This window comes from Protomyctophum parallelum, assembly GCF_964188405.1.
Source record: "Protomyctophum parallelum genome assembly, chromosome: 20".
Taxonomy (NCBI): domain Eukaryota; kingdom Metazoa; phylum Chordata; class Actinopteri; order Myctophiformes; family Myctophidae; genus Protomyctophum; species Protomyctophum parallelum.
This window is the reverse complement of record NC_139718.1, coordinates 27,385,054-27,657,028: the sequence shown is the minus strand read 5'-3', so window position 1 is coordinate 27,657,028 and position 271,975 is coordinate 27,385,054. Positions and strand designations below refer to the sequence as shown.

General features: G+C 41.2%; 11 protein-coding genes across 18 annotated transcripts; 5 read left to right on the top strand and 6 right to left on the bottom strand.

Moving 5' to 3' along the window:
- Positions 1-67,414: 67,414 nt before the first annotated feature.
- zbtb24 (zinc finger and BTB domain containing 24) lies at positions 67,415-74,961 on the bottom strand. The gene is made up of 8 exons (XM_083791514.1): positions 74,926-74,961; positions 73,133-74,079; positions 71,428-71,595; positions 70,768-70,851; positions 69,642-69,725; positions 69,439-69,520; positions 68,629-69,274; positions 67,415-68,338 (listed from the first exon to the last, which is right to left on the bottom strand). Exons 2-8 carry the CDS (start codon positions 74,046-74,048, stop codon positions 68,102-68,104), a joined length of 2,217 nt encoding a protein of 738 aa, XP_083647640.1. The 5' UTR covers positions 74,049-74,079; positions 74,926-74,961; the 3' UTR covers positions 67,415-68,101.
- A 252-nt stretch (positions 74,962-75,213) lies between these two features.
- Positions 75,214-80,680, top strand: LOC310877325 (D-aspartate oxidase-like). The gene is made up of 5 exons (XM_083791146.1): positions 75,214-75,378; positions 76,226-76,408; positions 76,860-76,968; positions 78,021-78,197; positions 79,528-80,680. Exons 2-5 carry the CDS (start codon positions 76,237-76,239, stop codon positions 80,084-80,086), a joined length of 1,017 nt encoding a protein of 338 aa, XP_083647272.1. The 5' UTR covers positions 75,214-75,378; positions 76,226-76,236; the 3' UTR covers positions 80,087-80,680.
- A 957-nt stretch (positions 80,681-81,637) lies between these two features.
- LOC310877503 (D-aspartate oxidase-like) lies at positions 81,638-86,323 on the top strand (the record flags this gene model as incomplete). Its single annotated transcript, XM_083791380.1, has 4 exons — positions 81,638-81,809; positions 82,029-82,137; positions 85,240-85,416; positions 85,765-86,323. The coding sequence occupies 4 exons, from the start codon at positions 81,638-81,640 to the stop codon at positions 86,321-86,323; spliced, it is 1,017 nt and encodes a 338-aa protein (XP_083647506.1).
- A 786-nt stretch (positions 86,324-87,109) lies between these two features.
- On the bottom strand, positions 87,110-155,670 carry LOC310877602 (SAM and SH3 domain-containing protein 1-like; the record flags this gene model as incomplete). Of its 3 annotated transcripts, none has more annotated exons than XM_083791536.1 (20): positions 87,110-87,663; positions 87,822-87,953; positions 88,407-89,332; positions 90,703-90,834; positions 92,085-92,235; positions 92,507-92,713; positions 94,306-94,475; positions 94,650-94,782; positions 94,950-95,093; positions 95,446-95,520; positions 95,883-96,310; positions 97,248-97,380; positions 100,393-100,494; positions 101,193-101,308; positions 101,479-101,565; positions 101,824-101,864; positions 104,018-104,067; positions 104,755-104,805; positions 106,960-107,085; positions 155,179-155,670. In XM_083791536.1, the coding sequence occupies 20 exons, from the start codon at positions 155,668-155,670 to the stop codon at positions 87,595-87,597; spliced, it is 3,765 nt and encodes a 1,254-aa protein (XP_083647662.1). In that variant the 3' UTR covers positions 87,110-87,594. The 3 variants fall into 3 exon arrangements, with proteins under 3 accessions (XP_083647662.1, XP_083647663.1, XP_083647664.1); XM_083791537.1 differs by lacking the exon at positions 155,179-155,670 and adding an exon at positions 110,925-111,046; XM_083791538.1 differs by lacking the exons at positions 104,018-104,067; positions 104,755-104,805; positions 106,960-107,085; positions 155,179-155,670 and adding an exon at positions 101,956-102,051.
- A 1,103-nt stretch (positions 155,671-156,773) lies between these two features.
- stxbp5b (syntaxin binding protein 5b (tomosyn)) lies at positions 156,774-196,107 on the bottom strand. Of its 6 annotated transcripts, XM_083792263.1 has the most exons (29): positions 195,586-196,107; positions 194,255-194,352; positions 188,509-188,590; positions 187,856-187,956; positions 186,285-186,419; positions 182,875-182,938; positions 182,470-182,553; positions 181,224-181,347; positions 179,765-179,843; positions 176,218-176,372; positions 176,000-176,072; positions 175,657-175,804; positions 174,769-174,836; positions 174,570-174,610; positions 173,556-173,776; positions 172,645-172,841; positions 171,972-172,097; positions 170,593-170,741; positions 169,044-169,106; positions 168,901-168,960; positions 168,759-168,806; positions 167,301-167,351; positions 166,947-167,048; positions 165,212-165,451; positions 164,289-164,658; positions 163,395-163,560; positions 162,238-162,349; positions 161,412-161,632; positions 156,774-160,314 (listed from the first exon to the last, which is right to left on the bottom strand). In XM_083792263.1, the coding sequence occupies exons 1-29, from the start codon at positions 195,721-195,723 to the stop codon at positions 160,273-160,275; spliced, it is 3,558 nt and encodes a 1,185-aa protein (XP_083648389.1). In that variant the 5' UTR covers positions 195,724-196,107; the 3' UTR covers positions 156,774-160,272. The 6 variants fall into 6 exon arrangements, with proteins under 6 accessions (XP_083648389.1, XP_083648391.1, XP_083648390.1 ...); XM_083792265.1 differs by lacking the exon at positions 166,947-167,048; XM_083792264.1 differs by lacking the exon at positions 168,759-168,806.
- A 6,157-nt stretch (positions 196,108-202,264) lies between these two features.
- On the bottom strand, positions 202,265-204,477 carry LOC310877720 (ras-related protein Rab-32-like; the record flags this gene model as incomplete). The annotated part of the gene is made up of 4 exons (XM_083791670.1): positions 202,265-202,306; positions 202,913-203,014; positions 203,357-203,634; positions 204,261-204,477. The coding sequence occupies 4 exons, from the start codon at positions 204,475-204,477 to the stop codon at positions 202,265-202,267; spliced, it is 639 nt and encodes a 212-aa protein (XP_083647796.1).
- A 1,548-nt stretch (positions 204,478-206,025) lies between these two features.
- On the bottom strand, positions 206,026-223,958 carry grm1b (glutamate receptor, metabotropic 1b; the record flags this gene model as incomplete). The annotated part of the gene is made up of 8 exons (XM_083792465.1): positions 206,026-206,896; positions 207,389-208,316; positions 213,812-213,938; positions 214,304-214,472; positions 214,735-214,978; positions 218,080-218,315; positions 222,017-222,266; positions 223,256-223,958. The coding sequence occupies 8 exons, from the start codon at positions 223,956-223,958 to the stop codon at positions 206,026-206,028; spliced, it is 3,528 nt and encodes a 1,175-aa protein (XP_083648591.1).
- Positions 223,959-225,268: 1,310 nt separating this feature from the next.
- On the top strand, positions 225,269-245,618 carry shprh (SNF2 histone linker PHD RING helicase). The gene is made up of 30 exons (XM_083792868.1): positions 225,269-225,407; positions 226,169-226,765; positions 226,980-227,109; positions 227,349-227,567; positions 227,875-227,953; positions 228,139-228,289; positions 228,827-228,926; positions 229,059-229,318; positions 229,416-230,114; positions 230,975-231,226; positions 231,509-231,587; positions 232,135-232,298; positions 232,982-233,238; positions 233,808-233,929; positions 234,227-234,315; positions 235,105-235,197; positions 235,467-235,574; positions 235,893-236,035; positions 236,755-236,928; positions 237,134-237,196; positions 237,406-237,631; positions 238,095-238,232; positions 238,919-239,020; positions 240,986-241,057; positions 241,682-241,870; positions 243,593-243,685; positions 243,788-243,874; positions 244,097-244,275; positions 244,911-244,991; positions 245,130-245,618. The coding sequence occupies exons 2-30, from the start codon at positions 226,178-226,180 to the stop codon at positions 245,224-245,226; spliced, it is 5,034 nt and encodes a 1,677-aa protein (XP_083648994.1). The 5' UTR covers positions 225,269-225,407; positions 226,169-226,177; the 3' UTR covers positions 245,227-245,618.
- A 987-nt stretch (positions 245,619-246,605) lies between these two features.
- On the top strand, positions 246,606-254,686 carry LOC310877972 (pancreatic secretory granule membrane major glycoprotein GP2). The gene is made up of 9 exons (XM_083791993.1): positions 246,606-246,784; positions 247,199-247,287; positions 247,410-247,514; positions 249,606-249,766; positions 250,099-250,234; positions 252,260-252,354; positions 253,391-253,559; positions 253,900-254,014; positions 254,349-254,686. Exons 1-9 carry the CDS (start codon positions 246,697-246,699, stop codon positions 254,522-254,524), a joined length of 1,134 nt encoding a protein of 377 aa, XP_083648119.1. The 5' UTR covers positions 246,606-246,696; the 3' UTR covers positions 254,525-254,686.
- A 410-nt stretch (positions 254,687-255,096) lies between these two features.
- On the top strand, positions 255,097-261,739 carry fbxo30a (F-box protein 30a). The gene is made up of 3 exons (XM_083792300.1): positions 255,097-255,276; positions 256,221-258,282; positions 258,481-261,739. The coding sequence occupies exons 2-3, from the start codon at positions 256,276-256,278 to the stop codon at positions 258,682-258,684; spliced, it is 2,211 nt and encodes a 736-aa protein (XP_083648426.1). The 5' UTR covers positions 255,097-255,276; positions 256,221-256,275; the 3' UTR covers positions 258,685-261,739.
- Positions 261,740-264,209: 2,470 nt separating this feature from the next.
- Positions 264,210-267,518, bottom strand: stx11a (syntaxin 11a). The gene is made up of 2 exons (XM_083791344.1): positions 267,324-267,518; positions 264,210-265,869 (listed from the first exon to the last, which is right to left on the bottom strand). Exon 2 carries the CDS (start codon positions 265,862-265,864, stop codon positions 264,962-264,964), a length of 903 nt encoding a protein of 300 aa, XP_083647470.1. The 5' UTR covers positions 265,865-265,869; positions 267,324-267,518; the 3' UTR covers positions 264,210-264,961.
- Between the last annotated feature and the right edge of the window lie 4,457 nt (positions 267,519-271,975).

Below are 271,975 nucleotides of genomic sequence, written 5' to 3'. Positions count from 1 at the left end.
GTCAGTTTGCTAAATTATAATGATAAACCCTAAATTGTGTAACTAAGAATTGTAATTTTTGTGGACCTTTACTCTCACACTTGCTTCCAATATCCAAAGAAAGTTTGCTCAAGGCACAAACATCACTACAGAGTAGTGCATGGCTTGCCATTTTACTGACATGGAAGGATGAAAATAGAACATTGTAGAAAACCTCAATGTTAAATAAGCTATTTATAAAAATTATGTAATTATGTAAAACATAAAGCATTTGGAAAATGGTCTGAAGTAATACGTAAAGTATATAGGATTTGAACATGCATGGTACATAATTAGCAGACCTAAATGTATCCTTCAACTATGCCCCTAATGACTGGCTGATCACAGGTTTTGTAGCAATTTGTTGCAAGTGTATTTTTAGGCCTTAAATGTTAAATGTTAAATCTGAACAAGTCTGTTCAGATCATCATATCATTTACATTACTTCACATATTCTTTTCCAAATTCTTTATATTTTTACATTTTGCAAAATAATTGCCAATTTAACATTGAGGTGCCCACAATGGTTAGATGTTGCTTTTGAGTCAGTGCAGTCAGTGTAGGGACAGTGGACGTCTATGTGTCTACTGACTGAGCTCGCTGAACTCGAGTCTCTGGCTGTGGCATTAAGATGTTCTCAGAGGGTTTGATATGTTTCTCCAACAGTGGCCGTGGTGGTCCTGTGTTACAGCTCGCAGGTCACCGCCAGGTTCTGTCAAGGCCGTCTTGATCCACAGCAGAGTGGGACCGTTCTAGGTGTGCCTCGTTCTCCAGACTCGCTGCATTGGAGGCACAGCACATCTTTCCCCCAACGGAGTAGATACTATGATGGCAGGCTCAGAGATGTAGTAGTAGCTATGGCATGGGGGAGTCTGCCAAGGATCCCTCGCTGAACTCCTGGGCTCCACCGGATGTCTCACCGATCCATGTGGTCCGTAGGGTGCTTACATCACCCTGGGGTGTCAGCAGGTTCTCTTCAGAAGTACTGAAGTACTTTGAGCTCTTGGACTCGCTTCCCGTACCCAGGAAAGCCTGGCTGAAGTCTTAGGAGGCAGGAGGCACATAGCAACCAAATGTCCTGTGAATCCAAGTTGCAAATCTTGTTTCTTCTTTGCCCTCTCTACTCTCTGTGGATCGCTGGTCTCGCTGGTCTCGCTGGTCTCACTGGTCTCACTGGTCTCACTGGTCTCACCGCCAAACATGACTTTCTCCAAGAGGCACTGTGGTAACACACCGAAGTCCTGAGCATTCTCTATGAAGCACTGAATGACTGCTCTCTGCAGCTTGAGGTTCGTTTACATCTTCTCAGTTCCCTCTCCAAATGGAAGGAGGTTAGGGGTGAAGACCACAGACAGGTTATTGCTGTCCATCTTGTTCTCTGCACTCCTCTTGGACACACTGTGGAGGCAGGCAGTTTCTGTCAGGCAGTTTGCAAGACAGCAGCAGTGTGGCGGCGGTTCTGTCTGCCTCACTGGTCAGCTCCTGGGCCTTCAGAAAGGCATCATGCAGCTCGGTGGGCAGGATGGGTTCTGGAAGCTCCCTGAATAACTGCTTCACCAGGCCGGCCACAATATGGGGATTTGCTGTGGACAGACACTCTTCCTTGCCCGCATCCAGCTGGACCCTGAGTGCTTTTTGTCTAGTAATGGAACCTGTTATTCTGAACAGGCCCTCTTTGCCAGTGTGCTCGAGCAGCATGGTACATGCACCCACCATGGATCTGGATTCACCCCAGCACCACCGATGGGCTCTACTATTTCTGTTCCCCATGGGGGGTTGTTATAGGCCTATATGTATCTCCCTGCTCTTAATGGTTAATGGTTGTATAATTGTGCTGAGCAGGGAGAAAAATGTAGCAGAGCCGAACGCCAAGATAAAATGTTATATGGACACTATTATCATTCTATAATATATATTTGTTCAAACTATTCGTGAGTTATCTGACTGAACTAAAACCAACTTAAATCATTCACAAATTGCAAATCTACAAACTTACAACGCATTGCGTTTAAAATGCTTAATCCTTCCTGTCCGTAGCGTGTCTCTCTGGGAATGCTCAACTACCTGCGCTCTGTGGAGAGGACCTTGACGATTGACCTGGCTGGTCTGAGCTCAAGGGGAGAACAACTGGTCGCCACTGCAGACGAGACAGGCTGGATGAACGCAGCCAGAGGGGGCAGTGGGCTGACTGGAGGTCTAGGCTCCCTCCATTACAGCCACAATTCTCCTGTCGACTACAAAGTGTGTACTGTGTGATGTGTCTGCCAATTGTGTACACTGTAAGGTCCTTAGTGTTTGTTTCACTGTAGTTTTAATAATATTATTATTATTATTTGCAAATACTTCTGTACACAAATCTAGTTTGTGTGTTTTTGTTTGTATGGAATATATATTGAAACATGAAACAGAATTATGGACCAGTAGGCAGCCCCTCATAAACTATATAGAATTATTCTACTCTATTGGGCTTTCGTAGCTCTCCACATTGTTTTTTCTTTATCTTTATTTTTTTTTCCAGGTGCAATGCTCTGAGTTCATGGAGTTTCCTGAAGTGGAGAACCTTCATGACTTCTACAGTGCAGAGGGGCGTTTCATCCACACCCAAGACCAGAGAGGCCTCTATGTGGTGTACGATGTTGCCTTGCAGGACCTGGAGGAACAGGAGAATCTCCTGGCTATCGTTGCCTCCCAGTTCATCCAAAGGAACAGGAAGGAGCAGTTGGGGAAGTTTGAGGGCTCTGTACCTCCGGCAACAGATGTTCACTCCTGGGGTAGGATGGATGTAGACCGCGTGGCGGTGCTACTCGACTTGTGGACGTGTGAGACAGAGTTCTTGGAGAGCAAAGTACAGGTGCGGAGTAGTGATAATAATGGGGAGATTTACTTACAGATATCTTTGTTGGCTCTTGAACACATTTTCAGAATGTAAAGCATAATGACTTTGCTGTATTATTTACATGTCGTATTTCTCAGCGGGCATTCTGGCCTACTTAACAGTACTTAACCTTTATTTATCTGGGGAAGGGTTTTATTGAGGCATGCGGTTCATTTGCAGCATTGTCCTGCTTTACATTCACATCATTACACACATTCTCACCTGGGAGCTGCATAGTATAACCACTCACTGTCTTCTACTGCTAACCACTGAGTCGCATCACTGGACAAACTGGGGGTGAAGTGCTTCTGTGACTCACTTTACAATACTTAATTTCACAATGTAACATTGTGTCTTGTCTATTTTCAGCTCCTGAACTGTTACTATGAAGCCTACCAGCATGTGTCGGGGGGTGAGGAGAGGTTCGCCATGGCCCAGGTTATCACTGATATCATGCACAGAAGGCCACAACTGGACCTGGGCCATGATCACTTTGTGCAAGCCTACAGGGAAGAAATGGCTTGCCTTCAAAGTCACCACAACCTCATCAGAGCAGTTCTGGACTGTCAGGTAACTGTTTAATGGGGGTTGAAATTGAATTCACCATTGTTGGCACAATTAGGACATTGTTCGAGGAACTTAGCATTTCTCACCTCATACTCTATGATTGTTGGTACAGATGTGGAAATCAGCAAAATAATGTAATGTAAAAGTGTTTAATGTACTGTAATGTGTGAAAGCAACAGGGCTTGAATGACAAAGGCAGATGCCCCTTTCACAATTTTAGGTTAAAGGACCATTTTTTTCAACCACGGTTCATGTTTTAGGTTGTTATTAGAGAAAGTAAACGATGAGTATTACATTTTATTCGTTTGCTGCTTTTTTTCGTTTGAATGATTTTAGCTATTATTGACAGGCATTCGAACAACCTTAATATGTATTTTTTTTACAACATTTTACAGTGATTTCTTTATTGTTATTTACTGTAGTTGGCAGGTTATAAGTGGTTAATTATGCCTCATATAATCCCTGTGTATGGGACTGTTACGACACAATTAGTCTAGGGGTAATTAAGTGTAACATTTAATGGACCGACAGGACACCAGCTTCAAAATGAGAACATTTATTTATATAAAGATGAATTAAATGATGAAATCACGAATGGTTACAGAATACAGATCAAACTCAAAAGAAAATACCTAACAAACAGACACAAATTAGCACTACAACTGAAAACAAACGAATTCCTTTCCGAAGGGAACAAACTAAGGAATAACTATAAGCTAAAGTCCACAGTCAGTGTGGCGGCTGGGAGAGAAAGGATTCCGGCCTGTCTCCCCCCGCCTTCGAGGAACAGACTGACTCATATAGTAGGTGAGTAGGGAGAGCCGTGATCAGGAGCACTCCCACTCTAGACCGACAGCCAGTCAGGGCCGATCACTCCCTGACAGCCTCTCTAGGTGTCAATCATCAATCAGTCCACCTGCGGAGGATTAGGGAAAACACACAGGCAACCACTCCCCCCCACCCTGGTACTGTGTAGCCGAGAACAATATGAGAACTTCTGATAGATATTCATATATTCTCCCAACCATACACTATAATGATCCCCGATCATCACAGGGACTGATTAAACCTCTTGACCTACAGTACAACTCTGACTCTCATGTTTCTGTCCTTTGACTTTCTCAATAACAGGGACACTGAAAATGAAATGGAGGCATTCCCTGTAGTAATATTGTCATTCAATCTGCTTATATACTGTATATATATACACTGCACCGCCACAAATATAATCAAGTATTGTGTGTTCATCCTCAGATTGACCAACAGCGCCAGTATATCCAGCGCATATGGAGAGGTGGTCAGACAGGCTCAGTTAATGAATATGGCCTTCCACCAAACTATGTGCCCAAACATCTGGTCTCACTTGGTGGCAGCAGGCAAGTGATACACAGATAGCTGAAGTATATTTATATTGGATTTAGTGTTTGAAATGCATTTGATGCTATTGTTACACAATGCATTGTATGTTTTCCTGTCGCAACCCTGTTTACAGCCCTGCACTGAACAACATATTCCTTCTGGAGGTTCATCCGTCCCTCTGCCTGGCTGCTTCAGTGTATCACACGTTGGCCAAGGCTCACACAGAGCTGTGTCAGCTGCAGGGGGCTGTGGGGCTTGCCGAGAGAGTGAACCTTGAACACAGGCTCTTACAACAGGCTCTACAGAACTGGAGCACCCTGACTTCACCTGGAACCTCCTACAGCTCTCAAACACAAAAGGATGTACGTTTTCTCTGTATTATCATTGTCTCCACCAGGCCGAAGGCATGGGGGGAGAGTATGTTTTGCACTCCGTCCGTCCGTCCGTCCGTCCGTGTGTGTGTGTGTGTGTGTGTGTGTGTGTGTGTGTGTGTGTGTCCGTCCGTCCGTGAGCAGCTAATCTTGGCCACCGTTAACCCGGTCGATGCCAAATTTTGCACACACACTCCCTGGATGCCAACGATGAACCTCTGCCCCAAACTTTCCAGAACGGCCTGTTATAGCGCCACCAGGAGGCCGCTTTGTGCAAAACAAGTTTTTGCACAGTACACCTAAAGATTTTGTCCAAACATCACGCAAATTGGTACACAGTCTCTCTAGAGCCATTCAACGAAAACGGTCTTTCAGATTTCTCAGACTCCATCCTGATTGGTTAAGATTGGCTTCCAAAGTTCACAGGAGTGCCCAGAAGGGCACTTTTTCTAGTTATATATGTATCTGTTTTGGAATTTTCAAATAAGTTGTCTAAATGAAACAATTCTTTTTTCATGTCTAACCTATGAAACATAAAGTATCACATATTCTATTTCTTCCCCACTGCAGTTGTTTTCAGATGTGTTTTTTGATGACCCCACTCTGGTCCAAGGTGTTGGTCTGTCTTTGATAAGGTCTGCCGAGGAAAGGGACATGAGGCAAGGGAAGGAGAAGCAGTTCCACGCTGTGGACACTCTATCCAAGTTGTTGGAGCTGGTGTCCATCCGTCATCGACTGCTGGAGTCAGCCTCTGAGACTGCACATCTGTCACAGTTGAGCTAACACTCACACACCTCGGTCAAACTAGAATCTTTTTCAACATGGTTGTTTTATTCTTCCTCAGAGTGCCAGATGGGTGGGGGTTGCCGTACTGATGAAGTCAGCCTCTGAGACTGCACATCTGGCACATTTGAGTTTCAAATGGGTCATATAGTGTGGCAAAACAACCATTTTAACCCTGTTCGAGTACAGGATGTGCTTGTGTTTTCACATGTTAAAACTTATACCTCCGGATCAGACAAGTTAACGTTTAGGTTTCAGGTTGCAACAGTGTTTTCAAGTAATTCCTCTGTTTCTGACTGCCACATGGGTGGGGTTTACCAGATGGGACAACACAACAAGTTCCAGGAAGTACAATATAAACGACTTGTGTACTTTTCTATGATTAAGAGAACATGTGTGATGCAAGCCTATCCTGATGCTATGAACTCCACCCTTTTGGTGAAAGGGTGATGTTAAAAATAGGTTCAAACAAATGCAACAACAGAAAGCACTATCTGACCCAGGTTTTCTTATATTACACAGAGAATATACCACATAATTAATTCAGTATAGTGTCTCAGCACAGCTGGTTGAAATCAACAATGTTTGACAGTTTGAATTTTAAATCTTCCTTCCTGCATGTAAGTGAAGCTCTGAAACAATGAGTAATTATTACTTTGACCCTCATAGGTTATATCGAAACCTGGCCATAGAGCTTGGCTTTGATGAGTTCCACCTGTATTTGAGGCCTGTGCAGTTTGAGCTGGCTGTTCATAAAGACAAGCTAGAACATGGACCATTGTTTATTACCGCCCTGCTGGAAGACAATAGCTGTGTGGACAGGTCATTATCAATAGTCTTTCTTCTTTCATTCATTGACATCTACTGTCTACTGACAGCAAAGAAACTTGACAAGACTAATATCATGAAAGGCAGATATGAAAAAGATGTTCCCTGCAATCAGAAATACATGGTTTTAATTTTAATTTGTTTATGAGCTGAAGATTAGATTTTCCCAATTTAACCTCACCCCTCATTGTGTATATGTTGTTTCTACTCTCATTACAGTAATTATAATATAACTCTGGTGGATTGCATATTATGTAATTGCATTGATGTAATCCACCAGTAAAGCATTGTACAGAAGGAAGTAATGTTCATCACCCGTTTCAGGTACATCCCATCCAGTCTGCCTCTGAGCATTCAGGAACTCGACGAGAGCCAAATTGGGAGGTTCAGCTTCAGCTCGGAGGAAACTGTTGTACATGTACGTTCAAATAAACTACAGGGGTTTATTAGTGAATAAATCAATGAATGAATCAATCAATGAATGAATCAATCAATCAATCAATCAATCAATCAATCAATCAATCAATCTGCCTCTCCTTAGCTTATGAGCAGACAGAGCATAGAAAACCTACAGGTGACTTTGGCCTGCCAGGTTTCCCAGAAGAACGCACTGGTCGCTGTGGTGAAGCAGGTTTGTCTTTGCTATTGGGCAGAGACATCAGCAGGCCCAACAGAGGTTTGAACATTATGCTGCATACTCTAACTTGACAGAACAGCATTAGCATGGAATTATAAGGTTACTTCCAACTGTGTTCAAAGTAGGCTGAATGTTTAACCCAACAAGTATTTAATATCAGCCACATGTAAAGAACATGCTACAGTTGAATTAATGTTGATTTCCTGTTCATGTTTAGGGCCAGGAGAGCATTCCTTCTGACAATGAGACAAAGTCCTACACAAGTTTTGATTCACAGATTTGCAGGGACAATGACAGCATAAAGAAAAAAGCTGAATCTGTTCCATCAAAAGCAGCTAAGAGTTCTGTCATTGGAAATAAGGACAGGTAAGCTTAACTGCTAGATGGGAAATTACATACATGGTGATTGGTAGTATCCATTCCATTGAGGATGTTGGATGTGCACAATTAAGGACTAGAATTAGTTGAACTGTGATTTATTTTGTTCATGCAGGCTAATGGAAGCGTTTGTGTCTATTCAACTGGAAAAAGTGGGTTTGCGTGATGAGATGCTGAATTCGTTCCTTAAGAAGAAACAAGCACTTGGGGGACTTATCAAAACTTCAGTGAGTTGCACAACTTGCACTGCAGTATAACTAAAGATATTCAGGTGTTTCAGCTTGAATATAAACGTGATTAAAGTATGACTTCACTTTTCAACCTATCTTATTATTATAATTGGTCCTCCTCACTAATGCTCATTATGGCACCATTTTTGTCTACTCAGTCTGTGTCTCAGAGGAGGGCTGTGGACAATTCAGAAACCCCTCTACCAGTGATATTTCATAGTTTTTTTTTTAATTTAAGTGTTAGTTATAAACGTAATTTCAACTGAGAGATGGAATTAGCCGTCACTCAACAGCTCCAATCCCGCCACCTCCCCTCCACCTCCCCGACGCCGCCCAGCAGCAGGCCCACCAGGCCGGCCCCAGGGGGGCAGGCTCAAGAGCCCCCCTGCCTTCGCCAGGCAGGATCCGAGCTGCCCCCACGGGGGCTCATGCCAAAGCTCCTTCACCATGTCTCCTCCTCATCATTCTGTTTATCATGCATCAGTCACCTGCTCTGTCCATTCACCCAATCCCAGCTCCATACTTGTATCAATCTATCTGCAATAAATCTCGCCTACATTTTTTTTTTTTTTCTTTCAAACAAGATACATTTAAAAAATATGCAGGAATAGAAAGCCTGTTTATTAGCTTGGATTCCATCAATGGTGTCACTGGCAGGTGTGTTTCTGAATTGTCCACATCCCTCCTCCTCTGAGACACAGACCAAACTACAAAAATACCACATGAAGATATAGTTGAAAATGGGTGAAGTCGTCCTTTAACTACTCACAAATTAAAACTAACTAGCCCTTACCCGTTACAGACAGACATTCAGACATTCAGACAGACATTGTCAGAATTATAGTATGAGATTATGAGATTATATGATGAGATGATGAGATGATGATGATGATTATGATGATGTATCTGTGTCTCTCTCTCTCTCTCTCTCTCTCTCTCTCTCTCTCTCTGTGTGTGTGTGTGTTTGTGTGTGTGTCTCTCTCTCACCATAGGAGGAAGTGGCTACGATCAAGAGAAAACTAATTCTGGAGTTCTGTAAAAAGTGTGTGTGTGCGTGCATGCGTGCTTCATACATTTTTATAGAATAATTAAGAATTTCAGGTTTTCCTAGTCTTATACTGTACAGTGCCAGTCTACCAGTATAGGCCTATGAGCTAAATACCGAAAATGTAAAATGATAAAATGTTGTTGTCTTTGCCATTTGTTCTACAGGTTCAGCATGCACATGTCTCAGTACTGTGTGAGAGCACAGATTATTGCATATTGCTACAGCCTGACCTCCCTCTTGCATGGCATTCCCTTCATCTGCCAGTCTAACTTCATGATTGGCCAAGCCAGTGAGCAAAAAGCCTGTTTGGATTCAGAAGTTGACTTTTGTCCTGACCCCAGGTAGAAGTAGAACCAACCTGAAGTAGGGCTCTGGGCTTTTGTTGCCATTACAAGAAAATGTACACTTTAACCTCTATTGTTTTTTCCAGTCTACACAAAAAAGAAAAAACACCTGTGTGAAGTGAGGGGCGCTTTTATCATCATACATCATCATGCATTACTGGCCAATCAGAAAGCCTGTTCCCTGTGATTGGTTAGCTGATTTGCTCGTTTACATATGATGTAAATATTCCCTTCAATGTCAATGACGTTTAATGTTTTGATGTTTTATTTACTTAGTGGATTTTTGACCTAATTTCTCCGTTCATTGTCAATGGCAAATCTTGAGACGTGTGGGGACAAGGTTTAGCGGACATTTGACCTGAATTCCCGTTTCATTGTCAATGGCAAATCTTGAGACGTGTGGGGACAAAAGCTGTATATAGGAGGGGATAGCGCCCCTCAAAAAATGCAGATCTACAAGCTCACACACACACACACACACACACACACACACACACACACACACACACACACACACACACACACACACACACACACACACTGCCATGAGATCACAGAGATGCATTGTTTTTATTCAGTGTCAGCCAGAGTCTACCCAACTCTTCCTCTGAACAGGACGTTCCAGCGTCGCCTTCGAAGGTTGCTCTCTGCAGACGGCAAAGCACTCATCAACCTGTGGTTCATCCCCCACTGTTCTGAAGTACTACGCATGTTCAAAACCATAGACGCTTCGGTGAGATACAGCACTAAATCCAATCAATGTTGTGTAGCCACGTACGCTCTATATATACTTGTAATTTCTCATTTCTAATGTACAGGCATCTGCCAAGGGTCTCCATCACACTCTAGAGATAATGTCTTCTCTTCATGACATAGTCTACTATCTGGTCAGCTTTGCCAGACTAGGAGACACAGGAGAGCCCTTCTCCTCCCTCTCCTGGAGGAGAAGCCCAGAAGAAGCCCAGCCGCATCTGTCAGCTGATTGGGGAGGCACTGAAGGCATTGGTAGACAAATCTTAGGTTTCCTATGTCAACAGGTTGTCTTTGTGCTTGCCGCACAAACATTATTCAAGCTATGTATTGTACATTATCTTCGTCCAACCCTGGGTGTTTTATAGGAGCAGAGCTATGGGACATCCAACGGCAGGTTGACAGTCTGTCTGATCCTGGCAGCCCTGAGGCTGTAAGCCGTCTGTTGCAGCTCCGGAGGCAGGTTCTCTTCCTGCAGTTTGACAACGCTGTAAGACATCTCATCAGGTGAGTGCCAGGCTGGACAAACGTCACATTGTTGTGTTGAGATGATCAATAGACCCACTGTGTGCTGATGATCGGTGAAGCTTTACAATAATTAATGATAATGCTGATAAACCTTTTTGTGGCTTTGTGAGTGTCTGCGTTTCATGTTCTTCTCGCCGTTCTTCTCTGTCAGGGAGGCATTCCTCTCCTCAGGTGACATGGTATCTTATCAGAGTGTGAGTGATAACATGGTGGGCGCCCTCCCTCTACTGAGTGACAGTATTAGACCCACCGTCTTCAGTTCTCTGCTGTCCGTTCCTCAACCTCTAGAGCCTCAAAGCCTACGGGTTTGTTCAACTGTCTTACAATACTAACAATACATGGACATCCCTTGTGCTAAAATGTACGACTAGGATCAGTGTTTATGTACTGTACTGTAGAATGTATAGAAAGAAAAAGGGGAAAGGGAGAAATGTTCAAATGGATAATTGTAGAGGGAATTCTTGGTCTCAATATTAATAAGCATAAGATTCAGGTATCATCATTCTTTATTCAAAGTTCTCAGTCGAATGTCAGTAGTACAGCAAAATGGTAGCATTACTGCGTCCCAGTTCTCTCCCCAGCATCAATGAAATCATCCCATTTATTCCCCAGCACATCTTCATTTACAACAGCAAATAGACAGTCAGTAACAGGTGGTTTATTCAACATTTCCTTTCATGGTTGGAGTTAAGCAGAGAAGCTAGTCCTAAGATGAGACCAACACACAAATAGTTACACCTTTGCTGACAGTGTTATATTAAGCATGGAGACTCAGCTGTCAATCTGACAGCTGTAGTTCTGTTAGAATGTATATTGGTGAGAGTCCATTCAATTGACTGAATGGAAGACAAAGTAATGCTTATATATTTGGTAGTATAGTTTGGCATTCTAAAATTGCCATTACATACTGTCAAAATTGTAATTGAATGTGGCCCTGTGTTCACTGTGTTTGCATTTCTTTCTAGGCTCAAAGAATGTATCCATGGAGATGTTTTCTAGCTTGTCATGGCCTGCATCCTGTGGATATTTGTGATATCCCACCTATTGAATATTGCATGCAGGTACATGTACCGTACACCACATCATTTCTTTTCCAGTGGAATAGGTGGAATAACCCCTTGTAAAACAAGATAACACTAGTAAATGAAATACACAAAACAGTTATATCCGTACACTAAGGCAGCTACATGTGTGTTGCGTTTGTCTCCAGCTGTGCCTGAGTGGTCTCGGGGATAAAGGCAGAATGCAGGCAAACGCGGCGATGCTCGGGGTGTCTCTCCTTATGGAGGACGTCCTAGCCAGCGGGCTGGAAGTGGAGCCTCTTCGTCTCCATGACAACAAAAATGATGACATCCACCATGGAAGATGTGATGAGGTACAAAACACGCTTGTAACAATTGTTTTGAAAGGCGCTTTACAAATAAAATTACCTTACCTTACCTTACCTTGTAAGGTTATTTAAAAATGTTTTATGTAACATACAGTAAAGCCAACTAGATAGTAAAAAAATCCCCATTGTTAATTTATTTAGCAAACTAGATACAATCCTTATTGTTAATTTTTCCATCTGGGAGTGTATAAATGTAAGGGTCCATTTGGTTACATTTGTAAGAGTTAATGTAACACTGAAGTTGTACTTTGGAGTTAATAATATGGTCTTCATGAGAGACGGTGAGAACAGACCATGAAGTGAAAGACATTGACAGCTTTGGTTCTTAATTGGTTTCCAGAAGGACAAGCATTGTTTGGAACCTGGAAATGAGGAGCAGAGTGTCCCAGACTCCATGATTCCTCTTCGGGATCCCATCCAGGTTCAGTCTGTGTTGAAGGGCTTCTTGCAGCTGACAAAACAGCTTCAGGTGTTCAAGGAGAGCTGGGCTCGAACACATTTGGCTGTTAAGAGGATCAGTACGCCCAGTCTCTACAGACAATTCCTGAAACTTTATAGGTAGATGAATCTGCAGCTAAAGTAGACTGATCTGGACACTTTTCTTTGGACAACTGAATGACAGATTTGATGCAAAAACTAGAAGAAGAGACGAAGGCACTCTTGTAGAAAAGTAAAAAGCCTTTAATAAGGTGGCTAATGCATTTTGCAAAAGTGCATCAACGCGTTATGGCACAGCTGCCTTCATCAGGGTGACTAGTCATTTTAACAAAATGCATTAGCCACCTTATTAAAGGCTTTTTACTTTTCTACAAGAGTGCCTTCGTCTCTTCTTCTTTTTTTGCATCCAATATGTACTGTACCACTACTTTTATTTTTCATCAGAAATTGTTTTTTTTTCTCACTTTAAAGGTCTGAGATCTTCAATCCCAGTATGAGAGCTTTGGCTCTGCATTTGGGAAAAGAGTGTGACTATGAGGCATTGATCTCCAGGAACCAGTCTCTGCTGCCCCCTCCTGGAGCTTCAGAGGTTGACGTGAAGGCATGGCAGGTATTTTTGTACTATTACTTATTATTATAAATAATACATTAATAATAATATAAGATGGACTAAGATAATATATAATAAGATGGTATATCACACATTAAAGCACAAGAGACACTTGTGAGAACCATCAGGACCTTGTGGTCCTGCTTCCATGCTATGAGGTTTTGAATTGATTGAAACTTTTATTAACAGTATGCAGAATGAGTACATTTCTGTGGATGACACCATGATAAAGCATTACACTTTTACACGTTTAGTGAATGCATGTAGTAGGATCTAAACCAGCAGCAGCGTTGGTCCCAGTAGTACAATGGCCCTGAACAACGGGTTTGGGGACAAGCATTATTTACCACTAGTTCAGAGGACCGGGATTGGAATGGGAACAACTGCTAATTGAGCTATTTTGTTTCAGCTGCACAGACTGCTGGAGTGCACTGAGTGTGACATGATCAGAACAGTACAGAAGAGAATCAACAGAGAGCTAACCTTAGTGATGTCAGAGCGAACGCGACAAGATGCAGGCCTCCCTACAGGTACCATCACAGTATATGTACTGTATATTAATACAATTTTACACAGTAGCTTCATAATAAAGTCTCATGTTTCATAAGAATATAATAGTATAAGAAGTAGTACAACAGAACTACTGCTTTAGTGAAATAATCTAAACCTAAAGAGAAATAATAATACAGAATAATTAAAAAACACTTTTAAAAGAAAGAATACATTTAAATAATCTGAGCATAATTAATCCTTCCCATCTATGGTCAGAGCTGTGGATCAAAGCTCCGCTAAAGCACAGTCTGTCACCTGAGCGACCGCAGGTTGTGGAGATGTTCATCCATCAACTGATGGTGAATGCAGCAGAGACTGATGGGCAGGTAGGCAGACCTGTTGTCTGAGATCAACAAACTATACAGTAGTGATGTTGATCTCTATACCTCAAACTTTGTTGTACGAAAATGAGTCAAAAAGCTTTGTGCAGCTCAATGAATTTTCAATCTCAATTTAGTTCTGTAGTAAAATAACTTATGAATGGGGCGGTGGTGGTTTCAGGGGTAGAGTGGCTGGATGGTAACCGCAAAGTTGCCAGTTCGAACCTGGCAAGACACTGAACCCCTAATTGATCCTGATGTGCTGGTTGGTGCCTTGCATGGTTTCCGCTGCCATCGGTGTATGAATGTGTGTGTGAATGGGTGAATGTAATGCACAATCTATGTAAAACGCCTTCGATAAAGGCGCTATATATTTTATTATGAACATAAAAACTCAATCCCCAATTCCTCCTGGCTGCATGTAGCAGTGTCCTTGAGCAAGACACTTACCCCTAACTACTCCTCCTGGCTGCATGTAGCAGTGTCCTTGAGCAAGACTCTTACCCCTAACTACTCCATGTAGCAGTGTCCTTGAGCAAGACTCTTACCCCTAACTACTCCATGTAGCAGTGTCCTTGAGCAAGACTCTTACCCCTAACTACTCCCCATGTAGCACTTGTAGCAGTGTCCTTGAGCAAGACTCTTACCCCTAACTACTCCCGATGAGCAGATTGGTTGCCTTGGATAGTTTCCTCCGAGTTGGTGTGTGAATGGGTGATTTTGAAATACATTTTTAATGTATTTTAAATTTGACCCTTCACAGTTAGACGTTATTAGCCTAGAAATGCAATGAAGAAATGCAGTCCATTTGCCATATATAGCCTACATTTACATTTACCTGTCCTCTTATTGTCCCCATGTTCTTGCATAGAAATGTGTTACAAAAAGCTTATATGAAAGACAGGATTGTCTGTGGATGACAGTGTTAATCACACATGTTGATTCCAGGTGAGGGTCTCTGAGGCCCACCTACGTGGGAGTCTCACTGAGCTGGGCTGCGCAGTGATGGAACGAGAGCGCCGCAGCTTTCTACTCTACTCGCAGTTCTACGAGCAAATCCTGCAGCAGCAGACACAGCTGCTGTACCAGAAAGAACAGGTAGCCTACATGTAGTACAGTGCTCCAATGGATTATGAGTATAGTGACAACACACTATCCATAATAGCTCGTTTCCTCTGGAACGCTCAACCTTTACATATCAGCAAATCTAACTCATTCGTCTCATTCAGAGAAGCCCCCAAAACCCACTTTTTCAGTATCATTTTCCATTTTTCTAATCTAATCTAATCAAACTTTATTTATATATAGACCAATTGAAATTGACCAAAGTTCTGTACATAGAAGGTATCAACAGAACAACAGAACATGTGCAACAACATAGTCACAGTCCGACATGCATAAATAGAAACATATGAACCAAAATAGAAGTCATAGACTCAAACAAGATTAAACGCTGTTCCAGAGCCTGGGGGCAGCAGCAGCAAAGGCACGGGGTCACCTTGTCAGCAGACTTCAAGTCCTTTAAGTTCAGTGAGAGGAGCCAGCCCATATAAAGATTTACACCTGCTATTGAATACAATGAATATATGTTCTAAACTGTATTTATGTTTTGAAAATAGGAAGGAGAGCTTGTAGTCACGATGCAATTTCTATTTATTTATTAGGACCTAAAACTAAACTGTATTTATGGACGTACTGTATTTAGAGCTATGAAGCTTGGTACATTTCATGAGCTTTTATTATGAATCATTTATTTGATTATGATTATTGTCTTATTACACCCTGTCATGCTAAATGTATCCTTTTCCCATTTTTATTTCATTCTCAGGATATAAAGAATCTTGATAGTAGTGCCCAGTCACACACCCCTCAGAATGAGGTAAGTAACATAATAAGTATGTACGTACTGTAGGTCACCCAGTCAAATTGTCAAAGTGTCCCTGAGCGAGACACTTAACACATTAACCCTGGTGTATGCATGTAGGCAAACATTTTTCAATCTTCCCCATTTTTTCCCATGCAGAGGACAAGTAAACACTCCCTTATAATCCTGTGTTGTGCATAACTGGGGTTTGCTCAGGTAGCTGCACTCTGCCGTGGGATGATGTTGGAGATGTCTGCCCTCCAGGCCAGAGTCACTCACCTGGAGGAAGAGAACAACACTCTAGAACAGCAGCTTGGTCTTAAATATAAGCATCGGTATGACGCTTGGGTCCGCCAGCTCCTCTCCACATGTATTCAACTGAAGGTATGACATTTCACCTAATTTGAATGTTAGATAGCTAGCCTACATAGTACACTTTCAACCTGGCATCCCTATTTTGGTCATGGCATTATGGAATTTTCTCTATTTTCAAACATTGTCTCTATTTTTTTCAAATCTGGCTTAAGCAGGTATAATGTGGTGTTGTATGTTTTTGTACTTTTCTGGAAATTATATAAATACAGTTATTTTAAAAAGAGTGATACTAGAGTATAATAATTTGTGTAATAAATCTATTAAAATATTTGGGCCCAAAGTAGTGAATGAACATATACGATATAGTGCAGCCATCCCTAGAGCTCAAAACAACGTCTACACATTTAGTAAGATAATGTGTCACTCACAACACAGGCTAGGCTTGATGAATACCACCTACGAATGGAACAAGATGTCTGTCAGCTGGTGAGCAAAGTAAGGGGAGAAGGTGTGGAAAGAATTATCAAGCTGAGAAAGAAGTACGGTTCCACCCAAGAAGATGACAGTCTTTCCCTCTCACTGATGGAGGTACAGCACCCCACACCCCTATCGCTGTTTGCATGGGAAAACATCCAAGCATGTGGATCCAGATATCCACATGATTCGGGAATGGTGTGTCTTCAATGTGGATCTCACATTTAATGAGACCAGCCTACCTTTGATTATCTTATTATATTATTATAAGAAAAAATATATTTTACTGTTTATGAGTTTTAATTAATAACTCACATTCCTTTCATTTGTACTGGTCCATATCCTTTACTAGAAAGATGACCTCCATGAGTTTAAGATGGAGAACAGTCAGCTGAACAGCCTGCTGTGTAAGGTCAAGGCCCTGGGCCACTGGAGGCAGGTGCTTCACCAGGGAAAACTACACAGGCAACTCCTCCAGAGCCAGCAGGTATGATGAGAAAAACCAAATTAACCAAAAACATTTATGAACTTGGTTGGTGTATTTTCATCTGTAAATAAATACAATCTTACATACTGGTATGTTTATATATCATACATTTTATGTTGTATATTCTCTGTCATTAGTTTCCCAGGGAATCCTAAAGAAACAAAATCCTAGCAATTGCTATATTCGTCTGTAATTAGCTTTGTGTCGTGGTATTTAGTACCAAGACGATCTGACGACGAGTATAATAAACTGGAAGAAAAGTAACGAGTGTGTGTTCTGGACTGGTCCTGTTGATTGAGTGGTAAGCAGTGGCACTAGGCCAGGGGTGCCTAGAAGGTAGATCGCGATCTACCAGTAGATCACAAAGGCTTTGCAGGTAGACCACATGACATGGCCCAAAATATATATCATTAAAAGAAAATACTTGAATTAAGGTGACTGATTGATTAAAAGAGCCTTTCAGCTCAAACACACAATACAAATGCAATACAAATACAAAGTCATATAGGCCTACAAATAACTACGAATTCCATTTTCCTCTCTCTATCTCCCATTCCAAGTGTGTTTGTCTTATAGTATGTAACGCCAGTGCTGCTGTTTGCAGCAATGGGATAATACTTTTTTGGGTGAGTAGATCTTGTTGAGCTGGTCATTGTGAAAGTAGCTCTCAAGTCAAAAAAGTGTGGGCACCCCTGCACTAGGCATAAAGAAATGCATGCATTCATATTTGATCCCTGAATTAAATCCAACATCATAGAAGAACACGTTTATCCACAGTCACAAGGGGGCGCTCTGTAGTAGTCTGTACCAAGAAGACGATCTGACGACGAGTATAATAAACTGGTCCTCTTGATTGAGCTGAGCAGGACCTAGTTTCTAGGTCCTAGGTTCTAGGTCTAGCTCAGCTCAATCAAGAGGACCAGAACACAGGTGCGGCTCCCAGGATCACATCCACCAATGAGGAGGTCAGCTGCATGGATGTATGCAGTGGTGGAAATTAACTAAGTACTTTTACTTAAGTAATGTACTTGAGGTATTTGTACTTTACTCCAATTTCCAGTACTTACTTGTTACTTCTACTCCACTACATCTCGGAGCCAAAACTTTTACTTTTACTTCACTACAATTATTTGAAAACTTTAGTTACTACAGTAGTTACTTTGGCGATTTTGATTAGAAAACATACATTAACCACTTCAACCCTATACATTTTGGCCATTTGAAAATAGCCGATCTACAAGCTCACAATGCGTTGCAATGTTTATTTAGCTCAAATAAAAAATAACTCAAATAAAAAAAACTCATATGCCTCATTAAAAGCAAATAATAAAATGGTTCAATTAACAAATAATAAAATAGCTCAATTAAATGTGAAGAAGAGGTTCAACTAGAAAAAGTGCCCTTCCGGGCACAGGTCTCCACCAGGTTATCCACAGATCCGTGCAGTTAGAGGTAAAAACACTTTTTGGCCAGTTATAGCGCCACCTTGAGGCTGAGTTGAAATTGTTCATGTGGCATTTCGTCCTCGGCCTAGTGGGAATGTGGGTGCACAATTTCACGGAAATCACGCGATGTGTTCATGATTTGCAGCATTTTGTTTGAAACTGAGCACTCCTGTGAACTTTGGAAGCCAATCTTAACCAATCAGGATGGAGTCTGATAAATCTGAAAGACCCGTTTCGTTGAATGGCTCTAGAGAGACTGTGTACCAATTTGCGTGATGTTTGGACAAAATCTGTAGGTGTACTGTGCAAAAACTTGTTTTGAACAAAGCGGCCTCCTGGTGGCGCTAAAACAGGCCGTTCTGGAAAGTTTGGGGCAGAGGTTCATCGTTGGCATCCAGGGAGTGTGTGTGCAAAATATGGCATCGACCGGGTTAACGGTGGCCGAGATTAGCTGTTCACGGACACACGGACACACACACGGACGGACACGCGGACGGACGGAGTGCAAAACATACTCTCCCCACATGCCTTCGGCCTGGTGGAGACAATAAAAGGAAATTAAACAAGATTAGGGTTCAAGCCTCTTGAAGAACATTTTCACTGTCCTTCTGAAAGGTGCAGTGTTTGAACCTCCTAAAGTGTGCATTGTTTTTGAACCTCCTAATGAAACTCGGGGTGACTGTGGCTCAAGAGGTAGAGCAGGTCGTCCAATGATCCATGGGTCGGAGGTTTGAATCCTAGCTCCTCCTGTCTACATGTCGAAGTGTCCTTGGGTAAGTCACTGAACCCCAGATTTGAAAATGGAACATTTAGGGTTCAAGTCTCCTGAAGGACATTTTAACTGTCCATCTAAATTCTGAAAGGGGCAGTGTTTGTATCTCCTAAAAAACATTTTCACTGTCAATCTAAATTCTGAAAGGTGGATTAAGTAATACGTTCTCAACCGCATTTCTTATGCCTTTGTGGCTCATGAATAAAATCCAGTGTTTGTACACCAAAGGTTGCTAGTTTGAACCAGGGGGGCAGTCAGACAGATATTTTGTGAAGCCTGAAACTCCTGAAAGTTCATATAATGGCCTGTTGTGGCGCTGTCACTGGACCCAAAAAAACCCATAGCCCCATAGAAGTCCATGTATTTGGGCCCAACTTCACCTAGACTGTATTACCTTAATAAACATGGTCATGAATACTTTCTGCTTCCAGTCACTAGTTTAAAGTCTCATTTCTAATGTCATAATATTCTTTTTGGAAAATGATGGTCCCATTTATAAAATAAATGACCATAAAGTCGCGTATGTTCTGAGGGGCGTGGCTACCGTTACAGTCTATGATCGGGAGTCCCCACCCACTCGAGTCAAAATAAAAACCAACGGAGAAGAAGGGGGGAAGTCCCGCCTCGTTGTCTGGGCAGCCAATGGCCAGCTGGGCCCAAACGGAGCCAGCCAATGGCCAGCTGGGCCCAAACGGATCTAGAAAGATGGCGACTTACAGTGCAGGAATAACAGGCTTCATTTTACGTCCATGTTAGACCCGGGGAATGCTTTGTCCATATTTTTTACAGTCTATGGTTTGAACCTGCCACAGGACATTTTCACTGTCCATCTAAATTCTGAAAGTTGGCTAAGTAAGACATCCTCAACATTATTACACATGCCAGTGTGGCTCATGAAATAAACCTGTGATTTACAACCAAAACAATTAGGGTTCAAGTCTTCTGAAAAAAAAAAATCACTGACGCTGTCCATTCTGAAAGGTGAGTGAAGTAAGACGTTCTCAACTTCATCACCTATGCCAGTGTGGCTCAGGAGATAAACCTGGGGTTTATAAACAGAACATTCAGGGTTCAAGTCTCCTGAAGAACATTTTCACTGTCCATCTAAATTCTAAAAGGCTGGTTAAATATAAATTCCTGATTGTACCTTACATGCCAGTGTGGCTCAAAAGATAAATCTGAGGTTCATAATCCAAAGGTTACTGGTTCAAAACTCAAACAAAACTAATACTCAAGTGTCATAAAAGAAACTCAAATATCTCAATAAAAACAAAAAATGAAATGGTTCAATCAAATTAATGTGAAGAAGACATTTAAAAAAGTACAAAAATCACTAATATGTAGATTTCTTAAGCTCCGCCCCCAGGAGGCAGGCTCATAAAAAAATCCTGCCCCGGAGGCGGGTTCCCAAAAAATATCCTCCCCCTCCCACCGGAGCCAAAAGAGGGTGTGAGGAGGGAGGCGGCCTGCCTTGGCACTCTTGGCCTTAAAAAGCCAGAAAATGAAGGTTTGCTCTGAGCAAGATTCAAACACCACCTTCAGCTTGTGAAACCTGTGCTTTTCTCTTGGCTTTTCACACTAATATGATTTTGGAGGTTGTATTTAAGGTTGAAGGAAGAGGTGACATGTCAAAAGATGAAAATCCACAGAAAACACCTCTACCCCTTACAGAATGACTAAAACTGAGATTTAGGTTATTGTTTAAAACCATCTGGTAGAACATTGTTAGAGACTGCACACAGATTTACACTTTAATTGAAAGAAAATAGAGATGTTTTGTTTCAGCCAAAGTAATGTCATTAAAATGTCATAGCCTTTGTTGTCATATTAATTTATTAGTTTCTGATTATCACAAATCAAGTACATTATATTGCTCTCACTTTAGACTTTTACTTTAAGTGAGAACAAATGACCACAGCTCATCTTAGAGTAGCTTATAGCCACTGGTTCTAGAGAATTCACACTGGTTTATTGTTTGTTTTGTTCTTATGTACATCGGTCTTGAAAGTAAAGACTTGAGTGTGGTTTGAACTCACCATCTCCCGATCATGTGGCAGCGTTCTAACACACTGAGCCACTGGCTCCAGACAATTCACACTGCTTTTTTGTTTATTTTATTCTTCTGAAATTGGACTTGAAAGTAAAGATTTGAGTGGGGTTTGAACTCACCATCTCCCAAACATGTGGCCAGTGTTCTAACACACTGAGCAACTGGTTCCAGACAATAGAGCGCCGCAGTCCCTCCCCCTTTCAGAAAAACGAGTGGCCCAGGAAATGAAAACCCAATGCATTCTCCCATCGGCACTTCTTATTTAATTTATTTTAAAACGGTTACGCCGCGGACAAAGCCAACTCGGATCGTGACAAATCATGACAATGAACACAATGTTTTGGGCCGATCAAATAATTTATAAGACAAACAAACAAAACAAATAGTGTTGTCTCCTGACTTTCTTTTCTTCTTTCTAATGATTTGATCGGCCCAAAACATTGTGTTCATTGTCATGATTTGTCACGGTCCGAGTTGGCTTTGTCTGCGGCGTAACCGTCTTTAAATAAATTAAATAAGAAGTGGGAGAATGCATTGGGTTTTCATTTCCTGGGCCACTCGTTTTTCTGAAAGGTGGAGGGACTGCGGCGTTCTATTCACACTACTTTTTTGTTTGTTTTATTCTTCTGAAATTGGTCGTGAAAGTAAAACCTTGAGTGGGGTTTGAACTCACCATCTCCCAATGATGTGGCAGCGTTCTAACACACTGAGCCACTGGTTCCAGACAATACACACTGCTTTATTGTTTGTTTTGTTCTTCTGTAAATCGGTCTTGAAAGTAAAGAATTGAGTGGGGCTTGAACTCACCATCTCCCGATCATGTGGCCACTATTTCTAAAACTATGAAACATTTCAAAGATTCCTTTTCAGTCCACCGTAAGATGAACCTAAATAGGTTTGAATAGAGTTTCTAGGTGTATGTAGGACTAGTAGCATGCAAAAGTTTGTGCTATTCTTATTCTATTCTATGCTATATACATACTATGCTATATTCTTCTTCTTTATTCTATTACTTTCGAATTATTTCCCTATTTCCCTGGTAATTATTTTGTTTTGCCTAGAGAGAGGTCATCTGCCGCAGAGAGGCCCTCAGAGTGAAGATGATGTCAGAGGAGGAAGTGGTCATACTCCAGGAAGAACTGGATGCCACCAAGCAGGCCTTGGATCATTGTCAGACAGAGTACAGCCGCAGCAGGATGCTTCTCAGCAGAAAGGTACACTATCTTGTCATGCAGATTCACCAGCTGTCACAAAGGAAGAGCTGCTGAGACATTAGTATAAATTAGCAGTGAAACTGAGGAACAAGCCCTGGCAAATTAGGTGTATCTTGAGGTGATGGCACACACACTACACATTCAAATCTGGAGTATTATGTTGTTTACTCTGAAGTTATACAAATCGACCTCTGGATTTTACCATGTAGTGTGTACCGTCTAGTTGATTTGACAGATGTTTTATCCTTCAACTTCAGTGTTTAATCAAAAATGATCTCCTAGTGACATTGTTATGAAATAAAAAGGTTTGTACAGCACAGTACTGTGAACTTTCTGTACTTGTATTTACCACCTGTTATTCAATGTTTTTTGGCTTTACATGTGATCTACTATGAATGTCTCTAGACACAGTAAAATCCTCAATATTCATTTATCCATTTGTAGTTCACACTTCAAACGGACCCTTATTAAAGTATACATTTGCACACCGTCTGAGTTAACTCAACAGTCAACACTAATGATTTTAAAATCCTTAGTACTCATTTAACTCGAACGTAGTAGTATAGGCTACTTATCATGACTTAATTCCTTCTGGAGCCAATGTCACTCTCTTGGCTTATAATTAACCTGTGTACTAATTAAGCACATTGTGTCTGCAGACAGAGGCGCTCCACGCCGTCAGGCTTCAGTCTGCTCAGGAGGCCCAGAGCAGGCAGGAGATGGAGCGCCGCCATGGGCACAGCCTGGAGCAGATGAGGGGAGACGTGGAGGACAGGGAGAGACAGCTCAGGGAGCTCTGCCAGCAAATGGACAGGGACGGCAGGGGCAGCCAGCTGCAGAGACAGCGCAGTGCCAAGGACATTCAACAGGTTCACGATGAAGGCTCCCGTTATCAGAATACATGAATATTATCATGGGGGGGGGGGGGGGGTGGATCCATTATTTAGTCACAAGCTCTTTTCAATCATTGGTTCAATATACAGATCTACGATCTACAAGCTTGCAATGTGTCACATCACAACGCATTGCAAGATTGGAGATCGGCTATTTTCGCTGTTGTATGACAAAGTAGAGAATTAATTTAAAAGAAAAAGAAAAGAAGATGGAGATACAAGATTGCCTAACAGCAGTGATATTCATGGAACTCACAGACACAGTGAGATCCTGAGTGTTAATCTAACTTTGAGAGTGTAAAATACGGGTCCCTTTGGCTACATTTGTAGACTCTCAAACAAATGGATACAATAACACTGAGGATTATACTGTGCAATGGTGTGTGTACAGTTTCAGTTTAATATTGTTATTTCTAAGTCACATTTGTCATTGTCACTTCACTCTAGATGAAGAACCAGCTTCATAAGGAACGCAGCCTCAAACAAGAGGCTTATCAACAGGTGGGCAAGCTACAGAACCAGATGAATGACCATGAGTCCAATCTCTCCACCAGGTGCACCTCCACACCAGGTAAGCGCCAAATGTAGAACTTACCACATGCTTGGCATCATGCAAAAACCATTTATCTCCAATTTTCCTTTTACATTCTCCTCTATGTAGCCTACTGGTATTTTCTCATGACTCTGTGACTAATAGTTTATTAGGGGGGGAGGAGGGGGGGGGGGGGGGGGGGGGGGGAGAGGAATTGCCAGTCTGGAGTGGTGAAGAACTAAAAAGTATTGGAAATTGGAATTACTCACGTAAAGTACAAAATATACCTCACCTCAAAACTTGTACTTAAGTACAGCACTTAAGTAAATGTACTTAGTTACTTTACACCACTGCCTATAATTCCATTCTGTGAGCACTATTACTGTAGCACTATTACAAACATTTATTGACCTCAGAGATTACTTCTTCAACTCATCATGAGCAAAGAGCTTTCATTAGAGCCTAATATGAAGGCTCTGTGACGGTTTTGAAGAAAACATTACTTTTGAAGCTCATAATTGGTAGCCATCTTGCATTTGAAGGTCAAAATAGGTAAAATCTCTGAAACCATGTATTGTGCGTCATTGTAGGTCAAACCATTCAAAAGTTCATTTTCACGGCAGCCATTTTGGATTTGTCTCTAAAAAAAATCCCCATCCTTTAAAAAAAATACACCCCAGCCAAATTTGTTTAATAACCCTCCTAGATGACTGGTCGGAATAACATGTCCCTTCCACGCGCTACGTCCGGCTGGGGAAATTCCCCTCTGTCTGGTGAAAAGAAGCAGCTTGGACTCCTCATGCATAGAAGGATCGAGGCATGAGGTCAGTCCGCTGCCCCCCCAGGTTGGCAGAGGAAGTGTAGCGCCCAGGATTACATTAGATAATTGGCACTGGGTGAAAAGAAAACTGGGTTACAAAATTGTGGGATAAAATAAAAATAAAAAAATAAATAATAACCCTCCTAGATGACAAATCCATTGAGAAACGGACCTTTGCTCTCCACGGTCACGGAACTGCCATAAATGACCAAACTAACAACTGAGTGGCGAAAAACTACTTTCTGGCCTTGACAGCCCAAACAGAAAATCTGATTGCATTAAATAACATTACTCACTTTCGATTTGCCACTCAGTTTATGTGGACCCCAGGAAGACTAGCAGTGCTTTAGTGCACAGCCAATGGGATCCTACCAAATAAAATCACTCAGTTTATGCATGCGCATACCCTCCATTTGTTTCAGGTCTACCAAGGACCAGCCAGCAGTCTAGCAATCAAACTAGAGACTCCAGTTTAGTGGAATCTGGAGCAAAACATGGTCACCTGAAAGCTCTTACTGCCTGGAGCCGTAGTGACACAAAGCTAGAGAGAGCCAAAGTAGTGAGTATACTTCAGTCAGTGTATATGAATATGTAAAACGAAACACTAGAGTATGATTAGGGAAATGCACTACAGTATACTGGGGTGTCTACTTTCTTATCTGTACCGTTTTCTTTTTCAGTATCCATCTTGTCTGAGGGCTCTGACTGCTGAGACACTGCTTCCAGAACTCTTCAAATGATGACATGCTGTACATTTCAACAGCTGAGGCTCAGATATTAGTAAAATACTACTTGTGAAATGCTAAATTGGATTGTCAAGTTATGATGTTTGGTTTCTTACTCTTATGGGCCATGAGTGGTAGTCTTTGCAAGCCTTTGGGACAATAGATTGCATTCACTGGACAAGCAGTTGATAATTATATGTATCAATATTATAAACCAAATATGTAATGTATTTTATTTGTAAAATATATTTTTTTACAATATATATGCTAGTAGTAAATCATGGTTTTTAAACACTTCAACAGCATTTAGTCTCAATCTTGTTTCAATCTTCAATTGCACTTGATTGCAGATTGATTGGATATGAACTTTTTCATTTCATAATCAAATCCTGGAAACCAGTTTCTCCTTGTCTCAACCAGGTGTATTGCATTGCAATTGTTTAAATTACAGCAAGGATAGCCGCAATTTGCAATACTATATCGTTTTATAATGGGTTGAATCTAGTCAATACCCTCCATTGACAACCCATTGATCCAAAATGAAATGCAACTCTAGATTCATCCCATTATAAACAAATCTAGTGTTGCAAATTGGGGCTACAGCAAGGCTATACGACGTTCATTTCTTATCATGTTATTGTTATTCAGTTACTCAAATTTTCTACTCGTTCGTAGTTACTGAAAAGGCCCAGTTTATGCACAATGTTAATGCTACTCTTGTCTTGCATGTCTTTCATTAAAGTAGAGTTGGAAGACAATACATTTTCAATGGTATTTTCTTTCAATGGAAACGCTATCAAATTATAATTCCCCCAACACATGGGACGGGGAAACATTGCAGTGATAGTACACAATACATAATGTATGCAATCAGCAAAAACGCAATGAGATAGTTCCATTTATATAGCACCAATATCAGCTGGGAGAAGAAGACAAGCTGTACATTCACCTCAGACCTCCGCATGGAGGGTGGCCAATGGAAGAGGAAATTCCCTTCAGGGAACACTCGGTAAGATCCAGTCAGTAAAAATTGTATAATTGGTATAAAAATAAAATATCAGTGGATGTAGATTCAGTTCGTAACAGATCAAACTAGATAAAGTGCCAATCGGCACAGGTCTCCACCAGGATTCTTCCTCAGCCTAGTGGGAATATGCGTGCACAGTTTCATCGCAATCGGACGCTGCGTTGAGGAGTTGTGGCCATTTCCAAAACTGTAGGAGCCAATTGTGGCCAATCAGGATGGAATATGAGAAATCAAACAAACCTGTCTTGATCACATGACTATGGAGATCATGTGTACCGATTTGCGTGAAATTTGGATAAAATCTGAAGGAGTAATAATAGAAAATGTGTTTTACATATGTCGGCCTCCTGGTGGCGCTATAAAGAGCAGATGTGAAAAATTCCAGACAAAGGTTTTTCCTTGGCCTCTAGGGAGTTGGCATACAAAGTTATCCACAGATCCGTGCAGTTAGAGGTAAAAACACTTTTGGGCCAGTTATAGCGCCACCTTGAGGCTGAGTTGAAATTGTTCATGTGGCATTTCGTCCTCGGCCTAGTGGGAATGTGGGTGCACAATTTCACGGAAATCACGCAATGTGTTCATGATTTGCAGCATTTTGTTTGAAACTGAGCTCTCCTGTGAATTTTGGAAGCCAATCTTAACCAATCAGGATGGAGTGTGAGAAATCTGAAAGACCGGTTTGGTTGAATGGCTCTAGAGAGACTGTGTACCAATTTGCGTGATGTTTGGACACAATCTGTAGGTGTACTGTGCAAAAACTTGTTTTGCACAAAGCGGCCTCCTGGTGGCGCTATAACAGGCCGTTCTGGAAAGTTTGGGGCAGAGGTTCATGGTTGGCATCCAGGGAGTGTGTGTGCAAAATTTGGCATCGACCGGGTTAACGGTGGCCGAGATTAGCTGCTCACGGACGGACGGACGGACACACGGACGGACGGACACACGGACGGACGGAGTGCAAAACATACTCCTCTCCCCCATGCCTTCGGCTGGTGGAGACAATCAGTCATCACAAACCAGAGTACTCCATGAACCCATCTGTCCTCCTGAGGCTCAGGCATTCAGTTAAATTGTGCTTCGTCACATGGCCTATTATTTTTGACAAAAATAAAATAAACTAAAAAAAGTGCCCTTCTGGGCACAGGTCTCCACCAGGTTATCCACAGATCCGTGCAGTTAGAGGTAAAAACACTTTTCGGACAGTTATAGCGCCACCTTGAGGTTGAGTTGAAATTGTTCATGTGGAATTTTGTCCTCGGCCTAGTGGGAATGTGGGTGCACAATTTCACGGAAATCACGCGATGTGTTCATGATTTGCAGCATTTTGTTTGAAACTGAGCACTCCTGTGAACTTTGGAAGCCAATCTTAACCAATCAGGATGGAGTGTGAGAAATCTGAAAGACCGGTTTGGTTGAATGGCTCTAGAGAGACTGTGTAGCAATTTGCGTGATGTTTGGCCAAAATCTGTAGGTGTGCTGTGCAAAAACTTGTTTTGCACAAAGCGGCCTCCTGGTGGCGCTATAACAGGCCGTTCTGGAAGGTTTGGGGCAGAGGTTCATCGTTGGCATCCAGGGAGTGTGTGTGCGCAAAATTTGGCATCGACCGGGTTAACGGTGGCCGAGATGAGCTGCTCACGGACGGACGGACACACACACACACACACACACACACACACACACACACACACACACACACACACACACACGGACGGACACACGGACGGACGGAGTGCAAAACATACTCTCTCCCCATGCCTTCGGCCTGGTGGAGACAATTAGACTTCAAGCGCAAACCAAGAGACTGTCAGAGCTTAAGTTATAAACCAGTTTGCGATACCCAGATCTCATGAAGCAGGCTGGTGGTGCAGGTAGAAGATGGTGCCTCAACCAGTTAGACATCTTGTCTATGCTTCCTTAAAGGTATATTCAGTGATTTCACTTAATTCAAATATCACTTATTTTTTTGTTTTGTTGTGATAATCCTCCCTACTATAGAGTGTGCTGGCCATATAAGGAGTTCCTCCCTGTCCCCAGTTAACCCCTGGGGGTCAAAAAACCTTAGGTTTCGTTTTTGACTCTCTATCCTGATTGGACGAAAGGCTGGGTCCCACAGCCAAAAACGAAACCTATGGTTTTTTGAGTGAAATCACTGAATATACCTTTAACTCAGCTCTCCTGAGGCAGGCTGGCAGTGTAGAGGTAGGAGACAGTGCCTGCCTGGATCTGAAACGTCTGGCCCTGGATGTGGTGGTTGGAGATCTGCTCGTTGGTCTGGCTGATGGAGATGGGCTGGGTGCTCTGGCTATTTATGTGAATGGCCTGTGCATGCTGCTGACCTCTGGACACCTGTCCCTGTAATGGCTCCTGGGAGATCGCCACCTGCTGGATGGGCTGGTGCATGATCTGTTAACACAGTGATAAAAATGGTTCATAAAAACTGATTAGTGAGTCAAAATAAAAAATCGAATAAGATCAATAAATTGAGCAAAACCAAAAGTGACTTATCTTGACTAACACAATCTAAGGGAAAATACAATATGATTTAATGGTTAACTTGCTCCAATCAAATTCATTTATCATCAATCAATCAATCAATCAATCAATCAATCAATCAATCAATCAATCAATCAATCAATCAATTTATTTGGCTTTTGAGCCACGGACCACCATTTGATAACATTTAGCCTCTCAGACCCAAAACTAAAGAATATTTTGTTGTCGTTGGATAAGATTCCATGCTTTTGGCAAATGTTTATCAAAATAACAATCCTTCTACATTCTCTAATTGTGTAGACTGAAAAATTAAGTAATGCAGATTAGATGTTTAACAGTAATGTGACTCTTGAGAGCGTAATTCATGGTTTCATTGTACGCTCTCAAGAGTTAAAAAATCTATAAGGCTCCATTTGGTTACCAACTCTCCATCATTTAGCTACATGGGGACCACCTGGAAGTTGGAACCCCCTCAAGGACCACTGGGGGTCCCCGGACCACATGGGGACCACCTGGAACCCCCTCAAGGACACCTGGGGGTCCCCGGACCACATGGGGACCACCTGGAACCCCCTAAAGGACCCCTAGCTGGTTGAAGTCCACTGCTCTATGACAATAAGCAATATAGAGCTATTTATGTAACGTCAAATCACTTCAAGTAGTTAATGCTACCAGTGGCCAGCAGAGGGCAGTGCAGTCCTGTTGTATAGAGGCCATAGACTGTAGATGAACCAATCACTCTGACCAATGACGGACGGACTTTCATGTGGCGTAGAAGGTTTAAATAGGGACACGGAAATGCGCACAGAGCATGTTTCGGGCTGAGCTGCAGCAAGGTATGTTTGTTTGTTTGATAAAACACACGGTAAACACGGCTATCGTTTAAACATTAGTGGTTTTATAGTACTGTTTATTGTGGCAGAAAATGGACAACAATGTGTTGACAGCTGTTTGTTATTGAGAAGGAAACAAACAAAGTGTTCCAAACAGACAGCGGAAAGTTAATGATTACATTTTAATACTGATGTATAGTGTGGAAAATATACTCCATTATTTGGAAACTTTGAACTACTAGCTGTATACTTTTGTAGATTTGCATTATTATTTCAAAACCTACTAGCCTACATGTTTTTATTTTACCACTACAACCATACATTTGAACATGGCTGATCTACAAGCACATAATCGTGCACAATACAATGCTACACATTGTGACCTTTTTAGATCTGCTATTTTCGTTTTTAAACATTTCAAATGGGACATTCTGCATAATCATTTTGATGCCAATACCTCTACTTTTACTCAAGTTGTATAATTAATATATAATTTCTTCTCCCTTTCCCCCCTTTTTTTCATCTTTATTTCACTAAAAAAAAAACATGTGTGAACACTTATGTGAACACCCCAGACAGTTTTTAAGTTGCTTGATTCAGTAATTGGCTATTTGATATAAATTTTAGCTGCCTTCCTACCTTTACCTTCCTATACACACCCATTGTAACTTCAAAATCATTTTTTTACCATGATAGATTCATCAAACAAATACCCAACCTTTTCGACACTGTATAAAATCTGGATAAAGAGTAATGTTGGTTTTATGTCTGTCTTGCAGGTTAATCATGTGACCTTGGATGCAGTCATCAGGAGATGGTATTGGTAGCTGGTATTGGTAATAGAGTGTCTACTCGGCTGAGCTGAAACGTATAACGGTGTCAACGAACGCTCCCTGAGATTACGAGGCGTACGGTGCTCGGGATGTATTGTGCCATACAACCTACGTGGCTCTATTAATACCGGCTATCTTCAACCGAGCGACGGAAGCCCCCCCACGGTACGTACCTGGATTACATGTGGCTGTAGTAGAAACTGGAGCTGTGTCACCATTACAACATGTTACGTTTACTATTTCATTGTCATACAAATGATTGTGTTTGACGTTGAACATATGAATACATGTGTGGCTTTTAGGCTTCATAATTATTTTTGCATGAGGCAGATATGACTAATTATATACACTAGCCCTTACCCGTTGTGAGATATTGCCGCAGGGGGTACTGCACTCTGGGTGCGTTCACGTTTTTAATTCAGTAATAAATTCATTATTAATTTGTTAAATTGGGAAAAGGGCTTCGTTAAGACCTCCATATTATTATGGTCAATGCCTGTGTGACAAGTGGGAGCGATTGGTGAGGTGTGTTTCTGACAGACAGACACATTCAGACATTGACTGAATTATAGTATGATGATATGATTTTCCAAAAATAAATTAAAGGGACACTTCACCCCTTTTGTAACCAGATTTGAATGATGGGTAATTCATGTGGGTAATGTGTCCATGATATCATGGACACTGGCCTCACTTCCTTCCCAGACTACAATTCCCTGTGTGTGTGTGTGTGTGTGTCCTATCTGATTGTATTAAACAACATCAAACTCACCAGCATTGCAGCTGTACGGAAAGCTTGAATTATCCTTGCTCTCTGCAAAGTGTTTGTTTCATAAAAATCCACCGTAGACATGTTATGAGCTACTTGTCAAGAAATGTGATTTTCTTTTTTTAGTGTTAGAGTTTGGAAGCGCTTGTTGAATATCACTCAACGGCCCATGCGTACCACCTGTTTTGACTGTGCACATCATGCAGGAGGCTGCTGGAGGTTGCTTTACTGATAACGAGTGCTTCCAAACGTCTGATACTTAGAAAATATTCATATGGAAGTAGCTCATAACATGTCTACGGTGGATTTGTATGAAACAAACACTTTGCAGATAGAGGATAATTCAAGCTTTTTGTACAGCTGCAATGTCGGTGAGTTTGACATTGTTTAATGCAATTGGATAGGACTTTTCTGTTTGGATGACTGGTCTGTCAATGGGAAGTTGCACCTTGCTGGAAAGATGGCCGAGGTCTGAATATAGTCAAATTAGAAGAGTGGAAATAGCCGATGTACAAGCTAAAAACTTGAGCAGGTAGATCTGCTATTTCCATCTGTTTTTAATGTTTGAGAATACCTTGCCTTTAAAGGATTATAATTCAGAGTACCGGTATACAAATTGAACCACAGATCTGTAACTCTGTGTACAATTGGAACAAAGTTACAGGTCCATTTGGTGTCACAATTAAATGAAAATTGTCCCTTTTTTTTTTTTTTTTTTTTTTTAAAGGGACATTGACTGCAATTTCTTCCAGCAGTGAATAGTATTTTTAGTAGATAACCATAGCACAATTTGAAATTTGCGCGCTATGGCCAGAGTGTGTTTGACTGGATTGCTTAATTCCTACAATGCTTTAGTTAGTGCACTTTCCCTCCTTGTGGAGGCTGCATGGAGTGTGAATTTGTAGTCCAGGAAGGAAGTGAGACCACATTTTCATGGCATGTTTTTGGTCATGAACATGGCATGACATTGACAAAGAAACGTAATGCACATATACAAACCCCAGGAAAGTGTCTAGTGTCCTAAACATTAAAATAAGCTCTGGTTGCCAAAGGGGTGTAGTGGCCCTTCGTTAATCACAATTTGACACTTTTAATACAGTAAAATGATGGTGACACAGCCCTGTCAGTGACTGTTATTAATACAGTAAAATAATGGTGACACAGCCCTGTCAGTGACTGTTATTAATACAGTAAAATAATGGTGACACAGCCCTGTCAGTGACTGTTATTAATGCAGTAAAATAATGGTGACACAGCCCTGTCAGTGACTGTTATTAATACAGTAAAATAATGGTGACGCAGCCCTGTCAGTGACTGTTATTAATACAGTAAAATAATGGTGACACAGCCCTGTCAGTGACTGTTATTAATGTCATCCTGTAGGCCGACAACTAAATTTTTGTTTATCTTCTCCCCTGTCATTTCAGGACGTGAAGCTGACAGTTTGTACCCTAATACCGATGTCTTCCTCTGCTGCTGCTGCTGCTGCTGCTAACAGTGAAGGTTAGTATTTAACCTTTTTATTCCTGCTGCTTCTTGTGTAAGTGGGCTACATGCTACCATACCATATGTTGTCATTCGCTCCATGTATCGTTTCACACCATTTGTGTGTGTGTGTATAATGCCTAGGACCCTAGTCATTATACACATATTATACATACACTTTACTTTCATCTTTTCTTTGCTTATAATAAAGTTATCTATTTTAGTTGTCCGAGTTTTTAATCTCATTTTGCTTTATTTTTTTATAAGTAATTTCTTTCTTCTTGCCTATCTATTGCCCTAGTTCTTCACTAGTGGACTTTGTGTGATGTGGAGGTATGTGATTCATGTCTGTATCATTATGGTAGCATGTAGCCTGCTCAACACTGTTTACTAGGGGTGTAATGATATAGTAACTGCATCGAAAACTTACATTTCAAGAATCTAAGCATATCTAAATGAAAACTGCAACATTGACTATATTGTTTTGCAATGGAAATGATCAGTATCGAATCGTTTTGCTATGCAATTAATCTATTGTATCAATACTACATTTTTGTGTGGTATTGATTAAAAAAAACCCAATATATATTAAATAGTTACTGTATCGTGATTCGTATTGCTGTTAAAATGTATTGTTACACCCCTACTGTTTACAGCCTTCTATGCTGTAGATCTGTGCAAACTAACTTGGTTAGTGTGTGTTTTGTTTACTGGCTGATATTGAAGGTAAGTGATCGTAGTTTATTATCTTTGGCTGTCGGGCAGAAACCTTGTATATCCATAGTTCAACCTTTTTGTAAATTAACTTCCTTACTTGGTCATGCTACAGTGTCAAACACTAAAGTAGCAAAAATAGCCGATCTACAAGCTCACGATGTAAAGATAATCCATTATTGAATTTAATATATTGAACCGGTGAAGTATCAACAAGAGCTTGTAACTAAATGGTAACATTGAAACACAACAGATTATTATATTGATAATAAATATCATTGGATCACAGGTCCTTTTTATTTCTTTTTCTTTGTCCAGAAAAGTAACTATTTTGGTCGTACAAGGTTTCTACCCGACCTTCATCTTTTCTCTTCTCTATTCTTTGCTTTAATAAAGTTATTTGTTTTTGTGGTCTGAGTTTTTTTCTTTTTTTTTTTAAAGATATTTTTTGTGGCTTACGCCTTTATTGATTTTTTTTTTTTAAGGGATAGAAAGTAGGCTGACAGGAAACGGGAGAGAGATGGGGGGATGACATGCGGTAAAGGCCGTGTCGGGTCCGGGAGTCGAACCCGCGGCACACCGCGACTGGATCACCAGTCCGGTGCCCAGACCGTTACGCTACGGCCTGGGCCGTGGTCTGAGTTTTTAATCGCATTTTATTTTTTAATAAGTAATTTCTTTCTTCTTGCTTTTCTATCACACTAGTTCTTCACTAGTGTATGTGGTGCGTGATTCGGGTTGCGTCTTGCGTACAGTTTCTTAATTGATTGGAACTGTATCGTTTTACATTTCGTCATCCCATCGGTTCACATCACATATGAACACAGGCCGGTATGTGATGTGCATTTATGTGATTTTATTTTGGTGATTATTTCACAGCAATTGCGGATAGCTCGCCATTCACATCGGTCTGCCTCATTTTATTTATGTGAGGTACAGAACCGGAAATGATGTAGGTGCATCATTCACGCCATATGAAATGTGTTTATTGCTGTTGTGTTCTGATGTCATCCATTCCATAGTGTTGTGTACTAATGTTCATAGTGTTGCTGTATTGCTGACAAATACAGGGGCACAAAGAACATTAAGCAAATAAGAATGCTGCAGCCATTGCATAATTTGCACCTTGTATAATTCATGTCAATCATCCACAAATGGCATAAATTCTTTCTCTCTTTCTCATTCACTTATTTCTGTGAATGTTTTAAAATTATGTAGGAAACATGGGACAACTGGCTGGAAAATATACTCGTGCCACGAAAACCTAATGACGACTATTTGGGCAGAGACCAAGAAAATCTATTCATTTATTGTTTATGTTCATAAAGCGCTCCAAGTGCTCAAAGTCAACAGTGCAGCAGCAAACATCGCTAGGTCATAAGACCATTGTCTGCTATATCATCAGATCTAATTTGTGTAAAGCTGCTTCATGTCATCCCCACATCACATAATGAACGCAGGGTTAGGTATGTGATGTGGATTGATGTGATGTATGTCTTTTATAATGTGCGAGTGAAGCTTCATTGCGTCTTTACACATACCATATGAACACAGGCCCGGTATGTGATGTGTATTGATGCAATTTATGCTTCTATTTGCAGTTAAAACTTCATCCTTCACGCCGGTCAGTAGGCGAGGCACTGACGATGGGCCTATGACCCAAACGTTTTCTGCTGCACTTTTCACTTTTAGCACTTTGCAGCACTTTATGAGCATGAACAAATACAATTAATATATTTTCTTAGTTGACGTCTAGGAGTTTTCCTTAAGGTATTTGTGGAGTGAGTCTTCCAGTTTTCAACAACGGTCTCATGGTAATGAGTAAAAAAAAAAAAACACAAAACGAGGCACAGGCATGGCGCTTCTGGTTTACTGGAATGGGGTTCGATTCCCTGCTGCGCTCTAATTGTGTTTTGGCATTTACAAACTTTTTCGAATTGTAGGTGCCCTTTGAGAGCGGTTTTGAAGGAGTCAAGGGATTCACATGTCTTAATGGCTGTTGGTAGGGCGTTCCACATTTTGGTGGCATAGGAGCAAAAATAATTTAGTCCCTTGTTTGTGCCGAATCTGGGTTGCACATGGTTTGTTGCACTCCCTCTGGTGTTGCGGGTTTGGACTTCGTTTACATTAAGGAAGTATTTAGACGGGTACATGTGTGTCAAATCTTGTGGACCAGACCCATTGCAAGATGCTGTACTCTGTCGTCGACCCTAAGCCATTCCAGCCTGCCAAAGTGGGCAGGGGTGAGGTGGAGTCATAACTTAACCTATGAAGAATCTGTTGTTCACACTTTTAGAACATGCATGTGGTCATTATGAGGATTATATCAATCATTGGATGCCCCAAAAATTACCTTTTGTAGATCCATTTTATTTACTAGTAATATGCTGGTAAATGATACAATGTAGGCATTTAGCAGACTCTCTTAATCCAGAGCATGCCTTACATTAAGCAATAACAAAGCATGGAAATACATCACAAAGTAGTTATCATGAAACATGCGTAAGCTAAGAACGTAACGGTGGAATATTTATATAATTAAACTATACATATAAACTATGCTATACTACAAAGTGCTATAGGACTACATGAAATGCAATTCTAGTGCCATCTACGTAACATGCTCTTAAGTCGACAAAGTGCACTCTAAGGCGCTATGATTGTATTTTTGTGTCGTGCCACCTCGCTGTGGTAGTGTGGGGTTACAACTTAGTCACTGGCAACTCGGACACTGACGGGACTGCGTCTTTCAAAAAGGTTTTGTATTCACGGAAAAGCAGAAGGCTATATAGTCCATGGTCTCGGACGCGCTGCCGTCCACCTCATTATACAGGCTGACTAAAAAGCTGAATAACTCAATCCACGGAGGTGGTTTTTGGATAAAATGCGCAATGTTCGGAGGTCTTTGCTGATTTATCCGGTGGTTTAGATGGAAACATTGGCGGTTTCTAGAGCAAGGATGGCTTCATTTTAGCTTGCTAGCAAACACTGTTTATGTAGCATTAAAGATGAACGGCCAAAACAGGATGTGGGTCCAGCATGTGCAGCATTGAAATGGCCTCGGCAGTCTGAGGTTGGCTGTGTGTCCAGCAGGTGGCAGTATATGGGTTAATTACAGCCTTACTGGGGCCTCTACAGTGTTAACTAGAAAAAGTGCCCTTCTGGGCACAGGTCTCCACCAGGATAGGAATGTAGGACATTGCAGCTTGCCTTCATCTGGTGGTTGGATAAAAGGGCAACAAAAGTAAATTATCCCCAGATCCGTGCAGTTAGAGGTAAAAACACTTTTCGGCCAGTTATAGCGCCACCTTGAGGCTGAGTTGAAATTGTTCATGTGGCATTTCGTCCTCGGCCTAGTGGGAATGTGCGTGCACAATTTCACGGAAATCACACGATGTGTTCATGATTTGCAGCATTTTGTTTGAAACTGAGCACTCCTGTGAACTTTGGAAGCCAATCTTAACCAATCAGGATGGAGTCTGAGAAATCTGAAAGACCGGTTTCGTTGAATGGCTCTAGAGAGACTGTGTACCAATTTGCGCGATGTTTGGACATCTGTAGGTGTACTGTGCAAAAACTTGTTTTGCACAAAGCGGCCTCCTGGTGGCGCTATAACAGGCTGTTCTGGAAAGTTTGGGGCAGAGGTTCATCGTTGGCATCCAGGGAGTGTGTGTGCAAAATTTGGCATCGACCGGGTTAACGGTGGCCGAGATTAGCTGCTCACGGACACACACACGGACGGACACACGGACGGACGGAGTGCAAAACATACTCTCCCCCCATGCCTTCGGCCTGGTGGAGACAATTACAAGCACTACTGGGAGACAAAGGTGAGGGGTTGGGTGGAGGGGTCCCCTTACTCACTTTTTTCTTTGTCGAGTGACTAAGTACTGATGACTAGCTATAGCCTTTGTCGTAGAGAGGTTTTTAATTGTCCTAAATGTGCATAGCGTGTCAGCCCCACGGACCGAAGCCGGGAGAAGGTTCCACAGCGGAGGTGCCTGGGACTTAAACGCCCTGCCTCCTATTGTAACTTTTGATATTTCTGCATTGTTGCATTCTGTGAACGCACTCGTGTTCTGTTCAGGATTGTAGGGATCGATGCGTTCTTTGAGATATTGTGGTGCCTGGCCGTTGAGAGCTTTGTAGGTGAGGAGGAGGATTTTGAACTGTGTATTTAACCAGGAGCCTGCATGGTTCTGATAACATGGTTCTGTATTTAACCAGGAGCCAGTGATGGTTCTGATCACATGGTTCTGTATTTAACCAGGAGCCAGTGATGGTTCTGATCACATGGTTCTGTATTTAACCAGGAGCCAGTGATGGTTCTGATCACATGTTTCTGTATTTAACCAGGAGCCAGTGATGGTTCTGATCACATGGTTCTGTATTTAACCAGGAGCCAGTGATGGTTCTGATCACATGGTTCTGTATTTAACCAGAAGCCAGTGATGGTTCTGATCACATGGTTCTGTATTTAACCAGGAGCCAGTGATGGTTCTGATCACATGGTTTTGTATTAAACCAGGAGCCAGTGATGGTTCTGATCACATGGTTTTGTATTTAACCAGGAGCCAGTGATGGTTCTGATCACATGGTTCTCTATTTAACCAGGAGCCAGTGATGGTTCTGATCACATGGTTTTGTATTTAACCAGAAGCCAGTGATGGTTCTGATCACATGGTTCTGTATTTAACCAGGAGCCAGTGATGGTTCTGATCACATGGTTTTGTATTTAACCAGGAGCCAGTGATGGTTCTGATCACATGGTTCTGTATTTAACCAGGAGCCAGTGATGGTTCTGATCACATGGTTCTGTATTTAACCAGGAGCCAGTGATGGTTCTGATCACATGGTTTTGTATTTAACCAGGAGCCAGTGATGGTTCTGATCACATGGTTTTGTATTTAACCAGGAGCCAGTGATGGTTCTGATCACATGCTTCTCTGTGGGGTTTCCTCAGCGTTACTACATAGGAGTTCCAATTCTTTTTTTCATTTAGTATTCATTCATTTGTTCATATCGTTAATGTAATAAATAAATCCATCCATCCATCCATCCATCCATTTTCATTTATTTATTACATTAACGACATCAACCCTAGAATCACTATTCTGAGGGTTAGCAAAACAAATCAGATCTACAAGCTCACAAGCTAATGATTTTGGAGGTTTTGAAAATAGATGAAATCATGAAAAAACGACATACTATAGATAGCCCATGTTTTCAGACCGCATGCCGTTTTTCATGATTTTGCAGGATTTGAGGAAAAAGTTGAAAAGAATTGACCTGTAAATTACAACAAAACAAACTAAGGCACTGGTGTGGTACTCCTGGTTTACCAGAACGGGGTTCAAGTCCCTGCAGTGCTCTGCTCAATTTGTTGTATCGTTTATTTTAATTTTCTGCTCATTGTGTTGCCTTTTCATAGATGATAACCCCAGGTTCTCTACTGTGTTTGTACTCCCTACAGTTTGGTTACCAAGTCTATTTATTACTCATGATTTATGTTCACTCCGAGACCATGGACTCCATTCCAAGGAGTTGAACATACTAAATATTTGGGCATGTGGCTTGACACCGAACTCATTTAAATGTCACATTGACCACATTATAAGAAAAGCTAATTTCAGCATTGGTGTACTTTATCGATCTAGAAACTGCTTCTCATTCTGTCAGAAAAAGACTAGTTCTACAACTTATTTTACCCATATTTGATTATTCTGATATCGTGTATCAAACCGCATCCAAATCCAATTTGAACAGTCTCAATATAGTTTACAACAAACTCTGCAGATTTATCCTCGGTTGTCCTTTTACAACTCACCATTGCACTATGTATGATAATCTTGAATTGCCCTCTCTCACTGTAAGAAGACAGCTTCATTGGACCCAATTTATTTTTAAATATATACACTTCAACTATCCACAATATCTTAAACAGTTTCTAGTACCATCCACTACCAATTTGCAGTTGACCCTATTTTTCTGTTCCAACAGTCTCCAATGCATTGGGTAGGAAAGCATTCATATTTAAAGCCCCCTCTGATTGGAACAATTTACCAACAAATGGGCTATAGCCCATTTGTTGGTAAATTGAAAAACGGCGTGCTATATATAGTATGCCGTACGGTATGGGCTATAGCCCATGTTCAAAAATGATGAAAAACCAGGTTAAAAAAAATAAAAAAAACGATGGGCTATAACCCATGTTTTTTTTTTCCATTTTTTTCAAATCCTCAAAAACGATGAAAAACGGCGTGCTATAGTATGCCGTACGGTATGGGCCATAGCCCATGTTAAAAAATGATGAAAAACGAGGTTAAAAAAAATAATCAAAAATTAAAAGAACGATGGGCTATAACCCATGTTTTTTTTCCCCCATTTTTTTCAAATCCTCAAAAATGATGAAAAACGGCGTGCTATAGTATGCCGTACGGTATGGGCTATAGCCCATGTTCAAAAATGATGAAAAACCAGGTTAAAAAAAATCAAAAAACTATGGGCTATAACCCATGTTTGTTTCTTTTCCATTTCTTTCAAATCCTCAAAAATGATGAAAAACGGCGTGCTATAGTATGCCGTTCGGTAGGGGCTGTAGCCCATGTTCAAAAATGATGAAAAACGAGGTTATTTTTTTTTCATAAATTCAAAAAACCATGTGCTATAACCCAACTTTTTTGAAATTTTGATTTTTTTTCCAAATCCTCAAAAATGATGAAAAACGGCGTGCTATAGTATGCTGTTCGGTAGGGGCTGTAGCCCATGTTCAAAAATGATGAAAAACGAGGTTATTCTTTTTTTCAAAAATTCAAAAAACCATGTGCTATAACCATGTTTTTTGAAGTTTTGATTTTTTTTTCAAATCCTCAAAAATGATGAAAAACGGCGTGCTATACTATGCTGTACGGTAGGGGCTGTAGCACATGTTCAAAAATGATGAAAAACGAGGTTATTTTTTTTTTTTTAATTCAAAAAACGATGTGCTATAACCCATGTTTTTTGAATTTTTGATTTTTTTTCAAATCCTCAAAAATGATGAAAAACGCCGTGCTATAGTATGCCCCCAGCTAACATGTCCACCTGGGCCCAATTTGGTTTTGACATGGGATATGGGCTTGGGTTCCAAGTGGGCCGTGCACCCAGTATTCACAAAGGGCCCACCCATGTTAGCCCATGTGGGTTTCTAACTCGGTTTTAGGTGGTATCCAAATGGGCCATTTTATTTCAGAACCATGTGTGCCAACTGTGTTTGCCTATATGGGTTTGAACTGGGATCTGATTGGGCCTTAAGTGGGTACCAGCTGGGAAAATTATCAGGCCACACTTGTGTCCACCCTCATTGTCTTCCGTCCTGTTTCTGTTGTCACCTGCTGTCGATTGTTCATTCCTACAGATAGGATGCAGTGCGCCACATTGGCGGTGTTTCCAGTTTTCTGTAGTAGTTTCTTCAAGTGTTCAAACTTTATGACTGGATAGCACTCGATCTGTAGAGTCCTACATTACTATCTCCTACGATCAAGGGTTAGGGTTAGGGAACTGTAGCATGCCGTTTTTCATCATTTTTGAGGACGAAAATCACTATAGCCCATTGTTCGGTTTTCGGTGAGATTTGCCGGGATCCGAATTCCCAAGAAATACAGCAGATAAGCTACGTTTAATGCGCACAATTGATTTATGTAATGCTTCAATAACTTCCTTATTTTACGAATCAAACATGCTTTTTATAGGGTTTTATTAGTTCATTCCTTAAACATAAACACATATAACAACATTCACACGTTTGCTCAAACTTCCCCAATGCAGACTGACAAATAGTACCTTGGATCTTGTGCTTTAGCACGCCCTTAAAGTCTAATGCCTAACTTGCTCTCATCTGGTGAAGTGTGGTTATTGACACTTGTAACTATGTGTGGCGTGTGCCACTTGTTTGTGTGGTTTTAAATCTACTCAAGATTATTGATTGGAGACAAGAACACAATAAACACTTGGTTACAACCTAATTATCATATTACACATTAATAACATAGTTTATGGAATAATGCACATATCATATGATTATATTTACCGTTGGCCTCTGCTGGTCTCTATCATCGTGATGGTATTGGATGAATCTAACTCAACTTCCCACCAGACAGTACACTTAAAGAAGTGGTTTGCTTTTGCAACCAATCAGATCGCAGGGTCAGTTTTTCTGCCCCTGTCCTTTAGCCAATGAGAAGCCACAGACACTTTCGCCTGTGGATTCTGACATCAGCCCCTTGCAACAGCCCCACCACTTCCGGTCATGTGAGCTGTTGCTTATCTAGATCAAAATGTCTAGATTAACTGTAAGATCATTACATTCTTATATTATCTAGGCTTTACTAACCCAGTATAATATTGGTTACATTTAGAACACATTTTACTCAATGAAAGGAAGAATCTACCAGATCATGGTTTCTCCCTATACATGCATGTGCTCAGTGACTTGAGTTTCAGAGGTCTTTCCTGCCAGGTCATAAATCTCTTTGTTCCCTTGACTGGTACTGATAAGGATCTCCACAACCCCCTACCATGGTGGCTGCTTCAATGGAATGTGCTGTGAGAGACTGCAGTTCTCCCTTGCAGTCTCATCAGTGTGAAAATAGCTGATCAATAATTATGACCTATTCTATATTTTACCACACTTCTGATAACACATCCTCGCACATCCATATATAATTCGACACCCATGGTCTAGAAGTGATTTTGTCTTTTTTTCAAATCCTCGTTTTTCATCGTTTTTGACCATGGATTATAGCCGGGTTAGGGTTAGGTTCCACGGGCTAATAAAGTGTAAATTCGGGGGTCCTTGACAAGAAAAGGTTTGGGAAGCACTGTTGTAGAGGGTCTATACTAGATGATAAGTTAGTGACTTTGACAGTGTACAAATGGAACCGGTTTTCAGCAGGTCAAATGAGGTACAGAAAACCGTATGACTCCCAGGCTGATCTCACTGGGGGAAAACTGTATGAGTTTTTGATTAAGAACTAACAATCAATTGAAAAATATATTCTGGATATGACACTTACAAGCCAAATTAGCGCAGTTGGTAGAGCATTAGACTGAAGATCTAAAGGTCCCTGGTTCAATCCAGACTTTCGGCAGTTGAAATGAGGTACAGAAAATCCTATGACTCTTAGGCTGATCTCACTGGGTGAAAAACTTTGAGTTTTTTTGTTTAAGAAGTAACAAGTAACAGTCAATGTAAAAATAAATACTGGATGTGTTACTTGCAAGCCGTAATAGCTCAGTTGGGAGAGCGATAGACTGTAGATCTGAAGGTTCCTGGTTCAAACCTGAGATTCAGCAGTTGAAATGAGGTACAGACAACCGTATGACTCTCAAGCTGATCTCACTGTGGGATGAACTGTATGAGTTTATGTTTAAGAACTAACAATACATTGAAAAATACATTCTGGATGTGTCACTTACAACCAAACAAACAAAAAAGCAGTGTGAATTGTCTGGAGCCAGTGGCTCAGTGTGTTAGAACACTGTCCACATGTTTTGGAGATGGTGAGTTCAAACCCCAAATAAGTGTTTATTTTCAAGACCAATTTCAGAAGAAGAAAACAAACAAAAAAGCAGTGTGAATTGTCTGGAGCCAGTGGCTCAGTGTGTTAGAACGCTGCCACATGATCGGGAGATGGTGAGTCGGCAGTAGAAATGAGATACAGACAACCGTATGACTCTCAAGCTGATCTTACTGCGGTATGAACTGTATGATAAGTTTATGTTTAAGAACTAACAATGCATTGAAAAATACATTCTGGATGTGTCACTTACAAGCTGAAATAGCTCAGTTGGAAGAGCATTAGACTGAAGATCTAAACGTCCCTAGTTCAATCCTGGGTTTTCGGCAGTTGAAATGAGTTACAGAAAACTGTATATAGTTTCGGAAGACTTACTATAATATGTTGTTTTTCATGATTTTGAAGGATAAAAAAGACATACTATAGTTCATGGGTTTGGAAGACATACATGTGTACTTCATGATTTGGAGGATTAAAAAATATCAGACAAAATCCAACTCCAAACTCTAACTCACAGGCAAAGGAAGACTGTTGTTGCAGATAGCAATAGGTAACTGAGTTAGGGTGCTGTCGTCATTGTCTGGAGATTGAAGGTTCAAACCCCACTCAACTATTTACTGTGAAGTTTTCCTTTCCACACTGACATCAAGTGGCCTGGAAATTCCAGCTGAACTGTGTGCCGCTAAGTGGCCCAGCGGATAAGTCACAAGTTATCTGTAGAGTACCTTGTAGAATTGTGCTAGTTCAAACCCAACACACTCAGTAGGAAGATGCTGGTTTTTGACGTGCCAATCATTCTGATTGACAGATTCCTTGGCCAATCAGATCGGTCTGCCTTCAGCCAATCCTAGGGCTCCTTACATTGTCTCGTCCAATCAAATGGTCGCAAACCCGGACCACTTCCTTGTTTATAACTGGATGAAATACTCTGACCTGTTTTAGATTTATAGTGATTCTTCAACTTCATTTTCTTCATTTGCACAGTTTTTGACGTTTTATTAATATAATTGATCATTCTAGATCACTGCTAGATCTGTAACAATCTTCTCTTATGGGGTTAGGGTTAGGGTTAGGGTTAGGGTTAGGGTTAGGGTTAGGTTCAGGTTCAGGTTCAGGTTCCGGTTCCGGTTCCACAGGTTAATAAAGTGTAAATGTGGGGGTCCTTGACAAGAAAAGGTTTGGGAACCACTGTTGTAGAGGGACTATAGAATAGATAGATGTTGATAGTATTAAGTTAGTTACTTTGACAGTGTACAAATGGAACCGGTTTTCAGCAGGTCAAATGAGGTACAGAAAACCATATGACTCCCAGGCTGATCTCACTGGGGGAAAACTGTATGAGTTTATTTGTTTAAGAACTAACAATCAATTGAAAAATATATTCTGGATGTGACACTTACAAGCCAAATTAGCGCATTTGGTAGAGCATTAGACTGAAGATCTAAAGGTCCCTGGTTCAATCCAGGCTTTCGGCAGTTGAAATGAGGTACAGAAAATCCTACGACTCTTAGGCTGATCTCACTGGGTGAAAAACTTTATGAGTTTTTTTGTTTAAGAAGTAACAAGTAACAGTCAATGTAAAAATGAATACTGGATGTGTTACTTGCAAGCTGTAATAGCTCAGTTGGGAGAGCGTTAGACTGTAGATCTGAAGGTTCCTGGTTCAAACCTGTGATTCGGCAGTTGAAATGAGGTACAGACAACCGTATGACTCTCAAGCTGATGTCACTGTGGGATGAACTGTATGGGTTTTTGTTTAAGAACTAACAATACATTGAAAAATACATTCTGGATGTGTCACTTACAAGCAAACAAACAAAAAAGCAGTGTGAATTGTCTGGAGCCAGTGGCTCAGTGTGCTAGAACACTGTCCACATGTTGGGGAGATGGTGAGTTCAAACCCCAAATAAATCTTTATTTTCAAGACCAATTTCAGAAGAAGAAAACAAACAAAAAAGCACTGTGCATTGTCTGCAGCCAGTGGCTCAGTGTGTTAGAACGCTGCCACATGATCGGGAGATGGTGAGTCGGAAGTAGAAATGAGGTACAGACAACCGTATGACTCTCAAGCTGATCTCACTGCGGGATGAACTGTATGTGTTTATGTTTAAGAACTAACAATGCATTGAAAAATACATTCTGGATGTGTCACTTACAAGCCGAAATAGCTCAGTTGGAAGAGCATTAGACTGAAGATCTAAACGTCCCTAGTTCAATCCTGTGTTTCGGCAGTTGAAATGAGTTACCAAAAACTGTATATAGTTTCGGAAGACTTACTATAATATGTTGTTTTTCATGATTTTGAAGGATAAAAAAAGACATACTATAGTTCATGGGTTTGGAAGACATACATGTGTACTTCATGATTTGGAGGATTAAAAAATATCAGCCAAACACTCAACTATTTACTGTGAAGTTTTCCTTTCCACACTGACATCAAGTGGCCTGGAAATTCCAGCTGAACTGTGTGCCGCTAAGTGGCCCAGCGGATAAGTCACAAGTTATCTGTAGAGTACCTTGTAGAATTGTGCTACTTCAAACCCAACACACTCAGTAGGAAGATGCTGGTTTTTGACGTGCCAATCATTCTGATTGACAGATTCCTTGGCCAATCAGATCGGTCTGCCTTCAGCCAATCCTAGGGCTCCTTACATTGTCTCGTCCAATCAAATGGTCGCAGACCCGGACCACTTCCTTGTTTATAACTGGATGAAATACTCTGACCTGTTTTAGATTTATAGTGATTCTTCAACTTAAGTTTCTTCATTTTCACAGTTTTTGACGTTTTATTAATATAATTGATCATTCTAGATCACTGCTAGATCTGTAACAATCTTCTCTTATGGGGTTAGGGTTAGGGTTAGGGTTAGGGTTAGGTTCAGGTTCCGGTTCCACAGGTTAATTAAGTGTAAATGTGGGGGTCCTTGACAAGAAAAGGTTTGGGAACCACTGTTGTAGAGGGACTATAGAATAGATAGATGTTGATAGTATTAAGTTAGTTACTTTGACAGTGTACAAATGGAACCGGTTTTCAGCAGGTCAAATGAGGTACAGAAAACCATATGACTCCCAGGCTGATCTCACTGGGGGAAAACTGTATGAGTTTATTTGTTTAAGAACTAACAATCAATTGAAAAATATATTCTGGATGTGACACTTACAAGCCAAATTAGCGCATTTGGTAGAGCATTAGACTGAAGATCTAAAGGTCCCTGGTTCAATCCAGGCTTTCGGCAGTTGAAATGAGGTACAGAAAATCCTACGACTCTTAGGCTGATCTCACTGGGTGAAAAACTTTATGAGTTTTTTTGTTTAAGAAGTAACAAGTAACAGTCAATGTAAAAATAAATACTGGATGTGTTACTTGCAAGCTGTAATAGCTCAGTTGGGAGAGCGTTAGACTGTAGATCTGAAGGTTCCTGGTTCAAACCTGTGATTCGGCAGTTGAAATGAGGTACAGACAACCGTATGACTCAAGCTGATCTCACTGTGGGATCAACTGTATGGGTTTTTGTTTAAGAACTAACAATACATTGAAAAATACATTCTGGATGTGTCACTTACAAGCAAACAAACAAAAAAGCAGTGTGAATTGTCTGGAGCCAGTGGCTCAGTGTGTTAGAACACTGTCCACTAGGGATGCACCGAAAATTCGGCCACCGAAAATATTCGGCCGAAAATGGCTAAAAATTTATTTTCGGCCTATTCGGTTTCGGCTCAAATAAACCGAAAAATATCACCGAATAGTAGTAGTGGTCCTAAAGTTGTGAATCGAACTAAACTGCGGGAAAAACAAAGATGTACAAGCCCAACGCGCTGTGCATTGCGACGGGTAGATAGCTTGTAGATCTGCTACTTTCAGCGCAGGAAGGGCGCATGCTTATGACGCTCATTAACTGTGCATCAGCTCAGCAGCCAGCAGTCACAACACAACACACGTCGCAGCAGTCACGGAATGCTTCAATGCACAGGCAGATCCGACACAACTTTATTGCATACATATGTGCTTTCATCCACGCTTCCATAGCCTTTTAAATCTTATTTCCCATCCACGGGCACAAGCAACGTGATATCAGCAGCTCTTCCACCCGATCTGTGGACGGGTGTTGTTTTGTTGACGAGGGAAGCTATAGCTAGCATGGGAGCTAACGTTAGTTTTAACACCTCACACTCGCTGCTGCGTTTACACGGGCAGACACAAAGACGAATGGGAATATCATTTGGAGCTTTAACAATGAATGATACTGTATCGTTGCGTCTGCCCATGTTTAATGGTCAGGGTTTCACTGTCCACAACTATAATGCACTTCCCAAAACGAGACCTATAAATTCAAACCCACCTCTGGAATATTGCTATCTCATTCCACTTTAATTTATTTTATTCCATAGTCTTAGTTTTTCTCTAATAAAGTTGTTTTTATTTGTTTTCTCATGTTCTCCTTGAAAAGTGTCTAAGTAGCCTACTCAGAGAAGCTTTATATAAATAATATTATCACTATTATTATTACTAGGCTACTTGTTTTATTGCCTATGCTTATGTAGAAAAAAAAGCTCACTGCTCAGGTCAAATAGGCCTATTGATATGCGATTAAAATGTGATTAATTAAGATTAATTAATCACAAAGCCTCCAATTAATTAGATGTTTTTTTAATGGACCCATAAGTGTTTATTATTTAAGTTAGGTTTTGCCATAATCATGTCTTTTGCCATAATCAGGTAGCTTTACAACAAATATGTATTCGGCTATTCGGTATTCGGTTTTCGGCCAACTGTTTCCTATATTCGGTATTCGGTTTCGGCCAATAATTTCCCTTTCGGTGCATCCCTACTGTCCACATGTTTGGGAGATGGTGAGTTCAAACCCCAAATAAATCTTTATTTTCAAGACCAATTTCAGAAGAAGAAAACAAACAAAAAAGCAGTGTGCATTGTCTGGAGCCAGTGGCTCAGTCTGTTAGAACGCTGCCACATGATCGGAAGATGGTGAGTCGGCAGTAGAAATGAGGTACAGACAACCGTATGACTCTCAAGCTGATCTCACTGTGGGATGAACTGTATGGGTTTTTGTTTAAGAACTAACAATACATTGAAAAATACATTCTGGATGTGTCACTTACAAGCAAACAAACAAAAAAGCAGTGTGAATTGTCTGGAGCCAGTGGCTCAGTGTGTTAGAACACTGTCCACATGTTTGGGAGATGGTGAGTTCAAACCCCAAATAAATCTTTATTTTCAAGACCAATTTCAGAAGAAGAAAACAAACAAAAAAGCAGTGTGCATTGTCTGGAGCCAGTGGCTCAGTCTGTTAGAACGCTGCCACATGATCGGAAGATGGTGAGTCGGCAGTAGAAATGAGGTACAGACAACCGTATGACTCTCAAGCTGATCTCACTGTGGGATGAACTGTATGGGTTTTTGTTTAAGAACTAACAATACATTGAAAAATACATTCTGGATGTGTCACTTACAAGCAAACAAACAAAAAAGCAGTGTGAATTGTCTGGAGCCAGTGGCTCAGTGTGTTAGAACACTGTCCACATGTTTGGGAGATGGTGAGTTCAAACCCCAAATAAATCTTTATTTTCAAGACCAATTTCAGAAGAAGAAAACAAACAAAAAAGCAGTGTGCATTGTCTGGAGCCAGTGGCTCAGTGTGTTAGAACGCTGCCACATGATCGGGAGATGGTGAGTCGGCAGTATAAATGAGGTACAGACAACCGTATGACTCTCAAGCTGATCTCACTGCGGGATGAACTTTGTGTTTATGTTTAAGAACTAACAATGCATTGAAAAATACATTCTGGATGTGTCACTTACAAGCCGAAATAGCTCAGTTGGAAGAGCATTAGACTGAAGATCTAAACGTCCCTAGTTCAATCCTGTGTTTCGGCAGTTGAAATGAGTTACCAAAAACTGTATATAGTTTCGGAAGACTTACTATAATATGTTGTTTTTCATGATTTTGAAGGATAAAAAAGACATACTATAGTTCATGTGTTTGTAAGACATACATGTGTACTTCATGATTTGGAGGATTAAAAAATATCAGCCAAACACTCAACTATTTACTGTGAAGTTTTCCTTTCCACACTGACATCAAGTGGCCTGGAAATTCCAGCTGAACTGTGTGCCGCTAAGTGGCCCAGCGGATAAATCACAAGTTATCTGTAGAGTACCTTGTAGAATTGTGCTAGTTCAAACCCAACACACTCAGTAGGAAGGTGCTAGTTTTTGACGTGCCAATCATTCTGATTGACAGATTCCTTGGCCAATCAGATCGGTCTGCCTTCAGCCAATCCTAGGGCTCCTTACATTGTCTCGTCCAATCAAATGGTCGCAGACCCGGACCACTTCCTTGTTTATAACTGGATGAAATACTATGACCTGTTTTAGATTTATAGTGATTCTTCAACTTAATTTTCTTCATTTTCACAGTTTTTGACGTTTTATTAATATAATTGATCATTCTAGATCACTGCTAGATCTGTAACAATCTTCTCTTATGGGGATAGGGTTAGGGTTAGGGTTAGGGTTAGGGTTAGGGTTAGGGTTAGGGTTAGGGTTAGGGTTAGGGTTAGGGTTAGGGTTAGGGTTAGGTTCAGGTTCCGGTTCCACAGGTTAATAAAGTGTAAATGTGGGGGTCCTTGACAAGAAAAGGTTTGGGAACCACTGTTGTAGAGGGACTATAGAATAGATAGATGTTGATAGTATTAAGTTAGTTACTTTGACAGTGTACAAATGGAACCGGTTTTCAGCAGGTCAAATGAGGTACAGAAAACCATATGACTCCCAGGCTGATCTCACTGGGGGAAAACTGTATGAGTTTATTTGTTTAAGAACTAACAATCAATTGAAAAATATATTCTGGATGTGACACTTACAAGCCAAATTAGCGCATTTGGTAGAGCATTAGACTGAAGATCTAAAGGTCCCTGGTTCAATCCAGGCTTTCGGCAGTTGAAATGAGGTACAGAAAATCCTACGACTCTTAGGCTGATCTCACTGGGTGAAAAACTTTGAGTTTTTTTGTTTAAGAAGTAACAAGTAACAGTCAATGTAAAAATAAATACTGGATGTGTTACTTGCTAGCTGTAATAGCTTAGTTGGGAGAGAGTTAGACTGTAGATCTGAAGGTTCCTGGTTCAAACCTGAGATTCGGCAGTTGAAATGAGGTACAGACAACCGTATGACTCTCAAGCTGATCTCACTGTGGGATGAACTGTATGAGTTTTTGTTTAAGAACTAACAATACATTGAAAAATACATTCTGGATTTGTCACTTACAAGCAAACAAACAAAAAAGCACTTTGCTTTCCACACTTACATCAAATAGCACAAAAAAGCTGTGTAGTAGTATCCAGCAGTTAGCTCAGTGTGATGAGAGGCTGTCCTTGGGAGCCACAGGTCCAGGGTTCAAATCCCACATTAGTCATAACTGTGACACTTTGCTTTGCACACTGATTTCCAGAAGGACAACTTTAAAGCAGCCCAGAAATTCACCATGTTTGTGTGCCTCAGTGGCCCAACGGATAAGTCAGATGATATCCGTAGTATACCTAGTAGAAGTGTGCCGGTTCAAACCCGACATACGACATGCGGTGTTCAAATCACCAACACCTAGAGTAGGCGTGTCCCAGCGGTCTTTCTTTACTGTGACACTTTGCTTTCCACACTTACATCAAATAGCACAAAAAAGCTGTGTAGTAGTATTCAGCAGTTAGCTCAGTGTGATGAGAGGCTGTCCTTGGGAGCCACAGGTCCAGTGTTCAAATCCCACATTAGTCATAAATGTGACACTTTGCTTTGCACACTGATTTCCAGAAGGACAACTTTAAAGCAGCCCAGAAATTCACCATGTTTGTGTGCCTCGGTGGCCCAACGGATAAGTCAGATGATATCCGTAGTATACCTAGTAGAAGTGTGCCGGTTCAAACCTGACATGTGGTGTTCAAATCACCAACACCTAGAGTAGGCGTGTCCCAGCGGTCTTTATTTACTGTGACACTTTGCTTTCCACACTTACATCAAATAGCACAAAAAAGCTGTGTAGTAGTATCCAGCAGTTAGCTCAGTGTGATGAGAGGCTGTCCTTGGGAGCCACAGGTCCAGTGTTCAAATCCCACATTAGTCATAACTGTGACACTTTGCTTTGCACACTGATTTCCAGCAGGACAACTTTAAAGCAGCCCAGAAATTCACCATGTTTGTGTGCCTCGGTGGCCCAACGGATAAGTCAGATGATATCCGTAGTATACCTAGTAGAAGTGTGCCGGTTCAAACCTGACATGCGGTGTTCAAATCACCAACACCTAGAGTAGGCCTGTCCCAGCGGTCTTTCTTTACTGTGACACTTTGCTTTCCACACTTACATCAAATAGCACAAAAAAGCTGTGTAGTAGTATCCAGCAGTTAGCTCAGTGTGATGAGAGGCTGTCTTTGGGAGCCACAGGTCCAGTGTTCAAATCCCACATTAGTCATAACTGTGACACTTTGCTTTGCACACTGATTTCCAGAAGGACAACTTTAAAGCAGCCCAGAAATTCACCATGTTTGTGTGCCTCGGTGGCCCAACGGATAAGTCAGATGATATCCGTAGTATACCTAGTAGAAGTGTGCCGGTTCAAACCCGACATGCGGTGTTCAAATCACCAACACCTAGAGTAGGCGTGTCCCAGCGGTCTTTCTTTACTGTGACACTTTGCTTTCCACACTTACATCAAATAGCACAAAAAAGCTGTGTAGTATTATCCAGCAGTTAGCTCAGTGTGATGAGAGGCTGTCCTTGGGAGCCACAGGTCCAGGGTTCAAATCCCACATTAGTCATAACTGTGACACTTTGCTTTGCCCACTGATTTCCAGAAGGACAACTTTAAAGCAGCCCAGAAATTCACCATGATTGTGTGCCTCAATGGCCCAGCGGATAAGTCAAATGATATCCGTAGTATACCTAGTAGAAGTGTGCCGGTTCAAACCCGACATACTCCTAGTAGGCGGTGATGGTTCAAATCACTGACACTTAGAGTAGGAGTGGCCCAGTGGATAAATCAGATGATATCCATAGTCCGCACCTAGTACAAGGTGCGGTGTTCAGGTAGGAGGAGAGTAGCTTTTTTGTGCTATTTGATGTAAGTGTGGAAAGCAAAGTGTCACAGTAAAGAAAGACCGCTGGGACACGCCTACTCTAGGTGTTGGTGATTTGAACACCGCATGTCGGGTTTGAACCGGCACACTTCTACTAGGTATACTACGGATATCATCTGACTTATCCGTTGGGCCACCGAGGCACACAAACATGGTGAATTTCTGGGCTGCTTTAAAGTTGTCCTTCTGGAAATCAGTGTGCAAAGCAAAGTGTCACAGTTATGACTAATGTGGGATTTGAACACTGGACCTGTGGCTCCCAAGGACAGCATCTCATCACACTGAGCTAACTGCTGGATACTACTACACAGCTTTTTTGTGCTATTTGATGTAAGTGTGGAAAGCAAAGTGTCACAGTAAAGAAAGACCGCTGGGACAGGCCTACTCTAGGTGTTGGTGATTTGAACACCGCATGTCAGGTTTGAACCGGCACACTTCTACTAGGTATACTACGGATATCATCTGACTTATCCGTTGGGCCACCGAGGCACACAAACATGGTGAATTTCTGGGCTGCTTTAAAGTTGTCCTGCTGGAAATCAGTGTGCAAAGCAAAGTGTCACAGTTATGACTAATGTGGGATTTGAACACTGGACCTGTGGCTCCCAAGGACAGCCTCTCATCACACTGAGCTAACTGCTGGATACTACTACACAGCTTTTTTGTGCTATTTGATGTAAGTGTGGAAAGCAAAGTGTCACAGTAAATAAAGAACGCTGGGACACGCCTACTCTAGGTGTTGGTGATTTGAACACCGCATGTCAGGTTTGAACCTGCACACTTCTACTAGGTATACTACGGATATCATCTGACTTATCCGTTGGGCCACCGAGGCACACAAACATGGTGAATTTCTGGGCTGCTTTAAAGTTGTCCTTCTGGAAATCAGTGTGCAAAGCAAAGTGTCACATTTATGACTAATGTGGGATTTGAACACTGGACCTGTGGCTCCCAAGGACAGCCTCTCATCACACTGAGCTAACTGCTGAATACTACTACACAGCTTTTTTGTGCTATTTGATGTAAGTGTGGAAAGCAAAGTGTCACAGTAAAGAAAGACCGCTGGGACACGCCTACTCTAGGTGTTGGTGATTTGAACACTGCATGTCGTATGTCGGGTTTGAACCAGCACACTTCTACTAGGTATACTACGGATATCATCTGACTTATCCGTTGGGCCACTGAGGCACACAAACATGGTGAATTTCTGGGCTGCTTTAAAGTTGTCCTTCTGGAAATCAGTGTGCAAAGCAAAGTGTCACAGTTATGACTAATGTGGGATTTGAACCCTGGACCTGTGGCTCCCAAGGACAGCCTCTCATCACACTGAGCTAACTGCTGGATACTACTAAACAGCTTTTTTGTGCTATTTGATGTAAGTGTGGAAAGCAAAGTGCTTTTTTGTTTGTTTGCTTGTAAGTGACAAATCCAGAATGTATTTTTCAATGTATTGTTAGTTCTTAAACAAAAACTCATACAGTTCATCCCACAGTGAGATCAGCTTGAGAGTCATACGGTTGTCTGTACCTCATTTCAACTGCCGAATCACAGGTTTGAACCAGGAACCTTCAGATCTACAGTCTAACTCTCTCCCAACTGAGCTAGTACAGCTAGTAAGTAACACATCCAGTATTTATTTTTACATTGACTGTTACTTGTTACTTCTTAAACAAAAAAACTCAAAGTTTTTCACCCAGTGAGATCAGCCTAAGAGTCGTAGGATTTTCTGTACCTCATTTCAACTGCCAAAAGCCTGGATTGAACCAGGGACCTTTAGATCTTCAGTCTAATGCTCTACCAAATGCGCTAATTTGGCTTGTAAGTGTCACATCCAGAATATATTTTTCAATTGATTGTTAGTTCTTAAACAAATAAACTCATACAGTTTTCCCCCAGTGAGATCAGCCTGGGAGTCATATGGTTTTCTGTACCTCATTTGACCTGCTGAAAACCGGTTCCATTTGTACACTGTCAAAGTAACTAACTTAATACTATCAACATCTATCTATTCTATAGTCCCTCTACAACAGTGGTTCCCAAACCTTTTCTTGTCAAGGACCCCCACATTTACACTTTATTAACCTGTGGAACCGGAACCGGAACCGGAACCTGAACCTGAACCTGAACCTGAACCTGAACCTGAACCTGAACCTGAACCTGAACCTGAACCTGAACCTGAACCTAACCCTAACCCTAACCCTAACCCTAACCCTAACCCCATAAGAGAAGATTGTTACAGATCTAGCAGTGATCTAGAATGATCAATTATATTAATAAAACGTCACAAACTGTGAAAATGAAGAAAATGAAGTTGAAGAATCACTATAAATCTAAAACAGGTCAGAGTATTTCATCCAGTTATAAACAAGGAAGTGGTCCGGGTCTGCGACCATTTGATTGGACGAGACAATGTAAGGAGCCCTAGGATTGGCTGAAGGCAGACCGATCTGATTGGCCAAGGAATCTGTCAATCAGAATGATTGGCACGTCAAAAACTAGCACCTTCCTACTGAGTGTGTTGGGTTTGAACTAGCACAATTCTACAAGGTACTCTACAGATAACTTGTGATTTATCCGCTGGGCCACTTAGCGGCACACAGTTCAGCTGGAATTTCCAGGCCACTTGATGTCAGTGTGGAAAGGAAAACTTCACAGTAAATAGTTGAGTGTTTGGCTGATATTTTTTAATCCTCCAAATCATGAAGTACACATGTATGTCTTACAAACCCATGAACTATAGTATGTCTTTTTTTATCCTTCAAAATCATGAAAAACAACATATTATAGTAAGTCTTCCGAAACTATATACAGTTTTTGGTAACTCATTTCAACTGCCGAAACACAGGATTGAACTAGGGACGTTTAGATCTTCAGTCTAATGCTCTTCCAACTGAGCTATTTCGGCTTGTAAGTGACACATCCAGAATGTATTTTTCAATGCATTGTTAGTTCTTAAACATAAACACAAAGTTCATCCCGCAGTGAGATCAGCTTGAGAGTCATACGGTTGTCTGTACCTCATTTATACTGCCGACTCACCATCTCCCGATCATGTGGCAGCGTTCTAACACACTGAGCCACTGGCTCCAGACAATGCACACTGCTTTTTTGTTTGTTTTCTTCTTCTGAAATTGGTCTTGAAAATAAAGATTTATTTGGGGTTTGAACTCACCATCTCCCAAACATGTGGACAGTGTTCTAACACACTGAGCCACTGGCTCCAGACAATTCACACTGCTTTTTTGTTTGTTTGCTTGTAAGTGACACATCCAGAATGTATTTTTCAATGTATTGTTAGTTCTTAAACAAAAACCCATACAGTTCATCCCACAGTGAGATCAGCTTGAGAGTCATACGGTTGTCTGTACCTCATTTCTACTGCCGACTCACCATCTTCCGATCATGTGGCAGCGTTCTAACAGACTGAGCCACTGGCTCCAGACAATGCACACTGCTTTTTTGTTTGTTTTCTTCTTCTGAAATTGGTCTTGAAAATAAAGATTTATTTGGGGTTTGAACTCACCATCTCCCAAACATGTGGACAGTGTTCTAACACACTGAGCCACTGGCTCCAGACAATTCACACTGCTTTTTTGTTTGTTTGCTTGTAAGTGACACATCCAGAATGTATTTTTCAATGTATTGTTAGTTCTTAAACAAAAACCCATACAGTTCATCCCACAGTGAGATCAGCTTGAGAGTCATACGGTTGTCTGTACCTCATTTCAACTGCCGAATCTCAGGTTTGAACAAGGAACCTTTAGATCTACAGTCTAACGCTCTCCCAACTGAGCTATTACGGCTTGCAAGTAACACATCCAGTATTTATTTTTACATTGACTGTTACTTGTTACTTCTTAAACAAAAAAACTCATAAAGTTTTTCACCCAGTGAGATCAGCCTAAGAGTCATAGGATTTTCTGTACCTCATTTCAACTGCCGAAAGCCTGGCTTGAACCAGGGACCTTTAGATCTTCAGTCTAATGCTCTACCAACTGCTCTAATTCGGCTTGCAAGAGTCACATCCAGAATATATTTTTCAATTGATTGTTAGTTCTTAAACAAATAAACTCATACAGTTTTCCCCCAGTGAGATCAGCCTGGGAGTCATACGGTTTTCTGTACCTCATTTGACCTGCTGAAAACCGGTTCCATTTGTACACTGTCAAAGTAACTAACTTAATACTATCAACATCTATCTATTCTATAGTCCCTCTACAACAGTGGTTCCCAAACAGTTTCTTGTCAAGGACCCCCACATTTACACTTTATTAACCCGTGGAACCTGAACCTGAACCTGAACCTGAACCTGAACCTAACCCTAACCCTAACCCTAACCCTAACCCTAACCCTAACCCCATAAGAGAAGATTGTTACAGATCTAGCAGTGATCTAGAATGATCAATTATATTAATAAAACGTCAAAAACTGTGAATATGAAGAAAATGAAGTTGAAGAATCACTATAAATCTAAAACAGGTCAGAGTATTTCATCCAGTTATAAACAAGGAAGTGGTCCGGGTCTGCGACCATTTGATTGGAGGAGACAATGTAAGGAGCCCTAGGATTGGCTGAAGGCAGACCGATCTGATTGGCCAAGGAATCTGTCAATCAGAATGATTGGCACGTCAAAAAACAGCACCTTCCTACTGAGTGTGTTGGGTTTGAACTAGCACAATTCTACAAGGTACTCTACAGATAACTTGTGATTTATCCGCTGGGCCACTTAGCGGCACACAGTTCAGCTGGAATTTCCAGGCCACTTGATGTCAGTGTGGAAAGGAAAACTTCACAGTAAATAGTTGAGTGTTTGGCTGATATTTTTTAATCCTCCAAATCATGAAGTACACATGTATGTCTTCCAAACCCATGAACTATAGTATGTCTTTTTTTATCCTTCAAAATCATGAAAAACAACATATTATAGTAAGTCTTCCGAAACTATATACAGTTTTTGGTAACTCAATTCAACTGCCGAAACACAGGATTGAACTAGGGACGTTTAGATCTTCAGTCTAATGCTCTACCAAATGCGCTAATTTGGCTTGTAAGTGTCACATCCAGAATATATTTTTCAATTGATTGTTAGTTCTTAAACAAATAAACTCATACAGTTTTCCCCCAGTGAGATCAGCCTGGGAGTCATATGGTTTTCTGTACCTCATTTGACCTGCTGAAAACCGGTTCCATTTGTACACTGTCAAAGTAACTAACTTAATATTATCAACATCTATCTATTCTATAGTCCCTCTACAACAGTGGTTCCCAAACCTTTTCTTGTCAAGGACCCCCACATTTACACTTTATTAACCTGTGGAACCGGAACCGGAACCTGAACCTGAACCTGAACCTAACCCTAACCCTAACCCTAACCCTAACCCTAACCCTAACCCTAACCCCATAAGAGAAGATTGTTACAGATCTAGCAGTGATCTAGAATGATCAATTATATTAATAAAACGTCAAAAACTGTGAAAATGAAGAAAATGAAGTTGAAGAATCACTATAAATCTAAAACAGGTCAGAGTATTTCATCCAGTTATAAACAAGGAAGTGGTCCGGGTCTGCGACCATTTGATTGGACGAGACAATGTAAGGAGCCCTAGGATTGGCTGAAGGCAGACCGATCTGATTGGCCAAGGAATCTGTCAATCAGAATGATTGGCACGTCAAAAACCAGCACCATCCTACTGAGTGTGTTGGGTTTGAACTAGCACAATTCTACAAGGTACTCTACAGATAACTTGTGATTTATCCGCTGGGCCACTTAGCGGCACACAGTTCAGCTGGAATTTCCAGGCCACTTGATGTCAGTGTGGAAAGGAAAACTTCACAGTAAATAGTTGAGTGTTTGGCTGATATTTTTTAATCCTCCAAATCATGAAGTAGGCTACACATGTATGTCTTCCAAACCCATGAACTATAGTATGTCTTTTTTTATCCTTCAAAATCATGAAAAACAACATATTATAGTAAGTCTTCCGAAACTATATACAGTTTTTGGTAACTCATTTCAACTGCCGAAACACAGGATTGAACTAGGGACGTTTAGATCTTCAGTCTAATGCTCTTCCAACTGAGCTATTTCGGCTTGTAAGTGACACATCCAGAATGTATTTTTCAATGCATTGTTAGTTCTTAAACAAACTCATACAGTTCATCCCGCAGTGAGATCAGCTTGAGAGTCATACGGTTGTCTGTACCTCATTTCTACTGCCGACTCACCATCTCCCGATCATGTGGCAGCGTTCTAACACACTGAGCCACTGGCTCCAGACAATTCACACTGCTTTTTTGTTTGTTGTCTTCCTCTGAAATTGGTCTTGAAAATAAAGAATTATTTGGGGTTTGAACTCACCATCTCCCAAACATGTGGACAGTGTTCTAACACACTGAGCCACTGGCTCCAGACAATTCACACTGCTTTTTTGTTTGTTTGCTTGTAAGTGACACATCCAGAATGTATTTTTCAATGTATTGTTAGTTCTTAAACAAAAACTCATACAGTTCATCCTGCAGTGAGATCAGCTTGAGAGTCATACGGTTGTCTGTACCTCATTTCTACTGCCAACTCACCATCTCCCGATCATGTGGCAGTGTTCTAACACACTGAGCCACTGGCTCCAGACAATGCACACTGCTTTTTTGTTTGTTTTCTCCTTCTGAAATTGGTCTTGAAAATAAAGATTTATTTGGGGTTTGAACTCACCATCTCCCAAACATGTGAACAGTGTTCTAACACACTGAGCCACTGGCTCCAGACAATTCACACTGCTTTTTTGTTTGTTTGCTTGCAAGTGACACATCCAGAATGTATTTTTCAATGTATTGTTAGTTCTTAAACAAAAACCCATACAGTTCATCCCACAGTGAGATCAGCTTGAGAGTCATACGGTTGTCTGTACCTCATTTCAACTGCCGAATCACAGGTTTGAACCAGGAACCTTCAGATCTACAGTCTAACGCTCTCCCAACTGAGCTATTACAGCTTGGAAGTAACACATCCAGTATTTATTTTTACATTGACTGTTACTTGTTACTTCGTAAACAAAAAAACTCATAAAGTTTTTCACCCAGTGAGATCAGCCTAAGAGTCGTAGGATTTTCTGTACCTCATTTCAACTGCCGAAAGCCTGGATTGAACCAGGGACCTTTAGATCTTCAGTCTAATGCTCTACCAAATGCGCTAATTTGGCTTGTAAGTGTCACATCCAGAATATATTTTTCAATTGATTGTTAGTTCTTAAACAAATAAACTCATACAGTTTTCCCCCAGTGAGATCAGCCTGGGAGTCATATGGTTTTCTGTACCTCATTTGACCTGCTGAAAACCGGTTCCATTTGTACACTGTCAAAGTAACTAACTTAATACTATCAACATCTATCTATTCTATAGTCCCTCTACAACAGTGGTTCCCAAACCTTTTCTTGTCAAGGACCCCCATATTTACACTTTATTAACCTGTGGAACCGGAACCGGAACCTGAACCTGAACCTGAACCTGAACCTGAACCTGAACCTGAACCTGAACCTGAACCTAACCCTAACCCTAACCCTAACCCTAACCCTAACCCTAACCCCATAAGAGAAGATTGTTACAGATCTAGCAGTGATCTAGAATGATCAATTATATTAATAAAACGTCAAAAACTGTGAAAATGAAGAAAATGAAGTTGAAGAATAACTATAAATCTAAAACAGGTCAGAGTATTTCATCCAGTTATAAACAAGGAAGTGGTCCGGGTCTGCGGCCATTTGATTGGAGGAGACAATGTAAGGAGCCCTATGATTGGCTGAAGGCAGACCGATCTGATTGGCCAAGGAATCTGTCAATCAGAATGATTGGCACGTCAAAAACAGGCACCTTCCTACTGAGTGTGTTGGGTTTGAACTTGCACAATTCTACAAGGTACTTTACAGATAACTTGTGATTTATCCGCTGGGCCACTTAGCGGCACACAGTTCAGCTGGAATTTCCAGGCCACTTGATGTTAGTGTGGAAAGGAAAACTTCACAGTAAATAGTTAAGTGGGGTTTGAACCTTCAATCTCCAGACAATGACGATAGCACCCTAACTCAGTTACCTATTGCTATCTGCAACAACAGTCTTCCTTTGCCTGTGAGTTAGAGTTTGGAGTTGGATTGTGGCTGATATTTTTTGATCCTCCAAATCATGAAGTACACATGTATGTCTTCCAAACCCATGAACTATAGTATGTCTTTTTTTTTATCCTTCAAAATCATGAAAAACAACATATTATAGTAAGTCTTCCAAAACTATATACAGTTTTCTGTAACTCATTTCAACTGCCGAAACACAGGATTGAACTAGGGACGTTTAGATCTTCAGTCTAATGCTCTTCCAACTGAGCTATTTCGGCTTGTAAGTGACACATCCAGAATGTATTTTTCAATGCATTGTTAGTTCTTAAACATAAACTCATACAGTTCATCCCGCAGTGAGATCAGCTTGAGAGTCATACGGTTGTCTGTACCTCATTTCTACTGCCGACTCACCATCTCCCGATCATGTGGCAGCGTTCTAACACACTGAGCCACTGGCTCCAGACAATTCACACTGCTTTTTTGTTTGTTTTCTTCCTCTGAAATTGGTCTTGAAAATAAAGACTTATTTGGGGTTTGAACTCACCATCTCCCAAACATGTGGACAGTGTTCTAACACACTGAGCCACTGGCTCCAGACAATTCACACTGCTTTTTTGTTTGTTTGCTTGTAAGTGACACATCCAGAATGTATTGTTAGTTCTTAAACAAAAACTCATACAGTTCATCCCGCAGTGAGATCAGCTTGAGAGTCATACGGTTGTCTGTACCTCATTTCTACTGCCGACTCACCATCTCCCGATCATGTGGCAGCGTTCTAACACACTGAGCCACTGGCTCCAGACAATGCACACTGCTTTTTTGTTTGTTTTCTCCTTCTGAAATTGGTCTTGAAAATAAAGATTTATTTGGGGTTTGAACTCACCATCTCCCAAACATGTGAACAGTGTTCTAACACACTGAACCACTGGCTCCAGACAATTCACACTGCTTTTTTGTTTGTTTGCTTGCAAGTGACACATCCAGAATGTATTTTTCAATGTATTGTTAGTTCTTAAACAAAAACCCATACAGTTCATCCCACAGTGAGATCAGCTTGAGTCATACGGTTGTCTGTACCTCATTTCAACTGCCGAATCACAGGTTTGAACCAGGAACCTTCAGATCTACAGTCTAACGCTCTCCCAACTGAGCTATTACAGCTTGCAAGTAACACATCCAGTATTTATTTTTACATTGACTGTTACTTGTTACTTCTTAAACAAAAAAACTCATAAAGTTTTTCACCCAGTGAGATCAGCCTAAGAGTCGTAGGATTTTCTGTACCTCATTTCAACTGCCGAAAGCCTGGATTGAACCAGGGACCTTTAGATCTTCAGTCTAATGCTCTACCAAATGCGCTAATTTGGCTTGTAAGTGTCACATCCAGAATATATTTTTCAATTGATTGTTAGTTCTTAAACAAATAAACTCATACAGTTTTCCCCCAGTGAGATCAGCCTGGGAGTCATATGGTTTTCTGTACCTCATTTGACCTGCTGAAAACCGGTTCCATTTGTACACTGTCAAAGTAACTAACTTAATACTATCAACATCTATCTATTCTATAGTCCCTCTACAACAGTGGTTCCCAAACCTTTTCTTGTCAAGGACCCCCATATTTACACTTTATTAACCTGTGGAACCGGAACCTGAACCTGAACCTGAACCTGAACCTGAACCTGAACCTGAACCTAACCCTAACCCTAACCCTAACCCTAACCCCATAAGAGAAGATTGTTACAGATCTAGCAGTGATCTAGAATGATCAATTATATTAATAAAACGTCAAAAACTGTGAAAATGAAGAAAATGAAGTTGAAGAATAACTATAAATCTAAAACAGGTCAGAGTATTTCATCCAGTTATAAACAAGGAAGTGGTCCGGGTCTGCGGCCATTTGATTGGAGGAGACAATGTAAGGAGCCCTATGATTGGCTGAAGGCAGACCGATCTGATTGGCCAAGGAATCTGTCAATCAGAATGATTGGCACGTCAAAAACAGGCACCTTCCTACTGAGTGTGTTGGGTTTGAACTTGCACAATTCTACAAGGTACTTTACAGATAACTTGTGATTTATCCGCTGGGCCACTTAGCGGCACACAGTTCAGCTGGAATTTCCAGGCCACTTGATGTTAGTGTGGAAAGGAAAACTTCACAGTAAATAGTTAAGTGGGGTTTGAACCTTCAATCTCCAGACAATGACGATAGCACCCTAACTCAGTTACCTATTGCTATCTGCAACAACAGTCTTCCTTTGCCTGTGAGTTAGAGTTTGGAGTTGGATTGTGGCTGATATTTTTTGATCCTCCAAATCATGAAGTACACATGTATGTCTTCCAAACCCATGAACTATAGTATGTCTTTTTTTTTATCCTTCAAAATCATGAAAAACAACATATTATAGTAAGTCTTCCAAAACTATATACAGTTTTCTGTAACTCATTTCAACTGCCGAAACACAGGATTGAACTAGGGACGTTTAGATCTTCAGTCTAATGCTCTTCCAACTGAGCTATTTCGGCTTGTAAGTGACACATCCAGAATGTATTTTTCAATGCATTGTTAGTTCTTAAACATAAACTCATACAGTTCATCCCGCAGTGAGATCAGCTTGAGAGTCATACGGTTGTCTGTACCTCATTTCTACTGCCGACTCACCATCTCCCGATCATGTGGCAGCGTTCTAACACACTGAGCCACTGGCTCCAGACAATTCACACTGCTTTTTTGTTTGTTTTCTTCCTCTGAAATTGGTCTTGAAAATAAAGACTTATTTGGGGTTTGAACTCACCATCTCCCAAACATGTGGACAGTGTTCTAACACACTGAGCCACTGGCTCCAGACAATTCACACTGCTTTTTTGTTTGTTTGCTTGTAAGTGACACATCCAGAATGTATTGTTAGTTCTTAAACAAAAACTCATACAGTTCATCCCGCAGTGAGATCAGCTTGAGAGTCATACGGTTGTCTGTACCTCATTTCTACTGCCGACTCACCATCTCCCGATCATGTGGCAGCGTTCTAACACACTGAGCCACTGGCTCCAGACAATGCACACTGCTTTTTTGTTTGTTTTCTCCTTCTGAAATTGGTCTTGAAAATAAAGATTTATTTGGGGTTTGAACTCACCATCTCCCAAACATGTGAACAGTGTTCTAACACACTGAACCACTGGCTCCAGACAATTCACACTGCTTTTTTGTTTGTTTGCTTGCAAGTGACACATCCAGAATGTATTTTTCAATGTATTGTTAGTTCTTAAACAAAAACCCATACAGTTCATCCCACAGTGAGATCAGCTTGAGTCATACGGTTGTCTGTACCTCATTTCAACTGCCGAATCACAGGTTTGAACCAGGAACCTTCAGATCTACAGTCTAACGCTCTCCCAACTGAGCTATTACAGCTTGCAAGTAACACATCCAGTATTTATTTTTACATTGACTGTTACTTGTTACTTCTTAAACAAAAAAACTCATAAAGTTTTTCACCCAGTGAGATCAGCCTAAGAGTCGTAGGATTTTCTGTACCTCATTTCAACTGCCGAAAGCCTGGATTGAACCAGGGACCTTTAGATCTTCAGTCTAATGCTCTACCAAATGCGCTAATTTGGCTTGTAAGTGTCACATCCAGAATATATTTTTCAATTGATTGTTAGTTCTTAAACAAATAAACTCATACAGTTTTCCCCCAGTGAGATCAGCCTGGGAGTCATATGGTTTTCTGTACCTCATTTGACCTGCTGAAAACCGGTTCCATTTGTACACTGTCAAAGTAACTAACTTAATACTATCAACATCTATCTATTCTATAGTCCCTCTACAACAGTGGTTCCCAAACCTTTTCTTGTCAAGGACCCCCACATTTACACTTTATTAACCTGTGGAACCGGAACCTGAACCGGAACCGGAACCGGAACCGGAACCTGAACCTGAACCTGAACCTGAACCTGAACCTGAACCTGAACCCTAACCCTAACCCTAACCCTAACCCTAACCCCATAAGAGAAGATTGTTACAGATCTAGCAGTGATCTAGAATGATCAATTATATTAATAAAACGTCAAAAACTGTGAAAATGAAGAAAATGAAGTTGAAGAATAACTATAAATCTAAAACAGGTCAGAGTATTTCATCCAGTTATAAACAAGGAAGTGGTCCGGGTCTGCGGCCATTTGATTGGAGGAGACAATGTAAGGAGCCCTATGATTGGCTGAAGGCAGACCGATCTGATTGGCCAAGGAATCTGTCAATCAGAATGATTGGCACGTCAAAAACAGGCACCTTCCTACTGAGTGTGTTGGGTTTGAACTTGCACAATTCTACAAGGTACTTTACAGATAACTTGTGATTTATCCGCTGGGCCACTTAGCGGCACACAGTTCAGCTGGAATTTCCAGGCCACTTGATGTTAGTGTGGAAAGGAAAACTTCACAGTAAATAGTTGAGTGGGGTTTGAACCTTCAATCTCCAGACAATGACGATAGCACCCTAACTCAGTTACCTATTGCTATCTGCAACAACAGTCTTCCTTTGCCTGTGAGTTAGAGTTTGGAGTTGGATTGTGGCTGATATTTTTTGATCCTCCAAATCATGAAGTACACATGTATGTCTTCCAAACCCATGAACTATAGTATGTCTTTTTTTTTATCCTTCAAAATCATGAAAAACAACATATTATAGTAAGTCTTCCAAAACTATATACAGTTTTCTGTAACTCATTTCAACTGCAGAAACCCAGGATTGAACTAGGGACGTTTAGATCTTCAGTCTAATGCTCTTCCAACTGAGCTATTTCAGCAGGCACACAAACATGGTGAATTTCTGGGCTGCAAAGTGTCACAGTAAAGAAAGACCGCTGGGACACGCCTAGTCTAGGTGTTGGTGATTTGAACACTGCATGTCGTATGTCGGGTTTGAACCGGCACACTTCTACTAGGTATACTACGGATATCATCTGACTTATCCGTTGGGCCACTGAGGCACACAAACATGGTGAATTTCTGGGCTGCTTTAAAGTTGTCCTTCTGGAAATCAGTGTGCAAAGCAAAGTGTCACAGTTATGACTAATGTGGGATTTGAACCCTGGACCTGTGGCTCCCAAGGACAGCCTCTCATCACACTGAGCTAACTGCTGGATACTACTACGAAGCTTTTTTGTGCTATTTGATGTAAGTGTGGAAAGCAAAGTGTCACAGTAAAGAAAGACCGCTGGGACACACCTAGTCTAGGTGTTGGTGATTTGACCACCGCATGTCGTATGTCGGGTTTGAATCGGCACACTTCTACTAGGTATACTACGGATATCATCTGACTTATCCGTTGTGCGGCCCTTCATGGCTTGTCAAGAGACAATAGACCGACAGCGTTCTATTCTCACGCTCATCCTCCTTGATTGATTTCCATAATGCTATGGGGAGCGGAGCGATGCCGGGCGGGCCTGGCCGAGCTATAGAGCACTTGGCCCGGGTATAGCGGCCTCCTACCCCGAGGGGTCGGATGGATGATTCTCTCCTGATCTCTTATCAGCAACGGCAGCAGCGGTTTGAATGCATGTGTAGTTCTGAAGCAGCATGATGTTTAATCTGAACCCCCGTTGATCACACCGACCTGTCCTCGACACGGAGACACAGAGAATACACAGATTGTAGTCTATTATCTTCATCATCATGACTGATAAAGAAGCCAATGGACGCTCACTTTGAGAGAGAGACACTTTTGAACAGAGGATATAGGCTATAAATCGTAAATATTTAGCATCCCCGCGGACCCATATCACACTCTCTCTCTCCCCCGTTTATCTGAGCCTGCACTGCAGGGATAATTTTGTTCTTGTTGACAATAAAGATAGTGGTGGCTCACTATGTTTCTTTTCCCTTTTTTTCCCCCCTCCTTTATGATGAATTCCTGTTCTGTTCTTTGGCTTTATAGAAAGTGTCTATTTGTACGTCTCTAAATGTTTTTGATGAATTGAACAAGATGGACCCTCTTGTAAACAAGTGTAATGCTTTATGAAGTCGTCCACTCACAGTTAAGTCTTTGTATTGAGTTGTGCTTGAAAATGTACTGTAATTATGCAAACTGTTAATAAACATTTCATCAATCAATCAATCATGCCTCTGTCTGGTGATGGTGTTTTAAGCATTTTGTTAAACTTTAGATATTGAAAAATAGAGCTACAAGCTACGAGCTTGTAGGTCTGCTATATTATTGGAGAAAATCTTAAAAATGTGGCGAAAATCTTTAGAATATATATTCTTTCACAGCAAACGTTTTTAACTAAAACCTGGAACAACATATTTTCAGACGGGGGGGGGGGGGGGGGGGGGTGACGACCGGTGGCAAATTACATATATTTTCGGAGGTCCTTGACATCAGCACCACTGATATAGAAACAGGTTTTTCAGAAAACTGTCAGGATTTAGAAGACTTTTTATTTATTTATTTAGGCTGTCGTTCTGTGAGAGCCTGATCATCATCATCATGATAAGAAGACAAGAAGGACCCGGCTGATAACGAGAGAGAGAGAGAGGGAGAGGGAGAGGGAGAGGGAGAGAGAGAGAGGGTGACCATGGCAATAAAAAACAAAGCACCATGCTGCCACATCGCTGCTCATATCACACCGACCACCGACAACCACGACACCGGACGGTTCTCCTCTCCCCGTTCATCTCTCTCTCTCTCTCTCTCTCTCTCTCTCAACTTCTTCAAACTATAAGTGCGTCCGTTCGGGTCCGCGTGGAGAGAGAATTAAGAAGCAGAAGTTGTGCTGCTTCTCCCGCCCAACCCTCCCTCCCTCCCTCACCCGGTGACCCGTCCGTACTCAAATCTTCTCTCGTTCGTAGTTACTGAAAAGGCCAAGTTTATGCACAATGTTAATGCTACTCTTGCATGTCTTTCATTAAAGTAGAGTTGGAAGACAATACATTTTCAATGGTATTTTCTTTAAATGGAAACACTATCAAATTCTAATTCCCCCAACACATGGGACGGGGAAACATTGCAGTGGTAGTACACAATACATGTATGCATTCAGCAAAAGCGCAATGAGATAGTTCCATTTATATGGCACCAATATCAGCTGGGAGAAGAAGACAAGCTGTAGGCCTACATTCACCTCAGACCTCCGCATGGAGGGTGGCCAATGGAAGAGGAAATTCCCTTCAGGGAACACTTGGTAAGATCCAGTCAGTAAAAATTGTATAATTGGTATAAAAATAAAATATCAGTGGATGTAGATTCCACGGTTCAGTCCGTAACAGATCAAATCAGTCATCACAAACCAGAGTCCTCCATGAACCCATCTGTCCTCCTGAGGCTCAGGCATTCAGTTAAATTGTGCTTCGTCACATGGCCTATTATTTTTGACAAAAATAAAATAAATTAGACTCCAGGCGCAAACCAAGAGACTGTCAGAGCTTAAGTTATAAACCAGTTTGCGATACCCAGATCTCATGAAGCAGGCTGGTGGTGCAGGTAGAAGATGGTGCCTCAACCAGTTAGACATCTTGTCTATGCTTCCTTAACTCAGCTCTCCTGAGGCAGGCTGGCAGTGTAGAGGTAGGAGACAGTGCCTGCCTGGATCTGAAACGTCTGGCCCTGGATGTGGTGGTTGGAGATCTGCTCGTTGGTCTGGCTGATGGAGATGGGCTGGGTGCTCTGGCTATTTATGTGAATGGCCTGTGCATGCTGCTGACCTCTGGACACCTGTCCCTGTAATGGCTCCTGGGAGATCGCCACCTGCTGGATGGGCTGGTGCATCATCTGTTAACACAGTGATAAAAATGGTTCATAAAAACAGATTAGTAAGTCAAAATAAAAAATCAAATAAGATCAATAAATTGAGCAAAACCAAAAGTGACTTATCTTGACCAACACAATCTAAGGGAAAATACAATATGATTTAATGGTTAACTTGCTCCAATCAAATTAATTTATCATTAATCACTTAAAATGAACTAATCATTAGGACTCAGTCACCAGTGTATTATTGTAGTTTTACTCTGTATAGAGTAAATGGTGAATATTTAGTGTGTGTGTGTGTCCACCTGTACCTGCTGTAGTGGCCTCTGTGCTATGTGCAGTGGTTGTGGGGGGCCATGGTGTGCTTGTAGGTGCTCCATGGTTTCTTTGCTCAGAGTGATGACCTGCATCTGTTCAGGCAGACCACCGTGGCCCGTTTCCCCCTCCAGCACACTAATGGTCTGGATCTGAGCCCGCGTTTGGTCTAGCACTCCTCCCTGGGAGACGAGAGCCACGTTCTGCACATGTGCAGATGGCTGAGTCATAAGGGTGAGCCTGGAGTGGGTTTGATCTGCCGGCTCGCCCTCCGCAGTGATTATGCCAATCTGCTGCTCCTGCCCAGGGACGAAGTCCATGTTACCCACGTCTCCTGACATGACCAGCTGGATCTCCTGGTCTGAGCTGGATGGTAGCTGGTACTGCTGGAGCTGCAAGATGCCGCGCACCTCCTCATTCCCCATGGCTGCTCCCGTCTCTGTGGGGCCATCCTCTGTGGAGACTCGCTCCTTGTTGTGCGATTTCGTGTGGGTTTTCAGATTGTCCAGGCGAGTAAACGAAAGGCTGCAGAAGGGGCAAGTGAAAGGCTTTTTCCCTGAGTGGGAGGCAACGTGTCGTCTTCTCGCGCTGGGGTCTGAGAAGGACTTTTCACAGATGCTGCAGTCATACGGCTTCTCACCTCTTTAACAAAGAATTAGAGTTAAATGTACTTTGAATTTGAGTTAAGTTGCAGTATTGGAAGTATTGGAAGAAAGTCAGTCCAAAATAAAGCATTGTGAAAGTAAACTCATTGCTTAAGTCTTTATGCCCATCACCCATACCATATAAATAAATTGATCTCTCACCTATGAATTCTGATGTGAGTCTGCAGTGTGCTCTTTGCTGTAAAAGACTTGCCACAGGTCTCACAAGTAAAAGGCTTCTCACCTGTAACAATTACAACATCAAAATCAGCCACATTAACTGGCATACTCATGAACATCATGCACTGATATAGGACTGACTCAAGAAAACCACAGATTGGTTTAAATTTAGTTTGTATTTTTACCTGTGTGTGTTCTCAGATGCTTTTTCAGCTGGGCTGTGTCCATAAACTTATGATGACACAGAGCACATTCAGGCAAAGATTTACCTTGAAGAACAGAGGATTAGACCTACGCTATTACAGTATGATGTAACCAATTCACCATTTTGCTATAGATTAGAGACACACGGGAACTACAAATTTCACGCCCCCAAATGAGACAGCGTCCCCACTTCTGGTCCGTTAGAACAGTGTACTGCAGGCCAGCCCATAGAAGTCCATTGAAATTCAACTGTAGTTACCGGTAATCTACTTCTAAAATGTAACAAAATGAACTGAAGACTATATTGATTTGAATAAAAATATGTTTCCATATGTATGAAGTGTCTTTGACAACATATATTGTTGTTTTCTCAATAGAGGATGTATTTCACATTTAATTTACCACTTGAATGAGTTACCCATAATGTTAACAGAGCAGAGGGGAGACGGCTTTTAAGCGACGTCACTGCCTTATATATATATATGTGGGTTTTATATTTAGATGGCAGGTATGTGACATTGAAAAAGACAAATCAAACATATGGGACACTTTATTAGAACACAAAAAAAATCGCTACAGCCTCAGTAATCAACCAGTAAAATAAGGGTATTTTATGATATCTCTCATAGGGATTGCATTGACAGCTGCAGTACACCGTTCAAACAGACCAGAAGTGGGACCGCTGTCTCATTCGGGGACGTGAAATTTGTAGTCCCCATGTGTCTCTATTAAGTTCATGAAATGCAAGTACAACGTGAGAGCAAAATGGCCGCTATAGTCAATAGCAATTGGACACCTTCATTAGTGCTTGCAATCAGTGCTCTTTGTTCCAGCGAATCGAAATCTTAAAAGCTAACTACAATGACAATCTCTGGACAATTGTGTGCTTCTTGATTTTGACAACCTCCAAAATTGTTTGTGGAGCTCAGCAAGGAAGAAACTGAGTGACCTGCACATTCCTATTTAGAATCAATTGGGAAGTCAAATGCAAGGCAGACGTATCGCCATTCGCCACTCGCCAGTCAAGTTCTACCTCACTGATCTCAACAAATTATTTTGTATGGGGGATGCTGAAACACGAAACACAAATAATATAGTAATTCTTACCTGTATGGAGCCTATAATGACTTTTAAGTTGCCTCTTCTGAGTGAAGGTCTTTCCACATTCATCACAGTTGAAGGATTTCTGTTCTAAAAGACAAGATAAGACAATACATTCAAAGACCTTTAATGCAGTAGGATCTTTGTCTTTTTAGTCATTATGATTTCATCGGTATATCCAAATATACAGTATATTTAAAAAAGAAAGTGGCAATAACACCCTTTAACCAAAATCTTAGCAAAGTGACAATTACAAATCCACGGAACGTAGCGAATCAGACTGGAACCCAGGCTAATAACCTTCCAGAAATCACAAAACCTTCAACATTTTCAGAAATTCGCAACAATTACTGATTTACAATCTCACAAGTTGCAATGCATTGTGACCTTGCAGATCTTATATTTTCTCTATGTTTTCAATTTGGTTTAACCTCTTAAACCCCTGCATCCGTACTGTGGGGGAAACATTTGCTGAAAAATAGCCGATCTACTGTACAAGTTTGAAGTAGATCTGCCATTTTCTTTCTGGAAAGAAATGTAATGTAAAGCGGAAACAGAAAGGTCTGGTCACTTTCCAAAGGGACTCCGGTCAAGTATGGGGTTTAGGTGATGTGATACATGATGAATACAGTGTAGTATAGTTACTACTTAGTCTTGAGGTAGTACCTGCATGGAGGTTCATATGCTCCAGCAAGGAGTGCTTGGTGGAGAGGGCTTTGGAGCAGACAGTGCAGACGAACGGCTTCTCTCCTGTGTGCATACGCTGGTGAACCACTAGAGTATGTTTCTGGGTGAACCCCTTCCCACAAGCAAGGCACCTGAAAGGTTTCTCTCCTTGGGATGGGAAAATACATTTGAAGTACTGTTAGGCACAGTGGGTTGTATCGGTATGGCTGTCAGTCTGAACAACACGGAAAGAAGGTGTGGAGGGCATGATAGAGTTTATTGTTGGGCCCTCTGGAGCTGTCACAGGTATAGTTAAAAGTAAAATATGTTATCTGTTGTGTGATAGTTGTTGACTGTATAATTTTGTCGACGTACAGGATTAGCGACAGCATACGTAGCTCTCCTGAAGCAGCCTGGGTTAAAGGTGCAGTAAGTGATATATTTATTTGATTTATATTCTGATTACAATACAGGATAAAAAGGTTAAACAGGAAGTAAAGACACAAAGAATAATCAGACAAAATTGGAACTGGAACACTATACAAATATTGAAGCTGATAAGTGGGTAATCTGCAACCCACCAGAAAGTTTATTTTCTGTTTACTAAAGAGCTGGAGAGACACCAATTATTAAACAAACATAAACATTCTATAACAATGATTCCTATAAGAATATAGATTTAAATTAGCAACAAAGGAAGTTTTGTTTTAACCAAAAGATTTACTTACACTAAATACTTTGCTCAAACTAAGGGGCGATTCATACTCCTATTTTAGAGCCGAATAAAAGTCGGTTCGGCGCTGTAGAGCCTACAATTTGAGGTTCGGGGGGGGCGGGTACCGTCCTAAAGTCGGCTCTTCGGTGCTACTGAAAATTTCTGACGAGCCGAAATCATTTCGGCACTACAGTGCCGAAACAGCGGTAAAATAGGAGTATGAATCGGCCCTAAGGCTTTCTCACATTGTTATTGGAGTATAGAATATTGTCCACACAGTATGTGCCTTTGGGTGTCTTGAAATTGTATATTTGCACATGCATAAAATTTCTAACCCTACAATGGAATTCCTGATATGTTCCCGATATATATTTAAAAATAAAAGCTGTACTAGAGTACCATAGTCAAGGCTATTTAAATAAGGAAAGGAAATGAATGTCACTTTCTTGGTCCAGCAATTACAGTTGGAAAATGTGATGCAATTTTCAGCTCATACTGCACAGATACCAGTCAGACACTTTCTGCTTAATAATATAGCTCTGGTCCATAGCTCTAATGGACCAGAGCTAGCTTAATAAGTGCTCTTCAATTACCTCAATAAAATGATAGTGTACTGTGGATATCAAAAATCACACCTGTGTGAAGTGAGCAGTGAACTATACTGTAATTGTACTGTACTGAACTCCTGTACAGACAGTCGTGCTGAACTGTTGTACAGACAGTCGTCCTGAAGACTGATTACACTAAAATCTCTTGACTATAGCATAGCACAGCACATGCCAAAGTGTCATTATTACCTTCTTAACCTTGACCAGTGTAAGGAAGCACTCCTCTATCCCAGGGGTCATTACAATAGGGGAGATCCAGGGGGTCCGCAGCTAAATTATTAATAGCTAGTAGTAACCAATTGTACCCTTATAGGTATATAATAATTCAGAGACTCTACAAATAGAACCAAATTGACCTGTGAGGGTCATATGAACACCTCACCTGTATGAGTTCTTTGGTGTATCTTCAAAAAGAGGTGGTTTTTGAACACTTTCCCACAGTCCTCACATCGTGCCTCCGTGTCAGGGTATTTCCTTCTTCTGCCTCTCTTCCCAGGCTCCCTGTTTCCCACCGAGTCACTGTCCACCCTGTAGCCCTTGTATTTCATTGGTGGCCTGATTTTGCGTCTACTGTGTCGGGAGCGGTCAGCCCTTGGATCATAATCTGTGTCATCCGAGTCTTTATGCAGCGACTCAGTCAGGTATTTGTCTGCGGCGTCACAGTTCAGGCTGGAATTCTCACCAATATGCTCGTCTTCTGAAATCTCATGCGGAACACTTCCATCATCTTCATTCTCAATGTGCTCGTCTTCTGAAATCGGAGCACCTCCGTCATCATGAACTACGTCTACTTCTTTACCGTGCCTCTCCTCCGTCACAGTCACAATCACATTTTTCCTCGGGCGTCCTCGCTTACGCTTTGGCAGATTTGAGAACTCTGCACTGACCTCTGCAGGAGTTGTTTTGGGGCCGAGCTCACCCAGGGCCCTGACAAGGTCACTGACCTCCAGAAGACGGGCCATGGCCATGAGCTGCCCAGTGGCACTCTCCTCCACAGACACCTGGGCGCAGTAGATGAACTCCAACACCACAGCAAAGTAACTGGACGCCATGCCATCAAGCCTGTAGGTAGACTGGCTGATCTGGTCCTCTGCAGTGAACATGAGGGAGAAGTAGTCACTGCTTGCAGCCAGCAGGGCCTTGTGTGCCTTGAAGTGCACCTCCTCAACGATCAGCGTTATGTCACACAGCAGGTCCCTCTTTCTCAGCCTGTCAAATTTGCTCAAGATGCTGTCCTTGTGTGCTTCTGAGCGAAGGGCCATCCGTGAACCAACAGAGGCTGGAGTTGGCTCTGTCATGTTGTACGGTTCCGTTTTGTTTCAGTATCACCTGGAGTGGAGGAAAGGAAAGAATTCTGTAAAACACTGGTTCTCAAAGTGGGGTTTGTCCAGAGACCCCCAAGAGTCCTTGAGGAGGTTCCATGCAGGCAGAGGGCATCAAAATCTGTTTAATCACTTTAACCTTATTTTATTTGTTTCATTATTCGAAAATCAGCCAGACAAATATTTTGAAAGATCTGGGGAAAGAAATTACACAACAAATTCTCTTATATAGGGGTCCCACTCCCTGGCACAATGTTTTCAGATGGGGGTCCGTGATTAAATATTTTGTATACATATTTATTTACGGGTTGACTTAGCCCTCCAAGCAGAACCCAATGCTACTGAAGTTTCTGACATTTGAGGGTCCCGAAAGGGGCTAGGGTTGACTAGACCTAGTAGAGTACTGCACTGCACACGTACAGGAGGAATTGAAGGAGAATACGCCGCCTGCAGCCTACTACTGATGGGAATATGCAAATGTTTTGTTTGTTTTGTAACTTCCTTAACATTTCTCCTGCCCTGGCTAATCAATAAATCATAGTTTGCAGAAAAGATTTCAGGAAACAACTTCAGACCATGACTAACTTCAACCAATTTTTCATCGTTTCTGTAATGATGGGAAAATAAACAAACAGTAACGAGTAACAGTGGGTAGTTAGCAACAATCTGTTAGCTACATTGTGTCCAACAATGCCCGCTGTATGTGCTCGGAGATAACTCGCTAGAAGTAGGCCACGATTAAAAGCGACTGAAAAACGCCAGTAAATATGCGAAACAATATAAATATTCTGTGTGACCATATCCCCAAATTGAACTGACTGAAATTTGTAATATCGAGCTTATAGGACCTTACCTTCTATTTTTATCCACTATGGAGGACGTGAACGGGATTGTCGCGAGAGCTGTGTTTATGGAAGCAGGGCGGCCGCGGACGTGCATCTATGACGTGCTTGCAGCTTCAGCTGATCTACACATATTCAGGATAGGACTAAACCATAGACTGTAAAACTAAACGCACGTTCTACAAGCATGTGATTCTGAAGCTTTTACTATAGATCAACTATTAAAGCACTTGACTTGGAAGTTGGTTGAGATACGTTCTCTCATGTTAATTATTTGAACACTGAGTACTAACGGGGTCGATTTGTCTTTGTGCAAACTTGCGTATTTTGCGATACATTTGTAATTTTAAGAACTTTTTCTCTGGTATAATTTATCGACGTAGGGGACGGCGCTATGCGGTGACGGTCCAGATCGTCCAGGCCAGCTGTCAGTGAGAGAATTCCTGGGGATTGTTGACAGGTGCGTGCAATGCAAGAGAAATATAAAAGCAGGTCTTAACAAGCACAGGAAAGTACCGTTCAATACAAGGTTTGCTATAGGATTTAAAACCCAAGAAAGCCTATGAGTTTCCTTTATAACACTTTTTAGGTAGGATACGTTATTACGTAGAAAATGAGCACAATCACAACTGATGATTACGCAACTAAATTGCTAATTTGCTATTGCGGGAGCAGGTGTACTTTTAACATTTGAGTGTGATGACCATGTCATAAACCACTGTATAGGCCTGTATTTTCCCTAAACAATTTGAGCATGAGCATTGAGCAAACTATTAAGATTGTATTATAAGAGGATAGGATGATTATATTATAGGGTACTGTATACATTCAATTATACAATGAGTTACTGTAAATTGTTACAAATAAAATTAACATTAACTAAAGGCAAATGTTTCTTAGATGAAATGCCATAGCTACCGGTAGTTAAGGTGTAAAGTCCTAAATGTGCAGGCAGCTATCCAATAATTTTACAAAACACATCACAGAATGACAATAAAATAAAAATAAAACACTGTAGTGTGTGTGTGTGTGTGTGTGTGTGTGTGTGTGTGTGTGTGTGTGTGTGTGTGTGTGTGTTAGGCTGCACAACAGTGACACTTGGTGGTGAAACACACATATCTGGGCATTGGAGTGCTGCAGTGCACCCTATGGTTTCACCACTCAACAAGCTTGATCTAAATATGCTATGCATAACTTTATCAGCATTAGTTATGGATTAACTTGCATTGAGTAACTAATTTACTCTTACTCGCGCACTGTATTCAAGCAATCAAGCAGCATTTAACACAGTACTCTGTATTTCAGAAGCAGTCTGCTCCAAAATGAAAAGTGTGAAGGTTGTTGTGGTGGGAGCAGGTGTGGTGGGGCTTTCTACTGCCGTCTGTATTTCTGAAGCTCTGCCTTTCTGCTCTGTCACTCTTCTGGCCGACAAGTTCTCTCCCAACACCACCAGCGATGTTGCTGCAGGGATTATGTTTGCTGCAGAATTTCCAGGTATGGTATGGAGGGAGTAAATTCCTGTCACAAAATAAATCGATTGCCTTTTCTTTCCACAATCAAGTTGTGAAAATAATTTGCAATGGATTCATAAATTTTGTACACCTGATAATGTGACCGTCAGGTCAAGTTAATTCATAAACGTGATTTTATCAAACAGTCAAATCGAGTTCTTTATTTATTATTTTAATATATATTTTTGGGGCTTTTTCTGCCTTTATTGATAGGTTGAAAGTAGATTGACAGGAAATGGGGAGAGAGATGGGGGGGAAGACACGCGGTGTCAGGATCGGGAGTCGAACCCGCGGCACGCCGCCGGGCTGGCTCAGCAGCCTATAGTGCCCAGACGGTTGAACTAACCGTCCGGGTCAGTCAACTCGAACTAATCAGAGATTAGAAAGTATTGTTTGGTATTCATCTAATTTCGTCTAATTTCCTTCAACTCTAGATGTTCCTCAGGAACAACAGAAACGTTGGTTCAAAGACACCTTTGATCACCTGTTGAGAATAGCAGAATCCCAACAGTCACCAGAAGCTGGTGTAATGCTGAGCTCTGGGTAAGCACTAAGCAGTGATATATACTGTATCTCTTGAGTGAGACTGATGTGAAGAGTTTAATTCCAAAACCAATTAAAAAACAAAACATTAGTGATCCACAGTCAGTGCATTAAAAGTAAATATACTATTAATTTAAATCATTTAGAGTACTTTGCTGAACAAATAGTGTTTAATTTAACCATATTTCATAACAGATTATTCTAATCTCAAGGAAGGGTTCGGTACACTGTCTCAGCCAGAGACTCTGTAGCACAGCTAGCACCAGCATTTCAAAGCACAGTAGTAGCAGTTTACAGTTTCAATAGAAAACAATCAGACCCGTCTGAACTGAGTGGTACTGTACTGTACTGTACTGTACTGTACTGTACTGTACTCTACTGTACTGTACTGTACTGTACTGTACTGTACTGTACTGTACTGTACTGTACAAGCCCTCCTCCCTGGCCTGTGTGTGTGTGTGTGTGTGTGTGTGTGTGTGTGTGTGTGTGTGTGTGTGTGTGTGTGTGTGTGTGTGTGTGTGTGTGTGTGTGTGTGTGTGTGTGTGTGTGTGTGTGTGTGTTAACAGACACACATTGCTGTGCATTGGAGTGGCTGCACCACTCAACATACTATACAGTTGGAGGTAACAAATGGAGACCAAATCAAATGTTCACTCGAACAAATGAAATGGCAAGCAAAGTAATGCTTTATTAGGGGTTAAGTATCTTATCTCTCCCAAATTGAAAAAGATACAGAAACATAGTTTACAAAGTAAATTTAGAAAAATAACTGCAACTTTCTGGTGGTAAATCGGAAAATAAACAAATTAGCTTTATACTACTGGTTGAGTCTGCTGATACTATGAACCTTGGCTGGCAAGATTGAGATTGAGTAATGGTGTCGTAAATGACAGTACCAATAACAGCAAACGCGCGGAATAGATTTACTTAGTATTTAGTACAGTTTCATTTACTTTAATAATAGATTTTTTTTAAATGAACAGAAGTGTATTGATACCTTAACAATATGTCTTACAATAATACTTGATGACATCATGTGTTTTTGTTTCTAGGTGTCAAATTTTCAAGGAGGTTCCTGTTCAGAAGAAGCCCTTCTTTGCAGAGTTTGTGTTTGGATTCAGGCTCATGTCTGACCGTGAACTGGAACGGTTTCCAGATCACAAGTTTGGCCAGGCTTTCACCACCATAAAATGTGAATGTACTTCCTACTTACCCTGGCTAGAGAAAAGGTAAGCTACATTAGATAATACATATTCAAATAATTAGCTGAGTGCCAAACTGCTGAAATCTGAAAGTAAACAGTGAATGATGTAAACATTGAAATGTACAATGCATTTCATTTTATAAATGTAGCACGAGATAAGACATCCTTTCAACATATTGACTGGGTTACAACATTAACAAATGCACTTGTTTTTATTTGAACTATGTCCATTGTTCATCTTTAAAATAATATTTTAAAGAGATATTATGTATCACTCCCTCTGCTCTTGTCCAAAAACGAGTCAGTTGTTCTGCATACTGGTGGATTTATTCTGAAGCACAAAAACCAACGTCGAACTGGTAAACAACATAAAAATACACAGATGCTTAGAATAACATTGCATAAACATAATACAGCACATAATCATGAATTAAATAAAGAAAATACAGTCCAAAATAACATGCAAACAGTATTCAACATACCTTACTGGCTGCTCTACAAGCATAAGGGAATGAGAAGCTAGTGCCCATGCCATGGCCATGAACACAGCGACACATAAACTTGAACTTCTGCATCACACTGTCAAATGACAGGTGTGCAACCATGTCTCCCGTCTACCTGACACCAGACGGCCATATAAAGGGTTCCGCATTAGCCAAACAATGGCACTTCCGGTCTGACTTAGACATGCAATGAATAAGACATTATGCGAGCAATAATTAACTTAAATACAAATAAATTGGAATAAGTGCAGCAGTTATATTATGTTTCTATCATTTGGAGTTTGCTTTTATCAAGGTTAGTTTATTTCAGGCCAACCCTATAAACTTGTGATAACACAATACTCTTAGGACTATGTCATTAATTTGAAAATAATTAAACCGTCTGCATTGAATTAGCATTAATATGAATTATTCACTATGCAAATGGTCTTAAAGCAGCATCTCGAATAGAAAATATGAATATAATTGCGAACGCAGTGAGCCACTTACTATGACAGCAAGGGCTGAATGTCTGTGTGTGTGTGTGTGTGTCTGTGTGTCTGTGTGTCTGTCCCGCTGTTACACCACCCGCCCGCCACCAGAGGGCGCAGCTGTAGCACACACACACACACACACACACACACAGGGCGCAGCTGTAGCACACACACACACACACACACACAGGGCGCAGCTGTAGCACACACACACACACACACACACACACACACACACACACACACACAACCACACACACACGAGCTGCGTTCGCTTCCCGCGTTTGCGCGTCTTACTTGTTATGTAAAAAAGTGTGTTGCATCTGTACGAATTATATAGGTATTTACATACAAAACTCCTTTCATGTCTTTTCTTTAGGTTCAGAAAAGCTGGTGGCAAGGTTGAACAGAGGAAAGTTAACAGTCTTGAGGAATTAAGCAGAAGCTATGACATCATTGTAAACTGCTCTGGTCTGGGCTCCAAGACTTTGGTTGATGATGCCCAGGTGTACTCAGTCAGGGGCCAGGTCCTCAGTGTCCAGGCCCCCTGGCTGAAGAACTTCATCAGAGATGGTGACGGAAAGACCTACATCTACCCTGGGATCCACAGCGTCACCATTGGCGGCACAAGACAGGATGATGATTGGAGGATGGAAGTGGCCAAAGAAGACACCGAGAGCATCCTGCAGCGCTGCTGCAGACTGGAGCCATCCCTCAGCAAGGCCAAGATTCTCCATGAGTGGGTCGGTCTAAGGCCAAGCAGGAAGAACCCAAGGGTGGAGAGAGAGGAGGTGCCAATGCATGGGCACAAGGTGCCGGTGGTCCACAACTATGGTCATGGGGGCTGGGGAGTCACCCTGGCCTGGGGCACTGCCTTGGATGCACTGGGGCTGGTCAGGCAGTGTCTTCATGAAATGCTGCCACAGGCAAGACTTTGAGCAAAATCAGCAAATGGTACTGGTAATGGCAAATTACTGCTGAAATCTTAAAGATGGAGTGCTTTTCATAGCCTTTGTCACCAAGCTGGAGTACATGATCATCAGGTACTATGATTATATACTAGGAGAAAGATTTGTTTTCAAAAAAAGTGTACAGAAAGTGTCCAGACCAGAGGTTGGCTGCTGCTGCTGAAAAGTCCATCACTGGATGTACAGTACATCTTGTACCACCCACCACCAAGCTTCCATCCATACTCCAACAAAGGCTATGAGCCTGTACCGTCAACAGACCCCATCACACCAGACTATCTTCTGAAGTTAGTCAGTTGTTATGTGAGGGGGACTGTACACAAGTGCTGCTGTACAAAGCAAGGAGTGAAGTGCATTTCTGCCATGGCAAATTTTGCTACTGTAGAACAAGCCAGATAACAAGAGCAGTGAGGGAGATGCCAGGGAGTTGTCCAAGTTGTGTTTATTCATATTTTTATTTATTGTTTATTGTGTTGATAATTTTGTATATAGTGATATCAATAAACTGAAAGTCTGATGAGCCCTGGCATATTACTTTCACCCCTCTTTTACTGTTAATTATTTTTTAAGGTGTGACAATAAAGTCTTTCTGATTCTGATCAGTTAAATCCGTTAAAATTGTTCTTGTGTTTCTACTTCTGTTTCAACAGTTTCAATTAGAAAGATATATGCAAAATGGCGTATTAGTAATTACACATGTCTGGGACATACAAAAGCAGGCATGGCCGATTTTATGGCCAGGGAGTAATTTTTACTGAAAACGAATGGTTGGAACGGATTCAGAACCCCAAAATGATTTGCCACAACTCTAACTTTGTCCAGGTAGTCTGTAAAGCACTCGCCTCTCGACCACAAGGTCATGGGTTCGATCCTGGGCACCGCCAACTCAGCGTATGAGTACGTAGTAGCATGGCTTGGAGTTGTGGGGTAAGTACTGGGAGCTGATGGTATGTGTTGCACTCCACCTCAGCAATCCATCTCCCAGGGGTCTAAACTTAATGTGCAGGCAGCTATCCAATCATTTTACAATACACAATACACATAGTTCACAACATAGACAATTCAAAGTAAAAACAATTTATCTAAAAATATGCTATGCATAACCTAACTATCAGGAGGATGCAGGTGGATTGGGGGCCAGTTTCTCCATCAGTTTCCATTTTGTGATGTGTTCAATGGCCAGTCCATGAACAGCACTGTGTTCCTATGTTCCAGGTGTGGTGTGGAGGGCAGCAGTTATGTCATCATCAGTGGAGCTGTTTGAGTAGTATGCAAACTGGTTGGTCCATTGTGCTTGGATTTCATTCTAATAACATTCTGTAACAGAATCTGTTCTAAGTAGGCTAGGCTATTGGATGGGCTATACTGACAAGTGTCTTGTCTTTTAACCCTTGTACTGTCTTTTAGTTGTGGATTAACTTGCACTGAGTAACTCATTTACTCTTACTCTCATTGTATGCAAGCAGCAATCAAGCAGCATTTAACACTGTACTCTGTATTTCAGAAGCAGTCTGGTCCTAAATGAAAAGTGCGAAGGTTGTTGTGGTGGGAGCAGGTGTGGTGGGGCTTTCTACTGCTGTCTGTATTGCTGAAGCTCTGCCTTTCTGCTCCGTCACTCTTCTGGCCGACAAGTTCTCTCCGAATACCACCAGCGATGTTGCTGCAGGGATTATGTTTGCTGCACAATTTCCAGGTACAATATCGAGGGAGTAAATTCTTGTCACAAAAAATGTTTACCTTTCCTTTCCACATCTCATTCAATCAAGTTATGTGAAAATAATTTGCAATGGATTCATACATTTTGTTCAATTCATAAACGTGATTTTATCAAACGGTCAAATTTCTAATCAGAGGTAGCTAGAAAGTATTGTTTGGTATTCATCTAATTTGTATTTATTTTCTTCAACTCTAGATGTTCCCCAGGAACAACAGAATAACTGGTACAAAGACACTTTTGATCACCTGTTGAAAATAGCAGAATCCAAACAGTCACCAGAAGCTGGTGTAATGCTGTTCTCTGGGTAAGGATTGATATACATCCAACTGTTGAGTGAGACTGATGTGAAGAATTTAATTCCAAAACCAAATCAAATATTTGAAAGAAAAAACTGAACCATACTCGTTCAGAGTTAGTGCATGATACGTAAGGATACTATTAATTTAAATAATTTAGAGTGCTTTTCTGAGCAAATAGTGTTTAATTTAATTTGATCATTATTTCATACCATATTATTCTAATCCCAAAGAAGGGTTCGGTACTATGTCTCAGCCAGAGGCTCAATAGGAGGTACTGTAGCACTACACCAGCATTTCAGTAGATACGCACAGTAATAGCATTTTTCTGACAAAGTGCACTTAATAGGCCTAATTTACACTGGCAGACAAATCTAGCTTGAATCAGATCTGTGCCACATCCGATTGGTTTAAATGGTCACATGACTCATTTAAACAAATCAGATGTGGCACAGACTGGATTTGGCTGCCAGTGTAAATGGGGCCTAAGTGCACTTGAGGTGAGGTGACTTTTACAGTTTACAGTTTCAATAGAAAACAAACTACAGTATGTAATAAATGGAAATGGAGACCAAATCAAACGTTCTCCGACAAGCACAAAAGCAAAGTAATGCTGTATTACGGGTTACGCATCTCTCCCAAATGGAAAAAGGTAGATATTAATACTGTGAAACATACAAACCCCAATTCCAATGAAGTAAAATAAAAACAGATCTTATATATTCTATTGAATTACAGTACAAAGACAAGATATTTAATGTTCAAACTGAAAAACCTTTTGGCAAATATTCATTTTGAATTTGATGCCTGCAACACTTAGGCTACATCACCTTTCCTTTTAACAACAGTCAATAAGCGTTTGGGAACTGAGGACACTAATGAAGCTTTGAAGGTGGAATTCTTTCTCATTCTTGCTTGATGTACAACTTCAGTTTCTCAACAGTCCATGGTCTCCGTTGTCGTATTTTGCGCTTCATAATGCGCAACACGCCAACACATTTTCAATGGGAGACAGGTCTGGACTGCAGGCAGGCCAGTCTAGTACCCATACTCTTTTACTACGAAACCATGCTCTTGTAACACGTGCAGAATGTGGCTTGGCATTGTCTTGCTGAAATAAGCAGGGATGTCCCTGAAAAAGACATCGCTTGGATGGCAGCATTATGTTGCTCCAAAACCTGTCTGTACCTTTCAGCATTAATGGTGCCTTCACAGATGTGCAAGTTACCCATGTGTAGCGGGGATTAAACCCGGGGCTCCTACTCACCAGACCAACGTGCAACCTACTGTGCCAATAGGGCTGAGCCCGATTGGCAGGGCTGTTGCGGGCTGGGTCTTGGCTGGGGGCTACACATTAGATTAGATTTTTTTAGATTCAATTTATTGTCACTGCACATAGTATACAAATACTTTGACAATGAAATGAAGAGTGGCGTCTAGCCAGAAGTGCAATACAGTAATGCAGTAAATGAAGGAATAAATACAGAAAGAATGTACAGTATGTACAGTAATGTATACAGAGTAATAAATAGGATAAATAGTAATGAGTAGATGGTAGAACCAGCTAGAGTTCAGCAGGGAGACAGCAACAGGAAATAAGCTGTTCCTGAGCCTACTGGTATGGGAGCCAATAGTTCTGTAGCGCCTCCCACATGCCATGGGTACTAACACACCGCCATACAATCACAGATGCTGGCTTTTGAACTTTGCGCTGATAACAATCTGGATGGTCCTTTTCCTTTTTACCCAGGAAGACACGACGTCCATGATTTCCAAAAACAATTTGAAATGTCATGTGGACTCGTCAGACCACAGGCCACAGCACACTTTTCCACTTTGCATCAGTCCATCTCAGATGAGCTCGGGCCCAGAGAAGCCGGCGGCGTTTCTGGGTGTTAATGTTGTTGATATATGGCTTTCGTTTAGCTTGTAGAGTTTTACTTGCACTTGTGGCAAAGAAATGTGTTGGTTTTCCAAAGTTCCACAGTTGTTCAAAGTGGTGAACCGTGGCCCGTCCTTGCTTGTGAATGACTGAGCCTTTCTGGGATGCTCCTTTTATACCCAATCTTGACACCCACCTGTTTCCAATTAACCCGTCTACCTGTGGATTGTTCCCTTTTGTTGCCCCTGGGGGTCTGGATATTCCGGGGACCCCCACACGGTAACTCTGTCATTTATAGACCGTTTCGGATGTGGGGCGGCTTGCCGGAACCGGGCCGGCACCCTGGGCGCGTTCCTGTAGGTCTGGCAGTTTCGGGGACGCCCACACGGAGTTGCACCACTTATTTCACACGGGTGTGATTTTATTTACGCAACGTCCCAACTTCATTGGAATTGGGGTTTGTAGTTACAAACAGAAGTTACAGAACCAAACATGTGCAAATGACAAGCACAAAAGCAAGGTGCCTGCAGAAAAGAGTGATGCTGCCTTTAGCCAGTTCTTACTCGTAAAGTAAGAAAAATAACTTGAGTGCAACTTTCTGGTGGTAGATCGTAAAATGAACAAAATAGCTTTATACTACTGGTTGAGTCTGCTGATACTAGCAACCTCGGCTGGCGAGACTGAGATAAGTAATGGAATGGTAAATGACAGGACCAATCACAGCAGAAGTGTGGAATAGATTTAGTTATAGTCTAGTTGCTAGCCCATAGAGCCCCATTGTGAACCCGGACATGTAGAGTAGAGTACACCAAACTTTTATGTTAGAAATGTTGAGTATGGGTCCCCAGCATGTAGAAACTGCTGGATGCTAACATGCATATGTTGAGCAATTTTCATAATTGGCATAATATGTGACCATACCATTAACAACCTAGAAGGCAAAATAATCCAATTTTCATCATGCTTTATGTAGCATGTGACATGTCAAACTGGGGGTTTTCATGATGCTGAATCCATTCCATTAGCAAAAAAAACACTCCTCGGGCTATAAACGGCCATAGCTACCCAAATGTGCTGACATCACCACATTTGTGATTACGGCTATGGCCATTTTAGCCTAAGGAGTGTATTGTATTGTAGTGTATATATATATGAACAGAAGTGTATTGATACCTTAACGTTATCTCTTACAATAATTCTTGATGACATCATGTGTTTTCGTTTCTAGGTATCAAATTTTCAAGGAGGTTCCTGTTCAGAAGAAGCCCAACTGGGCAGAGTTTGTGTTTGGATTCAGGCTCATGTCTGACCGTGAACTGGAACGGTTTCCAGATCACAAGTTTGGCCAGGCTTTCACCACCATAAAATGTGAATGTACTTCTTACTTACCCTGGCTAGAGAAAAGGTAAGCTACATTAGATTAGTTTATCATGTTTCCTAGCACCTGAAACCTAGCTATCAATTAAACAAGGGGTAGGGAAGCACTGAGTGCAAAACTGCTGAACTAAAGTTTGAAAGTAAACAGTGAATGATACATTTGTTTGGTGAACATTTTACAAATTTAGCACGAGATCAGAAATCCTTTCAGCATACTGACTGGGTTACAACTTTATTCTGGGCATAAAGGACATTTTAATTTTAATGTAAACTAAAATGCATGGACTAGTGAATATAATTATGTAAAACAGGGGTTGTATCTGTACCAATTATACAGGTATTTACATACAAAACTATTTTCATGTCTTTTCTTTAGGTTCAGAAAAGCTGGTGGCAAGGTTGAACAGAGGAAAATTAACAGTCTTGAGGAATTAAGCAGAAGCTATGACATCATTGTAAACTGCTCTGGTCTGGGCTCCAAGACTTTGGTTGATGATTCCCAGGTGTACTCAGTCAGGGGCCAGGTCCTCAGTGTCCAGGCCCCCTGGCTGAAGAACTTCATCAGAGATGGTGACGGAAAGACCTACATCTTCCCTGGGATCCACAGCGTCACCATTGGCGGCACAAGACAGGATGATGATTGGAGGATGGAAGTGGCCAAAGAAGACACCGAGAGCATCCTGCAGCGCTGCTGCAGACTGGAGCCATCCCTCAGCAAGGCCAAGATTCTCCATGAGTGGGTCGGTCTAAGGCCAAGCAGGAAGAACCCAAGGGTGGAGAGAGAGGAGGTGCCAATGCATGGGCACAAGGTGCCGGTGGTCCACAACTATGGTCATGGGGGCTATGGAGTCACCCTGGCCTGGGGCACTGCCTTGGATGCACTGGGGCTGGTCAGGCAGTGTCTTCATGAAATGCTCCCACAGGCAAGACTTTGAGAAAAAGCACTTTGAAAAAAAACCAAATCAACTTTCACTACACTGAATGTGCGCACACGCACACGCACATGCACACGCACACACGCACACACACACACACACACACACCTTTGAGGTTTAGGACTTCTTTTAATGTACTTTACATCAGTGGTTCCCAAAGTGGGTCCCGGGGACCCCCAGGGGTCCTTGAGGGAGTTCCAGGGGGTCCTCAGCTAAATAATGGTTTGGAACCAAATGGACAGTTTACCAGTTACAGTTGGTAAAGGGGCGAGTCGTCTGGTATTCGGGTCTGTAACTCAGAGTGTAAAAATGGGACCAAACGGACCCTAACGGGTCAATTTGGTTCCATTTGTACACTTTCAGAGTTAAATTAACATTGATTTTACAATATAAATTGGGGGTCCCAGAGCTAGAATAAATAAATGGGGGTCTGTAGACTAATGGATGTCAAACTGCGGGGTGTTAGAAATTAAACAGGTTGAAAATCACTGCTATAGCCATACAAATCTTCTCTTATGGGAGTCCCTGGCATATCTTTTCTAATGGGGGTCCGCGGGCTAATGAGTGTCATCTTGATATGAAAAGGTTTGGGAACCACTGCTTTACATGATACTGACTTCACTACACTGTATTAAATAGCTGCTATTTTCAGACTTGTTATGCTCTTTTACTTCCTGATTCTTTATTTAATCTTTTAAACTGCATAAAGAGTTTCACCTAACTTGTACCAGTAATTGTGTTAACTTGACAATAAAGTTTGATTGATGCGTCTATTCTTTTTTATTTGAATAAGAAATTAAAAAACACCTCAATAAACTATTTTCAGAAAGGTTGTATTTACTACTGAGAATGATTTACAGCAAGTGTGATTATTTCTTTTACGTAAACCAACATGATTTGACTTGTTGCTACAATGAGGATTCAAACGAGGATCCAGAACCCAAGAATCTGACTCTGAGTCTTGTATATTATCTATATATGGGATGTAACAATCTTGAAATATCTTTCAAATGATTGTCTGTTGATATGATTGACATTCCCCAGAGTTTACTTTGACATTATGTCCAGTAGTAGACCATAATATAAGGCAATGTCTCACCCTAACATTTGAATTAGCTGTTGCAATGCAAGGTACTGTAAAACTGTAACAAGGAATTTCAGAAATCATTATCAGCAACTTGGAATTCACTTTTAGTCCATTTACAGTATTTTACACTTGCAAGCTTCCATCTTCTGGTTTCTACAAACCGGTATATACAGTCCATCCATGCTCATATTCCACTCAGATGAGCATTTGACTCCGACATGTGACACACCTTGGTCAAACCTTTTATTGGGACCTGTAGAAGGGGTGATAGAAAGACGAAGGAATCAAGATCAACCATGCAACATAATAATATATTAGTTACTGTACCAGTGTAGTGAAACCCTTATCTAGTTGGTTTCTTTATCTCCCACCAACCGTAACCTCATTCAATTTTATTTAAGGGTCACTCACTGCCAGGCGCTGTTGCTTGTGTAGATGCTGAACTCTGAGCTGGTCCATGGCACAGACAGTTTCTTCTATAGGCTGCTCCAGCTCACTGGAAAATATCTCAATCAGGGACTGGGGGATCCCATATCTGCCATACTGTCAACAGGATACAGCTGTGTGAATTACTACTGTAGTTGGATTGATGTAGTATCATAAAACACTGTCTACAGTGGTTCCACTTTTAATGATGTCCATTAAAATAATGTCTAGGAATATGTGTAATTACAGTAAGAAATATTCTCTCTATAACACAATGATATGTGCGCAAAGATTAGATTACTGTATATATCACTAATAGTGATATGGAATATGGAATTAAAGTAAGAAATATTCCCTCTATAAAGATATGTGTTCAAAGATTGGATTACACTAATAGTGATATGTACAGATGACTCCAAACTTGGTTTTAACTTCCACTTAACTTTAAGCAAATGATCTTTTAAAGGCACACCGGTTCGAAATACAAAATAGCTTTTGACCACAGTAAGTGTTCATACAAAAACAATAATGTATTAACTTAATGCCTATTTCATCTTTGCAAAACAGTACCTTGTCAGAGAAGGGTTCCATGGTCAGATCAACACCCTGCAGTTGAAGTCTTTCCTCCAGACGACATTCCAGGTTCACAGACTTGACAGACATTTTCTTTTGTCCTTTCAGCCTGTGGGCTTCACATTGTGCTGAGATTGAAACATTTCTATTGCCCTCCAAACAGATGGTGTCAGAGGTATTTGTGCACAGAATGTCATGGGCAAGGCTCATGTGGACTGGTAATGGTTCTCTGCATGGATTTGATAATGGAAGCATAGCTAGAGGATGACTGGACTGTCCTCGCTGCACTGCGGGAGGTAATTTTAGGTGTGTGCATGGGGATTTCTCTTCCTGCCCGGGCGTGAGAACAGGTGACGTTGGTAAATCCACTTCCAAACTTCCAGGAACACCACCACATAAAGCAGTTGATGTTTGCAATATTTGAATCCTGCCCTCTGAATGTCTCTGAGGATTTAACATGCGCTGCGTGGACATGCACTGCGTGGACTGCGTGGATATCAGCATATAAATGCTGATATGTGTAACCTTCTGATCCTTTGGGATAATAAGTAGTTGTCCTCTGTTCTGGACATCTTTTTTTGTGTGGAGGCTTCCCAGGGAGTGGCAAAGCCTTAACTGCCTAGTCTCCACTGCACTAACACCTCCCAGTGCTTCCCAGCTATGACTCCTGGTTGGGGTTCCATATGGAGGTTGAGTCCTACCCTGGCATAGCAAACTTAAGTTGCTCTTAGGGGGTCTTAAGAAGGGTATGGTACAGGGCAGGTGGCCCGGTAAGCTCTGGAGGAAGGTCTTAGTCGGCTGGGTAGAGGTCGAGGTCAGGGTTGAGGTCAAGGGAATGGAAGGTTGTTCTGGGGATGGAAGATGGCTTGATTCAAAACCAGACGAGGACCTGCTCATGGAGGAAGATGTCTTTTTGTCCCTCCCTGAAATAAAGAAGTGCAACGTGTGCATATCATGCATATTTCAATTTATTGTAAATGTACCTGATGGAAGAATATAGAGCTATAGTGCAGTACTTGGTGTTGGAAAGAAAATACATCATTAACTGATGTGAAAGGAAATGGGGGGGAAATGTGAGAAGAAAATGACTAAAGAATGAATGAAAAATTAAAAAAAATTAAAAGAAAAAACAAGACAGGAAACAGGCGAGTAGTCCAGTCTGGTTAAGCATTGAGCAATTTATTCCTCACGCTCAACTATGACAGTAGCACACTTCAGGACTGTTTTGTGACCAAAGAATCTACACCTCAATCAGAAGTGCTAGTGTTATTTGAACCTTTATCTTATAACTGTTTTATTAATTATATCAGAGCAGACTGTATTGTCAAGGTTGTCCTCACTATGCGTTTCAATGCATTTTACAATGATACAAAAAGCCACCTTTCAACAAGTATAGTTATACCATTTAGTAAAGTTTTTTTTATTGGTCTGCTTAATGCAGTTTTCAGGCACATGATAAAATATTGCTCAACATTATATAGTACTGAACTAGAAAAATATACACACAAAACAGCAGAATTTTGAAAGATCTATACAAGAGGGGAAACATAAGCAACTCTGACATCATGCTATTCCCCACATGCCCTTTTAACATTCACAAGAGCCTTCGATTATACAGTAAGCATAACCTTAAACTTATTTTTTCTCTTCCCAAGACGTAAACCAATGCAAACAACCACAAAAAAGAATGATTAAGCAAGCTTTCACAGTAAATAAGTACTGCAATTACTGTTAAATGTTCGGTTTCTCTCTTTCTTTTTCTTTTTTTAAACTAGTACTTTCATCACGCCTTGGTTCAACAGTCACTTTCAGCAAACGTGAAAAACCACCACGCGATTCACAACAGCAGATGTATTTGTGTAAGCAGACCTACAGGCAGCTCTACACAGAAACTGTACAGGTATTCTGAGATGTGGGTAATCTAGAAAAGCGCGCACCACCATCCCTTGCGAATCACAAACGAGAAGGTAATTTTTGGAACGAAAGGCCTTAGTATCTCAAATGAATTGCAGATGGGAGGGCACGGATAATAGGACACTGCCTTTTCCATCCAATGCTGAGGAAACAGAACAAATAATGACTGACAGAAAAAAAAGAAAGTATGCAAGGAGGTGGGAAAAATGAAAGTTGCATATGCATGAGCGGCAGGGAAAGAGGCTTTCCGAAAAAGAGCATGAAAAACTGAAGTTTGGTTTGGAATGCTCAAGCATGAAGACCATGGTGTCCTTAGTGACGAAGGAGGGCAGAAGCGGAGGACAGTGATCTGGTCACAGGCGACTCAGGCTGTCATTACCGTTCTCCAAATTCTCGCTGCTCTCGTAGCAGCCAGAGTCCCTCGGTGAGTCGCCCAAAAGGCCACGTCTGTCTAGGAGCAGCTTCTCTTGCGAGCCTCCAGACTGGCCGCTTCGCTCCGGGTCACTGCTACCTGCAAGGCACAACAGAAGCACCTCCAAGGTCAACAACACATGTTCATCCTTGTACTGTTGTCTTTTATATCGGGTTGTATTTATGCAGTTCTGAATTGTGCCGTGCAGTGCCATTTAAAAAATTCTCCAGAGGTGACAACCACGTGCCTCCTCCAAAACAGATGGAATCACCTGCACGCTTTATTAATTAGTTTCACCAGGGAATCAAATTAAATCAAATGTATTTATATAGCACATTTAAAAAACAACTCTCCAAAGACTCCAACAACTCAACCAAAGTGCTTCACAGGTCAGAAAAAGCAATACAATACAAATACAATACAGTAAAATACAATACAGCAATATAAGACAGTCAATGATAAAACAACACAAACTTCTGGTACTCAAGTAATATAAGAACATTAAGGGCAGTTAAGAGCAGCAATGCAAACACTTTCTATCAACATAAAAGGTGCAGGATAAGAGGGATTCAAAGGCTTGTAAATATAAAAAGGTTATAACTCTGGAAGATCTCAATGGAGGGAGCATGTATGCAGATGTTTACACAATCTTCCCCAGTTTCCCTCATTGAGTAGATACCCTCACCAACCTGTAGGACACAATACCGATGCTGGATTCTCACCCGCTGGCAGTAGTGGAAAAGGTACTCACATGTTTTACTTAAGTAAAAGTATCAATACTGCAATATAGAAGTACTCCGTTACAAGTAAAAGCCTGGAATTAAAAATGTACTTAAGTAAAAGTACTGTTTTACAAACAGGATATGATGTTATTATCCCAAGTGCCTTGGACTCTGCATGGCAGGGGCGTCCTGCTCCCTGAGCCAAGCTTGCGCCTAACCGCATACCTTGGCATCAAAATGTACTTAAAGTACCAAAAGTAAAAGTAGGCCTACTCATTATACAGAATGTCCCATTCCAATTTCTCAATTGTATGAAAATCTTTTGAAAATAGCCGATCTACAAGCTCAAAATGCGTCGCATCGCGACGACCACTGGAGTACTTGCTTTAAAGAAATACTTAAATATTCAAAAGTCCAGATTACAAATGACATTTTCCTTTTATGGTGAGTGCATTGTTGTATTAAAATGCAGACATTTTCCAGCTGATACGGAAATAATAATAAAAAAAGAAGGAATTGAAAACTCAACCATGTCTACCATACCCGACTTGTACTGTAGCTACCACCAAAAACGGGATAAATGAGTTATGAAACTAAATGTGTATGTTGTTGTCGTCTCAGACCCACCATCATACTCCTGCAGCAGCTCCACAGCCGTGAGCAGCACAGCTCTATGCTGAGGGTCTCTGATGTTCAGCTCATCCAGGTCCTCTTCCTCCAGAAGCTTGAAGGTGTCCAGGTCCTCGTAGCCATTGAATAGGAATGTGGGAAGGTGCTCCTGGGGAGGAAAGAGATTTAAAGATTTAAAAAATAAAGAACGTTCAATAATGTTCTAAATGTACTACTACAAATGAATCCGCAACAATTCATACATTTCCAAATATTCAAAAACAGCTAAAATAGAAGATCTACAAACGTGTCTATTTCATGTACATGGCTTAATAAGTAAGTGGTTAATTCTTATTTCTTTATGTGCCATAATAATTTCCTTCCAGGAAAATAAAATCCATTATGTCTCCATATCTCTCTCTGTTGGCTTCATGAATTACTTTGAGGTTGATGCGATCAAGGAGCTCCTCCACAGAGGTGGGTTTGGGTTGCCGGGCCTTCCTCCTCCTGCGGGTCTTTTTGGGCTTTGCCACCTCTTCATGCAGGACATCCACATAGATGAATTTGAAGGTGCCCACTTTCCCGTTTAGCAGGCCCATCCATGTACCCATTGGCGGCTTGCTGATGATATCAATGACATCTCCAATCTGCAAAACCAGAGGAACTGATTATACTGACCGTTCACAAAGATTAATGCTAGAGTAGTGGAATGGGTATGTCATGAAGGTGATGTGTATGTGGGTGGCATTGTGTTTTAGCCTACTAATCAGGGCAGTACGATAGTACTAGATAAGTTATAGTGCATAGTGTGCACCTTTTTCCAAAATAAAATAAGGTATTCACAGGCAAATCTCTCACAATAACTACATCACATACATGCAGATCTAAAACATTAGAAGACAGATATAATACAGAGACAGAGAGAGAAAAAAAGGACAATATAACAAGAAAAAGGCAGAACATATCACAATAGACAGAAGTCAACAAACAGTAAAATACGAGGTTAATTATTCCCATTACCGTATGGGAAGACAATTGTCATAGATGTAAAGGTAGAGTTCCATATTTTAGACCCTCTGAAGCCTATATTAAACTGAGATTGAGACGTACGGGCCTTTGGAGGTCTAAGGTGATTTGAGTGTTGGATAATTATGAACCAGAGAATGATACCCAAATAGATTATGGAAAAAAGTGGGAAGGGTTTTTCCCAGTGAGCCATGAACAAATAGACCAATTTGAAGATGGCTCGCTTGGTACACTTAGGACACCTAATCGACTAAATAAAGCTTGAGAAGAAAGTCTTGGATGTACACAATTTATTGTTCTTACAGCTCGTTTCTGAAGACAGTATAATGGCTCAAGTTTGGTCTGATGAGTACTAGCCCAGACTATATTACAATAATGAATATACGGATAAATCATAGAATAATATAACATAGTGGCTACCTCAGAGCTGATCAAATGACGGGTTTTACGTAAAATACCAATACTCTTAGCAATTTTTGTAGATGTAGACATAATATGTCCAGGATAATGATTCATCAAGCATAATGCCAAGGAATCGTGTGGAGCACACATTACTTACTATATTATCAATATATATATTTTAGATGATTTATTCAAACTATGTGGTTTAAGACCAAAACATATGAAGTTCTTTTTAATGTTAAGTGATATTTATTGGACCGAAACCAAATGGACAGCTTACCAAGTTCTTCTTTCAAGACCTTTATAATGGGTGACACGTATCTGAATACCATTATAGTCACACAAGTGTCTGCTGGTGTCTGCCCCTGACACGAAGTGCTTTGGAATTTTATTTTGATTTGTGTATATATTCCTAGTAGCCGGGGAGCCAGCCATCAGAAATTTGAGAGGACGTCATGACATACTTTTAAATTTGTATTTTTTCGATTAATTTGGTCATTAAGGTCCACAATGAGAGGTCTGCTCTGCCAGAAATATTGCGAAAAAAGGTTATGGCCATTTTTGTATACCACACCATAGACAATCCTTAAGGCCTGTGGCTCCCCGGCTATAGAGAAGTCAGCAGCAAACACAAGCTATGAACCCGTCGAACCTATGCTGTAATGACCACATAACTAAACACACACAAAAAGTGTGTGTTACACAGTTACACAGTTACACAGTATAAGTTTCACAGGGATGTGTCCCCAAATTGAACCAATGTAAAAAGACTTGTATAATATTTCTTATTGGAACTTCTGAACTGCCTTACCTTGAGTTTAAGTGAGTCTGTGTCATATGGGCTTGGAGTGAAGTCAGTGTGGACCAGAGCCCGTCCACAGAAAGGTCCTCTGTAAGGCAGTTCATCTTCCTCCCCATCCTCGGACTTGACGCTCTCCCTGTTGCTGTTGGAGGAGTCAGTGGTACCAACCGTTTGACCACCTGCAGACAGCACCAACCACATTGCGTTCTGAATAGTGTCATTGGATGTGTTGCACACACAGTCACAGAGCATGCATGCATACAGTACCAATTTGTAGGTCAATGTTAGCTTTTATTGTACCGGAATTGCAGGGAGTCACAGGAGTCATCAATGTATGACACACACACACTTACTCATAGAACTCTGTCCACTGAGTGAGCTCCTAAGACTCTCCACAGACCCTCCTGGCTTCAGTTTGGATTTTCCCAGAGATTCTCTCTCAGTGTGGGGTGACTGGGGGCAGCTGGATATGTGGTCAGGGCTCGACTACAGGACAGAGAAAGAATGCTTAGTTCTACCACAGCGCCACAACAGTTCTGCATACTGGTTACTGTTTTCCAGCATGTCACATTTTTTTCTTTCCTACATAAAGTAAAATAAAACAGTGTAGGCAGTTTCAGTTTGTGTGTGTAGCAAAATTACACATGATCTACCTGTTCAGAGAGAGAGCAGTGGTATCTCTTGGATATGCGTTTCCTCATGGTCTCTCTCACAGACTTGACCTTCTTGCCCAAAGAAATGCGGGACATTGGTGGAGACTTAACGCAGGCTCTTGGGATGCCTACAATGTTTTTGTTCTGATTGGAATGAGAAACAAGAACAAATTACAAAATGAGGTACAAGCATAATACAGACAGAGATTAAAAAAATAGCCTAAATGCTCTGCTTAGCTAACAGATAAATATTGTCGAGAGCTATCAGCATTTAATACCGTTAGAACTCAGGTGGTCTGTAGTGCAGCAACTTAAATGTATATCTAGGTAAGGTATGCCAGCCTCCCTGGTATCTTTGCTCCTTTTAGTAAACAATTAAATGGTAAACATACAGTACACAGAACCGACTGTACTAGAATGCTGATGTTATGCCCGTTTTGCCAACCAAAATGCAAGGTTGGCCTCAACCGTGGTATAAATGAGAATGACTACTTACAGAGCTATCACAGTCACAGTTGACTGTGTGCAGTGACCGGCTAGTCAGATCAAAACCTCCAAAACTGCAGGTTCTCTGTGAAACAGAGGATATTCTGGTTGTAAGCAATGAATACACTGGGATGATGACGTGACTTACTTATTTGACATTACTCTTGATATCTATGGTTCAATCAAACAGGTTCTTGTTAAGTCAAACATCCATATATTTGTTTTTTATTTTATTCTTGATTCTGATAGCATTGATGTGTGTCTGTTATTTCCAGATGGCACTCCAATGTTATGAAAACTAGACCAGTGTTTTGCCTCCATTTGCGTTGCTCTGGAAGTATCGGTCTTGCATCACCCCATCATAGTTTATTCTCCAGTGACCACCTTACCAACTACACATTATTATCCTCAATCTTCTCCTAGCTCCTCTCATTCTACAGTACTTACCCCATGCTGGCTGAGAGGACTCAGTGCCCTCCGGCGGAGCTCTCCCTCAGTGACAGAGCGGGCCAGTTTGGGCTCCTCCTCCACGCCTTCCCCAGTGCACCCTATCCCTGTCTCAGAGAGAGAAGAACCGCTGCACCCTAACCCCAGCTCCCTGGTCCGCTCTCCAAGGCCTTTCTCCTGGTGGCTGGGGGAGCTGCTGCTGCCGGTAGACTTCCCGAAGGCTCTGAAGAGCTTGTGGCTGCTGCAGGTGTCCAGGCTGCTGGAGGAAGGGGAGGTGGCGCCGGTCAGGCTGTCCGAGTCACGGTCGGAGGTCAACTGATCACGCAGGGCCGCGGCCAGGGAGTCCACCTGGCAGCACGTCACATGTTTCTTCTTCTGCACCCCGGAGTAGAAGGAAGCAGCAGCATCCACCTCAACACTAAAAGACTCTGTTAGGGACAGAGGACAGGATAGATTACATGTAATGATACTCTGTTAGAGGACAGGATAGATTACATGTAATGATACTATAGAGGACAGGATAGATTACATGTAATGATACTCTGTTAGAGGACAGGATAGATTACATGTAACGATACTATAGAGGACAGGATAGATTACATGTAACGATACTATAGAGGACAGGATAGATTACATGTAACGATACTATAGAGGACAGGATAGATTACATGTAATGATACTATAGAGGACAGGATAGATTACATGTAATGATACTCTGTTAGAGGACAGGATAGATTACATGTAACGATACTCTGTTAGAGGACAGGATAGATTACATGTAACGATACTCTGTTAGAGGACAGGATAGATTACATGTAACGATACTCTGTTAGAGGACAGGATAGATTACATGTAACGATACTCTGTTAGAGGACAGGATAGATTACATGTAATGATACTATAGAGGACAGGATAGATTACATGTAATGATACTATAGAGGACAGGATAGATTACATGTAATGATACTCTGTTAGAGGACAGAGGACAGGATAGATTACATGTAATGATACTATAGAGGACAGGATAGATTACATGTAATGATACTCTGTTAGGGATAGAGGACAGGATAGATTACATGTAATGATACTATAGAGGACAGGATAGATTACATGTAATGATACTCTGTTAGGGATAAAGGACAGGATAGATTACATGTAATGATACTCTGTTAGGGATAGAGGACAGGATAGATTACATGTAATGATACTATGCTTCGGTCATCACCGAATATGATGTAAAGGCAAAATGGCCGCCATGTGATTACGGTCAATGCCATTAACCACTTTTCTTCTCCATCATGTGACCGATTGCCTATCCATGATAATTCCCGCAATATTACATGCAGTCAACAGTACAGTAAGTACCCTCTGATCCAGGCTTCTTAGACTCATCAATCCTGATGAGCTTCTTCTTGGCCTTGCGGGTGGAGTTGACTAGTTTGTGGAGTCTCCTAAATGTGACCGATTCCTCCTGCTCGTCGTCCGACAGGTCGCACGGCTATCATGAAGAACACACGGAAAAGGTTTTGTGAGAAAAATCTGAGAGCTGACGTTTGAGAGTTGTCATTATTAACAATAGCACAATACACAAGCTTACTGTAAATTCTCCATTTACATAATGGTGATAAATGAGAGAATATACACATTACTCATAATGAGGTTCATGAACATTGCCAACCAGCTATATTATACTCTAATGTGACATGGGTAAACAAATGGGTTGTGTGTCCAATCCTGAAACGTGAGACGCTTTAACTAGTGCACTTGTACAGTACAGAGTGGGTAGAGAGCCTGCCTGGGAATCTCCCAGTGTCTAATTGTCATTGAGCAAGACCCTCCTGGGTGCTGTATTAATAGCATCCACAGCTCCTAATAGTTAGGATGGGTAAATGTAGTGGACAAATTCCAGGTATGTTCAAATAAACTTCGAAAATCATCATCATCATTTTTCGACCACGGTCGAGATCATGGATTTCACAATGCCATGCCAGACTTTCCGGTCCTTCATTGCCATCCCCAGTTCCTGCTTACTGATGCATGTGCCCCTTGCGATGACATCAGGGAACGACAGTTTTCTACCTCTGGTCTGCTTTGAGGCAGGATTCCAGAGAAGAAGGGAAGATATAACCTCATTGTCAGCTCTGTAGCAGTTGCTGGCTTGATTAGTCGATGGGTGGCTCTTCAAAGACAGATTTTGCGCTCTCATTAGAAGGCCATCCAACCGTTTCTCTAATTTCTTTGAAAGTGTCCATGTCTCGGAGCCATAGAGTAGAATCGGCTCAACGGCCGTCCTAAATATTTTCTTACTAAGCTGGGATGACCAAATGTTATGCATGTCATTGCAGGCTGACCAGGCCATACCCTTCCTAGTTTGAAAGTCCTTTTGGGAAGAAGATATATATGAACCCAAATACTTGTAGTCATCAACCTGTGTGTTTTTATAATGTGGTTATTGTTAGATTTGCATATATTTACGTATTCAGTTTTCGTCTCGTTGAGATAAAGACCAACACAGTTGGAGGCCTGCTCAAGAGACTGAAGGAGAGCCTGGAAAAACCCTGACAACAAATAAAGGGGATTTATATATTACATGGCAATTGGGTGTGGTTTTCTAGGGCGGCGGGCCATACAACCAGTGTCATAATGTTTAAACTCCCATCCGTCTGGTAAACCACACAGGTTGAATAAAATGGTACAAATGCTTTGCAAATGAACAGCATGTACTGTACGGTAGGTTTGATTGAAGAGAGGGGAATGTGAATGTATCTCTCAGAAACTGTCAGTGGGAGTGACGCGTGCTTTTCACAGTATACCCAGGTCTCAGAAAAAGGCACATGCGTACAGGAAGGCAGCACGTTCATCTCCTGATTCAGACATATATGAGCTATTCATAGTGGAACGTACACACGAGAGAACAGAAATTCAAAGTGTGTCAACAGGTCAGGAATAGAGCGCTGTAATACAGTTACATGTAGAATTGTAGATGGTAAACAGAGACTTTCAGTAAAATGAAAGAATGTGTGTGGGAGGAGAGAGAAAAATGACATGAGAAAGAGTGAGACAAAGATGTGAGAGAAAAACAGTGAGCATAATCACATCTCTATTACACACAAATACGTAACAGAGAGAGAGTGGGCCGGAGAACACACAGCGAGAGGAGAAACACTGAGGCCATCCAGACAAATCTGAAAAATGTGCTCTGAACCTGAGCCCCTCTAATCACCCCACCTAAGCATAAAAGAGCTGTGGCGGGCATAACAGGGCTCTGTGCTGAATCCACCCGCTCACCGCAGCACAATAGGGGGTTAGCGCTTTGACAGCGATGAATAGGAGCCTGCCCCGTGCCCTGGAGTTGGGAGAAGGCCTGTGCAACATGGCTTTAAAGAGGCCCCGGTTCATAGCCAGGACAGAGCGAGCGAGAGCACGCACGAGAGAGAAGACAACAGCTACGCAGCAGCCTTGGCACTGGTAAAGCGCTGCCTCTTCACTCACTCATGTCCGAGGTAGTGATTCAGCATTTGGACTGCAACTAGGCATGGAACGATATGAAAATGCCATCACCCAACAAGTAATCACAATGAGTGAAATAAATCCAGTAATAAACAATAATCTAAAACCTGATATCCCAGCATGTACATATAGTTATGTGTTATAGAATAATGATTGTTTTTGTAGTTTCAAATTACACGGGGAAAGGACAGTTTCTATAAGAGCTCCCTGACTGCCATAAGGAATAAAATAAAAACAACAATAGCAACACTGTTACTACTGCTCTTTAAATAAAATAAGTCCATCTGGTATGGTGGCATAGAGTCACAAAGAACTACTTTGGACAATGGACAAAAACCCCAGTATTTCTTTGAACAGGCAGTATACTGTACTGTACATAAGAGACGGACATGAATGACTAGACAAGCCAGTTCAGGTGATCTGGTAACAATGTTTGGTGAATTCAATGTTATTTTGTATGTTGTATGTTAATACAATAGAGCTAGAAATGTGCCCTCTGCAGGAGTTGTAGCAAAAAGTGAGTTTTGGAAATAAATGCTAAATGTCTTGTGTGCAGCCTCTATGAGGGAGTGGGAGAGTTGCTTATCCAAGGAATCCAGTGACATTTTCACATTGATTGGTCCAGTGGTGCTGTAGATTAGCTGTTCACAGACGGACACACAGACATATGGACAGACAGGGATGAAAATATCATCTCTGGCCTTTGGCTGCCTGGAGGATAACTAACACAATTTGAGAATTGTAAATCCTGTGGTAGGGTATGACTACTTGAAAAGTTTAAACGTGGTAGGCCTACTGTCTACTGAGTAAGTAGGTGTGCTCTATTAAGGTAAACATTTTATCACTTGCGAAGGACATGATAGTTACAGATTGGATAGTAATCGCATAATAATCACAGTAACGATATTGAGAAAAGGTTTCTGAATAATGCAGCCCTGGATCATTTCAGTATAAAAGAAATCTAAAAGGCTCTTACTACGACATAAAAAAACAAACTTACATTGCAGTTAAAAGGCTCGTTTGTAGGACTGGAAGGATCAGTAGTCCATTCTGTTGGTTCGGGTCTGCAGGTCTGTCTGTTCTGAGATTCAAACTCCTTCAGCTGCAAACAGAATAGCAAGCAAAACAATGAGAGTCTGTGAACATCTCAGTGATTGATGCAGGTCTACAGTACAGTCCACTTCCTGCGCTGTACCAGCTGGTAGCCTATTGTTCCTTGAACAGCTGATAATGTATTTCTGTTCAAATGGATGGTTAAAGAATGATTACCAAAACAAATAAGCCCTCAAAATGTTACATTCAGGTCACTCAGGCCTTCATCACTTTGTTTTAACATAACAGCATCTCTTCTCAGGGTTGTTTGAGACAGTACACATTACTGATCAATGTTGTTTTGATTGATAAGTTTTATGAGCCCTAGACAATAGACATAACAGCTGTCATCAGATAAAAAAAAATATGTGCTTGTAGCTTCACAGTCTTTCTTTATTTCAGTAAGACTATCCTATTGGCAGCCATGGATATGAAACATTTTACAAGAAATATAAAGGTACAGTCTGGTAAACTTTCTATGCCAGGGGTTAATGGCTAAGCAGCAGTAAATAAACAGAAAATATGTTGTGATGTGATGGGATGTTAGCTTAAACATCTGTTCTTTTCAGTGAATGCCACCATAATGCGATGTTGTATGAATTAAGCTTTAACAATGCCAAGAGGATCTCATAAAAGGAAAAAGACCCATATATTGCAGTAACTGGTTTTCACATGACACCACTAATATGGGGAAGGAGATATTTGTACCCGTGCCAAAGCTTCCTCCACAGAGATCATGTTTTCTTTCACCATCATCATCAGTTGGATGCGCTCTTCATCACTCATGGTGATCTCACTCGCCACAAAGCCAACATCGTCACCTGCTGGAAGGGAGGAGGGGAGGGGGGTTACAAATACACACCTGTATTGGTAAAGTGTGAGCTAATGGGTTTAAGCACTCAATTTAGAGTTTATTAATTATTATCAACCCCCGAAAACATAATTTCTATGCATTTACTTTTTAAATAAGTGTTTTCCTTTTGACTAAACATACCTTTTGAAGTCTGACGCACGACAGCCTTCTGCGACTTACGGAAACTCTGCCAAAAAGACTTGTTTTTTCTCTTTCCGTCCCACTTTCCTACACAAACATTTGTATTTAGTGCATGCAACATGGCCACAAAATGTAACTGAAAAATAAAATAAGGAAATATAATAATAAGTTATGCTACTGTACAAAACTAGAGCAAAGATACATTTAGCTTCTTCAAATGACTATAGGCTAGAAGTTTTAGCAACAATTCATTATATCCATTCTCTCAGGTATAATGGAGAAAGTGTGGGTTAACTAACATCTCTGTACAATTATAATAACAAGTAGCAGAAAACCTATACTTACCCCCTGATCCATCATCAGAGCTGGATTTGTGTACGGGGAACCTACGAATCACAGACAATATTTACTTGTTTTGAACTGGAACAGATGAAAGGAAATAAAAAACACAAGTCAAATTCAAATATGTTGTCCCACCTGTTTTCCAATACTATTTTCTTCATTTTATTCTATCCTACCATCTCCATCAACATCTTTATGTAATCTCCTTTCTTCCCTCACATATAAAACAAAAAAACAAGCAATCACAATGGTACACTATCCGTCATGACACTAGCTTCATACTGTTGTAAAGAGAAAAGGCAAATCAAAGCAGTCAAAACAGAGAAAAAAAAGCTCTGTGCTCTTGGCTGATGAACAGAGGTCAGTGCACTATAGCCATCACCAGAACAATGGAGTCTTTCTCACGTTCTGCTGGGGTTTTACAGCTCAACTCGCACTAACGTGGCCCCTGCATTCCCTGCGTGTTCTCTCTCTCTCTCTCGCTCTCTCTCTCTGCGTTCTCTCTCTCTCTCTCTCTCTGCGTTCTCTCTCTCTCTCTCTCTCTCTCTCTCTCTCTCTCTCTGCGTTCTCTCTCTCGCTCTCTCTCTGCGTTCTCTCTCTCTCTGTATTTGTAGCTCTACCTCATTATTTATATCTTTAACTGTCTCTATTTCCCTCTAACTAAACTGTATCTTGGTTTCTCTCTTTGTGTCGTATATCACTCCCTCTCTCTCTCTGTCATCAGCTGACACTTGTTGCTGAAGCTAGTGGGAAGTGGCCATCAGCCTCTCCTGGCCTCATTATGTTTGTGTCCCACAAGGGGGCAGTCCAACACAATGATGAGACCATCTCAGACCATCTGTTTCTATAAACAACCTTTCAAATTATCTGCATGCTATCTTGCCCCGCCTCTCTCTCTCTTTCTGTGCCCGTTTGTCAGTATTTCTCTCTCCGTGTCCATCTCTCTTTCTCTGCCTCTCTGCTTCCCTTTCTTCCCCCCCTCATCCTCTCTCTGTCATCAGGTGTCAGCTGACACTTGCTGATGCCAGTAACCAGTAGAAGAGGCCAGTGTAACATGTACTGTAAGTGAGCCTCCAGTTTTTCATAAACAACTTGTGAAATCACATTTTCCCTGAAATGATCAGGAGGAAAAAACCTTGGTTGCTTCTGACAGCTTTATACACTTTCAAGATTTTGTTTGTGAATGTGAATACACGAGACACACTTATACAGCCTATGAAATGCAAATATTTTCAGTGCACTGGCCCTTTAAGGCACTTAATCAAATCAATGTGTCTATGTTATTAGTCATTCATGACCTATATTCCCTCTTTTTCTTAGTCTACTTTCCAATGACAAAAATATGACTAATCTTCGAAATCCATCAAAAGAAACAATAGAGGGAAGGATGTCTGGAAGGGGAGTGGGGGGTGTTTCCTAAAAGTGACCGTATGGCAGCAGGAAGTTTGAGAAGCACACATGTCCTCATACTGATGAGCTGATAATAAATGGTAGTGTAATCCTAGTTTGTCCTCTTAAAAGCCCAAGTCAACAGTACTATATACACATTATATTGCACATGGGAAGACATTTTTCAGTAACTCTTATGCCCAGAAATGGTTTGGTGGTTTAGATTCTCTTCAGCAAAACCACTTGTACACTACTGCTAACTTAAACGCCGGCATGGCCTGTACTCCTGTCCTCACTGATGCTGCTGAACTCTGTTTTTCATGCTGCTTTTAAACTCTCAGCCATTGCAGCCATTGTCTTAATACAGACACTATAGTAAGACAGGAGTGCAAACCAATATGCAGTGCAAGATTCCATAATGTAGTTCCTAACATTAGTCATTCTTATTCCATACACTAACAGAATACTGTTCCACTGGACTCTACAGTCCTACTTAAAGCTGCAGGATTTCAGTTTAGAATGATGTCCTTCCTGGGATTCAAACCCAGTTCTCCCAGAGAACTGAGATTACTGAGCTGAGACAGAACTCCTGCTTGGGCAAGGGAGATTTAGCTCCTTGAGCTTCAGGCAACACCACTTGTAAAGCAAACACAAGGTCTTCATTTGTCAATAGAAGAGCAGAGAGACCACCTTTAAACACTGCAGATGTGTTACTGTAGTTCTATTGTATTAACAATTTGGTTAAAAAAAAAACAAGGTTCCAGATTAATATGTTTTTAAGAGAAAGCCACGATGGTGTATTTCTTACCTTCTGTCTGTCTCTGGAGTGGACATGGTGCTACTGAGACCCAGCGACTCCTGTGAAGGCAGGACCACAGTAATGAGGTTCAGTATGGACACAAAACAAACTAACCTTCTGCCAGTCTCATTTTTTTTACATTTCCCATCTCCGAGTCCACAACACATCACACAAGAAGAGAGTGCTACTGTTCAGTTTTCTTGTAATTGTGTTAATGTTGCTTCTTCCTGTTATTGAACTGAATGCAAGTCACACTCTGGATACCAGTGCCAGATACATGCCTGGTAAACACAAGCACAACAGTTCTATTCTTACTTTGAACATTTGGAATTCAGAAATCTCATTTTGCAACAGATGATCACACATGCCAGGGGTCACGTTCCTCTATCATCTCACTCCGGATGTGTGTCATCAAATTTGAGGGGGGAAAATCTCAAGGGCACCTTTCTCTCTCACTCGGCATCTGAGCTTTCCTGGGGACAAATCATGACAAGGCACTTCCAACTGCCTCTTGTCAGGGTGAATCGTTTTGGGTTGAGTCAGAGAGAGGAAGTAACTTCTCCTGGGGACTAATTCCTGATTTATACGTAGTGGTGTGGCTGTGTCTCGCACCAGAAATAGTAGATCTACAAAGTCACAACGTGATCGTGTAGATCAGCCATTTTTGGTGCGAGACACACCATGCAACCGTACCAATCAGGCTCAAAGGATCATACAGTACATGAGGCCGGGGCAGGGCTACTCACCTGGATCTGTGAGCGGAGCTGCAGTGATGTGGCCACTGAGTCAACCTTTCCCTGAAACACACACACAGGCAGTGGGAAGTGGACGAGTAAATTATAGTGTCATCATAGTGCTGAAATAGACATAATATTTAGATGACCGAAGCCACAGTACTGTGGAGTAATGCTAGGTGTATGTATCGCTGCTGACGTCCTTGACATCACACACAGTGCTGCTAACAAAAACGTTTTATTTTGGACACACTGGGTATGAAATGCAAAAAGAGGCAGGTTTGATGGTGTATTCCTTCATATAAAATGATAGTATTTTTGATTTGCATTATATATATATATCTACAGTATCAAATTATACAAACACCATGATACCATGATACATCCATCCATGGTATTTGTCAATAGTCATACAGTAGTCAGAATGCATGTTTCCTACAGTAGTTCTAGGACTGTCTGACTTGAGGTCCCTGGTGTCCATGTGCGTTGGTTTATATACAGTGAAATTTGGCAAGTTGTCAATTTCTCAGTCCCAGTATCACAAAAGCAAGGCAATGCATTTGTATGGGACATTTCAACAACAAGGTAATTCAAAGTAATTTACATAAAGCATCAAGACATTAAGACAGAATTAAGCACATGAACCATGAAGTACCAGGTGCGAGCATTCAGCAAAAATAGATTTACAAGCTCACATTGTGAGAGATTTGGTGTTGAGAGAAATCCTAGGGGACCTAACAGAGCCCTGGGGCATCCCAGTCAACTAATTATATAGGGTTTAACTGGTTACTGTTTAAGTGGTTTAAGGTAAATAAACATTATGAAAGGGCATTTCAATACAAAAAAATAATAATAATCTTGCTGATTAAACTGTAATCCGTCTGTAAACTGTAATGTCAAATTTATTTTAACCACATAAACCCTACAGTATATACTTCATTTACTGGGGTGCCCCAGGGGTGTATACTTGGCCTCCACCTTTTCCCCCTCCACTCCAAATCTCAAAAATAGCTGATCTACAAGCTCTGCCATTTTCACCAAATGTTCACCTATTATGACAGAATAGGGAAGCTATATGGTTCATGTGATTCAATACACTGTAGAATCTTTGGTGGTAATTGAACTCTCAGAGTTTCAGACCCTGGTGGTCTTGGCAATGAGAACCAGTGTAGATAAAAGACTAGAAAAAGTGCCCTTCTGGGCACAGGTCTCCACCAGGATTTCTTCCTCAGCCTAGTGGGAATATGCGTGCACAGTTTCATCGCAATCGGACGCTGCGTTGAGGAGTTGTGGCGATTTGTACAAAGCAGGCTACTCCTGAAAACTGTAGGAGCCAATCGTGGCCAATCAGGATGGAATATGAGAAATCAAACAAACCTGCCTTGATCACATGACTATGGAGATCATGTCTACCGATTTGCGTGAAATTTGGATAAAATCTGAAGGAGTAATAATAGAAAATGTGTTTTACATATGTCGGCCTCCTGGTGGCGCTATAAAGAGCAGATGTGAAAAATTCCAGGCAAAGGTTTTTCCTTGGCCTCTAGGGAGTTGGCATACAAAGTTATCCACAGATCCGTGCAGTTAGAGGTAAAAACACTTTTCGGCCAGTTATAGCGCCACCTTGAGGCTGAGTTGAAATTGTTGATGTGGCATTTTGTCCTCGGCCTAGTGGGAATGTGGGTGCACAATTTCACGGAAATCAGGCGATGTGTTCATGATTTGCAGCATTTTGTTTGAAACTGAGCACTCCTGTGAACTTTGGAAGCCAATCTTAACCAATCAGGAGAAATCTGAAAGAGCGGTTCCGTTGAATGGCTGTAGAGAGACTGTGTACCAATTTGCGTGATGTTTGGACAAAATCTGTAGGTGTACTGTGCAAAAACTTGTTTTGCACAAAGCGGCCTCCTGGTGGCGCTATAACAGGCCGTTCTGGAAAGTTTGGGGCAGAGGTTCATCGTTGGCATCCAGGGAGTGTGTGTGCAAAATTTGGCATCGACCGGGTTAACGGTGACCGAGATTAGCTGCTAACGGACGGACGGACGGACGGACACACGGACACACGGACGGACGGAGTGCAAAACATACTCTCCCCCCATGCCTTCGGCCTGGTGGAGACAATAATATGGCCTAATGCATGTCAAACTGGCGGTTCTTGAAAAGTAAAAGTGTGAGAACCACTGGGATAATATAACAGTGTAAACCAACCTTACTTACCATGTTTGCATCTACCACTTTACGTTTGCGTATCTCCTCCATCCTTGCACAGACGTCACTCACTGATGTGCCGTAGAACTCAGAGTATCCCTGAGCCAAATCATCAATGTTACCCAACGACCCATCCTGCCAAGAAAACACAAGAGTTTCATATGAGTGAAGATCGGAGAGGTAAAACATTCAGTGAATAATACACTACTGTACTGTTCTGGGTTCAACAATGTTGCAACGAAGGTCTCAAACTAAACAAAGCAAATATCCAGAATAGATTCTGGTTTCACAAAAGTCTGTGTGTTTAAGATACTATCAGCAACAACAGCAACATATGGTGTATGCACAATATTTCCAGGTTCGATTGGCTTGTAGACCTGCATATCATCATCCGTTTCTCTGCTTGTTTTTCTTGACTCCTCAAAAGCATTTATGATAAAACCAACAAACCAATATAGCAAAATAGAGTAAAATTCGACAAATACTAATCTTGCCAACTCCTCTAGCTACAGTAGTCAACATCAACAGCACACAAGGAAACACTGAGATGAGAGACGTAGAAATGTATAACTCTGAGTCTATAAAATTAACCAAACGGATCAGAAAAGTTCCATTTGTACACAGTTAAATTAACAGAGGATTTTACTGTGCAACTCCAACAGATACAAATCAAAAAAGGATATAATGACCACCTTCAAGATAATCCAATGCTTTTAAGCAACAGTCACCCCCAGCAATCCCAGGAAACATAGAAATACTGAAATGATCTCTCTGTGCGTCTCTGACGCACTGCCTGTTCACCGGACACCTATTCTTCCTGATCAGTGAACCCTCTCCTTAGGCCTACTAAAGACGTGACCCTCGGGGACAGGGGAAGTGCTGTGTGACGCAGCCATGGCCCAATCGCTGGGTCCACTTCAGGAGTCACCAGCAGGGAAGTCAAGAGGCCAGTGGGTTAAGTCTACCGTATATCACGACAGCACACTGACCACGGGTCAGTCCTCCATAAATCACATGTGTGTCCTTTGTCTTGACACCATCTTAAAAACGTCTCAGTCCCTACAAACTTTGGGAAATATCCTGCAATTGTGCTGCTACCTGATGTGTTATGGCACATCATGGATGTGTGTGTGAGTCATACGGATACAATAAGTGATATATCATCTTTTGCTGAGGGGATTTAGAACCCAGTAACCTTTGTGAGTGTCCAGAATACTTCATGTACAACACTATATCCATATTCCACACCTGGAAATACAATATATAAGCATGAGGATGAGCGTAATTACGTTTGGTTGTGAAGTGGTATGTGTCTAAATCAAGCACATGTAATCGTTGACAATATTCTATATAAATATAAAATAATTAAAAAGTAAAGAAATCTCCACATAATATTGTCCAATTAAAATAGCCCAGTAGCTTTCAGATAACCAAATTACATGATGTGACTGTCTTTCACTACCAAGTGATCAATATGTGGTCCTTTCTTCTTCTTCTTCTTCAAAACTCCAAAAAGTATTTTGGAGCATATTCTCAAGGCTACTGAATTAAACATTGAACTCAAATTCATTGCATTTCTTTTTCTTTTAATGTGAAGGGTTCCACATTTCTGAACACACTCTTTATCTACAGTTTATTAATGATCAGGCAGCTACAGTACAGAAGATCATTATAGTGTGTAAATCATATAATACATTGTTTAACAGCTTCTCAAATAGTGGATCAGCTGGTTGACAAAACACAAGCAGCATAATAGTATGCCTGTCTCTCTGGTCAGCAATGGGAGAATGGGCATGCAGCATGTCCATAAACTGTACCACACAGAGTTATTATCATTATCTCCCTCATGCCGTTCCCTGTAGGTATGCAAATGCATCTGCTCAAAACAGTGGTCCGCTGTGAATAGTAATACTGTAGGCTCACTTGTCTCGTGGTATGATGCTCAGTGACTGGCTCAACAGTCCAGAAAAGAGGGACCATTCATTTGGTAAATGACATGCCCCAGGGTCGAACGCTGCATGAAAATCTGGCTGTCTTTTCAGCCTGTCCATAAATGAGGATGATGAGGACAACGCTGTGCCTGGCTGCAGTACGTCTTCAAACTGCCACTGTGCCACATAAACAGCCTATTGTGATTAGACCACATGGCATCGCATTTCCCCGGGTGCTATTAAAGACTATTAATTTATACTTTGTCATATGATCTTGTTGCTGCTCGCTGAAGAAGGCAGATTTTCGAGTGAAAAATGTGACATGCTAGAGACATGCTGTGCACTGTATATATACACCCTAGCAAAGAGAACCACCCTACATAAATATTGAATAAATCAAACAGTGGTGCTGCGTCATATTGTCACTGATTAACATGAGCAGCTCTTTGTGGTGTACAGTATACCATCCACATATACATGGTATACAATCAAATCCTCAGTACATTTAGAAATGGACCCATTTAAATGAATACTCAGGATTGTACAGTGCACTCACTGTACAGCCCTGTTTATCTGTGCCACAGCTGTGGCCACATCCACCTTGTCTGGTGTATTTACATCATTGGCCTTTGTGGTCAGAACATGTGACACAACCACCCTGGGGGGTGTTAGACATGGATGTTTTTCTGCACACTATTTATTTGTCCAATTACCCTGTTTAATCTTGCACTTAGTAAGTCAGCCTGGATAAGTGTGTACAATTAACTGTAATTGTACATTGTGTGTATGCATTATACAATAGATACTGTAATGCCATTACAGTCAGCAGTCAAAATAAACTGCCTTTAATAAAATAGGCCTCCTGCAATATGAAATACAACATAAGTACCCTCCTGAATTTTCACTCTGAAAATGCTCTAAAAAGAAACTTCCCTTTCAAAAACCTCCCCATTCATCAATATACTTTTCTTCTACAGATTAAAGGTCTCCAAACCAAAACTGAGGCATGATCCATCAACCACAGACATATTTGTTCTGCTGAGAGGCTTGAAAAGGAGAGTGTGGGCCTGTGGGGTTGCGTTTCTCTCCTGACAATGATTAGGGTTAGGGTTGAGCAGCATCTCGGAGGCAGACAAAAGATCCACGTGCCCCTGAGGCCAGAAGTCTAATGAGTGTTTTTACAGTTCATCCGTCTTGTCTCCTCCGTTTAGCGAACAAGAATCAAGGTCCAGAACTTAAGAGTTTGTGGTTTTCATTTTAACTTACTTAGAGAAGCAGATAGATGGGGTTGACAAATAAGTAACACACCCAAGTGCTAGAATGTTTAGATACCTAGCTTGGAATCACACCTTCTGTGATTGACAACTTACTTAACTGATGCAATCTTAATCGGATCAAATCCACCCATCTGGTGCGTGCAACAAGTATGTTAAAACAAACAGCAAGGATTTAAAACTCTACCCGGCTCAGGGCAGCTAGGAATGATACCAGTGGGAATGGCACATCTGGGCTGATGTGATTGCGATTATGCCAGACAGGGTTAGCTCTATAACGCTGTTCAACTGAAACTTCTGCATGTACCGGTAATTAAATTTGTCCATATTATATGCAATTCAAACAGACATCATTGAGCCTTATTAAACATATGTATGTCTCCTTTGGTATAGCCCAGTCATTCATTTGGCGATCCACCCACTAATCTAATTTCAGTGGAATGCATCAATGTAAGACTCAGATTGAAAAGAGAAAAATGCCAAGTTGTCAATGTCAAGGTTCTGTGAATGGGTACTAATGCTAACGATCACCGTTGACAGGGAGTTGTAAAACAAAACAAATTGAGAACTAACTTTGTTTGAATGTCTTCATTAATCCACAACCAACAGCCATCAAGTCTGCTCAACAATATCAACAACAAAAGCCTGTAGTGAATGCTTTATGGCTGTCATTCTAAATGCTGAATGAAGATGTTTCTCAATGAGATAAAATTACAGTAGCAGCAAAACAGCTGGTTCATGCCCAGGAAAAACATAAAAATACACTTACCACAAGCCTGAGACTGGCTAAGATACACAGGCAACGTCTTGTTCTGGTTCCTCAGTTCCAACTCACTGAAACTTTACTCAGCTCAGTGAATGGAGAACAATGCACGCTGGAGTCAAGGGGAGGGGAGTCCAGCGTGCATAAATCTGAGTCTCTTTTTCTTTTTTTTCCCCCTTTCCTTTTTTGCCAGGGGGACAACCACATGTGACGATGGAGCTCTTGGGTGTGGCTCCCACACTCTCTCCAGCTGCAGCCCACAGGGACTGGCTGACTCACAAGTTCAAATAAACCACCACCTCTGCTGAGTTTTAAAATTAATGTGTGTATCTGTCTGTGTGTGCACATGTACAGTGTATGTGTGCCGCTGTGGCTAGTTGTGTTGTGTGCATGCACACGTGTGTGAATATAGAGTGATTATGTGTGTGTGTGTGTGTGTGTGTGTGTGTGTGTGTGTGTGTGTGTTTTTGTATGGATATTTTTATCATCATTTTAAGAGCCTGCTCAGGGACTACAGATGAAAATGAGCTTCTGGCTAACTCTGGCCCATTTACATGGATGTGTGTGGATGGATGTTTACATGGATGTGTGTGTGTGTGTGTGTGTGTGTGTGTGTGTGTGTGTGTGTGTGTGTGTGTGTGTGTGTGTGTGCGCGCGCATTACCTACTGAAACTGAACCAACCAATGCTGTATATTCCCAACAGGAATGTATGTGTAGACCAACATCAAAGTATCACAACTGCAGTGCTTAGAGAGCAAAGGCATACAGGCTATCCAGCACTACCAAAATTGTGGGTTCAAGTCTGACTCATAATCTTTGTTGTCATCCACCCATAATCCTCTCTGTCCCTCCTCCCATACTTCCTGTCTCACTCTCTTCCCCCTGCATTCCCTTTAAAAGTGAATTAAGTTGATAAAAGTAGGCTTAGCTCTGAATAAATAAATTATGTCTACCTCTGTTAAAATAACAGTACATGGAACAACTTTTCTTTTAATGATTCTTAATCCAACAATAGCAGGCTAGAAACCAGCAGGTGGCAGCAAATAGCAACTCTTTGACAGAATCAATCTTACTGCCCTGGTGATACCAAGTGATGACACAGAATGGCAAGTTACCCATCAAGAATAATCTAAATTAAGAATGGCATCTCAAACATCCATCCTCCTCACCCCTGCTGATGAAATAAACAAATGAGACCCCAAATAAGAACCCCATTTCAAATCAACAAAAAGAAAAATGAAACTGTAACTGCCCTTTCAAGTTAAAATGTCCCCCATTAAATGGACATTTTGACGGGTCATATTCGACACATTGCTGGCCAGGCCTGGAATCGAACCTGGGACAACTGAAGACTCCTGCCCCTAATCACAATGTCGCTTTAAACTAGTGGAAAGTTGAAACACAAGCCGGTTCGCGGACGGTATACGTGAAAGCACCGAGGTTCCAAGGATCTAGAATGGAACCAGTTCTAGAACCAACGTTATTTTGATGAAAAAAGGCCTGAGAGGCAACAGTGTTAACCAGTTGTTCCAGCAGTGAACAACAGTGTACATTACACCAAACAGTATCATTCAGTGTAAAAACTACAGGAACACACTGATGGGATTTTCTTCTGCTTTCTACTCCAAAACAAATGCAGCATCTTTACATTCTCCTTAAGGAGGTCTTATGGGCGGTGACCCCTTTCTCTGATAACCACATGGTAAGTCTGCAATGTTATGGGTGGGAAAATCCTGTTTTTCTTTGTCTATTCTTTAATCTTTCACCTTCTGTAAGTAAGACTCATTAACCACAGTTATACAGAGCCTATTATGCACACCTCATTCAGGTTGGACCGCACTGTGTGTTTCGTGTAGCTCCAGATCAGTAGTACTGGCAGCTGAAAAGGGCATCAATATGTCTGTACACAAACAAATGTGTTTGTGACAAAGACATGCCCTTGTCTGTGGCAAATGTTAGATTTTGTTTTTAGTACATAACATTATAATATTCTTATTTTGATCATAAGACCCAATTACTGAATGTCAGTCTCCAGGTTTTCTTCAGAATATGTATGACACTGATTTACTATGAAACTATGGCACATCAGGAGCCCAATGGTACAGACTTTATACTTTTGTATACTTTTAAATGTTCCCCATAACTCTGAGAGTGTAAAAAGAAATCACACCTGTGTGAACTGAGTGGTGCACCCCCCCCCCCCTCTCTCTCTCTCACTCTCATTAGCAGGCAACAGTGCAGCACTCTCTCTCTCTGGCACAACAGCGCCCCTACTGGTACTAATAGTCATACTCGTGCTCATTAACACATAGGCGGACTCATAGACACATAGGTGAACACGGACATTGCTGTTCCTTGGAGTGGTTGCACCAATCAAAAAAGGCGGGCGAGAGAGAGAGAGAGTGAGGGCGAGTGGGCGAGAGGGAGAGAGGCCGAGAGAGAGAGAGAGAGAGAGAGAGAGAGGGAGGAAGGAAGGAAGATGTGCGAAGGAGATGTGCACACTCTAATGCTAGAAAGGGCAGTTTTCCGCCTGGCTACACAACGGTGGGCTGTCCGTCACCTTGGTGCACACAGGGGACCTGGAGATGGATGCCATTGCCCCGTCTGCGAGCCAGCTCATCTCTTGTCATGTCTCCAGCTCTCCCGTCATATGTGACAAGCTGGTGCATCGGCATGGTCTTAAGCTTTGACCGCCGAAGAGAGAGCTTTCCAAGAAGTGCATTTTTTTTTAACTTTTTATTTGCACCAGCTTTTTTTCCCCGGTTCCTCCAGTTATGTTATGCATTACACGTTGTACCCGGGGTACTTTGTACCCCTTGTCAAAGTACCCATTGTACCTGTATTTACTATGTTTATTTGAGAGGGACAATATATATGAATGTACAATGCATAAACAAAATGCACAAATATAGTGCATTTAAGAAGCAATTCAATTATACAAAAGTAACAGCAAAACTGTATATCCTCATTTTCAGTCCCTGACAGATAAAAACAGATCGGCTACCACAGAACGTATGGCAATTAGAATGTAATGTGAATTGTTCCAGCTAGCCATCCCAGTCGAGACTAGACTGACAGGCTTTTGGGTCCCCTAATGAAAGGAGGAATATCCTAACCAGCCATGCCTGGCTGCTAAGTGGGTTTTGACATATTCCAATGAGGAATGGATTTGATGAGTGGGGTGACACATGTGTGCCGTCACTCAGCAACACACAAGCTGCATATGAGCCCTGTCTCTCAACTCAACCTCTCAGAAAAGTAATATCAGAGGGGGAAGACAAAATAGATACAGTATGATCAAACATAGTTTTGCGTGCGTTTGAAAATCAGAATCTAGTACCATCCCATTCACCCACGACCACGTACATCACAACCTGGCCCTCAATGTTTGTTTGTTTTTCCCATAGATACAAAATTATTTCCTAAATCTTCTCTTAACAGTAGGATCGTTCACTGTTCATGTATTTGCTTGCAAAAGTAACAGATCTACAAGCTCACAACGGACGGACCGCTGTATGAGGATGTAGATGTTATTTTTCACTTTGATGTACAACAAAGTATATTGGGTTTAAGTGGTTTAAAAATTACTCTAAAGAAGATTTAGAGGTTATAGAGTGTGCAGAGGGCAAAGCTTTTGTCCAAAGCACTAAATCTAGCAAATCTGAAGGGCATTTTAAACATTAATTTAAATTCCTAACAGTTATTTTAACTAATGCATTTCCCTTGTCCTTGGGACATGTTTAATGTAGCAGTGCTGAAATCAATTCCATAGACATCACAAAATGTAACACGATTCATGCATGGAAACTATGCCATTTATACTGTATACTGGATTATTTTGTGTTTCCTCTAGTAGTGCTGTGGCCTAGGTGAATTATTCCTATCCATAGATAGATCCCTAGTTGCGTGGTTGCTCCATGTTTTAAAGTAAAGCGGCCCGTACTATACATTGTTCCTCTCTTAAAGCACATTCAGGAACTCTGCCATTCATTTTGTAAATCGACAGAGGCCAACGTACATTTCAGCAACCTCAATATTCCCTTTAATGATAAGAAACCATTGCAGAGAACACTGGACTGTTCAGCATTCCTCCTCAAGGTGAGGTAACCTTCACACTGTCCACTATGAAGGAACCTTAATAAAACCTTTTTTAATCTTTATAGCATTATCCAGTGTGTGTACCTTACCCTTTTTTAGCCTTCACACTGTTCCCATTTCTTGGAGCATGTGTAATGAATATATAACCTACTATTCCCCCACCTTAAAAATGCATCAGATTTCACTCAAATGTTATTTTTTTTAAACAAAGATTTCAATTGTCCTGTCAACATTCTAAAGAATCCTGTGCACTGCTACAGTATATGCTCCATCTTGTCATGAAGCAGCCTGTGGATTCTTCCAATTCCTTGGGGCATGTTTAATTCAGAGGTGCTGAAATAATTTCATCCGACCCCCTCTGGTAATTTGGTAATTACCCTCTTGTGACTGAGACATGGCTGCCAGTTCACACTGTCTCCAGCTGTATTATCAATTCAGCAGCACACAACAAGTCTACAAGATCCTCAAGCCTCCCACGTCCCCTATGAGATGCAGAGCAGGGGCCAATTTGCGGCTGTCGATCATGCAGTGTAAGATTATGGGGGCCCCTGGAATGAGGTCATTCTATGCTGGGTGAAAACAATAACAGAAAGTGGATTGGTCCCATAGGAAAGGAAGTGCCCTTTGGACACTTGTTGGAATTTTACATGAAAAGCACATGCCGTAAAAGGCAAGCACATGGGTAGCAGAGGAATTCATACATTTGATTAGCGTGACAATATTACAGAGTTGTTGGGAAAGACTTAAATAAAAAATCACACGCGTGTGAAGTGAGCGGCGCTCTTATCATACATCATCACATTCCGGCCAATCACAATTGGCGTCCTCACTTTTCTGTGCTCACTTTTTATTCTCAAATCCAATCCGGATAATCACTTGTGATTAGCCTTTACTGTCTTCACTTTTTATCCTCAAGTTCAACCCGGCTAATCACTTGTGGCGTCCTCACTTTTCTGTCCTCACATTTTATCCTCAATAGTACATTGCTCAGCCAATCAAATCATCGCTATGGGGTGCTCAGCCAATCAAATCATAGCTGTGGGGTGCTCAGCCAATCAAATCATCGTTATGGGGTACACACAAACACACAAAGCTGGGCATAAGAGGGGCTAGCGTGCAGCGCCCCTCAAAAAGACTGGCTTACAAAGTGCACCGTGTAAGAGGTACTTTTAGTTCATAACCTGCTTCAGAGAGCTGCCATCCCTGTCAGAATGACTCCACCTCCTGTCTGTCTGAGTGAAAGATGGCAGAGCCTCTTCTGGCAGTGCCATGCCGATGTACAGCCCCTGTTCCTGAGACACCGTTCACCAACTACACCCGCAAGTAGTTGGTGTGCCTGTGATTGTCAAAAGATGCATCTTTGCATCTTTTGATAATCACAGGCTCACCAACTGCACTCACATCTTTTGACAACCACAGGGTCTGCTAGAGATGTCCCAACAGAGCTGACTACCACATCTCTTGTCAAACCTTATTTATTTCCTCTGCCATGCTCTCAGATGACCTTTCCAAGGACATCCAAGGTATTGAGGCTACGCAACATCCACAAATGGCTCTGTCCTAACCACAGCTAACTGCCAAACATATTGAGAATTGCATGAGAATCCAGAGTAGTTCAGCTGAAAACTCATTATCAAATAAAAAAAATCCAGCTGGGGCCTTGCTCTCAGTGTTTCCTTCTTGCAAGATTGACCTTCTAATACAGGAACTAAGTAACTAACAAAGAAACATATATTATTTAGGACTTGACTTGTCGAAGCTTGAGCATGCTGTAAAGAAGCATGCAACAATACAATTAATTCCCTAGCAAATGTGTTTTTGTGAGCATTTTAAGTTAGAATTTTGCACAAAATGTGTAGGAGTATGCCAAAGAATTCCATAGTCTGGCATTCTCTCAAAATTTGGCTCTCAATACGAAGGCATTTCGGTTGGCACCCGGGTTCTGTGCGCGCACCTCTGGTCGCTAACCATGCTTTTTTACCGTCCCTTTCTGACGCATTGTTTAAAGTGTGGCATAGAAATGGTATTCACTCCTTCAAAGATCTTTATATTGATGGGTTATTTCCGACCTTTGAACAAATACGACGCAAATTCAAGTTACCCCAATCACATTTCTTTAGATTTCTACAGATACGACATTTTTTAACACAACACACTGCTTCATTTCCAAACATACCTCCCAACTCATCAATGGAATCTATATTTCTACCTGACCCATTGCTCAAAGGAGGTGTTTCTATTATTTATAATTCTCTCTCATGTTTAGATAATAATGCCTCATTGGAGTATTTAAAAACTGCTTGGGAAAACGACTTGGGAATATCTATCACTGACGAGCAATGGTCTACATCTCAAAAGTTTGTGCACTCTTCTTCAGTATGTGCCAGGCACGGTCTTATACAGTTTAAAATATTACACAGGTTACATTTGTCAAAGGAAAAACTCAACAGAATGTTTCCAAATGTGAATCCAGCCTGCGACAGATGTGGCCAGTCGCTGGCCACCCTAGCTCATATGTTCTGGCACTGCACTAAACTAACATCATTTTGGCAAAGTATATTTAAATCACTGTCAGACATTGTTGGAAGACCTTTTGACCCGGATCCACTGACAGCAGTTCTGGGGGTCGGGGGGCCCGGGGTCAAACTGTCTACTTTCCAATATAACATGGTAAAATATGTGACTCTACTGGCTCGCAGACTGATACTGTTGAATTGGAAACAAGCACAGGTTCCCACTCACACTACACTTATGAAAGATGTTATGCACTACTTGCAATTGGAAAAGATAAAGTTTGAATTGAGAGGGAGTGAAGATAGATTTTACCAGACATGGCAACCCTTCATTGACCATTTCAATAGGTGCACGCTAACCCCTCCTACACAATAGATAACATATTAGAAAATTGGAAAGAAAAGTAAAGAAAAAAAAAGGAACTGAGTATTTTATTTTATTTTATTCTCATTTAAAAAGAAATGTCTGTAATTCAGTTAATTTACAACAACGTGTTGGGAAAGTTTTGAGAGCAAGAGTGTCTGTCCTGTGGTCTTTGTTTTGTTTGTCTGTTCACATATGTCGTTGTTTAACTGTTTTCTTTTGTTTTTATCACATTTATATATCTTTTTTATTATGTATTGTATGTGGAATTTACATTATCTGTCTTTATCTTTCATTTTATATAACTGAATAACTCATTATTATTGTCAAAGATTGTCTTATAAGTTGTCATATACAAAAAATGCCTAATAAAAACAGTATTAAAAAAAAAGAAAATGTGTAGGAGTAGCCTAATATAAGTAGTATAGGAGTACATATATATTTTTGCCATAATCTGTCGTCTGGTGTTTGTATAACAGGGCAATACAAATAAATATATAAGTTATAACACGTAACAGTGTATTCATAATGTTTAGTAGTGCGCATACAAAGTTGTACACATATCGGTGCAGTTATAGGTGAAAACATGAATTGGCCTGTTATAGCGCCACCATGAAGCTGATTAGATTTTGTGTCATTTCTTCCTCTCCCTAGTGGGAATGTGCGTGCATAATTTTACGGAAATCGCACACAGTGTTCAAGATTTGAGGCATTTTGTTCAACATGGACCAATCCTGCAAACTTTGGAAGGCAATCTTAGCCAATCAGGATGGAATATGGGAAAGTGGACAGATCCGTGTTGATCACATGACTATGGAGAGAGTGTATACCGATTATGGATAAAATGTATACGAGTAATGTACAGAAATATGATTTGCCAAAATCTGCCTCATGGTGGTGCTACAACCGGCAGATGTGAGAAAACGCAGGCCAAAGGTTTTTCCTTGGCCTCTATGGAGTGTGCCTACAAAGTTGTAACAGATCGGTGCAGTTATACTGTAGGTAAAAACGTGAATTGGCCTGTCAAAGCGCCATCATGAGGCCAATTTATTTTAGTTTAAGTGTAATTTCTTCCTCAGCCTATAGTAGGAATATGTGCGCATAATTTCACAGAAATCACACTCTGTGCCTGTGTTCATGATTTGAGGCATTTTGTTCTAAATGGACCAATCCTGCAAACTTTGGAAGGCAATCTTAGCCAATCAGGATGAAATATGGGGAAGCTAACAGATCCGTGTTGATCACATGACTATAGAGATAGTGATTTGCGTGATGTACTGTAAAATGTGTACGAGTAATGTCAAGTAAAACCTGGCCTCATGGGCGTTGTGGAGAATTTGGGGCAGACATTAGTAGTCGCAGTTTGGCATCGACCGGGTCAACGGTGCCGGAGAATAGCTGTACACGGACGGGCGCACGCACGTGTGCATGTACAGCATATTCTCCCACACACTCACACACTCTCACACTCAGGGGCGGCCTTAAGGATCGGGAGGCCCCGTTCATGACGTCATAATTTTAATAATTAATCATTATAAAAATAAATATATATTATTTTGTGTCAGTGTGTATTATCGGACTTCAAAGCATGAACAGCATACACAGCCAAGTAGAAAAATACACAAAAGCGGCTTGATTAAACATTTTTTTTACTTTAAGGTATAACTGGAAGGCAGCGGCTATACAATGATGCAATCGCAACTCTCAGCGCTGCTAGTGCAGTGAATGCACACACTGGGAAGAGGGAACAATTACAACCAAACACAGGTCAATGTGACATGACAGGTCGAGTACCTGCAGTGATTATTAGCTGCTGCCAACTAGGTAAGTGGACGTACAGGATGAGGCTGAATAATTGACAAGGCTGATTGGAAGGCTGCGATGCAATGCAATATTACTTCACACACACACCCCCCCATGCCTTCTGCCTGGTGGACAATAATGAAAGCACTTCCAACATTGATTATAACAGGCAGGTGTGACTATTTGTCACATTTTTGTTCTTCCGTGACACCGACTTCTGGCCAAGTGTTAAGCTTAAACACCCTCTGAGCCACATTTCTCAATCTATGTTCAGTCTTACATTTAGTTTTTCTTCTAGACCTAAGATAGGGGGAGTAAACTAAAAATATATAATTGCAATTAAACAACTAGGAATAAAGGAATATTTTGAGTATACATACCGTAGGCAACTGAAATGTACTTATCTGTTGGCAATATATAATATTGAATGTAGTACAACATATTCACATTTTGTTTATAATGAGTCATGACTATTATGTATGTATTAAGTGGCTTTTACTTTTTAACATTTCACTTTACATATACTTCATTAAATATATTCACATCAATGCACAAGATGAAAATAATGTTACAGACAGAACTCAGATATACTGTAAGTCACTTATTTATTGTCGCATTGACCCAATTTCAGAATAAACCCCTTCTACAATGTACCGTACAATTCACTTGCACGCAAATTGCATGCTCAAGAAGGGGTTTATGCCTGAACGTCAAATGTGCAGCAATAGATAAGAATGACATATACCTGCTGTTCATACATAATAAAAAACATTCTGGAGTCATTTTGTGGATTCAGCAGCACCCGGTTAAGCTTCTCAAATCAAGAAGGTTGAGCATGTTCTCCTTATTTCATGTCAATGCAACCAGTTGGGTCACAAAATGTTGTTGCTGGAGGCCTTCAAAGCCCTCCAAAAGGTGATCCTTAAACCACCATAGTGATAAACTGTACATTTCTATTGAAGTGCACTTACAGAAACTGAGCGACCTTGTTGAAAAACTATCACCAACCTTTAATAATGCAAAATATTTGAACCATGGCAAGTGAAGCGGAAGAAGTGGAGGATAACAAATTATTAGAGTCATGCATTATACAGTGTACTTACATATCACACGCTACACACTTTGGCTCTTAGCACCAAAACCACAAGAGGTACAATAAAGTCAAATGGTAAATTAACTACGTATTTGCTGGTAGATAGTTGGGAGTAGAGCCCAACACAAATGTGAGAGCGGGCAGTTTTCAAATAGCTGCGGGTGGGAATGGGCGGCCCCCTCAAAAAAGAAGAAACCGGATGTAGCACACCTGGAGCATGGAGCACAGCATGGAGTCAACAACAATCCAATACAAAGGCAAAGCAATAAGGCAGGTCTGACATTCGGACGCATTTATCAATTGTTACTAAATGTAGTTACATCATCTATTTATTAATAACCTACTCACTGCCTGGGGGCACCGATGGCCTGGTGGTTAAGGCACATACCACAGATATGTTTGGCACAAACAAGGGACTAAATTCATTTCGCTCCTATGCCACCAAAATTAATGCCCTACCAACCATAGACATAAAAAGGCCTCTTCTGGCTCTGGGGCACGTGTCAAAATTTAAGGCACAAGTTTAGTTGTCACTGTACAATAATTTAAAACAGTTGTCATGTTGCACACATGCCTAATATTGCTGATATTTGCGCCGACCTTATTGAAAACGATGCATTTCAAACTCCAGCGTGTCACTCTCCAGGCTGCATGAACAGCGCTCGAGCGCTCAGTTTTCTGCACCCCCAATGTCATAACTCTGTCTTACACTATAGCTCTGCGAGAGACATGGAGGAGTCACATGAGTGACGTCACTTAGGCAGCGACGCAGCGTTTTTTTATATCTATACTACCAACAGCCATTAAGACATGTGAACCCTTTGACTCCTTCAAAACCGCTCTCAAAGCGCACCTACGGACGGCTGCAATTCGATTTATTTATTATTTCGATTCAATTTATATGATGATTTCCTGTTTTTTTTGGGGGTGCTAGCCCCTCCTATATTCAGCCATTAGTGTAGATTTTCATGTTACACAAACATTAAATTCCAATTGACAATGAATGGAGAATTTACGTCACATGTGTCTGAGCAAATTGGCTTAGTGTCTATTTTTGTCCTAAATTCTCACTGACAATGAATGAATGGACAATTTTACGTAGTGTCTGAGCAAATCGTCTTAGTGTCTATTTTACGTCATGAAGTACGATGATAAGAGCGCCCCTCACTTCACACGGGTGTGATTTTTTAGGGGCGCTAGCCCCTCCTATATACAGCTTTTGTCCTCACACATCTCAATATTTGCCATTGACAATGAAAGGGGAATTCAGGTCAAATGTCCGCTAAATCTTGTCCCCACACATCTCAATATTTGCCATTGACAATGAAAGGAGAAATTAGGTCAAATTTCCGCCGAATATAACGTAAATTAAACATCAAAACATTAAACGCCATTGACAATGAAGGGAAACTTTATGTCATATGTAGACGAGCAAATCCCACCATTCAGATGTCGGTGGGAACGTTTGGCCAATAAGGGACCACCATTCTTGATGATGTACGATGATGATGAGTGCTCACTTCACACGGGTGTGATTTTATATAAGTGTGTATTTGTACGTTTCTAAATGTTCTGATTAATTTAAAATGGTGGACCCTGTTGTAAACAAGTGTAATGCTTTATACAGTCCTGTGCAGGGCTCTAGTTGGGAGACTTTGACGAGGAACAATTAGCAAAGCTATTAAATAATAAAACTATATTAAACCTTAAAATAAAACATGCTGTTGTGAGTTCCAAACAGCACTGAAAGCCAAGCATGTTTTTAGCACTTGGAGAGTGCTAAAACAGTTTTCATTGGTCACTCAGTCCAGGGCTACTAAAACCACAGCTATTTCTCTAAAGTGACAGTAATACTAAAACCAAAAAGACACCCAAAAGGATCTACATACATGCATACAAAACATGCGTGACTCACATATAACTGAAATTCATCCCGATTATACGGGAATGTTACATTAATGCAGAAAGAATTGCTGTGCTTCGCCCATTTACTTTGTTCTATCTCACAGGATTTTCTAGTGGGCCCTTAACTGAAATTCAATTGTCTCTGGTTTAATGCCCTTTCAAATTGGGCCCTCTCCCCCTCAGCACTTTGTGCAGCTTCAGTGGGCCACAGTTGTTTCCTTGATTGAAAGCCTCCCTCTCTAACCTCAAACCCAACCCGTTTGTCTTCATGTCCTCTCTCTTTCCCCACGTGACTATACCATCTCGCTCACTCTTTGTCCTTAACGCTCATTTTTGCATAAGCCTCATTTTCCCCACCTTCTTTGTCCTACTTTCCCTCCTTTTTCCCTCCCTCATGTATGTATCGCTCTCCTCTTTTCTTTCCTCTCATCTCTCCCTTTCACTGCATCTCCCCCTGCTCTTCTCTCTTTAATGCAGTTTTACCATGATTTCTCTGAACCCATCACTGAGTCAATCAAAAGCTGAATCTATCCATTTGCTTCATGATGCATTAAAAAAAGGAGACCTATATGCTATACACTAAAATCTAAATAACATTTAGACTTCCTTGGATAGTGAATGTAGAATAGATTACTTGCTAAATGCAATACAGTATAGGCCTTAACAGGAGCCCTCGTACAAGGTTTCTTTGACTATGCATGCACCTCTTGGTACCACAGCACCTCAAAGGCCCTTAAAACAAGGTTCCAGAACTCCCAAAACAAACTGGTCAGGCTCCTACTTGGCCTCACCCACCGAACCCACCTCACCCCTGCCCACTTTGACAGGCTGGAATGGCTTAGGGTCGACGACAGAGTACAGCATCTTGCAATGGGTCTGGTCCACAAGATTCGATACACCACCAAGATACCCATGTACCTGTCTAAATACTTCCTTAATGTAAACGAAGTCCACACCCACAACACCAGAGGGAGTGCAACAAACCATGTACAACCCAAATTTGGCACAAACAAGGGACTAAATTATTTTCACTCCCATGCCACCAAAATGTGGAACGCCCTACCAACAGTCATTAAGACATGTGAATCCCTTGACTCCTTCAAAACCGCTCTCAAAGGCCACCTACGGACGGCTGCAATTAGAAACTGGTCCCCGTAAAATCTGAATCCCCCCCCCACCACCCACCCCCTTTCCCCCTCACTGTATATGTTTCTTTTCCCTTTATGATGAATTCCTGTTCTTTAACTATATAGAAGTGTCTATTTGTACGTCTCTAAATGTTTTGATGAATTGAACATGGTGGACCCTCTTGTAAACAAGTGTAATGCTTAATTGGGTCGTCCACTCACAGTTAACAGTCTTTGTATTGAGTTTGTGCTTGAAATGTACTGTAATTCTGCAAACTGTTAATAAATATTTCAATCAATCAATCAATCAAAAAAGGCACAAAGTAGGGCTTCTATCCTCCATACTGTATGTGAAATTGGAGTCATGACTAAACTATGGAGAAATGCGATGTAGCATAAAGGAGGTTGAATACTGGTTTGACGTTGATGCTGAATGCCCAATTCTAATTGTAATACATGGCTAGTGGCCAGTAGTTACAACTGTTGGTCATATAGTCTGAAAGTGTAATTGAACTACTTATTAACTTTCATCATACTGCCTGTTGCCATGAATTTCAGTAGACAGATATATTACTTTGAGACACCATTTTCAGTCATGTAATTAAGCACATTGTTTTGAGCCAAGTCAGACCAGGGGCAGCTGCTGAGTAATACAGTACCACATGGTAGGGAAGAATTTTACTGGTGGTCTTTAAGTCAGTCAAAGATAGCCTCTGGTCCAATGTCCTTCTATACTGCCACTGAATACACTGCTGTCTGCAAATCAAATTAGCCCAGACAAATTCTAAAATAATTATGTTTCTGCAAAGGGTTCACTTCCAAGCAGCAGCAACCTCCAGCTGGCTGGGCGCTTCAATAGACCATATTCAGGCCCAGGCCGTAGCGTAACGGTCTGGGCACCGGACTGGTGATCCAGTCGCGGTGTGCCGCGGGTTCGACTCCCGGACCCGACACGGCCTTTACCGCATGTCATCCCCCCATCTCTCTCCCGTTTCCTGTCAGCCTACTGTCTGTCCCTTAAAAAATCAATAAAAGGCGCAAGCCGCAAAAAAATAAATAAAAAATAAAAAATAAAAAATAGACCATATTCAATGGCAAGATGGCAGCCGTGTGAATATGGTCCCAACTGGTCTGCTAGTGACTGTATTAGCACCTCCTACTGGATGGCTGGGGCACCTGTTCAGTGAGGGGAACTTGGAGAAATAACATGAGCCTTTGCTAGACACTCCCGGTGAAACCCCAGCTATCGCTGGCAGCAGCAACAGGACCACAGCACACATGGAAATTGGTAACATGGTAACATGGAAAAAAAATGAAAGAAAGGGTTGTTCAAAACAAAATATTGTATATACTGTAATGTTTTGTAAAATGTTTTTGAGGGGTGAAATTCAGCTATTATAGATTTCCGCCCTACACAAACATCAAATTCCCATTGACAATGAATGGATAATTTTACGTTACTAGTCCTTACCCGTTCTGAATATATGAACAGCAAATTATGTTCAGTGTGAGTAATGCGATGTATCTGTCTGTATGTATTTTTGTCATTGTGTTGTTCCGACGGCATGGGATCTGTCTTCCCCTTCGAGTGGTGGATTATAGTATTCATATGTTATGATCCAACAGATATAAAAGTGCACAGTATTGTAATTACTGTCCACCCGTCCGTTGTGATTGTGATGTTCAGTGTCACGCAGCCAGTCATTAAGACGGCATCAAGGCCCGCCAGAATAGATTTTGTTCGACTAAATCAACTGTACATAGATTTAGTCGACTAAAACTAGACTAACACTAAAACATTCCAGGTGACTAAAATGTGACTAAAACTAAAAAAAACTAAAATCCAAATCTGCTGCCAAAAACAACACTGCACCCAACTAGAGTGAGAAGGCAGTGTATTCTATACACAGGAAGAAACAAGAGGATTGATAGGGTTCATGCTGCTGGGCTAACTAGTACAATACCTGACACACAGCTTCCTGCCATTTCTCACAAAAATGCACATTCTGCATTTCCTTATGGCAACCCACCCGTCCTCCACTATCACTGGAACACCCACATCCTCCATTTTATGCTGAGAATTCAGATTGAAGCAAAAAAATTATGTTGGTTGTGCTGTGAATTATAACCCCCCCACACACAAGAATATCAGTTGAGATTGAGAATATAGAGCTTTTTGCATATAGTTTCCACACACACACACACACACACACACACACACACACACACACACACACACACACACACACACACACACACACACACACACACACACACACACACACACACACACACACACACACACACACACACACACACACACACACACACACACACACACACACACACACACACACACACACACACACACACACACACACACCCACCCACCCCGATTGGGGTTGTCAATAGCGCAATTTCAATCTTTTTCTTCTTTCTTCATTATAGAGTCCTAATCTCTAGTCCACCCCAGACACAATGGATATAGAGAGCACACACTGTAACATCCTCAGTGTTAATTTTTCTCTGAGAGTGTACAAAATCTAGAAATGGAACCAAATGTGTTAAATTAAATTGAGGATTCTACAGTGCAGGTGCTTCAAGGCACATCTCCCTCCCTGGAAACAAAGACATCAAAGCATGGCAGATGATCATTGCTCAGACACATCACTCCAATGCAGTATGTACAGGTCGCTCCGGATTTCCATGGTTGTTGAAATTCTGGCGGGATGTCATCAACAGATGCCTTCTTCCTCTGCCAACAAAGCTTAAAATAGCCTTGCATTTTACAGTGCATATTCTGCCCTGGGCCTCATTACCTCATACACTGGAGGTGAGTGACACACATGTATGTCAGTCAGACGCCTGTTGCTATAGAGCGTCGCAGTCCCTCCCCCTTTCAGAACAACGAGTGGCCCAGGAAATGAATCTCAATGCATTTTCCTCATAGACTTTTCAGAAAGTATTTATTTAAAGACCATTTAAGCGTCGTACTACGAAGCCAACTCTTGTCGTGACAAATCATGACAACACACACAATATTTTGGACCAAACAAATAATTACAAAGAAGAAAAACAACAAAAAAAGTGTTAAAACCTGCGACGCTCTATACTGCACTGTTACAGGGGGAGTAGCTGCAGCTGATGAGCAGAAACCGAATATCTCAGAGGGAACCAAGCATCAAGCATCAGATCACTGAAGAATGAAGATGATGTATCTATAATCTAGGCACGTCTTGGTAGTCAAATCCTACAGTAGGAGCAATGCAGTCCATTAGAACAGTTACTGTTAATGGGGGATAATGTGATATTCGTGACCAGAATATATAGTAAATCTGTTCTAGTCAGACTCTAAATGTATAGAAATCATCAAGAGACTGCACTGTCTGAAACATCAGAAAGTGTCTAAACCATGTCCCGTGAGATCTTGGTAAAGACTATTAGGATTTAGTGTTCACAAACTGGAACATATTTGTCAAAACAGCTGAGGTTTACACTTGCGCTAAAAGGGAAATTGGCCCAAAATGATTTTGGCAACAGACGAGGGAGAGAATACCTTCTGGACAACTGAAAAATCATCCACGTGCACTCAAACAACAACATTGAGAAAACATGCAGATTGAATCTGATTTAGCCATGTGTGTTATTATTCGTCAGATGATGGTGTCGGGCTGCAAACAAAACTACAAGCTCACAACAACACATCACATCTCGGGGAGGGGAAAAAAAGGATCGGCTATTCTTTTAATTATGGCAGGGGCGGGGTCATTTTGGAATACGTTTTTGCCTATAATGACATTATTAGCGTTGACCATGGTTACGGCGCAGTAGGCCATATTTAAACTAATTTCTTGATGGAAGCCGTGCGGCAATTGTCCATTCACAAAAAGATGATGAATGGAGTAATTCAGTGAGCATGAGCATTATCAGTTTGATTAAGGATTTGTTCTAGAAAGGTATTATAGTCAAGAATTGTGATTCGTGGCACACAGGCACAGTATTACTAAAATAGACCCTTAGTAGTAATAGTAATTATAATGTTCTCCTTCAAATCCATCCATTCCAAATTTCCATCCAAACATCTTCATCCACTGATCTGGAGTTCAGTAATAGTTAATAAGGTAATAGTTCCAGTGGAGTTCCGGGGCTACATTAGCCCCCTTCATACTAGGGGTCCAACTACCTAGGTATTCCAAGGCCAGTGTGGAGATTTAATCCATCCATCTGGATTCTGTTCCTTGGTCTTCCCCGTGGCCTCCTCCCAGTGGGACGTGCCCCGGCTGGGATCTCCCCAGGGAGCTGCACTAGAAGCATCCATAGTATGCTGGCTCCATTCCACATGCAGATCTAGTACCATATCTTTCCCAGGTGACCAAACTTCTGACCCTATGCAATGAGGCCAAAAGCCATGTAGTAGGTAGGTATTAGCAAAACGAATGTCTAAAAAGCCATAAACTGCCCACTGCAAATGAAATCATATGGCGACATGGATCATACAACGACACTATAAACAAAATAATGAGCGCTGAATAAGAGGAGAGGGAGCCCAGACAAATATAATATGGGCATACTGTAACTCAGCACCTTACCAAACAGTCTCCACTACTAAACGCATGCAGCCACACCACATAGAACCTCTGCTATAAACTGACAAATAATGTGACTTTTAATGAGAATAGTGTACAAAATATGAAATCAACTTTCATTTATGAGTGGTAAGGATGGCATGGCACAGTGATAAATCTCAGGTACTGAAACCTCCAATAGCCTCTGAAACCATTTGTAACACTAGCCCACAGAGAAGTAGTTGGATCTTACTACTGTGTGTGGTGTGCGACTGCAATGTGTCACTGCCATGTTTCATGTTTACATAAACATGTCGTTAGTGCTCTTTCCAGGGCTAGCCCTGTGGCCCGCCAAGGTCAGTAACCTGACGAAGATCTGTCAAGATCGAACGTTGTCTATTTATTCAATAAAGTAATTCTTTACCAAAAGAATGGTGTGCGGGCCCTACCTCATTCCACTGGTAATAAGGTAGTCAGACAAACCTCTCTCTCGCTTCAAAAGAAACAACTCCCATGCTAGTTACAGCTAGGTATATCCAAAAGTGGTCTTTTGGGTTGTGATCGGACTGGGCTTGGAGCCAACAACTTGCTAGTTCATAAGTACAAATCACACCCGTGTGAAGTGAGGGGCGCCCTTATTATCGTACTTCATCACAATTTGTGTCCTCACCTTCGTCATCAATGTTTGTGTTACGCAATGTTTGTGTTTACACAAACACTCAAAACTGTCCATTCATTGTCAATGGCATTTTAATGTTTGTGTAGGACAATCACATTTGCCAAAATAAAATAAAAAAATGTGCTCAGACGTGTAGTCTGTGAGCCTGTAGGTTACCACCTTATTTTGACAAGGTATAAACAGTATATCTCTAGAGTTAGAAAATATGTGCTATAGTATTGCACAGGTGCTACAGTAGCTTTGTGTGCCTTCTTGTAATTTTGGTAGTTGGCTGGCTGACATTTGCATTCACAATTACAGTACATAGTAGAAACCGTTCCTGTAGCTTTGTTCTGTACCCTGACTTCATCTATCTACTGAGATGTTGTTAATGACTTTGGAGTTTGGTCATCATCCCACTTGATTTCACTTCACTCTTCTACACATCATTGATTGTTTTCAGCTTGTTGCTTTTCATGGAATGCATTTGCTAGGTCCTTTAGTCCTCATCATCCATTGCTCCCCAATCTCATATGCCTTAAATCAGGTTGCAGGCAATGTTCTTAGAGCGCCTGTCTTTGCCACAGAGATGCCAATGAGGTCCCGCTTCTCGGCAAACACGTTGACCAATACTCCATGTAAAACCACTATTGCTGAAACAGCTTCCACATCTTTCTGTATTCTTGGCCACTGTAGCTCTGCATGACAAAGCACTGATTTGTTGCCTTGCACCATCGCCCGTAATTGTCCCAGGATTGCACTGCAGTGCTCAGCTATTATGTACGAAAGCTTCATAGCATTCAGGCTGAACCGTGAGATGCATCTTGGTCTTTGTTAAAGCTACAATCCGTCAACTTTTGTTCTACCCGGGATTTGAACCCACGTCAACCATGCAAGTGCTGAATTCTCTACCACTGAGAACAAAACGTACTCCATGGGGAAAGATTTTACCTTCCTCCACAGGATTTCTCAGTAGAAGAGCAGGGAGACCAAATACAACCACTGCATAATTGTATTCACTAAACAGCTTTAACTGTGAGGATTCTCTGGGAGGTTTGTCATTTGAACAAAGTAGGAGACAGGTATATAACAAAATTCAATTTATCATAGACATTAGACACCATGGGATGATGGGATGATGGTTCTTATACAGTAGCAATGAGCTGCAATTCCCAGTTCAGCAGAAGCATGCACAAGGCAAAGAACTACAGTACGTCCTCTACCATGTCACTGTACACAGTATGTAATCCAGAACAGAGCAAATAGAGAGCTCTCCATTGTTGTCACACAGGTGTTCCATAAAGTCTTTCCACATGGTTATCATCTCAACCACAAGTGAACTTTGCAGAAAATGGTTCAAGTCCTTGAACATTTTAAGAATGATTTATCATCCGATCCTACACTCTACAATATATTCTCCTGAACCACAGCATGAACTCTGCCCATGCAGAGTGTCATCAGCAGTGATGTAAATAGGTTTTCAATGTGGTCTTTCAAAGGGTGGACTTTTAGACGGGTCCCAGGGACATTTTATGAGTCCTACTTTGTGAAGTAGCCTACTCATCTTCTCATTACAGGACCAGTACTGCATGGGGAGCTACGTGGAGCCAGGTGACGGCTGCCCAGTGGTAGTGGTAACCCCGCTCTGTTTCAGTTCGCTGTTTTTGTTGTGGTCTTTTAGCTTGCTGTGCTTTTGGGGTGCCACGTACCCTGGGTCGGTTGGCCTGCCCACCTCCCTTTTCCCTCAGTACTGGCCTGTATGTGTATCACCCTGGCTATGCACTTTATATTAATTGCACTTTTATCCTTTGTGGATGCATCTATACTTATTGTTGAATGCTGAAATATGCTGATGGTTGAATCATGAAATGTCTTAATTGCTGTATAATGAATTGGTGACTATTATTGCTAACTGCCATAATTGTGAACTACTAATTTAATAAAAAGCTTTTGTACACACGTTTCGGCCTGCCTTTAAATATTGTAACGAACTGTGTGAGGAGTCATTAAGTACTCAGGGTATTCATCATTGCTATATCTTCAGAAATATTTCCTGGGGCACTTCCTCAGGTGGCGTAGTTGGCTATAGTTTAATTCATACCGCCGTGTTACATTAGCATTATTTGGAGATGTTATTTGGAGATGCTACAGGACAGGTTCATTGTTTTCTTTGAGGCAATACATTGTTCTCTGAACTCTACAGTATTCAATCTGTTTATAACTAGGGTTGATGTTTACTCTAGGCACGCACAAGTCGCTCTTGATAAGAGCATCTGCTAAATGCCTAAATTGTAAACAAATTTCAGTAAACAGTGATTATTGTCACACATGACAATTTCATTCTGATGATTCAGTCAACATCTACTGTAAATATCTAATCCACAATTAAAATAAATACTAATAATACTGTCTCAGTGGCTGTATTCGATGGTTCAATCGTGTTTCTTGATAGTTGACAATAGAATGACAATCAGAACAAGGAAATTCAATATTCCCAACAAAGGATTGAAACAGTTCAGCCGAAGGGTATACAGAATAGTCACCTGTAATACTACTACCTACCACCATCCTTTCACTGACAGCATGAAATACCAAAGCCTCACATAGTTACCAACAGTGACCTAATCAGTTCGTGACATTTAAAAAACTCCCAGCAAGATGCAATCTGTCAACTTGGATGATTCTCAGCCGCGCACGCACGCACGCACAGACACACCTCTACTGCTGGGTGACATTATGAGGTGCAGGTCACAGCAGGTCAGTGTGCCTGACATTTCAGTGTTGACATTGTCCAATTTTCTCTAAACTACCAAGTTATACAATCCAACCAACAGTGTCCAAGTTGTCATGTGATGTATGCATTTAAAAGGACAGTATAGGTTTGAAGAAAAATCTTAGATTTCCAATCCAACAACATGGTTTAACTGAAAACATTGCACCTGGTTATAGTTGCTATCAAAATGTATTGATATGCAGAGGATGAATACATGGCACGTAAATATACAATTTATTGCAGTTTGAGCAGAGTTTTGCGATGAAGGAATTTGTGATATATTGTGCAGCCCTAATGGACACTAAATTAGATTGGACTCAGGTGGTATTGCCAGGAAGTAGCTCTCAGAAAAAAGCTTTTGTGGCCACAAGATGTGCATTACAGTCATCTAATGGACAAAATATGGTGCGGAATGGGGATACTTCCTGAATGTATTCTATATCTCTAGGACTAGCAGTATAGTATATAAGTAAATAACTTAAAGCATTTGCATTTAACTACAAAAGCAACATAATCAACACTATGTTCTACTGTAGGTAACATGCAGTTCAAGTTTTATCAAAGCATGAAAGTGTATCTCATAGTGAAGTGGCACCTGAGCAAGAAGATTCATGTAATGTCATGTAATGTCATGTCGATGATTTTCTGTCTGCAAGTGGTCAATAATGTGCAAAGAACAATGTCATACAAATGTAAATTCGACTCCGGGGTCTTAGCCTCTGTCAATTATGCATGAATAATTAAGATCACTGTTCTCCCTTCTTAAGCGGGTGTAATTTGTCATCAATAACTAATGATCCATGGAGGTGGTAAAACCAGAAGATGTTCCATCTTTAAAGTCAGCTACGCATGACAGGTCCAGGTGAGGTTTTAGTTGTTACAACATTAATGACGCCTCATTATGAAACGAGAATGCATTAGGCTTGAAGTGTATACTTGAAATGTTGTGTGTATCCACAAAAGTTTATACACTTTAATTACAAAACCCTATATAAGAGAATACATTCTAGAGAATAAAATTAGATAAGCCAATGTTAATGAACAATTTAAACATATGAACATTTGACTAATCATGTGGTTTAACTACATAAACGCTACGCTAAGCATTGCTAATCTGAGGTTGAGCATGTCATAACAGGCGAACATTCAGCGAATTGTGAAAATAGCCTATTTAGCTTAATAGTAGATTGTAGATTTTCGATGAAGAGATTTGGTGTACAAGGAAAAGGGAAGTGACCAATTACACCCCTGGGGAACACGGTCAGCTGAAGTATATAGGTTTGAAGTGGTTAATGCCATGCTTACAGTTAAAGTGACATGATCATATTAAATGCATGATGTACGTATAATGATGTCATGCCATCAGCAGTTCTAACGAGGTGGAATTATCTAATACCGCCTACTTGTTCCCACAGCTATGGCGCTACAGCGCTATGTTAACCATTGCTTTAGTTTTGCATGTTAAAAACAAAAGTAATGTGGGTTTTTAGGTCAAAGAGAAAGAGAGACATGAACGCTACAATTGGAAAGGGCATCGATTATAACAAGTCAGTAAATCCTACTAATCCTAATATGCATTGCAGTAGTGGCAGCAACACAGTGTGACAGATGGTTTCTAAACACAGTTCTAGGGTCAACAACATTCGGAAGCACTTCTGAAGCAGCTCTTCTGGTAGCAGAAAACAGGTTTCAGGCAATAAAAAGCTTCAGTGGAAAGGAAGGGAGATATACGAGTCCTACAGTATAATGATGGAGCATGATGTATGAAGGGAATGCCTGGATGTAAACAAGCTTTCATATTTGATACACCCAAGCACAAAGTAGACAAGATCAAGCGGTTTGTGCATAGCCTTTATACATATACGTCGCACTGAATGTATATGTATTATGAATGTTTGCATCAGCCGCTCTGTGCATCTGTGCTTGCCGACAGGCTAGCTTAGAACCGCAACAGAGTACGAGTATGCACTCCCTTCCATCTTACACCAGCTCCATAACTCCAAAGTGAATTGTTGGGAGAGATCACATTAGCAGAATGTGATGGTGCACAGTAAGGCAGAAAAATGCCATGTCCTCTTTCATTACACTACTGTTGTTCAAATGACAATATACAGATGGTGGGATTTTAACAGCCTGAAGGCAAACAGGAACATTTATTTATTATGATTATAAATAAATGATATATTTATGTGGTATATTGTCCAATTTAAATGGATAGGGCAAAGGAGAGAGACAGACAGCAAAGTGAAGGCAGAGTTTAGGAACAACATGCAGCACAGGTCCCAGAATCGAACTCAACATCAACACCAGTTGAAGACCTTGACTTTGCGGATGGCCTCGCCCTTATGTCACATATACACACACATCTTCAGGAAAAAACAGACAGACTCCAACACTATTGCCAACAAGTTGGACTGATCATCAACAACAATAAAACCAAAATCATGCCCATCAACACCAATACACCAACACATATAACAATAGAGGAACAGGTATTGGAAAATACAAATCACTTCACATACCTTGGAAGCATCATTCACCACGATGGGGGAGCTAGTAAGACTTAAGCAAAACTGGAATTCAAAGCAATACAGCACAAAAACAAAACTCCGGATTTACCAAAGCTGCGTACTCTCAACACTACTATACGGTGCAGAATGCTGGAAAACAGAAAACGATATCCATAAACTATACACTTTCCACACATCATGCTTGCGAAAGATCCTGCGTATATTCTGGCCCAAGACCATCTCAAACATTAACCTCCTCAACATCACCCAACAAGACAACATGCACAGTATACAGTAATCGACAAACGCAGGCGGACCTGGATTGGCCATGTCCTCAGAATGGACATCAATATAAAGAGTCGCATTACACTGGACCCCAGAAGGAAAGGGACAGAACGGCAGGCCTAAAATGACATGGCGTAGGACGATCGAGAAGGAGCAACATCAGAGCTGGGGGACCATAGAGAAGGTGGCCAAAGACAGATGCAAGTGACATATCTGAGTTTAGCTCAGAGGATGAGGACCATAGAAGAAGACAGACATCTGTTCGCTGACAACTTTAAAACAAATATGTACTTCTGTTCAAGGTATAAAGTTATGGAATTCTCAAAACCAGGAGTTGAAGAGTTATACAACAGTGTTTCAGCTTAAGAAAGTGTTTAAAAAGGGGGGGAAAGTATTAATTAGAGGGTTAAAATGTAATTTTTCTTTCATTCTCTCAACTGATTCTCTCCCTGATTTGTTTTGTTCTCTCGTTACTTGTGCTCTTATTGCGACTGTAGGTCGCAGTTTACTATGAAAAACTGCATTTCCCGTCAGTGTGTCGTGTCACGCCTCCATATATGGTCACTCCTCGTGACACGTCACGACACCATATATGGCCGTCTCCATATACTGTATGAAGAACACGATACTGACCTCATCAAACCCTGAATAGATCATCACATAGATCTGCATATATGGAGCCAGCCAGCAACTCTACATCAGACCTCAAACTCCATATATGGAGCTGACCTGTTCTGACATTCCATACACAGTATTGATTCCCCAACCGTCCTTCCTCTTCGACGTCTCCTTTTTTACTGATACCTGTCCATTCAAACTCTAGACGGGCCCGCCCCAAAGTTATTAGCCTAGTAGAGTTCTCAACAGGCCTGAAAATTCAGGCCCGGCCCTACCTGGGCCCTCATCAAACCCTGTACACTCAAGACACGCTCCATATATGGCCAGTACAGAATTCATTCCATATGTTGATCTTCCCCCCCCCCATCCCAAAGCGCCAGCACTCGCCCAGCAGTCTGCCGTCACCCAGGTGGATGCGTGCGCGTGACCTCGCCCTTGGTCGCTTCTTGCCCTCAGGGCGTCTTACTGGTTATATATATTTGGTTATCTTGTTTGTTTTTTGTTTGTTTTCTCTCTCCTTTTATTGATGTACGGTAATCATGGTGAAGTAATGGTTGGTAGATTAGATTAGATTTTTACCAGTGGCTTGAAAAGCACTGGTCTATGAATACCCATGAAAACTTTGACATGCTAGTCATACTGACACATAGTTCTTTAGTTCTGATTGGCTGCCTTTCTACGCAACCCATAGAGGGGGGGACGCAACCAGACAGAGTTTGTTGTTATAAAAGGGTCCTTTGGGTCCATTTGTAGTAGGCTAAGGCTACACTGTCAGTTACAGAGTCACCTCTACAGATCTTGTTAAAACTCATTCAGTGCCACCAAGTTGTGCCATTTTTGGCCAGGTTGTGCCATTTTTGGCCATTGTGACAAATACAAGCCAATTAAAATCCGTTGTGCACGTCATGTGCACGTCGTCACGTGCACATCGGATTAGATCAACGCAGTCAGTTCTAACGGGATATATTAAGCCACTGGTAATTAACTGATAATTGATCAGTTCTAGTTTAAATTATAGATAGGGGCAGGTATCTTCTTCCTGCTCCCTTTCTTTTCTTTTAGGGAATATGTAAAAAAGTATAGGGTAAATATAATCATGTAAAACCATAAATGAAATATACTGTATAGTATACAGTATCACAAGAGCAGTCAATCACAACACACATGCAGTGTGTAAAATCCATCCAATCTGTACATTGTCCTGTATGATCCATTACCTTGTTGCTTCATGGTGAGAGAGAGCTTATTTCTCCAGATATTCAGTGCAAAATACACATTTTATGAATGACATCCAATCACACATTGGTCTGGACTGCGTATTTCCCATACAGCGGACCTGTGTGTTGTAAGTGACCCTTTTTTGGCCTTCCACATTTTAATCTCTTGACTAACGCCCCCACTCCCGGCGAATCAATTTGGAATACAGGCTTCTGATTGAGAGATTAAAGGCCTAAGCTTAAAGCCAGACACCATGAGTTGCGGTAAACAACAAGTTATATTCACTAAGCCCCATCCTGCACACATTTCATTGTATATGAGACAAAGTAGAGTAAAGGCCTATTCATAGTCTGGAATTTCGGTGATGGGGTGACCACCGCTTCACCCAAAACTACAACATGACGTCACTGAGCCACGGTGAAGAGCAAACCACCGCTCTCACCAGCCCTTCTCTCTGTTTTTACTCACCACCGGAGCGATGGTCACCTAACCACCGAAAAATGTATGAGCCTTTAGACCTAGCACCGTGATCACATATAAACAATTGGAAAAGCCAAGCAACATCTCCTGGTGTATTCCTAAAACCAATCCAAGCAGAGTAATGTGAAAAGAAGGTACTGCAATGATATAAAAAGAATACTGATCAATATTTCAAGATGTCCATTACATCTGATCCAGAAAAGCTGTACTCTGTACACAACACTTTTTGTTTGCCCTGATTCTTTCATCTCATAACATAACACCAACCGTAATGGTTTCAGATTGATTCTTACAAAAATCCATGTTTGTCGTGAACCAACATCTTTTTCTTCCCTGCTCTTCAATGTGAACCCTTGGGACGGTCTTGGTCATGTAACCGTCTTACCCTGAATCTCCACGTATCTAGCTCCCCAGAAGCTCTTTTACAGTGGTTGGAGCCTACATAACCCAGAAAGAACTATATAATCTGGTGTAATACTATTGTCTGGATTGCAGCCTGGTAATACAAATTTCTATCCACGATAGGTAGCAAGGATACTGTATATGAGCACACAAACAGGTTAGGACTCTTCCGTCGTCAATGTGTAAATGTATACAAGCATCACTAGCTCTGGTCCATAGCCTTCTACTGCTTCGATTCTGCCCTGCAGTAAGGCTATGTGACTATCAGTATTAAATCTCGAATCGAAATCAGACCAGACTCTCCTCTTTTGTGGAAATCTCACGAACGTTTGACCTACTCACCAATAAAAAGATGGGTTGTGTCAATAGAAAGCCTACTTTCCTTAGTGGACGCACTCTGAGCCCCCCACCACACGTATAAACTGTACTTTTTGGCCAGAAAGGGAAAAATATTCTCTATGAGGCAGTTCTCTGGGCAATATCGGTAGAGGGTGCAGCGGAGTAACAAAGTATTTTTTTTCGGTGGAAACTATATCCCTTTTTGGCCAAAAGTACCGTTTATACGTGTGGTGGGGGGCTCAGAGTATGTCCACTAAGGAAAGTAGGCTTTCTATTGACACAACCCGTCTTTTTATTGGTGAGTAGGTCAAACGTTCGTGAGATTTCCACAAAAGAGGAGAGGCTGGTCTGATTTCGATTTGAGATTTAATACTGATAGTCACATAGCCTTACTGCAGGGCAGAATCGAAGCAGTAGAAGGCTATGGACCAGAGCTAAAGCATCACATGCATTTTATCAATAAAAAATAATCTATGTGTGTATGGTCCACATTCGCTGCTGTAAGCAGCCTTGACCTGGCTGTGTTAAACACAGGGATTGAACTGGGAATCTTCTGTTTCCCAAGTGGCTGCTCTACCTCCTGAGCCACTGCTGCATGGAAGAATTATATTACACATAACTACCCCATTCAGTTAATGTGGTCCGTGCAGACACATAAAACATGCCTATTTATTATATTTTCTTAATGAACATATTTCAGCTGCAGAGTGTAATTGTATTTGGGCTCTGGTCTGCTGGTTGTTTTTAGAAATGGTGTGTATAGGAAATTGTATTGCATGCATGCATCCAGACTTTAGTATCACACCAAATAAAATGAATTATAGATATAAAACTGTGTCTGGGCCAGATTATTCACACCTTTCTTGAGACTGGAGTAGCGTTGCTATGCATTATTCAAGTGTATTCTGATTCAGTGCAAGAGATAGTCGGCATGGGAGCAGATTTTAATGATAAGGAGAGATAGATAAAAGTTGTGAGTTAAACCCGTGATAAATGAATACTATAGATACTGTAGATGCACACAAAGCGAATACAAAAATAGATAAATGAAGGAACATGACAGCCAGTCAATTCATTGCCAGGGACCCATATTGCTTCCAAGCCTAGTGCTTGAAAACCAGTGTTGTAGACCGTGCATTTGACACATACATTTGGTAGGGAACTACAAAAGCAGGTCAAACACAGATGCTTGATTACATGCATGTGCAGGGACCCATAAGGCATCGGAGACTGAGTGTGCTCTAGTCTAATTCAAATAGAGACTATAGTCATTCAAGTCCTCAGGTCTATATGAATTTATGTTGTGGGATGTGCAGTAGGGTGAGAGAAAATGGAACAGCTGGGAACAAGTGTGACATCTGCAGGCTTTGTCTGCAAACACTTCTCAACCTATAATGTAAACATACAGTACATTAGTTTTGGATTTAAGTATGAAATGATGCCAAGACTCAGGCTAGGAGTCACTGAAAACACCAATGACATAGTTACCATGTATAGACAATTCTGTGAGCGTGTGTGTGTGTGTGTGTGTGTGTGTGTGTGTGCGTGCGTGATATTTTAATTTTGATGTGAACACAACATTCCTCTACAATTCAACTGGTGTCACGGTTACAAGTCTGAGGGATGTTTAAAGCGAACACTTTGACTCGATAATACAATGCTTTTATGTGAAAAGATATTGAACTTGTGCAAGCAATACATGTTTCAATCATCTAAACAGCAGTTTGTAGGTTGAAATAAGGCCAGACAGTTATGTTCATATGATATCAGCCCACTTCAAAATGTCCCAAAAGATGGAGGGTCAGGGGTGCAGGGTGGTATGAGGTTATTATTAAAACGTAAAAATGTCCATTTGTTGAGTCTACTGTATAAAACCAGTTTCTTCAGAATCAGGTTTATTTGTCGCATCATAGGTTTAAACATGTAAAGAAGTGGGTGAAATAATTGTTTTGGTGCGCGACCATCATTTGTTAATTTCAATCAGTAAACCACGATTTAAAATATTTGATCTATTGTTGTGGCCTAGTGTTTGTGTGTCGATTTAAACTAATTTGAGCAAAAAATGGATTGAATCAGGTTTATGCATTAGAAACGTCTAATAAAGCACAAACGCCTGAAACATTATCTTCAAAAATGCCATGGGAAATAATCCTTCAACTCCAAGAGTCAATGGTGACAGTAATCTCAGAACTATACTATATGTATAATATATTTTGTACCCTTCCCACATAGCTTTAAGGATTGGGCATAAAATACTTACTGGGTGCACAGCAGGGGGCTCATAAAATCTTATCGGATTCTCCCTTAAAAGAGGGTGCTCTTGGGGTGAAATAGGGAACTACTCCATTTAACTTGGATTATCTTCAGGTACGTTATATTATACATGTTGACAGATTAGGCAAATCTAAATATTCTAAGAAATAAAAAGCAACGAGGATGAATAAATTAAGTTAATAAAGATCATTCTTATCTCAATTTAACATTGGACAGAACAAATCCATTGAACTGTTATGATCTAGATTCTATGCAAATGGCTAAGCGTTTGGAATTGGCTCGGCTTACAGTCTGATGGCACGTGCAATAGTGTCAGTAGCCATGTCATATGAAATTCATAAGGGAGGAGGGGTCCTTGGCTCAGGCTGCCTGTGCTACATGTACAAGATGAGGAACTGGGTCATGATCTCTGAGGTGCGGAATTTCCATGCACTGCAGGACTGTGACCCTTCGCTTTCTGCCCGTCTAATTGCCTGTGAGGTCCTACGCCTGAGGGTAGGCGTGCGATGATGTTATGACAGAATGAAAGCTAGACTTGCGTCACATCAATGACACTGGCACTGATCCATCTAGCTACTAGTACAACACAGGCACAGCTTGAATGAAGGTCAATCCATGCAACTGCTCTGCTACCTTACTCTTTGTATGTATTAATAAATGACAGTACATCTGGATGAAGATGGATAATCTATCAGGACAGGCAAAAAGGAAAATAATAATGAAAAGGCCAATAATGTGAATCAAATGGGCAAATACACAGTACAATGAAAAGCCTGTCAGTGAAAAGTGTTTAAGAAAATATTACATTTATATACAATATTACATTGATTCTGCCAAATGAAAGTTTAGGATTTACAAATCAGAGTTGCATGGCAAAGGGCCCATATTTTTATTTTAAACCTTTTTTCCACCTTTGGTCACCTTTGCTGTTAATACCCTCTTTTGTTTCACAAACATCAATCAACATCTAGGGAGCACACATGGCAAAGTGGAAAAAACGATTAACCCTAACCCGGACATGGATTGGATAAATGTCATATTATGGCACGTTGAACACACTAGAACAGTGGCATGGATCTAATCCATCCCCTTGCCCTAGAGGCCAAACCACTAATGGGTCATCATATCATGCAGATGGTTTGGAGGCCTGTGATTTAAGCTCCTATACATCCTGAGTACCCATTTCACTGACACTAGATCAATCACAATTCACATCTGAATTTTGTTTGTAAAGAGGCCAATATTAAAAGTATACAATTAAATTTTACACTCTAAACTTAAGGCTTACCAAATCTAGAGCCAGGTGTGAGAGGCCAGCATTAAAGTCCACACAAAAAAGACAGGACCAAGCAATAAGCCCTTTTAGGCTGCTCAACAGTGCCACTTTAGGTCACCCAGCTGTATTGCAGCTGTTCGTACCACAGACAGACAGACAGACAGACAGACGAGGCATGATGAGTTATGCCTGTTCAAAGTGCCTCCTTTTAGCTATATTTTTTGTACAAACTTTCACGCAAATTGCTCAAAGATCCTGGCAGAAAATCTAGTTTAAACATTTTTCAAACTGCTCAAAATGGCAGGATATATGAGGTATGCCTTGTCAAAGGTTTAATTTTCAAACGATAAGATAGTAAGATACATTTGGAATGTTATATGAGCACAAGAGATATGAGTGAAGAAAAAAAATACATAAAGTAGAAGGAAATTGCAGTATTACACTCAATATATCATGTCAATATTCAATAGGAGCGTGTGTGTGTGTGTGTGTGTGTGTGTGTGTGTGTGTGTGTGTGTGCGCGCCGCATGTCTGACTAAAATCTATAGTAGTTAATAGTCTGACTGCTACTCCATCCGCAGTCCGAGTCCTTCACTTTCCCTTTCAACACGGAGTGACAGACTGCTGCTTTTAGGAAAGGCCCGCTGTGATTGGCCAGTAGTCACAGTCACACAACGCTGGGTAGAAGACACAGGAGGTAACGCCAGTGGCGTATCATGGCCAGAAAGCACAGGCGTAAACGGCACTTCCCGCATACTCCCGATACAACACGGTCGGTGACTTGACCACCAGAACTGGCACACAAAGTTGTGCAGTCCATGGGCACAAATATGTGGCCATGGAATTCTCCCAAATGTAAAAATAGATTGGCAAAGTCTATAAAGAAGATGGGAAGATGAAGGCAACTTAAGGTGACTACAGTATATGGAAAAGAAATGGGTGCAAAATGTCGACAAAGTTGCCCTTCAACAGTGCCATACAATCGGTGGGACAGCAGCAGTTAAAATAAAAATGTAGTTGAAACAAAACAATCACAGGACAGAAGAGTATGTTCACAATTCTACAGTATACTCCATCAGATGGAGTTCTTTTATACTGTACATGTTCAATTCTAGTGGACTTCAAACCCCAACTCCAATCATGCAAAACATAAAAACACGTATAACATAAATAAATCACAACAAGACAAACATATGACTACGTATAGTGTAGTGGCACGTATGTACCATGAAGTCCCATGTTGCCTCTGGCAATGGGGGGGGGGGGCAATGCTGCTCCAGTGAATGAACATCCTTGTCAACCATAAATGGCCTATCTTGAACATACAATAAAAATAGCTCTGCGGAAAACCTCAGCTAAAGGGTGAATTATACTTAGCTGCATCCTGGTATCGCACAACAAAAACAACAGATCTATAAGCTCACAATGTGTCACACTGCGACACATTGTGAGCTTGTAGATCGGCTATTTACGGTGTGCGACAACATGCACAACAGAGTATACAAGCCATTTAGCGAAGTGATGGAATGTGGCCATGATCACTGTAGCGTAACTCAAAGACATCCAAGACCCACGTTCTGACCCACAGCCACAAAGAGAACAAGAGAGAGAGAGAGAGAGACCAAAAGGCTTTTATCTGCAAATCCACACCAAATAATTCATTGAGAGTTGAGATTCATCAAATGGTTTAGCCAACATTGATTACCGTATTTCCAATGTAGTGATTTGATACGCATGTGGCATTAGATTCTTTTTTTAATACAATTATATATATACACATTACATACACACACACAAACACACTTTGTATAATTTACGCTTCTAAAATCATATAATTCAAATGAGCTGCCTATAGTCGCTGACGCTGACCAAGCCATAAGACACTTTGTCTGAGAGAACCTTGGCAGATGCATCACTATTGTACTAGTCAGAGCTACAGCCACACCTACATAATAGCTGCATTTTTTTCTAACTTCTGTTTTTCATCAAGCACCAACAGCAGCCAATGAGAGCTGGTGCTCCAACACATTCCATAGAATTAATACCCCGTGCTTCCGAGGCAGTCTCTTATTGAACTTCCACATTCAATTCCATTTCCTCTGAATAGTGTGTCTGCCCCAGTGGTAAAAGAAGCCCCCCCCCCCCCCCCCCCGCATTGATTTAAATTCGAACCATGGAGGTTCAAAGACCTCTGCTCAGCATTGTTACACAAGGAAAAGTGGAGGCCATTGAAGGCAAAAGCCTTAAGGGATTGGGGTGTTTCAATTGTGGGGAGGGTGGCAAAGGGAAAATAAAAAATAAACATTTATATAAATACCTTTTGGCAGAAAGAAATCAGAAAAAGTGCTGATATAAAGTCAAAAGGGGTGTGCAGTCGGTGTCTGCCCATTTTGCCGACATCTCAATATTGAGAGGTCGAACATAAGACATGGCACCGTGCAGTCATGAATGCAGACCCTTTCGACAACCTTGTAAATGAGCGCTAAACCAAAAGCTCCTTCCATTGGAGAAATAATCTCCTGGTTCCATGTTGGTATACAACAGAACAGAGGACAGCAACTTGACCCCTTAATCATACACACACATCTTCCCTCATAATATGGATAAGAACCCCTGCTCTAGAACGATCTACAAAAAGGCTAATAGCTACGGTATAAGCACCCACTTGTCCTTTAGCCTCCAGTCCGCTGACCCTAGATCATTCTCATCTTAAATGCAGCAATATAGGTCAATGATTATGCCCCTCTTAACACAGTGTTTACATTATGCATAGCATGGCTTTCACCACGGCAACAAATATTCCCTGTGTGAATACCATATGCAACTCAGAGACCTCAGAGAAGCTACAGTGCTGTGAAGAGCAGATATGCACTGGTACAATGTCAGCTGTTATATTGTTCATCTGGTTTAAACATAAAGCATATTGTGAAAAGAAGAGGAGCAGATCCCCTCTGTATTAATGTAATGTCTGAATGGGGGGGGGATTGATAACATATCATACCATACTGGAGGGCAGGCTACAGCTTAGCTTTTGAGTGCTCCTTGCAATGCAGTGCTACCCTCCAGGCAGGCACCATCAGTGCAATAAGCCAGTGATATTCCACTAATGGCTGCATGATTTGTCCAGGTCTGTATTCACATAAGATTAAAATGTCCATAAGTAGGCCTGCAGGACATATGACAAACAAGGGGACATTTGCTAATGCAGAGGTCACATCAACTGGACTTAAGTCTAGTGTGCACTACTACAACGTGGTAGTGGTTATTCTTAGAAGCAAAGCGTTTAGCAGAGGTCAGATCTAAATCTTGAATGCTAGACATCAACTGAAGGTAATATGATAGAATGAATGTAAACTGAAATGCCAATTACAAACAGTGCCAACCAATCACCATCAACATAATGTTTAGATATGAGATTACTCATTGAGGAAAAGAAAACGATTTCCCCCCCATAAGTCTCTGCATTGATCATTTCACCCCATGATTAACACTTCTCTCATTCAATCACATTTCCTTTTGTTTTCACATGCTCCATTGCTGGTGTTTTAAAAGCTAGCTTAACAGCTCCATTCATCCTCTGTTTTGTGGTGACAAAGACAGAGACAGCTGCCAGCTGCTGCAGTGTCTGTGTATTTGCCAACCTCCATTCAAAATCTTTGAAGTCTTTTCTTAGAGCCATTTCTATCAAAAGAGGCCTGCTGTTTTTGCTTGTCCTGGGAAACTCACAGAGGGCAAAACAGGCAAATCTTCTGGGTGATGTGATATTTGTTCCCCAGGTTTTGTGAATTGCTGTGAGGGATTGTAGGTCCATTGCATCCCATTGTTTGGACAGAAGGGAATCTTACAACAAGGTTCCAGCATGACTAGCCTCGCAAGCCAGTCTGTTTCACTCTCATTGCAGTACGACGAACACGTTGCCATATGCCTTGCTGACAAGTCACTCTATTTGATTCATTTGTCAGCAAGGCATATGGCAACTTGTTGGTCGTGCTGAGTTATGAGTGGCAACCTTTTTTTTATTTAAATGTAGAGAAAAAGCTCAATAATTACAATACAGACATTTTCTTGAGAACAACTTTGATAAAAATAAGTATACAGTACCTAATGGTTGCACATAGGCAAACTTTAAAATACTGTAAAAGATCAAGTCAGTGTTTTTGATAGAACAGCTAAATAAACCGAGATAAAGATATTTACATAAACCTCCCAAGTTAATGGAATCTAATTGTCTCCACCAGGCCGAAGGCATGGGGGGAGAGTATGTTTTGCACTCCGTCCGTCCGTCCGTCCGTGTGTCCGTGTGTGTGTCCGTCCGTCCGTGTGTCCGTGAGCAGCTAATCTCGGCCACCGTTAACCGTTAACCCGGTCGATGCCAAATTTTGCACACACACTCCCTGGATGCCAACGATGAACTTTCCAGAACGGCCTGTTATAGCGCCACCAAGAGGCCGCTTTGTGCAAAACAAGTTTTTGCACAGTACACCTACAGATTTTGTCCAAACATCACGCAAATTCGTACACAGTCTCTCTAGAGCCATTCAACGAAACCGGTCTTTCAGATTTCCAGAACGGCCTGTTATAGCGCCACCAGGAGGCCGCTCCAGGAGGCCGCTTTGTGCAAAACAAGTTTTTGCACAGTACACCTACAGATTTTGTCCAAACATCACGCAAATTGGTACACAGTCTCTCTAGAGCCATTCAACGAAACCAGTCTTTCAGATTTCCAGAACGGCCTGTTATAGCGCCACCAGGAGGCCGCTTTGTGCAAAACAAGTTTTTGCACAGTACACCTACAGATTTTGTCCAAACATCACGCAAATTGGTACACAGTCTCTCTAGAGCCATTCAACGAAACCAGTCTTTCAGATTTCCAGAACGGCCTGTTATAGCGCCACCAGGAGGCCGCTTTGTGCAAAACAAGTTTTTGCACAGTACACCTACAGATTTTGTCCAAACATCACGCAAATTGGTACACAGTCTCTCTAGAGCCATTCAACGAAACCAGTCTTTCAGATTTCCAGAACAGCCTGTTATAGCGCCACCAGGAGGCCGCTTTGTGCAAAACAAGTTTTTGCACAGTACACCTACAGATTTTTTCCAAACATCACGCAAATTGGTACACAGTCTCTCTAGAGCCATTCAACGAAACCAGTCTTTTTTTTTTTTTAAGGTTTTTTTTTTGCGGCTTACGCCTTTTTATTGATTTTTGAAGGGACAGACAGTAGGCTGACAGGAAACGGGAGAGAGATGGGGGATGACATGCAGTAAAGGCCGTGTCGGGTCCGGGAGTCGAACCCGCGGCACACTGCGACTGGATTACCAGTCCGGTGCCCAGACCGTTACGCTACGGCCTGGGCCTACGAAACCAGTCTTTCAGATTTCCAGAACGGCCTGTTATAGCGCCACCAGGAGGCCGCTTTGTGCAAAACAAGTTTTTGCACAGTACACCTACAGATTTTGTCCAAACATCACGCAAATTGGTACAGTCTCTCTAGAGCCATTCAACAAAACCAGTCTTTCAGATTTCCAGAACGGCCTGTTATAGCGCCACCAGGAGGCCGCTTTGTGCAAAACAAGTTTTTGCACAGTACACCTACAGATTTTGTCCAAACATCACGCAAATTGGTACACAGTCTCTCTAGAGCCATTCAACGAAACCAGTCTTTCAGATTTCCACAACGGCCTGTTATAGCGCCACCAGGAGGCCGCTTTGTGCAAAACAAGTTTTTGCACAGTACACCTACATAATTTGTCCAAACATCACGCAAATTGGTACACAGTATCTCTAGAGCCATTCAACGAAACCGGTCTTTCAGATTTCTCAGACTCCATCCTGATTGGTTAAGATTGGCTTCCAAAGTTCACAGGAGTGCTCAGTTTCAAACAAAATGCTGCAAATCATGAACACATCGCGTGATTTCCGTGAAATTGTGCACCCACATTCCCACTAGGCAGAGGACGAAATGCCACATGAACAAATTTCAACTCAGCCTCAAGGTGGCGCTATAACTGGCCGAAAAGTGTTTTTACCTCTAACTGCACGGATCTGTGGATACGTTTGTATGCCAACTCCCTAGAGGCCAAGGAAAAACCTTTGCCTGGAATTCTTCACATCTGCTCATCCTGGTGGAGACCTGTGCCCAGTAGGGCACTTTTTCTAGTTTATCTCTTTTAAAGTCAACAAAACTTCAGTAGATTTTTCCACTTTGTTGATGACATGACAGATTCTAGTCTTGGATCTCTTGTTTATGGATTTTAAGAGAGATGTTGAAATACAGAACAGTTTAAACTCAAAAGTGGTATATATTTGGTCACTTTCCTTTTTCCCTCTACACAAAATCTCTTAAATGGGTTAATGTTCTCCTATTATGACATGCCTAGAATACGTTGCTTGATTCAACATTTAGATATTAATGATTTTGGAATATGGTATATGAACGACATATGAAAAATCTGACAGATACATCTTGATCACATGACTATAGAGATCATGTGTACCGGATGATTGGATAAAATCTGTCACGCAGAAAAGCACATTATCTCTGTGAGAATTGATTGCACCACAGACTCTACAGTATACTGAGAGGTAGAGTCACTGCATAATTACAGTATAGATCCATTATTCATTGATCAAATTAGGATCTGAATCACCGGCATTCATTGCGTTGCAGACAAGATGGCTTCTGAGTAGGGCTGGGTAATGTAGACAAAATAAAATATCACAATATGTTTTACCAATTACCTTGATATTGGGATGATAATACTGTATTGTGACAATATCTATAAATGCCCCTGTAGGTCTGTAATCCACATAACTCGAGAACCGTTCGCCCCACCTACTTCAAATTCGACACACACGTTCCACACCCCCACAGAGAGTGCAGTGCCTGGTGTCAACTGTCAGTTCGGTCGGACCCATGGTTGTCCAGAACCGCCACAAAAGATCTCTGCCCGACTCCATATTTGGGCATGCCTATAAGGGTTCGTCCACTGACTTCTGACATCATTCTGACATCTGCATAGACTCCATATTTGGGCATGCCTGACAAAGAACTCCATATATGGGAATAAAAGGGGATACCGCTGACATCACTTCTGACATAAAATAGCCTACAAAAGAACGTAGATGGAAATGAACAACTCTGTCATGTTCCGATTATAGGACACTAAACATGAAATGCTATATACTGTACAGATGAGATGATGATATTAAAAGACCACTTCACCACTTTTCAAATAATATATGTTTTTCTACTCGGCAGTTCAGAAACCCGTCCACCAGTGACATCATCGATGGGGAATCCAAGCTAATAGAAACTGCAGGCTTTCTTTTCCTGAGATCTGTCTGTGTCCCTGCAGAGGACGCACCACATCTCTGTGTTTGGGAGGGGTGTGGGCACCGGCTAACCCAATTGCTGAACGTTTCACGTACCTTGTACTTCATTTACTTTCTTTCCAATGATTTTTTATATGAATGAATGAATGCAACAGGTAATATTTACAGAGGAGAATTCTTTTCTCTACATACCAATGGGCGAGCCGAGAATGGTGACAGGTGGATGTTAAGCTCTCTCTGTAAATAAATAGGCACTAGTATGAAGCTAAAATGTCCTACAGGAGGGAATCAAAAGGAACCTAGGATTAGGTGGAAATAAAGTACCAGACATCCCTGGTGACAAATGGCTTCTGGCCATGGCCTACATATATACATTCTGGATCCAAATAAGTAACTGTGCTGAACCTGAACACTGAACAGCCAGACTGCTCTAAAACGCTCTTTCTACTGTTCAAATCAGTGTGAGCAAGCTGATGTGATCTTTCTGAGATGGCTTTTCAGTGGTGGTGTTTCACATCAAGCAGGGGCTCCAACACACTAGAGCGCGACCAATCTCATAATTTTGGGTCCGATGCCAATGCCAATTACCAGATTTTGAAGCAAATTTTGTCAAAAGGTGGAAAATGTTATAGTGAAGGCTAGGACAATAATTGGATTACTGTAACTCACTGTACTCTGGTATGAGCAAAAAATATATATCTCGCCTCCAGATGGTGCAGAACTCTGCGGCTCGCCTTCTCACCAACACGAGAAAACGTGAACATATCACACCGATTTTAGCTAATCTTCACTGGCTCCCTGTAAGCTACAGAATTGATTTTAAGATTTTATTGATTACTTTTAAAGCTCTACATGGTCTAGCTCCCAATTATTTAAGAGATTTGCTGAAACCCCATAACCCTGTGCGCTCCCTTAGGTCATCGGGGAGGGCCCTCCTAGTTCCTCCTGCAACGCGTCTGGTCACTCGGGGTGGCCGGGCCTTTGCGGCTCAGGCACCTTTGCTCTGGAACTCCCTGCCTTTGGCTATTAGATTCAGCAGAATCAGTGCCTTCTTTTAAAACGCGTTTAAAAACACATCTGTATGTGTAAGTGTTTTTCCTAATTTTTTTTTTTTTTTTTTTGACCTGTTATTTTCTTCATGCTTTATTATATCTGATGTATTGATGTTTTGTTGCTTTTATGTTTTTATGATTACTGTTTCATAACCTGTCTGTAAAGCACTTTGTAACTATACGTTTGGAAAGGTGCTATACAAATAAAATGCATTAATTCATTCAATAACAGTTTAAAATATAAATGTTTCAGTGTGAAAGGTCAATGGAATCAGACATTATTTTCACAAAAGGGAGTTCATCATTTGTGACAACTAGGCCTATACTCTTAACAATAAACATACAGTAAGCTTAATTTACCAGGTCCTTCCTACGTTTGTAGTCCCTTTGTTTATTTTATATGTATTGTGGTGAAATAATTCAATTCATACAACAGCAAGTTTATGGTGAACAAACATCCTTAAGTCAAAGAAAGTACGTGAAGAGGCTTTTTGCAGAGCCAAGCTGCATGTGCACGTGTTGGAATGAACATAATAAAGTTATCAGAAGTGAGTTACAAAAAGGTACCCTGCTCACTTTGACTACAGTAGGCCTACATAAGGACAATGACTTGGGTTTGATTTCCATCTCAGGGCCCTATAGTTGCTGTCTCTCGCTCTTCAAATGGCAAGTCTCAATAAAGCATAAATCCCAAAAATATAATCCTAAAAGGTTCAAAGTGCCTCTCTGCACTTTGCAGTATGTAACCTTTGAATCATTCATGAACTGTATACTGTACATTTGGCAGTGACTCTGAGTAGTCATATACAGTAGATAGCCTGATAGGCCTACAGTGCAACCGTCTTAAAAGCACATGCCAGTATGCAAAGAAAATGTAGTATTTTGACAACATTTGTATGCTTTGTGAAAAAGCATACAAATAATGGATCCATTGTAAGTCCCAATTCTTACTACAAGTGTACTGAACAAGCAAGGCACATTTGCTCGATCCCCAAGAGGAAAAGAGTTTGGAAAACTAAACAAAGAAATCAATCAAAGCTCCCAAATGTTATAGACTCAACCACTTTAGGAGCATCTGGAGCTACTTTGTACTGTACAGAGTAGACTTTAATTCCGTTTCCATTTTTTGCATTTCTTTTTGTACTACTGTAAACCTGCCCGACATTTCTGAATATGATTATACTATTCATTTTGTTAGTGTTTACCAACTAGACAGTCAACAGACATTAGTCCTTACAATATGCTTTTTTGTTGTAATCCTAACGATTAAGAAATATTGGCTAGCAGTGGTAATGCAGGATAACTTGGTAACCACTACAGTGGCATTGGTTGCCATTGTAGCTAGTGCCCCGTATGAATAAATAAGGCTACATGATATACTGGATGTTTTAAGATACCGCAGTAAAGTGGACAGTGTCTGGCACCATTATGTGTTATGACACACAAGTCAGCTCAAATCAAAATTTCTGAGTAGACCGTAGAGTCTTCTGGACAACCGTGTCTGGCTCACCACTTTCTCAGATCACATTCCTTCATTGGTAATGAGAACACTTTAAACTCATATCCACAGAGACACGGCAAAATCTAGAACAGTATGAATGTAAGTTCCCTGACCCCATGAGCTATAGAATTAGAAAGTGCCATCTCCAACAACACACATTGTGCCTAAGGTCTCTTCAAACACAACATAAAATGGGACACAACAGTGGAACTCAACAGGGATAAAGCATTTTATACGTGACAAGGCCATCCGCTATCACTTGGTGTCACATGGTGTATTACAGCAACCAGAACTAAACAGCGATTCAGTTTACTGTGGTACAATATAGTCAGTTCCACAATAAATTTTTGTCAGATTGTTTTTGTAGATTTGCATAACTACCGGTATACAATTGTGTGAGGAATCAGAAAATCAATGTTCCCATTTGCCTAGATGTCTGTGGCCATATTGGAATTTGGAATTTACAAAATGGCCACCGTAAAATGGGGTGCATACTTAGTTTAGACTAGTCATTGGTTAGACAGGTTGGTTAGAGGTTGGTGAGGGGTGCATTAAAACGACCGGATTACGGTTGGTGAGGGGTGCGTTAAAACGACTGGATTAAGGTTGGTGAGGGGTGCGTTAAGGGTTGGGAGAGGGTTAAGGTTAGGTTTAGGTGTTCTGTCCCGGGGGTGCATACTTAGTTTAGACTAGTCATTGGTTAGACATGGGTTAAAGTTAGGTTTAGGTGTGAGGGTTTGAGATAGGTTGTAGGACTAATGACTGGTCTAACCAATGACTAGTAGTCTAAACCAAAAACTGTCTAAACTAAGTACTGCACCCGCTGCCCTGTGGGAGGTTAGGGTGAAGGTTTGAGATAGGTTGTAGGACTAATGACTGGTCTAACCAATGACTAGTCTAAACCAATATCTCTAAATAAGCTAGAACATTGCTATAAACCTACATTTCCAGCATCAAGGAATCCAATGGTGGTAGTTATGAAGCTACAAGAAAATTCAACATTAACCCTTAGATGCATGACCTGGTGTGGTTATAGTCAGCCTCACTGTGTAATTTTGTTGGATTTCTTTTTTGAAAATTTGCATAACTACATTTTTGGAAAGGGTATTGTCTAAGGAATCAGAAAATTGTGGGATAAAAAAAACTAAAAATAAAAAAAACAAAAAAACACTTGGATGGCAAACTGAAACCAACGACCAAAGGGCATTCTTGAGATGGTCAAATGCAAGTGTAAATCTGACTGTTCTTCTTGCAGATGTTCCTGCAAAGCTAAGGACTTAGCCTATACTGACATGTGTCAGCTAGCAGCCAGTGCCAGAACGATGCACAAAAGTGATGATGATGATGATGATGATGCATAGAGGCCGTCTACGATTACACGTCATGATGTTTAAGATGGTTACACAAACATCCAAAGTTCACAGTTAAAAAAGAGATCTCTCTGGATGGCCAAGTGGTCCAGGCACATGCCACATATAGGCTTTGGCCTGACAGCGTGTCTTGTGTTCGAGTCCCGTTCATGACGACCTTTGCTGCATGTCTCTCTCCCCTTCTCTCTCCCCCCATTTACTATCTTCACTTGATACCATCAATAAAGGCAGAAAAGCCTAAAATAAATCTTTTTTTCAATAAAAAATAACTCTGAGTTAGTAGACTGACTGCCTGGGCTGTGCTGTTTATTATCCATATGGTGGATTATGTATTTCAATGGGATGATACAAAAGATTAAATGATAACTTGGGCCATTGGATTACTTGACCCTGAAAATATAGGTTTAGCCATTAAAATCAATGTTCCATCTTATTTAGAAAGTGGAAACCAAGATATTACAAAACATATATTTTACGGCTGCCATTTTGTAAATTACAATATGGCCACCATATACACATCTGGGCAAATGCAAACATTGATTTTCTGATTCCTTAAACAATACCCTTTCCAAAAATGTATAGCTTTATAACTACCATAATTTGATTAATTGATGCTGAAAATGTAGGTTTAGCAGTTAAAATCAATGTTCTAGCTTATTTAGAGGCTGAGATATTACAAAACATACATTTTATAAATTCCAATATGGACGCCACAGACATCTGGGAAAATGGGAACATTGCTTTTCTGATACCTTACATAATACCCTTTCCAAAAATGTATAGTTATACAAATCTACAAAAATAATCAAACAAAACTTTAAATCAAAGCATAAGGGACCTGTACCTATGCACAGTAAAGTTAGTATATACATAAAATAATAATAATATTCCAACATCCAGTAATTAAGACAACACCTTGACTGTGACAAATTGTTGAACCCAATCCAACTAGGTCAATCAACCATTCGTCAGCTTGCCTCAGAGCAAACACGGAATATGTTATGGACTAAATGAGTTAATGTATGCCAAAGCTGAATTACTACTGCCCCTCTCGCTGTAATTACATTAAGTAACAGTCTCTAAAGACAAGTCCACAGCATTCGCTCCAGTCAGCAATCGTGGGAATCCAGGCAGATCCCCAGACAGTAGATTGTGTGCTGGGCTGCTGGCTGTGTCAGTGACTGCATTTCCCTGGACTAAACGTCTGTCATCATAGGATATGGCTGACTGTTCCGTGTTCCTGGATCCATTATCCCGCTGAGAAGTACAGTCTGACTCTGAGCTTTCTTATCCATCTCTCAGGGAGTCTACAGCTGTAATTAATTGTATACTATTGAAAGTATAGATTTAGAGTATATATTGAAGGCAATATTTCACTTCCTTCAGAATGATTGCCTGTTATGGTTGAAAATAGCCCACATCTTGACTTGAAGATATGAAATGCGATCAAAACGTGCAAATCCAAAATCAAATATTGATTTTGATTGTGATTGCCATTAATATTTAGAAATATAATCCAGATTAACACTGTGATGGTGATGGGGATAGCTGATTTAAGCAGTCATACCTGAACCTTGATACCTGGCCTGAGTCAAACTAAAGGTCAGCTACTGTAGGTGTGACTACACACCTTGTGCAACTTCTGTCATTCCGGGTTTACTGTGTTTTCTTTTTAAATCATTTTGCTACCTTGTGCCTATAGTAAGCACATGATAAAACAAAGCAGGGCAAGCAGTTTGTAGCTACATGGAAATAAAGAGAACAGAGTACTTAAACCCTTGGCTGTCGTCCGTCCTTCAATTGAGCCTGTTACAAACAACTTAAAAGAGTACTTCACCCAATACAATTGGCCCTCAGGTCCCTAAATGCTCATTATACTGTAAGATTGCACAATTTCCATCTACTCAGTACAGTATGTGTCACATGACTAAACCTGCATGCCTGATGTCACTGGTAGACAGATTTGTGAACTGTCCATTCCACAGCCCTCCTCCGAGACAGAGCACGTAGACGGAACTTATGCGAGGCCTAATTATATCAAGATGGGTGAATTGGGCCTTTAAGCTTTACATGTACGGCAGCTGAAAATAGGGGATATTATCTTTCAGCAGACCTGCGTTGTATATAGTCTCATCATATAGTCTTTCCTGCAAATGACAGCTAGAATGGCCACGTGTGTGTCTGACTGACCTACTGTATAGCACATAAATCTATACAGTGTGACTCTTCTCCTGCTGATGGTCATTGGTCAAACATTTACCTGGTAAAATTTGTCTACTTTTAAAGTAGGTCACTGATACTTGCTGCAGGCTGTTAGATGTTACCAAAATGGGTCGGAGGTTTGTTCCATACTGCAACCCTAGCTCTGGGATGCGTGCGTTGCATTAGAGCTATGGACCATGAGCTACTGCAACCCCCATCCCCATGTGCTTGAGTTAAGTCATAAAAGTATGGTATGATTAATTATACATCATTTCAAATTTTCAGAGAGAATACCTGCCCATCAAACCCAAGCAAGTTTTAAATCATCCCTTGGCATATGTATCGAGGGCCCATGGCTGCCTGTACAATTACAGACATTTGACACACTATACTCAACACAAAGAATACAATGTAAGCCTGTGAAATTGAATGAGGCAGCTATGATTAGCCAACACTTAACTTAACATTAACCCATGGTAAACAGAGCCAGCTCCTACCTTGCAGCTGTAGGGTGCATCACTGAGGTCGATCCCATCTTTTGCAAGTTTATCTCTAATCAATATCTTCAACTTCAACTTTGGATAAGTCACAAAGTCATTACAATCTGTGAATCTTAGATTGTGGTTTCCAGGACAGGAGCGTTGGTGTCTCTCTGTGTCCCCTGTTTGTGACCTTGACCTCTGGGACTGATTCTCTCTCTCAGAGTGATGAGTGTGGAGACAATGTGAAGGACCTAAGTCACCCAAAGGCTCCAAGGTGAAATAAAAACCGGCAGATGTATTTGTGTCTTCCTCAATCAACTTCTCCACGGCATCGAGCAGCTTTTGTCTGTGGTACTGTATGCGGACGCCTATGGCATCAAGGTCTGGTTCACCTATTTGTTTACAAACTTCCAAGTCGTCATATCCATTGTCAACAAACGACTCCGCGTATTGAGTCAAACTAAGGGTTGACAGCCATTCAAAAACAAGGTCTGTCCCTTGGCTCATCTTGAGACAGGATAAAAGCGATCGAGGCTTAATCCTTATTCACCAAAAGATATTTGGTGGAGCTTCAGTCATCTCAATTCACATCATTGTGTCACCCCCGGACAAACCGGCGCACGGTTCCACGGCATCCACGCTCTGTGTACCAAAGTTAAAGTCTCCAAAAAAGAAGCATCTTCTGATTGTAGGGAGTGCAGCAGCGGCGACATTGGTATTGATAAATCATGTTTGCACGTGCTTCTTTGCCGCAACAACAAAATATTCTGGTTGACAAACTCTACAGCTAACATAGAAAAAAGCTAACATAGAAAAAAAACAATCCTTTGATCAAATAGAACGCGCAGCAGTATCATGTGTGGCCAACGACGCATATATTGCATTTCTTACAAAAATACAAGTCTTTTTTTTCTTCGCATGCAACAGCAAAACAGTGATTCATTGATTGCGCTTACCAAATATCTGAAGTTACCCTAACAAATGTCCGGGTCTCCCGAAGTTGGCTATCAGACTGGGGTTCATCTCTTTTGTTTGATTCATAGAGCCCGTGCGTTACACAGTTGACACTGTGCAGAAGAACAAACAAAACACTGCCATTGTCATGGCATTGAATAAAACGCAAGGTTGAATGCAAAGGATTATTGTCTGTACCTCAGTACCTGTAACGTCCCTCCAGACCAGCTTCCACGATATGAACTTTATTGGCTCTCCCAGGCCAGACTCCTCTATCCATCCAGTGAGCGTGATGCTCAGAGACATCAAGCACATTCACAAAGCTTGGATTAGTTCTCCTTGGTTTGGTTGAAAATATTTTGACCTCTGGCGCCCTCTGTCGGTGTTATTGGGACAGGCGGCTAACTCGAGAAGAGCCATGTGTTAGTACAAAGAAAAACAAAAAATCCTCAACATGCAATGAAGCTGACTGACAAGAAACATGAAAGACAAAACAACCACGATTTAGTACAAATAAAGTACAAAGAAAAACAAACAAGCCTCAACATGCAATGAAGCTGACTGACAAGAAACATGAAAGACAAAACAACCACGATTTAGTTTACATTTATTTTCCATTATATATATATATATATATATATATATAGTATACTTCATGTTTAAATTGTTTGTGGCAGATCGTCAGACAACCATGTGAAATTTATCTTAATAAAACTGTACAAAAAATGTCTACTATGAGACTATACTGCAACTCCACAGATATTCATCCCCGTAGACAGATATAGATGTTAAGTTATGGTGACTGATAAAAGTATACTGCAAGTCCAGTGTAGATTTCAATGATTTGCTAGGCGGCCTACAAGGTGAAGGTATGCAAGAGTTGTGTACATGAAACCAACAGAAAAACAAGTACAAACCAACATGAAAATAAATATAATCTCTCACAGTTATACAATTAGCATGTTCAAAATGAAAATACAAAATAAACGGTAGAAAATGTCTTGTTTTGACGAGAATATAGATTTTGTTCAACTTGGTGGTAGTTACAAATGCCAGGAACAGTCAATCTCTAAAGGGGATAATACATGGTTGTTTCAACTATGTAAACACTTCACATCATGCATCCTCCAATGTGCAATAAGAGACCATTTAGGACATACAATGTTTTGTGAATTCAAGCACTTTCGGAGGCCGCTGTTTGAAAGCCTCTAAGCCCTGTTCCCATGGGAGATCACACACTCCTGAGACTTCAGGAAGCTCCAATATAAGATGAGCATGTTTATTTTCCATGTTTGGACAGTGGGTAATTTATACAGAACCATTGTTTAGACGTAAATGTGTTTTTATCTCAAACGTACATTAAAGGTATTCATTTGTAATATATCATTGAAATAAAATTTATATAGGTTCTCAAATATATAAATATATCATATCATTAAACTGACATTGAAAACAAATCTGAAAGTGAAGCAATCAGCAGAATTGGCAAATGACATAGATAAGCTTTCTTTCATATTTTGGTGCTTAAAAAAAAAATCAAATGTAGAGAAAACAAAATCAAATTACTCTTGGGTACAAAAAATAGTGCAAACCCCCCCATCTGCTCGTTCTAACGCATTCGCTCAGTAGTACACGGCACAGTAACAATGAAGTTTATATCTGCCAAATAAGAAAAATGAAGGGTGTCACTCCAAAAAGCTCTATTTCAGTCTTTGATAAAAGAAAAACATGTGTTGATTACTCAGTACTTGTGGTGGATAAATACATTCTAAGATGTGACAATTTCATAAGAAAATTATCATAGGATACTAAACCAAAGATGTTCACCAATACTACATGGGTTTAAGTGTCATTGCAGCAATTGTTCGATACGAGTCCACAGCACATAAGTATCTCACATATCTCATTTTGGAATGAACCCCCTCAAATACACTTTTCCTGTCTTCTGAATACATCTACAGCAGTATGGGACGGTCTGAGTGGATGCTATGGCCTCAAAGGCACCCTCTCTCTACAAACAGGAGACCTCAGGATTTATAACCATTGAGAAAACAAAAACACAAGACAACGCTGTGAAATTAAGCAACTCTTTGGTGTCAGAAAAGAACATGGCCACTAATGTATGTCATGTGGCCAAAACCTGCACTGTCAGATTTGTGTCCAGTTGTCCTGTTATTTACAACATTTGGCAGCAATCTGGATTGATACAAGGTCTTTGTCTCTCTCTTTTCAAAATAAAAGACAGACAAATGATGCTCCTACATTGACACAAATAGCAGCATATCCTTGCACCTCATAAAAAGAATCCTAATTACGAGAAGTCTAGGTAATCACATTGAAAAACACTGTCAAGCAAAAACAAAAAATCTCTAAAGACCTAATGTAATTAATATACTGTATATCTATGTAGTATTATAAATAATGTTGCCCATACACATATTCCTGAATATATGCATGTTCACAAACAGACAGATATACACATAGGTAGAGGTTAGTATATATGCATCATGATAGGCAAAGGCAGAAGAGAATCTTTTTTTGTTTAGTTTTTTCAAGTTGATGGTTTCAGAAATATGACCAATGAAAATTTGTACTGACACTTTGTGGTGCTTGGTCATTCTACTGGCATCTAACAATACAGTAACACCATATCCATTGTGCTGGAAGAGATACATGCGTATTTAGGTGGAAAAGCAAAACCCTACCAAAAATTATCAAAAGAAGAACAAACGGCTGTCTACAGATCAGAATCATTCACAAAAGGAGTTTGAGAACTGTAACAAAAAATAAAATGAACAGTTATGTAATCTAATCATGTTTTAAGGATAACCCACGAGTGAATCATTATTCCCGTGTGATTTACACCAGATTTTTACTTGGTTGCACGCCGGTGTCTTGCACCCATGATAGCCGATCTACAAGCTCACAACTTGTCGCACTGCAACGTCAGGCTATACTGTAGCTGCAGCCACTGACAACTTCAGGGGCTTTCCAGTGCATCAACTCTTCATTTATAAATCAATGTAAACTCTCTCAGCCTGGGGTAAACATTTCCTGCACATTCGTGTTTTGTTGAGGAGAAAAATTATTTTTTTATTTTTTTAATGCCCAGCACACAAATGTCTATTTTTGCTTGCTTACTTATTAGGATGGCATCATCCCAATAAATAGGCAAAATTTGGACTTCCAGAAAACACATTGCATCTACGTCTCACCTAGAACCTTCATAGGTAAATGTTTCCATACAAATGATGGGTGATAATCTAGTGCACTACCAGCCCTTATTTGGCGAGATGCAACAAGGCTCATCATCACCTCTTTGTCAATAATCTGCTGTTCCAAGTGTTTGACAAATCCTTATATTAAAAAAAATAGTTATTCTGTTCTAAGTGCTTGACAAATCCTTCGTATAAAAATCAAAACAAAATCAAGCTGACATATAAGATCAGAGATTAAATCCTGAAAATAAATTAGAAATAGTACAAAAACAAAACCGAACAGGCAGAGTGCTTCATTCTTCCAATCGTTGATATGCATACTAACAGTCAACAAAACGTCAAACTGACTAGAATTCAACAGGACGGCTTCTCCTCAGACTTTTCTCCTCATGTCAAGTCCTTCACATATGGCAGACACCATAAAGGGCAAGTAAATGAAAACCACAGCAATCAGGCCACTACGAGCACTTGTTTCATAGAATTGTCTTTCCTCTTGTATAGATGTATACATGTGTGTATATATATATATATATATATATATATACTATGTACAGTATGTGTGTGTGTGTGTGTGTGTGTGTGTGTGTGTGTGTGTGTGTGTGTTTATGAGGGTGTGGCAGATGAGTGAAAAGTTCTTGTTCTCCTTCTGTCCCTCTGTGTTGAAACAGAGAGACATGTTCAGAAGACCTCCTTCTTATTTTCCATTCCTCTCGTGTGTCTTTGCATCATCAGGCTGGATGCCATCCACTCCCTCAGCAATCCTCTGGTAACGCATTGTGTGAGACCCCCCAAAAATATCATATTTGTTAGAGGATGGACCCCTCCCCCCACATGAAGAGAAATGGAGAACAGAAGGAGAGGGACCTGCTGCTGCATCTCCTCAGAGAGAAAGTGGTGAACGTGATTAAAGAGTCAGAATTGCTCTGCAAGCGGTCCATCAGAGCTGGTACCATTTCTTATCTTTGTACTTCAGCATCATCTGGGGGAGAAATAACACAAGCGAGAGAGTAGGTAAACAGAAAGAAAAGTTACGTTGTAAAAACACTCTACGTTACTGGGCTTGATATGTTGTGTGCCATTGTTAACAAGACAATCTCCGGTTGGGTGGTATCCGGTTAATCCCATTTATTCACATCAAATGGGGCGCAAGTGAGAGTCTATGCGGACAATGCTTTTTTCCGAATAATGTGCCTCATTGACCAGACATCCCGCTGTGGTGCTGATCCCAGACCAGTGCCAAGGCAATCATCAGGGTACTGATGGATGAGCATGCTAACCTGACTCCACCAGATTGAAGCTCGCTTCATTACCACCGCTGAAGTGCCCTTGGACAAGGCATTGAACCTCTACCATGAAATGTTCTATGAGCAGGGCCTGGCTGTAAACAAGTTCTTGAGCTTAGTCCAGTTACACTGGGTAAACATTTGTTATTTATTTATTTATTTGACAGGGACAACGCTCATTAATCATCAGTTTTCACATCAATGTAAATGGGCCAGAGTTAGCCAAAGCTAAATTTCATCTGTAGTCCCTGGGCAGGCTCTTAAAAAGTAATTGATAAAAGAAAGACAGAGTGTAGGGCGCCTGCACACAACACCATGCTTGATGCCATGTGTGCATATGTGCAGGCACATAGTACCTTTCCTTTCCTTACTTGTTTCACAACTGGATTGTGAACTTGTGACTCAATACCACCCCCATCTGGCGGAGTCAGGTTATGAGAATGTAGCACAAATCCAGTATAATGGACTCTCTGCCAGCCATCATATTGGAGGCACCAACTTTGCCCGCTATACAACTCAGATCCCTTTGAAAGAAAAAAAGATCCCTTTCTAAAGATGACAACACCTAAGTGTCTAAGTTTGAATTGCATCAGAATTTTGCGAAGGTGTTGAAACGGATACCATCGTCGTTTTCAAATATCTCAGGTTACCATATTAAGGTTATAACTGCACAACCCTATCCTTTGCACATACTGTGTGTTGTACTTTTGACTGTAAAGCCTAGGCTTAGCTCTGAAGGAAGCTGAGAAAAGGGATTTGGCGTCTTGAAATTAAGGCCAGATGTGAAACATACATTGTGGGCGTGTGTGGAGAAAGAGTCTGCGCTGGCCATCATAGCCGCCGTTCGATCCTCCAGCTCTCCCAGTTTTTGCCCTCTTTCATCCAGAGCTATCCGGGCACGGGCAAGGTCTCCAACCACTCCAGAGGCAGCCCCCTTCATGCCCTCCATGCCCGCTGGGCCAGGGATGTGCTGGGCAAGGCTGCGGGAGGCTTTACCAGCAGATGTCTCACCAACTACCAGAAATACAAGGAAAGGTTTTTTAATTAACGTTGTTTATATAGTATAGAAGAAACATTTAAACGTGTGGAAAATAAATAAATAATTGGTACAGCAGGGAATGTAAACACAATCTTATGGACAAATGTATGACGTACAAAGCCAGTGCATCAACAAGGGATGAATTCACTTCTTAAATGCTGTGCATCAATATCGGCAAACAATACATTATCTTATGTTTTAGTACAGTACCTCCAACATAATGGACAATAGAGTCTGAAAAGTATTGGCATTTTGTCTGAAAAGTATTGGCATTTTGTCAGCTAATGACTTCAGCTGTTGGCCTCTATGTACATTTTTTATGGAGGGACAGACAGTAGGCTGACAGGAAATGGGGAGAGAGAGATGGGGGAAGACATGCAGTAAAGGCCGTCGGGATCTGGAGTCGAACCCGCGACACACTGCCAGACTGGATTACCAGCCAAGGTGCCTGGACCACTGAGCCATGGCCCAGGCTGTACATGCTATTATTGCACTAGGATATCTTATTTTAGAATGAGAACAGAACTTGTAAACAAAAAAGCTGAAGTTAACATGAAGCTACAGTAGGTGGTGTACTCACAGAGGTCCTCCCTGTCTAGGGATTGTGCCCCTCCACCAAACAAGCCTTTGAAGAACCCTCTGTTGGGAGCCTCTGGTGTCTCCACCGGGTTAAACAGCTCACTGAGCATCTCCTGGAGAAGAAACAACATGTCAAACGATGTACAGTATGTACTGTACGTACTGGATTAAGCTGTGCTCTAGTCTAGGCTGCCTGATTGTCGCCAACCACAAAAGGTGGAGGGGGGACTATGAAGTCTGTGTGTGCGCTAACTTGCTTGCATGTGTGCGTTCATGCATGCGTCACTTCCTGATCTTCATCTCCTCTAGCATGGTGAAATTGGTGATATAAATTTGTGGCATGCATAAATATGTCACCAGCTTGTGGACTTAACATTATGCATATCGAGGTCTTGCAATGCGGTAACCTAAATATAACTATGCTCAACTATTTAATAAACAAACAGCAGTCATTTATGTTCAGACATTGACAAGTCCACAATTTGTTTTACCTTAGTCCTCCATTTCTCCTATTTCACCTCACAGTGTAAAGTTTATAATAGTTGTTTTCTAAAGCACTTGTCAAACCATTATTTACACAACGTGCTAATGGATGGACAAATGGAGAACAGTGTTTAAGTCAGGCCTATAACCTACCCATTTTCGGGAAAGCATCCGTGTCATTTTAGATTTTTGCTATTCAAAAATAGCAGATATTAAACATCTGCATTTTTGAAAAATCTTGAAAGTGTTTAAAAATTGTTGAATTTTGAATTAGGAAAAAGTTTGAAACCACTGAGCTATACAAAATGCTGTAGGGATCTGACTCTGGTGTTAAACTCTTGAGCCCCATTGCCCCTGCCGGCGGGGGCAGCGGCTGTCCACCTCTGAACAGCTCTCAGCGGGTCAATGGAGACCCAATTGGTCTCCGGTTCCAACTCTGATGTTGGGGATTTACCCCCTGGGGTTTTTTAAGGGTAAGACCACTTTTGTAGAGGTTTGGGTTGTGTAGTCACCTTGCCATGATGCAATTCCAAATGTGGACAAGAAATAAAATAAAAAATTGCTCAAATTGGAGTTACATCATGGCAAGGTAAGTACACAACCCAAACCTCTTCACTGTATATTATCGATATGAATTCCCTAAAACAAAGTGGGAGTGATGTGACGGTATGTGACCTGCAGATTGTCACAGGTCTCCTGGCTGTATGTGATCCTCTGGATCTCCATGGGGGAGGTGAGGTACAGGGCCTGTCCCAGGCTGGAGAAACAGAATGTCCTGGCTATCCTCATGTCTGTCAGTGGCAAGTAGTTCACATCCACCAGGGGGCGCAGACTGGGCAAACTTTGGCAGAAAAACACACAGGAGTATAATAAGTATACACATCAGGGCTGGGCAACTATGACTGGAGAGGGCCACTATATTTCCACACTATATTTTCCACATTGCAGGTCGGGGGCAAGAATAGCCGATCAGCTATTTTTGCTATATTTGAATTGAAATCCTGAATATTTGTTTTGCTATTTTTGAATTGAAATCCTGAATATTTGTTTTGCTATTTTTGAATTGGGATCCTGAATAGTAAAATTTTTATTTTATTTCAAATTAATTTAGTTATACTTGTGTTAACTTCATGACTTTAAATGCAAATACATTGGGCATATAGTCATTCAGCTACTAATATAGACTGAAGTGATTAAAGCCCAAAGCCAGTTGCCCATATATGATATACATGATGTACTACACCCCCCATTTTATACATTTTGTGTTGAATTATGTCTGTCTCTGTACTGTCCCATCACGGACAGAGGATACAAAACAAAACGATAAAATGAATACATTATTATTAAAACCCCAAGAGACCCAAGACATGTTGAAAACAAAAAAGGTTTACTTTTGCGTTCTCGTTTTCCTTTTTTTCTGCTTTAAGTATTTGTTTCTACATTATTGCAAAAAGAAAAGGAAATAATAATCTGTACCCCGTTGATTGAAAAACAATAAAACAAAATAAAAGCTAAAACAACACACTTGGTATTAATGACTACAGATGAAGCATGTATGGAGGAGGCTACCTCAAAGTCATGATGTGTCCGTTGGCGCAGAAGCAGGCGATGCAGTTTGTTGCGGCCATCTGCACCACATCGGCTCTCAGCACGAAGGAGGACTCTGTGATGTTGTGTTTGTACAGGCGGGTCTGTGAGGGCATGGCCACAACCTTGGCCTGCTTCTCCGAGCACACCACAACATACTGGCTGTCCTGGCCCTCCTGGGAGGAGGAGGCGGGAGGGGAGGCCGGCCTGCGTCTCCTGCTCCGCTCCTTCTCCTTGTCCTCTTCAGAGGCGTTGGGGTCGTACCACGACTCGTACGTAGGGGGCAGCAGAGAGCCAGCTGCATCCAGCAGGGCCATGGTCAGGATGCCCCCCTTCAGTTTTACCAAAGTGCCTGACAATGCACAAAGAGATGAGTTTACATTATTTCTTGTGTTAGATTTATTTATTTGTTTTATTTATAAAACTGTGCGATTCTATTCGTTTTGCATAACTGTAATTAAAGTACTTTGTAACTCTGATTTGAACAGTGTACAGGGGTCTATATTCTATAATAAGCCCTCATCTCTAAATTCTTCCATCCATTGGAAAATAGATAATCTACAAGCTCACAACGTGTTGCCGTCGCACGTTGTGAGCATGCAGATTGCCTTGTAGACCCCCAAGATAGGGATGCTAGTGTTCGTTCAAGTGGTCAACCTGATAAAAAATAAATTATTTTACTGTTCAGACAGATGTTACTGACCCATACTGTACTGTATGTCTGGTGAAGCAATCCCTGGCTAAGATGTTAGAAGTAGGCCCAAAACACATATATAAATAATATAAGCTGTGGAAATTTTAAATCTATTCAAAATCTGCCAAGTCACATTCAGACACCACACACCCACACTCCATGCATAGAAGACTGAAAATGCCACAGGTTGAGGCCCACTACTTCTTCGTACCACAGGAGGATATTCCAGTGTTCTGCAGCAGTCTCTGGTCAGCACTGGTTGGCAGGCTGAGGGCCATCACCAGCACGGAGCCTGTGGTGGTGCCCACCAGCAGACTGGGGCTGACCGCCACGTCCGTCTTCCTGGGGAAGCTCTCGCAGAAGTGGAAGGAGGAGATGGCCTCTCGAGACTCTCTGTCTATGCTCGTCATGCTGGAGCTGCGTGAACGACAGAACGAGTTGTCCTTGGCATCTGGACAGGGAGAGGAAGGTGGGTGGCGCAAAGAAATGGAGTGAAGGAGAATTAAAATTAGAGAAGGGATACATGAAAGAGAGAGGAAGTATGAAGAGAGCCTCTTCTTCTTGCACTAACTGGTAATCACCCATGAACAGTGAACTGCTTGAACCTAAGCAGTTCACCTAACCATAATTTAAGTAGTGATTCTCAACCTTTTTCATTTCAAGTAAACCCAGTTAGATATGCATTAGGCCACACTCAGCTACTGACCTGTAACTCCTCAAGGACCCAAGGGGGTCCCTGGACCTCATGTTGAGAACCAGAGCTTTATAGCACAACTATCACTTGCCAAAAATAATTGTTAAAAAAAAAGAAAAGGGAAAAAAGTTTTGTTTAGGCGAGCAATGCTGGCATATGCATAAAGCATAAATCTGGCTTAAGTCAGCAGTCTAGTGTAAAAGGTTGAGAACCACTGCTGTAGCACATGCCATTCTCCAAGCTGTAATGCCATGTGGTTAACAACCGTTTGCTATAGAGCGTCGCAGTCCCTCCCCCTTTCAGAACGACGAGTGGCCCAGGAAATGAATCGCAATGCATTTTTCCCCATAGGCTTTTAATGACAATGAACACAATATTTTGGGCTGATCAAATAATTTATAAGAAGAAAAACAAAACAAATAGTGTTGTGTCCTGCCTATATTTTCTTCTTTCTAATGATTTGATCGGCCCAAAATATTGTGTTCATTGTCATGATTTGTCACGATCCGAGTTGGCTTTGTCCGCGGCGTAACCGTCTTTAAATAAATACTTTCTGAAAAGCCTATGGGAAAAATGCATTGAGATTCATTTCCTGGGCCACTCGTCGTTCTAAAAGGGGGAGGGACTGCGACGCTCTATTACGGCATGGTTCCAAGCTCCAAGTCTTCTTTTTAACAACATGACCCGAATATGCAGTAACTAACAAAGGATAACCCAGTATGTAATGTCCCAAAAGACTGAATATCCTCCAGGCTTTTTGACATTGATCTTCTTCTGCTCATATCACTCTTCCTTTAAATAGATTCTTAAAAATAATATATATATATATATTTTTTTTTTGGCAACCCCACTACAACTCTAGAGAAAGAACAAATTCATGTTTTGTTGCCAGGCTGACAACATTTCTAAATACAGGCTTTTACCCTCTTTGACAAGGCTAGTGAGGTCAACCCAACAGAAGCACCATGTCTCCCATTAAGAACTTCAAACACAAAGGGCGGACAAATCACCGCTGTGTTTCAGAGGCAAGAAAGTGCAAACAAGAAAAGCCAGATTTCCAACACCGAGTGCAGTCATACAGCTGAAACTTCCTCAAAAAAAAAGACAATGAAATAAGTAATGGTGAGAGTATTAGTGAGTCAGTGACCACACAGACTTGCATGCCAAGCCAGGAGAGGAAGACCCCAGCAATGGTGCAGATGGGGTTAGTAAACGTTATAATAACACTTCAGACCACAGATGGCCCACTCACGATATTCAGGGTTTGAGCATAGTTTACGGACATACTCCTTTGTGACAGGGGAGCACCTTTTCTTTTTATGTGGCAAAGAGCACTGGCGCCGCACCCTCTCCTCTGGGTCAAAGTGCAAACACAGAAATTGGTCGCTGTGTCTCAGCTTACAAAACAGGAATTTCATTCACATTGACACAATCTTGGAAGAAGAACAGCAGCATATATACACACACACACACACACACACACACACACACACACACACACACACACACACTCTCTAAACAGTGGATTGAAAGGTGATTACGCAGGGAGGTCACACCTGTAAGGAAATATGACGGTGCTTCAAAACTGAAAGTCAGGATGGCTTACCCAAGTCTGGCTTTTGCTCAGTAGGCGAGCTAATTTTCCGTGACATCTTGGCTGTAACAGAAACATACATTCCTATTCATAAATGCAAATAATCTTGGCTGTAACAGAAACATACATTCCTATTCATAATGCAAAATAATGTAAATTATTCCAATTCTGACAAATCTCAGCTTTCTCAAATGTCTTTTTACTCAACAATCCACATTCAAATGAGATACTGCAACCAGCAGGCACACATTGAGCTACTGCATCATGCTCAAACATTGGATAGTGATACACATGACATCTTTTTTGGCAACGTCCAAGAATAAGATTCGAATTTGTAATGCCATCTGTAGTGATAGGAAATTAAGCTTAAAAAATGCTTGCACTTGTTGAAAGCAGTTCTGGATAAAAGTGTCAGCTAAATGAAAATACTGTAATGTAAATGCTAATCCAACATAGTTTCCTTAATAAACCCTTGTCTGGGTGCGTTGCCCAAAAAACTGCCAAGAATATCCCACAAACATTTGCGAGACACTGAGCAGTACCACACAGCCATGGGGACTGTACTGTCAAACAAAGCAGGAAAAAGTCAAGACGACGTGGCATTAAAATGTCATTATTGTAGTTTACTACAAAGTAGGGCAATAAGAAGAAGCAAAACAACTGAAGCAAAGTAGGGTCAACAGAAGAAGCCCTGCAATCAAAAAATATGGCATCAAGGACAGCCGCTACGATTGAGAGAGTTCACTTCAGTTATGGTTAGACATTAGTTTCGTGAGGAAATAAACAATGCAGATTTTCTATGCTTCTGAATGAAGAATAACGTTCTGTAAGATCTGTAATGAAAGTGGGGCCTTTTTTGCCATGGCATGCTCAAGCCATAAAAGCTGTAGTGGTGTATCAAGGGCCCATGATACTGTAATTGGAGGAGCTGTTTGTTTATTTTTAGTATGTGATTGTGACTAGACTTTGTATACTTGGAGTTGGACCAGAATATAGCCAGGTTGGTGTTCTTTAAGTATATAAGTACAGGCAACACGAAACTCTGCTTCTGTTTCTTCTGAAAATAAACAGTTTTGTGTACATACAGTATACAGGTCTTTCATCAGTGGCTTTAATTTTTTGTTACTTTCATAGACTCTTTTTTTTTTGACAAATGGCTACTTTAGTAATTGTGATTCAAGCTGCATAGAAAATCTGCAACCTGTACAAAAGGATATGCAGTACTTCTATCATTCATGCATTTGGGAATAATCACTCCTGATCAATTTGATCAATCAAATACAGTACATGACCCCAACACCTCTTGATTAGTAAACAAAGATCACATTGCTGGAATGCATTTCTTTGTTTCAGTGGCACAAGTTGCACTGCGTGATGCTCTATTAAGGCAAAGCATGGTTAGACGAGTCATTTAAGATAGAGAGAAACCGAGAAATCGGAGCGAGAGAGTACATTCTGATCATACAGTACCAAAGTCATTGGCAACAGTCTTGGAGAAACGCCTGCTTTTGAACTTCACTGAAAAATGACAATAACAATAGTACATGTCAATCATTTGACATTTTTCAGCTCAGAGATTTGTAGGATGCAGATTGTTTGGCGAATACAGTACCCTTTTCAATGAACTTTTGCTGTTTTCGTTCATCGTCAGAATTGCAGGGTGAGGTAGATCCTACGTGCCAAGTAAGTAACAGTGTAAGCAGAATGAACCATACACAGTTGCTTTGTAGAAAGAAGGTAAAATTGGAGGCTTACCTGAAGTTGGTGATTTGCAACGATCCTCTGAGGCGTTGGAGCCGTCATTGGAGTCACAGAGTCCTGTCGGGAGGATGCAGAATGTTGTAAGCTACTTTTACAGCTTGTATGCCTGTATGGCGAGTAACATTTGAGCCATTCTTTATGCTAACATAAGCACACTCAACCACATAGCAAATACTGTAGGTTTCCACTTGAGTAAAAAAGTTAATATTTGTTGACCCAAGGTATCTCAGCGGTTTGTACCGTCAAGAAACACTGTATGCAGCAGGCAGAGTTAGATTATTTGTAAGCAGGTTGCTGATAGAAATGTCATTGCCAGTACTTAGTTAGTTGTTCACATAATGTTCAGTATATTTTATGTATTCATCACATAGTATATAACATAATGATCTGATGTGAGAGAAAAGAGAATAGACAAAAATGGAGGACTTAAAGAACAGATTTATGGTATTGAGAGATGAAGGAAAAGAAAGACTCACTTAAGCGAGAAGAGTGTAGTTTTTTCACAGACTCAGTATACAAGTTAGAAAGGCTGGACATGCAAGACGTCAAAGTTGGAATGTCTTTACAAAATCATAGAGAGAGACCAACAGTCAAATAAGGTCAACAACAGAACAGGGAAAACCTAAGTGAATACACTAAAATCCAGATTATTATTATGTTATTTTAAGAGTAACACTCTTTTCAGATTTCAGGAAGAAGCAGAGGATCGCAGGAGCCAGCAGCTGGACTCGTACCAACCCAAACAACTGATTCAGGGAATATTTTTGAAATGTCAGACATTGCCTTTATCCTTTGTGTAGCTTAATAACTGCTATTCTTTGCACAAAAAAGTGTTGAATACAGCTCGATGGCCAGAGAACAAGATGAATGAACAACGCAAAGACAAAGCGAGAATGAAAGCATGATGAGGCACAGAGTGAAAAACACAACATGACATAAAACAACATGACTTGACAGAAGCAAATAAGCAAAGCTCAATTACATGTTATGACTTAATAAAGTGATAAACATGTACTGTACATGGACAGTGAAAAGACACCAGAGCATGCTAGTTAAGGGCACAAGTACAAGTACACAGCTCACTAAAGCGGGATTTCTACTTAAAAAATGACTGATCTACAAGCAGATACGTTGTGAACATGTACATGTGCCCTTAACTAGCATGCTCTGGTGTCTTTTCACTGTCCAAATGAACAGATGGGAGAATCTGTAAGTGACGCCCCCTCTTGAGGGGGAGGAGCTACTGCTGGGGGGGGGGGCTCAAGTTGCAAAAGCCAAGCTGGCTGCCAAGTGTCAAACCGGTCTTCTCTAGCTTCACAGATCGCCTGCGATGGACCTAGACAGCTGACACCATTCAGACGATAATATTAATCTCTTACCCGATACTAAATTAATTACAGCTAAATAAAGCAATAACTATGTAAGACATATTTGACTGTGGCAGCCAGTGCAGGATGGGAGACGTCACAGACGGAAAGGAGAGGCCTTATGAAATAGAGAAAGACAGACGGCAGCAGTGAAACAGTGACATTGAAATGCTCACCTCCGGAGGGCTGTCTTGATTTGCGCGGAGAACAAGGCCTCTGGTAGGGATCAGAGGGACTGTACAAATCTGATGTGCCCATGTTCAGCAGCAATGTTTTTTGGAGGTAGTCCACCACAGCCAGACCGTTACTGTTGCCAAACACCACACTGTAACACAAGAGAGGTGGTATTTGTTTGCATTAGAAAACACAAAGCTAGAATGAGACAGTCTCCTCTGTATTCATTCAATTTGCACTTCGATAAGCTCCACCCACTCTGCGATGGCAAGCTGTCCTTCTCAACCTTTTGAGATGCATGTTAAATGGGGGATTTCTCCATATAAAATAATTGATCATTTCAGTAGCAATAGCTTCAAAATGTCTTCTAAATCTAGTCAACCAGGCCTGCAGTAGGCTATGCACTGGACAAATGTGCATGACATTATTTCAAACTAGCTTTCATGAAATGCATGGTAAGGGCCTACACTGGACACGGAATTGGCTCTGCAACAGCACCCTGCCACTATAATCAATGAAACCGTGGTTGCGGTGCGCAGTTTATGCGTAAGCTACACACATGAATCTTTCTTTTTTTTACGCTTGTGCTCTATATTTCCGTGTGTCCACGGGGGCTACGCAGACCTTCGCCTCACCTTCAGAGGAACGAAATAGTAAATACGGAACTCCCCGCGGGACGAACCATCACGGACGAGTTGTCGGTGTAGCCAGTCTAGCGTACAGTTCTGTTCCGTCCCCAGTGTAGCCCGGACATAAAGCCCTAACCACACCAAAGGGTCAAGACGGTTTTAGCGTTGTCCATGCGGTGTGATATGTCTTGTTACACGTTGACCCACATTGACCCTAGTGATTCAACGCGTGGAATTCAATGGCCCAAACCACACCAAAAAAAATGAGACGGTTTTAGCGTTAACTCCTTGCAACCGTTTGGACCCAAGGAGTAGCATGGTGACCCTTTGGTGTGGTTAGGACTTAAGACTACGGTAATTAGTATTATTGCCATCACCTTGGTGCGTCAGTCGTGTAACTTTCCTAACAGGCATGAAATAACATTGAGTATCGTTGTACTCTTAAATGCTACTTGAGGTATTTAACTGGCTACAATGTGTGGCAACAGTTAGTTTGTCTGGACAAGAAGTTCAGCTACACTCTACTCAACTCAGTGCACTGATATAATCAAATCAAGCAGGATTTACCCCCCCCGACAGTATGACTATGGCCTCTGGCTACAAAGAACAGACAGAGAGAAGTGAGGACAGTGTAAGTGTGTGCGCATGAGTGTGCGTGCATGTGTGTGTGTGTGTGTGTGTGTGTGTGTGTGTGTGTGTGTGTGTGTGTGTGTGTGTGTGTGTGTGTGTGTGTGTGTGTGAGAGAGACTTACAGGCCGTAGGAGGAGTTGATAGCTAGGCTGGTGATCTGTTGTGGTGGCTCCCCACTCACCCAGACCAGCTGGATCACTAACTCCACCTGGTAGCCCGGAGACTGCTTCAGCGGGGAGGTCCTCACCCTGCAGAAAAAAATATTGTCCGCAACAATACGCAGAAATTATGCCATAAGCTGTTGAAAGTAGTTGCTTGTTCTCCATGTTGATCTCATCTTATTCGGGTGTGCTACACACAGATTGTCTAGAACAACTAAGCCCATCACTACTCTCACTTCTCAACAAATGTTGGTGAAGGAAATCCTTAAATGAGTTACCCCCCGACATTCCTAGTTAGCTACTGGTAGATAAACACCCTTTAGGACAGAAAGAGCAGTGAGATTCAAAAACTGCAGTCCTTTAATTTGACATGTTCTGACTAAAAGTTATGTAATCTGTCCCAGACATTGACCATGTAATGTGTTTGAAGAATGGTCCAATTGGAAGTCAAACTCCTAACCCTGGCAGGGTCAAAGCCATGCTCTACACACACAGAACTTACTTTCTTACTTAATCATGCTGTAATTACATCTGGTGGGGGGTTGCAGATATTCATTACACAATTCTGAAGTATTCGGCCACCTTTGTGGCATACTGTACACAACAAGGATGACAGCATAAAAAACATTCATACTGAACACATGGCATGTTGTCACGGGGTCCATCAGAGTTGGTGCTGCCTGTGGAAGGCTGGGCGGGAGGCTCAGTCTCCTGCGGACTGGAGGCGGCTCCTCCTGGGGCGGGCAGGGTGGGGGTCTGCTGCTGCTCCCCTCCTGTTGGGTCTGGAGACTCCACATCACACAGTTCACACTGCATGCGCACCTCTAGTAGCTGTGAAGGAAATCCATTTATACATACTCAGAGAATTCAGACAAATCTATCTTTACTGCACCACATTGTACTAAAGTACATGTTTGTGTGTGGGCATGAAGACTACTTGAACCTAAACCTTGCAGGGAGAAACAAAAACGGATACCCCTGAATAGTGTAGTCATCAGGACTCTAATATCTGGAACTATTTATTTATGTATACGTTTATTTGGGAGGGACAGCGCATATTGTGTGTGTGTGTGTGTGTGTGTGCATGTAAATACACCGGCTTTAGAAATAATGTTAGTTTACATCCGTACAGAAAACAAGAAACAATACAAAAAGGGGGGATTCCAGTTATCAAAGGTAAAAAATTACTTTTTTTTAAGGATTCCTCAGTGATGGAAGTTTGGAACCTGTGTTTTTTTTTATGTCTTTCTTATACAACTGTTCTTGAGTGTCGTCACACCTGTGCAAGACCAATATTCGTGAAACAGTACTCAATGTGAGAGAAGATTAAGAATCAAGAGTCGTATGGTTGAACCCCATCAGAACTTCCGTCTTCCTTTCTCTCCTCTTAATGTTCCTGTCTTAATTAATACAAAACTAGCTGAAAGGTGAGCTGCATCAGCAGCAGCAGAGCCTAGTCAAATCTAATGTGGTAATAGAAGTTTGTTCACAACCCTTAAGGCAACTTCATCCTGATTGGTGCAGTGACTGTATAGGTAGAAGTACCTGCACAACTTCAGTGGTCACTTCCTGTTTGCTGAACCTATAGACAATGACATGGGCAGAGACTCCGGCCACACAGAGCATCCTGCTCTCAGGGCACCAGGAGAGAGTCTGGATGGCAAACGGGTCCTCTTCTACTATGTCTGTGCTCGGCTTCTCCTCCTTTCCGCGAGCCCTTTCAAAAACCTTGGCAGTCTTCAGCTTGTACAGTACTTGAAGCATTACTGCAGGAAAACAGAATTAAGGAAAGTTATTATGACATGATTAAAATGGGAGTGGCCACAGTACAGACATAACTTTACACACCAAGCATCATGCAAATAAATGAAACACCATCTAATTTAATAGTTGACAGATTATTGTCACATCCTATTGATTATTACTCACATCCTATTGCCTTATGGTTGCCGGAAGACACAGAGGAAAACGGTAACCAGCCGGTAGCTTCCTAGATCTAGTCGTCATTCCATAATAGGAATAATCACAAAAGACTATCTAATAATCCCTTCCTACTATTGGTTGAGCAAATTTACATTGACTAGATATAGGTTTGAGAAATAAATATGACGTGCATGCAAATAAATCCCACCAATAAATCTCCCCATGTGTGTGAAAGGCTTAAAAAAAGTTTTGACTTCTAGCCATTAGCAGTGATTGCCATTAGCAGTGATTCCCATTAGCAGTGATTGCTATTAGCATTGATTGCCCGTCTTCAACAAATTTGTGAACTGTATATCTCTGCATACATTTAAAAGTCAATCACTGCCATTCATGTTGTCATAACTTTCAAAAATCACTGCACTACTTCAATCCAATACAGCCATTGGATATAAATAAGTATGCCTGGATTTTTTTAATTTGAAGGGGGTTAGGGTTATAATGTTTATTATGGACAAAATATAAACAAACATAATCTAAACAATAATGACATTTGGGTGGGGGGGGGGTATGTAAACTATGTGGCTGATATTGACAATGACACTGGTATGGTCTCTTAAGATTTATCAAGATACTCACATGCAGAAGCGTCCCAAAATTTGATTGACCCATCAGCATGTCTTATGGTCAATGTCATGTTTATAGTTGAGGGAAAAAAAGGAAACTCCTGATTAGCATACAATATAGCTTCCATGTAGTGTGCACACACACACACACACACACACACACACACACACACACCCCCCCCCCCCCCCCCAAGCTTTGAGTCTAAACTCACCCTGTGATGATGATCTCTGGGTAGCTCAGTGTGCCTTGACCCCAGTTTCCACCATTAATAGGCCATTCCTATGGACAGCAGAACACACGTTAAGTTTTATGCTGAATTCACACCAGCAGTGGTATGCCACTTCCGCATTCTGAGAGAGATTGCCAATGCATGTGCCTAGACTGTGGCAAGGAGCGACTACAGCTTTCACCGCTGCGACACAAAAATGCAACTTCTTCGCTGACACTGTGCGGCGACACCAAAGCGCACTGTGCTCTTAATTTAAACACGCGTGGACTGGGCGTAGTGTACACACTAAACAGACTACTGTATGGAAAGTACTGAATATTGATTTTAAGTTGAGTTTTGAAAAGCAGTCGTTTAAGGTTGACTACTAAGGGTATAGATTGTTCATAAATAAGCTACCCTGGCTGTGAGCTTTCCTAGAGGGCACAACTGTTCTGGCTTGAGCAGTGGAGCTCTAACTGGACCATAGCTCACTTATTTACGACATGTCAGTCATACCTCGGGCACGCCCATTTAGCGGAATCCTGTATTGCGAAAATTCGCTCACCGAATTCGCTGAATTAAGCAGTAATACCATTTCAGAAGCAGTGCTTCAAATTTGTAGAGTTTAAAAGGGAACATACTGCAACTCGTGATTAAAATTAGGGATGGAGATCTTGCAGGTCTTTTCATAGATGAGGTTTTTGTACATGCTTATTGAAAAATCACACCCATGTGAAGTGAAGTCTTATCATTGTACATCATCAAACATCATCTCATTCCGTTCAATCACAATTTGGGTCCTCAACTTTATCAATGTTTGTGTTTGTGGACACACACTAAAAGCCTAAAAACCTAAAAAGTGTTTGTGTTCCATCCTTATTGTGGGCCTACCTTCTTACTGTAACCTTGTCTCTTTTGCCGGCAGCCGACAGAGTAAAGTGCAGGAATCAGTTCCGCGGGGCAGTCAGCAAAGTATTCACAGCAGGTTACTGGTGATTCATGGATGGTTATAGGATATGGATTCTCAAACATTGGGTACCTGTCAATACAACAATGCCATTACAATAAAGCTGGCAATGTCATGAATATGTTTTTATATAACCCATTGTTATTTGGTATGGATGGGTATTTCAAGACTAGACTGATCTATTTATCAATCTCAGGTGGACAACAACAACAACAACAACAATAATAATGACAAAATAATAATAATAGTGTAGGACCACATATTCACCCAATCTGTCCGAGATCAATTACAACTAAATCCTTTTCAAGCAGGACCACAACACCATAAGGCTCCTGGAAATCTGGTAAATCAGCAGAAAACACAATGTATTAAAAAGGCTCTTCTTACATAAGTCTCCTAATACACCCTCCCCCCCCCCCAAAAAAAAGAAAAGAAAAGAAAGAAAAGAAAAGAAAATCTGCCTAGAGCCATGCGTGGGAACGTACCATTGGGATATGGGGTTTCACAGAGCATTAGGAAGTCAACAATGGGGAAGTCCATCTCCAGTACGGCAGTGCTCTTTCCATGCATCACTGTCAGACAGGATCTTCTGCCCACTGTGTCGTAAGACAGACCGCCAGACAGGACCATGAATGCGTCCCTGGACACAAGAAACACAAATAGAAAGACGTACGATGTATACAGTAGACACACACACATGCAGAGAGATCAAACATGTACAATATATATACAAAAGGCCCAGACACACACAAATAGAAACATACCTGTACACTTTAATAGATTCCGTTTTTAGTACTGATGTTGTCAAGAAGTGTAGATCTAATCAGGACTAAGTGGATATAGAGGCCCAGGGACAGTCACTCTATATCCACTTAGTCCTAATTAGATACACTGAGAGCTAATGAACTAAGGTTTTACTATTGCAGCTTCTGGGGGGTGTCATGAGACTACTTCAACAATACATCATTCTGTGATGGATATTCATGTCAACATAACTCCAAAGACAAACCGGAACTAAACCCTTCCCGGTTATCTCTCAACAAAGTTCGTAGACCTAAACAATGCAATAACATCCAAAAGTTAAATGTTGGCTGAAATCCCATTCTAATTCCTCTCAGCATACAGTAATTAAATGCATCTGTATAAAGTCTAGTCAGTGGCTTCGTGATATAATGTCCTGTCTCGAGTTGGAGATGTTAAGGTTTTCAATTGCCGGTTCTGAAAAGAAGTTTTACAAAACCTGGGGTCCGTTTATGACATTCTACCACAACACACAAACGGTATAGTGTGCCGTGCCTCGGCCACGCCAACCACAACTGAAACAAATTCTGCTCTGCTATTAAAATCTGCTTTATTATTTTTATTTTATTTTTTTGTAATTATGTATGCATGTATTTCGTGTATGTGTATAGATTTATGTATTTTCCGACTATCCTTGGGATTGTGGGTGGGGGGTGGGTGGGGTAGGGGATGGAGTTTTATTTGATATGTCTCTGTTTAATGCTTGCCCCTGGGTTTGTCAAAAAACTTTAAAGGGGGGATGACACGGCCCTCGGGAGGTAATAAGGCTATTAAAATTAGCATATTGGATTATGACGTCAGATCGGGATCGCACAATTTGACCAATGAAATTGATCTTTTATCTGGGCTAAGGGCAGAGCGCCTCTAGGCTCTGCGAGTTAGCATTCCTGGTGGCTATCAACTCATGCTAGTGGTTTTGGTGTCAGACTTAGCTTCATAATTGTTGAAAGTGTCAACCAAAAAAAAAAAAATCGCTGGAAAATCTTTGTTACAATGACATTGAGTTGACGTGTAAGTTTTAGGGTAAACTGTTGCATAATCGCAATTTCGCGTGACGAGTTCCATGCCCCGGCAGAGAGCTGGGATGCAGCTCTCTGTAACCCCGCTAACATGGCCTCAAATTCAGCCTTGTGCAGAGCCCTGTTCACAGGTTCACTGCCTGTCTATAGCAGCACTGCACCGGGCTAAAATGCATATCCGTCTTCAAATATCTTATGTACCACAGCATTGTTCAAGTGAACTGTGTGTTTATGCTTGTTCATTGTAATAATCAATATCGCCGCGTCACTCGAGTCCCGTCCCGTGGCCGGGCCATCCAGTCCTCTGTCCCCGCCGTCATAGTGCCTCTACCCGGGGCACTGCTGCCGGCTCAAGTAACCTGACCTCTCTCCCCCCCTCTCCCTCTCTCCCTCTCTCTCTCACACACACCGATATGGGGGGGCGGTCTCTCTCTCTCTCTCTCTCACACACACACACACTGCGTCTTGCATCAGCGCGCATACGGAGTGCCTTACGCACCGCAATTCTCTCCCTCCGTATCTCTCTCTCTCTCTCTCTAATAATAATAAAACGCATCACAGCGCGACAACTTGTGAAGATTAGATATATTCGAAGAAACTAGCATTTAGGAACCACTGGAAAAAGTGTATCCGTGCGCAACTTGGAGCTCTCCAATAGCCACATAACATTCAGAAGGCATGTGATGTCTTCGTCACCCCCAGATGAAACTTTCATCTCATTAATCATTGACATAGCGTTATTTAGGCTATAATGATCAACTTGTATGGGTGATCATTTTATGTATATCAAATATTATATTAACTCAAGGTAATTAATGCTACAGCTCTGAATATAAATGTCGGAACTGGTGTAAAATGGAGAATAAGCCTGTTTCAGTGTTGAAAACCAGAACAGGTACGCTCGCCCCTTTTCCAACTCACCCCCACGAAAAGTGAAGAACGGTCGCCCTGGAATTTCGAAAAGTGAAGACGGCTTGCCCCAAAGCCATGAATAGCTCGCCCCCAAAGTGTGGTTATCTCGCCCCACAGCGTGGATATCTCACCCCAAAGCACGGATATCTCGCCCCATGTTTATTTCATGTTTATTTTACCTTATTTCTCATATTAGAACCTTTAGAATCAATGTTGTTTGTCAAAGGAGAACATTTAGAACCAGTTTGTTGTTGTTGGTCAAATGAAAATGATGCATGGTACCCAGGGGGCAAACCACCCTTTTTTTTAGGAAAACTGCATTTGCCATGACCTCAAAGGTTGTCCACCAGAAATAATAATAATAATCAATTATTTTGCTGGAAATCCAATATGGCCGCCCCAATATTAGCCCCTATTAGTTATAATGGGGGGGTGAATAGGGCAACATTTTAAACTGAGGGATATTTTTTGTATTGCAAGTTTCCATGAAATCCAATATGGCCGCCATCCCAGGGGCATGGAACTCGTCACGCGAAATTGCGATTATGCAACAGTTTACACTAAAACGTACACGTCAACTCAATGTCATTGTAACGAAGATTTTCCAGCGAAAATATATATTTTTTATGATACTTTCACCTAGTATGACGCAAAAAGTTACCTCAAAACTAGTAGCCTTTAGTGCGCTAGCCACTCAGCTTGCCTAGATGCTAGGTCATGTCAGAGCTTGAGATATAGTCACGTGCCGTTTGAAATCGTTTTCATTCAGACCACGTGATGTACCTTATCAGCAATGTTAATCTCGGGCCGTGACATTCCCCCTTTAATAAAAAGATTTTGAAAAGAAAAAATAATTAATTAATAAAATATTGTATGTACTGTACAGCTACTGCACAGCACATCCATGCTACTGTATCTTGAAAACAACCGGAAAAGCTGCTTTCGCTACAGGACATGGAGAGTGTACAAATATAACCAAATGGTTACATTTGTACAATATCAGAGTTAAATGAACACGAGGATTTTACTGTGTACAGTCGGTTTTGACACAGGATGGGTGGGAACTCACAACATGTCAGCTGTTAACGGCACACTTAAGAATAAGAGAGGTCTCCCTTCCTCAGGTTCCCCGGAGGAAGATCACTGGTTTAAATTTAAACCCTATAAATGTATTCAGAGCAGCAGCTTCCTGTGCAGTCTTCTTTTATTCTTAATATTTATTCTTTGTTGTCCTGCACCAGCGACTAACGTGGATGTGCATAATTCTGTTTGAATCAGCTCCGTTCCTTTAGTCCCTTACCCAGCCCTGGTGGTTTTATACTCCACTTTGAGGATAGGCTTGCATGGTTCTGGCTTCTTTCCATCCTTAGGTTGCTTTCCTGGTGGAAGTAACAGTATACATACTCAAATTAAGACAAATATGCAGTATAGTGACTATATAGAAGACTTGGAAAGAAACAAAAAGAAAAGAAAGAAAATAGCTGATCTACAAGCTCAGGTTGTAAATTGGCTACTAATTGATGTACGACAAAGTGTATAGGGCTTATGTTATTAATAAAGCTAATGCAATGAGCACTACGGAAGACCTACAGTACATGATGTGTGTACAACATGAGTAGTCACCTCAGACAATCAGTTGAACTATTTTTTTTAAATATTATTAATGAAAAATATAACACTGCCCTACCCAGTCAAATTAATGAATTGCTACTTGTAAAAAAATAAAAGTACACAAACACGAAGGTGACCCATATGGTACAGTACATATGCTGACCATATGTCACACACGGCAATATCAACTGACCAATGTGCATGTTTGCCAATGTGATGATTCATGTCCGTTGTATTACCATGAACATTTAAATGAGTAAAATATATTGTATACTGCAGATATTGATGTCATTTAGATCATATTATGTACTAACAAGAGGGAAAGCACTGGTGTCATCGCAGGATGTAAAACATTGCTTCCTCAAATTAATATTACATTTATATAATCACATTTGGACAATTAATTGGGATTAACCCATTCTTTTTTTTCTTCCCTTACATTTTTATCCCACGATTTTGTAACCCAGTTTTCTTTTCACCCAGTGCCAATTACCTAATGTAATTCTGGGCGCTACACTTCCTCTGCCAACCTGGGGGGGCAGCGGACTGACCTCATGCCTCCTTCTATGCATGAGGAGTCCAAGCTGCTTCTTTTCACCTGACAGATGGGAATTTCCCCGGCCGGACGTAGCGCGTGGAAGGGACACGTTATTCCGACCAGTTCCTTTCCCCTCCATCAGGCGCCCCGGCTGGCCAGGGGGAGGTAGTTTTAGAGACCAGGATTACGGCATGTTTTTGTGAGGGTATCTACCCTAGGGGACACGGGGAGAACATGCAAACTCCACACAGAAAGGCCCTATCGCCAACCCCGGCCTCGGGTATGGGCACTGATGACGCGGAGGAGGGAACACGCCGCCAGTGCCCACAGCGTCCCCAGCAGGAATCGAACCCAGGACCTTCTAGCTGTGAGGCGACAGCACTAACAACTGTGACACCGTGCCCCTTTGGGATTAACCCATTTTGAACGGGAACCCCTTATGGTGTTAGCATTATGTTATGCTTTAGCTATTGAAAAATAGCAGATCTTCAAGTTCATAGCGCATCTGCTATTTTTGAAAAATCAAAGAACGACTGACATAGACTGACATCAGGTCAGAAAGGGTTAATATTGTAGTCCAAACTGTGCAGTCCCAATGTGTAGATCTTACCATGTGGTGTGATGGTCTGTGCAGGCTTGGCAGGGGCTCGTATATTCCACGTGGTCAGAGTGCCATCAGAGTGGCTGCACGTAAATTGCTTACCCTCATGATGCCATGCTACAGAGTGGATTGCCTGATAGAAACGCAGACAAACGCATGCATGAGATAACAGGAAAACTTTAGAATTTAGAGATAAACGTCTAAACGGGACCCAAACTAGTTAAAATAGCAGATCTTCAAGCTCATAACGCTTCACCAGTCGTAGATCTGCTATACTTTTACTACTTCTTAAACTTTCTTTTAAAGTAGGTTGACAGGAAATGGGGAGTGAGGGAGTGAGAGAGGGAGAGAGAGAGAGAGAGATGAGGAATGACACGCAGAAAACGCTGTCGGGATCAGGACTCGAACCTGCGATGCGCTGTCAGCCTACATTGAGCCTACATTGAGCTTAGTTACAATTTACAATTTACAATTTACAATTTAGGCATTTAGCAGACGCTCTTAATCCAGAGCGACTTACATTTAAGCAAGAACAAAAGCATGGGAATACATCACATAAAAGCATTTATCATGAAACATGCGTAAGCTAAGAAGGTAACAGTGGAATATCTATATGATGAAACTATACATACAGTATACATAATAAACTATACATATTCACTACTATGCTATACATATGTACTATGGCGTGCTATGACTATATACAATACAATTATAGTGCTGTCTACATAACATGCTATAAGTCTGTGTCAAATGCTATCTAAGCCAACAGAAATGCTATCTAAGGGGTTAGGGTAAGTGCTATGGGCCATGATGGAGTCTGAAAAGGTGGGTTTTCAGGCTACGGCGGAAGATTGGGAGTGATGCTGCAGTTCTGACTGCAATGGGAAGTGCATTCCACAGTTTTGGAGCCAGAAGGGAGTTGCATTAGTTGCATGTGTATGAACACGCCTACCCTTACCCAAACCAGCCAAACTGTGGGAGTGGCTAGAGCAGCGACAGAGAGTAGCGACTGCCAGCTTCCCACCCACAAACAAACAATTGTGTTCGCAAAGGACTCAGACCTCAGTCTCCACGGTGGTGGGCAGGAACTTTACCCTTGTGATATCCGGATGAAAGAATTGTGTACTGTATCCTTATTACGTAAATTGGGACGATTCAGTGGAAATATTGCATCCACATTGCAGAGATAAGGATGAGAAAACACCCTGAATGACCTGGTGTCCCGACCTGAAAACAAAGTAATATGCCTTACCTCATCATAACTGTAGCGGTAGTCAGCCTTTTTACACTTCAAGTCCCACAACACCACTATCCCGCACTCAAATCCAATCAGGATCTGGAACAACAACAGAAGTGGGCAGAGCTCCAATGATTGCCATACAGACATTGCACATAGTATATTGTTGCTGTCATGCAGAAACCTTGTATCTCCAATATATATATATATAATCAAGGCAATTAATAACTTCTTAAGTAGTACGTCCCGTCCGTCCGTGGATAATGTTGGTTCACTAATATGAGCGCCCGCCCCTGCCCCCTCCGCTCCTAGACCAGGAAATGTCTTTCGTTCCCCCCAGGCTTTCATTTTTGAGCTGAATGCCAACGAAAATAAAAGCCTGGGTACCAAGGCTACCCCAAGTGTACTGCTTTGACGTACCTTTCCCTCATCCATGGGGTTATCACTGATGTGAACAACAGGCCCAGGGTGTGTCTTGGTGGATCTGTGAGGTTTTGCAGCAAGAAGGGGGGGGCACACACAGAGAGAGAGAGAGAGAGAGAGAGAGAGAGAGAGAGAGAGAGAGAGAGAGAGAGAGAGAGACAGAGAGAGAGAGAGAGAGAGAGAGAGAGAGACAGAGACAGAGACAGAGACAGAGACAGAGACAGAGACAGAGACAGAGACAGAGAGAAAACAATGACAAACAAATAATCAATTTGGATAAAATCTGTTTTTTATTCGGTTGTGAAAGTTACAGAAGTGCATATGGAGTGTGATACTGTATTAAATGTAAGACACACAGTACATGTGTATAAAAATACAGTAGTTTAGATGGACTGTTAAGTCCAATAGGGCTGAAACATTTAAAGTAGGGGTGCAATGTCTTTTTCGGTCATTTAATTTTGAAGTTTCAGGCTGAAACCGAAGGCTGTATGTTTCTGAACCATTCAGAGCATCACATCCCTTCAGGCTATAGAGCGTTGCAGTACCGCCCCTGACAACAGGCCCGGGAGAGAATTTCCCCATTCATTTTTCCCATAGACGTTTCAAAAAAGCCTTGGACAAAGCGAACTCTTGTTGTGACAAATAATGACAAGAAAAATCTAATAATTAAAAAGAAAATGGCAGGGTACAACACTTAATTTTCTTTTCCTAATGTCTTTAAATTAATACTTTTTGAAACGTCTATGGGAAAAAAAATTATGGGGAATTCTCTTCGGGGCCTGTCGTCATCATGAAAGGGGGCAGGACTGCGACGACATTTGAATCTCACTCCGTGAGCATGGCTAGTGTTTGTTTACCAGTGAGACAGAGTGTACAGTAAATCCATATTTAACTCAAAGTGTAAATGTAACCAAATGGACAAATAAGGTTCCACTTTAACCTCGAGAGTTAAATTAAAACTTTACTATATGAGTGAAAAGTCACATGATGTGATGACGACAGGAGATTCAGAGAGTCAAACAGGAAGACCGATTGAGAAAGAGGGTCGAATGAGGGTCTGTGCAAAATTACAGCAGCGGTGTGTAGGACGAGACAGTGTTGCCATGACAACAGAGAGCGAGAAGGGGCACCGGTGGAGGTCTAGTCTAACTGCAGTGTCACCACTGAATGTGGCCTGGCTCCAGTAAGATAGTGATCATCATTAGTGCTGCAGATGAGTCAATATGGTCTAATCAACAAGGATGAAGTCGTGAATAAAATTGTTGGGCAAATGTTGAGGTCTGGTTGCTGATGACCACAGTGTCGACTAACATAACCACCACCAAAAATGACCAGTATAAATAAGAACAGTATTATCAGTCTTATATGTTTTTATGAAATTGTATAAAAATGTAAATACTGAGGTGTATGAAAACTCAAAAATACTTCGGTATAGGTTATTACATTTTTATTTTCTCTAAAAGGCGATATTATCTTATCTGGCAAATTGCAAATTCAGTAATGAGCAAGGCTTTTGATGTTTAGGTTTGTGGATTTGGTTTTGAGTCTGTTGGTTGGGCTACCCTCCATCAAACTATAATAATAAACTTTATTTATAGAGCACTTTTCAGAACAAAATTCTGTAATTCTGTATAAACTGCAGTACAATAAAGGCACAAAACATCATTAAATCATTAAACAGACAATATAATAAAACAACACCACATAATAAACAACAGGCTATCTATGGGAAAGCCTGTGTAAAAAATGTGTTTTGAAGACAGCCACTGAGGTTGCATCCCTCAGGTTCTGGGGTAGGGCGTTCCATAGTTTCGGTGCCCGGGCTGCGAAGGCCCCATCACCCATGGTAACGAGTTTCGCTTTAAAAGGAGTCAGTAGACCCCTGCCTGCCGATCTGAGGGTAGGGCTTTAACATAGCTAAAATGTAACTTGGGGCCAGCCCTCACATGGCTTTAAAAGTAGTCAATAAATAAATCATAAAATAAATTCTAAAATGTACTGGCAACCAATGAAGGGAGGAGCTGAATATGATACGAGTGTGTATAAAATGTGTCTATGGCCAAGAGCTCTCCGTGTGGAAAATGTTATTCAACCAAATTGCAGAGTCACCAGTGCCACAAACTGCATAAAGTTGATGCTGCCTGGAATGACAGTGTTCTAAAATAGGTAAAATAAAATACGCATCAAATAGCACAAAAGAATAAGTACAAATAGTGTTAATCCATTTGTAACTCAGTGTACAAATAAAACCAAATTTACCCATAACCAAATTTGAGTGTACAAATCTAGTCAAATGGACCCTTACGGCAGTCGATCTCGAACTTTTTCAGGTCATAGACCCCCAAATGTATTTGACCCCTGTCCGAAAATATTATTGCTAGAGACCACCATACTATATTTCCGTTCTTAAAAAATCTCAGAAATATTACACATTTATTACATCATTAATGTTCAGTTGATTTTTTTCAGATCAACAAGCACACAATGTGTCGCATCACGATGCATTGTGAGTTTGTAGATCAGCTATCTTCAAGTAGCCGATATAGGGTTAAACTGTTAAACTGATTTTGATGCTGTACACTTTGAGTTAAATTAAAGCTCAGGATTATACACTTTTGCTTTTTCTACAACAGTCTACCATTTTACATCCATGCAATAAGTCAGAAAAGCATTTCTCATCTCCAGCGCCTCCATGTGAAGCATTAATCTGAGTTGGCACTTGGCACCGTACTTCAGCACCATGACACGGCCAAGCCTAAGATCTAAGACTGCAATTTATCCCATGGCAGCCGCAACCTCACCTCGAGGCAATGGTATTTTACAGTATTTCCAATTTTAGCTCCTAGTATTATATATATGTTTTACCATTACACAGCATCTGATGAAATAATCCCTTGCATTATTTAAGGTCAGCACCTATTGTCAGGACACCAAGTGGGTCGTTGGATGGTAGAGCAGTGGTTTCCAAACTTTTTAGCTTCAGACCCAGAGAACTTTGTCTTCCCGGGCAATTAGAGAAAATAGCGTAGATCTGCTATTTTCACTATTTCTTAAAACTTAAAAAATTTAATGTATGAAGTTCTTTTGAAAAGTTAGTATACATTTTATTTTTAAAGAGAGATTTACTTACATCACATAAAATGGGTCACACCAGAGTGTTACAGAACCACCCATTGCCACATGCACCATGGGAATTTAAGTATATGTATTCATCTCCGTTAACCGGACACTGATGGCATTATATAGGCCAAAGCTCACATCAGGAGCAGAAGGCATAGGATAGCACATTCCTTTGTCCTTTAAAACTTCCTCATTCATTTTCCGGTTTTCCCACTTCAACGGCATGAGTGTAGACGAGGGTGAGCGAAAGAGAGGGGAAATAAAATAAAAACATGGTAGAGACTCACAGTTCGATGGCTTTGTTCCACATGATGACGTAGCCTGAGAGAGTGAAGGACTCCACGTTGACGATGTGGATGTTTCCTCGTTCTGTGCCAATATAGAGCCATTTACTTTGGAATGGCAGATGGAGACACGTGATCCTGCAAAGACCAGAGATCATTGTCGGTCACAACAAGCCAGTCTTGTCATTAGCTCATGATCTACAGTTTTCTACTACAACCTCCCTGATTTGAGTCTACTAGCTGGGAGGGACAGTCGAGTGGAATGCTGTAGTCATAAACACAACATATGCCATTTGGTGAATGCTTTTATCCAAAGCACATTAGAGTACCATGAGTGAATATTATTTTTAGCACTGTGCTCCCAGTGGGAGACAAACCCCCGACAATGAAATTGCAGCAATGTTCTAAATATTGAGCTCTGCAGGACCACAAAGAGGCTTTAATAGAGGATTCATCCATCTTTCTTTAGATAAAAAAGCAGTATTTAAATGATTACTTGTTAACAATATCAATGTGTCACATATTTCTAAAAACATTTTGGAGATTTGCTGTTGGTGATGGGTGCAAATGAACAAGATATGTTCTTAAAATTAACAGTATAAAGTTGTGGGAAACTCAACCTTTGGAATGTTTAGATGACACTCTTATACACAAATAAGTAAATGTTTCAAGGACACATTCACAGGATACAGTACACGGCTGTGAGCTTTTGGTTACAGACAACAGCTAGGTCATCCTGCCAGCAGACCGTCTCTGGTTATGTTAAGGTGACACAATGCATTTCAGTTTGTGTTCCTCCACATGCATTAAGTCATCCTGGTGAAACTCCTCATTGCCAGGGGAATAGATGTCACATGTTATCGTAGGAGACACCTGCACCTCAACACCCTCCCCAAGAACTAACATTATGGGTCAGCTGTGATAGGGACTAGACTACATAATAAAAACTACATTGACAGAAAATGAAAAATGGAAAAACGATATTTAAAAGAAAAAGGAAAAGATTTAAGACAAGGAATGCATCGATCACCTACTCATCTGAAGTTGAATTCACTCAAAAGATCATTCATGTACATAGTCCCGTCTGCTCCTGGACTAGAGATGGATATGACTGACCAAAATCAAATCTACTGCTCTGGTGACCTTTCTTTGAGCAGTCTCCAGTCCTAACCTGCCTCATACACTTCATCCCCATTAAAGATTGAACAGACCAAAATGGATGATGTGGAAACTGGAAAGCCAACTTAACCAGGTTTTTGCTGGTGTTGAGAAAAATGCTTTGCCAGTATTGAGGGTAGAGGGAGGCCATTCCCATCTGCCAAAGCAGTGTCAAACATCTTCACTTGATGCTAAACAGAGAATGACCTCTGGGTGTTTGAGTGGCATTTTCCACGATTCTAGAAGTACCGTTGCAATTCTTTATTACACATGTAAAGACCACTGAACGTGGCTTACGACCGATTTTACTAGATAAATTAATAATAAATCAGACACAGACTGTACTTGAGAGCAGAGCATGTATGATCGCTCAGAAGTACTGCTACAGGGTTGTCATGTTTATTAACTCTTCTTACCTCTCCCTGTTGAACTTGAGAGAATGCAAGATGGCTGGAAGCTTTTGCCTCAGGTTCCACAGGTGGATACTGTCATCAGTTAAGGCACTCACCAATGCCCCCTGGGGGTACAATTAAAGAAAGGGAAATCATTTAATCCAATTGTCCGGTATAAATGAGGCATGCTGTGGCATGACTGTGGTTTTGCAAGAAGAACATGAGCACACAACTAAGAGACCATTACAGAGACTCTGTAAAAGAATAACATTACTGTTTAATCAATCTGTTCACTAAAAGCACATTTCACACAGCTAGAGCAGATTCATGGCCTATAAACATTGAAGAAGCACTGCTAAGTAGTGGTAAGGGTAATGCTGCCTAGTACTAGCAAGAAAACAGGACATGGACGGATGGCTGGATTGATGACGGAAGGAAGGAAAGATGGAAGTACAGTAGGAAATAACAAAGGAGGAAAGGAAAGATTAAGGAACAAAGAAAGGATGGAGGAAACGGTGGATTGTTGAAATAATGGATGATGAGCAGATACACTGGAGAGACGAGTGGTTGGGTTGGGTGAATGGATGGACAAACGAACAGGCAGCCAGAGCCAGGCAGGCTGGGGCTGCATGGAAATGAACATGCACCCCAATGACAAACAGAGGATGACACCAAACCTCGTTGACGAGGAACTGGAGCTGGATGACAGCAGCACCACTCTCATGCTGGCAGTAGCACTCCACACCTGCACGGCCAAAGCTGAAGTTCACCACAGTCAAGGAACAGAGGAGAGGTGAATGCAGCAATAAATCTGAATCCAGCGATACACAACTTAAGACATCATAATACAAGATTTAAAAGCCATTGTGTTGTGTAACATGCAATAATTGAAACATTCTGGCTGTGCATTTTTGTTGGGTCATCATATCAAACCAAATATAGGCCTATTCGAGGCTTATTACAGCCTACAACTACATGGATGCATTTGGTGGCAGCTTTCCAACAACTTGGCCAAAGGAAATACATACTAATTACCTGCCTTGAGCATTTATTAATATCTCTATGCATCAGCCTGTATGGCAACTGGCAGATTAGTCGTGTCTCTTGTCTAAGCCCACATCTATCCATCCATCCACTAAGTACAGGTAAGAGGGTAGCTGCCTGCTAAATTTGTCTGTGCAAAAACAATCAGGCCAACCACTAGGGCTACGGTCTACTCTACAGTGGAGAACACAGCAGCTAACATTAACTAGGTAGATGGCACCATCTTCACCCGTCAAGTGGTAGAAGCTATAGAAAAGAACAAGAAACGAGTACCAGCTGACACGGCTGACGATAGTGATGACTTATACCACAATATGAACATGTTTTGTGCTCTCCAAAAAATGTTGAAAGTTAAAACAAGTTATATTTATCAATATCATGTGCCAGCGTGACTGGACATCTTGGAATAAGAAGGTTTCCAGTTAGATCCCCGGCTCCTCCTGGCCACGTGTCAAAGTGTCCTTGAGCAACACCTTACTGCTGCAGATGAACTTCTTGTCATCAAATGGAGCCCCTGCTAGCAGCCCCTAGACTCCTAACCAGGGCTCCAAAATGGTTCCAAGAACAAAAATAAAAACCGGAAACAAACTGTTACTAGGAGCAGTATCTCAACAGCAAATCTCAAATTTATCACGAAATAGACAAGATAAGTAGGCCACGTTATGCATGGCAAACAAAGGCATCAGGAAGAGAACATAAAAACTGCTCAAACTGAATTCTAGGAATGTCCCGTTGTTTCCAGTGTTGTGTTACAGCTGACACAAATGTAGTAACATGTCTGACTCTGAACACAGGATTAATAAAGACATATATACAAACCGGATTAACAAATATAATTATTAACAAGACCAAAAGCTACAGTCAAACAATCACTCAGTGCCTTAAACAAACTAAGGTGGGGTCTTTAAAGACAGGCTCATGATTGAGCATCCTTCTGTGGAAGGACAGAGGCAAACACACTAAACACAGACATACTGTAAGGACCTAAACACTGGCGCCAACCACAGGCAACTAAACTCACTTTCACCCCTGACCTTTACTACCTAGATTGAGCTTCTAGCTACTTCCAAGTTCTTAATTTGTCGTAATTATTGATGTGTATTGAGCATCCATTCGGCCAGTAATGCTGCGATTCATTAGTGGTGTGGATAAGTTGTCTTACATTAAAAGAGGAAGTCTAATCAGGAAAATGTGTCAAGTTGCCGTCCAGTGTTTGTTTGTTAGAATAGGCCTGAGGCCGATTCTAAAAGCGCCTTCTAAATCCTGACCTAAGTTTTCTGAAAAACAAATATTTAGCAGAATCACATTTTTGAATACTGTACAGTGTACATACTGTACAGAACCCAAAAATGGGTTCCCAGCCTGAAAGGGTAAAACACCAAAAGGGGTTCCCGCCCAGAATGGGTTAAAGCCTGATTCATTCAGTTGTGTGCCGGTGTCGCACACACAAAATAGCGGATCTACAAGCAGACACGTCGCAGCACAGTGAGCACTGAGCATACACTGAGTAGCATCTTTACACTAGCATTTTTATGTAGCTTATTTAATAACAGGTAAAATAGTTGTGTAAAACAGAATATAGAATACAATTTGAGAAATGCCATTCAAGGCAGGGGGAATCAAAACCCTGAGACTCCCGGAACTCGTCTCACAAACAAATAGAAAATAAAATAAATATGGCAATTAAAATGCTAATTAAAATTCCAAGAACTACGTTGTCCATTTAGGTTTTATTGACACAAGTTAATGTCTATTTACTCTGCTGTATTTATGTTACTGTATGTACACCAACTCACCAAATGTTCCTGGTGTTTACAATGTCTCTATCGCAATGTGCTGTAGTAGGTAGGCTAATGGTTTCGTTTGTCTGGCTGCCTTAGACTAGCAGAGAAGTAGAAAGAAACCAAACCAAGATTTTATCACTGTGGCAGAATATATCCTCTTCCTTGTGCACTGAGCTGAATGAGTGATAATGATTAGCATCAGTGTGAAAAAGTGAGCTGAATTCACAATACAGGCAACAGCTCCATGTTAAAAACCACCTCATTACACACAAGCCAAACTGTCTCATCTCATACAAACTCAAAATAATAATAATGAATTGCATGTTATAGCACTTTACAATAGTGCTTTACAATGGTTCATGCATTCACACATGGGAGATGAAGCGGCGAACAGTCGACGCCAGCATCCTCACTTCCCACATTCACACACCAATGGTGGCAAGCTCACACCGACCAACTCAGTAGTGTCTTGCCCAAGCCAAGGACACTTAGACGCCCTTTCCGGCTCTGGAGTGTATGTGCTCAAGGGAGGGAAAAACATTCCCGAGATTCCTTGCGACGCACCGCGGAAGCATGAGCGTCCATCACAGAGCGCATGTTCGGGTCTGTAAGTTCCAGAAAAGATGCGCCGTGATTGGCCAGTAATCACTTGAGTGGCAGCGTTACGTAACGTGCCTGCCACACTTCCGGCGTACTTCCTCCCCCAGTGAAATTCTTCCGCCCCTCCTTCAACACACATCGCTCCAACGAACTGCAGCGGCCAATGAGGCATCTATTTTTTAATATCTATGGACAGGAGGAGCCGAGATTCGAACTGCCGACCCAGGGATCATTGGAGAACCTGCTCTACCTCCTGAGCCACAGCCGCCCAGTAGAATAGAAACTTAGAGGCTCATCATCACAATAAGCCAAGTCATAATGACTATTGCCTAAGCCCATAACATCTTGGTGCACAAATTTATCTGATAGGGCCAAAGTTTGAGTGGTTGGCACTTGGCAGAACTGATGCCGTTTTATAAGCCCAATCTTCTTTTGTCTCAGCTGTTTTCAGCTCTCACCCTATTGTCTTCGTGCTACATTTTCTGCCAACTGACAGTTTTGTAAATATCTCTGACATGGTAAATAGTTGAGACATGACATTTTCACCAGTGATTGGACGTTGTGTGCATTAATGATGTTTGCATTAGTCATGTTTATGACTCAAGGGGCATAGTTTTTAAGTCAGGTATTTGGTACGCAGGCTATTAGTACGGAATATTTGTTAACGCCAAGTTTGTTAACACTCAGCATTGTCACATGACTCTGAAATCATTTGTACCGAATTTGGTGTTTGGGTACGAATGATTTGTCATCTTTCTCCAACAACCATTGTTGTGGGTCACTTTTAGCTCTGCTTTGTTTAGAGGCCCCTCAATGGGCGATTCAAATTTGGGTTTTTTGGCAAATAATGCCAATCGGAATGGAATATGAAAAGTCCGAATGATATACGTTTATCACAGGACTCAACAGTAACTGAATGCCACAGATGAAAAACATATATTATATGTCATATATATTATGTCATATGATAGTCCACACTATCCATAATGTATAAATGATAGATAAGGGTTCAGGACAACGAGGCCTTTTCGTGGAGGGGTCAGAATGAAATTTGGATTTAGACTGTTTTTCGAGTTAGGAAATAGTACAACATATGATTCAAGAGTTAAAGGCCAAAATGCAAAGTGGGAGGCTGATCTGAAGAATTTGGGGAGGTATATATTTATTGATCCGTCCAGCGGTTTACGAGATTAGCTGTGTACACACAGACATGGATGGGGGCAGAAACATAATGTCCACGGAAATAAAAATGCAACTACACCGTCTTGAAGATAAAGACTTCCTCATGTTGGTACAGCAGTGTGGTTCACCAAGTGACATTTCAACAGCTCAGTTATTCACTTACAGCAACTGATAATCATCAGGACAGGAACTTGTGTTATGCACACTAGCTCAAAGAAAAGTAAAGTTGTTCCATTAAGCAACCTTGTAAAAAGCCATACCGATTGTTCATAGTTAAAGAAAATACAGTCTAATTAGCACTGCAGTGCCATAACCTCACCTACCAACACCTACAAAGAAAATCTGTCAATAGTGGCATCGTGAAATACAGTATGTACATTCAATCATCAGCACTTTGAATGCTTCATTTGGCATTGGCTCCAACAACCCAAAAATATAGAACAGTTTATGTTTTTAATGGCTAAGAGCAGCTAAAGATAAACTGATTATGTGGAATCGGGGACGTGTCGCAATTATGTACTGATTAAAACACTGTACTATAAGACACATCTTGTAAAAGTAGACATTTATAGCTTGTAGACATCTCATTGAGTTTATGTCTACTACTGAGCTGTGGCTGTGTTTCCAAACTCCAGGGGCAATGAGGTGGATCAATACAGCCTGTCTTTTGATAAATGGACCAATTGCCTGAATGACAGTAATCCCATCAGTTCCAACATGCACATTAGGACAACATGGAAGCAGTGTGTGTGTGTGTGTGTGTGTGTGTGTGTGTGTGTGTGTGTGTGTGTGTGTGTGTGTGTGTGTGTGTGTTCTTTGGGAGTTGCCCCTGTAAACACAATGCTCTCTTAATCTCAATACTGGATAAAGGCAAGGACAGGATCCACCTCGAACAATAATCTACATAAGCAGACGTGATACTGCAAATGTCCATCCTCCAATAGTGAATTAACCAGAAAGACATACAGTAGGCATCAGGCAAAACAAGATGCACAGTAAAATACTCTAGTGTTCATTTCTGTTCAATTAACCATTAGTGGCACTGGTGGCCCATTAGATTTTGGAATACTGTATGCAGACATATTGTTGGCCATTGCCTTAACTCATTCAAGTTGCTTATTAGTGGCTAAAAGGCACATTTGTATGTGCAAATATGAACACAAATCAAAAACCGGCTTCCCAACTGCCTGAGGGCCTTACAGTGTGGCAGCAGCTTGATTGTGTGCACATTGAGCATGGGCCCGACATTCACGCACAGCAGGACCAGTGATGTTTACAGCACATATGAAATGGCATACTGGCATGGGCTGGGCCGCACAGTTGATGAGGTTGGCTCCTCGGCATATGGCAGAGGAGCTGTTCACTTCATGCTACTGCAGAGATGCCGCTAATGAGCCTCTGCTTTACCAAAGGAGGCGGCTGCTACTGTAGCTGCACAGAAAACACATGCTAGCTCTGCCTGCCACTGTGACAAGCACTTTCCCTCACCCCAAGTTTGTTTTTTTGTTCTCTTCTTCTAATGCCAACTGACAGGAGTTGGGGGGGGGGGGGGGGGGGGAGGTCACGTGCTATATGAATCCGGTAATGATAAACATGTATATTATGGGGCCGGCTACAATGTTTGCAGCGGAACTAATGTGGAACATGAGAAGTTGAGGCTTGGGTTTGTGCTGCACATTTGTGTATGTGAGTGTTTGTCTAAGAGTTGGAGGGGTTGAGAAAAGGCGTATCATATGCAGAATGTACATGATAGAAAAGTATTTGTCTTCCATTTATTTATACATTTTTGCCTTTAGATAAAATAAAAGGATACAGCCTCAAAGCTCCACTCTGTGTCCCAATGGCCAGTATTTTCTGCACAGGGTCAAAAGCCATTGATGACGGTTGATGTGGGAAGCCATGACGCACAGTCTGTTGGGAAAGAGCATAGTTTATATTAGAACTAGACTAATCCATCATCTGCCACTACACAAAGATTTTATTTCTTTTTTGGTGGCGCAAAGCTGCCACAACTGGAGGAAGAAAAATGAAAATGTATATTAACATAGCTGCCATCAGAGCAATCCATCAAGGGAATTGTCTCAAATCTCATTCAAACTAATAAAATAAAATTAACAAGGGCATTACAAAAATGTAATTGGAAATCTCATCTACTCTTTAAGAGCTCATTTGTAGAGCACATGCCTCATCATTTCAAGCCTCACTTTCACGTTTTAATACTTAGTTGCAAATTAGTTTGCATGCATAAATTGCATATACACAGAATGATTTATCCGATAATTACAGTGTGGCTATATTAAAATGACACTCAGCAATTCAATGCAGCTTCAAAAACAGGACAAAATGTCAAAACCCTCATGCATCCATGACTAGGTTGTTTAGGATTGACACAACCTTGCCCAGCTCTCCACTTTATCTCACCCAAACACAGTTTGCCGTCAGGTTATGCAATACCTAATGCTCTGTCCCTGTAACCTGGGGGACCTGACCTAATCTGATCTCATCTAGCCAGCATTCATTGGTGGGCTGGATTGGCAGTTGGCACTCAGGGATGCACATGTAACATGTTCAGCCCAAAACAGCCAATAAACTAAAGTAAAAGGAAAGTATGCGTCAGCATTATCACTACCATTAATTTATCATTATTTTATATGATTATTATTATTATTATTTGGACAAAAACCACAATTGCCCACATGGGTGTTAGGGATAACTTCGAATGTTGTGAGATTTCCTGCTTTCAGCAGGCTGCAGTGTTTCTGGTTAGGCTAGCTGGCTAAATCAATGGCTCGAAGCAAAAATCCAATGCAATGCAAACATCTATGGTGGTAAATAAGACAGCCTGGCTACATACAGCCTTCAACTACAACCATGGTAAATAGCAGCCGTGCATGGGTGACCAGTCAGCTGATTAAAAGCCAGTCCCCGCGGGGGGTCTCTGTACAGCAATAATAACAACGAACAAATAATAAAATGACAATACATTCACAATGCATTATATTGGTGCAGCAGCGTGGTGCATGCACTAAAGCAGTTCTCTTTCCCAATAACCAATGCTGAGATTGTTGACAGATTAGGACAACGTTGGTATCGGTCACGCGCTGTCATCTGACTGTGTTGGCTGCTATTTAACGGAAAGCCCACCTTACTGAGCTGAAAATGCTCGGACTGTAGGGTCTCTTGGATAACATCGTTCTCCCTGGTACCCGGCGGTGGAGTTGCAGAGGATGAGGAAGCCGCTGTCAAGCCGTCCAGCACCTTCCTAATGTTAAACTTCTTCATTTTTTCCCTCGGTACAGACGAGAATCAAATAGGAAAAACACATCAACTGAGCTACCATAAATTGACAGGAGGGGTAGCCGCTTAGCTAGCCAGCTAAAGACGCACAGTTAATATCTTGCCGTTTTAATCTCACATGTTACGGAGGTTGTTGCCAACGCACTGTCCAAAAGCACCCACGTTATGCCCATATACATTGAGTCATGAAGTCTGTTCTGAGATCGGTATTAATCCGCCATTTGTGGTGCCAGTTCTTCTGGCGTTATTATTCGATCGGATTCGGAATCGTTTCCGTGCGCTGTCGCTGTTTCCCAGGGCTCAGCTGGTAGCAAACTGGCTACGGAAACGCAGTGAACTGCAGCGTATTTTGAGTCTGCGCTGAGTGCTCTCCACACGGGCACCCGGATGACATTGCTAGCGCTTGTCCCGCCCACTAAAATATATTTATATAAAGACGTTTACATCGCGGACAAAGCCAACTCGAGTTGTGACAAATCATGACAATAAACACAATGTTTTGGTCCGATCAAATAATTTGTAAGAAGAAAAACAAAACAAAAAGTGTTGTATCCTGCCTTTTTCCCCCTTCTTTCTATATTTGATCGGCCCAAAACATTGTGTTTATTGTAATGATTTGTCACGATCCGAGTTGGCTTTGTCCGCGGCGTAAACGTCTTTATACAAATACTTTTTGAAAAGTCTATGAGGAAAAAGAATGGGGAATTCACTTCTAGGTCTCTCGTCGTCATGAAAGGGGGCGGGACTGCGAGTCTGCGACGCTGTATAAAACCCATAACCCGGAGGGATGGTTGCGCTGTGATTGGCTGGTTGATTGGTTGTCAGGAAACCTTTCAGGCAAGGAGGAAACCTTTTTGACAGCTGTCGTGCGCGCGCGCGTGTGTGTGTGTGCGTGCGTGCCAGACTGCCAGTGCGCGTGTGTCCATGTTTGTTGTTTTAACTTTATGTTTAAACAACTTTACATTATGTCAACTTGTTTGAAGCCATGTACTGATGCACGCACATGTTATTTTTGAGTGGTGCAACGCAACCACTCGTCCCTATGATTAGAGTACCAACAGGGGGCACTGTTGCACCACTCACTTCAGACCGGTCTGATTTTATGGTATCAGAAGCAACATAAATATTGTAGCCCTGTAGCCTAATGAATTTTATAAATTTGGTCTCACAGTTTACCCTGTACCTAAAAGGACCACTTCACCACTTTTCAACCTAACTTCACAGTTCACACCATAGGCTATCTTCTTCCTGAAGAAAGCAACCTATACTCCATACAAAACATGGCTAGTATTAGAGGTGATATTCCTTGCTAAACCTTATGCTGTTATCATACTTGGATGTATAGAGCTTCTGAAGTCGTTGTCCAACAACCCCTGAACAAATGTTCAGTTGTTGCAGCTATAGAGGGTATGCGCATGCTTAAAGTGAATGGCACATCGAGTGGCAAAGCAACATGCAAAGTGAGTTTAACATTGTTTAACGTTGTTTAATGCAATCAGATAGGACTTTTCTGTTTGGATGCACCGGTTGTCAAGGCCAGAAAGTTGTTTTTTGCCACTCAGTAGGCATTCCTGCATAACTTCCGGGTTTGATGATGATGTCACGCATATACCCTCTATTGTGACTACAGACAAACATATCCATACCAGGTGGTACTACAGTATGGTGCACCGGAGAACACTCATAATAACAGAAGTGAAAGAAGAATCCGTCGACTAGCGCCAAAGGATCTTAAACGGCGAACGGCGAATAGATTATTTGCTTTTGTTTTCTTACACCTGGCCCGGCGCCACAGGGGTGCCAGAGGGGGCCTGGTACCCTCAGTTGCAAATTCTGCCCCCTCAGTTTAAGTTTTATGTACAAATTGGTTTACTATATAAAATGATCAATGAAGTGTGCCCCCTTGCAGTTTTTCAAATGCACCCTCAGTCATTTCATCCTGTAGCCAAGCCTGTCTTACACACTGATTCAATCTTATCTTTCCGAGACAGAAGATGGTCTATTACTAGTACTATAGGTAAGGTATGTATATGAACAGAACAACTATGAATAGTGATGGGGGATCTGTGTGTCTCTCTCCTGTATTTTGTGTGTTAATGATGAGAGCATTGATTTATCACTCCATTCTACCACCTTGTTTACTCTCTGTTGGTGCAGTCCAGGATCACTGGAACTATCTAGGAGAGAAATCAAAGCTGTATCATCTGAATACTTTAGAATGCATTGAACTGGTGTGTCAGTGCGACATTCAGACAGACATTCCTCAGTACGACTACGACAGCTGTCAGTAAAACCTGACAGCTGTCAGGGTGAATAGTACAGCTGAGTTTACACACCCTTGGGGAGCACCAACATTACTAGTTAATGTTGAGGAGAGGGTTGTGTTCACTTTCACCCTCTGTACTATGTTAGAAATGCAAGAAAAGAACCAGTGAATTAAGTATGGATTCAGTTCCAACTGTACCATCTTTGACACTAGTATATCCACTGTATTGTATTGAAAGCTGAAGAGAAGTCTCAGAACAGCACACTTGCATAATTCTTATTTGACTTATCTAGGTGTTTGTGACAACCACATCCTCTGTACCGCAGCCCTTTTTATAAGCAAACTGACAGGGGTCGAATTTGTCTTTGCTTATACTAACAATATGTAAGATGTAATAGTATCTTTTCGAGTGATTTCATAATCACTGAAGTGAGAGTTATGGGTCTATAATCCTTAGGTTCTTTTGGACATTGTATTTTGAGTAGTGGTTTTATGTGTGAGATTTTCATAGACATGCAAGGAGAAAAGCAATGCACTCATCCGGCCCATTAGCTTTCCTTGTGTTAGTACACTGAAACACTTTCCTGACATCCTCTTCAGTGATGATGATTCTGTCTGAGGAGGCAGGCAGGAAGGTGTTACAGCCTTGTATATCAGTGCACCTATAAGAATTGTCCAATGATTTGAATCTGGCAAAGAAAGTGTTTAGGTCATCAGCAAGGCCAAGTTCATTGTCTGTCACAATTTAGATTGGATTCCCCATCGATGATGTCACTGATGGACGGGTTTCTGAACTGCTCACAGCCCTCCCATGAGACACAGACCGAGTAGATTTTTTTTATCATGATCATTAGCGAGAACCAATTATATGAAGATGAAAACTGATGCATCCTTCCTTGTCCTTTGTTCTGGGTTGACTGCAGGTGCGGTTGTATCAAAAACAAGGAAAACTGGTAGAAAAAGACTCACTCGCCGCATAATAATTAACTGCCTTAATAAGTCTTATAGCACTGATGTTTTTGTTCAGTAGGCCTACTCAGCAAGTGTGTCCCCGTCTCTCCAGATTTTAAAATACATTTTCAGGTTGGGTCGGGACTCGGGATATAAATTTAATCCCAACACATGAGAGAACTCATACATATCTCATGAATTAGCCTACTACGGTATGTCATGTAACTGCGCAAATTACATTTCTTTAAAAAATAAATAAAAAAAGTTCCACAACAAGGGCCAAAAAGGCCCCATGCAGAAATATGATATAAGCTAACAGTAATCGCTTTATTCCCTATGTGAAGTCTTTTGTTTTGTACCATTCTATTGTGTGTTCATGGAAAATGGGTCATTTCCCCTCCTTTCTCAACCCGGCCCACAAGCAGCACCACCTGACTATTTTACTGTCATGTGTGACTCACAAAACATTATAAACCTATATGAAGTTGGAATTTTAAATGTATAAAGTTTTATATTTATGTGTGTGTGTGTGTGTGTGTGTGTGTGTGTGTGTGTGTGTGTGTGTGTGTGTGTGTGTGTGTGTGTGTGTGTGTGTGTGTGTGTGTGTGTGCGTGCGTGCGTGCGTGTGTGTGTGTGTGTGCAATCGCTTTTGGGGTGGGGTTGAGTGAAGGGTCATATTTATCTGTATGTGGTAATTTTCGCAGGCTCTGCAAATACAACCATTGCACACTAGATGGTGGAATGTACCAACATTGTCAGAGTAAGCAGTTTGCACATTGGTAGGGCGTTGTATCAAGATGACAGCCAGAATTCAGCAACATGGACAGCGACACATGCCGTGTTTGCTGGTTTGAATAGGTTGGGAACAAATATAATTTTAATCAATCATAGTATACTACTGATATTTTACACCGTTTATATTGTAGTATATTGCCAGGATAATTCGCCATATTTCCATACAATGGATACAATGGAAAGCTAGGGATTAAATTATTTTGACAGTTTCTGACAATTCTGTTCTGCTGTGTTTGAGTGCCTACGAAGAACATTTTGTAAATTAAAGTGAAAGATATTGTGTCAATCTCTTCAATAATATTGTCTAATCGTGGATGTTGTTCTGTTGACAACTTCACAATTTTGAACATTTAATACATTGCAATCAAGTATACAGTCTACCAATTTCAATCAAAGAAAAACGGCTAATATCAAGTAGCCTAATAGGATAGGAAACTAGGACTATAATTCAGAGCATCTGAGAGCATTTATGAACAACAACAAATAAATGTTAGTTATGTACCTGATCTTTTTGTGTCCAATGTGAGATGTATTGGGGCCATGCAGCATCCCTGTTTGACTCCAGAATCTAGGTCTCTAGTATCTGGGACGTATCCATAATTAGAAGTTGTGTGTTGCTTCTCAGTCACTTTCCCTGAGGGCACACTTTCCACACAAGGTAAATTGTCTTATATGCTGCAGTTGAACTGAGCATTATTAGTATACTATATAGCCAAGTAATGTGTTATTAAAGAAAAGGTATTCAAGGTTAAATACATATTAAATACATACAAAAGAATGAATTTTGTCTCAAACTGTGTGACTGTGTGTGTGTGTGTGTGTGTGTGTGTGTGTGTGTGTGTGTGTGTGTGTGTGTGTGTGTGTGCGTGCGTGCGTGCGTGCGTGCGTGCGTGCGTGCGTGCGTGCGTGCGTGCGTGCGTGCGTGCGTGCGTGCGTGCGTGCGTGCGTGCGTGCGTGTGTGTGTGTGGGGGGGGGGGGGTTCTTGGAAACTTTTAATTTACAGACTGGATCCAACAGGTAGTTTAGAGATATTGCATGATGGATATTGAAACGCTTTATTAATTTAAAGTTTATTGTGGTACACAAATTCAAGAGTCCCTGACATCTTGTCATGTGTACAGTGCCCAAATATGGACAAGAGCTATAGGTATACTGTAGCCTGGATGTAGAGCAGATCCCAAGACGCACAGAAAGGACACTGCAAAGTAAAACTACAGGACAGCAAATAACAAATGGGTGTGTAAAAATATCCTCTACAATATGCATCATGTCAGTGAACATAAAGGACAATTAAGGTCTCTGTCTCAAAAAAGTCCATAACATATAATCTTGAATTCTTGAATAATTAATCAGATTAATGGTTTATTATTACTCGCTGCAAGACTGCAATGACTTTGACTCTCCCATATGAATATTTATATTTAAATTCAAGGTAAAATTGTATATTTTATATATCTAAATTGTATGTGCAGTATAGTGGTGAAAATGTGTCTGCAATTCATAACTTTTATATCCTATACCCATGACTCAAATCCAGAACTCATTGAGACCAGGATCTAAATTTATCCATGGAATAGTAGGGAACCACTATACAGATGTGCTATTTATATTGTATTACCATAGTAACATACAGATTGGTTGACAGAATTCCAGAATTGCAGCTTTAGCACAAAACGTCCTTGTTGTCAAAAATACCCCAAACCTACATTGACGGTTCATAATTGGATAAGCCATGAATGACTCAGTCTTTATTGATACTTCACTATCACAGGATTAGTTAATTATCGCAATAGAATATGACAGTGTCACAAAGCAACATGCAGTGTTGAATACAATACAGGCCATTCATTAAAAGTAGCACAAACATTTATAATACAGATTAAATCATTTTACAGGTAGCCTACTTCTACTGCATGCATTTCTGTCTAATAAAGTATTAAATCAGTGGTTGCTGTACAACAGTTACACCTCAAGGGAAATCAACTGTTCATCTGTTGGAAGTCACAACAAACAGTGTGTGGTGAGTAATAGTATTTCTGCGAATCAGAATGTGTTCTATTTCATACAGCATTCAAGAACAAACGGTCAGTAGTAGGCTCTGTCTGTCTGTCATTCTCTTTACGCTTCACATAAAAAAAACATTTCTATTGGATCCCTCTATACACCTTAGCACACTCCAAAGCATATAGTCCCCACTGGAGGGTGAAACAGTGTGTTGCATTTTCAAATAAGCCACGCCCACCCCCCTCTCTCCCTAAAACCAGGTCAAGCTGGAATATTTATTCTACTATTGGTAATATCAGGACTGGCTGCAGTGCTAGAGTACGATAATCGCCTGGTCTTGCCATGCCACACGGCAAAGTGATTAGGAGATAAATATTATGCATGGGATGTATGTACACTGTAACAGACAAGTAGAGCTATAGTGCAAAGTTGGAGTGGGTCCTCAATTCAGCAATACTTATTAGTTCATCTATTGTTTTAGATAATGCCATTTTTATAGGATCACATGCTTCAGAGCTCCACATTATAGTATGCAGTGACCATGACCACGTCCTGCGTACACAGGGAGTGTCAAACAGACCTTTCTCAGCAGGCTGTACATGTGTCATGCTGATCTGTTTATTACCATGCTGACTATCAGTGGATTATCAGAGAAATGAGCGTTTCAACAGAGGTGTTTATGAGACAACCCACACAGTTCACACATGGAAGAAACAAGCTAGCATGACACGTGAACGGCAAAGATAGCTCTAATGGTGCCAGTTTTGTGTAATGCTCAGCACATGATCACAACACACTAACACAGCATACCAGCATTGTGAAGCACTACAGTAGATGTGGATTTAATTCTCAGTATCAGACTACTCTTGCATATATATTTGACGGTGTGTATAAAAAGCAATCAGCACATGTTAAATTTGGGATACCAATTTATTTTTATACACACACTGACATACACCCTCTGTATACAGTGTATTTATTTACAACAAATATATACGAATCACACTGTATCTGGGTTGTTTAATTATTGTGCCATGCCAAACAACAACTTGGAAAAGCATTTAACCTATAATCACATTTGTATGTCTCTCTACCTCAGATTCTTTGTCCCCAACAGCATGCCAGTCTGTTACTCTGTATAGCCCCAGGTGCCTTCACTTTGAAGCTGTCCCCATGGGTTTCTTCATTGGACAGCTCTTTGTCACACCGCAGTATGTTCTCAACAAGGAAAGCACCAGCCTCATCAATATTTATATTGTCCTATACATAGTCAGGGAAACGTGGATTTCAGTACATAGTTTAGAGTCTTTATGGGACCTGAGAAGTACTTTAAAAGGTAAAATAAGCATTTTAGGAAGAAATTCCCCTTTAATTCAAAGTGCATGCTATAAGTGTGACAGCTTATTATATAATTTATATCCCTAAAGGTAAAGGTCAAAGATTTAAAGCATGGCTTTGTTAATGTTTGCACACATTTTATGAGTTTATTTTATAATCAGGGTTAAAAGATCAAACATGCTATCTCATCAAAATACCAGTGATTACACACATGCAGAGCATTCTCTGGTCACTAACGAAGAAAAATATAAATATTACACACACCTTTGCTGAGGTTTCAAACCATCCTATGAAGTTGTTCTCTTTACAGAACTGGTCAAGTGTGGTGGGTAGTTCTCTGTCTCCTTCCTTTGTGTCACATTTGTTGGCCAGGAGAACAGCAGGAATTGGGCTTCCACTGTCCAAGACTACTTTGCTATCTAGGCCTTGCTTCCACTCCAGGGCAGACTCAAAAGTGGACCTTTTAGCTATGTCAAAGACAACTAATGCTCCCATTGCCTCCTTGTAGTACACCCTGGATAGATTCTTACATCGCTCTTGACCTTGAAGAAATGGGACATACAAGGATTTTACACATTTCGTCCTAAAATATAGGCTATTAAGTTAAGCTTCAATGCATGGGACATTATTTTAGGCCACATATGTCTTACAGAAAAATAATGGACACATTTTAAGTGGATTGAAAATTAAGACTAAATCTTCCCCATAGCTTTCTTATATGTGAATAATTTTAGTAGCATATGCAACCTTTTTGTATTTAGGCTATATATGAACAAATGCAAGCCTGAAAGAAAATGAAATCTCTGCATATTTCCATGGACACCGAACAAGACTAAAATAGATCTGATAAAAACGATTGCTGGTGTTACATGTAGGAAGTTACATGCTATGGGTGACAGAAAACGCAGCAAAGTGGGCCACTGTACTACTTGTATAGAGTAGATAATCATTGCAGCATGAAATGTCGAACTTTGAACCAATTGCCTATTGCCAGAGCCTGCATGCAAGGCTTCTATATCCATAGCCTATTTATAACTGCTAGCCTATACCCGTTAAAGCTTATACACAACAAAGAGAACAACAGCTGAATATAGCCTAAGTTATTAATAGTGTGAACTGTGTTCTCTATTTATAGTCTCTGTACGCAATTAAGCCTCATCGCTCTCACCTGCAATATCCCAAAGCTGCAGCCGCACCACGGTATTCCTGTTCCACTCAATTGTTTTGAGAGCAAAGTCAACACCAATAGATGTTTTATACGTTTCTTTAAAACGGTTATGGACATAACGGCAGATTACACTGCTCTTTCCAACTGCCACGTCTCCAATAACTACAACTTTGAACAACTTTTCTGTACAACACGTTCGAACCGACGGCGACGCCATCAATATCCTATCCTCCGATCGATCGCTAGTTGAAAACCATGACGCCCACTCTCCTCATATGGAGCATTCTATCTATAGAAAGTAAAAGTAAACTAGTTCGGAAATGCGCCCCGGGAAGGCACTCGCCTATTAGTTTGCATTGCACAGTGCGCTCAGTGCGCTATTTCCGAACGCGCCCTCTCCAAATTAAAATTAATTAAAATATGTTTGTTGTGCTCAAGGATTTTTAAAACATAGCTAATAGCTATACATTAAGAGCACGTCAACATGTTTTTGACATCTAATTATTTATTCTTTCCCCCCTTTTTTAATTCATAAATATTTTAAGCGTATATAATTAGCCTCAGTCACATAGGCCCTATATGGGCCCAAAATGTGATTTTTACTCTATTGCCTGACATGAAAGACAAAACACAAAAGCATAAAAAATATTTAATTTATACTCCCATTAAACAATTTTCCTTCAAACTCTCTACAGCAAATATTTGTTTAATCTAGGCTAATATGTCATTTATATATTTAAGGCTGCAACTTATCAATTACCTAATTATAAATAGCACTAATACTACATCAATACCTCATTATATAAGAAAAGTATTTAAGAAATGTCATTGACCTGCCCAAACATACAATAGAAGCATAAATAGTTAATTAATTAGGCATTAGTGTAATCATCTGAATACCAAAATGTGATTCACAATTTCTTACATTTACAGCATTTTTTGTGGTCTTATACAATCATCTATACAGTTATGAATTCAGATTGCTATTTATAAAAGATACAAACTTGCAATCTTGCTTAACTTGCATTTCAAGACAGTAAAAATGAATTACATGTACAAAAGGGAAAGAAATCACTCTCAATGGCAAGAGAAATGTGGCACTTGAACATATCCTCTGCTACATTCATGATACAGTGCACCTTCAGGTTGTTCTGTATCAACTGAAAAGTCAACTGAAAAAATCAAGATCTGAGTGTTTAATTGCCCCCTCCAAAAAAAATAGAAAATTACAATTACTCAAGTGGCAAACGACTCTAAATGCAAATATTTCCATTACATGTTGAAGATGCTTTTTAATTTATTATTTGACGAATTTGAGTGTTCAACATTACAAACATACCATTCACTATACCCTCTTTAAAATGTCTCAATTGCTTTTATTGGTCAAATAAATGCTCTATTAACTATTTCTGTGCTGTGAATATGACATTAGTTCATGTACATACATACAGTAGACAATTAGTTGTTTGCCTAATAAGCACAATGTTTAGAGGAATGAGTTAAAAGCTTATGTAGAAACACCTGTCTGTAATGGGTACATGTTTTCACTATAGGCATAATCTATAACAGCTTTTTATGTTGTAGTAGGGCTTCATACTTCTCCCTTTCCCTGTCAAATATATGAAGCTGTAGAGTGAACTTCACACCTTATACATTCTCCATTATTGACATGTTAACCATTAGCAAAATAAACAAGAAACACAATTAAGTTATAATCAACTATACAAAACATTTTAGAACACCTGGTAATATCTACTTTGCACCGTTACAGAGTTGAGGAACTTGGTTTGAAGTCTTTCAGAATGACAGAGGCATATGTCATGTTTGGAGGAGTGCACAAAACAGACTCAGACACGGGAGAGCTGGGAAAGGGGTTAGCCGACGGTCCCAAGCAATCTCGAAATGGTGACGGAGGAGGCATCAAAGACACAGTATCCTCCATCGGCAGTTTAACCTGAACCAGCTCCTCCTCGTCATGAATCTGGGCGTTGTCGTACATGTAGCCGTGGAGGAGGCCAAACTGCTCCTTCTCCATCTCGTCCTCCTCATCCAGAGGAGGTGTGTGCTCGTCGTCAAACAGGTCCATCTGCATGGGCAGCACAGGATACTGCTGGATGAGGTGGGCCTGGTGGTAGACGGGCATGCCTCCACTCACTACCTCGGGCATGCTAATCATACCACGAAAATCGGGGACGTCGCGGTCAAATTTATCCACCACCGCAACCACCTCCTCCTCCTGAAGGTGATCCATCATATTATGCTGGGGGAGAACGCTATTCTGCGGAGGTAGATGCTCAGGGCAATAAAGCTCCACCTCCTCCACATCCACCTCTTTCATGAGCCCACTGGCGGGCATTTGCCCGTGGGCCATCATGATGGGGGGGGTGGCGGGAGGGTTGTATCTGACAGGGTCACACTCCTCCTCCTCGGCCACGTTGTATAGAGTCTTAGTGCTGAGGTCTGAGAACTCCAGGTTTGTATGATGGTAGGTATTAGTTAAGGGTTTGATGACAGCCATCTGATTGGAACCCGCTTCCTGTCCCTTCACATGCACTGACAGTCTGTGCCACATGTGATCCCCTTGTGGAGGATGTCTTGCACCTGGTTCAGACCATGACACAGACTTGCCATTAGAACTATGAACAAAATAAAGACGTCTGTTATTTCACAGGAACCCAGAAAAGTGGAGACAGCAGCAGCATTTCTGGTTCATGTAAAAAGACTTTATCATGTCATGCTATAATTGTATTTGTTTATTTCTTGAAATTACTCTACAATACTGCATTTAAGGTGGAATGTTATTTTATGAAGAAGATAATATGCAGGCTATGTTTATATGACAATTTGCATGGCATATTCTGCCATATTTCATCTGTGGTCCTGTGTCTGATCCCACAGCATGCAGGGATGCTTGTTTTAATTAATAACGGCAGTTGAAAGGTTAGAATAGTTGTGTGAATCGAGCACTGACCTATATCTCTCACACCATACAACAGGTGCACCTATGAGAGTGAATACAGTAAGACAACAGGTTGGCCTTTGAGAGTCAATTACAGTTAGACAGTGCCAGCATCCCTGAGGTGCCACATCAGCAAGGACTCACAGACTCAATTACTCAACGAACCCACCTGCCATTTCCAGCATTCTTCTTCCTCTTAAACATGTTAAGCAGGCTGTTGTTCCGGCAAGCGATCTTGCCATCACCGACGTGCATGCGCACAACGTCAGAGGTGGTGAACGCACTGCGCACGTTTCTCTCCGGCTTGGCGAGTATGATGTACATCTTTGGCGTGAACATGCAGCCTAAAGCCACAGTCACACTGAGGCTCACTGAGAAGGAGGTGGTGATGATCTTATAATTGCTGCCAAAGTAAATAGGCACAAAAGCCAGCCAGATGATGCATGTGGTGTACATGGTGAAGGCGATGTACTTTGCCTCGTTGAAGTTGGCAGGGACGTTGCGTGTCTTGAAGGCGTAATAGGTGCAACTCAAGATGAGCAGCCCGTTGTAACCCAGGGGAGCCACTACTCCAATGTTGCTGGTGTTGCAGATGAGGAACACCTCTCTGACGCTGGGATAGGACTTGATGGGCTCAGGGGGCTCCATGATGATGAGGGTGACCTCCAAGATGATCTGAGCACCGATCAGGATGGAGGCGATGACCATCTGTGCCCATGCGCTCATGAACCTGGGCTTCCGGGTGCAGATTTTCTTCTTGCTGCCCGCCAGGATCCGGGCGATGCGGTTGGTCTTAGTGACCAGGGCAGAGTAGCACATGGCAGCAGAGGTTCCAACGAGGAGCCTCTGGAGGTAGCAGGAGGCGACAGTGGGGCGAGCGATAAGGGTGAAGGGGCAGATGTAGCCCAGGAAGATGCCTGCCAAAATGATGTAGCACAGCTCACGGCTGGAGGACTTCACCACAGGCGTGTCGCGGTACAGCACAAAGATGAAGGCCACAAAGGAGGTGACAAGGATGCCCAAGCAGGAGAAAACCACTTGGACAATGGATTCTGGATTGCTCCATTCAAGTACCTGCAGGGTGATCCTCTCACAACCTGAAAGGGAAGAGAAAAGAGAGGCATAAATATCATGGTTCGACAGCACGACAGGATCAGAAAAAACATTCATAAAAGTTCATATTAACAGAGATGCAAGAAGATAAATTAATAAATGAAAGAACAATGTCGTGAAAAAAACGTTTTGTTTCGTAAGTGAAGACCATGAGGTAAATCTAATGCACAGAGCTTACAGACACTGAGAAGACCCTGTTTTCACAAGGTCGACTATCTTATTCTAGTTTGAAAACCCACTAAGGCTTAAAGTAGGTTTTCAGCTCAACTATAAATAAACTCCCTTTCAAGTCATGGAGGGCCAGGCTGGGCTACAGAGAGTATAGCCAGAGGAGAGTGCAGGCCATTGCAGCAGGACAAAGTAAATCACTGTGGTTTACAAAAAGGTCCCTTCTCTTGCTATACAGATCAAGAACACTGAATGTACATAATGCTTTAATTTCTGCAAGATATATATATATATATATATATTTTTTTTTATTAACTTTAAAATAAAGTTAATAATGTTATGATTATTTAAATTTATCAGTATTTCTGCAAGGATATGCAAGTTTTCCTGACGTTGTCAGGTAGACATTTTCTATCATACAACTAGGCTATTTATTATAATTCTTGTGCATGCTGACAGCAGGCCATAGACCACAATTCACGAATGTTCTACATGGTCAATGCCAACTATGTAATTTCTGGAGCACCGAAGTCTGACGTCAATATCGGTAGAGGGCGCAAATCCACGGGTTCATGTATTTTATTTGCATTGTAATCCCCATAGGGGGATTTTAGATCGCCTCATATAATAACTGTGTTTGAAAAATAAACATCCAGGCCGCTGCACTCCGCATGGATATGAAGAATCAACTGACTGAGAGAAAACGCAATTGTTACTGCTACTGAATTAGTTACATTTTCGCTAGAAAGAGACACCTCCCTGACAATAACGCAGAGACAGCTTGTTTATTTTTGGACCACAATGCTTTGAGACGATTTTAAGATGACCCCATTGTCACATTCTGTCTCTCCCTCAGTCTGTGACTACACAGGTCACTCCCATATCCCATTCCATCACACCCAGTTCACCCAGTTCCATTTACACACCTGTCTTCAACTACCTCATCAGCCCAGCAGTGAACACTTCTCCAATCAACCTGCTCACTATAAAACTGGACTCAGTACAAACACTCATTGTCAGTTCATAACCTAGTGTCATGGATGTCCTGCTTGTTTCCTGTTTTGACTACATTGTCATTTTGCTATTACCTGATTCCTGCCTGCATCTTCAGTGTAAGATATCTGCCTGATTCCTTATTAAATACTTTATTGTCTATTCTACTCTTGTTGTTGTGACTTTGCATTTGGGTTCAACTCACTCTGTCTGCATCCGTGACAGTACTGTCTAAAAACCAGGAAGAGACGCCGGCAGACAGCGGCTTTTGGCCATGCATGGAAGTTCAGGTGTGCCTGCGCTGTATGAGATAAGCATCACGTGAGGATGTGAATCGGCACTAGTCATTAGTCAATCAGGTGCCTGTAGTTTGTTAACTTTGTACATGGTATGTACTATAGTACCGGTGCAAGTCAACGATTGACACCATACACATGGTGTTATAGTGGCATTATAGTTCCTATGTCCAGATTTTGGTGTGTCCACAAACCTTGTCCTCCTAACACAAACATTAAATGCCATTGACAATGAATGGACAATTTTTTAGTGTTTGTGTAAACACAAACATTGCGCAACACAAACATTGAAAACGAAGGTGAGGATGCAAATTCTGATTGGCTGGAATGAGATGTATGAGGATGTACGATGATAAGAGCGCCCCTCACTTGCCACTTCACACGGGTGTGATTACCTTTTTTCTAAATGTTTATCCCACCATTTTGTAACCCATATTTTCACCTGGTGCCAATTGCCTAGGATGAAATCTTGGGCGCTAGACTTCTCAAATGTTGCCCAAACCCGACCCAACGTTTTCAGGCCTAAAACGTATGCAAAATAGTAGGGCCTCGGGTTCCATTAAAAAAACAAAATTTAATTTTGTTTAGAATAATAAAATGAAATAGTTGCAAGCAATACAAAAAAGCAGCAATAAGACAGGGCCAAGCCATAAAAGCAATAAAGAAAAAAGCTATACACAATATGCACAATAAGCCATAGAAACACTGATGACCAAACTTGATAGAAAGAAGACCACACAATTAATTAATGAGCACTTTAAATAACTGGTTGGAGACTGAAGATGACGTCACTTTTTTGTTGCGCTGATTGGCTGAAGAGGTTGTCTGTCAAAGCTATACTCCCGCAGCCAACCATGCATTAGCAGGGTCCAGACTCCACACAAATGAATGGGAATGCAATTTCAAGGGGGAGTGGTTAATCAGGCTACAAAAATCCCAGGAGTGGATAGTGTGGATGATATACTTTATCATTCCTATACAATCATATAATTGGGAGATCATTGGGAGATCTAAACTGCAAGTGGGGCCTCTACAGTGGTGCCCGTTGGGCACTGGCCTACTTGGATCAATGCAAGTTGGAAATGCATGCCCCACCCAGATTATATGCGTTGGAGCCTCTACAGCGGTGCCCGTTGGCATGCCCCACCCAGATATTATGTCTGTGTCCCTTTTATGCCCATACATGGAGGTCTTTGTCAGGCATGCCCCAATATGGAGTATATGCAGATGTCATAACAGGCCACCTCCATATATGGAGTTATGGACCCTGGGCAGGGCCCCTGTCCAGAGCCCGGGCAGAGGACCGCCCTTTTTTGGGCGGTTCTGGACAAACGTGTTAGTTATGGCCCAGTTAGGGCTCAGTTAGGGCCAGGCCTTAATGTTAAGGCCCGTTGAGAACTGTCCTCCCTATGCATGAGGAGTGAGCAGGCATCATATCCCTTCCTCCATTGCCCTAGGGCTTTTCATACGTATACAGCTCCAAAACATTTCCATCACATGCCTCTGACAGAGAGAAAGATGGAGAGCGGTAGGGCATGCCTTCTGGCAGAGATTTACACTCTACTGAGCACCTTTCCAGTTGAATTCATGAATATGAGAGTAACTGTGTCCTGTATTGAGCATGCTCTCTTCAGTCAGTGCATATCAAAAGCTCTTAAATATGAACCTATAAGAAAACAGGAAAATCCTATTAAAGTGTCTTGTCTTTGAACAATGCAGAAGGCCTTTGAAAGTGGGCCAGAGAAGTGCTAAGTGAAGTAGGGCTGCTGTCGCATAAGCAGTGAAGATGATGAATGCTCCTCAGGTGCCATGGGAAAGCTTTGAAAATAGGACAGCACAGGTTTGTGAAATAGCACTGCAAAAAAATCCCGACAGCATAAAGTGTCTTGAGCAGTGGGTGGTGGAGGGCAGGGGAAGATAAACTAAACTTTCTGCACTGTAATGAATGACACCAATATACAGTAGCTATTCTCTGAAATAAGCAAATTTATGGTCTGTTTTGGTCAAATGTTTGTCTACTTTCGCCTTTTGTGATAGAATAGAGATACTGGGGTTCATCAGGTTAATGAAGAACTCCAAATACACCTAAATGTTCTTTTCCATCATCCAGTATTTGTTTTATGTAATCAATAGTAAATTGACCTTAATTCTGAGAGGCCCTTTATGTGATGAGGCCAAGCAGGAGACCGGCACACTTGCTCAACAATTCTGGTTCTGCTCAAAACGAAACAAATTTTGGTCCCTTATTTTTGATTACGTATCAAATGCCTTGAAAAAATATATTGAGCCAGATCCACTACCGGCTATGTTTGGATCAGTGGCATTTAATCCCTCTATTAAGTCATTTTAGGGTCAAGCCATCTCCTTGTGCACACTGCTAGCCAAACATTTGATTTAGCAACAATGGAATTCAGAATCTAGCCCTCTGTTTCAGCAATGACTTAGAGACTTGGACAATGTGCTACACAGGTCTCCTGTGGTAGAGAACGTGCTCCAGGGTATAATCCAGGGTATAATATAAATGTTATACCAACAAGCGTATGACATGCTGTCATCTCCTCTGATACTCTTTTGGCTGGTGTCTTTTTAGTTTTTTCCCCCTCTCTTGTACCTTCATTGTACCTTCTTATTTACAGTCGACTCAAATGTCTCTTTTTTGGGGTAGTTTGTTTGTTTGTTTTTCAGAAAACTTGAAGGGTTTCTGCTGGTAAGACTGCTTACCTTATCCTGTGACATTCCTTCAATAAAGAATATGTTAAAATACAACTCTATTGTTCATTGTGGTCTCTCCAGTTCTCCAAGGTAGTGCTCATGTTTTTGTATGGATTTGTTTCGAAATGCACTGTTGCTACACAGAAGCTAAAGTTCCGTGGGGAATTCTGGCAAAGTGCTCTGCTCAGCCAGCACAGGCACATCTTAACCACTTAAACCCTCAATACTTAAGTAAAGTTGACCTTTGGCCCTGTACTTGGTCTGCTCTTTTTCCTGTCAACAAAGTTTATAGTCGACAATAGCCGCTCAAGCTCACAACACGTACAATTCTAGTAGAACGTTGTCCTGAACATAGTGACAAGTTAAATATAGGCACAGTTTGGTTAGGTTCAGGGAGTTCATTAAACCCCTATAGCGAGATTTAGAAAAATGCACAGGGACTATTTCTGTAGTTCATCATACTCTTGCAAAGTTGATTGTATTGTTGAAATGTGTTGTGATGAGGCATAGTGTTGTGAAATAAATATGAGTTCATATCCTGTACAGCTTACACACCAACTGTGACATTGTCATCCCTCAAAAGAAAATTCAGAACCGGTTTGATTTGATGCAATTTCTTTTGCATTAGCCCTTAGACAGTTTTGCTAGATATTAACTATACTATAAACAATTGTTTGTTTGTTTGTTTCATTTATTGTCCATGTGTGGAAATTGGTCTTCGGTCTCAAACAACAGTAAAAACAAACAGCAACAACAACAGCAACAACACTTACACAATTATCTTCATGGCAAAAATGCAGGACAACAGTGGCAAATACATTAAAAAACAAATCTAGCGAGACATGGTATCCATGGTATCCTGCCTTAATGGCAGTAGGAATCAAGGAATTTTTAAAGATGTTACGGTTAGCTTTTGGTACTTTGAACCAATATCATTCTCCTAACATTTTCTGTAACAAAAATAGAGTAGTGTCAGGCCAGCAGAAGGTCGATTTGAAAAAGTTTGGGAAAAGTTTGCTTCTATCTGGCCCCTGTCTTTAGAGTGGTTGATCATGGCCACTGTCCATGGTCCTGAACTTGTTTCTACATTAGTACTCTGTGTGTGTGTGTGTGTGTGTGTGTGTGTGTGTGTGTGTGTGTGTGTGTGTGTGTGTGTGTGTGTGTGTGTGTGTGTGTGTGTGTGTGGTGGGGGCTGGTATCCCTCTCCCTCGCCCTCTGAGGGGAGGGAGAGAGAGAGATGGCTGTTGTCATTAAGCATCTCTGGAGTGCAGCCGAATGTATATACTGGGTTTAATAGGGGTGAAACACACCTTCTAGTTCCTCGTCAGGCCACCAGCCCATGTCACAGGCCTTGCACGTAAACTCATCCTGGACAATCTCGTTGTCCTTGCAGGCTGTGCAGATCCAACAACAGCTCACCTCCCCTTTCCTGATCACCTGAATCACAACCAAAATAACATAATTCATCATTTTAGACATTTAGCAGACGCTCTTATCCAGACAATAAGCACGGTAATCACCTATTGTACATAGAATTCAAAGAGACAGTGTAGTCACTGTAGTGCCTCAGAAAATTGGGGTCACAGAAAAACCAAGAACCTAGAAATCTTGTACATGCAAGTATGTTTTGTATGTTATCATTATTATAAATAGCAAATCTACAAGCTCACAACTCACAGCTAGTATATTTGCTATTTTCACTACTTTTGTGCGTCACTCTTGTATAAGGAACTAGGGCATTAAAGGTAGAGTAAGTACTTTGGGGTTAAAACAAAAATATATTAAATAAAAGCTTCCAGCACCTTGATCTCTCCTTTGGAGCAAGGCTCGCTGCAGACCGAGCGCACCATCTCGCTACGGTTCATTTGGATCATGTAGTCATCAATAATGAGCATGCCCTTGTGCCAAGAGCCCACATTGATGTAGTCATATACACCAGGCTCCACATGCTGCAGGTTCATAATCTCATACCTGATGGTGGACAAAAGGCCTTGGGTCAGAGGAAACGGCAGGTGAAAAATAGTATCCAGCATCATCTAAAATGCATAGCTCCAAATTCTGGGTTATTCTTTTAGCCTTAATGTCTGACTATACCTCATGCTGTTTATATTTCTGACTAATAAACTATTCAATCAATCAATCAAAATTAGTGAAATTCATGAATTGTTGCTTGCAGAGCACTTTTAAATTATTTTCACCAGCATTATGCCTCAACATAGAACGTTTGACATACCTGCCAGGCGAGTCCCCATTTTCATCAAACCCTATATTCTCTCCGGACACGCCTTCAAAGGTAGTCATAAGCAGGGACTCCAGCAGCTCGCTGCCATCAACGGGGTCCATGGCTTCACAGATGCCGGGGCCAGGACATACACGGGTGTGCAAATCATGCAAGCCGTGGGCCATGGCCAAAATGGCATTGATGACGAATCCCATCTTGCTATCTTGAACGTAGTTGTCCTCCAGACTTTCATAGCCTGCCAATGTATAAGAACATGATAAAGATAATGGTCTGCGTACGCTTTGACAAACCTGTGAAGGATCAAATTGCTGTATGTGCAGTATTTACTTCGATGCTGCAAGCATTAGCGTGTTTGTTGTGTAGCTACAATATCCCACACAGTATGTGTGTTGGATGTGGTGGTGCAAAACTGTTACAAAGGAGTGATAGGGTGTTCAAAGTTTATTTTAAATATACTTTTACACACAGCTTTGCTTCGGCGGGAGAGGGAATCAAAGATGGGATGATTTGAATATGGCTTCAAAGGATCCTTGTTACCATGGCTTGACTATCCATTTCTGAATTTATAACTCAGGATTCGATTAGTCTTTCAACTCTAAACTGCTGTTGTTACACGTATAATCAAGCAAGGAATTAAAGCAATGAATTAATTAATTCTCACCTTTTACTCTTTATATTTACTTATTCCCAGACAAACATGGCGGGTGAAGGAGACCAGAATGTTTCATATTTTGAGAGTATATTATGTTCAAACACACCCTATCATTTCAGTGTAATGCACGCTAAAAGCTGTATAAGCATCTACTATTCCGTAGCTTTGTGGTTAAATATACTGTACTGATTGTACAACTTTATATTAGTCATCATAATCATTAAATTCCTCACTTTAAATGTATTTTGGTACAGCAATGAATGATGTGCACAAAGTTGACAACTACGATATAAATAAAGTATATTCTGACATTGTGAGCGAGCATAGCTGCATTCGTAACTTGGCACACAGCCTGCCAGAGCGTAGGATACTTTGGCACCAAACTGTCCATTTTGTATACACAAAAGCCAAAATTATCACTTGTACTATACAGTATGCAGATGCAGAGGGCACGCTTGCTCTTGGTAGCTTCTGTAGCCTACTATATAGAAAGAAAGAAAGAAAGAAAGAAATAAGTGGTTTCAAGATAATTGGTTTAGCTTTCCTGATTATTAGCCACCACTCAAGACAGTGAACATTGTCATTTAATTTTAAATATAGTAGTTTAGTCTACTTGCTCAATAGCACCATTTGGTTTAGGTTACTATTTTCAACATAACTGCCATAATAAATTGGTTTAATTGACTGCCCATCTTAATTCTGCAATATATATCACATCTTCACTTTATTTGCCACCTGATTCTTAAACACCTAAATTACCCTTTATTATATCATCCTTGAGTCCAATAGAAACACACATTTTGCTTTTAAATCGAGTGTCGGGTTAGATTCCCAAACAAACAAAACATTACTGGGCGGGGTAACTTACACAAGGAGGTCAGGTTTATTAACATCATCCATTGCTGATGTGCTTATTGCTCTAGCATGTTAGATCAAGTCATGGCAAGTAAAAGGAATCTGAGACTAGTGAATGTAGTGATGCTATAGGACATACTGTACAAACAAATCAGTTTGGAGGAGTAGCAGCAGGGGAAAGCATCAGACTAAAGGTTATGACCTAGTTCAACAGCTCCTTCAGTTTGACCACCTCCTTGTCTCTCACTCGCTGACATTCATCAGTCATTTTCTGCATGCAAAAGGATGACCAGCTTCACTAAATCAGATTTGTGGCAAATCCACACACAAGGACAGATTTTGCATAATTCAAAGAGGTAATTTCACATGAATAAATGTGCGTTGTGCATGGACACAATTGGTTGTGTATCTAAAAAAAAGTGTTTTATTATACAGTTGCTATATGGCGATGCTGTGGCAACATGCAACTTAAGCCAGACCAACCATTGTTGGCAACTCACTTAAATGTTATTGGGCTGTTTTAATATCTGTCTAAATAACAAAAAATAGGTGTGAGACCACAGTGCAGACCAGACCAATTGCCGTGCTCTCACTCCTGTGCATTAATCATAAAAAAACATCCCAATAGCTTCATATTTTAGAGGTCAACTGAAGTTTGATGGTCATTGAAATTCAGAATGATTCATCCAACTGACTATATTCAAGCGGCCAACATTTTGCTTACTTTATATGTCCACCACCCAAGTATGAAGTAAAAACAAAGTGGCCACTGTGTGAATATTGTCAATGGACTATTTAAATCAGATGGGAAGAAGTTAACCTCTATGTATATAGTCAAAGTGAGGAGCATTATGGGTCCAGAGCGATAGACTCACCATCTTGGAGTTCTACACCAAAACAACGAGAACAACACATAAACAATAGATGTGACAGAACAGCAAACAATAACTGTATCTCTCATGACAAACAAACAATGAATTACTGTTGTACATTTATTAAAAAAACATAAAGTGGACTGCAAGAATGAGAGGAAGCTTGATGTTTTTGCAGATTAAGGAATGTAAGCTCTGTTTTTGTAAATACTGCAAAGGAAATATGGTTAGAGATAATGTCTGGAAGGGAAATGGAATGGAAAAAATGAACTGTGGGAGAATTTAATTGAAATTCCAAAAATGATGTTGGAATGATGTTGGTTTACTGTTGTTGCATTGCATGCAGAATCTTATATTTACGTTTATCAATACACTTACTGTGTTTCTTTTGTATAAAATTGTTTATTTGTGGTAATGTGGGACATTTAAATAAGCAATAGTAACAAATGATACATTTGGTTTGAAAACGTAAATATACTATAGGCTGATTGCATAGTGTTTCAAAAACATATAAATAAATAAATGTGTAAAATTAATTCGTGAATAAATGTCAAATGAAACATGCTTGTTGAGCATTGTTTCAAGTTATCAAGAGCTTATGCTTATGTTTGCTTTCACCCTTTCTAAAGTGCTGATTTGAAAAGCATTCAATTACCTAGTTCTAGATCATCCTCTGTTGAGTCGAATGTCACAAAATGAATATGAAAAAAATATGTATTATTAAGTTGATTATATAGAAAATATTCCCTGTTGCAAAACAAATGAATAATTAAATAAACTGTTACAGCCTTACTTTAGGCATTGTGACATGTTACAGAACACACTGACTGAACAGCTACAATAGACAAACTGATGTTCAGATTAAAAAAACTGAAAATCCACAAGACAGGTTGTAGTGTCTTGTGGAGTGATGGAGTCCATCATCAGAGCAAGTCGTCTGAGTAACTGTTTATCTACCTGAGCAGTTCCTTGCATAATTTGTGTTCTCCAGTGGGTGTCCGAAGAGGCGGCATTGAAAGCGGTACTGCCAGAACTCCGGGAACCAGGGGTTGCGGGTGTTGGTACTAAGCTTGAGTTTCAGGAAGTAGTCATCGAAGGAGGTGACCTCTTCTGACTGCAGTTTTATAGTGATGCCGCCCACAGCCTCTTCTTCATATCCCTCCACAACTTCATCTCTGTCTGCCCACCCATCACTGAATAGGAGAGGAGCACACAGCAACCATGTTACAACAGCATTTTGACAAAAGAATGAAACATCTACTGAATTTAATCGCTGAATCGTTTTCATTGTTTATTTCCTCTCTGTTCCCTGTCCTCATATGTCTCTCCTGTACTGTCCAAAAACATGGAAATGCCTTGAAATAATTTACATCCATCATGGCTACTGATCATTTTAGGCATCACTTTTCCAATTAGGGGCTCATGAAATATTTAAATTTCTAAAAGAATCATCTTATACGGCCTTGTTTATAAAGAGTGAAGATACTATCAAAGTTTGTGTCTCTCACATGCTGGATACAGTTGGGTTTCAGCTTAATATATTGTTATTGAGTTCTGCCTCTCAGACCCCCAGACCCCAAAGACAGTAATGAGGGCATCCATCCTCCTAAAGGCGCTAGACCAGGGAGATGAATTGCTTAGGTGAAGTGCTGTACAGTAGTGCATGTAGCCAAGTTACTACTGTACATGCATGCATCTATACATCGGTTCCCAGTTTTCTCATCAGCCTGCAGTTACCTAGCCTACTTCCCCCACTCTCTCACTTGTTTCCACTTTCCCTCACTTGCACTTTAACTAAGTGTCTTTGTTTTGGTCATATCTTTTTTATGTTCAGATTTTTCCAAAATGGCAATAGCATACAGTATCTATAATCTCAACGTGAGCTTATAGTCACTATTTCGCATACAATAAAGTAATAATATCTTATAATAATGGTAATAATAATAAAACCCAAGCCTGTTTCTGTATGCCTGAACTGCCTGTTTGAACCTTTGGCTGATCATTGAATTTTGGGTTCCTTTTTAATTTGTTTGCCCATGCTTTTTTGGTTTTGATCCATGCCTTTCTCATATGCTGAAGCCTTTGTACCTCACTGAGCTGCAGAAGATCTGCCTTAGTCGTCTGTCCTCTGTATTCCCGTTTCCTGTTATCCTGCTACCAGCAGTCGTGACAGTGTGTACTTTCCAAATGCTGTGAGAAATTTCTGAGCAGATTTCTACATCATGCAAGTGTTGTATCACCATTACCGAGTGAGGAACGATGGTGGTAAACAAGGAATGGTAAGTATTGTTAAATGGAATCTGCGTAATGGTGACATATTGTTAAAAAATAATAAATTCCAGGACAACACACACTTAATTCTGTTAATAAGTTAAAGTGCAGTACTGCCATGATCCAACAAGACAATACTTCATTGATCCTCCAACATTGTGGGAAAACAATGACTATTTTATTAGCCTATTTTAACTCAATGTGTCCTATGCCAGGCTTGCCAGCTGTATTACTGTGTACATTTTGTTGAAGTATAGCATTTTAGCTACAAATGGGCAAAGGCCGTTATCTATGACAGCAGAGATATCCAGCCATCTGTTTCTCAGCATCATACTCTCCATTCCAGCACTGTCTGCCAAGAACCGACATCTCTGACGTCAACGCACTCAAATAAGAAGTAGTAGTACAAACCTCTATGCAAATATTTGACAATATTGTGAAGCCCAATCAAAGTATCATTTGGAGCAATATGTGAATATAGAGCAATATGTGAATGACAAAATTGTTACATTTCTCCTCTGAGATTCTATTGTATTCTATTGTTGATTGATTCTTGATTACTTACTGTACTTGAAATCACTGTCTTATTTTAGACTCCTGGTGATGAGCACTGTTTTTGAGTGGTGCAACCACTCCAAAGAACAGCAATGTCCGTGTTAACCGTCCTATGTGACTATGAGTACCAGTAGGGGCGCTGTTGTGCCACAAACTGAGAGAGAGAGAGATAGTGCTGCACTGTTGCCTGCTAATGAGAGAGAGAGAGAGAGAGAGAGAGAGGAGAGCGAGAGAGAGAGAGAGAGAGAGAGAGAGGAGAGAGAGGAGAGAGAGAGAGGAGAGTTGCACCACTCAGTTCACACAGGTGTGATTTTTGTAATATGCATGGTATTGGCCATTGCCTGGCCAGCCATGGTAACATCCATTTGCCCTAAGAGCCGAGGATGGATGGCTATGGATGGATATAGTGACCAGCACCTCAGGCATTCTGATTGGCCCATTGCACAGTCCTGCAAGTGTTCAGTTACTGCATTGCTCTAAAAAAGCCTTTTCCTTTTCAGTAGTCTCCTTGACCCAGAAAAAAAACCCCACAGCCACGCCAAATGCATGTCCTCCTTCTCCTTTATGGAGACTAAGCAGTGCAAATCAACTGGAAGAAGTAAGACGGATGCTACACTTTATTCAATAATTTGAGTACATGATTCTCATCAGGACCCCTTTTACTCCGTGCCCTAGTCCTCATCAACATTTGTGAATAAAATCACTGCTTTGTTAAAGCACAACTCTCTGTATAGTGTATTAACCAAGAACCCTATTCCCATTTCAGTAAGCTTGCTCTGACTACTCGTGATAGGATTGGAAGTAAGCTGGGATTCGGCAGAGAAAAACGTCTAGTATACATTAAGTGCTGATGTGAGCTTTGATGCTTGCTAGTCCTCGATCTGCAGCTTACGCTGGAGGTGCTGTCCCATATTAGCCCAGCCTGCCTGTGATCTGACAGTGAGAGGGAGGGCTCATTTATGCATTATTTATGACTGAGCCTGACTCAAAGCATCTTCTGCTTTCAGAAGAACTCTACTCCTGGGTACAAGTGTAGAAGGAAAAGATTATCTCGGTTCTATCTGAATTCTGCATAACCTTTTCTGCGTCTTTTTGAATATTGTTACAGGTGATTTAATGCAATGGCAGTCTCTGATTTAGTTACCGGTATCTATGATCTTAAGGCAAGAACATTAGCCCCAATTCAGTTACAACCAGGAGAGATAAAGACGTGTGACCTGTCTGTGTGACACTGTGCACAGAACTGTATGGACAATGTAGAAGTGAAACTGTCACAACAGGAATAAAACATGAAAGTGGAAATGCACTTTTGTTAGCTGGCATGGAAATGCATTTTCAAGTGCTTTCTCATTTCTAATTTCTTAATTACATTTTGGTCTTTTCAAATTTCATGTCCTTTGAATGCTGCCCTCAATCAGAAGGCATTCCAATGAATATAAGTCACATCTGCGAAACGTGAAAAAACATGAGGGGTAATATTTTCTTCACTGTGGAAAAGCTTTTTATGGGTTTTTATTAGCTCTGCTAGCTCTAAGGATGGCTATGTTGATCGTTTGATCGTTACTACTTTAGTCCCAAAGATGATGTTGAAAACGGCTGACGGATTGAAATGGAATTTGCAGTGCACCTTTATGTTTCCCAGAGGCTGACCCCTACTGATTTGACCACCCTTATGTCAAATAAGTTTCCACTTTCACACAATACTCGCTTGATAATATTAATGCACACCCTGTGGTTTTCCATTAGCATGTCTCTTAGGCCAAAATGTCCACTTTGACCGGATGTGGCCCGGGTTTTACAGGTTATTTACTAAATGACAAACATTGAGCTTGTAGCTTTCATTTGCTCAGACAACCTTTTCCACAGTTTACGGGCCCTGATGGGAAAAGTCAAATAACCTTTTTGCCTTTGATCTAGACTTGAGAACATTCAAGAGCATTAAATCTGAGAATATAAGATGTTTTGTATAAGCCAGGTGACATAATTCTACCTATTTAAAACTTGGTTTATAACATTTCTTAAGATTGATTGTTAAACAGGAATCCAGTGTAGTGATCGGGAAACAAACCTGCCAATTAGGAGGAACTCCCCAGCAACACCAAGACGTCTCATAGCCATGAGTATACCTCGGACAGTCATGCCTTCACAGAAGCAAACAACCACTCTCGCTTTGGGAAGGCGTTCACGCAGCTTCCTCAGAAGCCTGTCATAGTGCCTCTCCCCTGCATTGCTGTAAATCTTGTCAGAATTGGCAATGCACAGGCCGTCCTGGGCTGCAAGCTCTTTGAAGGCTTCCATTCCACTTTCTCCATAGCTACCTGTGGAGAAAAGATGTGGCAAGAAGAAAAATAAAATAAGTATAGGTTTTCATTGAACAGGCAATATTATTTTGTGTTCCACATAAATGTGAGACTATCTAAGCATTGACAGAAAAGTTTATTTATTTATTTTTTAATCCAGGAATGATTTGCTGAGCAAACATGCTCCGTTTGAAAATGTGCGCTGCTCATCAAGTCACATTCACACTTAGGACTTTCCCCGCACAACCAATTGGAGTGTATACCTTGCTTAAGCGTTGCAGCAGTTACTTTGAGTATGCATATGAGGAAATTGTGATTGTTCATAGGGAGATTATTATAATCCAGCAGCTAACAGTTTATTAAATGGGTTTAATTACAAAATATCTTGTCGAAATTTGTCATTATCAAAATTGATGTGTATTATTCCGAATCAGACATCAGAGTGCTGCAGAGTTCTGTGCTAGAAACTATGCAACTTAAAGTCTAGAATAAATACCACTATTTGGTAATTGGTCCAGAATCTCTTTGTAAATGTTTGCTGCCAGATGGACGTTGTGGTAGTTGCTGATGCAAGCAACTAAACAAGATTACAGATTGTTTTAGAAAGGCAAATCATCACTCAAATGATTATTTTTTAGCTTTCCTTTTCTTTTTCTTTTTTTTTGATGCTAACTTTGGTGGTATTCTCTCTCTCTCGCTCTCTCTTTCAAAATTAAATTAAATTCCATTTCACATATTAATGTTACATTACTGCCTGTCGAAAATGTGTGTACTAAGATAATGCACTGGTTAAGATCACTGGAACTACATCACACATGTGCCCAGACAAGGACCAGTGACCAGAAGGCTTTCAGAAGCTTTCTGCCTGCCTCCTTCTTATGCTGTTTCAGTCCCAGCCCACTTCTTGTTTGCACAAGAAGGAAAATGAATCGCAAGGGGCATGCACTGCTCCAGTCTCATTTAAGAATCACAGTAATCATAACTGTCAGCAACAAAATGTGTCTTACCCTCAGTATGCACTGCTGACACATAGGTCCAGTTGTAGCGTTTGACAATGTCTAAGATGGCTCTGGCTTGAAGAGTATCAGAGGGCACAACCCTAAGGAAGTACTGGAACAAGGTTTTGTCACTGAGATCAATACTGGTTGCTGAGTACGCAATCTGGGGGATATTGAACAGCTGCAGAAGGTTCTGGACCTGAATTGCGACTGAGCTCGAGCCAGGCCCAATGACCCCTACGATGGGCTTCTTGGTGGGTGGTGGATGATAGTTAGGACCTCCTTCAAGGCACAACTTTGAGCCTCCGTCCTTCTCATCCCGTATGGAGATGAGTGAGTCTCTGATGAATTCGATACTCTGCTCTAAAGCCACAGAGGAATGCCAACAAGAGTCTCTGATCTCACAGCCCAGGGTGATGTTGGGTAACAAGTTTGGGTCCGCGTTGATGCGGTCTAATGTATGAAACATTGCCTCTACCCTTTGGATCCCATATTGTTCCCGGACCTCGCCACATTTCCTCTCAGCTACCCAATCCGTAGAGGGCTGGTGGTGGACGGAGAACAGTGCACCGATTATAATATCTCCATCCATTCTGGCCACCAAACGTGAGGCAGCCCTTGGTGCAGACCTCTCATATCTGTTAGTGGCCGATACAAAGGCCTCAAAGAAACTGAAAATGCTTATTGTAGTCAGGTAGATCATATTCCACATTGTGTCACAGGTGTTGATAGAATCTTGTCCACTTGGTCATAATGGAGATCCATATAGCCACTTCTTCATGAAGGAACCATCAACTCTGTCATTTCTCCCTCAATGATGTCCTCCTGCATGATGATGAGGGATGAGGGATATTTAACTCATGTTTTATGTATAATTTACAGCATTGTGACCCGAAATAAATAAACAAACACACAAAAGACAATGTCTATGTCTCATACCCCATAACATTATCAACTGAAAGCAGATGTGTCTCTGAATCCCTGCTAAAGGATAAATAAATACAGTACACTAAACAAACTTATTAGTTTCAGACTTTCAGCACCATGGATAGCGCTGCCTCATCTAGCTACACTCATTCCTTGAAGTTGATCCATTTCAGTGCGACACTAAACTTTACGATAGTATCCCAACTAACCCGATTATAGACTGAATATATCACTCATATTATTATACCATTTGACCACCGAATGTTGCTAAACTGGAGCATTGTTTTAAAAATAGGCATGCAGGCTGCAAATGCACTCCAATTCAGGTAATCTTAATTGACGATGCCGAGTGAATCTCATGTTAAGACATCAAAATTGTTATCCCATGTCAGCTAAACCACAAATCCAATAGACAGTTGAGTCTATACATACCTTTAACAGGCAATTCAGGACATAGCATAGCTGTGAGTATCCCAGTCTTGTCTGAACCACACAGACTGGACTATAGCTGCCTGAAAACACTGGGATCTTTCCCCCTCCCAGCTGATCATATGGTGCCCCCTTCTCCTCTTCATCACTGCGTTTTGAAAACAGGTCACAGCGACTGCAGTGCTCCAAGAAAACTGAATTCATAAACGGCGACTGTTCTTTTAAATTCTAATCCTATAATAAACACAAACAATGATTCGCCAATAAGCAAACTATAAGAGCACAATATACATTTTGGCTAGCAGCCTAGTAGCAATTTCGGGCAGTTGTGAAGAAAAATAAAAGGAAAAGGGGGGGGGGGAGAAGAAAGAAAAACTACATGGAACCAAATGCAGGGAGGGGTGGTAGCCTATATACTGGGAATTAAAACTCTATGGGGAACCATTCAAACTTCGAACCTCAACATTAGTTATACATATTACATACTACTACTGCTGATACTGGGAGTCTACAGAGGTAGGTGCTAGTCAACGGTGAGGCGTACTGTAAATATACTGAGATAACTTTGCTGCCATCTAGTGCATCCCACCGGTGCTGCATGTCTCCAAATTCCAAAACTCTGCACTTACCTCACTTCCTGGCTGTGTTTAAAAATGGTGGACAGCAACACAGCAACATAGCACATTTGTATACATAATGACATTAAACGCTTTAATGCTGCAATTAAGAATGAATTCCTGCAATCCTTAGAGGATTGTTCGATATATTGATCGGAGCCGATGTGTCTGTGAGAGAGCGACTAAAAGTAAACGTTTTATTTTTTTATTCTCGTTAGTAAATGAGGGCAGGCATTAAATATCAAAGTAGTACAGTCTTATAACATTTGTATTGTAGTAAGTTAGTAACGTAATATAGTGCACGTATCGTGTTATACTATCAAATGCGCAGAGATAGTTAGAAAATACTAGTTTTTTCTACAAACAAGCATATGGCGGTCTGATTGACTGACTCGTTTATTTCTTACTGTTAACTGTTATTATTGTCTGTTATTGTTGTATTACTAAACTTGATAGTTGTATCAAAGTTTAATTTTCAATCTACCATCATCCGCTCACAATACAATATCCACACACATTCGTGTAGCATATAGTCCAGCAGATAAATAGGAAATTTTCATAGACCAGCGGATTGGTGGAAAATAATACAAGTACATTTGTATACATAATGACAGCAAACGCTTTATAAAAAATAATAAAAGTTATTGGCCCGCCACCACTTTACTACTGCTTACAACAGCAGAGCAAATAGAAATCACACAGGTATCCGCTTCATTAAGTCCTTCAGTTACATAGGAATGCCTGAATTCCCTTTACAAGTACATGAAAATTGAAACATTGCAAAAAAAACAAAAATGTATAGAAACAATGTGACTCTGGGCACAGAGGTTACACTGTAACCATGGCAACCTGAAATTGATTGACAAATGACAATGAAATACTTAAACAATATGGTGGCTCAAATGGCTCTTACAGACACATTTATACTTATAGTTTTCTTTTCTTGTAGCATTTCATCATGAGTAGCCGGAGAAAGAGGGCTCCGCCTGTAAGGGTGGATGAAGAGGCCAAAAAGAAGATGAATTGGAACATGCTGGAGGACAGGAAGAGGGAAGTCATTGAGGGAGATGAGCAGATTCCCACCTGCTCCCTTCTCCCTGCTGATCCTACTCTCATCCACTCAACTGGCGAGGAGGACACGGAGGCGAGCTGTTCCATCCCTGCAATTTTTTCAGAACTAGGCGAGGAGCTCCCTAGCACATCATTGGATGCACCCTCCATCTCAGCATTTCTGGCACTTTCCGTGGTGCCTGTTTCTAACTTGGATCACCTCTGGAAGGCACTGATAGGGGAGTTCAGCATCGGGCCTGCCTGGGTCCCCTCTGACTGTGAACAGAGGGCTTTCACCCTACACCGGATGGGAGAACAGCTATGCCTCACGTTCACCAGCCAAGATGATCAGAGCTTGGGAATGGAAGCAAAATCTGTTGATGAGGTGTGCACAGCAGAGTGTAGCCTCAGTAGAATCCTGTTAGAGGACCTAGACTGGTTACAGAAGAGGAGGGTTGTACAGTTGTGCCACCAGGGAAAAGAAGACTCTGTCAAGGCATGTATGATATACTGTATAACATGTGCAATGCTGTTTTTGACTTGCAAGGTATTTGCTTGACAATGGATGCTGGATTAACTTTCTAATAGTTTGTATGTCTTTAGTCTTTGTACTGACTCTGATTGTGAGTTTTACTAACAATGGGATGCTGTAGTGAACCCGGTCACATAGTTTCCTTCTTTAAATTCTGATTTGCTACTTCATGTTGCAGGTGGGGATATACCTGCTGGAACCTGGACTCGGAAAACCAGAGTTCCTAAGTGAAGGAAACGCCCGGCTAAAGAAGGCAAACCAAGTCATGCAGAAATTAATGGAATATTTCTATGACTTCATTATTCCTGGTAAGTGTCTTGACCAATTCACCCCCTTTTAAATACAGTACTATGTTAACAACCTGTCATGACAGCATTTATTTCCCCTCCATTAGCAACGACCTTTGAGATCCCCTTAATGCCATTGTTATCATTGAGCTCCTCAGTGTTTATACCTGTATGTTTATGTAGCAGGTTGATACTTAAGTAAACTTCAGTTGGATAAACATAAAACCTGCATCATTTTCTGCTGTATTATTTCCCTGTAGAGGTAGTAGAGAGTGAGGAAGAAGAGTGTGACACAGATCTTGAGAGGCAGAATGTTGAGGAGCTCTACGATTACGTAAGACACCTGTGCCAGCGAGACATTCAGGAGGTGACGTATGACGTACAGCATGAGGCTCTGATACCAGTTCTCAGGCCCTATCAGAGACAGGCTGTGAACTGGATGTTGAGGAGAGAAAAATACAAGAACACTTCCCCGAAAGGTGTGTTTCTCACTCTCTCCTGATCTCACAAACTATATGAAAAATCTTAAGCGCTATATAATGTAGCGAACTGTGTGATGGTTGGGACTGTTGGCTAGTTTGGGGTTGTTGTGGTTGCTAGCAGGGGGTTTATGCTAGCAGAGTTGAGAGCATGAGCCATTCATTTTGCCATTCTGTGTGTGCCTTATTGTTGTTGCCTCTTTATTTGATTAAAGCAAATTAATTCAAAGAAGGTTGTCATGTCGTTTGAGGAGACAAACCCCACTTCCCAATTACTGTAGATGAATAACAAACATTTTATTTACAGAGAAATCATTGCATTTCTTATGGCGTGAGTTGATCACCTTATGTGGAAAGAAGCTGTTCTACAACCCATTTATTGGCTGGTAAGACCTATTGTATTTCATTTTATTTATGTTGTTTGTATCCACTGTATATTTATTTTTTTCTCCCTTCCAGATTCCATAAAAAATAAAATGAATTAATTAATAATAATACATCACCATTTGTACAATGTCATATAGTAGAAGTACTGTACTGTATATTTGTTTACTGTGCATGTGTCTTTCAGCCTGATACGGGAGTATCCCCTAGCCGGTGTGGAGTGGCCGGGGGGGATCCTGGCTGATGAGATGGGACTCGGAAAGACCGTGGAAGTGCTAGCACTCATCCTATTTAATACTCGCCAGGGCCTGGAGCAGGATACCCTTACCTTACCTGAGGTGAGAACCTAAGAAATGTCGAGAAGTGGGCTTGAAATCTGGCTTGACAAATAAGTACAATTTCAGGCAAGGTGCCAGGTAGATGATTTGTTTGCTGTTATTGATCTCTCTCTGTCTCTTCCGCTTGCCCTCCCCCTTCTTCCTTTGACCCTTAAGGTCCTTTCAGAGGGGGAGCGAGTGATGCAGGCGTTGTTGCCTGGATCAGCGACAGGTCTGCTCCAGGTCTGCTCATGAGGGTCAAAAACAAAGCTTACCACAATCCAGGTCTTGTCGCCCGCGGGCGTGTGCACGAAACAAGCACACACGTGACAATTTCACGGGACAGCGCCTGTGAAAATGTGATTGTGTAATCGCCCCTCTGACTTCTCTGTGCTTCCAAAATAAACGCACGCCTATCACTGAAAATGAATGACTAGGCGCGTCAGTCGCTCCGAGTCTGAAAAGGCCTAAGCGGGAAAAGACCACTGAATCAGTTCAATTGTGAGAAAAAAAAACGTTATTGATGAACTGATATATTTATTTCTCATTGTTTCACAGGGAAAATCTGTGAATTATTTTATACCCCCTCCATTAGAAAAAGATGAATTTATCCACTGCAGGTCAGAAGCTCAGCCTAAAGTGAAGATTTCTTACCCGAGTAAGTCACTTATTTTTTGGTCAAAATAGTTGACGTTCCTTTTATTAGTTGCCTTAGTTCTAGCTTTTAAAGCACTACCTGTTTGTTGTCTGTTAAAATTCCACATAACTGTTTCATAACTCTTTATTGTAGCTGTCCGTGTTATGCTGCTCACTGCAATAAAGGAGATGAGAACAGGCAAAGGAGCCTCTGTGAACGCCATCTTTACCTACATCCGAACCACTTACCACTATGACCTCCTAAAGAACCGCAATCACATCAGGAAGACCCTGACAAAGCTGATAGATGAAGGTGTAGTGGATCGCGTTAAAGGTCGCGGTTTAGCCGGCTCATTCAAGCTTGGAAAGAACTACAAAGAAACTAAAAAGATGTTGGCAGGGGCAGCCAAGTCGGTAAGAACAGAAACCTTTTGATATATGTGTTTTGCTGTAAATGTTACTTTCTTGCTTCAGCTAAAGGGTATTCTGTCATGTTTTGTTTTGGTGTCAGAACTCCAAAAACAGAGCGACCACACCTAGGAGGATGTCTCAGAGAAAAGTAAAGGAGAATATGGATGTGGTGTCACACACACCTGCAGAAAACCTGCAGAGCTCCCCTGTCTCTGAACGCCCTGTAGATGAGGAAATCGGCAAGATGTGTGACCAGGACAAGACATTTGAAGAGAGAGCAGATCAAACAGATGGCTGTTTGTGTCTGGACACATCTCAGGATGCTTCCCCTGTTTATACATCAGACCCCGCAGGTGAAGACGTCAAACAGACTTTAAAGGCATCGCAGGATACAACCAAATCAGAAACCTCTAATTCAAATACAATGGATGACCTATCCAAGGAGAAAGGAGACGTTCTACTCTTCGACGCGGGAGAGGAGACACCACCTCCCACCAGGTCATCCATGGTCCCCTTCAACACCCCAGACTACCGCTTTGAGTGCATCTGTGGTGAGCTGGGCATTATTGACTGCAAGGCCCGCGTCCAGTGTATGAACTGTCAGTTGTGGCAGCATGCCGACTGTGTCAACTACAAAGAGGAGAGCTTGGAAACCACTCCTTTTTACTGCCCCCATTGCCTGGTTGCCATGAAGCCTGTTTCAACGGGAGCCACTCTCATCATTTCTCCCAGCTCCATCTGCCACCAGTGGGTGGAGGAGATCAACAGACACATCAGCTCCTCCTCACTTCGAGTGCTAGTAAGTAGCTTGGTGTGTAGATAATTTAGTTTAGTATTGTGTTCGTTGGTGATTATAAAGACCTATAGATCCTCACTCACTAGTCAGTTGTTTGTTCATTATTCATACAGACTCCCGGGTACTTCTCCCTGGTAGCTTCGCTGCGTTCCGTGAATTTGTTTTGTCACTTGTCAGACTCAGTCTGGCCAGCAGGCAGCAGATTATTTTTTCCGAACTTCACCTCTTATAGCCATGTTGTTGCTGATACGTCATCAGCCAGTGCAGTCCATGATTTTCTCACTCGAGATGGTAAAAAGTAACCACAAATTTGATTCAGTAGTCCACTATGTCAGATTCAGTAGTACAAAAGACCTGACAATGCGTACGTTGCAGGGCAACAGAAGTGCAGTAGCTGTGCAGTGCGTATTATTAATGCAACGTCAAACTGGTGTTTTTTTCCCCAATAGAAGCCACGGGTCGACTAAATAGAAGCCACGGGTCGACTAAATAGAAGCCACGGGTCGATTTCACCCGTTTACATGTCCCGCCACCTTGGACATCGGACCCTTTCTAGACTGAGTAGCTAGTGACAAAACAAATGAATGGAACGCAGCTAAGCAGGCTGGAACCCAGGCTAGCTCCCTGGAGCTCACATGCAACACAACACACACTTAAGGTCCCTGCACACTGGACACGTTTTCGGATTGTTAGCAGCGTTTTTCCGTCGGTTTTCCGACAGTAAAGGTGGTTCCAGTGTGCAATCACCTTTACTGTACACGTTTGCCTCAACTTTATTTTATTTTATTTGTGTCCTTTGACTCTTTGCAAATTGCCTTATTTGATTTATTGAAAGTTATCATAAATCCGTTTATCTAACTCAGGTTTACCAAGGTGTGAAGAAGCATGGTTTCATCCAGCCTCACGTGCTGGCTGAGCAGGATGTGGTCATCACCACCTATGATGTGCTTCGCTCAGAGCTCAACTATGTCGACATCCCACACTGCAACAGTGAGGATGGACGCCGCTTCCGCAACCAGAAGCGCTACATGGCGGTGCCGAGCCCACTGGTGGCTGTGGAGTGGTGGCGCATCTGTCTGGATGAAGCTCAGATGGTGGAATGCACCACTGCAAAGGTGAGATGGACAGACAGCTGTTGATCCTAATTAAGCCTAATTTATACTTTGTTGTAACACCATGTAGATCGCCTCAGCTTAAAAAAATAAATGTTATTTTGGTCATACAACAAAGTATAAATTAGCCAGTATTAATGTGTTGCCTGCTGGTCCTGTAAATGTCTTAATTGTCTTGTCCTGTATTAACCATCCAGTCACCCTGACACATCCAGCTGATTTATGCAATTCAGTCATTTTTGTATTTTCCGTAAGTTTATGCTCTTTTTCTTGTCTCCTAATCAGGCAGCAGAAATGGCTCTGCGCCTGGCATCTGTTAATCGATGGTGTGTCAGTGGTACTCCAGTCCAGAGAGGATTGGAAGGTGAGCAGTATATCTAAATGTAATCTCTAATGAGGCTCGAATTATGCTTTGTACATGTTACAATTGTTGTTTTACTTTAAACAATAAGATTTCCATTTCCACAAACTGACAGGAAATCTTTCTTACTGATGCATAAATGCATAATGCATAAATGGTGCATTTATATAACACCTTTATGCAAATTGCTTTACAATGTGCATTGCATTCACACACCGACGGCAGAGGAAAGAAACCATGTAAGGCACCGAGCTGCTCATCGGTAGCCGTTTAGGGGTTCAGTGTCTTGCAAACGGACACTAACCCAGGGGGAGTCGGGGATCAAACTGGGAACCCTAGAATTCCCAAGTGGCCGCTCTACCTCCTGAGCCACTGCCGCCCTGAGTCATAAGAGAATATTACCCCTGCTGATATCAATGCAAAATTGCAAATATAATCCCATAATGTTCAGTTTTGGACAAAAAACAAGTTATCTTATGAAGCCTTTTATGAAGATGGTGGAGGACGATTATAGTTCTCCCTAAAGTGATTTTTGTTCTGCTTTATGTAGACCTTTATGGCCTGGTGTTGTTCCTGGGGGTTGATCCATACTGGGTGAAACACTGGTGGGTGCAGCTGCTGTACCGTCCTTATCGCCGTGGAGACACAGAGCCCCTGTACAACCTGATGGGTCAGTTGCTTTGGCGATCGGCGAAAAAAGACGTCATTGATCAGGTAGGATGTAACGAATGCATTACGCAATTTTATGTACCATATATACATGGTTAGGGTTAGCTAAAAGAAAATAAATCGTGTCATCTTCTGAAACTTCCTAATGTTGTGGGATTTTTTGTAAGTATATTCCACATACATACATGTACAGTATGTGCCACTGTGTGAATATGTTCATAGTTGTGCATTTGCGGTTTTTTTCTTGAGGTGTGGGAGATTGTTTAAGAGTTTGTAATTTTTGTAAATCTTTTCTCTTAGCATTTTATCAATCCTCAGTTATTGCATTACGTCTTTGAGCAAATGTACTAAACTAAACTAAACCAAACCTTACTAAGCCAACCTTATTCGGAGTGCATCCTACAATCCGACAGGCATTAGTCCGACAACTCCTGACATCCGTGGCCGGTTAACCCGCGGCCGGGATAAACTCCCCCTTAGCTCCAAGCTCCTGACATGTGCAGCAGATTAAAACTAACCCCTGGCAGGTTAAAACTAACCCGTTGTGCCCAACACACGTGGAAGGTTACAACTAACCTGTGGCAGGTTAAAACTAACCAGTGGCTTCCTGTGAGGTTAGGTTTATGGTTGGGTTTTGAGTAGGGTGTCGGACTCATGACTGTAGGACTGTTAGTACGTCGGACCAAACACATGCACCCACCTTACTCACTGTTGTTGTTGTTTCCCAGATCCAGATCCCCCCTCAGACAGAGGAGGTGCACTGGCTGCACTTCTCCCCTGTGGAGGGCCACTTCTACCACCGCCAGCATGAGGTCTGCTCTCAGGATGCACTGGTCAAGCTCAGGAAGATCACTGACTGGAGCTTGAAGCTGGGCAGCCTGGACCGACGCACCGTCAGCACCATCTTGTACCCGCTCCTGAGACTCCGCCAAGCTTGCTGCCACCCCCAGGCCGTCAGGGGGGAGTTCCTACCTCTGCAGAAAAGGTAGATACTGTATGTATGGTGTGGTCACGTGGTTCTCAAAACTTTTCAGCCCGTGAGCCAAAACAGAAATTAGATATTTGCTCGGGACCCAAACTAGTAGTTAAAATATCAGATCTACAAGCTCACAATGTGTCACTTTGCGCCACGTTGTGGGCTTGTGGTTCACTACTAATTAAATATTTGTTCTAAATTATGGAACTCGTCAACTTGTCAATCCAGCTCACTTCATGTAAATAATTCTGAACACTTGTATAAATTAAACTAAAGCCAATTCAAATGCAGCTAAGCCACTCACAAAAGTGGAAAATGTTTGTTGGATCATAGCTGTCTCAGATAATTAAGAATGATACCTAGTCTGAATAGAGTATCACAGGATTATCAACAATAATAGACCAAAAAGCTTGTGGCAAATAACCCCCTCCTATGGCAAAGGGGGATGGGTCATTTTATTTACAGATGACCCACCACCCCCACCACACACACAACTCTCTCTCACTCTCTTTCCCATGTAATTTGAGCTGGATGGGTTGCTAAGAGGGTTTTGTCTGTGCCCCCCCCCCCCCCTTTAGCACCATGACGATGGAAGAACTCCTGAAGTCCTTGCAGAAGAAATGTCGAGTAGAGTGTGAAGAAGCCCACAGACAATTGGTGTGTGCTCTCAATGGCCTGGCCGGAATCCACATTATCAGAAGTACGAAACCCCCCTTGCTTTCTCTAAGTAGTGTCTCAACACACTTGGTGTTTTCCATGGGAAATGGGAAACACAGAATGCATGATCTCATCAACACCCACCCCACCCCACCCCACCTGCTTTTAGTGTCTTTTTTTGTTTTGTATCGCATCACTCACTCTGTTTACATGTTTTGTCACTGAGTGGTACTGGGCTGTTTGTATAGGGGACATCTCATTAGTCAATATTAGTTTTATTACTCTTGTGTAATGTCATTGAATGTTGCTAATTATGGTTATTGGCCTTTGACAACTGTAGATGAGTTTGGAGAGGCGGTGGAGATGTACAGAGATGTGCTCCGCTCATCAGAGGAACACAAAGGCAGGCTGAAAACGGATTCCTTGCAGGTATCTCCATTATGCGTTTTCTTCTCTTCTTTTTTAAAATCTCACACATCAAACAGTGCTGCATACATAAGTGTGAATAAAACAATCACCGACCATTGGCGTCTTTGGAGGTAGAACCCAAGAGTAGTCTTTTCTGTTTGCATCTGGTGTTTGTTTGAATGACTGAAGCTCCATTCCTTTTAAGGTGCTCCTAATCAGGTAATGAGCAGCCATCTTGCTGCTGCATTCTGGGAGATGTAGTTTCTGAGGTCTGGGATGTCATGCTGACCATATTTGTGGTCCATTTCTGAGTTTTGACTCAACAGTTGTACATGCAATGACCCTCCCCGAACACAGGCCAATTGTGTTCGCATAGACACCCGACAAAGCCGAATGCACCACAGTGGATTCAAACCAGCAGGGACTTTAGTCACAAAAATGCACGTGCTCTTACAAGACAATAGCGTGGAATGGCACTTTTTAAAGGATATTGGGTGGTTTGCAAGACAACATTTATTTTGCACAGATTGAAGTATGTTTTTGATTTAAGTTATTATTATTATATTATTATATTTTCAGAACCATTTAAACATTGCTATAAGTACATATCTCATGAACTTGTAAGTTATGTAAATTAACCTGCATAGTAAAGTCGAGTGTTAATATAATTCCAGAACATGTACAAACGGAACCATATGGACCTTACAGGTCCATTCAGTTCCATTTGTACACTCTTCAGAATGACCACTGAGGATTTTACTGTGTTTGACCTGAATAGAAGGCTCAGTCATTGCTGTCTTTGTAAAACAGAGGCTACATGCCACCCACAATTTGATGGAACTGCTGAATGCAAAGCACCCTGGGATACCTCCTACTCTGAGAGACGATCGACTAAGTGAGGAGGTGATGTCTTTAAGCCTATATTTAACTTTTTAGCTCATTTGCATAATATTTTACGGGTCCTATCCACCGCCGCAATGTGGTCAGAAGAGCCTATAAATGAGGCTTTTCTGCTTGAGCCATTGAGTGAAACAGAACCCCCGTTTTACCCATTTTTCTCTCCAATGTAGTCGTTATGCCAATTGAATATATATTCATGTATACATCATTCATTACTATATGAATGCCCGGTTGCCCGCTGTGATTTAATGGTCCAACGCTGTATTTTGCAGGCAGAGCAGCTACGGCAGCACTACATGACCAAATACAACTCTGAGGTGGCTGTTGCATACCAGGGTCTCCAACCTGTGCTGCAGAACATTAGAGAGCTCAAACGCAAAGTAATAGAATGGCTTTATTATTACTATTATTCGTACAGTTTAGTGCCTGCAGTGGCATGCTATTTGCTCTTTAGCCAATAATTTTATTTTATACTGTTGAATACAATAATCAACGTGTTATTGATGTGTTTCCTTCTAAAGCAATGAATGTAATTGTTACTAGATATTACAAATTAATTACTTAAATACAATATTTCTTACTGTCACATAAGCAGTGGTTTATTTATAATAGTAAACAGTATTATTAGTACAAGTTATAAGTCACTCTGGCTGAATGTCTAAAATAGAATTAGCCCATAACATTAGCCCATTTCACAGGTAAATGTGCGCTCTCCCTGGTGGTTGGACGTTATAGAGAAAGCCATCCGGTCCTCCATAGATGACGATCTGGTTTCCCGCATCCATAACGAACTGACATCAAGCTACAAACAGCAAGCCCACAAGCTCTCCATGGCTGACAAGTAATTAACCATTTGAACACCAGCATCCATATTCTGGGGGGAACATTAGCCAAAAATAGCAGAAAACAGCATTATGACTCTTAAAATTCTGGTCTCTATTGTCTTATATCAACGTACAGTACTACAGGTCGCTATGCAGGGCATTTCTTTAACAGACATTGTGAATGCATTGCTGTTTTTGTGTTGCTGTGTTATCTGTGTCCCTTGGTAGCGCCTTTGTTTTATTCTGTTATTGCACTCATGTAGAACTTTGAGATTGTTTTACAATGAAAAGCTTATGAAATGCATAATTAGTGTGATTGCCAGAAAGCACTAACAGAGAACAGCTGCGGCCATCTTGAATCTCGGGGTCATCGCCCGTCTCCATTGGGCCAGCATTCCAGATCTATGCAGATGTAGCTTAGGATTACGACCAACCTGAATCAATATAAAACATTAAAAGACGGAAATCTCCGTCCATGGCACTTAACTGATGGATTGATTTGACTTTAAAAACCATTACCAAGCGCTCCTCACTTCACACAAGTGTGATTTATTAATTTATTTTTGTAAGACATTTAAAAGGTTATATTTTTTTGCTCTGGGACTGTAACGTATGTATGTTACACTAAGGATGACGTCGCCACACTATCCCATGTGGTGACGTCATTGTTCGGAACGGTGTCCAAACAAATATGGCCATTAGGTTGGGCTTGTCTGATTCTTTTTGTACACTTTAGGTTCCGTGATGGGCGTGGTCTGCAGTTTTTACTCACCACTCAAATGGGGGATCTGATGAAGTCCCAGAAGACAGTGCAGGATGCAGTGAAGAGGCTTGAAGGACCTTCTTCAAAACAAGTTATTGAGGAGGCCACCATTTGTCACTTGAGGCCTGTGCGTCTGCCACTCAACAAGTATGACCGACTTTTTTTGGAACTCAATGTGCTGCACTCCTTGTTTAGTTATTTCTATTTTGCATGAAAATGTAGTCATGTACTTTTGCTCAAATTGCAACTATATATTTTTTGCTGGTGTAATTTAGATATAATTATTTTTTCCAGCCAATGTCATAGTTAATGTTTCAACTTGACTCACAATGTTTGTTGTCGCTCTTTTTAGTTGCGTTTTCTGCAAAGCAGATGAGCTTTTCACAGACTACGAATCCAAGCTGTTTTCTCACACGTAAGTTTGAGAAATACCATCCGAAACACACAAACATTCACCATAGATTTCTTAGTCACCTTATTTCACTGTGGCTCTTTGCACACTCAGCATTCAGCAACTATTTCTCATTATTGTTATTACTTCAATTCTATCTTTATATAGTATACAGTATATGGTCTTGTGAGTGTTATAATGCATGCTACTGTGACATCTTGTCTCTCTTACAGTGTTAAAGGTCAAACGGCCATCTTTGAGGAGATGATTGAGGACGAGGAGGGGCTGGTGGATGACCGACTCCCAACGACCAGCCGTGGCCTGTGGGCGGCCAGTGAGACTGAGCGGACCCTGAAGGCCATCTTGTCTTTTGCCAAAGCTAAACGCATGGACCCCGACTTGGTGGAGGAAGGCAACACTTTCATGGAACTGTTTGAGAACTGGAAGAAAGAGTACAAGGTATGGTAGGCACTTAATAAAGTCGAATCTTAGTCTGTATTGTTCATCCTTATTTTCTTTGTTTAGACAGGACAGTGAGAGAGGAAAGCAGGAACAGAGAGGAGGGATGACGAGCAGTGCATGTTTCCAGCAAGAATTTAACTGGGGATATAGGAACCATGTGTCCAATGCTCGTTAGCTAGTAGTGCTTCCATTTGGTTATTTTATGATAGAACAGTAGAGATATCGGATATCGGGAATTACAACCAATCCTTCTAATCCCCCCCACGCACATGCACACACACAAAATTGATTTGATCAGTGAAATCAATAAGGGATTGCCGCTTTATCATGTTTTTTTTGTTAGTCTATCTATCACATTGAAAAATCTGATATTAGTGCACTTACTGCAAATAGCTTTGTATGGTTCTAGAAACGGACTGTTTCCAGATTAGAAGGAACTCTACTCGATGTCCCTCCTCAGGTTCTACATGAATACTGGATGGTGCTACGGAACCATGTGTCTGCTATAGATGAGCTGGGAATGGCTACAGAGCGGCTACGTGTCCGCCTACCTGATGAGCCCAAACCCAAGGTTCTGCACATCATAGAGCCTCATGAGGTGAGCAAGAGATTTGAAATGTTATGTTGACTATTCTATCGATAACACATGCTCTATTATAGGTCTTAAGTTGACATATTTAGTTTCTCATGTTGAATAGCTTTCTTTTGGATAAAATGTCTCCCATGTCATAGACCACAAACCAGTGGTTCATGGTCCAAACGTACGTCATGGGACAGTTCTGAATGCTTTGAAAATGTGGCAATAGTAAAGCTCCCACCTGATGAATGGTAGTGGTGGGTGACAAACTGTGACTCATTGCCTAATTAAGTGCTAATGCTAAACCACGAGAGTGAGAACCACTAGTCTGGACTTCAGTGTGTTAATCAAGGAATTACAGGGTTACACTGACCTCATATTTAGAACAGGCAAGAAATGTATTTCACAAATATATCTATAATATAAGTATTTATTATTGACTAGATTCTTGATTGATATTTGTTATTGATGGACAAGGGGTGAGACTGAGAGCAATAAGTTATGCTTATTCTCACTCCTTTTTTAATATGCATTTTTTTGTACTGTTATGAATTATTTGCTTACATTTGTTTTGTTTTTCCTTATTCAAAATAAAAAAATTCAAAAAGTTAAATAAATTAGTGTCACATTGTTTTTGTTTCTTTTTTTTTACACACCATCTTATTCCATTGTATGTGTCCTCTTTTCTTTGATTGCTCTACTTTCAGGTTGAGCAGAACAGAGTGAAGCTCTTAAACGACCAGGCAGTGGCAAAGTCTCAACTCCAGAAGAAGCTTGGACAGTTTCTTTATCTCACAAATCTTGAGAAGGTAACGTCAGTTTATTTTCAGGCCGCTACACAGCCTTCAAATCTAGATCCCGATGTACACTATGTTGGGCATGTTACGTTTGTGATGCCCAGTCGTCCACAGGTTAGTCGACCAACAAGGCAATTTTTATATAAAGTAGAAGTAGACTAGGCAAGAGCACCGGAGACCACGCAAGTTGGGAACGATGTAAGTTCGCAATACGTGCCCCACACAGTTATTCAATACCCGTTGTACCATGAATATTATATTGACAAATCTTTAAGAGACACAAAAAGGCAAATGCTCGTTTCCATTTACACTAAAACAACTGGACAAAACAATAGTGTGGCAGTCAATGATACAAAATATAAATGTCTAAATATACAGACTCAGAGTACTCATACCCGTTAGAGTACCCAGTGCGGTACCCGTTATGTTAGATACAACTACAATCAATAGGTTATTCATGAATGGGCTTCGGTCTTCTTGGAAACAACACTGTCTGGAACAAGTCTGGAACAATGTAAGTTGGGAATGCATGTCCTACCGTTTATGCAATACCCATTTTTTTTGTTGTACTACTTATATGACGTGAGAGCTAAATGGGCTCTGTGTGAATATTGTCAATTGCGTTCTTTGTATTGCATTGTTTTTTAATTGTGACCGTAGGTCGCATTTGCTATGAAAACGTGCATTTCCCGTTATTCATTGGTCCGTCACCCCATCATGTGACATCATCAGGGATGGAGATCCCTGATGTCATCAATATTAAGCCCATATATGGGAATGCCCATATATGGAGATCCCTTAGGTCATCAATATTGGCCAGCAACTCTACATCTGACCTCAAACCCTTAGATCTCCATATATGGAGCTGACCTGTTCTGACATTCCATATGTTGATCCTTCCCCATCCATCCTTCCTCTTTGATGTCTCCCTTTTGACCCTACCTGTCCCAAAGTTATTAGTGCCGTCGCAGCCGGCGAAAACTAGAGTTCTCAACAGGCCGTAAATTAAGCCACGGCCCTACCTGGGCCCCTACACTGAAGACACTGCTCCCGCTGCCACCCTTAGATCTCCATATATGGATTGTTGATCTGACCTCATCAAACCCTGTACACTCAAGACACGGTCCATATATGGCCAGTACAGAATTCATTCCATATGTTGATCTGACCCCACCATGCCAAAGCGACAGAGCTCGCCCAGCAGTCTGCTGTCACCCAGGCGTTTTAGAGCCCAGAAAGTGACACTGTACTTTGTTATTCAACCTCATCTAAATAAACATGTTATGCCTGCCACTACGATTCTACAAACATTAAGAAATTACTTTAAAAACTCTGATCATTTCAAGAATTGCTAAATTTTGATTTCATTGATTGATTGATTCGTTCATTCATCAATTTGATTATGATGATCATGATGGATTAATATTATTCACATACAGTAGGGGAAGACAAATGCTTTGTGATCACTGCACTACCTTCTCTTATGACCAATTCCTTAGTAGTTCATATCCACCATTTGTTGTCTGTACACAGTATGAGTTCTTGATGTTTAAATGAGCATTCAATGATTTGGAAAAACCCCCAGTCTGCCACGGTAACAAGATGTGCACATGCATGCACTACAGTGGGGGACACACACAACAGGCCAACTGCACGCACACCAAACCTGAGGTTTTGACCACAGGGGTTAACTGGGGACAGGGAGGAACTCCTTATATGGTAAGCACACTGTATAGTAGGGAGGATTATCACAACAAAAAAAGTGATATTTGAATTAAGTGAAATCACTGAATATACCTTTTAATGTGTGATATGACTTTGTTAAAAATAGCACAACAACATCATGTAACACCATCTTAATGAAGGTCATAACACCAAACTGTTGAACATTTTTTGAATAGTTTTAATTGCAATTAAGAGCTTGTCTACACCAACATTCTTCACACTGAAAATACAGGTAACATTCTCTTGTTTTAGTCCCAGGACAAAGCCACTGGAGGACAGAACCCAGAACCGTGTCCCATCTGTGCTCGCCCTGTTGGACAAGGGGTGAGTAGTAAGCAATATTTACATGAAAGCTTGACTGTGTGACATATAAAAAAGTAATTATTTTAATTGATGCAAATTTTAAGATCAACTCATTTGAATCATTTTTTGTAAAATATCTGAAGAGTTGCTTAAAAATATTAATGAAATGAAAATATGCTGTTCTGCAAATTCAACAACAACAAAGTGAAAATAGCTGTTCACCTTTTGCTAGTTTGTTGAAATTAAATTCAGCTTTTGAATGATAGTAGTAGTAGTTTAAAAGACTAAAGGGGTCTAGGGCCTTTCAAACGGGAAGCGAGGAACGCAGACGTTGTTGCCTGGTCCTCCAGGTCTGCTCAAGAGGGGCACAACAACGCAAGCTTTAAAAAAAAAAAGCTAAACAGTATCCAGGTCTGGTGAATGTGCACGTAACGAGCACGCGCGCAACAAATTCACGGGACCGCACTCACGTAAATACACTTGCGTTGTCGCGCCGCGACTGCTCCGCACAAAACCGCAGGTCTCATTGCAAATGAACTATACAGTAGGCTTGTTATATCGTTTCACGTTTGAAAGGCCCTTCCCACTGAGGATTTTACTGTGTAGTGGTGGTTTTGAGTCATCATTCTGCCCCTCTTTCCCCAGTGGGCAGTGTTGACGTGCGGCCACTGCTTCTGTAATGAGTGCATCGCCATCATTGTGGAGCAATACAGCGTGGGATCAAGGCGTCGTGCCATCAAGTGTGCCATCTGTCGGCAGACCACGTCACACGCTGAGATCTCTTATGTGTTTACCGCTCAGTCTTCCAGTAAGGACCAAGACATTCCAGTCAAGGTCAGTCAAGAATGGCACTTTTTTATTATGCTCTTTTTTTTATTAGATTGTCAGCTATTGCTTACAATGTAAGTAATGGGTGCACAGATCTATAGATAATAAATTGTATAGAAAAATATAATGTTTAATAATAACATAAATACTTGTTACATCATTTACAATCTGAGAATCCCATCGTCAAATATTCCGGGAAAACAACGACCCCTGTTGAGGCAACGGTCTGTCTTGAGAGACTACATCAACCTTTATCGCTTCATAAAGTATTACAATTGAATTAACAAGTTGTGTTTGTATTAATGAGCAACTTTGACAATTTAATATGTAAACTAATGCATTTCACAATCACTAGCGGGGTTTTCCAGTGCCTTTTGAGTAAATAAGCAAGTTGCCCTTTAAGTCCATGACATTAAAACTTTATCAAATCTGATCTTGTCTTCCTAATAGTGGAAATGCACTTTTCTATCTTTTCTCAAACTGTGATGAATCATGCTTAAAAAGTAGTGTATTTTCCTGAAAAAAGAACTTATGTGATGCTAGCTCTGACAACAAGATTGCTTTTCAAAACATAAATTTAACTACTTGTTGCAGTCTCCAAACAAAGTATGCAAAATAAGTGGCTCAAATTGGAGACCTCAACATAAGGACGGACATCACAGAGTGGACAAGTTAACGTTTTTATTAACCACTTCCCCACAGAAGTATTCAACAAACAAAATATCAAACAAAATACATTTTACTGTGAGGTACTTTACCAACTCAGTAGAACAGAAGGAGAACAAAGGAGACGCCGGCCAAAACAGGAGAATGAGGGGGGGCCCAGGCCACCCCCTGTAGGGACGTCAAAGCTGTTTCCCCCCTCCCCTAACTTAAAACCAACTAACTACTAATAACGAAAACTATGACTGCCGGCCATCTCCAGGCCAAACTGAACTAAATTAAGTTTAACTGAAAAAGTATTGGGTCTGTGTCTGCCTTGAGCTGGCTGGCTGGCTTTTATAGCAGAGGGCTGCAGCAGAGGACAATTAGGGGAATCTGCTGCAGGTGTGCCAGCCTGGGTGTGTCGGTATGAGTGGAGAGGAGAGACAGAGGCGTAGACAATGATTGAATTACTGTCACTGTTTCCACACCTAAGCGCAAAACGAAAAGAAGCTGCGGACAGTTGAAGCTGTGCGCAGGTTTTTGTGCAGGTTTTTAGACAGCTGGTGGATGGAAATTAAGCTCCACCTCCGCGGACGACTGACGCGGAGGAGAGCATTTCCGGGAATCTGGCCGTCCCGCAAGTCGTCCGCGGAAGTGGAGCTTCTTTTCCATCCACCAGCTGTCTAAAAACCCGGAAAAAGAAGCTGCGTGCAGCCGAGAACGTGCGCGGCTCTTTAGATAGTGTGGCAACACCCTGAGTGTGTGTGTGTGTGTGTGTGAGTGATGTCATGGCCACACGCAACACTACTCACTACAACACCCCGCTGAAAATTTCTAATGTCACGATTACTCAAATCGCGATGCATTGTGTTGTTGTTGTTGGCTTGAAAATGGAAGGAAAAAGGAACAGCCGTGCAACATAACTTATATAAGACAGTGTTGTGTGCTGTCGCTTCACAGAACATTGTGAGCATTTTGAGCTTGTAGATCGGCTATTTGTGGCACGCAACACTGGCGCATAACAAGTTATAACTTGGGCTTTAGGATATAAACTCCCTTGCTTGTATCTACTCTTGTATACAGGGAAGCCACTCTACCAAAGTAGAAGCGGTTGTGAGAACTCTGAAGAAGATTCAAGTAACTGACCCTGGGGCCAAGTGCCTCGTCTTCTCCACGGTAACACAAAACCCTTCTTCAATCTGGTATGGAAGAGATCTTGATGATAACCGGTCCAGATCATTTAAATTCTTTGTTGTCTGTGTTGTTTTGTTTCCACAGTGGCAGAGTGTATTAGACATTATCGCTAAGGCTTTGTTTGACAACAACATGGAATTCTCTCAAATTAACGGGATTAATAAATTCCAGGTTTGTATTAGCTCTCAGATTCCAACTTTTAACACTTTAGAGGAGAGTGAGATGGAAAACAGAACTCAAGCTCATAATAAATGCAGTTTTCTGATATATAATAATATATTTATTCATATCACATACCCGACCACGTTATTGCTGCTGTGAGATATTCCTCTCTCCAGCTCTCCTGTCCTCTCCTCTATTTGAACTGATGCACCATTATCTCAATGTCCACAGGAGAATCTGAGCTCATTCAAATACGAGGAGAAGATCAACATTCTGCTCCTTCCACTCCATACGGGTTCCAATGGACTCAACATCATCGAGGCCACTCACGTGTTACTGGTGGAGCCAATTCTCAACCCAGCCCACGAGCTCCAGGCCATAGGCCGGGTGCATCGCATTGGCCAGACCAAGTAAGAACCAGGAACTACATTATTTTAATGGACAGCGTGGAAATGCCTCAGAGTCTGAAACCAATTTTAGGACTGATTCATAGTAATCTACAGGCTCACAGCATCGCAACATGTCGCTTGTAGATCTGCTAATTTTGTCACGGAATACCGTCTTGAGTGGAGAATGCATTACTTTTCTTTACTTTTAGGCACCTAGCTAGCCAACTAATTCTCCCATGTAGAGCAATCCATAATAACATAAGCCTTCAACGGGCCTTATGGCAAGGGTGTCCTGGTCACCAGTCTCCCATTAACCTATTTAAATTTAGGAAGAAATTGTTGCGACATTTGTTAAGGTCTTAAAATGGTCTTAAAAAGTCTTACATTTCAAAATGGTGCAAGAACCCTGCTGGTGGCATAGAGCTTTGATCATTACCAGCCCCAAGGGCGAATGAATCATAACTACACAGAATCAATCCCTATTCCCTACTATCCAGTCCTTGTTTAGGTGGCAAGGCACTTTCTCTTGGCAGGTTTCCTTAAATCACTTTATCAATGCAAGAGGAACATTTAAACCATTTATAGTGGTGTGCATTTTAGCCTTTTGAAACATAACTAGCCCAGTGCTCTAATTCCCCTTTTCTCCACTGCCCTAGACCAACCTTTGTTCACAGATTCCTCATCAAATCCACTATTGAAGAGAGAATGCAGGCAATGCTAAAGACGGCAGAGAAGAGGTAAGATCCACATCAAAACTAATATTGTATCTAATATAGTATAAAGTGAGTTTAAATATAATAACAGAGGTGAATGAAGCTAAAGAAGATATTGCATGGCATTTAATTTGAGCATTTGTAAATGTTCTTCCCCGCCAGCCACAGCACCACTGCTATGAAACACTCGGAGGCTGCTGTCCTGACAGTGGCTGACCTCGCAGACCTGTTCACTGAAGACAGTGAGCCTCTGGAGTGAATCTATCCACTGTACTCCACATTAGCAGACAGACAGATAGTGACGATAATACATGTTCTGTATCTTTTGCACATTCCACTTTTTATATACAGTACATGCATTCCAAATGTAAACAATTAACTTCCAAAAGAAGGATTTTGAGCAAACCAGTGACGTATTGCATTTAGTTATTTATCAAATGTCTTTTAGAATAATAAAAACCACTTTGCAGTAGCCCATGGATATATTTGCTGAAAACTTGTTAGTGTCTAGCTCAAGAACTTCAACTCTGAATACGTGTTTTTATGGTTGCTTTTACTTAATTGAACTGAATTACTGTTTGTCTTAATCTAATTCATGTCAGAAAAATACAACATAATATGATGGAGGATCACAGAATTAAAGTCTGCCTATGGCAGCATTTACACATCTGTTTCGACTTGCTTCTTTTGTTTGACATTTCTTCCGATTGCAGCCATTATGGTTTATTTCCATGTTGTAAACAGGGAAGCCGGAAGGAAGCCATTAAAGATTACACCTTAGGACTGTCTTCCTCCTTTTATGCCAGTTGTCTGCACAACCATGTCTTAACAATTCAGCTTGTATTATTTGCAGGACAAGACAAATAGGCTACAAGATTCTGTTTCTTTCAAAATCATCTTGTAAAATAATCAAAAAATGTGGGAAAACTGTGGAGACAAAAGTGTCATGTAATTCAAATCATTGTACACTGCTCTGTGATATTACTCATGGTTTATTTGGGAATCAATATCCACATGCTGATAATTGCTATACATTATGCATTTTCTTTCGTGGTGTTTACATAGATAGTTTTGTAGTTTTGTGTTTATTTTCTTTCCATTAATCTTGATGAATTTTATTGTCTGTTCCACCCCCCATACACACACACACACACACACACACACAATATCAGGCGTTTGGCAGTGTCAGTGAACTGCCCTTGACTCATAATGGCCTTCCGTCTGTCTGACTGACTGGGATTCCCGCACTAGTAAAGATTTTGCCGTGCCCTTTAAAATCCACACAGACAAAAGATGTAGACAACAAAAGGGAACCATCCCCAGTTGTTCCTCTTTGCATGGTTACCAGACTTCTTGTTGCTCCCCATAGTAAGAAAAAGTTGTAAGATGTTTACTAAAGGGGGTATCACCGCAATAGGGGAGTTGGATGCGTGTTACCTTGGACTCCCCTCGGATCCCCCTATTCATGTGTGGAATCTCATTGTTGGTCAGGGACATCATTCAAGATGGTGTTTTAAGGCTGGAGGGAGGCTCCCCAGGCCATTCGAACAGTTTTTTGAGGGCTGGAGTAAAGAGGAGAGGGGGTGTACTACATCTTGAGGTGGTGACAGCTAGCTGTGGCGAAGGAGTCCCAGAAGATTCACACATTCAGGGGGGAAAGGGCCAAAACGGGTGCAGAGTGAGTTAAGTGTTCGTGCTGAAGAGACGCCAAATAGAGACTCCTTGGAAGATGGCACCTGTGAGATTGGTGTTTGTCTCGTTCCTGCTCACCGTGAGGATGGGTGCGTCTGCTGTCTATCTGGAGCCTGAGGAGCAGGGTAAGCTCTTCACCTGAGGTTGGGGAAACTGCTTGTGCTGCACTTCTGTCAAGGGGTCAAAAATGTCCATGTGTTGGCCCTGAGGTATGTTTCATAAAGAATGTATGGATAGTCCATTGAACTTACATGTGTCATGGTGCACAGTTGTGTCTATAAGGAAGTTATGCAGCCAAAACATTTATAATTATATGCCACATGTATTAAGTGTTAATTTAAGATTTCAGGGTTAAATTATTCATTATTTAGCATTTGTGTGACTGTCAATGGTGCTGATTCTGTATGAATCGACCTAATGTAATCAAACCTGCCCATCTGGCAAACAAACAAAGGGTTACTTCTTACTTATGTGAGTTGAGATAAATCAAATATTGTAAGTGAGGTATAAACTGTTGTCCTCTTTCTCCTTTCTTGTAGAGCTCAATGACACTGTTGTATGTACTAACGATCATATGGAGGTCGTAATTCCTAGTACCTTTTTCCTCAACAAAGTGCCTCCAGTTCATGTAAGTGAGTGAGCACCAATACAACCCTATTCAACACTGTTTACCAAGTACTTTGCAGCATGTCTGTCATATCTAGGCCAATCATGTTTTTCTCAAGTGTAAATGTGTGTTTGTTTACCTAGGTTTGGGACTTGCATTTAAATGATCCAGAGTGCCGTGGTGTTGAGAAAGGAGATGATTACATTTTCAGCATTAAGAAAAACCTATCTGACTGTGGAACCATCATGGTATGTCTTTAACACTTTACCTCCATTTCTTTGTGTATTTCTTTTAAGATTGAAGATTTAATCTATTCATCAGAACATGAATCAGGCATTGCATGCTAATGTATGGACTAATACTAATCAAATTATGCAGGTGCTCTTGACATTACGTTCATAATATGAAGGCAAATTACAGTTCATACACCCATTATTGACTAAATGAAATAGTCGTCATAATAGATTATCTATTTTATGATATCTACGGTTGTAATGGGAACTGGCCACCCATCTGGACCTTTCTAGTGGTAGAAAAGGAGCTAATTGGGTGAGGTAATTGCTCTTTACATAACACTAAAAATAACTAAAAGAGACTTCCCCCCCCTTTTTATGACGCAAGTGCAGACGGTGGGCCCCTGTGTCCAGATTGCTACTTTGGAATTAGCTCATACCAGGCATAATAAGGTGGACAGAGAAAGGCACAAACTCAGAGAGAAAGGAAGGCAAAAAGGAGGGGGGAAGTGGCATATGTTTATACAGAGAAGGGTAGCGTTGTTCCTTTTCCCCATAATAGACCAGAATGTCATTCAGAGCAACAAGTGGTAGCTGAAAGGGCCCTGCAGCTCTAAATTTTCAGGATTTATATGGAAATGATGACCGTGTGTTTAAATTGGTTAAGAGGGGGACCATAATTCTTTGGCCAACCTTGCAGTCTTGCCTTATTATTTCCCTCCAAACACTCACAGAGAATGGCTGCACACTGCACCGAGGACAATTCTAACATTGGCAAGGTATAAATCCGCACTTTAGGACACGTGTGCCATTGAAGGCCTCGCTGAGAAAGCATATAGGGGGCATGTTCTTGTTAAGCAAGTAAAAGGTTAACACAGCTTTGAAGTGGTAGAACCCGGCCCGCCTTCTCCATAGCCACACACACATGCACACATGCGCACACACACACACACACACACACACCTCAGTCGTTTTATAAGACTTTTTGCATAGCAGTTGAAGAAAGTAAGCCTGCTTTGTATTAGATGCCGTTGTTAAAAGAGAGGAATGTCGTAGCTGCCAATCCGCCTTTCACCTTGAACTTAAAAGCTTTTAAACCCAGTCTCCGCAAAATAAATGACTGATAACTGGTTTACAGGTCATCCATTTCCTTATAAATGTGACATTGTTTTTTGGTCATGTTCCCTCTGATGTTTTTGCATCCGCAAAACATCAAGGCTTGGTATTATCTTGTAATAAGTGTTAGTGGGGTTCTCTTGAGAAGAAATGCAGACATGTCCTTTCGCTGTAGAAAACCAGTCTGTAGTGGTCATAGTGGGGGGTTGCATATTTACCAAGAGGTAGTAAAAGGTGTCTGGACCGTTAGGGGCACAGGGGGGCAATTCATCCTGCTCAGTGACCACGGGGCCTATACTCCATTTCAGCTCAACAGGGGCCCAGACACAACTTGGACGCAACCTTTTCAACAAGTCTGCATTTTATGGTTTCAACTACGTCACTGCCCTGCAACTGAGCATTGAACTGTATCATTCATTTACAGTGTGAAGGGATTATTACTGTTAATGTTATGGCTTTGGAAAGAGCAATGGCAAGATTGGTGTGTTTTTTTTATGGAAGCTTGAAGAAGCATTACTGTACCACTGACCACTCATGGTTATCTGCAGGTGCCATGACATTTCTCCTATTACTTTTAATGTGGTGACTGTGGCTGGAAGATGCTGTAGCCCTTGTCGTGTTATGCGTGTCCATTTGCCTTCCTATGACACTTTATACCACCTCACTGCCGCCATATGATATGCCTTGGTACTTTAGTGCATAGACGAATATTGCATGTACTGTACAAAATGGGAGAGTAATATATGTCTACTCTATAATTATATTATTGCACTATTTGCAGTTGCACTGCATGTGAAGTACTTGTGTCTTTATACTTTGTCTTTGCTTTACTTACTGTTCGTTTAGTATACAGTGAGACTGAAATGGTCAATGCCACAGCCTCAGTGTAAAAAAGAACAAATCTTGCCGTTTATAACAGAGTCATAGACGGATGGCTCAACATTCTGACTAATAATACAACTAAACGTCTGCTTATTTTGTTCTCTTCAGACTTCAGATGACACACATATCATGTTCATAAACACCATACGCAATAATGATACAGACATTGTTACCAGAAACTACATCAACATCACCTTTGTGTGCCGTTATCCGATCAACTACATGGTCCAACAGCCTAATGGAGAGAATCTGATTCGAGTGGATGTCAGGTATATAAATAGTAAACACTCTTCTTTTTCTCTATCTAGATCAGGGGATCCCAACCTTTTCCAGCTTGAGACCCAGGTTGCTAGGACCTAAACGTACAAAATTACATTATGGAAGAATCACTTATATACCAGAAATACCAGATCTGTGCACGCTCAAAACTTTTAAAGAAAATAAGTTGTATAGGTGAAAAAGAAAATGGGATATTTCCGCCACCGATAGAAATGGGTCCATGACCCTAAATGGGACGCAACCCTATGTTTGGAAACTTCTTTTTTTCCGATGATGGTTTCTTTTTTATATTAAAATGTGAATCTTAACCTTCTTTCTGCAGAACAATCACTCTGAACACAGAGGATGGGAACTTCTCAGTATCAATGTTGCTGTTCAAAGATGAGAACTTTGAGGACAGATGGACTACCGTGCCCTCACTTACCTTGGAGGACAACATATTTGTGAACGTTTTTATGGTAATTACTAGCATGGACTGAAAACGGGTCTGTCCTCCCTGAGGGTGCTGAAGGTCAGTGGTCCTCAAACTTTTTAATTTTAAGGTCCTCATTGTAGCTCTTCTCACAACATTGACGACACAGGTCGGTTCTTTATAAACGGGCATTTATTGGGCATTCTTCTCATCCCAGCTGTTCCATGCCGTGAGAACTGTATGTTCACACAAAAATAAACACATCAACAAAGTGCATCGCAGTACATAATATTGACAAAATGAAACATAGGCCTACAAGGAAATGCGCGATGCGCAGGTGAACGTGTCCATCGAACAAACAACACAACAAAATCCAAATACTAATCTAAATATATAGAATACCTCGTTGGCCGCTTGTCGTGGAAAAGCTTCTTGAATCTTGAGTTTCAGTCTTTAGAATGTCCTTTTGACCGTCTGTCTTTGACTTTATACGTCTTTCTTTCTTTAAAGTTTGTAACACACTGAACTGTGAGTGTGCTGCTTCCTTGTGCAGCTGCAGACCAGAGTCTGAACGAGTGAGACACGGTGACGGTTTGTAGCACCTGTGTGCAATGCCAGTCAATCATTGTCCAGTGTTGCTACTGACAGACAGGGAACTTTGTTCTGCCTCAGAAAGTCATCACATCGTTTACATTTTTAACCTCATATGAAATCAATTATGAACCATATATTAATTATTGCATCATGAAATTATTACGAATTATGCTTGAATGACCATGAATTGTTGTATTTTAGCTATTTTTAAAGTAAACATTTTAATAACAGCACTTACACTCATCATGACTCTGACAGTACAGGGTCCATTTGGAAACCCCTCGAGACCTGCATGGACTTGGACCCGGACCCAACTTGAGAACCACTGCTCAATGTGGAAACTATGTGGAAATATTAGACAGTATCAAAGAATTGATTTGAATAACCTTTGAACCAAGATTTAGTTACTGTTAACATTTATTTGGGACTGATAATCTTATGTTATGCAGGAATGTAAGACTAGAGTGCAACAAATTATACAGGAATTTCAAGTAGACTTGAGATCTACTAACATAATTATACTAAGCTACTAACCATATATGTTCAGTTATGGCGTTAATATTTTCTCCTAATAACAAATATGCCGTAAATTTAAGTAAATCATACTTTACTAAAAAAGCACACCCTAACATTTCTTGCACAAATGTTAATGTTAGAATTAACGATGGTTTATGAATATTACTATTAGTGTTATTAAGAATAATAATATCAGTAGAATACAATTTACATGTTCAATGGATGAAATGCATGTATTACAATTTACAATTATCCTATGAACCACTTATGCGGCTGCCCTATATACTTCATTGTACAACACATAGCAAAAATAGCTCACAAAGTGTTGCTTTGCGAAATCTTTGGAATTCTTTTCACATTTTTAAATTACTGGTATTTTGAAAGGTTTGACCTGTTTTCCCAAAATAGTGACACCACTGAACATCCTGTGGAAAACATGAGATGATATTATCTTTTTTAACCCATTGATAGTTATTTCTGGACTAGGTTAGGCATGTTTCTGCTAGTCTATGTTAAGCAATATGTGGTGTTGTAAGAGGTTCCAGGCCCAGCTGTAGTCATGACCAGACCGTACCAGACCAGACAGTAATTTGAGTAAATCAGAGCTACTTATTGGTCTCGTGCTCAATGCTGCTCATGCTCTTTGAACAGGCCCTTCCTTCCAAAACAGATCTTAGCACAGCCTCTGTGTTTCTTCACATCACTCTTGCTTCCCTACCCCCCCCCCCCCCCCCCCCCCCCAGCAAATATTTTAAGCTTGTTATGATCCCAAATGTGCCACTGGAGATACCAAGAACCCCATCCCCCCCCATGCAACTGTTGTTTACGGGTTGTGAAATGGTGTTGTTGACCCACGCCACTATGGAAAATATTTACCTTGTGTGACTTGAATGACCGTCAGTTTTGCCTTATGGATGATTGCATCAGATTCCTGACTCCCTGGCTGTCTCTGTGACTTTAGATACCGGCACATTTGATGCTGCGTATGGAAAGATGTTGGGCGACGCCAACCAGTGACCCATACAGCAACATCCAGTACACCTTCATCAGGGACAGGTCTGTCCTAAAACAGCTTGAATAAATCCAGCTGTATTCATCTTTAGTTCTTTACCCTTTCTTTTCTTTTTCTGTTTCTTCTTTTTTTTGCTTTATTAGGAGCTGAATTCAGAAGTCATGCCATAAACACCTTCTTCCAAATTGAAATGTTTTTATTGCATTCTCACAAGAAAACTGGAAAGCCATCAGTGTCAATCCTTATTTTATTTCTGGTATCACAGTGTTGACTCTTGACCATACAAGTGTTACAAGTTACAGTATACTTGAAATACTTGAAAGATGTCTGTGCTTGTATCACATGCTCTGGCTTCCTGTTCAATCAAAATACATACCAGCAATAGCAAACCAAAAATTGCAGATATACAAGCCATAATGTGTTGTGCTGGGACACATTGCGAGCTTGTACAGTAGTTTGGCTATTTTCGATGTGCAACACCAGCATACAACTTAATAAAAATAACTGTTTACTCAACCTAGGAGTTCACTGTTGAAATCCAAAATAAGATAATTAGTTGCTTAGAGAGCAGCCCAGACAACTCTTTGGGCCAGGTCATATGACCCCACCCCCTCCCTGTTTGAGGCCATAAGCGTTTCTGTTCAACAGCTGTGCATGCCCTTGACAACCAGGCAGTATATTGTACTGTTAACAACAGCAAGGCAATGAAATGCACAAGGATTTCACAATGCCATGCAATGGGGGTGATCCTCAAAGCGATTTGTCTTATGCTGTCTCTATTGCACTTAAAAGTGCAAACTGTAAACTTAGTGTTTACATTGTTTTGTTAGCTGTGTTAGCTTTGCAGTTAATCAGAGTGAATGGATGCAATGCTTATAATGAAAATACCCTTTCAATTTGCATCATTTGAAAAGATGACATACTGACTGTTCAATATGACAATCTGTGTCCTCATGACATTCTGTCTCCTGTACTGCCAGGCCTTTCTGATTTCTCTGTCTGTCTGTCTGTCTGTCTGTCTGTCTGTCTGTCTGTCTGTCTGTCTGTCTGTCTGTCTGTCTCTCTCTCTCTCTCTCTCAGCTGCCCAGTGCTATCAAGTGAACAGACACTGACAGTGTTGAAAAACGGCCAGGGTCCGGAGGCCATGTTCAGGATACAAATGTTCAAGTTTGTGGGTAGCTCTTATACTGATGTCTTCCTCCACTGCAATGTCCAAATCTGCCACAATACACCAGGATTCTGCCATCCTGTGAGTTGAGTTCATGTTGTGCCCATTCCTCAGACAGGTAGTCAGAGGCCAGTTCAGACAAGTTAGCCTATATATACAGCTGATGTCTTAAAATAGACCAAGGAGTCGAGAATTGTTTTCCAGCTGTATCCTAGTGTGGCACCCGACCTAAGTTGACTTAAGTTGATTCTAAGCCCAAATGGACAATGTTTCTTCTCGTTCTTGATGAATAAACAAAAGTCTGACACACCATTTGACAATGAGGCTGTTATAATGACTTGAAACGTGACAATGAGGCTGTTGATGCCCCTGTGTTTCTGTCACTCATATGCCTGACAAAACAATGTCTTTCCCACAACAGAACTGCTCTGGTGAAGATCCCTTGGGGAGGACACGGAGAGACATCCCTTTGTCCCATACAGTGTCTTATGGACCTATCAGACGGGTTATGTCAGAAATGGACCAACCCGGTCTGAGTATGTTTCCAACAATGGCAGTGTGGCTTGTCTTTCTTCTCTTTAATTTGGACAGGCTGATCATGAACACGTAATATTAAGACACTGTGTTTATTTTGTTATTTGTACATTTTGCACTTTTATGTAATTTACTATGAAACAATACAATTTTATATGACTTTTGTTTAATTTAGGTTATTACAAAGATGGTATTTTATTTGATTGTAAACCTGTGATCCTCACTAATCTGATCTTTTTAGATTAATATATTTGTTTGGTACTTTCACAGCTTCTTATATATATACTTTTAATTTATGTGAAGAATGTGCTACAATTAACTCCCTTTTCTTGGCAGATGCTGGAGGTGTGCCCCCTGTGGAGACCTTTGTTCTCGGAGGGCTTCTGGTTGTCCTGCTGCTGGTCACAGGGGTGTTTGGGAGGTTATGGCTTCGCTCCAGACGCTCCTACCCTGCACAAGAAGCACAGCTCACCCTGTCTAACATTCACCACATCTCAGAGGTGGCCTCGTGAACTAGTAGCCCCATTGAACTGGCAAAAGGACAGATGACCACACACATAATGTACTGAAACACTGTTCCTCTGCCTCCCTCTCTTTACCTCCCCCCATCACACGCACGTGGCACGCACATGCACACACGCACACACACAGATTATTGAGGGTGTAAATTAAACCTCAGCATGGAAATACTTGAAGGATTTTGTAAAAGGAGATGTGCTTTATAAAAAATCTTGAAAACCTTTTCTTTTCTCTCTGTCAAAATCTATTTTCATGTTTTGTAAGAAAACAACAAAACTTAATAAAGATCTTTGCTCAGTTTGCTGTCCCTGAGTTTGGTCATTTGTAAAATACACCTGCTTTTTAAATGCTCTACTCCCTGAATTTTCAATAAATTGCATGTAGTGTCTGATGATGACATATGAAATATACTTAGGGTATTCCCCAGACTTGTCTATTTACGGCGCGCTCATAGGTCCCATGTCGCCACTCGCCAGGCCAAATGTTACTGGTCTCTTGCCTGCTGACGTAGTACTCTAGTGCCCCACACTTGTAGCAAGCAAGAAGCAACACACAAACGGCCGAACAGTAAAGGTCTAACTTAGCCAGCGATAGCCGCTAGTAGCCTCTGCATAAAATAAGACTTGAACACATTATCACCGCAGATCATCGTCTTTACAGCTAAATATTTTACATTATAGTTGAGGAGTAAATTGGCACAACGTGAAGACAAAAGCAAAGCGCGTAGGAGCGCGGCTTTATTCGGGTAAGCACATTTCTAGAAGCTACCGGGGAGAACTTAGCCAAGGTAGCTGCTATCCAGCGTTAGCCTGCTGGCCATGTTGATGTTGTGCTTTGTGTAACAAAAGTTTTTTTTGCAACATCAGGCTAGCTTATTTAGTAACACAACTGGACTGTAAAGTAATTTGTAGATATTAAACCTAACAAGTTACATCACTAAGTCATAGAAGTGTTGTAGATCTACAGAAGCGCTGGCTTGTGTTTTTGTTTATTATAGCAGTTACTTTGCCAGCCAACCTTGCGTAATTAGCTGCTAGACTGTTGGCAGTGACTTGGAACAATGGCTGTGCTGTGTGTACTCACTGTGGTGTGTTGTGACTTGCAAGTTGCAACACCGTTGTGGGGTTTTAACTTTTTAAAGTTAATACCTTGTCATCATACTAATCAGACATAAGCGTTTAGTACCTTTTAGTTTAGTACAAAATAAGATAAACTCTTTCTTCCCTTGCTTTTGTCGTGACCATTATAGTTTGCAATTGCATACATAGCTTGTTCACATTCTTTAGGTTTTGTTGTCAGACTTGTCACCAAATGCCATGAATGGAGTCAATGGGCAGCTCCTGCTCTGAGCCAAAGGTGAGGGGTCAAGTGTACCCTGAGGTCTTTGGGGAACTGTTGTGACCATGTAACTCAAGAGGGGTCTTGTGAAATGTCATGGGACATAAGTTTTGGTAAACAGATACTGTCAGAGAAAAGTTCAGGAGCTTCATTACAGAATGATTTGTCTTCACGTGTGGTAAGACAGGTGTGTCCATAGGATAATGTGATTGTAACATGCACATGCATGGCTTATTCCATCACCGTCTGTGTCTGCTGCTTTGACTTACAGCATGAATATGTATGGTTGACAAAGTCTCTACTAGTGTAATTTCAGAAACTTTGTGAAACAAGTGTTTTGTTTTGTTTCAGGGTTGACAACCTCACCCCTTCCTATAAAGGCACCTCTTTGCTTTGGAGTAACCACATGACAATGGAAGACCTGCACACTCACTGCCTCAAGTGCATCAATAGAAGATGCATGGTCAGACCAGAGTTGGGTGTTTCCTGTGACCTCATCGGCTGCCACCTTGTTTGTGGGGCTGTTTTCCATGCATGCAAAATAGAGGAACATCGTCTGCTGTGTCCTTATGAACGGGTGCCTTGCCTAAACACTGGTTTTGGGTGCCCGTTCACCATCGCTCGCATAAAGATGGCAGAGCACCTTCAAACATGCCCAGCGAGCGTGGTGTGTTGTACAATGGAGTGGAACCGCTGGCCTGTGAGCTATGCCGACCGCAAGTCCTACGAGAACTTGAGCAAAGACTTTGATGAGGTGGAGCAGCTTGATATGGCATTGGCCTTGCAGGACCAGAGGATGCTACTAGAATCCCTGAAAGTGATAACAAATGTGTCTAAGAACGGTGAGAAGAAAGTTGGTGAAAGTGACAAAAAGAAAATGTCATCATCAGAAGCGATACTGGGGAATGGAACAGTGGATATGGAAGAGGAACCCTACAATGAGCTGTACAAGGCATCGGTAGAGACGAGTAGAAGCCTGGTCGCTGCCTTAGACATCCTCACCAGTTCCAGGGATGTTGATGCAATCATTGGAAACTTGAATGGTGAAAAGACTGATAAGAATGGGGTGATTCACAATGGAGAAAATGGGCACAGTGATTACGCTGTTGAGGATTTGAAAAACGTAGACATGAAGGAAAGTGACTCTGATTCAGATTGTGAGCTTGGAGCTGTAGGCGGGGTGGATTGTGTGGTTGGGGAAGAAAATGACATTGGTTGGGTAGAAGAGACTGATTTTGTTGAGTTGTATGTTGAAGAGCCGGATGACAACGAGTCAATCGATGACAATGACTCAATTGATGACAACTCCTATGTCAGGCCAGAGGTGCCTTATCATTCCATGCCTGCAGTGGCAACGGTGCCGCAAGGGCCCCAACCAGCGCCACTTCCACCTCAGATGCCGTTCTTGCTGCCTGATCTTCACGTACGAAACAATCTGTTTCAACACCTGCCTATTGAATACAGGTGCTTGGAACGTAAGCTGCATAATGTTGAGGTGCTAAGAGGAATGGGTGTGTTTACATTCAATGGCAGACGAGCACTGCTGTCTGATGGTTACCTGTTTCGGGCAAAGATGGAGGACAAGTCAGTAGACACTTCTGATTTGGAGGTTGCAGACGACCCAATGGGGCTCCACGGCATTGATCTCATCACTGCCGCCTTGCTGTTTTGCCTGGGGGACTCTCCGGGCGGCCGAGGAATCTCAGACAGCAGGTTTGTAGATGGCTACCACATTGACTTTGGTACACAGACATTCTCTTTTCCCTCTGCCATTCTCGCAACCAACACCATGGTTGGAGACATCGCTTCAGCCTCTGCCTGCGATCATGCCAGCCCGCAGCTTTCCAACCCGAGCCCCTTCCACACGCTCAGGTTGGATCTGGTCCTTGAGTGTGTGGCCCGATACCAAACCAAGCAGCGTTCCATGTTCACCTTTGTGTGTGGCCAGCTGTTCCGGCGGGATGAGTTCTCCTCTCATTTCAAAAATGTCCATGGGGATATCCATGCTGGGCTAAATGGCTGGATGGAGCACCGCTGCCCCCTGGCTTACTACGGCTGCACCTACTCACAAAGACGATTCTGCCCATCTGTGCAGGGTTCAAGAATCATCCACGACAGGCACCTTGGTTCGTTCGGAGTGCAGCCCAATCTGCCCTTGAAAAATGGGGGCAGTTTCCCAAGAAACACCTGCCGCTTTGGCTCCCAGTGTGACCACCTCACCAGTCTTCCGTTTGAGTTGTTGCAGCATGTAGCAAGTTTCCTGGATGGCTTTAGTCTGTGCCAACTGTCTAGAGTGTCCCGAACCATGAGAGACGTGTGTGCCAGCTTATTACAGAATCGTGGCATGGTGGTCCTGCTCTGGGAGAAGAAACGATGCGCTGATGGATCACATTCTTGGCAGATAAAAGAAAAGGTTAGTAATTTTGTACATTTTGTCATAGTTAATTTCTTTCCAGGTAGTTTACCAGGCATTTTGCAAAGGGTTGATTTGTTCATTTGGATTCAAAATTCTCCATTTTGACTGACATACATGTCTTTTCCAAGAAATGTAATGTGTATTTAAATAGTGCACGAGAGAAGTAATACATTTATTCTCCTGTTTGCCAATCAGGTGTGGCGATTCAGCACAGCCTTTGGTACAGTGAACGAGTGGAAATTTGCCAACATTGCAAGCATGGCTGACCACCTCAAGAAGTGCAAGTTCAACACAATCTCACGTCGGGAGGAGGCGATCCCTTTGCCTTGCATGTGTTTCACGAGAGAGCTCACTAAAGAGGGAAGATGTTTACGCTCAGTCCTCAAGCCAGTAGCTTGAGCAGATACAGCTTTTTTTTTTAACTATCTTAATGCACCCATAACTCCAAATACTATTATTTTACTCCACTGTTTACAAATAATACAAATTTACAGCGTCACAATTCATGTACGAGTTTTATTGGAGTGAAGAAGATATCATTTCAAATATGTCATTATGGAAATTACGTATTACTGTGTTTGGAAGCCCTGCAGGACAAGACGGTGCAGTTCAGCACTGTAAAGAGCCAATTCAAGTCTAAGCCTGCAATTTTCCACTCGAAGAGAGCACTTGATTAGATTCAATGCTGCCTCTGTGATTTGCTAAACTAATACCAATGTACTGAAGATTTTAATTTTGCATATGCCAGTGATGTGTATATAATAAGATATTTCAATGTAGAATTTTTATTTTTATATTAAGAAGTTATTAGTATTGTGCTGTGTTGGCAATGAGAGTAGAGCCTTAACATATGAACACTTGAGTTCTAGTCATGAGGGTTCTGAATATCTCGGTGAGATTTCTAAATGGCTTCCTGCTGGAACAAATACTGCTATCTTATCTTGCACGGTTTTATATCTTATCCTGACACCTAGAGTGTAACCAGCGTTACTTTGCTCATAGTTCTCACTAATGATTCATTTTTAGATACTGACCAGACATCAAATGTGTGTTTTGTGTAATCAGTGTGATTTAGCTGATTGGTCTTCTTCCTAAAGGGTTAGTTCAGAATTTTAGACTTAAAAACTGTAGAAAATACCATTAATATTGTTGTTGCAAAAGTATTCATTGATTGCCTGAGTTGTGGTGTGAGGTCTGGTTTTGGTGAATATTAAGTAGTTAAGGTCATTTGGCACTGGGGTCATGCCTTAAAAATATGTAAATCCACAAAACTAAAGTCAATTGTATTGGTGACCTATGTCTACCATATACCATATATGGAACTATGGTTTTGTGGTGCTGCTGGCGTAGTGATACTGGACGCAAAAAATAGTTCCACGTGATGGGTCAAAGTTGCTCTATATGGTAGAAATAGGTCAACAATACAATTGATGCTAGTTTTGTGGATTCATTGTTTTTAATGCGTGGTCCCCAGACCCCCACCAAATGACTGGAACTACTTAACACATTAACTGTTAAATCAGTGCTAAACACTAAACGGGTAGATTAACCTCTTTCTAGTTTTTTTAAATTAATTACTTCCCATCAAAAATCCTTAGCAGGGCCAGTTTCATTATTGAATAATTGCTATATTCACCAAAACCAGACCAGGCAGGTATTTCCTACAGCTTTTAAATCCAAAAATTTGAACTACCAGTAACTAACTTTAACTATGTTCTAATCTAAGTTCTGGCAAATGTGCTGGCACATTGGACAGGATGAGATATCACCCCATCCATTAGCCAAATGCTGGTAAATTTTGGCTGTGGTTGTTGTGAGTTTGCCTACTCGACCTACCACTTTGGCAGCTAACCAGCCATTATTATTAGTTTGTTTTTTATTTGGCAAAATAGCTAAAGTGCCAGATGAAGTTTGCCACCGTTGCTGGTGGGGAAAAACATTTGTTTCCTGCCCTAATGTAATATTTCATAAAATCCTGCAGGCCAGGTGTGAAGAAATATAAGAGGCACAGTCTTCCCTCTGATAAGGAGCATTCATTTTCAGTTATTTCTCTCATGGTCATTCTCTTGGCACAACATAACCAACCAACCAGTGTACAAATGTTCTTGGTGTCTCAGGGTTATAGTGTGAAACGGCATCACAAAGTGTTGGCCATTGGCCTGTAGCCTTAAGCTTGATTTATACTTTGTTGTACGACCGTGTATAAATTTAGCATTACAGAATCACTGAGAGCTACACAATGAAGACACCAGCTACTTGATTATCATGGAGACTAGGGACTGACTGGGAATATGAGATACCACTCAGTATTATAGCCTAATTGTGTGTATTGCAGTGTTGGATTAACAATGATTTCCATGTCTGGAAGAGATGATGGCTATTCATCATAGTCCCAATTGTCTGAGTAATGGAACTCACCTACCAACTAAACTGTTGAATGTGTTGTGAAAGTAAGCTGTCTTGATCTCAGTCAACACTACGTTTAACAGTTTACTGTTAATGAAACCATCATTTGGTATGTTGAAAAAACAAGGTCTAAGAAATGTATTTTATTTTTCTTCTCCCCCTTATGTGAAGAATAGCTCTGCTATACTGTATGGAAAGTAAGTTAAAAATGGCACAGAAAAATAGCCAATAGTTAACGAGGAAACATTGTTTTATGTGTTCATATTTTGAAGGAGTTTGCTGTACAGCCTAAACACTTTGTTGTTAAAACCCAACTCACATTTGTTTGCTTTATATTGTTTTGTTCTTTGTTTTACTGGTACTATTATTTGGATTGACATCATGCCTGTGTATGTAATATTGTCTAGGCAGAATTTCAGATTTTTCTTTTGCACATGATGTACTGTAAGAATTGTAGTGAGGTGTTTTTGCTCAAGTAGCAGGGATTTTCTCCCTTTTATTGCATGTGAGTGAGATTTTCTTTATTTTTCTTCCCCCTCAGCCTTAATTCACAGGGTTGGTACATGTTCATGTAGTTGTCCCATTCGCACATGTTCCGTTCATTATTCTCAATGTACACTGTCCTACAAAGGCAAGCATTTATGTTTTTGCCATTTTGAATGACATGTACATTTTATGTATTGCACATGACAAAATGTATGCCAGTAAATGTTAATAGACTGCATACTACCTACTAATGTACCAACAATATTTGACAAAAAAGGAGATCACTGCTCCTTCAGTTGCTGCTCTTTGGATTATTTGTTGGGGGGCAATAAGGTTTTTTTTTCTGTTTTTTTATTTTTATTATTTGAGATGAGATGTTAGTGTTTTTAATGTCAGCCGAATCAGGAAAGAATATATGGGTGTGTTTGGGCTCTCAGCAAATACATCAGTTAACGTTTTTCAGCTGTAAAACTGTTTATTTCATGGATTGTGTTTACAGGCTCCTCGAGTGTATCATACTTTCCTTGAGCATTAAAAGTTTTGTTTTTCTTTAAAAAAAAAAGTAATGACATGACACGACAAAGTATTTTCATGAGACACGGCTCATCTGCTCAGTTATTCGCAAAAGAGGTATCCAACATGTTCCTCTTTTTCCCACTAGATGGCGTCAAAGTGGCATAATACATTGTAAAATCAAGTGCCTCAATAAAACTGGTCAACTCAAACTAATAATACAAAACAATTATTGGACAGAAATCTTCTCCTGTCTTGCAGCACTAACTAGTTGGCGGACCACAGACTGGTTTGTTATACTCATACAAAGCTCAATCAACTAGTAAAGGTTCTGAGGGGGTGGGACTAAAAAAGGAGTTAGAATTCAAGAGACAGAGAGAAGGCAAGCACACAGGTGAAAACAGTAATGTGTGTTGTTTATTATAACTATTATAACAAGTTCAATGTTCTGTTTAATGTTGCCACCAAATTCAGAGACAGAGTGAGGCTATAGTGTATTGTGTAACCCTTACCCTGTTGGAAACAGGAAGCTGGGCTAGTGGGCTTTCACTCAGTATTTCTAAATTATACTATAACCAGCTGACATCAGTTACTAGCTGTGGCTATAGTCAACAAATATGGAGGAGTAGCCATGGTTCACATGATGCTCGTACTTCAAACAAAACATGTTTCAGGGCTAATGGTCCTCCATTCTCTAGAAGAGTGTGAGTCATATTTCAACAAGTTGTTTCTGAGTGAGTATGGATGCTATCATAGCATCCATACTCAGTTGCAAATCCCCTCTCCCCCCCTCCTCTCTCTCTCTCATTAGCAGGCAACAGTGCAGCACTATCTCTCTCTCTCTGTTTCTGGCACAACAGCACCCCTACTGGTACTCATAGTCATACTGGTGCTCATAGTCACATAGGTAGGTTAACTGCACACAGGTGAACACGGACATTGCTGTTCTTTGGAGTGGTTGCACCACTCAAAAAATAAAAATACATATTTAGGACCATTTCGAATGCTTTTTGTTATTGCTTAATGTAAATCGCTCTGGATTAAGAGCGTCTGCAGCCGTCCATAGGTGCTCTTTGAGAGCGGTTTTGAAGGAGTCAAGGGATTCACATATCTTAATGGCTGCTGGTAGGGTGTTCCACATTTTAGTGGCATAGGAGCGGAATTAATTTAATCCCTTGTTTAAAACGAATGTGGTTTTGTTGAACTCCCTCTGGTGTTGTGAGTGTGGACTTATTAAGAAGTATTTAGACCTACATGGTTACCTTGGTGGTGTAGCGAATCTTCTAGACCAGACCCAATGTCGTCAACCCTAAACCATTCCAGCCTACAGTATCTGCACCTTTGGTTTATAAATCCCCTCATCAGAGAATCTTTCAGAATTTAGATGGACAGTGAAAATGTTCTTCAGTGGTTAAGTATCATGCATGCCATGAGTCAAATGAAAAGCAGTGCTGTGTTCATAATTTAGCACTGTATTATTTATGTTTATATTTCCTTTCTATATATTCCCTTTGATTATGTATTGAAGCAGCTTTTAAGATTGATTTGATTGATATTTTAGTTTTTTAGTGAGTATCTTGTGAGATTTAGTTAGCTCAGTTGCGTTGGACAGATCTTATCTGGGGAGCCACTTGGCTATTAGTAACTCTGCAGAGACAACACCATGAGACTCAAGAAGGTTGACCAGCAACATGCTGGCTGACCTTTCACCTATACCTAAATTTAAAGGCAAAATTCAGCTTACTCAAAATAGTAGAACTCATGAGTTCATTCAAGGATCAAGATTTTTTTATTGAGTGGTGCAACCACTCCAAGGAACAGCAATGTCCGTGTTCACTATATGTGACTATGTGCACCAGTATGACTATTAGCACCAGTAGGGGCGCAGTTGTGCCAGAAACAGAGAGAGATAGTGCTGCACTGTTGCCTGCTAATGAGAGAGAGAGAGAGGAGGGGGGGGGGGGGGGGGGAGTTGCACCACTCTGTTCACACGGGTGTGATTCTTTTAGGTACAAGTAACCCCCCTACATTTTTATGTTCATTATGTTCAAGTGTGAAGTCACCACAGAGGAAGTATTGAAAGCAGTGTGAAATCACCACAGTGGTGAAATCGAATTACTAACACAGATTATGGGCCCTATTTTCATCAGTGCTAAACCTAAACTACTTTTTTTTACTAATTTGATTTTTTTTATTGTTCAAATAGCCGATCTACAAGCTCACGTGTTGATGTAGACCGGCTAGTTGAACTATTTTAATCTGTTTTTCGAAATAGTAAAAAGGCAAAGAAGTTTAGGGATAAGGGGTTTAGCACTGACAAAAATTGGGCCCATTATGTGTTTGAACTGAAGAGTAGGCCTATAACATGTTCACGATTTTCCTACTCACCTCATTCCACAGTTCACAACAAAATGGCATGGTTTCATTCCAAAATTAGACCACCCTCATTAAATCTATTTGTTTAAAACAATGGAATACATTTACACAAATAACTTTATTTATGAGTCAATTTCTTACAATAATTTCATTTTTATTGAATCAGTTTTTAAATACTGACAGACAAAAAAAAAGTAAAAAACATGTATATTATATATCCTGTTGCACTGTCACAATTTTAACACATGATAGTGCATGTTTTCTTTGGTGTGAAGGCAGACCTTAATTGTGAAACAGACATGCCCTAACCTGGATAACAATAGCCAGACTGCCGGGTAGCTGCCACTGTGCTAGATAGTTGCACAATGCTATCTTGTTCCCTCTGCTTAGCTATTATAACCACAGAGGCTGTGCTGTGTTCACCGAATGTGTGTAGCAACAATTCTAACACTACAGTATGAGTTGGTGGTTCATCAGCATTACCTACTCAATTAGTCAGGGCATTTGAAAACTAAAGCCATACAAGCAGCATTAATTTATGTTAACACATTAATTTACCTGAGAACAGATTCTACAAATGTCTTCTGAATCTTGACAGTTTACAGAAACCTACCTTTCTATGTTAGTGGTTCTCAACGTTTTACATGTCAAGGACCCAATCTCGTTTAAAGCTGAAAGTGCTAAAACAGTGAGAATAAAATGTCTTGGATTAAGAATACTGTATACATTATATGTACTGTATATGTAACAGACAGAGCTACAAGGCCTTTTCTCTGAGACCAGCAAGATATGGGAGTTAATTTGAAATAGTTTTTTCATAATGAGAAATTAAACCGGTAATGAAAGCAAACATTGTCATTCAAACTCCACTTGAGAGATATACATAACACTGACTTTACTTATTGCAGCAAGGGAAACAACAGCAGAAAAAGCGTCTGCAAGGATTATTCTTTTTATATTTCACAGCCACCTTGAGCTTACTCGTAGCACTGACAACATAGTCCTGGGTGGCACCTACGTTTGACTCTATATTGTCCAGCATGCACCCCTGCTCCTCCACCAGCATGGCCATTTGAAAGAAGAGGTCGTGAATGTCCCGGATGCGGCCCTCCAGCTCGAGGAGCTCCTTGTGGCGATTCTCAATCTCTGTGAGGGCCGACCGGGCAGCTCTCCCATCAGTGAGGAGGTTGTCAGAGAACACGTTCCACTTGCCCGTTTCTATCATTTCATCAATCTGCTCTCCAGTTACTTGCTTGCCCATAATCTCGGCTTGCCTCTGGATGCGGGTTTTGCAGTTCTCCTTCTGGGCCATCTCGGCCTCGTTGTATTCAGAAATGGCCTCCTGGAAGACAATGGTCAGAGAGATAAACTGTGAGCGCACCATGCGCACCAGAGCCGCTGTAGGCCCATATTCTGCCTCCAGCTCCTTGCTCTGTTTCCCCAGCTTGTCCAAACGTGCATAAATGGCTTCCCCTCGGGCCTTGATGCTACGTCCGAGGGTGTTGGAATCTCGTTTGATGCTGCTCATCCTTCGGACGGATGTGAGGAATCGGGTGTTCTGCTTCCCAAGATGTTTCACATCCAACCTGATCAGGGAGATCTCCTTCCGCATTGACTGGGCCTCCTTGAAGATGCAGTCCATCTCATCTTCTCCATTGAACACAATGGAGCCTGCTGCTGGAGCCTCTTGCTCCAGCAGGCTCCCCTCATGCTCACTGGTCTGTTGATCCTCATGCCTGCTCTCTGTGGCTCCAGGCTTGGGAGTGACACTATGGAGCGCACTTAGTCTGTCCTTCATATTGCCTGCAAAATGGAAGAGGATAGAGCCTTTGTATTATTTTTGATAATAATGTGCTGATCATAGCGTTTGTGCTTAGGACCTGCTTTCTGGTAGCCAGGATACATGAAAAAACGTTATGGTTCAGTTAATTTACATAGGTAAAGTGGAAATTTGCCTTCGGGCATTCTGGAACAGTAAAGTGCTGCTAAAATACAACAGCAATACATAACATATATTTTCATCTGCAGCAGTGGGTGGTATTTTATGTCCCTGTATTGAGTGAGTGGCCACAGCAAGGGCACAAATTATTTCTTGTACACATTTTTCCTGGCTAGTGGGACTTTGAGTCCCCTGCCAGATCTCCAGGTCTCCAATGATCTTGCGGGTGGGGGGTGGTTGGCTGGCATTGAAGCTACTAAAGGTGTATTTATTGTCAATGATGGTTTCCAGTTATTTAGTTATTATTTTGTTCCAGTTCTTCATGTGCTACTCCATTGGTTATGCCTTTGTGTGATGCTACCAGATTTCAAAATAGTTTACAATCTTAAAAATCTTGCCAATTACTTAAATTTGGTTTAACCACGTACTGTAAGGGTTGGTAGAGGTTCTTCGTCACAAGAGCGGAAAGTGCTGACCTTGCCGGTGTAATGGGAAGATTTGGTCTTCGGCGATATCTTTTGCTAAATGGGCAACTTAAGTTATTAAGTTGCAAAGCTTAGTTTTTTAGATTCTCAGAGACTATTAATGAAATTATAATCGGACAGAGAACTGATGCTGGCGAAATGCCGTATAAAGAGGTGGGGTGACGTCACGACTAGGTAGGCGTGACGTCTATACTTCCATTCTGATGACAAAATGAATGTTAGCAGGACATTATGCAAATAAATGAGACAATGTTGAAAGATCTTTTGATGGGAGTTTAGATTATCTGATCACATTGCGAAAACAAATGTTTATTTACTTTGTCTGTCTGAGGAGTCATAATTAGCTGGCAAAGATGTGACTTCTAGAGGCAGCTGTGGCCATGACCCAAATAGAACATGTATCATGCAAAATCTTTGAAGAGGAAATTGTACTTCCTTTATTAGAGCCCTGGGTCTTCTTGTCGCCATCACAAAATGTTGTATCTGTGTGTATATAGGCTAGTAGACCTACACCTATTAGGGTATTTGATGTAGGCCTGGCCCTATACTGTAGGTTTTAAATTTTAACATACACTAACACTACTACAGTTAAGCATCACACGACTTCAAGGACTGCAGCGTAGGGAACAGCATCCTGACCACAACACAATTTAGCTACAGGCACACAGACGTAAATGTAATGTATTTTCTTTAGAAATCACCATTTCAAAAAGTTAAAGGTAGACGCAATTATGCGTAATCTTGTAGAAAAATCCCACCACGGACACAAAACATGTAACATTATTTAGACAACATTACACAGTCATATACGTAGCAGAGTGATATAAGCCTACCTTCTCGTATACGTTCCAAAGATCCTTCAAATAGCCATACACAATAGCACTTAAGAAGAGTAGGCTACGCAACGATTCATTTCACCATTTCTCTTCGTAAATCGTAAGGGTGAACAAAAATGTCAACATCTTCAGAAATCAACCGACAGTTGAGTTGATGGGAGTTCCCGCAGAGTGGGGGTGACGTGAGTCCAGTCAAACTTTCCTCATACACACTGCAGCCTGCACTGCAGCAGGTGACTAAAAGTAGCCCAACCAACGCGGAAGATCACGCCTTGTTTCACCCCGTTCCAATATTCACCACGTTTTGCAGGGTCCTGACAGCAATTACACATAGCCTATATTCTTATTCGAGTGTAATTTGTCCTCGCACACAGATTAATCTTCCGATTACGCAATCTCACTCTGATCTGTAGGCTACTGCAGGCCTAAATTTGGTAGGATATTCTATCAAAATGTCACGTCATTGTCTGCTTTATTATTATACAATGGTGAGACGCACCATGCAGAACAAGTGAGTTTCTACTTTCTTTATTAAAGCAAAGCAAGTTTACTTTATTGTTAATACAACAAATAAACTTGCTGTTGAAATGTGGTAGGCCTATATACATTTTGTATAGCACATTTCAACAACATGGCAATTCTTTTTTTATATATTTATTCAAGATAGAAAATAAAATAAAACCAAATTTGAAGCAAATCTCAATCAGCTAAAGAGTAAAAATAAAGCCATTAAAAAACTACAATGACATGAGATCCCCACCCCCCTCCCCAACTATTTACATAAGTTAAAGGTTACACTATTCACACAATTAAGGTCACAACACAAGCAATGCATGCAGCATGTAGGCAAAGCCGCAAATGCCTGAGTGAAGGTTTTTTTGGACTGTAGGTCTCATTTACTATGAAATCGTGCATTTCCCATTAGTCACTCAAAATCCCCATACATGGGGAAAGCCCCCATATATGGTACCCATGTCTTGTGACATCATCAGGGATGGAGATGTTGCATAGTGAATGCGACGTGCTGTCGCAATAAAGCCCATATATGGAGATCCCTGATGTTATCAATATTGGCCAGCAACTCTACATCTGACCTCGAACCCTTAGATCTCCATATAATATATGGATATATGTCAGAACCTGTTCTGGGGGGTCTGGCTGATTCTGGATCGACTGCAGTTAACTCAGTCCGTCTCTCATCTCATTTCTAGTGAATGAAGGGAATAGACACATTTTGTTTACTCTACTGTTGCGTGTTTGTGCATGCAAAGAGGGTGCAAGAGGCCTGTCTGCATCTCATATCTGAGAGAGATGCACCAAGGCTGAGTGTGTCCCTCAAAAATATGGTTTATTCATTTTATTGATTAATACTTAAATATGGGCCAGAGTGATATATTAATTATCATCATGTTGCACAGTATTCCTAATTCCTAAACACAAAGAGCTTTATTTTGTATTCTTTGTAGGGCTACATGTTATAATCTAGGTCACTGTGTTCTTTCTTAAAGTTTCCTGAGAAGTGAAAATTAAGCTACAAAGGCAGAGCAATGTATAGAACATACATACTGTAGGTCAGTATTAATATCACCATCAACATGAATGTACTTACTTGTCTACCTGAAGGACTTTTGATCTTTCTACCAAACTCACCCAATACGTTTGATTGACTATAAAGATTAGCTTGAAATGTTTGGTTAGCAAAAATATATTTGTTGGTAAAATCAGTGATGAAACATTTAACTCAAGACCTGAGGCCGATTCTACAAATGCTTTTTTTAAAAAAATTTAAGATTTTTTTTTTTGCGGCTTACGCCTTTTATTGGTTTTTGAAGGGACAGACAGTAGGCTGACAGGAAACGGGAGAGAGATGGGGGAAGACATGCAGTAAAGGCCGTGTCGGGCTCGGGAGTCGAACCCGCGGCACACTGCGACTGGATTACCAGTCAGGTGCCCAGACCGTTACGCCACGGCCTGGGCCACAAATGCTTTCTAAATTAGTAGTTTGCACACTTTCAAGGTTTTTCGAATTCACTTCAAGAATGTAAGCTAAAATGATATTGTAAACAAAAATCGATACAAAGGAAATTAATCAGTTTTCAGTTGTATTCACAAAGACTCATAATACAAGGCCTCAACTTCTCACATACATAACATACATCTTGATCATACATTGATCATACATCTCAAACACACCTGCTTAATTGCTATAAACCCACACCTGATCATAACAATTATAGTACCTATAATTACAGATAATTTATATAGTGTGTATAGTGAGTTTATGTTGTTTTGTTGTGCTGTGTTCCTATGAGATACTTTCTTTTTAATCTAAAGATCTTTAAGTAGTTGGAAGTTCAGACATGGCGGCCAGCAAATAAATCTTATCATCCCTTAACACAATTAAGAGATTCCAAAATGTAGTTTTGAATACATAGCGCTTCTTTCCCAGACACTGATTAATTCAATTCATTACAATTCAATTTTAGCCTATTATAGTGCCACATCATAGCAAGTTGTCTCAAGACAATTTAGAGAAGAGACCCCCCCCCCCTCACACACACACACACACACACACACACACACACACACACACACACACACACACACACACACACACACACACACACACACACACACACACACACACACACACACACACACACACACACACACACACACACACACGTATAAAGTTTCTGAAGGTTGTCCAACAATCTTTGAAAAAATGTTCAGTTGTTGCAGCAGTTGTGACTTAATTTGGCCTGTACATTGTATCGTTTTCCTGTTTAATCATTCACTTGGTCAGAGAAAAGAGGGTAATAGGCTATATATGGAAGAAGGAAGTTGGCCGGGCAGTTGGTTTGTTGCGGTGTCATTACCACAGTACATCTGAATACTGAAAGTATTACAGAAAGTATTACAGATGCTATAGGGCTACATGTTTATCGTATAGATAATTCACTCGATTACTTTTTCAATTATTCAAATAATCTAGTTTTTTATAATTATTATATATTTTGTCAATGAATCAATGTTAAAAAGCTCTGTTTAATACTTCATCGTACAACAGTGTCGCAATGTGACACATTGTGAGCTATTTTCACTCACTCTCTCTCTCTCTCTCTCTATCTCTTTTACGCCATACGGTTCACGTTTTGACATTGGTGGTGCCCCTATATATGAGCTGAAGAGAAAGCATGTTTTGTAGGTCTCTCAACATGCGATTCTAATTATAGGAGTTGATTGGATATTGCCATGATGTTTTTTTTGTCCGAAATAGGCCCTACCCACAAATTCATTAAGGCAACAGGCAAACAGTACCAAAACCCTGTTTTGCTGTATAACACATGACTCACAACATAATTTCCCATTTGCAGCATTTGTGGCACTCCCATCACTTTTGGCTCTGTGTTGTTTAGATTCCCCTTTAATTGTGATAAAAATGTTGGGTAGATTGAAAGCATCTTTTGCTAAATAGGACCCTCCCACAAACTTTGGAAGTCCTGATTAACCCCCACGAGGGCCCCAGGGCCAGTATTTGTTTGGGGGCTCCCATAGCGTGTGGAATTTCTGGGTTTTTCAGGGCCTCAATCCCAGTCCATAGTTTGGCCATATACTGTATATATGGATTTTTCTGCCTTCATTTATACAGGGGGAGAGAGACGGGGAGAGACACACAGCAAAGACCGTCAGGAATGAGACTCAAACCAGCGTTGAGCTGTCAGGCTACTTGTGAGCCCAGCTAGGTGTCCGGACCGCAAGGCCATGCAGCGATCCGGACAATAACACTAATTTCTGCCTCCAGTGTGTCTGGAGATGCCTAAGGTGAGGTTTTAAGATAAGCAAAGCACACATCTGCTGACCTCTAATCTGTGATAGCTTGGGGCTGTAAGAAGAACTACTTTTCAAAAGGGGATTAGTGTTTTACCCGTGTATTAAAATGCGGTCAGCTGTGTCCCAGCCAAGGGAGGGCCTCAGAGTAAAGATTTTATCATGTCCATTGTGTTTTATTTTGCCCAAGGGGGTCTAGTGGCTCATGTCACTGGTTTCAGAGCCGAATGCGAACGAAAATAAAAGCCTGGGTACCGACGCAACAGGTTTCAAGACTTGAGTTTGACTAAACTGACCTTTCAAAGACTCTTACTTCTCCTCCCTCTCTGGACTGTCTGTAATCATGTAAGAAATGTATAAGTTGGAGAGGGCCGAACATTTTGAAACTGTCTGGTGTGTTTCACATACAGCTACTAAAGGCTGATTGATTCTTCAAAAAATCTGTAAGAGCACTGTACTACATGCAATAAGGTTTGACTGATTGGTCCAGTGGTGTCACACACAGACGCACGCACGCACGCACGCGCACGCGCACGCACACACACACACACACACACACACACACACACACACACACACACACACACACACACACACACACACACACACACACACACACACACACACACACACACACACACACACACACACACACACACACACACACACACACACACACACACACACACACACACACACACACACACACACACACACACACACACACACACACACACACACACACACACACACACAAAAAACACCACAGTAATAGAATGTCCAGACTTAACACATATGTACCACAAGATGGCAACAAA

What these genes read in the sequence shown, in the direction of transcription:
- zbtb24 (XM_083791514.1), bottom strand. Translation starts at nt 74,048, where the DNA reads ATGACAGAGCCAACTCCAGCCTCTGTTGGTTCACGGATGGCCCTTCGC. An exon ending in GCATCTGAGAACACACACAG is followed by an intron (nt 69,521 to 69,641) that starts GTAAAAATACAA and finishes TAATTGTTACAG; the next exon opens with GTGAGAAGCCTTTTACTTGT. An exon ending in ACTCACATCAGAATTCATAG is followed by an intron (nt 69,275 to 69,438) that starts GTGAGAGATCAA and finishes TCTTTGTTAAAG; the next exon opens with AGGTGAGAAGCCGTATGACT.
- LOC310877325 (XM_083791146.1), top strand. Translation starts at nt 76,237, where the DNA reads ATGAAAAGTGTGAAGGTTGTTGTGGTGGGAGCAGGTGTGGTGGGGCTT. An exon ending in GTTTGCTGCAGAATTTCCAG is followed by an intron (nt 76,409 to 76,859) that starts GTATGGTATGGA and finishes CTTCAACTCTAG; the next exon opens with ATGTTCCTCAGGAACAACAG. An exon ending in TTACCCTGGCTAGAGAAAAG is followed by an intron (nt 78,198 to 79,527) that starts GTAAGCTACATT and finishes TCTTTTCTTTAG; the next exon opens with GTTCAGAAAAGCTGGTGGCA.
- shprh (XM_083792868.1), top strand. Translation starts at nt 226,178, where the DNA reads ATGAGTAGCCGGAGAAAGAGGGCTCCGCCTGTAAGGGTGGATGAAGAG. An exon ending in CCTCCTCACTTCGAGTGCTA is followed by an intron (nt 230,115 to 230,974) that starts GTAAGTAGCTTG and finishes TATCTAACTCAG; the next exon opens with GTTTACCAAGGTGTGAAGAA. An exon ending in ATCTCACAAATCTTGAGAAG is followed by an intron (nt 239,021 to 240,985) that starts GTAACGTCAGTT and finishes CTCTTGTTTTAG; the next exon opens with TCCCAGGACAAAGCCACTGG.
- stxbp5b (XM_083792263.1), bottom strand. Translation starts at nt 195,723, where the DNA reads ATGAAGAAGTTTAACATTAGGAAGGTGCTGGACGGCTTGACAGCGGCT. An exon ending in ACAGACCATCACACCACATG is followed by an intron (nt 179,844 to 181,223) that starts GTAAGATCTACA and finishes TACTTCCACCAG; the next exon opens with GAAAGCAACCTAAGGATGGA. An exon ending in TATAAAACCACCAGGGCTGG is followed by an intron (nt 176,373 to 179,764) that starts GTAAGGGACTAA and finishes TCTTGTGTCCAG; the next exon opens with GGACGCATTCATGGTCCTGT.
- LOC310877972 (XM_083791993.1), top strand. Translation starts at nt 246,697, where the DNA reads ATGGCACCTGTGAGATTGGTGTTTGTCTCGTTCCTGCTCACCGTGAGG. An exon ending in CTGATTCGAGTGGATGTCAG is followed by an intron (nt 249,767 to 250,098) that starts GTATATAAATAG and finishes TTCTTTCTGCAG; the next exon opens with AACAATCACTCTGAACACAG. An exon ending in AATGGACCAACCCGGTCTGA is followed by an intron (nt 254,015 to 254,348) that starts GTATGTTTCCAA and finishes TTTTCTTGGCAG; the next exon opens with ATGCTGGAGGTGTGCCCCCT.
- fbxo30a (XM_083792300.1), top strand. Translation starts at nt 256,276, where the DNA reads ATGACAATGGAAGACCTGCACACTCACTGCCTCAAGTGCATCAATAGA. An exon ending in CTTGGCAGATAAAAGAAAAG is followed by an intron (nt 258,283 to 258,480) that starts GTTAGTAATTTT and finishes TTTGCCAATCAG; the next exon opens with GTGTGGCGATTCAGCACAGC.
- stx11a (XM_083791344.1), bottom strand. Translation starts at nt 265,864, where the DNA reads ATGAAGGACAGACTAAGTGCGCTCCATAGTGTCACTCCCAAGCCTGGA.